Below are 288,358 nucleotides of genomic sequence, written 5' to 3'. Positions count from 1 at the left end.
TCTGTATTTGTTTATAATATAATGTTACTCACTCTTCCATCACTATTCTATTATTAATAAAATGGTGTTGCATTACTAGCAAGCATCCGCCTATGTAATATATAGCCCCTAATGCTTTTGAAGTCTTGATGATATCTAACTGAGGACAAACCCTGAGCCTTTTGAGCTCCTTCAACTGGATGACCAGTATTCCATACCTCACTTTTGCTTAGCTCAGGAAATTGTGCTAGCAGCTCTGATACACCTACCTGCACTTGTGCTTAGATTCACAGTCATAGCACTGCTATTTTATGTATCCTACAGCCTGAGGGGCTGCTGACAGTAAACTGTTCTTGTGTTTCTGTAGCTCAGTCAGGGATATTCTGTTGGCTTTCTGAGGTTCACTGATTATCCAATTTACAAATAAGCACGATCTAGCAATAATCATTGTGACACCAATGGAAGTATATCAACTTTCACATACCTGTATCTTTACAAATGACTGAAAAGAGATGTGAAACATTTACAGACAGCAATGACAAGAGTCTGATTCAGGCAGAAGTGCAAAGTAGGCAGTCTTATTCAAATCCATAATTAGTGGACCTACAGTTGGGATTGTAGTTTCTACCTATCTCTCATTGCTTATGAACTCTGGAATTCCTCATGAAGCTCAACAGTGCCACAAGAAAATTATGGAACAATCTTAAACAAGCAATGTCTAAGAACCAAGGGACATATTTAAGGTAATTATGAGATGTATATATACACACAGACAAGGTTACTTGTAGGGTAAATACAAGCTCAAGTACAGTTATTTTTGCATTCTTTAACATCTCATGAAACCCACAGCCTAAAAGGGGGCTCATCAGCATACAGAAAGGAAAGCTGGATAAATTATTCTTAGGACACAACAAAAGGCATATCCTCCTGGTAGACCAGCATTTGGGATATTCATCTGACATGCAAAGTATCCTGGTTCAAATGCCTTTTCAAGTTCTGAGGACACTTGTCTGGATAGCCATTAGGAGATGAAAGAAATAAGTTAATTTCCCTCTCTCTATAATTACATGAAGTATAACAAGTTATAAAGCAGTGAATGGGAGAATTCCCAACTAGAAAATCCTTTTTCAGATTATCTGCCAGCGCAAACTCTTGCATGGGGAGTGCTCTTGAGATAAAAGGGAAGAACCATCATGTTCCTCTCAGATTTGCACTGTGCACGCCCCAGGTCGGTATGAGTCTTGAATAAATCCTTACCTTAATTGGACCCCTCAGGAAAGACAGGTAGAGGATCACTTTACTGTGAATTGTAATAGGATCTGTGAAAAGATCTATAACAGATGTTGGCAGTCTTTATGTGTTCTTGATGGCCCACAGAGGCTTATCTAACTATTGCAGTTCAGCATTCTATGCTTTTACCAAAGAATGCCTTACCTGCCAAATTGCCTTCCCTATTGCACTCTTAGACTGTCTAGAGCTTTATGGATTCCTTTTTATTTTTAGTGCTGTTAGCACTTAGGACATGCCTAAGGGTATTGTAACTTTGCCTGAAAAACACCTTTACAGACCTAACTATCTCTTCGGAAATCTCAAGAGTTAGGTATGTTTTAGCGTCACCCAAAACCAGACATGCCAGGGAGAGGAAATACCTGTGTTGTGGTTCCAAGGATTTACGCTCTGATTTCACCACTACAGTAACCAGCGCATCTATCATGTGAACTCTTTTGTGCTTACTACAGAAAATGTATTCCTTGATTCTTGTACAATATGAGCAGGGCTGCTAAAACGAGCTGCAGTGAAAAGAGCAGAGCATGACCACAGTTTCATCTCTATGAGTAACAAGAACTTAAACTTGTATGAGTAGTTCTAACTGATAAGATGAAGATAATGAAGAAGACATCAGATATTCTGCTCAGAAGTACCCAAACACATTCATCCTCTCAAAAGTCCTTTCCCTTCTCTTTCTTTTACAAAATGAGATTCTAATTCGGGGGGGTAAAAAGTCTCTCCCTGCTAGTAGTAACCTCGCTCTCTTCTGGGCTCCATAAGAATCTATTCCTACAGTATAAATTTTACCTAAGCCTCTTTAGATATTTTCCCTGCTTTCCAGCATGAATGAGGGGAAAAAAAAATCAGTTATACATCAATCCCATTGGGAGGACAGGGAAGGGACTTTGTGCTATGTATGAGAATCTAAACAGGACTCCCACTTCTGTTTGTTATAGAAAAGCTGTCACTCTTAAAAAACCTGTGGGATACCTTCCAAACTAACCAACCATCAATAATTATTTGGCACTCATTGATGTCCTCCTTTAAACTATTAAAAAAAACCTATATGAAAACTCAAGTAAATAGTAGTAGACTTATAGCCAAATAGCACTAAGTTCTGATATACCAATAGTAGAGTAACTCAGCTGCATATCAAGACAGTAAAAATGCTCAGTCTCATCCACTATCCCTATCCATTTTATTCTTTATCCAAGGTCATCAGGCCTGGGAGGTAAAAGATATAATATTAATCTAAGAGTTGAATAGACTGAGAAAAATATTATTAAAATGCTTAAAAGTGTAACGATAGCCTTGATGACTGAATTATTCTGTACTGTACAAGAAAGGTTTAAAACCTGGTGGTAAACCTTATCTCAGATCACTAGGTTTAATGATAAGATAATTAAGATAAAGAGTGTCAGGTTACCAAGTACAATTAATCTGATCTGTGATTAATTTGAGGAAGGTGGAGATTTGAGAGACATAGATGAAATATACTAAATGAGCGTCTGATTAGGAAGCAAACATGCAATAAAGTACTTCCAGAAGAATAAGAATATAACTAAAGACAGAATATAGGTATATTGTGCTGGAAGTAAGTTTTATATGCCAGAGGGTCAATTACAAGTTAGATCAAAACTGAAAACTCAAATCTGAACTCTTCAGGTCTCTGGAGAGTGCAGGGAACACAGGCTCAGACTCAATCTACAATCCTGAATTCAGTAATCCTCTACTTGTTCCAAGTACCTTACACATTGTAATGGAATACCCTGAAATCAGAGGGATGGTTTTCCCATGCACTTTTACAAAATCAGCTGGTAAAAAGGTAGAAATCCTCACATCCTCGCCATCTGCGAATTTTTATGAAAATTCATTTCTCATTTACAGAGGGTCAGATTCTATCACCATTAATACATGTAGAGTTGAAACTGTTTTCTCATTAAAAGTAGTTTTCTATTAAAAGTAGTAGGGATGTGTACAGGACAGCAGTCACTTTGGATTTAAGTGAAATTAGGAGAGAATTTTAGGCTCTCATTAACCATCACCTTTAATTGAGGAGATTCTGTAAAGACATGTCTAAAATCAGTTCTTAAGTTAAATACTTTGCAAATCCTATTGATTCCTGTGAACAAACCTACTGTATAGAAAAGACATTATATGTTACTGAGTCACAGAATCATGCATCCTGTTTGGTATTTTACTTAGGTTTCATATTGTATGTATAAATAGCTGAGACACATGTGTTAATATATCAGCTAAAATTAGTAATACAGTAATTTAAATGCAGGGAGCATTAAAATAAAAATCAAAGAATATAAAATAGCCTTAATCTTTATACTGTAGCAGCTTTATCCAAGCTCGTCTCAGTAGGCACCATGACATCGCCTAAGAGTTGTATATAGTACACATAGCAAACTACTGGAGCTTTTATTTTGCCAGAAACCATAGACATTTGTTTTTATTAGCATATCTGAGGTATACTAACTTTGTGCCTGTAGTGTGAAAAAGACAGGTATTTAAGTAACCATCTAAAAGTATAATTATAGAAAATTTGCATATCTTTCATGGTTCTCTCTTTTGTAAAAGGATGTGGCAACACTGATTGTATGAATTTCTACACATTTCCCATCTCTGTTTTCTGATACTAGTTTTCAAATTATCAAATTGAAAGTGGACATGTGGGTCTATCAATTATATTCAGAGAAAAAAAAAGGGGGGGTCAGGGCTCTTGCGTTCTATGTATAAATGTATATAACATTTCTGAAAGGGCTTAATTCATAAAGGTTTCACTTCTGTAAATTTATGGGAAAAAATACTTTCTTCCCATTGTTCCTCTAAATTCCACCAACTACCCAATTCTGAACCCATGTCCTGCTCCCTAAATTAATTTGGTCTACTATCATCCCTTAACTAAGCCATAATGCTCTCTGAACTACAGACAGAGGTAGGTAGGCAGCACAGTGGCCTTACGAGATTCCTCATGTCTGGCCCAATCTGTTGTGTATGCTGGAACACCTACGTTTACAAAAACAACCTGGATCTACTTCCACATGTAGCCAGCTGTCAGGATGAATCATTTCCCTTTCAAGAATAAATTCCAAAATCAATGACTAGGCATTGGGAAAGACTATAGGACTTTTAGCTGTGGGACACGTTCAGCTGTGGTTTTGAATGAGAATGACATATAGGGCAGTTTGGAGCTAAGAAAGCAAGCATTTGAGACCATACAGATGGAGTTTTAGAAAATGCCTAATATTTTCAACATCAGCTCAGCAATCACTTGAGAAAAAAAACCCCATATTAAATTCTTCAAACACATTATATCATTATCAGACCATTATACTGGCTGGAAACAGAAAACATTGTAGATGTTCTCCCTAGGACCCCAGATCTTTTTCAGATACTGACTTCAGTACATCTTATCACTGAAAGACTCTGAAAGGAAAAAGAATTTGTGCTTTGAGCTTTCTGAAAAAGGTTTTGGGACATAATGACATCTGTAGAGGGAGGAAAGCAGAAGTACCCATATAGTTTGCATCTGAACCAACAAATTGCACATGGCAGGATTCGAAAATCAGTGATCTCTTGGGAAATTAACTGTAGATCTAACCCATAAATCAGAGGTGTTTAAAAAGCTTTAATTGGAATTGTTTTCATGCAAAAATGCTGTTTGGGGCAAAATTATTTTAATGTCGTACTATCTCCTACAGAAAAACTGTAAACTTAGAGAGTTTTGGGTTTGGGGGGATGGCTTATGTTCTACAATGAAAATCTACATAAATATGTTAAAATTTAAAAATCACATTTCAAAATTAACACATTCATTGCAGAAATAAAAGAAATTCAATAAAATTGTTTTGTTCTGGAGTTGAGTGATAGTAAATTTAAAAATAAAAACTTTAATGTCAATAGAAATTATAAGTCAGAAACTATAGTAATTTGAAAGCTACTGAGACAGGGATAGTATAAGAACTTGACATTGAAAATACCAGTACATGTGTTTCTCAAAACTGGGTTTTTTTGTTGTTTTTGTTCTGGTTTTTTTTTCTTTTTTGTTCTATTCCAACAGACTGAACCAGTATTATTCACTGGACTCCACTAGTTGCCTAATATGAGTAGCTTACAAACCTTTTCATGCTTTCTACAGCACACATTACAGCTTCTGAGAACGTTATTCGTATGCAATTTAGAATTTTTCCTTTTATCTGCAAGATTAAAAGTTAATAGTTCAAACAGGTGTGCAGTATTATTCTGAGTTGATTTCATTGCTCCTTCATTTTAGATGCCAATCAAAATCTAGATTTGGGATAAAATTACAAAATGGAACAGAGGGTATGTAGATGTTAGACAATCACATGGAGCACTTACAGATTTTCATGGCTAGACATTTATTTTGGCTTAACTGGTTCGCATTGCTCTCCAACACAACAATATAACTATCTTAAAACCAAAAACTCATCTTTCTGATAACAGAGCTTGAGACAGTCACAAATACTTTAGCCTGGGAAAGCGTTATCATGTCATAGACCAGGTTTCAGAGCCAAGAACATGACAAAATCTTTCCTGTGGATGGATATTTTCCTTACTGCCTATCAAATAATGAATAGGGAAGACTAAAGGTGATCTCAACTTGAATTAGGTATGAAATACCTACTGTGTTATTTATCTCTTGCTTCTACTGCTGAGAACACAGTTTTAAATAAGGAAACTATCTGTCAACAGAGGAATCATAGACCCCATAGCTATACTTACTGACAACTGCCCTAACATAGTATGGCTTTTATTTCTCTCAAAGGTGATAATGAGAACAATTCAAACACATTGGTCAGAAGTTTTAAATACACTGTATGAGAAACTTTTAAAGAAAGGGATTTTTTTGTAGTGCACACACAAAGATTTTCTAATCTCCTTACGCATTCTTCCATTGATGGGATAACAGGCCAGTTTTAACACCGCCATGAGATGAAAGCAATTGATATTATCATGGTAAGTTACAAAACAGAAGGCTCTGCCTCCACTTAAAATTAATGGTGTATAAGAACAGTTATCAGAAATAATCTAGCCTTCCTCCTGACCACCACAAGACCATCACATCTTAGTTGAACACCATTAGCTGCCTGTCTAAATGAGGCAGGTCAACACATGGTCTACTGAAACTCAAGGGCATCCCTAGGAGTTGACCACCCACAGATATGCACCTAAACATACTTATGTTTGACGGTGAAAGCACCGTTTGAAAACTCATTTTGTCTTCTGATTTAGACTATCTATGCCTCAACATTGATGACTGAAATTCTGAAACAGGATTGGAAGCATAATCCTCCACCTGTATCAGCTTCCATTTTGGAATGCATACAGCTACAGTGGCTGTGCTGTGCAGATATGGTATATTTTGACTAATAGAAAAAAAAAATCCAGAAAACTCAAAGCTCAAGAAAATCTTGTCTCCTTGACTTGCATCTTTTATGACTTCAAAATGAGTAGCTTGTGGTTATTGAAAGGTTGGCCCCATTTCACCCAAAATATTAGAAATATTTAATGAATCCTATGAAAAGCAACGAGTTTGTTAAATGCAGAATCAGGAGAAGATCAGTGATATGCAGCTTGCAGTAATACCTTCTCTGATCGGACTGTAGCTATAACAAAAGACTTCTGCCCACAGTCTAAGCTAATGTTACTAAGTGTAAGGAAGGGCATCAGCATGTAAACTAATTATGTTTCACCCAGCTTTTTAAAAATCAGGCACCTATTTTACAGACAATTACACTGAGGTACTGTAAGAACAACTGTCAAGTGTGGCAGAGAAGGGTATATTAATAGGAGAAATTAGAATATAGTAGAAGTTTAATCATACGTGCTTGTGCAGATTTCTGAAGAAGTGAGTTCTGACAGGTAATTCCTGAAGACTTTACTCTGGATTTGTCCCCATAAACTGGGTGATCTATTGATAATTTAGAAAGGCAGAAAAGAAATAAGAATGTACATGGAACTGTACTCGGACCTGTACTTGGACCAAATAAGGAACAACACAGTGGATATGGCAAGATTTACAAATAAAACAGCAAGTGGCTATAACCTTCAATGTTATGGCTGTGATATTTTAAAGGTTTTTTCATCCTAAAAATAAAATCTCATCTCCTCTGATCAAAACAAGTATATGTTTTATACTGTATATACACATTTACAATATTTAAAACATAATTATATTTATATTAAAGAAGGCACTTTACAAAATGTAAGCATCATTTCTAATAGATCTCAGTGATTTGTAAACCTCAGTTTCACTATGGGTACTTTCCTATGGGATCTCTTGTTTTTCCTCTAGTCTTTGAATCTTTTAAAGCCTCTCTCATTATTTTTGTTGTCTGAAGTTGGGCAATAATGTTACTGTGATTAATTAAGCAAAAAGACATGGAAATGGGGGTGTGGTAATCATCAGATAATAAAGCCCTCTGGGTCTTGCAATGCATGAGGTGCAGCCAGGACCCTTTATCCCCAGAGGTCTGATTATCTCCAGGAAAACTACACCTCCCTGTACTTGCTGCATGGCTATTATGAAATATCTTTACATTTTATAGATAAAGTAAATTACTTTAATCACTGAAAATTGCCAGTGTTGTGAGGTTTCAGCTGTGAGGTTCACAGAGCTTAATCTGCCCATTTCAAGTCTGAAATAACCAATAATTGTTCTAATAAAAGCAGCAGTAAATCATTATTTAAATGCCGGGATCATCCCCTCAGAGTGGCAAAGGCACCTTCTGTATGTTTGATGACATGGGGTGCTCGTTTAACCATAACCCTGGAAGTGCAAGCCGTAAGACAAATACTTTACCAGGGCTATTTAGTGTGTGTAATCAATGGTTTGTCAGAGCACCAAATTATTTTCTGTCATTCTGCAAAGTCCTAGGTCAGCAAAGAATAACATCTGCCCAATATCTGAAAACCTCTTCGGAAAAATTCCGAATGTCTTTAATTTGTCACACGTCCAATCAGGCATTTTTCAGAAAATCTTCAGTGGCTTTTGTTCAAAGGCAGAATACATTTTCCCATTCCTAAATCATTGGAACGCACAAGAAACATGTTTACTAATTGCAAATATGACGGGCATGCCAGTGACAACTCTATCCTGCCCTCCACACGCTCTGGAATTGTGAACACAGGGCTCTGGCAGAAGCCACGGTCAATCAAAACACTTATCAGTCTTACCGCTGCCAGCCCTGGGACCATGATATTCTCATGTTTCCCTTCCATGCATGAGCACAGAACTGGAATTTCCAGAATTACATCACAGCTGATGCAAGAATCACTGACCAACAAAAATATCACCTTCTGGAGTGTTCCTTTCCGGAAAGGTATTTCCAGAAACAAAAATTAGTTACACTGATATTTATTATCTTATCCTTACCTGTCATATTGCAGTAATTTATTTAAAATACATTAATTATTTGGAAAGTTTTGCAAGCAGTTACACAGGACTATGGATTTCCAGCAGTCTACTTCCCAGAGGATTTTAGTGAACTAAATATGAGAAAGACACTATAGGATACAGACATATAACAAAAAAGCGTTCCTGATTATGTGAGTATTCAGAAAGACAATCTATGTCTGAACTGTGTAAACAGATGAATTAAAAGGACTCCAAGGTCTTTTTGCAGTGCAACGTTCACATACAGGAGAGCTGAAGACTACTCTCCCAAGAAGGCAACTATTTATATTTATCGGACTGATGTATGACACAGTTTCAACTGGCATGTCAAACTGGAGAAGGTTTACCTAGTAACAGAAAAACAATATCTTTAGGAGAGGTGAAAAAACAGAACTAGGAAGCAGAGGAATATGGGTCCTGATGCCATTTGTTGTATTTTTTAAAGAAATGTTAAAAAGTTGTCACATTTCTCATGATAGGAAAATAATTTTATTTCAGAAGGAAAGAGTGTGCTATCAGTAATTCTCAGGAGAGATTTGAGATTATTGTGCCAGAGGCAATTAACCCTGATTAATAAAAACTTCTAGCAGCCTCAAATGACAACCTGATAGAAGAGCAGACATTTTTAAGGGAAAATGGTGACTTGCAAACAAGGTATCTTTTGCTTCTGTTCTGGCTTTCAACCCAAGCTTTTAAGCTTCCTGCAGTAATTTGTTTACCAAGTTGACTAATGAGAAGAATTAATCAAAAGAGTTTTCATAGGAGAAATATGACCAGTAACGTGATCAAGAATCGTATGATGCAGAAGACCAATGTCATCTGCTCTTGGAAGAATTCCAAATTGAAGGATTGCATTTGGTTACAAGTTACAGCATAGCAGATGAGGAGGAATGCTCTGTGGAAAGGTGCACTGAGTAAAACTAATTGGTAAAAAACCAAATGAGAATTATCTGTCCTAGCAAAGAAGATAAGATAAAGTTTAAGGCTAGACTTGTTCACTCCTTAAGCATAAGTCACGTACAGAACAAACCGGTGAAGTCAGTGAAAGGACTGATGTCAGAAAATCATATGAAAACAAGAAAGAGGGAGAGATTCTGTATCCTGATCACTAATTCATTAGTGTTGAAAATCTATTGCATTTTTGAGATTCAAAGGTCTATGTTAAAATCTCACTAGTGGCAGAAGAGTTGCATGCTTTGGTGAACAACAAAGTATTAAACACGAGGAGGAGCAGGGAGGGAAGGTAGTGTTCATGAGAGAATACAATCCTGAGGAATGCGGGTCAATACCTATATCAGAACAACTAGAAATAATTAGAAGGGTGGAGGGACATATGGAAATTTGCTTCCTGCATGATTTCTGTACAATTGCTATTGTGGACCCTGTCCAGCGGAAGATGTACTAGGGAATCAGCTCACTGCCTTCCTTCCATGCAGAAAGAAACATTCTTCGAAGCTACAAATAGAAGGGAAATTTGCAGCTGGATAATCCTCAGACTACAGGACACTAAATACAAGGAATGAGACTGCTTCTCAGTGGTTGGAAGTTGTCGGTATCCCACTGAAAAGCAATAAAGCCAGGAAGAATTTTCCAATGTTTTCCCAAAACATTTCTATGAATGTATTAGTTTTATCAAGATAAAAAATTAAATGTGACACTTCCTACAAATGACTATTTTTTAAATTTTTGGTTGAAATAGTTAGTATGAAGGTTTTTCTATTTGTATCAAAACAGTGAAAGCACTACATTACAGTTTTCTACATTTAAACAAAAAAATTGTAAGTAGTAAAGAAAAAACATACCAAAATATTCCAAGATAATCCTGGTCATCTTCAATACGTACAAAATAGACAAAAATTATTATACAAAAAAATACTATTCCTGCAATACTAAGTACGGATTTTGTACTTAATCTGTCACAAACTTTCCTGAGATTAAACTCTAGTAAAGTTCATGTTTATTCACCAAACTGGAAGAACTCTCATGTCCCATATATCTCATATGGCATTCTTCATATATCTAACTGGAGAAGAACCATAATGAACATTTTGTAACACTAATGAAGCTCATCAAATTCAAAACATTTCCAAATGAAACAGACAAAGTAGCTCCAAAATTTCTACCTACATAGAGTTTAGCTGATGTATTTCATTGGTTAACACAGTTTCAAAAACTAACTTGTATCTTATAATTCAGAAAGATGGAGTGAACGAAAGATAACAAAACAACTATTCTGAGAATACAAAAGATAGGCAGGTTCTTAGGAGCTGTCATTGAAAAAATGCTTAGTGAATTTTAGGGCAGGAATCAATTAAAGTTTTATTTAAAAGTGCACAGTTCTCTCAAAAGTTACCTATACCAGAACTATACTTTATGTGGTACATTATGCATTAAGTAATTTTCTCATGCAAAGGAAGTAAAAGCATGAAGTTATCTTCACCATACTTCAGTATTTCTCAAGGTAATTCTCTTGTGAGCAGGCAGTTAAAACCAAATTTAACAAAAATTTAGAAAATATACTAAAAAGAGGAATTGGAAACTGGCATATTGCACAGAGTAATTCTGAACAAATATATAAAAGCTTTTCTCATACTTTTTTGCTGTGATTTAATACAGCAGAATCAAAGCTGTTCCTAAGTATGTTGGTAAGTATGTTCTGCTACTCAGAACCAGAGCTTAAAGCTCATGTACAGTTGAGAAAATCTCCAAACAGTTCCAGACACATGGTATACCTAAAGTAAAAAAACTAAGAGCAGACAGAGCCTTGATTATCTGGGAGTGGAAATACTGCAATGGTTGACCCCAGAGTCTTGGGTTCCAGCATGGCAGCTTGTTCACAGTAAGCATTCTGGGACAGCTGACAGAAGCAGCTCTCCTCCTTGCCTATGGTTAGTGAGGAGAATGGAAATGTTTAGGTATAATAATTATGTTAGAAAAGTATTCATGTAGGTGCTGGCTATCAGGTAAACTCCTAGCCTAATACAGAAACTGAACTTATGTAACATTCATGCAGAATTATTTTACGTAGCTACAGTAAATATGATCAAAGCCTTTAATTGTAAAACAGGTTGAAGCTTCTTGTGAAGAATTTTGGGTAATAAGCAAATATGAAAGCCAACTTGAGGGTTACCTAAAAGGGTGAACAGCCTTTGAGGTACCAAACTTAAAGCCTCTTGTGCTTCAAAATCTATAATATTTAGAAATGAAACAGAGAGCTTTGAAAGCATGAAAATCCTGAGGCTTCAAGAATATCTTATTTAGGCTGAAGAATATGTTACATAAAATGGGAGAGGGCATTATGAACACAGTCAAACAAGGAAACACAGAGTAATGTCTCAACATGCTTTTTGTTCAAACTTCATAGGAAATTAGATTAATAATGCAGGAGTTTCTTTATGTTAAGTTTATTCACTCACCCACCCCCTCACTTATTTTCCTTTAGAAAGTATTCTACCTTTACATACAGAAGTAGAATTTTCAGTTTTATTCAACATAGCTATAGCAGATACAGAGCTCTCAAATACGCTTAGATAAAGCCACTTTTATCGAGCTATGAAGAACAGTTCTGTTAATGTGGGTATTCTTTTGCTTTTTGCAAAAAGAGGACAGTCTAAAAAGAGTCATAACTAAATCATATAATTATTTTTACAGCATCATTAGTTGCATCAAAGATTCTATTGAAGTAACTTAGGATAAATTGTAAGTGATACTTATCAGATCTCCATCAGTACATGTTTGGAACCAAACCTCTTATTTGCTGTGATGGAGGAGAAGAAGAAGATCTGGTCTAGAGAACATTTCCATCATTCTCCCACCCTTTCTTTGTGGAAAGAGGATCAAGCTTACAATAGCTCCAGTTTTCAGCCAATAGTTGGGTAGTAAAAACTTCACATTTTTATTCTGAAGAGAAACAGGTTGCAATAACCCAGCCCCTCCTTGAAGTCACAATACCTGCACATACTCTTCTTATCAGTCAAAGAGAAGATTAAATTATATGCAGTTCATGCATCTTGTCTCATGAAGCATGAGGCATTTTTGGCATTTCTTCTCTTTAAATGCAATTAAAGTAGAGGTAGTAGACGGGATAGAGACAAATTTTGCTAGCAGAGTGCAACTGTGTATACAACAGGGAGGAGACCTCTTGAGCACAGTCACTCATGGGTTATCAGAAAGTCAAACATGTATTGTGATATATATTTAAAGGACAAATCATCATGAAAAGAAAGCTGGGAAATTGGCATCATCAGTTTTGAAATATAAACAGGGGAGAAGAAAGCAAAAGAGAAAGAAGTTAATTTTTCCCTTAAAATCACAAAACTCATTAGCAGAACAAGAACAGTTTTTTCCATAACCTTTTTGTTGATAAGCTCTCACAATCATCAAGACAAACAATTACAGGGATCAAAAGGACCTCAGTAGATCACTTTGCCTAATACCATGACCTAAGGTAGAGTAATCGTCATCTGTACTTCAATAAACATTTGCTAGGGAAAGCTAACAGTTCTTAAAATCTCCAGTTGTATTCCTTCCTTTAGGGAAATTGTTATTTACCTGCTTACTTATCTGTACGGTCAGATTTTGTTTTGTTTTTTTTTTTTTTCTGAATGGAGACATCGTCTTTCTACAGACTAAGCTGATTTCCTCTTGTCCTTCACCTGACAGATACAGAAAGCAATTCAGCATGTTCCTGATAACTGTTTGGACACTGAAAGGCCCCTGCCAAGATTCCTCTTTTTTCAACAGCAGAAAAGAAATCCAATTCTTTCAGCTTTGAATTCTCAAACTGGACTGTGTTTTATCAAAATACTCAAAACAGGTAAATGTAGTATAAATTAATATATCCTTAATGAAGCTCTATGTACTTTTTATCAAAGGACTTATCACTTTGTCATTAAAGTCATTGTGAACTTTTTCATTCTCTTCACTAGGAATACCATTAATCTGAAGAGAGAAAACAGAGTGCACAACCAGCATGATAATTATGAATAATAGCACAGGGGAAAATTCTGGCCAAATCCTTTTTTGCAAGACACACCCATTCCTTAACTTCAGAGAGAAGTTGCATATGGGAGATAAGGAGGATTTGACTGTAAAAGAACTCCCTAATCACATACACTGATATTTTAAGAGGTCATTATCGGGCACACAGGCAATATTTAAAAAAAATACATCATTCCATTTTCCTTTGCTTGTAATTAAAATTTTCATTGCCAAAGCTCTCACAAGTTGAGAGAGCCAGCAACAAGAATAATTTTCTGCAGATTATAAAAGTTAATTTCCAATATATTATGTATATCATTCTTTAAATGCCATATCCAAATGCATTTTTTGTGACTGATCTTAATTTTGCATATGCTTTTAAAGTCATATTCATTAAAAAGTAATCTCAGTAAATTGACGTCAGGACCATGTTTCATTTCGTCAGTCAAATTCCTGAAACCTTTTCAGACAATTTCTTGCACATCACTAACTATACCTGGGAAATGATTGTTTCACTCTCACTTGAACTACACCCTGAAACATCAAAAAAATATTAGGAACTTACTAAGGAGAGATCCTTCTCTTAAAGTAAAAATGGGGAATGCTACAATACTACACTGAGTTTTCTAAGCTGCCTTCCCCAAAGCCTGAGTTCAAGGTGAACCTCCTCATCAGCTGGGCAGAGCCACAACAGTCCACACCTGGTGACAGGGCCAGGTTTTCAGGGTGCTTCTTTGTGAGGCAGCAAAGTGACTGACCTTCTCTGCATATACTAATTCATTTCTGATTTCAAATTAGACTGAAAATTCAATGAAGAGCAGGTTTTGCTTTAATTTACAGCGAATTTCATAATGTAATAACATCAGAGGAGTTAATGTACAGCTCTATTAATTGAAAGTAGAGCTCCAGGGGTTGATGGAGCTCTTTCATTCTTTTCCTCATTTCTCTGTAGAGAATGAACTTTGAATTTTATATTTTCAGCTCCTGTAGATTTATGAAACAAAACATTTTCTCCTCATTCTCGCCACAATGTGATTTGGGGAAAAAAGGCTTTTTTTGGCTGGCTTACTCCTTCCCTTTTTTCTCCATATAATGACTCAGATTAGCTAGTCAGTCTGTATACTCTTACAGTGTCACAGCTTTCAGGCTGACAGTTATGTTCATTTTAATACTTCCTTCTGGCTAATAAAGAAAATTGGGAAATAAAGTACTCATATAAAATGTATATCTGAGCAGTTGGTTTTGTGGAGAGATATTAAAAAGAAAATGTTGAAGAAAGGAAAAAACCAAAACTAAATCAGATTTCGGTTTCCCATCAAGATTCGGAGCAATCCTGGCAATTTTTTCTAGATAGATCCAATGTTTCTTGAAATCAATTGAGATACTAAAGGCCATTTTCCTTACCTAGTGTTGTATCAACTGGTAACTGAAGAGAGATAATAAACAGTAATTCTTTCTTCTAGCCAACGCAATAACACATGAAAAGAGATAGGACTAAGAGGCATCGTATCCCTTTTACATATCGTAAAGGGAAATCGTCTGAGGTTCACTGAGACACATGAGTGTACACCTGTAGGCCAGGTACACCTGAGTACACATCACTGCTGTACTCAGGTAGGGAGTATTTTGTATATCTGTCCTTCACACTTTCGTATGTAAATAAGTATAAACGTAGGTCTTGCTGGAAAAAAGAACAAGCCTGGAGTAAATAGCAAAATACCTAACATAACACATCCCAGTCTTAACTTCACCGTAACAAATTCTCAATGACTGTGATCAGAGTATAGCCTACCATACTCCCGGACCAGCTAATTGTTAACTATGAAATATGAACAATACAGAAACAGGCACTCACAGCTCCATACTGCCTTTATGTCCTGTTCTCTCTTTACACATCCTTCCCGATACTTTGTGCAGGGGAATAAAATCCAGCAACAGACCTGGAGGCAGAACTCTTCTTCTAGGAAATACCTCATATCATCCACAGGTAAAGCCAGATAGAAGATACCAGCCTTTGAAATCCTGGACTAACATCTGCTCAAGGCTTACAATCCATAATAAAACTGCAACTACAGTTTAGATGACTGGCAGGCCAATTTAAAAATCAAATGGAAGGTCGGGTAAGGCTCTGGTAAGCTATAAGAGCAAATTGAGGCCTCTAGTAGCAAGGAAGATACTAAGAGATGTAACTTCCTAAAACAGACAGATACAAGGTAGAATCAAGTTTTGTATATTTTGTTAAGGGGCATGCCCAGTAAAGGAAAGAAGCTCTGCTTATAAATTTTCTTCAAGCTTAATACACCTTTTTTCTATTAAATATGTTGCTTAATGTTAAAATTAAGGTATTGCTTAATTCAGGTGAGAAATTCAGTTTCCCTCTTTTGAAAAATCACACACAGACAAAAAATTTCACTCCACCCTACAAATACATAGACACACTCCCCTACACAAACCCATATTAATTTATATAAAAACCCAGAATTTGCATAAAATCTGTCCATTTTTCTGCATTTCCTCTAGGTACAGAGGAGGGTCATGAAATCTGGCTGCTAAAGTCTCTACCTACCATACAAGCAGAAGAGAAAGGGGCCTAAGAAAGAGGTAAGCAACATACTGGCCATTGGGTAAAATTAAGGTACTTCACTCCTGTATTCACAGTTTGATATGAGCGTTCTATACTCACAAAATATGGTAGCAGTTGTCCAGAGGACTACCTGGCCTCGTCTAAATCACAGGAGAATCTAACAAGTCATTGGGACTTTCTGTTTTGCCCTCTGTGTTTTGTTTTTTCATTTTATTGAAAGTCGCATTCTGGGACAAACACTGTAACATCCTGGGAAAGTTTAGCAAATTTTAATTTTCCTCCAAGAAGGAAAGCATTAAACTCTACCTACATACCTAGCTACATATTGTACCAAAGATATATGATTCCTCAGGAAATCCTCCTGACTGAAGTAGAAAAAGAATTCTCTAAAAATTAGATTTGTTGTCTGTTAACACCATATTTTATATTCAATTTTCTTTTGTCACATTCCAAGAAAGCAATTATTTCTGCATGTACAGACACAATGCTCTTTCTGAAGGGCATGGTTTCATATCTTTGTCCATCCCTTTTGATTTATTGCCTCAGTGTCAAGCTAAGATGGCTGTGCCAGGATTTTGAGACTCAGAAAGGGTATTTGCTCCACAGAATACAAATGTTAGTTCAAAGAAAACCTTTGCTTGCAGTTATGCTTTGAGAAAACAGATTTTAAATTCTTAGAAAGCTGTTTAAATTTGAAGAATACAGATGGTTTACTGACAGTATCTGTTCAGTTTTGCCATTTACCTCATTAGCTCCTGAAGGGTACCAACACAGAAAAATCACCATCGTGGTCTGCAGATTAGTAACAGGTGAATCTAAATAAAACAAAAACAGAGATTCTAATTTAGTAAAGCGTCTAAAGCATAAAAATTTAATCAAAACTGATGGAAACTTCCAAGTATTGGAGCCCACTAGAAGTGCCCAGAGCTTTCTGTTCTGGCTGGAATACATTGTGGAGGTGATATTGGCAGGTGCTTCCAGAAATACTGCAAGAATATTTTTGCAACTCTTAAGCTTTTTTTGTATCACTAACTGTTATTAATCTTTACTGAGACAGAACCACACTCTATTGGGGTGGTAATCTGCTAATAAGCAAGCACGGTTCCCCTCATCAGTTTTGTTTGCTCAAGATGTTTATGCTTTTTGTTTGTAAACACAGCAATGTTAACAAAATTTTCCCATATTCTGTGCTTAGCTTCCAGAAAGAACGGTTCTAGGAGCATGGATAAAAACCTTCTTTTCTGTTTCTATGGGACCAGCATTTATTCACATTGGATACACTAAGAAATTTGAATGAAATACTTCTATTTTCAGCTGAAATCCACTATTACTGCATATAACAAATTTTCTGAACTAAAAAAAAAGCATTAATAAAACAAGATGAATTATTGCAGACTGGCAAGTGCTCTTTAACTCTTCACAAAGGAGAATAACAGCTGTGAATATCAAGCAGAACTCACTCATTGAAAATGCCCCATAATTTACAGAGTTTACAGTAAAAAGTGCTGGGGGAGGGGTGCAGAGGGGCAGGGGGGAGACTACTCGAACACTGACCAAATCCAAAAAATGTTTTAGCTTACTGCAATATCTTTGAATTCTGTCTACATTACCACTTTAAAAAAAATGCTTTGTTTGAAGTGTATAACACATGTGAAGGGATTTCATCAGTGAACACTATAGGTTAGTGCTTTTTAGATTTAATGTGTAAATAACACGTCTATGCATCATACACCCTTGCAATGTACCCATGCTGAAAACACACAGGATTTGTGTTCTTAACCCTGTGATTTGAGAACAATAACTGTTAATGTAACTCAGTTAACTGTATTGCTTTTAATTGAAGATAATCTTGATTACAGCCAAAGGGCACTATTAATACTCTGAAGAAATGACTAAGACTTTAGCATTTGAATGTTGTAGAGAAAATAGAACTAATTAGCACTAATCTAATTCTAAGATTAAAGAAAATTCATTTTTTAATTTTTAATTTAAGATAAACTATTTTACTCAGAACAAAGAAAGAATAATAAGTACTTTTTCCAACTGAAAGGCATTTTTTACTTTTGCATTATTTCATTAATATGGGAATATGGGAATCATGACCCCATTAAAGATCAAATAATAAGCATTTAATTATTGACAGCAAATAAATTTTTAATAAAGAGACAAGGGTTTTGCTGTATAAAAGAAAGAAAACAAAGTACCTCTGACCCAGAAATTCATAGAGGATCTCACACCACTATATAATCTATAACCTAATTTTAAAAGGATAGGTTCACAAAGGGACATGTCATTTTTCTTTATTCTGTACCACAGAATGAGGTACTGTAAGTATAACGTCTGTGAAAATGCTCCCCAGAAGTACCCCGGTTCTATCTTAATCATGCACTTAAACTAAATAATACATTGAATATGTCATAACCAGGAGGACAGTCATGATAAAAAGTGATTTAACCCCTTTTTACTCTACAAAATAATACTTTCTTTTCTTTACCTTGGGACTAGTTGTCATTTATAATTTCTGACCAAGGGAGACATAATGGATTTACAATGAAACCCTGATGCTTTTCCAAGGAACATGAAGATGCAGAAAATAAGCACCCATTACATTAGCAGACAAAAAGATGTTTTCACTGGAACTCTGAGCCTCATTCTGATGCTGGCAAATAAATGGACTGTTTGCAGGTTCTGAAAGCATAGTTTCTGGCTAATCGTGATTCTTCAAGGTAAAAATAAAATGAACTTTTTCTGAACTTGTATCACATAGAAAAAGATTCAACACTACTTTTTCCAGCTTTGCATTCATATTCAGAAGGGGCCCAAATCCAAGAGGCCCAATCCAACCAGTCACTGCCAAATACTCAGATTAGTTTCCTAAAATGATAAGAATTATCTATATGATGTAAAAAAAAAAAAAAAAAAAAAGAATTGGGAACTTATTACTGTAAGAAACTCTCCTCCTAACTCTTTTCCCAAATTACTTCTTTTGCCACCTGTAAGTCTCATCAGAACATGGCATCAAGGAGGAAAAAAAAAATCTCAAAAATGTAAAGAGTAGAAGAAAAAGAACAAGAGCTGTCAGAAGCCAAAATATTTACTAAATTATGGAATCTATTTAGTCTTTTCATAGTTTAAATGAAATAGCATATTCTTGACAGATGAGCCAGTTTCAAAAGATTCTATGTTGAGATTCAGTTTGAATAACCCACGTACTAGCTGAGTTTCATGAATTTGCAAAAGTGGGTTGAAGTTCTCCCATGCACTGCTTTTCTTCAGATTCCTCAGACTTTCAGAAGAAATATAAATACAAATAGAGAGAAGTGAGTCACATGAACATTAAAAAAAAACTTCCTCAACAATTCAGTCTAAGTTAGTTTACAAAGCATAAGATCTGGGAAGTCTCTTAGTTGTCCCATCCCCAGAGTGCTGGTAGGAAGCTGGCAGCAGTCACATGCACGTAGCAATCACAGAAATATTCTTCATTGTGTGTCTGGCACTTAGATGATAGCAGTATGAAGTAATACCCCTCATTTTGCCTGTGTTTCACTAACAAAGTAAAAAATCTGCAAAAGAAAGTACTTTTCATTCAATGTATTTCTCATACAGTACATATAAACTTCTGCATGTACAACGGTCAGATTTAAAGTAGCATGGCCATGACACACATGCTTTTGGCCTGCCTGCCAACATAAACACCAAAATGGTGGAGTTACCAATACCACTTTCAAGCATATCCAGAACATTCATGAGTAAAAGCAAACATTTTGGAAGGAATATGACTGCTTGAGAAAACTGGACAGAAAACTAGAAATGGTTTAGCCTGAATCTCCCTATTGTAAAATTCTGTCAGTTCTTGTGAAACATCTGGTGCAGGCCACTGCTCAAGGACAGGGTAATTGCTACTCTATGATTTGGACCATGCCTAAAGGACCATTTAAAAATAATTTTTTACGGCAGGTTTTCCCAATCTCCTAGACTAGGCAAACTGCAACTCAGCAACATCTGCTTTATTGGGAACAAAATGAAGCCCCTAGTAACCACTTCTGAAACCTCTTTGTAATGAAAATCTCAAAACAGCTTTGTTGTCATCTACCAATGCTGTAAAAGTTGGTTTGATTTTCACGTTTCTTCTAATATAGTATGGATTTTCAAAGTGTAAAATATAGCATATGATGCCTTTGGTTGCTTTGTCTTTCATGCAAGTGCAGTCTTTGTGCATATTTACAGTAACATGATTGTTATGCAGACAGCTTCTCAGCCTGTTTGCCAGGGTAAGCACAGGAACATTGGGATAGCACCTCCAGTGCTAAAGCTTCCCAGTAATGTTAGAATTAAGATAAATCATGGATCCAAAGCAAAGCAGCATAAAGCTGAGTACCTATGAATGATTTCAGGCTACTTAAAGTAAATATTCAGAGATAATGTATTTGGGGGAAAGGCAAACTCTCCCCAGTTGTTGAGTACATATGGAGTACAACACAAGTTTTTACTAGCAAAACACTGTAAGAAGTTTGTTTGAATTGAATAGCCTCCACAGATGAGAAGCACTGCTACCTGAAGCCTCTCCAGAACATGACCTGGCTGCTGCCAAACACCAGAGAGAAAGAATTAGTATGTATCGATATTCAGTTCTAAAAGCCTCGAAGTGGTGAGCCGTTTCACGTCAAGACCTAGGCATGTTAAAATGCACGGGTTATGGGAATACGGAACAGAAAAAGCTTCCGTGTTTGATGATAAGCTAATAGCCCTACAAATGAAGATACCAGCTTGAAGAAAAGAATTCAATTTTTAGAAATAACCACTGCAGATTTTTTAGTATTACTGGAACATTTAATATTCTTTTTCCCCTAAAGGATGCATACACTCAAAGATACTGACCCAAAGTCATATCTAGTGCTAATCAGCAGGGGATTTTGGTCTTCAGTAGATCAGGTATACATTTACTCTAAGATTAAGGACTAGAGAAGCATCAGTCAGATATACAATATGCTTAAGAATATACATCTGTTTAATGGGATACTTTTGGAACCAGCCCAGGATTACTTTAGTCATACCCATTTAGCACCAGTATGGTGTTACAGCCTGACCTCACCTAAGGGTGACACGGATTAAAGGTGGACATATGCTCCCAAGAATGCACAATTCAGTGTGTCAGTCTTTAAAAAGAACACATGAAAGAAAGTTCCATGCATAAAATATGATCTTAATAAGGCTAACATTGGTAAAATAAGTAAGTACATGCATATTGTCTTTGCTTTTTATAGGTTCCCAAGTACCCACACCAACTTCTGGCAGTACTGCAAAAAAAATTACCCTTCATTTGCCTACCTTAGCATTTGACAAAAAAGACAAACAAGCAATGTTAACTTTCTTACAGGTGGGGTAAAACACAGTGAAGCCAAAAAACAAGTCCTTCTAAGGCAAATTAGATTTATCCTCACTGTTCTATGTAGACTCTTCCCTTCTAGTCACATTTTCCCTGCTATACTATCTTCTCAACACCATTTACCGAAACTGGATTAATTTTAAATACAAATGAGGCCTTATTCTGCTTAGCTGTGAAAGTTTCTCAACAATATAGGAGCCCGTCTAGAAAATGCAGTTGGTAACTTCATTGCCACAGTTTCATGCTACATTCTGTCAATTTACAGCTTCTACTTACCAACAAGGACAAGGACAGTCCATTCCCCAGACACTTCCACATCACAGCTTTCACAGATGAGTGGTACATAACTGACCGTTCAGTTCAGCTCATCTGAATTTCCCAACTTGATTGAGAGGGCAGAAGGCATCAAACACACCTCACCTTGGATGCAAGAAAAGCAGTGTCCCATCTATTCCCTTAATCAGCCTCTGACACGGGCCAGACCCATCTACTTTCTGGTGAAGCCTGGTTATTGACTAATCTGGCCTCAAATGAAGTTTTTGCCAATAGCTGGATGAACTTTGAGTGAAAATGGTAACTTTCGAGGTGACATAACCAGCACATTTTGAGTATTTCTTAACATCAGCAGACCATTTCTAAAAAAAAAAAAAAAAATCTTGCTAAATTCTGTAATTCAGTGGCACCTTTTAGCAAGGAATTCTGCCAGGGAACCAAGTGACAGTAATTCTTTTTATCAGTTTTGAGTTTGCCTTCTTTTCATTCAGTTGTATATTTTCTTGTTTTAGTGTTAAGAGAAAGGGTGAATAGTGTTCCTGATCTGCCTTCTCTATACCAGTCATTACTTCTGATCCCTTTATCATAGTTCTTCTTATGTATTCTACGCTGAAATAAAAAGGCTTACTATTTTCAATCTCTTTTCATATTATTCTTGTCCCATAACTCCAATTATTCTTGTTTTCCCTTTCAACACCCTGTTTATTTCTTCCATATCCTTTTGAAGCTGCTGTGCAAGTAGAACTGAATATTTATTCTAGAAAAAAAGTACGATTTTACTTGAAGGTATTAGACTAGTTGTTGTATTCATAGCCAACCTATTCTTTACACAGGCTAATATATTCTGCTCCCTGGTGAACAGCATCCTTCAACAGGTCCACTGCCTTCTGATACTGCCCTTCAAGAAACCATATAAACCAACTTTTTATTACACTCCAAGCCTTTTTCTCATAAAATGATCAAATAATCTCAGATTAAGAAGATAACTAGAGCAAGGAAAAAGCTTGTCCAACACCCTTGGCAAACAGTCAATTTCTGTTTGTTTTCATGGGCTGGAGTTTGAAGTACTGATACCAAACTTTCATCATAGTCCTATGAATAACTTCAGATTTTTTTAATCAGTATCTCAGGGGTTCTGTAAGTGTCAGCCATGAATGGACTTTGCTCTTTCAAGTAGGCTGATGTCTAGTTGGTTTGGGGCAGGGGAGAAGACTCTCAGAAAGAGTTTTCTTTAGAAAACAAAAGAATGATTATTTAAGAATGTTATAATCTAATAGCATGCTGCACCCCTTACTTCTGCCTGATGGTTTAATTATTAGTAACACAGTGCAGTTCATTAGGGACCTATTGTGCTGCTGTTGGCAAAACAGAAATGCCACTGCCTGTTAAATAATTAAAAGCAGTAAAACAAACATTATCTTTTGAGTCCTGGATTTATAAATTGCTGTTAAGCATGCGTCCTTTTAATCAATAACTACTTATCTATTCTGGTTTTGTGAATAATGAGTATAAACTCTTTCCTGCCATTCTAATTATTATTTGATGCTTCCCCAATTCTTCCTACAATAACTCTAGCTATTTTATTTAATTTTGTTTTTACAACAGAGTATAAAAGTGAGCAACAGCTTATGCACCCAACAAGTTCTCCAGCAGTACTAGCCTATGTTTCCCCAACTTAATCATTACCTTTTTTCTGTTTTCTGGAGGGTCAAGTATTTCTAGAGGACCAAATCCTGCAGTCCTTACTCATGCAGAAGACCTCTCTGTGCCATGTCTTGGTCCTGCAGCACAGGAATTGGTTCAGACCCAGTCCTGAGCAAATTACAAACTTGTAAAAAGTTCAGGGAAGCAGCAGTGAAAGGTTATCAAATAGTGTGACATTGCTTATGTGAAACAAAGTAATGGTCTTGCTGGGCCAAATCCCCCCAGATTTTAAGAGGATTAACTTCTACTTACTAGCAGTGGGGACCTTGGTGTTAGAGTAACTCTGTGCATTCAGTCCTTAGTTCCTAGAGCCCAAATTGTTACACAGCATATCATGTGTTCTATCACCAACCATTGAGCCGTAGTACAGCAAAGACTGAACAAAGGTACAGTCTGACTCAGAAAACTTTGCTAACAAGCAGATTTTTTAGACTGGAATAATCACAGGAGGAATTATTTTGTAACTGAATATCCTCATTCTGATTTTTCATCTTTTTTGTTCTATTACATTATGGCAGTCTTGTCAAGAAGTTTTGCCAGCCTCAGTCAGAAGCAGAGCGAGCACATAATGAAAAATAAAAGGCAGAGTACATCTAACTTTTAAAAATTGTTACTGCTGACATGAAAGAAATGCCAAGTGGAGAATAATGCCTCAGCTGCTGACTTTGTCACAACTTGGGAGAAACTTTCAGAACCATTAAAAGAGTCACTTCTACATCACAATTTCAAAACAGATTTGGGCACGTGTGGGATGGATTTTGAAAAGAAGCAAACAATTAAATCATCATGTAGGCATTTATATTGCCATATTGGCAACACTCACATTTTAAAGTCAGAGCTAAAGCACCATCTACCCTTTTCCTTCACAACTGACTTCACTAATTAACCAAAGCAGGCAGAGTGCCCCCATCCAACAGCTGATGCCAGTGCAGAATAATTATTCAAATCCTTGGAAAGAGGATACTTAAATTAGCTCAAGGAGCACCTGCCCTACCTGTTGGGTCTTGTAGCTGTGTACAGAAAGCCCTTATAATTCAGTTCCCTTTCAGCAGAGGGCAGGTTAACTGTTGTACAAAAAGGCAGGTGTGATTGCAGGGACACAGCAGCATAAGCTGGGGAAGAGGAAAAAGCATTTCAGATACTAATATGAGGGCTAGTAAATGCCTGACCTGACTTGAACAGCTCTCTACAGAAGAGTTTAGTGGCAGAGAATAATGAAGAAAAAACGGCAGAATGTAAGATCTGTGGAGGAAAGTGCAGTCTCCCTGCACTTACTACTTTAGGGACAAAGTGATCTAATACACCACAGTGACAAAACTTACTTGTTTAAATAATCCATTGCAAGCTAGTCTTCACAGCTACTTCTACACGTAGTGCTTCTTTGTTTTCCTCTATTAGGTCTCTTACAACCACGACCTCTGAATTTCTGTTTTCTGTTCAGCAGACTCAAAGTACCTTCCCTTTACCGCAAAAGCACAGTTGCATGTGACGCAAACAAGTAACACGCAACAAGAGTACCACTCCTGGCATTAGCTGACTACTGATTACAGTGCCTTTTATTGTACAGTATCTCAGACTGATCAGTTTTGCATTGGTAGTACCTTCAGTCTAGCTTGCAGCACAATGATTTTTATGTAATGATTTACCATTACAGCAACTGAACACAGGAAGACAAATGTTTCATATTAAAAGGGAAAAAGTCAAGTAAAGCCTAAAACCAAACGCCAGTAGGTACATATATTTTCTTCAAGAGAAAAGGCAGCAAGAAGCCAAAGAAAAACAACAACCTAACATGCACTAAAGAGCCCATTGAACTTGAGATAGTCCAGTGAAATGTACTTCAGCACTGGCACTTACACAATCCATACGATGCATAGTAATAGTATAGGTCCCTAACTGTGGCAAAGAAAAACAAAGTAATTTCTTATGCCTGGTTTTCAACAGGCAACTGAAACTAACAAATCTCATTTGTCCATTTTACGTAACGGTTCAGTGGATGAGAAACGCATCTTCAATCACATTGTCTTCAAGGCAAAGCTTGCTTTTTGCTTGTTTCTTTGTTTCTATGTAGGTACACAGGTACACAGCACAGACAGCTGTGGCTTCCAAACACTACCAGAAAGCAAACCATACATTTCAAAAACCAAACAGTTAATGGGAAAGAAGGAACACCACAGGGAGGACAGAATAAGTGGGCTCCTTTCCCTGCTGCAGAACTCTGAATGAGAATGAACAGTGCCTTATACAGGAGGGAGATGGGCAAAGAGAAGGGAAAAAACAGATTGAAATTGCGTGTCAGCTCCCACAACCTCACCAAGCAGTAGTAAGAACTTTAGCAGAGAGCAAATTATGAAAAAAAAAAAATTATTCATGTTACATAGACACTTCATCATTTCTTCAACATCTTGGATGCATATGTTCTTCAGGGCTGGTGCAATCTGTGCTTATTTGCGATCTGAACGAACTATTTTTAGAAGACCAACAGGATTGCTATCTGCAGCGTAAACATTAGTTGGGGTCCAAGATCTAAGCCAAAGCAATTCACTCACTGTTGATTTGAGAGAACACCACAATGCCAACAGGAGAATCTCTTCCTCCTATTTTTCATGTGGGAGCTTTTGATTATTTTTTAGACAATCTTCTCTTTCAAAGGCTCCAGCTGATAGTTCATTTCCTCCTTGTCCCTGCCACTCCCTCGACTCAATCACACTGTCTCCCTAGGTGCACATTATTCCCCACAAACTCCTCTGTTTGTCTTTGTTGATCGTTCTGGATCCTTGAGCAAATTGGTTCTTTGCTTTTAGATATTTCCATTTTCAACTTCTTTGGTTTGGTGATGAAATAAGAAAAGAGTAATGGAGAGAAGAGAATCTGTGAAGAGACTTCTCAACATGAATAAAACCAACTACAGATACAAATGCATTTTCAGACAAAAGTAATTTCAAAGGAAGTTAAGGGAGATTAGTATTTGGGGAATTTTACCCATATATGTATGTGTATGTGCATATTTATACATACACATATATTACTAAGGCTAGAAAATTCAAAGTATAAAACAATATTTGAAATTCTTTCAAGTTTAGGGAGTGAAAAATGCATTGCTCAGGTACTGAAAAAACCCCTTAATCTACCCTTTCGCCTTACCAAAAAGTAATCATGCAAGTTTGAAAAGCACCTCATAGGCACACAATTAAAGACTAAATTAGAGTGACTGTTAAAAACATGTTTTAATTTCCCTGATATTGATAATTAGGTACCACTAAAGTTCTAAATTAACCAAGAAAACATCATCTACAATCAAAACCTGTTGTAGCTTTAGACTACAGATTCTTCCTCCTTCCTTAGTCTCCCGGTGTTGGAGTACTGCTGTCTGTGAAAAACTAACTTTGGCAAGTGTTTTCTGACTATGGTGGACAACAAATCCATATGGGTCCTGGGCAGGTGTCACCAGGTGGTGGTGTTAACCAGCCTTCTGACTTCTGTTTTATTAAAAAACAAAAATACAAATGAGATTTTTGCCTGGGAAAAACGCTCTCATCCTTGGTCTGTCTCATAAGCTCTTTGAGACCCGTCAAAACTGGGGAAGGTCAGCTCTGCTAGATCAGTTCCTGAGATGGAACAGCGTCCTCCCCAGTGAGGTCTGAGAGTTTGAGACGAGAGGAGCTATGCTTATAATACCCCTGGTGCTGGGGCACAAGTATAAATACTACAAGTTTACTTTGCAATATAAATATAATTCAGATATTTTTTCTTCTCCAATGAATGTAATTCTTTAATGCTAGAAACTGCCAGAGGGGTAACACTATTGTTGGCAGCAAGACAGTACTGTTGAAAGAACAGCAAATCTTTTCTTTTTTTCTTTTTAAATGAGTTTGACTTCATTATAGTGCTGAGGAAACATAATATTGATTAGAAAACCAAAAGGAAGAAATGGCACGTATCTCAAGTTGTTGTTGCAATTAATTGCCTAAACTACGAAGCAGTAGTCATATTTTGTCAGTTATGCCTCTCTCAGTTTTTCCTCTACCAATCTAGGCGTTTTTCTACGTCGTGTCACACACTGAAAGATCATTCCATCCCTGGTTCCCAGCTCCTATTGTCAGTTCAAAAGTGTTGCCACACTTGCAAAAAATCTAGTTTTGTGATGCTTGTTGTGGGGAAAAAAAGGGTATTAGCTTTGCCAACAGTCTTGATACAGGAGAAGTTAAAAACGGCTGACCATCTCTCTGGAGCACATAGCCTCTCTGTGAATTGTTTGTACTAAAGAATATTGGCAGTAGTATAACTCAAGAACTAAACAGAAAAACTCTTTACAGCACAAAAAGCAAGCATCGGAAGGAGGTGGAACAAGTTATATGGTGACGTTTTACACAAGCACCAAGCATAGCATAAGTACATGCATTCAAACTGTGAATGAATTTGGGCTTGCAGTAAAGGATAAGAAGAAACCCACTGACCTGAATAGCATTTACTAAAAAAAAAAAAAACCCACTCATAAAAAAGCAAGAGTTACGCTACCTTTTTTTCTACGGACAATGGCCTAGCTTACAAACCATATTTGCACAGACTTGGACTTTAAAAAGAAATAAAGCTGCAAGAGGAACATCTTTATCAAATATTTTTTTGAATTTTTAAAATGAATATCCATATGCTTGTGTTCATGTTCCATAAAAAGAGACAGCTCTACACAGACAATTGCCCAGAGAGGCTGACTGCTAAGGACAGCCATGCAGCCCTTGCTTTATTATTTTTCTGTCTATGCTATAGCCTTGGAAAACCAGACAGACTTGCTAGTACTGCCCACAAAGGAAGGCTGAAGGCAAGTGGGGCAGCAGGGACAATCTGTTTGCAGACAATGCATGAAGACAGAAATACAAAGTCATTTGGAATTTTTTACTGAACAAAAATAGAAGCTATTTAGCCACTAATCCAGGGACTACAGATATTTTTTTGATATTCCCCTAGATTCACAAAAGAAATTTCTTACGTGGATTGGGTTTTCTTAGCCATGACATTCTACAACTGCTGTAATTATTTTAATATCTATGATAAACTGGATCCTAGCTTCTTATGCAGTTACTTATTACTAGAATTACGTTCTTTCAAAACTTGATTCTTTATAACTGCTGTTAAAGTTTTCCTTTGGGATACTTCCATACCCCCTCTTAATCAAGTATTTAACTTCCAACTTTTACTCAATGGAAACTGCTTATGATATTGTCTCTTCCTCTTTATTCCATGAGTGTACAACATCATTATATAAGTACCATGGAGTCTCCACAACTATATTTCCTAAATATACACAGCTTTAAAGGTTTCTGGTGGTATCTGGGATACAGAAGACAGCTCTGGACAATAAAGAGTTCTCATTTAATTAAGGAGTTATTCTTAAGCGTACAGTTACATCTCCTTATGTATCTTATGGAAACCACCAACAGCTTTCAGAGCTTTTTTTCCCCCCACACTTTATCAGGGGTTAAGTAAAATCGTAGCTAAGATATAGATAACAATAAAGCAAAAGACTTAAGAGCAAAGCCCAGCTCACTGAATATCTCTTCATGGGCGGGTAATCCAAGCTAGTAATATATTTAAGCAGTGAACAACATTGCAAATGGATGCAAGTAAAGCAGCATGTGCACAGAAAAGTAAAAGTCTGCAGGTTATGCTAGACATAAGCCTATGTTAAAACTACTTCAACATTTAGGCTTTACTCTGTGCCAGAAATTCTGGCACTAGTCTGTAGCTTCAAATGGCATGTTCCTACTCTATGTTAAACAGCTAGGCATAAGTATTCAACCCTTTGAGAGGCAAAGTAGAATATGCAACTCCAATTAACACTAATGGGAGCTGTATGTTTATTCAGCTACACATGCTGCTAAAAATGTACTTCTTGGCCCATAGCTTTAAAGTAGGAAAAAAACCACATTCTGAAATGTAAAGGGAAAAAGGTTCATGTTTCAGATATCTTCACAGAGTGCACAAAAAAGAATATTATAGTGCAGTTGTTACAGGCAGTATAAAGTGCTACATAAAGGCAAATCAGGCCTGCAGTAAAAGATCTGAACACCAAATAATCACTGATGTGTCAAGTCTCTTACACGGATGTATAAAACGAATCAAGGCATTTGCATGGATAGAATATAGTGGACATAACTCATAGCTTAATCTTGAAACCTGCAACCACCAATCATTCCGAAAAGTTTCCAACTGCTCTGCATCGTCTAAAGCAACAGTATCATTTTAAAGAGAGAATCTGAAACCATCTGTGTTTGTTAATATGGCCTTAAGTGTTAAATTTGCTGTTGCTGTCTTGAGCTATGTCAAGACTTTTTAAATAAAAGCTGTGACTTGCTAAATCCTGTCCCTAGCTAATTAAAACCATGAGTTTGAAGTATGTTGCTTAATACATTCCCTTTACTCACAGTTCACTGTTGATACACTTACTAAAGAATTGCACAATACAGGACACATATTCAGGGCTGCAAATGCAACAGAAAAGGAAATGAAAATGTGAATTTGAGAGAATTCTTAGAGTACAAAAAAATCAAATGTACTGCTGTGATTAAAGGGAGGAGGGGATTCATAAAAGTGCAGAAAATTCCTTGCCTTGTAAAGAAATATATTTTTTAATGGATAACACTTACTCATAAATATAAATCACACAAATGCAGCTTATCATCCGAGGCAGATGCTTTATAAGAAATTGTTTTCAGTGTCGGAAGGTTGACAAAATACAACATTTAGAATTAAGAAAAAAATTGTAAACTCTATTCCAGGAGGAATTCAAAGCACTTACTAGGTAAGGCACATAGCAGCTTCTTAATACGGCAGATATTTTCTTTTAATTAGGATTTGAGATAATCCAGAAACAGTGTTATGGCTGTGTGCTCCCTTCCATTTTACATTGTCACTCGGCTGTTTTAGTTATGGGCTGGTTGCATTAAGAACTGGTTTTTTACAGTCAGGAAAATGTTTTCCCGAAGTCCAATACTTTCAAAAGGAGCCAATAACTATTAACGCAACCGGTGCGAGATGCTATCAGTAGAGAGGATCCTGCATATAAAGCTCACGTATGAGAAACTCCTGAACATGGATTAAGTTTATGTCTGGAGCCAAACTTTATCTTTCTGGTTCCTCTCTGTCCATCCGTCAGCTTTCTTATGCAGCTGTAGCAAATTACAGCTGCAAAAGCATTATCTATCAGTTATTGAAGAACGGGTAATGATTGCGCATCAGAGTAAAGCTCTTTAAGTTGAAAGAGATAAAAACCATATTCTAGCTGCCGTCAGAGTACACAGCTCTTTGATAGTAACCACATATAACATGGAGATATACTGTGCAGAAGGGAAAGAAATATACTGGGTTACACCCACACGAGCCAGGAACTTCTTCATGTTAAAATTTTTCACCTTCCCAGAGGCAATGAATTCTTGGCTCATCCAAAATATCTGAGACAATTATCAGTCACAATCCATGTCCCTGAAGCTTTTTCTTTAGCAAGAAGCAGCTTGTGCAACCAAGCAGCATTCTACTTCTGTAGCAAATATTAGTAATAAAAGTAATACCTCTTCACATCTTAGCAAAAACATGGTAATGCGATAACTTATTAATAGTTATAACAGGGCCAGTGGAAGGAGACCTGGGTCCCCTTGGATTGCCTGTGTGATCTCTAGCAATGGCCTTAACCCCTCTTTTGCTCTCTCTTTTTCTCTTCTTTTCTATGCTGCATTAGTTATTTGTAATTGCAAACTTTTAAAGTCAAGGATAGGTTTGTATTTTGAAGATAGCCTAAGTGCACGAGGACCTAACCATAGGCTCAGCTGTGAAATAAATGAGTAGCCAATAGCATTTATTGAGAGTAGTTGGGCAGTGAAATAAGAACAGTACTCTTCAATCTGTGACCTTAAGGTCAAAAGAATATTTCTCCATCCTAAAGAGGACATCAGAAAGGGGGGGGGAGGGGATGATTTTGTAAACTTAGAAAAATTCTCATTTACATAAGACTGAATTTAATGGAAATACTTCATGATATGATATGAACTGTAGGTTCAGTCTAACTATATTTCTGAGCTTGCTCTCAGCCTGAAATCCTCATACATCAGTGCAATATGCAGAAGCTTTAACGCAAAACCTGCCCTTATCCTTTTCAATACTGTGCCATGTCTATTACATTCTACAACTTCATTAGCATGAATAAATTCAATCAATATTTCAGCAAAGAATGAAAGCCAGTTGTGCTTTTTACTCATGACCTCTTAAGGAACCCAGTACTGTACCAATGACAGCCTCACTCAGCTTTAGTAAGAGGCATTTAAAGTAATTATTTGCGGACAAACTGGACAATTTTATATAATTTTTAATGAGGCAATTCCTGAGATAGTAAGCCATTTAAGAGTCAAAGAACTATCACGGCAACTTTTATGTGTACCGTGTTTCTTGGGCCAAACTCGGCAGCAGTGTGCCTGTCTACACATCCACAAACACTAGTGGAATTACATCTCCTTGCAACAGGGTTAAATTGGAGCTCATGTAACCATGATAAGTTAAACATTGCTAAAGTCAGGTTGTTCACAAGGGAAAGAACACAGCCCTTTACTAAGACATAGATCTTCCATAGTTTATTTATCATTAACAGAAAGTGCTTTATAGCACTGCATAGAGGTTGCCATAAAACAACGTTTTAAGGCGCTCTCAACCATATTTCAGCCATAAATGTCCTATAGACATAGGAAGGAAAACTACCAAGGTTCAATATTATCATCTTTATTACAGATGACCTCACTATTGTGTTCTCTATAAAGAAAAAATATTAAACCATTAACATAGTCTGAATCCTAAATTAATACAGGTTTACTACTCATATCTAGATCTAAATGGCCTTACTTGCAGTGTAATTATTTTTCCACGAAAATTTTGTTGACAGCCCCATTAACAGCGATCAGACCAGAATAAATGTTACCTCTTCTACTAAAAATGCGACTTCTGTGGCAGAGTGTGCCATATATTAGTACACATCCATCAGCGATTCAGTTTTCAGTGAAGTTTTATAATGAATGACATATTAAAAAACAAGGCACAAATTAATGAAAATTCAGTCACTTCACTACATGTTACAAAGCTGAAACAGCTATACTGTTTAATCCAGATATTTCTATTCCCCTTCCACACTACTTCTACTAGTCCTATTTGTCAGTATGGTGCCATAATACAAAGATATTATTACAAGCTGTATTATTGCAGCTCATAAAGATTCTTATAAAAATCCAAAAGAGACAGTAGAAAAAATAACATTACTTATTGTTTCATTATTTTTTAAAATAAGATGCGTATGTTTGATGCCAAAATGTGTTTCTGCTTAACTTGCAGCTCTGTACATCCTAAATCTAAAAAACCCCAAGCCAATTTCTAATGCCTTGTGTCAGAGTACGGCAATAGCAACAGTTCTCACTTTTGAGTCCATTCTACTGCATTATTCTACTGGAACTTCACAGTCACAGAATTTGTCCGTCTTACTGAAATGTTCTCAGGTAAACAACGAATGATTTATGAAGACGGTCAGTTTTACTTGAACACAGCAGATTTAAATCATTAAACTGGCTTTCTTACATTGGGAATAATTCTGTCTGCAAAAGTCATATTTCAGTACAAAGCAGTGTTGCTCTGAAAATGGTTTCCCGTCATACAGTGCTTTAAAAAGGACTTTCTCATATTTGCTCTGGAAAGCACTTTTTGCCCTGTATAAATAATAATGATTGCAGCAGATTAGAGGAAAAAAATGCTATATTTTTTTTAAACTATTTGAAAATACCTCCTTACCCATCTAATTATTTCTTTTAATTTTTCTTTTTTTGGTCCTCTGGAAGCTACACACAGAACTACTTCTAGTTTTAACTACAAAGTACTGCTGGAGAGGGCACATGACTACAGGCACTGTGTCGTTGCACCAAAACAGAACTGTGAACACTGTTCTGCAATAGCAACATGTCTGTTAGTCTTGGCAATAAGCTTCCAGGAATTTGCCTAAAAACCAGAACGTCTCTAGGTCTTACTGCTGTAATAGGCCCCAGATTATTCTTTCCTTTTCTTTTTGCTGTTACTGTTTCTCAAATGGATAACAGAAATCAATTACAGAAAGTTACATTCTTGGGTTTTTAGGCATGAAAGAGGGCCTAGAGAGATATGCAAGCTACGGCAACAGTATATTCTTATTATTCACCTTGATACAGCTTTTGTACATTGTCCTCATCATAGTTCAGTAGCACCTGACAAAACTAATGCTAGTTTTCATCTAACACTAGCTTGTGATGTTAAATAAGAAGCTGTGTGTGTGAACGTGCTTTTAAGCACTACAGTGCACCAAAGAATGAGCTGTTTTCAGCTAACATTGAGCCACTAATGATTTTAATGAGCGTGCCTTCTGGATTCATATTTTTTTCATAAAATACATCACACTAAAACAAAATCAATGAGAAACATTAATTAGGGCCTTTTTAGACGCCTTCTGTGGTGTTGTTTTTCTTTTGAGAAGCACCAGATGAAGAATGCTGTGCTTTATTTAAGCTAAGTTGTTTGACATTTAGATGAGAGAAAAAAGAGAAAAATACTAACAAACACAGGAACAATTTTTGACAGCTCTTTGTCATGCAAGAGAGAAAAAAGGGGACCGACTGTGAGATACTACTTTGAAGCCCTGGAAATTTGTAATGAAAAATTTAAGATACAAGAGAGGAAGAAAGATGAGCTATTCATTTGGTTCTGCATATATTAACACTTGTAATTCAAACTAAAGGTTTGCTATGTGTTTTCATAATTTTGACTCTAATAAATATCTTGGAGAATTGCTTTGATATTCTAAGATCATGCATGTAGCTTGCATCCATTAAGAAAAATGGGGAACAATCATCATCAGCCCTCTTGGCGCTAATGAGAAGGTCATTGCTCTTTAATTATCACAGACATGAAACTGAAATATTTCAAAGGGTTTGTGGAATACAGTGGCTATGGGCAAAGCTGTGTATCTGTTTATAAGTCTGTCTGTCACAGAGCAAATCAAGTAGGACGTGCATCTTCCATTCTGTAGCCTGTCTGCTTTTGTGTATATTTAATTTTCAAGTTTGTATCGCTGTTTCTTGCACATTGGATTAATCTGGGAAATTTAGACCAGCTATTAGCAGGGGCTGACTAGGAGGGAGGAGGGCAGGGAGGGGCGGAGAAAAGGGGTAGAGATGTGAGAATAGTAAAATGTTCCTCATCAGGAGGTATTGTGAAATAAGTACTAGTGTGTTGTGTGACCTTATTTCCCACAGTAGGGGTGTTATGAAGAAATAGAAACGATGAGGTGTTGCAGGAAAATATTAGCAAATTAAAAATTTGTGTTTGGCATTGGTTGTGATCTCACTCATATTTCCACCCTTGCAAAGGAAGGGACTATAAGGGGAACAGATACAGTTGAAGCAACAGATACAGCTGAAGCAAAGCAGGGGGTGGAATCAAAAGTAAAAGTGAGTTTTTTCCTTTTGGTTCTGAATTACCCAAAACTACTTCCTCCTACTCTGGCAGAGAACTAAAATAAATCATCGCCCTCACACCTAATATGTTTACACCAAATATTTTACGTTGGCCCCCTAGCAAAATTTTGAATTACTTCCGAATTAAACAGACTATTTTAAATTCAGCAATAGGTGAGCACCCTTGTCTTTCATGCAAGTGAAAGACTGAAGAGTAGAAAGAGAAAGTCCCCCTCTCCGAGGAAGAGAGAGAGGAAAGAAGAAGATCCAACATTTGCATACTGTTTCCATTTTGTTTTATACAGTTTGGAGTACTACTGCCGAACAGCTACCTTGTCTCTTTTTGCTCAATTTTTACCTTTGGGAGCAGTCACATTCCCAAAAGCAGGGTCGGGGTGAGGGGGAAGAGAAAACATTCAGAATGCCAGCAATCAACCCTCAGTCTGCTCTGGATGCTTTGTTGTAACAGAAAGTTATGGCAAATACGCAAAATTAGCTTCTAAATTTAAAATTCACAAATATTTTTTATAATTAAGAGTGTTTCTATTTGCCAGCTTTGGAAGACTGAGACTGAAATTTCAATACAAACTCACTTACAGAACTTGGATCTCTAAATTTTCATTACTGAAATCTGATGTTAACATTTCAACAGAGTAATACAACGGCAAATCTTTATGACAGATGAAAAGTTTACCTTCCTCCAACACCCTTCATCTTGAAAGCCAGCTTCGGTAGAATTACATTAGGTGAGGAGTTTTCCCTTGAGATCTACATACATAAGATTGTAAAAAAAGATCAGACTACCTTTTTCAAAGAAAGACTTGAGTAATCATTTCCAGGGTGACTAAAGTGACTGACTTGATGTGGTCAAAGCAGAAGCATAGCCTGTGTTTGAACTGAGATACACATCTGAGTAGCCAGATCGAGAAATGTTTTCTGACCTTTCTCCTTCCCACTCTCCTAAGAACCTGCTTTCCACAGTAAAGAAATCTGTTGCATGAGCCAAGTGGGGAACACAGTGTACCTCCCACAAGTAGTGCAGATGCAGTCAAGGTTACCCTCTGACCAGACTGAAAGGTGCTACCCCTTCACTGCAACAAAAAAATGGAGTTAAACAGAGTTAAACAGCTGGACACCGGCTAATCTAGTGATTGCAGTGATCCCTCCATTAGGCCTCAGAGCTGTCAGTGCTTTCTCTCCTCCCCATTACCATCAAACCCTGAGTTCAATATGAGAGGAGCACAGAATCTCTGGTATATCCTCTGAAAGTGTGTGTCATTATCTGGTACTCCCATGACTGGTCTTTATAACTCTGTTCATTCTCACCTGCACTTGTTACTGGACCATTTTTGAAAGAACCTTTGGGGAGAGAAAAATCCCACATTTAGTCGGTGGGTAAAATCTTCAAGTGTTATGTCAGAGGAGAGTCCTACCCCTATATGTAGGGATATTGCCTGTGAAAGGGACTCAAAGCAGACCATTTGCTAATGACAGTCTTGCTTGTGAAGAAAGAGGGACATTGGTTGGATTTCAGAAGTAATAACTGTGTTAATAAGTAAGATTCCTCAGTAATAACTGCATCCAGAATTCCACGTGAGAAAATATCTACTGTCCAAACGAGGTAGACAGAAACACTCTATAAAAGGGCTTTAGTTGTTCTCTTTCCTTCTGTAAAGAGCATGGGAAAACTTGCAAGTATGGACAGGGAAGGCAGGCAGGAGGCTGGAAGCTTTCTTCTAAATATATTAGAAGTAGAAATGTTATTTTCTAAAATTATGAAGAAATTCAAAAGCAAATCATTTAGCCTTTGTGATCCTTGCGCTCTCTCTCTTTTGCACAAGCTTAAGGAGAATGGCACTATGCAGGTTCTAGCTGCTATCACAAAACAAGTAAATGAGAAGTAAAGAACATAAGTGCTCACACCTGGAGAGAGACAATTTTCATCTGTAAATCAAGCAGCACAAAAAGCACCAGGGAGCAAGTTTCCTGTTTCAAAGTATTATCCTCCTGGAAATATTTAGCATGTTCCCAAATATTTCTCATTTACAGTATTTTCTACCCTTAAAACAGAAAAACAAGGTATAACTTCTCAGTACTACATTTCTTTTATTTATTTGTCCCTAGCTTTATACAGCTCAATATCCAGAAATATAAATTACTTTCTATTTATGTAGCTAATTTATCCAAATAATTCTTAATTATACTGCCCTCTTTCTTTATTTTGAATACCTTTTGCTTTGTATCCTTGGCATCTTAAATCCTTTTGCCATATGTTTTTTCCTCTTGATCATTAAGATATAAAGTAAATTGAATTAGTCCTAAAACTGATCCTTGTGGCATTTCATTTTTCTCCACCTCCTCGTACCCTGAATTGACTTAATTCATAATTACCTTTTTGCCTTTGGTATCAAAGCATTTTTTTAAAAAAATTATGTAGTAGATTTAGTAGTTCATGTAGTATGTTCATGAGTAGCTCATGTAGTAGACCCCTATACAATACTTAGAAAACTTGCATGTAACTAGAAAAGCCCTTTGTGCAGCATTGTATCAAAAGATTCTGAAAGGAAAGGAAAAGAAAACAGAAGAATGCTCACAACATTACAGGAGAAAAGATTATAAAGCAATTTTTACCAGGGCAAGTTGCATGAGCTTTTGACAGCCAGCAGGGTAAAAAAAATTTTTTTGCTATTATTTTAACTCTTAAGAATGGAAATGCCACACAATGGGCAAATAACATAGCTTGCTACTCAAGTTTTCTATTGCCTCAAAGCATCTTCTTCTGTCGGTTATTACCAACCCTTCTTTCTTTTTCTGCACCCCTGCATCACATACAACCCTGAAAGCAGCATCTACCATTGAAAAAGAATACTCTACCTTCTAAGCATTTGCTTTTCTTTGTGGGCTTCCCATTGCACTGTGATTAACAGCACAGAGGATGAAAAATTGTCACTGATGGAACAGATAGTGGCTGCTCAGTTCATCTCCATTGCTCCCCCAAGAACCAAGTATCTTGGTAGACATTCATGGAAGGCACAGTGTGCTTCCAGAACTGAGCTAGTAGGAAAAAAAAAAAAACCAAACAGCTGGATAAAAGTCACAGGTACAGAGCAACTAAAACTACCTGGAAGTACTCAGAACTGCACAGAAAAGGCACAGTCTGCAGCAGCTACAGGGCTCTGCTTAAGTGTATCTGAAAATCCAAGCCATGAGATCTAATCTACCATCTGGGAATAGCTTTACATGTTGAAGGCAGAGGTTGTTCTATAGTTACCCACTCTCAGGGTTAACTAGTATATGAGGTAGACAAACATACTAGTTAAAGAAATTAAGCTCTTACTCCATAGGTATGAAAAAACCTACACATACTTATTTGGAAATAGAAACACTGTGAAAGCTCATGAAAATAAGACTGCTGGAGCTGTAAGGCAATGGAAAACCTGAGCATGAGGCAATGAATTCCTAGACCAACAGGGGCCTAAGGGGCCAAACCCTGCACCTATTAATTTCATGCCATTGGCTTCAATAGGGCCATATCCAATAATGACGAGTGATACTCCTGGTGCGGTTGTTTTTATGTTGTGTTAATACAGTGTTAAGCCAGTTGTTTAAAACTGCTTTGCAGTAATTAAGTAATGGCAGTTACTGTTACATGTGTTTATTAGTAAAAAATAGTAAAGAACTGTTGCTGTTCTGTTCTTTATACGTGGCCTTAGGGACTCCGGCTTTTGTACTCCCCAAAGTGCCCTCTCATTACTGAACCAAACTTGCCAATAAAATACCACGGGGGATAAAGGAGTTTATTTTTTTTCTGTGGGGATGGGAGTTCAGCTGAACCTGAACATCAGCAGAGCAGCAGCTGCTGACTTCTTGGAATAGGAGAGGCAAGCCATGCAGGGAGGGCTTTCTGTGCCTCTCTCCATGTTGCAGCATCACCGTGACACAAGAGGTGTGTTGGTGGATGCTGCAGTTTTCTTCCTACTTTGTTTCTCTTCAAGAATAGTAAACAGGGCTGAAGCCAGCAGTAATTGTTCAAATGAAATGTCAGAAATCTGCAACACAAAAACCATGGAACTTTAAAGAAAACACTCACAAGTATTACAGAAACAATTACAAAACCAAAACCCAAATCCACTTCTTTCCTGTATTTGTTAGAAAAGACAAAACAGGCCTGATTTTCCATTGCCACATACCTTATATACTCCTTAACAGGAGTGTGAGGTTGGCAACACGTAAAAGCTTTACATTCGTCATTCTGACATTTGTTCACTAGACAGGCAAAATATGGAGAAACTGCCTGAAACCCCAGGTTGAATGGAATGATGGCTGTTCAAAGCATACCTTACGAAGACTGCATCATAAAAAAATCCCCACAACTTATGCCCCACTAAGGATAACTATATAGATTGCCATGAAACATTCAAGGATCTAAAATCAAGTTACTCCATTTTTCACTTAAGAAAGGAAGTTCACTCCTTTTATTTGGTGACTTCTTCCAACTACTAAGCAATAAAAGGTGAACTTCTATCCCAAGTAGGTAGCGTACAACTAAGATAACATGATCAATATAATCATCCCATGTCAAAGGAATATGCCTTAAATTTACATTTATATTCCACATCTTCTTTTAGTTTTCATGTAAACGTTTTCCATGCACTCCAGTTTTGACATATCTTTCTGCAAGGAGAACTTCAGTAAGTTCTGAATAAAAGTCTGGCAAAGATGAGGTATGCCTAAAGGTAGCATTTTCAGCAAGCTGAATAACATGCAATACTTACAAGATAGTAAGATGATTTGTCTGGTCAAGACTAGCTTTCAGCAAATCATTATCCCATAATACCACAGCTCCAGTATTTTGAAGACAATTTTGTCATAAATTTTAGTTCAAATGCTGACAGTAAGTAAATCCTATGCATGTCTGACTTTAAAAATCCAGGAGGCAATAGTCTTGAAGAATCTTGTTGAACTCTTTTCTTTCTCCTTGATTCTTTATTTGAAGCGTATTTTTAATTATGCATCATTGCCCACACATAAATTCATTTATGTATATTAATTTTTGCTCCACTTAGCAGAGTGGTCACTTAATTAAATGTCTTCAGTTGTTTTAATGAAAAGAAAAAAAAACAGCTTTAACAGAATGTTGTAACACTATACATTTAAACATACTATTTGTTGCCTTTATTTCAGTCCATTTGTAACACTGATACTAGGACATTTGTGGAACCGATATTAAAAAGTAATATACTTTTCTAAAGCCCCTAGACTGTTTAGCAGATTTTTAAATTGAAATCAAAATTATACAGATTTTTCATTCTGATAATTTTACCAATTCACTAATTCTTTAATCTTTACAGGTCATTGAACAGCTTCACATTAATGAGATGTAGTTAAGAACAAATTTTACAGTTTTTCTTTTTTCTCTCTTTTTTTTGAAAAATGTTGCATATCATTTGCAAATTAGAAAGAACTTGTTCCATTTATGGTACATTTATTTAAAATAATCGAATGCATGAGAGCCAGCTGAACACTGTGTGCAATGACGCTTTAAAACAAATTACCATTTATTTATAAGGAAGAAATAGACTTTTAAAAAGCACACAGACTGCATTTCATTATTAATGGTGTTCTCCATGCAAAACTGATTTCTTTCAATAAGATACAGAAACAAGAGAAAACTCAAAGAAAAACCAGGAAGAAAGCCTATCTCGGGGACATGCATATTTTGCATATTAGAAATTTGTAAAACATAAACAAAAACTGACGGCACCTGAGGTGCATGTATGAGCAATTTCAGTGGCAACTTCTCTGCAGCTGCTAGACAGTCTCAAACTACACAGTAGATACTGTATTTAAAAAGAAGTCAAATTACTCAACATCGGCATGTAAAAACTTCACTTTCTTCCAGTGTGCACAATGTATTCAAGAAACACTTCTAACATCAGATGCCTGAAAGAATCAATATTTCAAAATTATTGTAGACTGTAATTTCATGCTGTGGAAACAGTGAAAGGTAATTACTTTGGCTCAAGTATGTTAAATTACTATTATTCTATTCTAAATTGAATAGACTGTTTATCTTTCTGAACGGCAAGTTAACCACCTAGGGTTTCTCGGGCCAGGTTTGGTGCGTAGATGCATGTGCACACCACCCATGAAAGTCAGCACTCGACCCTGGCCCAGAGGTCCATTGTTATTCAGTCAAGAAAAACTAACTTGCTGAAGATTAAAGTTACATGTCTTAGCTGAATATTTTGACTACTGTTCAACAATTCTCTAGGCTCATTTGTAAAAGCCTGCAAACTGTGCATTTGACTCTCCCTGGAAGTTGAATGAAAAGCATTTTATACTGTTTATAAACAGCTATTGCATTATAGAAGAGCAGGAACAAAGATATTTTGGGGGCTAGGTGGTAAGGTTTTTTTCTTTTTTTTTAAAGAATAATTGAAAACTGTAATTCCATGCGTATATGTCTATTATAATTTCAGCACGCTCGTTCCCTTGCACTTTAGCTCCCTCTCTCATATTTTGTCAGCTAGAATCTGACCTGTAGCTTCATAGCTCAATATAAAGGAGTGCCACACATTTCTTGGTCAATTTTAACAGAGGTACAGATGGAAACACAAGGAAATTTTCTTTTAAGTCAGTTTTTGGAAAAGTTCAGAAAATACTTTTATGTTCAAAGACATGTGAACTGTTTGGCAATAATGACTATACACCTGATAATTCCAGAAAACTTCTTTGTATAGCGGGATGACGTACATAAAGCCCAGAACTACTGTTACTAATTAGATTGCTGTTAACAGGCAGCAATATCAATGCTTGAGTGCAAACTCATATCTGGCCAGTGATCTGACAACAATTCCAAATTACTCATTAGTGATCTTCACTTGAGGAGATGCTTTGTAAAAACCTGAACTAATTCCCTCTTATCTCACCGAAACAGCCATTTGCATGATTTCTGAAATGATAAAATGTAAGTTTCTCTGTAGCTGCCAGCTATTGTCATTGATGAGATTTGAAGGTTTTTTTCTTCTAATAAGCTTCCTTACAAAATTTCTTAGCAAAGAAAAACATAAAGTCAGTCACAGATCCTGGGTCCTGTTTCCAGCTCTGCAACCAGCTCCTCTGATGACCTTGCTTTCCAGATACTCTGATTTTTGACTCTTGCAGCCTTGGGGAGAAACATGGTCTCTGCATAAGTTCTACTTACTCATTTTAATACTGCCTTCCCACAGTGAAGGGCCACTGAGATGTGGTAGCTTCTCTGATCCTTCATTCCCTCACTTTTTCTTCACTGCCTTGCTACCAAATGGGGAGAGAACAATGTGCACAGTGTTAGCCCGCTGACCCTCACCAGGCCAGGCTCCGGCTCAGACTTAACACAGCAGTTTACAGCTGCAATGGCAAGCTGTTCTGACAGCAGACCTCAGGATTCAGAGTAGACTGTAGTGAAAAATATCTATCCTTTCCTTTATCACTCCTGTTTGTTTCCATTTCTCTAAACACAGGAAGAAGGCAAAGAAATCACAGAGCTGTGGATGAAGAGACACGGGAAAAAAAAGAGAAGCACTTGTTCCTGGGACAAGGCTAAGCATCCATACAATGTAAGGAAGAGAGGACACAATCGTCTGCTTTCCTCCTCTGTTAGTTCCGACATAAGAAAGACAGGCAGCCCTGCACTGTCTCAAAGATAATGGTTTGCCTTCAAGTACAACAGCTTTCTGAAAGCCCCTGTAACACGTTTCTTATGGCCTACACCACAATTAGGCCATTTCCAAGACATTTCTTCCCTTTTTTTGGTCCACTCTCATCTAGTATGGGATTTGCCCCGTTTTCTTCATGCACTGGCTAATGGGAAGTGCTTAATAGAACCACTATAAGTAAGGTTTTGCCCAAGAATCTGGTTGTAGCTGAGATAAGTTATGAAAGTTTCTGGCCAGCCAATGTGATTACAACCAAAGTACATAAACTTGAGTTTAAGTAACTTGTGTAGCAGTACTTTTAAAACATGGTTTGGCTTGTGATGATAAAGTCATAGAGTTACAATTTGTACAGACATGACAAATTATTATACCTCTAGCACCTAAGTAATACAAGTTTTTATATATTAATACTTTTTGTCCCACATGCCTAAAGTGTAGCCCTCATGCAACATTAAAAAAAAATCTTTACATTCAAGTCTAATATGGATAGATGGACAATGCTTATCTACACCTTTCCCATTAAGGGAAAAAACATAACTTTCACTGCACATACAAGCATGAAGCTTCATTTGGAAATTGAGAGAATAACAGTACAAAAATTAGGAAGGTGCTTAACTTCACCCACCAGCAAGTTCTACGAACAATTAAGAATATACAGGAAAACTGTTTCCTTCAATTAATGATCCCTGTTTCCTAAGATTATTTTCCCACTAAAGTTATTTGTGTTGAAACATCTAGACCAGCTTTCTAAACTGAGTTCTCTGTACAGAGCTGCAGTACACCGTGCCTCTCAATAACTCAAAGAGTAGTTTCCCTGAACACTTTCTTCTCCTCTGCTGAAAAGAATGAAGTCCAGCTGTTTGGCGATGCTAGCCTTGGCATTTCTCACTTCATTTTGGAATGAATTTGGACTACTCATAACCCTAGCACATTATCATAGCCCTGATGCTGGTCACCACATGGACCAGGCGCTGGAGCTGCGCTTCCATTGCCTCAACCTCTACATAGCTTACAAGCACCAGGCTGGTCCCCTCCAGTGAGGAACAAACCTGCAGAGTCCCCAGGAGAGAGTCCGGGCTCACAGAGCTGCTGAGATGAATCTTTCTGTTCACCACGGGAAACATAGTGTGTTGTAACTAATAAAATGTCTGTGAAGCTATCTTATAAAAAATAGGCAGAATAACGCTATGGATATACTGAGATGCCAAGGCAATAGTAAAAATAATAACAGGCTCATATAAGCTTTATTTTGACAAGAAAACACAGAATACTGTCTTCTCTTTGTTACAGGATAACATTTATGAAGAAATTATTCATAAAGTAGTTGCTGTAGAAGAAAAAGAAAGCATTTGAACCCTGCTACTTACAGTTCAAATAATAGAAGTAATTCCAATGAAAATGTAAGATGTCACAGTCCTTTGATAGTTTTAGAAAAGGCAGTCACAACTCACTGACAGGAGACATTAATTAATATTCTAGAGCTATAAACAATTATAATAGGCTTTGGACAGATATAAACTGCTGGAGAAAGCCCTAAAGGTGGCACAAAACTTTCTCTGGTATAAAGTTATTTACCAGATAGTAGTTTACCCGAAATAATATCAACCAGTAATTTGGATCATATTACTCCTGCAATTAAGACAGAACTCTATGTAAAGGTATATACAGATCCGTGCAAAGCAGCATAAACAACCTTTGTTGTCTTTATGTTCACTCTCATGTCCTCTGGCCAGCAAATCTAATCTCTTTTTCTTCTAAAAATTCAAAGCTGGTCTTGCCATACCCTGTTGGAATTGGGCTTACAAACTTTCTAAGCAAAACTACATTCTCCAAGTCAACAGGGCCTTCTGCTGAAGAAGTCTTTGACTTAGAAGCAGAAGAATTGTGCAATATTCCCCAGATGTGATCTAATGATCATACCAGTGTTATAGCTTCACAAACTAGCTGCATGCCTTAGAATGATAGAAATCACTATCCTTGTTGGAAGCATACATACAGTAACCACAAGAAATTACATTGTGAGAGAATTAAAGGTAGTTGCAAGAGAAAATTAAAATCCCTGTTCTCCAACTCTTCTCAGCTTTGCAAGCTAAGGCTGCATCAGATCATAAAGGCACGAACTCTGGCCTGAATGCAGTCTCTTGGGGATGGACTGAATGCAATACTCCAGATTAGTCTCTAGGTAATCTCTGCAAAATTTCATTTCGTGCCCAGCTCGAGGTTCCACTCTCATTTCAGACAGCAGTCTTTCTTGGGCAGCAGAAAATTCCTGTGTCTCCTCAGGGCCCTGCAGCTCACCGTTACCTCCCAATACAGGAGCACAGTGTGGCCCCACACTGCTTGCCTGCCAACCAGCCACACCACACAGCCCAGCAGCCCCTGCCTTCACCAGCTCTATCCCCTGAGGCACCCATTGCTAGCATGAACCACTCTTCCCAAAGGAACATGGCACAGCCACGATCAAACAAGGGCAGCCTAATAGTATCCATCACAGCCACAGAAAGGACCTCTATCCCCTTAGGCTGGCTCTAGGTAAACCTGACATATAGGTAAGTAGAAAAAAGTTATAGATATAGTTATGGTTGCAATAGTTAAAACAACCCCTTAAAGTTATAGAAAAACTATATCATTGCAATGAAGTCTTCATGTCTTTTCATGCATCTTCTGAGCTCTCCAAACCACCTCTGAATAAAAGCATCCTCCTATCTCACCACACTTATCCTTAAGTGGTCTCTCTGTTTCTCTCTCTCAGGGACATGTTCTCAGAGCACTGCTGTATTCAAAGGCATTCACAACAGCAAATATTTCCCTTCAATTTGCAGTTTTCTTAAAGTGCTGCCCTCCTGAACAGAACCACATGGTTCTGTTTGTTCTCCCAGACACTTGGGTGGATGTCTCATTATAATGGGTTTATAACAGATACTGGACCATCTCAGGTGACATCAGCCAAAAGCCTAAGCCAGGAAAGTTTCTGCATTTATAGTGACCAAGAGAAAGTACTTCAATTCTTAATGCTTTAATTGAGGTAGCCAAGAAAAGTTGCTCCTAAAGTTCTGCCAAAAAAATACTGCAGAATGCATGGAGATTCAACAGTTTGGGATGCTCTCCCCCTTGCCCACCCATTAATGAATTGATCAGTGTTATGTTGATGTTATGCTGTGTCACAAATGTCTTCATAGCATTCACTTTTGCATATCCATTAGGTGAGAGACAAGGGTCAATTAGTAAACAGAAGTGGGCAGCTGTTGAGGCAGGAGCAAATGGAAGCTAAAGCTCAGTACATCCATTCACCCGGTTTTGCCTACAAGAGCAAAACTCTGGAGCAATGTGCAAAGCAGCCAGCTACAAGGTAAGCAGATAGATGAGAGAAGAGCATTTTTAGACATTTCATATGACAAAAATTGAAGGAAACTGAGCAGTTTCACACAGGAAAGGAAGGAAAATAAATGATTCAGCATGCTTTTTCAGAAGAGCATTAGGGACTGGTCATCGGACAAGACTAATCAAGACCAGAGAATTCGGGCAATGAGCAGAATCCAAGCAAGAACTAGGATTCACTGACAGGCACCTAGGATGAGGATATTGTAGTGACCATAGCACCTAGTAAACAGTTAATTACACCACAGAAAAAATGGTGCAAGAAAACAGATTTTCCTGCAACAGGATAGCTGACAAAACAGTTCAAACTGCTCAAAACAAATAATCTATAGCAAAAATTAATCCATCAGGGGCCTTTTATACTGTGTGTCTTACATTAATATGTAAAATAATGCATTAGTTTTCAGACCAGATCTGCATTTTAAAACTTACTGTAACATTCTCCATTTGTAGAGACTGCTATTAGCAGGCAGTCGTACTGTAATATGAAAATGGATATACAATAAAAGTGTGCAATAATTTAAGTTGAAAGAGACCTCTGGAGGTCATTTGGTCCAAACACCCCACTAAATGCAGGGCCAGAGACAAGGTTAGAGACAACTTCAAAAGTTACATCAGGTTTCTTAGGGCCTTGTTCAGTTGTGTTTTGATTATCTCCACAGATGGAGTTTTCACAGCCTCTCTGGGCTCCTGTACCAATGTTTACGTACCTTCAGTGTGAAACTTCCCTAATATCAAAACAGGATTTCATATGTTGTAACCTGTGTCCATTGCCCCTTTTTCTTTTGCTGGGCACACCTAAGGAAGAGTCTGACTCCATCTTCTTTATAACTTATTAAGCAGTTGAAGACAACAGTATGATTCACCTTCTCTTCCTCAGACTGAACACTCTCAAGGTGCTCCTTTTACATCATGTTCTTCAGCCTCCTCAGTGATCTTGGCAGACCTGTGCTGGACATGCCTCTCTTTACTAATGTCTCCTGGCAAGCCTCAAACTGGAGACAGCACTTAAGATGCCGTCTCCCTTTCACCAAAGAGAGGAGGAACAATCACCTCCCTCAGCCTGCTGGCTGCTCTCTTGCTGATACAGCAGTAGGTTGCTGACCTTTCCTGATACGAGTACACACAACTGACTCAGCTTTGACTTGTTATCAGCCAAGGCCCCAAGTGCTTTTCCATAGAAGCGCATCCTTGCCAATCTGCCACCCCAGGTGCAGGACTTTGCATTTGGCTCTGTTGAACTTCACGAGATTCCTGTTTTCCCATTCCTCCAGCATGCCAAGCTTGCTCTGGATTGCTGGACTTGCTCCCCAACTATGTGAACTCACTGCGGGTACACTCCATCCCATGTCTAACTCAGTAACAAAGACATTAAAGCGCATTGGCCCTAGTATTGACTCTTGAGGAATGCCACTAGTAACCAGCCTCCAGTTGGACCCTGAACGGGTAATCCTTTCAGCCTGTTAGTGCAGCCAGCTTCCCACCCACCTTAGAGGTCACTGAGTTAGTCCGTATCTCAATAAAACATAATAAACAGTTAAAACATTATAGTGTGTATATAATTCGGAACTGTTTCAAGTAGGTAGGCAGAAACAGATTTGCCATCCTGACGAGAAGGGACCAAGCTCCTCCTGCCAAGGAGGAGGGGGAGCAAGGACAAGAGGCCAGAAGACTGGAAGATCCCAGGGAAGACCCTTTTACTTGTGCTAGACCTGCTGCCAGTAGTGGATGCAAATGCCACCTGCCAGCAAAAACCACAGAGCACATCATGTTCTTAACTCCTCCAGCAACGTCAGCCAGCCCGAGCCTTCTGGGGCCGTGCACCAGCAATGGAGTGGCGGTAGGACCATTTTACTACCCAAGCAACTGCTTCTTATACTGTGACTGTTGTCAGCCTAGATACTATTCTTGGTTCAACTTTCTGGCCAAGCAGTCTGTAGCTATAATGTGCAAATTGTATGTATGTCAAACAGATTCTTAAAATTTGCCAACGTAAGTAAACATTAAAACTGTGATGTGCATAAATGTTTGTGTTTTTCTTTAAGCATGTATAAATATATATAAATTCTTATTTATTTATGTTATTTTCCAGGTAAAATAACAGCAGTGTCTCCTTGTGACTTAAGAGATTTCTACCATTTTAGCAAATGCTTAAATAACCAAAGCACTTGTACATATTGATCCTTCCTTTATTCCCTACAGATACTAGTTATTGCAGTGTTTTGGGCCAACTCAAAAATATGTTTCCACTCATTTGCCATTGAAAGCTTATACTCCACTTTCTAAGACCCACACGAGTGCCTTTTTTTCCTGTAAGGAAAAGCATTAGAGATCTTCCATGTCCCCTTTGTGAAATCTGTGTGCTTCTGCTTCACTTCTCAATCTAACTTAACATGTACATCTGTCCTGTTTTAACAGTTGGTAGCTTTACCAAACAAAAAATAAGAGTAATAAATGATACTTGGTTTTAAACTAAGTTTAAGACATGAATAAAAATCCTTTTTCTTCAAAGCTCGAAAGAGACCTTTTCATAATTGCTTTTGACAGACCACAGAGGATGGGATCTAGACATCTTTTAAACAAGACGTTGTAGATGCCAACTTTATTTCTCAAGTGGCTAAGCCAGATGTATTAACTCAAATGGAACAAGAAAGAAAGATGCCTTCCCTGTCCCAACAAACCTATTATCATGAGGGCTCTGAATATTACGTGTTCAATGTTCTATGTGAAAGAATGAACAGAAAAAGCTTTCAAAATGAAGTCAGCTGTAAATGCATACTGTTTTTTGAACTTAAGATGCAAGCTCCCATGAAAGTTGGCCTTTTAGAAAGTTAGCAAACAACATTTGAAAAATGAAGGCATAGCACATATAAATTTTCTATATTTTTAGAGCAAATTCAAAGATGAATACATCATAATCTTGTTAAAATGACATTTTTCATTATACTTCTAGTTGTACTCATCTGATATTTAAGGAAGATGTGTAGATCCTTCCTGCTGTAAATTTTGTATATTTCAAAAAACAAGAATTGATTGGTCCCAATTCTAACACTGTTATCTTGAATTTCAGTATATTTGGTATTTCTTCCAGAATGACATGTTTTGATAGCAGCATTAATTTCAAAAGTAATAAAAAGACAAAATTGCTAGCTTCATGGTTGGAGAGAAAGGCTGGAAAACATTAACTCAATACACAGATAAATTTCCAGAATGTATTTCAGTTGAAATAAAGTCACTTTCTCACAGTAGTTATTCCAAAGCAAAATGGCTTTTGTTTCATGATAGAGCAGCCACACAGAGGGGTAGTCTTTAGAAAATGACATGCCATTTCACATTTTTTGCAAACCGTCTTCTGTTCCTTATTCTCATGTAGATTAGACCTAGGCCTTCCAGGCTACACCTGGAAATTACGAAGAAACCTATCTAGACCTACATTTCATTTTTTCTTCCCCAGTCAAGACTTCCTAGGGGGTGGAGGCCAATTATGGCCAGCTCTAAGTACAAAGAATCTTGGTCATTTCCTAGGCCAGCAATCAGCTTGCGTGTCAAAGATGTCTGTTGTGCCTGAACCTATTTCAGTCCTACAAGAGCACCAGTAAGTCAAGCTGGTGACAGCAGCGCTCACTGTCCCCAGCAGGGACACTGGGGTGGGTTAGAGCACATGGTCCTCCTCACTGCAGCAAGAGCATTTGCTGTCCTTATCCTTCCCATCCTAGCAGGAGCAGCAAGTCCAATGCTGCAGTGCCCTTGCTCTCATTCCCAGTCCCTCTCTTTCTCATAGCAGAACTCACCCTGATCCCTGACCTGCACAGTGTCTAAATTCAATTTTTGTTTCATACTCTTGAGAAGCCACAAGCTGAAGCTGAGCACGGTTCTCCATGTGTGAGTGCTTGCAGCTGACTATTCTGGGAAGTACGTTATTGGGGAGCTCTGCAAGGGAGAACCTTTGCAACAGGACTCTAGGACTGGTTCTGTCTTAGTGTGTATAACATGTGAATTACTGTACTTTCCTCACTAAGGATAAATAATGCAGTTCTTTCTGAAGCAAAACATACCCCAGATCAAGTTTTCCCTCCTCAGTTATACTGGCAGCCTGGAGTACATGGAAATATGCCAGAGTCAAAGTGGACTGTAATAAAGTCAATGGCATTTTATCAGATACCATAGCTAGGGGCAGAATATGATCCAACATGTACATTTTGAATAGAATTCTTTTAGAAAGCACTTCAGAGAAATAAAACAAAAACAGTTTATTTTCCTTGATAATATTCAATCCATGCAGTACAACTCACAAGAGGCCAATAAATGATTGTTACTGGAAACTTTGAAAAATCATTGCAAAGAAAACATTTATACAAGTTTATGAAGGCTTCTGAAGTATGGTTGATATGCTCAGGTCCAGAAGGACTGTAAAGTATCAGGATATTACATAGAGTAATGCTGATGGTTCTTACTCTATTTACATTGAATGCAGTTCAGTTTGCTTTTTGCATATGGGAAAGGTTAATTCTATACTGAACAATGTTTTGATTCCACTCTAGTGAATTTCTTACAGAAACACAAAAGATTACTTGGATTAATAACAAGAGTAATAAAAATAGTTCCCACTTTATAATACAAAGATAAACATATATATTTGTAACGGAAAAATGTGTTTTGTGGAAAAGATATAAAATTCAGATCTTGGCAAACAGGTTTGGAGAAAGTAAAAGTAGCCCTGAATGCTCACCCAAAACTGTTTTTTAGCCCCTATATTTGTTTATAGTAGAAGGATTTTTCTTAGGTCATTTTTGGTTTAAGCTTGCTACTGAAGATTATTAGATATGCTTAATAATTATAGTAGGGTTACAGCAGGATTTTAATCAAAACACGATGCATCTCAGGGCAGCTTTTCATCAATATTTGAGCCAAGTTTGCTAAGTTCATGAACCTTTCAGTAAAGCTGGGTCAACTCTAGAATGAACTCAGATTGATTTATGGCATTGCATTTAAAATGGAACTATCTTGTTATCTTCAGAAAGTTCAAAAATTAAATAATAGCCTCAATATTATAAATCAATGGGATACCCTCCTATAGAATAATTTTGTATGTTCTGTCTATCCTACCTTAAAAAGAACACTGAGAAAGAAGTGGGCAGCTGACAGGATTCAAAACCAGGCAACAGTCATGATTGCAGTCACAGAAATACATCCACAGAAGGAAAGCTTGAAACACTTTGAATTCTTTATTGCAGAGGAAACGCAGGGGGAAGAGGGAGAGAACATGCTAGAGCTACTGCATCGAATGCATGGTATGAGGGAATTCAGATGTTCCCATGTCCCCTACCACTATGTGAGAATAAGGGAATTTTCAGTAAGATTTTAAAAAACCCTCTTTTTAAAGTGATAAAGAAGTTGCTCTGTTTTGTTTTTTTTAAACCACGAATTATAAATAACCTGTAGAATTTATTGTTATAATTGAAAAGCTTAGTTGGGTAGGGAAAATGCAGTGATTACATCCAAAAACTCAAGAACATAAAACATGATGCTTAGCACAAAAACTGACTGGTTAAAGAGGTTAACCTGATTCAAGATGAAACGAAACTCCCCTCTTGGGCTTGTTGCCCATTGTACCAAATATTACTACTACTAATGCTATTAAATTTACCCATTATTAATTCAGCATTCATATTTCCCCCTATTAACGCTATTAAATTTCCAAATTTTTTTTTCATTTAAGAGTTATGTTAGTCTTTATGGCCAAATGATCGCTCCAAGATCAATCAGAGATCAATCTGAAACAGAGATTGTGTGTGTTCTTCAATGCACAGGCTTCTCAGAGAGGGGCCTGCAGAATAGGAGAAGGCACTTCATTCATGATTACTGGACATATCTCCTTGCTTTTGAGCTATCAATAACCTCCTTAAAAATAAAGATATTATAGCCAGATAATTCACATCATTCTAGCGACAGCTGATCTTTATCACTGCATACCACCAGAGCAGTCTGGATACAATCTAGAAGCTTCACTAAAATATTTGCATAAATCATCATCAAGGAGCCCCTCTAGGCATTTGTTGGGTCTGAAGTCACTAAGATGCAACAAATCCTCTTTGACTAATAGTCAAGAAATAGCAACTGACACCAATCAATGTCTGTAACTCTGAATCAGCCACAACATATTTCTCTAGAACCATGGGCAAATACAAGTAGGGCACACAGAAAGAAACTAGGAGTGGCACTGAGAACATGAAAGAGAGCTAAAGATGTGTTTGCTGGACATATTAGAAAGGGGTGTAAAATACATGCAAGAATGCCAAAATAGTATGGATTAACCACAGGAAGCCAGACGAAATCAGAATTCAGTTCCTGTGCTCACAGAAACATTTACTCCTTTTTCTCCATCTTCCTGTGATGTATCGGAGATTGACCACAGCCACAAAGAACGCATCAGGTAAAGGTAAACAGCTCTCAGACAACACAGAATACTTATTTTCCTGAACACATAGCTCAAGGTATGAGAACCAGTAAATCAAAAGCCTCTGCTATTCAGGGAGTCACATTAGATCATCAAACCATTTCTCTTATCCTCAGATTCTAGATGTTAATCATGTGCTTTAGCCTGTCTGCTTCATTCACTCTGGGTATGACACATTGTCTGTCGGGTGTGGAGAATGGGGGCACTTAGAGCAATAGCAACAAGAAATATTAAAGATTTGAATTTCGCCTTGCATGCCTGTCTTTCCACTGCCTTGAATACTCATGCAGTGTAAAATCTCATACTGCTTAGGTTTAAGTATGAAGGTTAGAGAATTCGGACTTACCAAGAACAAACTTGGAGCAGGCATCCTGCATGATACTTGTTCCATGCCCCATGGCTTAATGTTTGTGGCAATCTTTCACACAACCTTAGATTGCAGTTGTTTCTGTAAAAGGCATTGCTTCCAGGTATGCAAAGCCTGCAAAACATTTTTTTCACTCCTCCAAATGCAACAGGGGTCTGCAACAGTCTGAGCTGCAAAAAGATTGGGGAAGTATTTTTGAGACCTGTTTTTCTGGGCATCCCATAAACCATTTAAGTAAAAGAAGGATGGACATCACAGTGGCAGATACAGCAGTGACATGTTGTAGGATGATCCCTCCACAACAGAAGGGAAACTTAGCTCACAGCTTACTACCAGGCTGTACTAGCAGCTCTGCCTACATGCTAGATTTCAAACTGCCAGTCCAGCCCACAGCATTTTGCAAACATTACAAAACCAGTTCACACCTCCAGAAGCAGATATATTAAGGGAGTTGACTGAGGCCACTGACTGCAAGTGCTGGGCTTTGACTTGAAAGTCTCTTCCTCTGCTTTCCTCCTGCCAGAGGGAGAAGCCTCTCAGAATCACAGAATGATAGGGGTTGGAAGGGACCTCTGGAGATCATTAGTCCAACCACCCCACCAGAGCAGGTTCGCCGAGAACAGGTTGTACAGGAATGTGTCCAGGCGAGTTCTGAATATCTCCAGAGAAGGAGACTCCACAACCTCTCTGGGCAGCTTGTTCCAGTGCTCTGCCACCCTCAAAGTAAAGAAGTTCCTCCTCATGTTTAGATGGAACTTTCTATGATCACGTTTTTGCCCATTACCTCTTGTCCTGTCACTGGACACCACTGAAAAAAGACTGGCCCCATCCTCCTGGCACCCACCCCTGGAGAGCAGTTTCTGGTCAGCTCAGAGGAGCCACTGCAGTTGCTATGTGGCAGATGAGCCAACTCAGCTGGAGAACTGGGAACTTGCAGAGGTGTAGTCGTGGCTCAGATTGAAACATACCCAACAACTGAGCTCCACATCTGTGATGTGCATGACCCCAGTAACCTGCTGAGCCTCATGTGTCTTGTGGGAGCAGGGGAAGAGGAAAAACCACAAATCACAGCTACTTCTGCGATCAGCTTCAGCTGACAAAGCTATTGTCACAAGAAAAAAAAGCTAGAAAGTTATTTCCATTCAAAATATTAAATTTAGATGAACCTTGACGTTTCTAGGTGAGAGACCAAAGTCTAGCTCCAGGTAATAGCATATATGCTATGTATGTCACTTATGAAATATATACAACAACTAAGACACATTGGTTAAGAGACGGCCATTAGTCATTTGTGTGTTTACAACACACTTCCTGCTGCTTGAACATAGCTTCTCTGGCTTGATGAAGTATATACAGAATACCATCGTGACTTTTCTATAGAATGCTAGCTGGTATCAAGAAAATGCAAATACTGCATAGTGCTATGAGATCCAAATTCACAGAGCACTGTTGTAGCTGAATTGTTTGAAAAGACATATGGCATCCCAAGTGTAACAGACAGTTGAATCTCAAGGGGGAACCATTGTTCATTCATCTGGACCAAGTGACATTCTTTATGCAAGAATAATTCCTGATTAAAGGGTGAGTTTTAATGGAAACTAATTAGGCAACCTCTTTAGCCTGGGCATAATGATCAAATGAGCTGTCACACAGTACCTGATACAATGATCTCACTTGGTACAAGATTTTATTCCTTAGCAATTACACTCCCACATTGCACTGCATGTGTTTATTGCCTGGAGCACACATGTCAAATTAAAGAGCAGCTTATGCACCTGATATTTAATTATTGCCTAGTACTACAGACAACCGGGAAATGTCAAAGCGAGCAGTCCTGCATTGGAGCAACTAAAACTGGTATCTTCTTTGGCAAAGAAAAAAATAGAGATAAAATATGTATGGATGATTCAGTTGTCTTACAATTCACAGTTACAAAAAATGGCCTCCCAAACCTTAAATAATTTACCATCATGCTCAATGCAGAGAATTCTGTCAAAGCAGAAGAGTACGTGAAACAGGTTCACCAGCTCACATGATTATTTGTATTAGATGCATCTTTGCATGATTAAAGTGTTTACAAGAAAATGGTGGGATTTGAGCTGTTTTATACCAACCTCAAATACCAAAGGAATCGTTTATTTATTCAGGTATGGACTAATTCACAGGTGTTAAAAGAAACATTCATTTCTACAACTCTGTTATCCTGCAGTTAACTTAAAATCATCCTTAGCTTACTGGAAATTTTCCTAAATTCCTTCATAGTCAAATCACCTCCTTAATCCTAGTTGTAATAAGGCTGAAATGAAAAGCCGGCAATACTAAAAGAGATGTAAGCAAAGTGTTTCCAGCAAATTGAGACATGCTAATCAAAAAAGAAAGTTTTATGGCTGTGACGGAGGTGCTGACAGTAAGGTGAGGAAAAATCCATACCACCCCAAGTTTTGAGTGTAATTTTTAATAAAGAAAAAATGTGCACAATACAAAAGAGTTTCTCTTAGTCATTGATCTGTAATGGAACACCCAAATAGAGATCCGATGGTATCCTGTGGCTAAGAAAGTTGTGTATGTATCTTGGACCATTCTACTCCAAATAAAGGAATCTAATTACCCGTAATCTTAATTGCACAGTCTAATACTAAAAAGGCTTATTAAGAGTGCTTTTGTATTTACAAAACTGCACAGCTTGTGAAAGAACCCTCAAAACATTTGGCAGGAATCCCAGCCGAGGTATGACTGACTGGAACCTCTAATGACTACAACATGTAAACAAGTGTTTTGTTTCGACTGATAATCATTAACTTCCAGTGTCAGACTTATCCCACAAGGTTTTGTTCACTGCTTCACCAGCCTGTTTTACAAAGGCATCTGGTGCTAAGGGAAAGGGGCGGAGGGAGGGCGGAAAGTGCAGAGTGCTATACAGTGTTGTCACTCTTAAACTAAAGTGGCAGTAGGCAAATGAAAGGGTCATGAGGTAAATGCTTCTAACAAGGAGCAAGCTGCTGTGATAATTCCCACCATTCTTTGATGGTCCCTCTCACTGTGTGACTTAGTGACATAATGTGCTAGACCTCCTGGTTATTTTATTTTATTTTTTAATGAAGAAAGGTAATTTGAAATGGAGCCTCTCTGAATTATTGTTTCATGCCTTGGTAGCTTTCAAAATTAAACATGTGCAAAAAAAAGGAAATTTGGTTTCCCTAACTACTGCAGTACTGGAACAATCTGCGTCTAAGTGCTGTATTAAAATAAAAGACAGAGGAGCGGTTGAATACACTCCTACAAGGACAAATCTGGTATCCTAACAGAAGGGAAGCATGTCAGAAATTACACAAACTGCACTGGTTAGCCCAGCTTTGAAAGGGCGCTCAGCAAGAGTCATTTTAAAAGTGAATTTCAAATGGCCAGATCCTCAGCTAGAGTAACTCTGCTAAAATGCAGACAGCACAGAGAAGCCTACCCGGATTTCTCATCATTCATTTGCTTCATTATTAAAGTAGTTATTGTTCGAATAATTTTACGTAGAAACACTGGAGAAGTTGTAAGAAATTATGTCCATTATGTAAAGTGTTTGGTAAAACCTTGCAGTCTATAAACAAAAAAACACATAGCCCGTGTTTACATTCTCAACCTTTTCTTAGCTGGAGAAGTGCAACTACTTCGGTAATTTTTAATCATGCAATTGTAGATAGCCAGTGTTTTGTGTGTTTAGTAAAACAGCAGGAGTAGCTTATAGACTGCAGATCTAGTACTTCTGTGGCTACCTGTAAGCAAAAGGTCATTTGTAAACTCCATTTAACTATCAATACCATGGAGACTAGTTTGAAAGGTTTACACTTATTTCATGCTCTGCTAGGATCCTGCCTGTGTAACAAGCATTTCCTGATCGGTTTTAGCAGAGCACTGAAAAGCGTACCGCATATAGCTCTCATGATTGCATGAAGGAATTTATGCATGCAACTCTCCAACAGCTTTGATATATAACCCTGCAGAATCAGGTAGGAGCTGTGAATCAGCCTGGTTAAATTTATTTAAAAAACACTTGGCAAAGCAAGTTTGCAATTGTTTAATTTTCATTATAACTGCTGCCTCACAAGATAATGAGCCCTCATAACAGTGTTTTATATAAAAGCACATTATGCCTTTACACAGCACACACAAATGGCCAGTGATTATTAACAATGTTAAAATGTCAGTAGAACCAAGCCAGCATAACGGCATACATTTAGATGCCATAAAAGCTGCAAATGACTGTTACATTGTTTTAAAGGAAGCATCTTAAAAAGGCACTTACAAATAGAGGAAAAGAAATATTTGTTACAAGGAATAGAAATTTATGATGAAATGTCAATCAAATGTGACTTCATGAAAAGCATTAGCCACAAGAATCAGCTAAGCTCATCACTGCTGCTATTAGTATTCTCAGGTTTAGGATTAGAGACAAAATGCTCCATAAATAATTTTCGCTTTTACCTTTGACTTGATTTTTTTTTCCTTGCCATTCCAGGATTTCAGTGTTTTGGAATGCTTTAAGAAAACATTCTCAAAGTAAAACTTTGGAGAGTCCAAATGTGCACATTTGCCACTGATTTATGGTCTGAAAAAAGGTCCAACATTTAAATGAAAGTCTAGCAAAGAGTAAAAGGTCTAGACAGTGTAATCACTATCTAAATTATTACAAATATTTTAGAGGCTTTTAGCCTCAAAATGTCACTCAGGGCATCATCTTAGATACAAGTGGGTCTTACTCCCATTCGCTGAGGGGAAAATTAATATGCGAAGAAGTTTGAATCACAAAGGATTCATGTTGTTAGGCTGTTGTTGGTTCTTTACACCAATCCTCCAAAGTTATTCTCGTGAATTTGACATTATTCATTCATTTATTAGGCTATGTTGAGGTTAATTTTATTTTTAAACTAGAAAGAAAGGAGGATTGTGGGGTGCGGTTTTGGGGGGGGGGGGTGTTGTTATTGTTGCGGGGGGTTGTTGCCTTTTTTTTAGGTTATCACTATCTGGCAAAGAAAACAGAATCATCTAAAATTTATCAGAAGAATTTCTGTTTTGCTCCATGTAACTCACAAGCTCTACAAACCCATATAAGTTAAAAAAATAATTTTTAATTTTAGCTTAATCAGTTGCACGACCACATGCTGCATTTCATTTCATACATTAACAAAAGGTGTTCAAGAGCAAATGAGTTGTAAATGTTAATTTCCCCCCAAAGATATGGTTTTATAAACACATACCTTCAACCCTTTTAATAAAAGTGAATATAAACAGAAATGTGAAATCAAGCATTTAAGACTGCTCTAATCCACATAATCAATTGCCAATAATATTTTTTCATTCCCAATTATTAAAATTTTATCTTACACAGACAGTAGTCTATTCAAATGCGATAGTCAATAAACATTTGTATCTCCCTGTCATTAACCACAGTCCTAATTTTTTCCCCTCAGTTATCATAAACCAAATACTTTAGAAACTGAGTTAGATAGCTCAAAGAATAAATTGGTACATCTGTATTATTAATATAATATAGATTTTGAACCAGGTAGGCAGGAGATATTTAAAACATGACTTTAAAATATTAATATTTCATTGCTCTCATTGGGCACTCAATTGTGAGCGGATTTAAGGCAGTAAATTAGTCTTCCTTAAACATGCATTAAATAGATATTGTTTCTCTAAAGCTGGAAATCTATCATTTGTCTCCAGTCAGCTTTAACACTTAGCAAGTTTTTAATAAATACACATGCAAGCAACAAAAGCCTGAACATTAGCAGAGATGTTAAGAGGGCAATTAATTAAGCCACATTAGTACAACATGATCAAAAACAAGGCATCAGTATCCTTAGGGCAAAAACACATTTCAGGTCAAACTTTACACACACGCACATATACATGTATGCATATACATAAACACACAGGCACACAAAAAAGCATATATCAGACAGACCCTTCCTTTATGTTAAGTATAAAAAAAGCATCAAAGCAACTATTTGCACTGGCTGCTTCATTTATTTGCACCATAAATTATTTGAGATCAGATTTTAAAGCTCATTTGATTTTTGATATGTACAAAAAGAAACCATTGTCTCATACCGTATATACTGATTGCCTGGCACCACCCAATGGCAACCTTCAGAAATGCAGACGGCAGTTCTTCCAGATGCATGTAGAAAAATTATCAACACTTTAATATATTTAAGAAAATAAGCAGTGGATGTTTTCTCAAAAATAACAACTAGGTATTTCTTCAGAAACTAGCTGGCTGCTCTTAATCATGTTTTAAATTGGTTCAACAAGTGTGATTCTTGCAAAAATTTTAGTGTTGTCCAAAATCCATAGCAAAGCAAATTAGTTGGTTAGTGAATGCTGTATTTGTTTTTTAGAAAGCACCATTAAATGATCATATTTCTTATGACATCAAAACTCATAGCCAGATGAGAATTATTTTTAAGCCTTCTGTGACAGGAAAGCTCACCTACAGTGCGTAACTACAGAGTAAAGGGTAAAAGTTAATCAATTCCAGCAACCAGGGAAAGAGAAATAGGGGGATTCAAAGCAGAGAAGAAAAAAGTCTTTAGTGATTTCTTAGCCACTGCAAATGTTATTCAAGCCTTACTTGGTCCATGATACGCACCATGAATAATTAAAAAAAAAAAATACATGCACACACATAACACTCCTCAACCAAATGTAGGAGAGCAAAAATTTTTAGTGGCTCCTCCATTCCTCAAACAGGATAACAAAAATTACAGTCTGTAAGATCATGAAAGCTGGCCATTCCCAATGAAGAGGCAAAGTCACAACTTAATCCCCTGACTATCTTACCCAGTCAGAGCCTCTGTGCAACTCCAAATTAGATTTCCAGCATACAAAATTACAACAAAAATGCACAGGCAATATAAGGAGCCCGAAACATTTGTTCAAAAATCCTCAGAAACAACTCAGTTTCTTTTTCTCAGAGAAGCTGCTAAAAAGTGACTTGGTATTGCAACGCATTTTCATCACTGTTCTACTCTAAGCTGTCTTATGCTCTGGTGCATAGTTTGTTCTGCATTGCCTTCCTTATGAAGGCTGAGCTTTATCAAGTGTGATAATCATCTCCTGCTACTCACAGAAAACAATAAAAGAGAGCAAACAGTATTTAGGCTTGTCCTTTTTTGTTTAAACGTATACATAAGAAACTTGAAAGAGGATGAACTGGTGTGGCATCTTTAATTGACAGATTGCTTACTATAGGCTTTGCATGGAACTGAATGTACTGAACATCTCAAAATTTAAGACCTTCTGGATCTCAAGTGGTACAAACATATAGCACCTGCAGAATTCCGCAGAAACATACAGTGCTTTCACAGGAGAAATTAAGTCTCAAATGCCATCATGGAAAAAAAACGCTGTGGCAGCTTTATTTAGTTTCAGATAAACTGCACCTTTCCAATGTAAAATGAAGTGAATGGAATAACACAAAGTTTACTTGCTCCTGTGTTATCTAGTTCCATTTAAAGCTGTCATGCCCTGCCTGTATACTTTCATTATTTCCATGTATTTCTGTGGAGAATGATCTAAGTATCAACAGCGTTTAACATTGGATATTCCTAAAGACAGAAAGATGAAATGAGGACCAATGTATGCGTAGGTTGCAGATATTCCTGCGATAATTATAAGTTGTTTTAATTATGACAAAACCTGCAATTCTTAGGTTTCAGGCTCAACAGTGCCAGCCTAATGGAGGCAAAACAGCCTATGTTTAGAGAGATTGTTCTGGACACGAGTGCTAGGAAAGGAAATATTGACACAATTTTTTTTCCTGCAGTTCAACTCTGACAACTAAATCACAGATTCTGGACCACAGCTCTGTATAAGGTGAATGATTCTGCAGCAGATTTCACAACCAGAAAACCACAAACACCTGTGGTTGTGAGAGTAGCACTTTCATGCCTATAAAAGCTTCCGTAAGAGAGATTCAAAATCCTTCAACAAATTAAGGCACACACAATGCTCCAGAGGTGAACAGATATTACTACATGCACTTTATAGATAGGATGGAGGTACACAGGGATTTAATAATTTTCCCTGGATCAGATGACAAGTCTGAAGCATCTTGTGTCTTACTGAAACGTCCTTCCTCCCTTTTCTTTATTCTCTAGGCAATAACCATGCTAATGACAGAGGTTCATAGAATTCACTGAGAGAATGGAAAAGGCACAGAGTATGTTCTTACGATGGTGGATTTTAACTCAGAAAGTACTATTTGTCAGAAATTCCATGGCTTCAAAAAGAAAAGAAAACTAACAGCAACAGCAAAGCTTGCAGCACTAAATATAATAGTACAATTTATATGTTATTTTCACAAGGATAAGCTGTTTTCTAAGGACAAGACAAAATAATCAACCCTATAGAAGCAGCTTGAGTAGTCTAAATATGTCCCAGTTAAAATTGTTAATGAAGCTGCAGAGTGAATGCAAATCTACAAGTCCCAGAGCTGGTGTAGCACCATGTAATTTCTAAGTAACAGTGCTTGAGAAGTCCCCTAGCAGCACACCGCAATCCCTGCTAAAGAACGGAGTACCCTTGTAGCACATTAGTGGTCTACACAGCAGCATTCAATCAGTTTCTTTAATCCGAGGGCTGCCTTTTTACTTTGTGAGGAATCTAACTCTACTGGGGGGATTTGAACTGGAGGCCCTTGGATCCAAAAACAGCAACATTACTAACGCAAGCGAAGGCAAATCTCCAGTACCTTTTAGCTAGAGTCTTAAGAGGCCTGTAAAAACAGTGCAAGTCTCTCCCTTGCAGGGATACTAGGTATAAAGGGTAAACCATTCAGCCAGGTTTAACAGAAACAAATGGGGGAGAAAAAAACCCACACAGGAAAAAGGGATGCTAAATTATAGAGGAACAGTAGCACGTATGTTGTATTCATTCCAGGTCAAAGTTCACAAGGAATTAAATCCTGGCAGAGCCTGAGTGCTTTCAGCTACCATCGGGCCAAATCCTCCCATCTTTAATGTCTCCCTACGACATAGCAAAACTGCCAGTGACCTCCCAAATTATTTTTCCCTACTTAGAAGATCTGGAGTGCTAAAATGAGAGGGAGACGCGACACAACTATTCTGGCTTACAGACAGAGGTTTCTCAGCATATCTTCTCCCACTTAAAGAAGCAGGAAAATCAGATGCCTAAGAGAACAAGCAAAGGGGAGAACAAATACTTCTCATGAAACTAGAGGCAAAAGACAACTTGTTTTCCTGCTTGGTAGCAGGACTGCTTCCCCCGCTGCTGGAAGACTCGGAGCACTTGTACACTCCTTCCCCTGGAAACAGCTCTTCCCCCCAGCTCCTGCTGCTGCCCAGTTCCAGGTGAGATCACCAGCTCTGAACTCCAGCACACCGGGCTGACGGGAAAGCCGAAAGGCTTTCCTGGGGTTTTTGGCTCACAACCTCTAACATTTTGGGATGATGCCAAAGTACAGCTCTTTCTGTGCTTGTTGGCTCAGCAGCCCTAACAGGCTGAACTAAAGCACGGGCCTCTAAAGGACAATTACTCATTTATGCACAATGAGCATACAACCTTATAACAACCAGGACAAATACAGCACTTCAGGGTCAGACTCTGCTTTTGTATAAACATGAAGTGAATAACACAGAGTGCATGTCATTTAGACGTTTTTGAGCAAGTCAACAAAAAGCATGTGCTTACACAGAAAAGGAAACCTTACCCCCACTTGACATAACACAGCAAATATTGCTCAGTTGTGCTCTATTTCTGCATTGCATTGTTCCATCAGAAGGGAGAAATCTTCACTACCATACACAGGTCTCCAAGAGACACCCTGGTTCAGAGTTCACACACTGACAGACAGCGGGATGGCTCCTCAAAACCCCTCCGGAAAAGCTACAGGATAAATAGGGAGCACTTGGATCTGAAATTTATGTAGTAACATACAGTATTAACTCCAGGCAGGGTGTGCAGCCTTTGCCAAAGCTTCATTGGTATTAGGTGATTTTAGCAATGTTGCTTACAAAGATTTCAATGGAAACCTGGGCAACTGGAAATTAAGTGTAAAAAAATTATATGGACTAGCATCTACCTTTAAGCCCTCGTGCAGCAGCAGAAGTCAAGCAAGTAGCTGTTATTCTAAAGGCAAGGAGGAGTATTTAAAAGCAGTTTTAAAGCTTTATAAAAAGGAAATACTGATATAGAAGATACCATGAAACCTCACCTGGATAACAGCTTATTCTAAAAAGCAACACCAAAGAAGTGAAAAAAGCCAGTGAGCATGGGAAACCAAGGAAAAAATATGTAGCATAGGGGGTTCTGTCATTTCAGCTAATTTCTGTGTTCATAATTCATTAAGTCTTTTGTCTACATTTACTGATAAAAGGCTTTAATCTCTACAGTTCAATTCCAAATCTCTATGAATGACAATTTAAGGCATTTTAGTTACCCCATATTTTTAAAAATGTGGTAATTAAAATAATCTGTTTTACACTTATTAAAAATAAATTATTGCATATTTTAATGTTTTTCCTCCCTGCAACTTTTTCTTAATTAGTTATTTAAACTGCGTTGAAAATCCCAAGCCAATACATTTCAATATTCATTTTTCTATTTCAATTTTTCAAACAAGAAGAAAAGTTCCCCTCTTTAAGCTGAAAATTCAATTAAAAAAGCAGATTAAATACTCATTGGTGTTATTTTACATCGTTCACAGAGAGCTTTTTTCTTCAATATTTATTAATGACGACAATCTTGCATGTATCCATTATCTTACATCTATTAGCGTCTTTCATCTGAAAGGATCTTGAAGAGCTCTAACAAATGGACACTTTTGTAACTAAGATGAGGGACTCATTCACCACTCAAACCCAAACCTCTCTGGAACAGAAATCCTTCAACTATTTAGAAGTCCATAGCAATGCTATGAAAAGCAGCAAAGAGTGCCTTAGTGAACATTAGCAGAATTCAGCACAACATAGTCCCATTCCCTCTTACTCCCATGGGATCCTAAGGTGAAATTCACAAAGTAAATACATCAACTGTCAAGGCTGATTGGCAAAGTGTAATTACTTCTGTTGAACTCTAAGATATCAGGCCTTGTATCCCTAAATAAAGGATTAGTAAACTGCATATTCCCAAATTAGAAGTGGCTACACATAATTTACATAATTTAGTGGCACATACTTTCAATTATGTTGCTGTTTTACTCTCTGAAGAGCAGTGTCACAAAGCCTACTAGTGGAATAGCAGTATTAGCAAAGAATTACCAAAAATACTACCAAAGACTGACTGCCATACTGGACAAGATCCTCAGCAGATGTAAGCAGGTTTCAGCTGTATTGCATGGCCACACAGCAGCGCTAGAGCAGAGACAATCAGTCTAGCAAAGTGCTATGAACCAATTACAGGGTCCAATGCAGAGACACAACTCAATCTGTACTGGTGCCTGTCAGACCATAAATACAACTGGATGAACTCCATATGGGCTGACCAAATTAATACATTACAAAACATCCGTGAAGTTCTTTGGGATTTTTTGGTTGGGTAGATTTTTTAGTGCTCTTCTACACTTTATATATGGATAGGTGCAATAGAAATGTTTTACTAGCATACACATACAATTGCATGTGGTTTAAATATAATTGTAATTACAGACTTTGTTAAAAAAGTTCCAGTTGAAGGTAGAAGCGTACTCTTAGCTCAGCTGGAACTGAAGTAATCATTACACAGTGTGAAATGGTGAGGAGAAAGAACTCAGTAAGCTCATGGAGAAAGTGACTGAGTTTAAGGGGTCCCTCCATACCTTACACACATGCTGTACTGGGTTTGGCTGGGATGGAGTTAATTTTCTTATGCCTATAGGCATGAATGTTCAGTGTGGCATGCTTTTTCTACAACACTCAAAAAATACATATTTTGCATAATTTCTTGTTTTCTACCCCACATGTCATTAGAACAGCCACTGTTCCTTGTGTCATCTTTTGTTCCCATGGTATTGGTGATGACTGAAACATCTCAAGTTCGCCCAGTCTGTTTCCAGGCTTTCAGGCAGATGTCCAGTTAAAGTTTGGTTGTTTTTTTTTTTCTCTTCATCTATTCCACTATTTTTGCCAGTGTAGACTGGTGTATTATTCACATAGAAAGTAAGAAGGTGAAACATGAGAGCACTGCCTTGGCACAGGGCATTTCCCAATCTCCAGCATCATTTTTAGTGCTTGTACTGTTTGATGGTTCCCTAATAAATATTGTCTTGCTCTTTCATGCTAATCATATCATATAGTGGGTAGTGTATGCTACTCTCTCTTCAGTTGGCTTAATCTCTTCAGTGTTTGGCTGGTACAGTATCCTTCCATGTAGAACACAGTTTAATTTGCGATAAGATGCCACAACTAAAGGTGAAACCTTTATATAATTGGTAAAAATGACATTGCAGTGATTTACAAATTCAAAGTTCTTCAGTTCCAATGTCTCCTTCCCGATTTTGATACATAGCTGCCAAGAAACTTTACAATTTTATACAGAGAACATCTTTAAAGAGCTGAAATAGGCTGCTGTCAGACTCAAAATTTTATCAGTTCTTCAGTCTAAATATTAAGACCAGATTCCTAGGGAAATTCATTCCTCTGTGTAGTTTTACCCTTATAAGCTTCCTTTACTCCTTTCATATAAAGTGTGACCAGTAGCTGAAAGACAAAGCAGTTTTCCAAAGTCCACTTTAGAAAGGAGAAACAGAGATAATCCAGTACATGCACGTACATGTATATATAGCAATGCAAACTGCATGTCAAACTGACATTCTACATTTCTGTCACTCCTAGGCTGGAGTTGCAGAGTCCTGGGTAGCAATACAAGCCAAACAGCAGTGAATGACCACTTCTGACGGGTGCCACAGAAGACAGCAATAGGAAAATCAGATCTATCCAGCTATGAATTCCTTGTTAGGAGTGAAGAGGACTCTAGTCTAACCTCTCAGAAACTAACTGATATCACCTACTATATCCTGATTAACTAATCACAGCAATCCTATTTGCTCATGCTTTGAGCACATGGGATAGATATCATTCCTGATTCCCAGGGCTAAGGGTAAAAGGGCATAGCAAAAGAACCCTGGTGAAGTTTTGTCCAGCTTGGAATGCAGAATTTCCAGATAATTTGCCAGAAGTACACACTACACTAAATTGAGACAAAAGAGAAAATAAGAGATTTATAAGTTTATGATATTGCTGAATAACTAATATGTTTTCTCAGTCTTCAGCCTTACTTCCTTTCAAAAATGCATCAGATTCTTCTCCGTTCCTAGAGGCTTTCTCTGTAGTTCAAGTGACATGGTCAAGCCATATGTACATGACAGTGTAGAGTGTAGCCACAAAAATATTCTTAAGCCCAACAGCATGCCCAAAGCAGTGGGGTTTTTTACTTTATATGATCAACGTGTTATTCCCACTTTTAACTCCAACTTAAGCCCCAATATATTTGTCAATGTCTATCTCAAACATAGTATTCTGTAAAAACAAGTGTAACCAAAAGAGCTGGTTTGCACAACAAGGATTAGAACTGGACCCAACATTTCAGCCTAATGCAGGTTAATACAGCTGAAGATCTGAATTTTAAAGTTTTAATATCTGCACTGTGACAGACTGTCCACGCTGTCAATTCTGTAAATTGACAACACCAAATGAGAGCAGAGATCTGCAGCTCTCAATGCCAAATCAAAGCCAAATATATCAACTATCATCATAATGCCTTTATTCATGAAAAGGGGGGGTACACATGTGCACATAGATATTCTGTACACTATACGCAAATTCTCATTCTATAGGAATTATACTGTCTCAAAGCAGAGCTAGGAAAGCTCTACACTAAGGCTATGTCCCTATGGAAATCCTGCATGAAAAGACTTTTTATTTTTAAAGATAAATTACATTTTTTGTATAATTGAGTCACACTTTTCATGTAGCACTCAGCCTAGGGATGTCTGCAGGAGAAAAGAACAATATCTTACTAAATCCCTTTTAGGATCATTAAATTTAGATCACAAAACTCTCACAGGCATGCGATTCCAAACATGTCACAGAAACAAAAGAAACAACAACAAAAAATGACAAGCTTCCCTTACATTATTTTCCTTCTTTACAATGATGTTTAAGGTAGCAAAGTGTTAATGAATTCAGTACAATGTATCATGCATTGTGTTAGAACTTTTATATTGTTGAAAAATTGTCATATTTGGCTAGGCAGCTGCATGGAGAAAAAAGCTCTGACAATATCTAATTGAGTCTATTTTTACTGTCTTTCAGATAACATTGTTAGAATTATGTACTGTACATATTTCTTATTTTTAGTTTCATACTCCCTCCCCCCTCTTCACAGCCCTTCACTGCAGCAGTGTTTTACTACTGCTGCTATAAATCCAGGTCATTTTCACAAAAGAAGAGTGAGTCCTATTCTGTAATGTTGAAATGGGGTTACAAGCTGTTATGTAAATCACTATTAATAACAGAGTATTCAGGACATGTGCCTCTTAAAAGCTGGTTCTTCTTTAGAACGCTGACTGGGACACAAAAGCTTCAAGCTCTGTTTCCTACTTTATCATATACTTCCTGGGCATTTTCAAGCTGAACATTTCATCTCTCTCTTGCTCCTTTCTGTAAAATGGGAATAGCAGAAATATTTTTTTCTGCCTTTTGAAACCATGAATGCTTCAATGCAAAGACTGCCTTTTCTGTCTAGATATCATGTTCCGCATAACTGCTCCAGCATACACACACGCAAAATTTCAGGTATTGGCATGGGATACTTGTAGGGCTTTCACCACAACAACTTTACATCACTCATCCTTACCCAATCAGCCTATTCTCAGCCTTTCACTCATGATTTGTCATGAGTCTCCCAAGCCTTCATAGCCTTGTAGGAAAATTAGGTAGGTTGGTTAATCACGCAGACAGAACCATTTTCTCCAAAGCTAGAGAAAGTATGTCTTGTGCTTCATCCTTTGCAGCAGTCTCGTTTGCCACTTGAACTGGCTAGGCGAGTTGTATGACACTAACCAGGACTGCCAGGAGCACAAATTTCAGGCTGACAGAAAGTCTTTTTAAAAAGGAATCAAATTGCCTGGGGTTGCCTAAGCCAAGCAGCACCACCATTGCAAAAGCAGAGGTGGAGAAAGTTACTGTTCAGCACAGCCAGCCAAGAGGACTGGACCATCACTATGTGCAAATGTAGATACCATATTCTGCTTCCATGCAGGAGAACAGCACACCAAACTAGACAAAGCAAGCCAGGCAGGTCAAATAGCCGCTAGTCACCACACAGAAATGCATTTATTTAAAATTACTACTACTCAGGCTGAATCTCTCAAAAAATATCCCACAATTTAAAAACAAAAAAACTCCACACCATTACCACCACCACCATCCCCAAACATTGTTGTTTAAATATATTTTTGTTTCAAGAGTTTCAAGATTGGAAAACAAACCACCTTACAAAAATTACAAAGACTGCTCAGCTTGCTTGCTTTGAGTTTCTGTGACTTCTCTGGTTACTTCCTATTAGCACTACCAAGATTTTTCCCCAGAAAGTAGAGGGAGGGAAAATGTCTTCTCCTGCACTTTGATAAATGTATATTCATGTGGGTAAATTGAAACACTGAGCAAGAAGTCAAAACTCCAGAAACTGAAACTAGTGCATTTAAACTAAAAAAAATTTTAATTTTTACTTTTAGTTTTTTCCTCCCAACAATAGAAACATTGAGTTTAATATGAAAAGCAAGATACCATTTTCCAGAAGACTGACGGTAAAATACAAATTCCCTATACCTCCTCCTTGTCCCTTACCCTCCAATTCAGTCTTCTATAAAAACATATTTTATTAGTTTCTGCATGACACTCCATTCTCATCACAGAAACCTAATACTGAAACATTGTTCTGAGTGACTCAAGCTTGTGTAAGCTTTTAGGTGCCCACGGGGACACCGATTATTAGAGGAACAGGAGTGAAAAGAATGAAAATAGAACTTGGAAAGCATGGCGGTCTCAGGGAAGAATAGTTGGGATCTAATGAGGAGCTGTACCTGCGAAACCTAATAGCCAGAACAAAATCAGCCATTCAGGGTGACTTACTCAAAATAGTTCTTACAGCAGTTTTAACAGCAGAATTGCTCCAAACCATTATAAAGTACAGCTGTAGATACAAGTAACAAATGCATGAGTTAGTAGACCTGCTCCTCTGTTACAGATGCCCAGAGGCTATGGTCAGACATCCAGGATATGAAAATGGATACACCATATAATCAACACCATAATGCCCACGGCATTCACTTCCATTTAGCCTGCAGGCTTCTGAAAGTACAGGGAAAAGTCTAGTTGATTATGGGAACTGGCATTATATATGTATTGCCAAAGAGAGCAAAATTCTCTAATATGATAACACCACTTTCCATTTTTCATGAGTTTCCTGATTTACAGTGCATAACATACTGGTCTGAACAGATGGATTTAGGAATCGATTGGCTTGTGTGCAAACTCTCTTCTGCTATTAAAAAAATCAGTATAATTTTCTTGTATGGATCTACACAAAGACTAAAAATGGATTGTCACCAAAGTTGTAGACTGAACTGTAATAACCTTAACACAGATTCTGCCCGTGTCCCTCTGCCTGTTCTCAGTAGAGTTGAGGACTGGGTCTCACATAAGAAGTTTGTTAAAAAACAAATTAAATCTGCTTGACTACTACCATTTACTGTCTAGTTTTATTATGTGACTGCATATAAAATAGTAACTGCTAATGACAAAAAACCAGAAATACTTAGTAAAGGAGATTTCCACTTTCCGAACGCAAGATGAGCTGTAGCCTCATAATGATTACTGTGACATTTCGTATTAATAGTATGCTTTTTGGAAATAAAGGGATATGTCAAGGTTTTTTGTGCAACATACAGTCTGACCCTTGACTTTCTACTGTCCATACTCAAGATTATGGTTTAACATGGGAAAATAAGCACTACATTATGGTCATTTTAAGTTCACTTCCAAGCTATACACAGGATAACCATATGCACAAGCCTCCTACAGAAAGACAGAACATAAGAGTGCTACCTGGACTATCAGCTCCTGGTCTCATAGATGCACACTTCATATTAGGCCTTTCATAAGCCGCTAAACTTCCATCTTGGAAAAGGTAATTTTGCTCCATAGGGCTCATGGAAGTCAGTTCTGGTCTCTCACTGCTCTGATAGTTATGTTTACTCCTGTTTTTCAACCTGAATGTACTCATGGCCAACTTATACCATTTGTTCTTGCATCTTCACTTCTTCTATATAGTCTGCTTCCTCTGCTGTTCAATCTCTTCTTTCCTTCCTGTCCCCTATGCTGTCCTTAAGAGTTTCTTGGGTAAATTACTGTTTGCAAGGACCTACTTGACTGCAAATTATTCATTTCCATTTTGCACAATTATGCAAGTAATTTATTTATGCATCCTGTTGAATGTGTGTACATATAACACACACAATTGTTACTAGTAACTGAATTATCAAACAACTCAACGTGACACAAGCAAAAACAGAGACTTCATTTTTGTGTCAGTAAGAACACTTCTGCTCACTAAGGCAGAAAAATATTTTTGGGTCTTAGTTCTGTTTATAGCAAAGCCAGTTTTCAGAGTGGTTCTGCAGGACATTTCCTACCACAGTGGAGTCACAGAAGCAAGACTGTTTTCTCTGAAATGTCTCTGCTTCTGGCAATTGTCAAAGAAAACACACTGGACTAAACACATCATTCATTTGCCCCAGCATGAGTCATGTTAGCAGTTCTTACAACTGAGTTGCAATACTGGACCAGTGCTCAGGTTTGTGAACAAATTCCTGCCAGTCCCACACCATCCTTCATTTTGAGAACTACCCTTAATAAAATTAGCAGAGACTGATTATACATTCATCTCTCTCAAGCAAAAGTAAACACCGAAAAATCATTGCAAGGAAACAAGGACATCCATAAAGGGTCAAAGTTTCAAAGAAGCATATGTAACGGGATGTAACCATCTCCCTGCTGTGTTCCCTGTTTATAACCCAGGAAACTAACTGGGAGGAAATCAAAGATATACTAGAAAGTAAACTCAATTTTAAAACATCAGAAACAAAGTTGAACTTCATAAGCCTATGTACAATCCATCTTGAAAAAGTGGAAAAATTAAGCCTCGTGCATGGTTTGAGGCTTTATCAAATTTACACCCTTAATATTTAAAATTATGCAATTGCTGCAAGGCCTCCCTCTATCTCTTCTGGAAAGTCTAATCCAAAACTTTCATTAAAGGAGACTGCAATTTCGTATGTGGAGCCAAATAATTTCCTCGTACCCCATTAAGGAAAGCTCTTATTTTACAGGTCAGCTTTGCTTGCAATACATGCCCATTTTGTAAAGGGCTATAACTCATGCCAGTTAGACTAGTGGATGAGCTGCAGTAGAATACAGAGATTATCCTGGTGACTTGGGGGAAAGGAGTTCATCTGGCAGCTCCATCTGTTTAATACAACATGTATTTTGCATTTGAGACTGACTTCATTTGTCCTTCCCTTTGCATTTTACAGCCAAGTTGCTTTTTCTTTTTTTTGTTCTTCCTTCTGTTCAACTTCCCCACTTTCCATGTACTACTGTTCTAACTCTCTGTATACTCTGTATTGTCCACCTTCCTCCTTGCCACACACTATCTCACTGGGGATCCACCTCATTTTCTGCACTTCTCTATCTTCCTCTTTAGAGCGATTCCCACATAACTGAGTCCTCCTTCCAGGAGCTTCTCATTCCTGCCATGTCCTGAAGGGCTTCTAGCCTGATAACCACCTGTTATCACACACATGGATCACACACAGCAAAAAGCATCCCTCTGGATTGCAGTCTGCTCCCCTCTACACCAGGGCTCTGGATATTCACAGTCCTATGCTTTGTGAAGGCAAACAGTAAGCCCTTTGCTCCTGCAGGGCAAGTCCTTCTCTGCCAGGAGGGAAAGCAAGGATGTCACTGCTGCTTTGATTCACCACGGATTTCCCAGACAGGGAGCCAGAAATGCACTCCAGTTGTGTTCTTTAACCAAGGGTCTTACAGCCCACATAGGGGGGTCCCAAATCGCCCTGCTCAGCAGGAGTTTTGGAGTGTGTGTATTAAAAACAAGGACTTTTCCATGTAGGACAGCCCGAGAAAGATAAGAGGAAAAGGAGAAACTCACACCTAACCACTGATCCCCAAACTCTGTTCCCACCGAAGTCAGAACAGCCTTCAGGCTCAGGGCATCTGATTTGAAGCCCCCAAAGATCATTAACCAAATGCAGATTATGACTGTTTTGCCATTCAGCAATTCCTGTTCTCATATCCCCTCTTCTCACCAAGAGATACACTCTGTACCAGAGCTTACAAAAAACAAAACCCATCTGTATTCACTCTGTGCATCTGCATCCAGAAGAGGTGGCTTTTGTCCTTTCGTGCTGCTCAAAAACGAAGCAGAGATTCTTCCCCATTTATTGATTTCAGGACCCTAAAGGTTTTGAAATAACATCTTTGCCTTTCAAGCCAGAAGGGTTGGAAGCCATGGCACAGAAAAAGTAAAAAAAAAAAAAAAGGCAGCAAATTGGCAAACAAAGAAACTGTTTTTGAAAGCATTCACTCAGCAGTTCAGAATCGATCTGCAGAGTGTGTTCCACTTGTGTTTGCTTTTCACAGCCATTAGAGCAAGAAAGCTCTGTTTGCACCCATGCTCTGCCAAAGGGGTGGGAGACTGCAGACAGGGGCCTTGTCAACTGTGTCAGCTCCTATTGCAGTTAGGCTGCTGTCCCGCAGACATAAGCAAAGGCCTGGTCAGAGGCCGGGCTGGAGGCCTACCCTGGTTAAAGGGAAAAAGCATCAAAAAGATAGAGACAGCCCAAATGCCCACACTCCAAACTGCTCCCTCATACATCAGAAAAGTAATTTTACTGCAAAACTGGTCAGAAAGCGCGGACAGCTATGTCCCCACTTCCCTTCTTTCTGGCCTCAGAGAATTGGTCACTCACAGGGATCGCTGCACTGTGGGGAGCGATGACCCTCCCCTAAGCTTCCCTCTCTCCTGCCCACCATTCAGTTATTCAGCAGTCAGAAACTAGAGGCTAGCTCCAAAGCAATAAGTTTGTGAAGCAATAAGAGCTGTAATTTAGCCTGATCTGATATTGGGGAATTTCTATAGGTCAGGACCATACTTTCTCAGGTCAGAAAAAAAAAAGAGGGGACAGCAGCTGAATCTTTTCTTACATCACCTATTGGTGTATACTCGGTAATTCAAATTAAAAAAAAAGACAAAGTGAAAAAGCACATCTGCCCCAAGGCAAGTAAGGGGATAACCATCTGTTTGACCTTTAATCGATGCCAGCTCAAATTGTTCCATCACGTCTACAGCCACGCACTGAACCACTTGCAGAAAGGAAGTTATTTATCCCAATGATCCCCTGTAAACTTCATATTTTCTGTGTAATCTGAAAAGACTGCCAAAATACTATTTATTTACTTCCTAACATAGAGGGTGGTTCAAAGGGCCTTCCACAAGTAAAAGAAAAACCAAGCAAGCAACCCTTTCTCTGTGACAGAGAAGGCAAGTTCCTTGCTGCTGGAATGCAAGACCCCAAACTTCTTTGGCATATCTCCTGTACATTGACACAAAACAGTACAGGAAGGAATAGCTGTTTGACCTCTCCTTCTACTGACAATAAGCACAACAAACATATGGAATGGATCTCTGTAGCGAGAAAAGCAGACAAATTCTTAATTTATTTAAAGTTATCAGAGGCTGGAAGTATTCTATGACTTAGAAGGTCCCCTACAAACTCAGGCTTTCGTGAAGAGATTATTTTATCACCATGGAAAGAAATATATTTAGAGATCTGTTGACCTCAGACTTATGAAAAGTATCTGGTTACAACCATCTTCAGGAAGTTAGAATAAAAACAAAAGGAACTCATGCATTTAGAAGAGACTCAAAAGTTCAACTTTTTCAGAATAAATTTCACTACTTTAAGATTTTTAGAAGAAGAAAAGCACACAGACTGTGATTTAAAAAAATACATATAACAAATAGTCCAAGGCTCCGTGGCAGGAATATTTGACAGCACACTCTCTGTCATCTTTGGTCTGCCAAGATTTTTATACCATGCCTATGGCACATCAGACACCTTCACCCTAAAAACAGCCATCCGTTTTCAGTAATCAATACTGACCTGTCATCAGCCAATATGGGAAATTCTTTCCTGATCTCAAACAGGTATCATGATGATCGTCTATACTGTATAGTGTATCACATCTATGTATTTTGCTGCATAATTTGTCACCTAGAATCACTTCAAGTCTCTTGTAGTGTTTCTGAATATGCTGCATAGATTTTAGTCATCCCATTCACCCTATTACTTGGTATTTTTCTTTAAGGCTGTTCCCTTTGTTAGCCTAAGAAACTTTAATATATGACAATGAAGAATAAAAAAAAATTATAGAGATCTAATTCTAGTTTTGCATCTACTCACAAAGCTGCTAATTTTTAATGAAAAGTCATCATTAAAATTCCTTGCAACAACCACAGTACCCATATCTCTCATAGAGCTTCAGAAGAAGTGCTGTTTTTCAGCAGAGCCAGACTTAGGCCTAGCCTGTGTTAACAGCTTTAGGAAAACAAAACAGAAACCACTTAAACAAATCGGAGTTTAAGCTTTCTTCCTGAAAAGTTTTAACTGTGCAGAAATCCTTTTTAATGCTTTGATGCTACTGCCATAACTAAATATCACAGATATTCACTCAGAACTACAACAACACAAGTATAATTTTCACCATGTCAAAAATACAATTAATATCATACTTCCTACTCATCTCCTGGCCACAGCATGACCAAAAAAGAAAAAGGCGGGGGGGGGAGAAAAAAAAAGTGGGAACTGTCTCCTTCAGAAAAGGCTGGAATTTCAAGCCTTGGCACTATTTATGCATGCTATGATTTCTTATGCACAGTCTCTATAGCATGAAAAAGCCTACATCAAATATGACCATCTTCTGAAGATTCTGTGTGGGTTTCGAAAAATCACTTTGCGCATTCCAGTGCTAGTAGGTACCCACACTGAGTTATGAATAACTCCTAACATGTCTCAAAGCCAGCAAGCCTCTGGCACCACTTCAGGATATGCCTGGCAAGAGAGAGTTTTCCTACAACTGTCATAGTAGACTCAGGTAGCATTTTGGAAAACGATATTCTACATACTGAGCAATCGCTTTCAAGAAGGGGTCACCCAAAGCTCTCTTCTTTATCTATAGATGTGCAAATGGGTTTTTAAGCCTGGTTTCCTCAGAAAACAATGCTGATGCAATCACATTTGTTTATGTTTTTCCCCAAAGCTTCCCATATCAGCCACATTTGCAAGTAGAACTAGTATCAAAGATATTATGTTGAGTGAAAACAGGCCATCAATGGAAGGAAAAGCTGCAAGCTGGTCTTGTGCACTTATTGGTCCCCTGAAAAGGTTACACTGGGGAGACCAAAATAATTTTTTTCTTTTTAAAAACAAAGATTATAACCCTAGGGTAAAGACAGGAGATCCTTCCAAGCCTTGGGAAAATGTCAGATTTCACTATCAAGCATTATACGTAGTTCCATAGAAAACCAGTCCACAACAGTCCCTGTGCTCCTGGAATTACTTGCTTTTACACTTCATTTAGCTGTTAGTATCCATGTAGCTCAGCAACATTAGAGCTCAGAGATCAGAAATATTCTGTTCTGGTTGCAGTTGTGCATGTCTGTATACTTTCAAAGCTACTTCATTGCTTTTTTGTTCCCATTTGAAAGGGAATCTGCATCAGATTCACTAACAAACAAGCTGGGCAGACAGGTCCCATACATCAACCTCATTCATTACACAGGCCTCTCAGAAAAAGCCTACATCTTCAGTTCATTTATGCATACACATTTTCTGAAGATTTATTTTTATATAACATATTTCAATGACACTAAGAGTATGAACGCTTCTAAGTTTTCTTTCTCAATCAAAGTGGTAAAATCAGTATGATTTGACCCACAAAAGCTAAGTCCAACCCCAATTTTTTGGAGCACAGAGGAGAAGGAATCTAGAGCTTTAGTTCACCCTTAAATCTAGTTTACAGCTCTGAAAGTACATCTATATTTGCACTGTGTTCTCATTTGGCAGATAAGCAATAAAATCGCTCAGTTTTCTTGATGCTTTCAGCTGATGGTAGGCAGATTTTACACGGCTTGCTTTATTCGATTTTCACTTTAAAAAAACCCTATATATCCAAGAATGAATGAGAGCATTAGCCTCCACACATTCTGTACTTTATGCTATTTACTACTGGATAGCCCTGGAATATTTGCAGCTGGCTGTACTGTTTTGTACAATATAGCTCTTTATCATGTTTTTTTATCAAAGAACTGTGGTTTAGCACAGAATGAGGCAGTGCTGTATTGAAGTTGTAATGTGGCTCAGGTTACCAGATTGCATTTTTGATGATTTGGTATTAAAGTGCTCAACACAAAATAAAAATCAACATTTAAGAAATGCAAGTGAGAAAAGCTCTAAATAGAGACTGAATAAATGATAACGTTACAGAGATTTTGCCTTACTTTCTATATTAAAACAACTAGCTTTGAATAAATACAAGTGAATCTCCCTATTATTTTCTTTCTGAGGCAAATCTTATACTTAACTTTTGCTAGCAGAAAGTCAGGGGTGCGAGGACATGGGATTTGCAACCAACACAGCTGTGCTGGCAGAAGGCCCTAGTGTAGATGCGGCTTTACCGGCAAAATTGAGCTTTTGCCAGCATAGCTAATTTGTCTCTTGGGAGTTAGTTTTGCCAGTACAGCTGCGTCCAGACTAGGGATCACCGGTGTTACAGACTTTTACAGCTCTACCATCACTAACTTTCAAGCATAGGAACGCTCTTGGTGTCAACCTAACAGTACTTTGCCAACGTGTGTGCATCCATGTGTCTCTGGGTCTCTCTGAGACTGCAACCATGATAAAAAAGTTACCTGGCTCATCCAGTACTGCTTCCAGTGTCCTGAAGTTAGTAGCAGGGCTCTTCTTAATACATTCCTTTGCATGCCTCACACGTTTTTTACTGCCACAGCTAGTAATTGTTTATTGAAGCAGAGGCATATATGCAAGTGCATCATAGCAAAGCTTCTCCCTAAAAGATTAAGCATTACAGATGCTTCCTTTCTCCCTGCTTTGTTCTCTTCTTGACTACTTCCAGCCATCTCACTCTCCTATCCTTTTTCCAGAAGGCTACATTCAACATATTTCCTCCTTTTCTTGCCTTTCTTTCTTGTCCTCATTGCTTGCTGTAGCAGTATCACAGGACACTAAGCTAAACTTAGGAGGAAAGTTGAATTACCCCACTGCCTCCCTAGTGATTTCAGGTATGTCACCTTTTCTCCACAAAGCCTTTATGCTTCTGGGCTCAGCTCTCATTTGCAGCTGATACTGATGCTAATAATTGCTATCAGCTGCTGTTTCATCAACTGATTCTGGTCTTTGCCCAGCTGCTCATTTCTCATCCTAAAGAACTTCTGGAGCATGCCATTTCTGATATGCTGCTGAAGTTGTGCTTTGAAATGTTGATCTACTACTACCTACACCTTCTTATCAGTTTTTCTGTCTTTTGCAAGCATTATTGCCTCCTGCCTGTAATTATCTTTCAAACTGGGATCTCTCCTTTTTCTGGGGAAAGCAATTTCTGCTGCTGCATCAGATATCAGACAGGACTGCTCCCCTTGCACATTTAAGAAGCTATTCTGCTCTGGTCAGAGTGCAACTTTTGCAATTAGACACTACAGAATACAATTTTCTCCCCCATGTCTCTTCATCAGTAAAATTCTGAAGGTGTTGCTCCATGTCAGCATCAACAGAGCATTGTTTTGATTTTTTAGTAACTCTTCTGTCCTTAACCTACAGTAAAAAAACCAGTATGGAGCTATTCCTTCTAGTAAGGGAGAAGGAGCAATCATAAAATAAGGGAATAATTTACATCAAAATAAGTCAAAAGAGTAGGAATATTCTATTTTCTACCACTGCTGAGAGCAGACTCCAGTGAAAATTGGAAACTGTCTTAAACAGATAAGATTTCAGCATCTCAAGCATTTGGCCAGGGGAAAACAACAACTCTGTTAAAATACTGAATGTTTTTCTTTGAAAGATTGTTTTTAATGCTCCTTTATACATCTGATTTAAACAACAACAAAATACAGTACCTTTTAAAAGACTGTTGTGTTCTTTCTTGGGATTTAAACTGAACCATCTTTAAGTTGTCATTTAAGTTGAACTTCTAATGATCAGAGTACTGTGAAATTATAATTCCCAGCATCCTGTGAGGATGTCTGCTTTTCGGTTTGGTTTCATATACAAATACAGGGGTAGCAATTAAATTCCAACAGGTCACTTTGTTCTATGTCAGCCACCATCGAGGGGCATAGCCAGCACCTCCAGAGAGGCTCCGTACTCAGCAGCATCAGAGGCAGTCTGCAAATATGCACAAGGGATTGCTTTGTTAATAGTCTTTCTGCATAGAAAAGTAGTGCCTTGATTACTAATGTCTTCAAACAAACAAATGCAACAAGTTGCTACCAGATTTCCTGAGAAAGAATAAAAGTCTTGAGTGAGATTTCTTTGAGAAATAGATTATGTGTATCAACTAATTAATAAAAGGGAAATCAGAAAAAGATTTCCTCCTATCCCAGATACATCAGAATACATCCCATCTGTATCAGAAATAGTGTGGCCAGCAGGAGTAGGGAAGTGATCGTGCACTGGTGAGGCCACACCTCGAATACTGTGTTCAGTTTTGGGCCCCTTACTACCAGAAGGACACTGAGGTGCTGGAGCGTGTCCAGAGAAGGGCGACGAAGCTGGTGAGGGGTCTGGAGCACAAGTCTGATGAGGAGCGGCTGAGGGAACTGGGATTGTTTAGTCTGGAGAAGAGGAGGCTGAGGGGAGACCTTATCGCTCTCTATAACTGCCTGAAAGGAGGTTGCAGAGAGGTGGCAGAGTTTTTACATGCATTTGGGAGAGATTCTGATACACACCCAGTACCAACCATACATTTCCTAAGTACCCTAACAGTACAGGCTGCAGACTCAACTTATCCTGAGCTTTGCATTTCTCAGCTATTGTCAATTTGCATCACAAGCATAAAGTTATTTAATATACAAAAGCTTTAATGCTACTTCCACATCATATAACAACACATGTTTATCTGAGTGCTAAATAAAAGCTTTCAGAACTTTAAAGTGACTTTATGAATTGTATGTACCATAAAATAAACATTAGAGTATAATAATATTCTGTAATTTGGAAAACAGCAACAGAAACCAGTAGAAGACAAAAGAACAAATGCTTGAATAATCTGCTGCATGTCAGAAACATTAAATTAATTTATGCAATAATGTAAGCACAGTGATGTTAAGGTAATATGAAGGACATAAATTATACATTATTATTGTCACTTTTAGCACTTATCTTAGTGGTATGTCAAAATAAATCCTGATATGTTAATATTTATAGAAATGAACAACAAGTGTTACAGCTCAGGGATTCATCTGTGATATTTTTATATATAATTTGCATTTGCACATATGGTTGTCATTGTCTTTTCAGTAATTTGAGAGGTAAGCATCATGCAATTCATTTCTAATGCATTTTACATTACCATGAAAGCACATTATGCTTCCTCCACTAACGCTTTTCAAATAGATGGCCTGCAATGATTTAGAGATTGCACAAAACGACTCAGCAAATGGGTGACAATCTACCTGCAAAATCTACAGTAACAATAGGTTACTGGCAAGCAAAGTGCACAGTTTGCTAGTGACAGATTGTCTCCATAGAGTAAATACATCCCAAAGTTTTTGCAGTGACGCATTTGTTAAGGATTAATACCTCGGAAGAACACATCTTTTCATTCTTTACATTTTCACACAAGATGGGGGAATAATTTATCCTCCTCCCCTTAAAATCTGAGGATCTATATTTTACCTCCTTTTATCATCCCCATTTTCATCCAACAGATCAGTTTCTGGTTGAAGGTAGCTGAACACAACTTGACTTCGCATTTGAAGCTGACAGGAGAAGTTTCCAGGAAAACAACACAAGAGAATGTCCTCCCCCAAGGATTAAGTACACACACAGTTGCTGCTACCTCAGAAGCAAGAGGCATACATTCTTCCTTCAGCAAAAGACCATAATTCCTCCCCTGAGTAAGGGTGGGTTAGGGATTTTGGCCTTGGGCCATGTCTTCTGGGGTCTGGGAACCATGCTTTGGATAAAAAGGTAGCTACAGAGTTTATATATTGCTGAGTCTACAAGTAAGGCTACTGTTTCTAATTACCCAAGATCATTTTGCTGTTTTCCAGAAAAGAAGTGTGAAAATACTTATATTCCCTGATTCAGCAGTAAAAGACTTAGCCTGAGCCTTACATTTGTGTTCTGCTTATGGAAGGACTGCCATGTCAAAACGATTTGGCTAAGTCTTATGAGCCTATCTTTTCCCCAGTTGTCTCACACACAGCTGAAGTTCGTTGCCCCAAAGTTCATCTGTCAGGATTTCTAGTGCAGAAGAATCTAAGTTCAGATTTTTGTATCTTTATTAATGCAGATGCCTGTTTTTTTAAAAAATTGACAACTCTCCCTGACACCAACCTTTATGCTTCATCTCATCTTCTGAAAAAGCTCATTTGGAAAAAGAGCTTTGTATTTTTTTTTTAGTTTCCCTCTTGAAGTATTTCTGGGTCTAATTACAAGTCTATGAAAATCAATCTAAACATTCATTTTGATGCTACCATAGGCACTGAATCCGGAGGACAAATAGTAGAGAAAGTTAAAGGATAAGCCATGAAAAACACTGACTATTGTATATTGTGGCCTAACACACAGCCAGGCTCCACTTGCCATTCATTTCATGAGCATACCATAAGTTACAAGCGAAAACATGGGGAAGTCTCAGCGGTTTCTGATCAGCATACTCTACAATCAGCCTAACACTTGAAAGAAGAGAAGGGGCTGCACAGGCCAAAATTGAAAGTATGAATTGTCCTGTAAGCCCTTTGTCACATGTGACAACATGGATGAAAAATCCTACTTGATTTCATCTTTCAACTGGAAAAAACCCAAAACTCAGTGACCATATTTTCACAGAATCCATGTACAATTCAGGAGAGTGAAAAATGGCACAAGGGAGTACAATCTCTTTGCAGATCAAAAGTGTACCTGAAAGAATTCCATACCAGTACAAGTAGCAAACTATATGTATTGAAAGTATATAAGTAAAGCAAAGTATGTGGATCTGATTTATCTCTTGCCTTTTGTTTATAACATTTTATGCTCCACAAAAGTATAGGATTCTCTTCCATCGTTGAAATGAAACTCCTGTCATCACTGCAGCAAAATGGAATACTATAAAAGGCTGCTTGAAAGTTCTGGGAACAGAGAGTAAATAGACTTGGTGTAAATGCCGAAAAAGCTTCTAAGCATGCAACTTTACAATAGCATTTAGTCCCTATAGGATAGGTCTTCAGCTACCATAAATGTTATCACTTCACTGAAATCAGCGGAGGAATAGCAATCGGTATCAGCTGAGGATTTGTCCCACTGACTTCAAAGGGCCTACTTATAGTGTACACATTTAAAGCAAATCTATAAGCCTTTCCAACACTGGGGACTTTAATGTAAGCACACCAAATCCTGAAGTTGTTACTTAATATTTTACACTACTCTTATTCAGAAATCTCTCATTGGAATCTATCAGGATACGTAATGAACACAGTACTGAAAGGTGTTTTCAGACCAAGATACTACATAAGAGTCTTACATCTCAAAGCGGTTGAGAAATGCTCTTTAGCAAAATAAGGTGTTTAGTTTCACATGAATTTGTATTCTGGAACTGAAATATTTTTTATTTCTTGGGCTTAGGAAAGAAGGGGATCCTTTTTAAATTTTTTTTTTATTATAACTTTCCCAGTGTAGATAAAGCAGAGAAGAGAGAGTGCAAACAGGAGGAAAGTTGGAAGCGAGCATGTGTAGACATTATGAATTTTAACTGATTCAGTACCAAAAGGGAAAAATGAGAGGCAAGAAAACACCTTGATTTCTACAATGTGTTTGGCAAACATTAGTCATTTTTCAACTTTATAAAAAAGGAGATGATGTCAAATATTTTAAAGTATTCCGTAAACTGTTTTTCCATTTTCCAGCCAGTTCTTATACACATAACCTTTCAGATTTTATATATTTTTGAGTAGAATTTTAGGAAAATATAAGATAATGTTAAAGGTGTTTAATGTGGGCCCATCCTTCCTGAGCACTCATAAATCCTGATAAGGGGAATGGGAGTTTAGAGTATAAAAGCATATCGTATATTCCCTCCAATTTCTTCCTCACTTGTTTCATCTAGATTTCTGTTGTATATATTTGTATAAATTGTACAAAGTTACTGGAAAATTCCAATAATGGGCATACAGAAAAACAGAGTAACTGGCACTTGCCAGCTAGAAGGAAGGAAAAGGTGCAACTTTATAGTGTGCTGATAGGGCTAAAGCTTCCTCTCTCTCCTGGATTTAAAGGACCCTTTACAAAATGGTCACAACAGCAAAGGTATCTTTAAGAGATATTTGAAGTTGACTGCCTAGTGGGGTTTAAGTGGCAGCCTTATGCTTGTCGCTTGTTTCCTTAGTTTCGTTTGAGCTTGCTATCACTGCACTGAAGTGTATTTTTTGCGTCACTTCTTTTTCTCCCCTCTGTAACATCTCTAGTTTAGTATATTTCTCAGTGCTGTTTAATAACAGCTTCCTTGCTGCTTTTGGCCCTGTCCATCACACTCCTTCCCTACTTTGTCTTCCTTATCCTCCTAACCTCCTTTTTTGTTGCTTTCTCACACATGACCTTTCTTTTTGTCTATCAAACATAGTGTGCTTCCTCAGCTAACCCACAGTGTTCAACAGCACTCTTATCCAAAAGGTAACAGGACACAGCATTTAGCCAGGAAACCAGCAGGCCCCCAGGCAATGCTCCTGCATGGAGAAAATCCTTAACTGGCACTGAGCCACTAAATCAACAGATACGGCATTGCCTTTTCTTGCCCAAGGAATACAGGATATGTTTGGAGTATAAATGGCCTGACTGGACAATCCTGGTGCAGTACCAGCTCCTGGAACAACTCTGCGGGCAGTCAGCCAACCATGAGCTAGCACAGTCCTGATGTTAACCTAAATTATACTGGCCACCAGGAAGTGGCTATGGGATTTGGAATGGGTAAGCATGCACAATCCTGCTGCTGCTGCTTCAGCTTTTTCAGTTTCTAAAAGCTTTTCCTTCCACCTCCCTACATGTAGCTGTCACCAATGTGTTCTTTGGTCAGATACATTGCTCTGCTCCCTAGAAAAATTCAGTTCCTCTTTCTCTGCATGGCATAAACTGCCATGATTTTCTGTTATCAAGCACAATTTCCATTAAATCACCTCTTAGGTCCCTTCAAGGTCTCCTGACTCTGCTGAGCACCAGCTAGCTTGTCTAGGCAAAAGAGGTTTAATACTACAATATCCATGGCAGGGCAGAGAAGCACATGTGTGGCTAGAGAGAAGGAAGAGAAGTCAGAGAGAGCCAGAAAAGGTCTAATACCCAGCCACAAAACAAGCTCTTCTATACACAGATAGAACCTACTGTATTGCCAGATCTGTATTTAGTGAGTCCTACAGTGACATATCCCTTTGTGAGGGAGAGCAACAACATGTTTCTCAAACTTCAGGATCTATTTATACTTCTCTACAACACTCACCACTCTCACCTGGGACTATGTTGAGTCAAATCAGCTTGCTATATTCCTTCACAGTCTCATAGTTACTTTTCTTCCTTTTTTTGATCTCTCAGGTATAAATACGGACCATCCCTAATACCAGTGGTAAAAGAAAAAATATCTAAAAATAAAACAGAAACACAAGTTCACACTGAGATAATTTTATTCCAGCTAGAGAACCAGCACGCCTAGTCATGTGGTGCACACCTGTAGCTCACTCTCTTTCCTGTCTTTCACAGGTAGTAGGCTTTGGTAGTAAACACCCACCCCACACTTTCTCAGAGTGGTATGGGGGTGACATGGCCTGTGGGTATTGACAGCAGCCAGGCAGGGTTGTGTATGTCAGCGCCAGCTGTTCTCTGCGAAAAATGCATGTTGTCATGCTAAACAGGATGCATCTTTTTTGCATTAGGCTGGTAAAGCTTTGCAACTTTGTCAACCTTTTTAGCATTCAACAAATTCTTTTAAACATATGACTTTTAGTAAGTTAATCCATTCATTGTCTGGAACTGTGCAAAGTGACATAAAAGCACAATGAAGCCTAATTAAACTTGTTCCGTGAAAGCTAATTTGTCAAACCCAGAAGCATAGTTCATAGATAAATGCTAATATTTGAAAGTCAAATTAAAGTTGAAAAGGTTTGTAATAACAGTTAATTAACTCTTGTTTTGTTTTCCTCTCACAAACTTGAACCAGCTGAAATATTGCTCAGTTCATCTTTAACATTTTGGACCACAAAGATAAAATTCAAAGCTTTGAGATAAGCCTTTGATGTTGGTATTCTCTACAGATTATATATTATTTTAAGATCTCTTTGTTTAAAAATTCATTTTTATTATCCCTGCATGAAATGCATGGCAATTCCCCAAATAACTAACCATCAGGGCAATTAACATCTTCGATCGACACCATATTCCTGATAATTAATACAGACTTTGTACCTCCCCTGTGATAGCTGCAAGGGTTTGATTTTTCAGAGCAACTGTTCATTTACAGAATCAGTTTCATCCTAATGAAAATGGATTGTGAAACTTTAATGAACAAGACTTTGCTGTCATAATAATAAAGACTTTGAAACAACACGAAGACCTACATAACAAGCATCTCGCTATACTCGTGTTGCTCCGCTGCTTCAGACTAATTAAGCCATACAATGAATATTAACACCAGTGTTTTTCTAAACTATATGACATCAGATAAACTCACAAAAGTGAGCATAATTTTGCTTCGACAACTTCTGGCATTACAGCTTAATAAACTAGCATCTGTAAAACAAGATGGCTTGATCTGCCCTCCTCCCTTTGCTTTACCAAAGGTAAGAAAAAGTCTGGAAATCCAATTTACATACAGTGCTAGTGCATTTGCTTTGAAAGGCAACAGACTGCTTTCCTGTGTGCTTCCTCCACGTTAGGAAGTATATATAAAAACAAACAAGTACGAAAGAGATCTGCCAAAGAATGCTGTCTCTGTCATGCGTGTAAGCACCTGTACCAGTACCTTGCAGGATAAAGAATTCATCTATTAACAGGTAAGCTATCCTGAGGAAGAGTTTGCTATTTCAACATTAATCTTGGGTGGCCTTGCCAGGAACTCCCTGTCAGCGAAGGGTTAAGGGGTTTTCAAATAGGTAACTAAACCAAAAATAAAACCAGAGACACAGGGGTGGGAGGCAGGAGCGGAGAGAGCGCCAGCTCAGCTGGCCGCAGCCCAGGACCCTGGCACACAGGGACACTTTGCTTCCCCTGGCCGGCCAGGGCAGAGCCGGGAAGGGGCAGAGGGCCCTGCGGCCCCGCTCCCCTCACCACCCTGCCCCAGGCCTTTGGCTGCCCGCGCTCAGCCGGTCACCCTGCCGGGAAAAGAGCCCCTGGAAGGCCCTTGGCAGCCGCCCTCGGGCCCTGCCTCGCCGAGGCACCTTTCCGGCTCCACCTCCCACCTGCCTCACCCCCACGGACCCACTTGGCGTGGGGGGGGGCTCCCGGGTGGCCCTGGTTAGCGCCGGGGGCCCTGACCTGCCCTCCCTGCCGGGGCCGCGGGGCAGCCCCCGGGCTCCCCCTCACCCCCCTGGCAGAGGGGGGTGCCTCCCCTTCGGCCCTGGCACGGAAGGCCTCCACACATAACCTGACATGTCCGGCAGGATGTGCTTCAGCCCCAAAACCAACCAACCCACAACCTGGTGAAAAAAAGAAAATGTCTGGGGGAGGGAGGGTTAAAATTTGCATCTGAAAAACCAGGAGGTCAGTATTTTTATACAGCCCACCTCATCTCTGTGCAGGGCTCCCTGGAAAGCTCAGAAAGAAATTTTGCGCTGCCTCTAACGCCTTGACGAAAAGTCTTTCAAAGTTGTAATCTAAGCTATAATATGCTCTTAGTTTTTGTTTGGCTAAATCCCCTCAAACATGGAAATGGCTGATCGTTCCCATTTAAAAAAATGGTGTACGGGAGGGAAGGGATAGAATCATTAGTAAATAAATGAATGGGATGATTTGAAAAAAGAGTAATTTGCTCAATCAAGAATAATTTGAACAACATCTGAGTAGTCATGGAAAATCATAAACTATTACCCTATATAGTGCTCTGTTGACTATTAAATGTCTCCTTTTTCACACCACTGGCCTGAATGAATAACTTGGCAGCACAAAATTAGCCAGGTGGCAAAATGTGCTTGTGTCAGCTATTGGCCAAACAAAACAGCAAATAGCAAAGCTCATTTTGCAATGTCACATTAACTCCTTCAACACTGGGGGTACATATTTTTATATCTGTTGTGCAGAAGTACCTGGGAGCAGGCCAAAAGAGCCTTTCACTCTCTGCAGCACAGGTGGCCCTGCTCTTGCTCTGCTCGTCCCAGTTGCAGGTTGAGGTGATGTTTGTGGTCGTTTCCATACGAGGCATCTGAGATTGTACAGCAGGGGCTGCTCTGTAACTTGTGTCAGTTTAACATCCCAGTTTGGAAAAACTGTAGCCTCAGATGTTGTTTACCAGAGGGGATTTTACGCGCAACTTCCTTTACCTTCATTAGAGCCATCTCTTCACATTATCATAATATGTACCAATTTTCCTGGTTTCATATTGTCATTATCTTATGCCTATCTTCAACTTCCAAGAGGCCTTCAGGAAATGAATGTAAAGACCATGAAGCAGTAAGCCAAGTGTTAGAGGACTAAACTTAACTGTATTATGTTCCTAGTAGCTTCAAGGGAATTACCTCAGGGATTAATCTGGAGTTTTACTTACATAGCATTGCTAAAATATTATATACAACAAAAGGACACTTATGTCATTGATGTCAGTGGGATTCTTTTGATAGATTTCACAGAACTTATCAAGAGCAACCAATGACCTTTTTCATTCTAGAGGTTAATATAGGGGAACAAAATACATTCTTCTATAACTAGCAGCCTTTCCAGCTATAGAAACTCACCTTCCCTTTGCACAGCTAACAGTAGATCCCTAAAGTTAAGAGTGAGCCTGTTTTTTGTTAACAGAGAATTTATTTAACCTTAGTATGTAATATTTCCCTGAAGTACTATGGAATTTCATTAAGAAAATAAAGGCAGTATTTCATAATTAAGTTGCTGGTTTAATATTTTTTTACATGAGACATGCTTTACTGATAAAACTGACCATGTCATTTGTAAACCCAAAGCAGAAAAGGGTAGGATATTGGCAGCTGTATTTTATACAAAGGACATTTATGGTGTTTTTGGTGCACAACATATATATCTCATATTTCAGATTCACTTTACTTCCGAAAATGATAAACACATTGTCCCTAGCCAAGGATGATGTCCTGTTCTTATCCAGGCAGTCTCTTTTCCACTGAGTTGTTTCACATGCCCTAGGCAAAAGACATGGCTGAATATTTTCCATTAAAAACAGCAGTGGTGGGAGGAGGGAATCACCAGTACTGTAAGTTAATGAGATGGGGGGCTTTAAATACACTTAATAAACAGTTACTTAGGCTGAGCATAATAAGTCATGGAAATTTATAAACTATTACCCGCTATAGTACTTCATTGACTATTAAACATCTATTTTTCACACCACAAGCCTGAGTGAATAGCTTGGCAGGAAAAAAAATTGGCCAGGTGGCAAAACGTGCTCAGTACAACCCATGTCAGATATTGGCCAAACAAAATAGTCCAATAGAAGCTGATTTTGAAATGCTTTTTTAACCCTTGATAGCCTATGGTGAAGTTTTCTAGGAGCAAACACACTTAGAGTCCTGAAAAGAGTAATATGCATTAGCACTACACATGCATGTTTTCCTAAGTACAGTGCTTTTGTCTATCCTGGATACCTGTCCCTTTTATACTGCATATCTGTGATCTCCAGTTCTGCTGATGGTCACAGCCCAGGGAGAGAGGCACTCTGTCACCTGTGGTGTGAGAGTGCACCTGGCATTGCAGGCTTTTAACCCTGGGTTTTGGACCATGCTCTAATTTGGGACCCTCTGTCACCCTTATTTAAAAGTAACCCCCAAGGAGCACTGGGGGAATTTCCAGTCTAGTTAAGCACAAGGTGATTGATCCCTAATCACTCTTCCATGAGTGAAATGACTTTTTCTAGTGTAGAGGTAAGGGTTTACCTGTGGATTTAAAACTGTGGCATCCATGGAGTTACACAGGGCAAGGAAGGTCTGAGAGGAAATCTCTGAACTTGGTTGCTGGGCCCCATATTAGTTCTGCTCATCTCTGTGGAGAGACCAAAAAAACATATTTCTAGTAGTTTGTCAAACCTTGGCCACCCCCAGGGCTGTTTAAGCATCCTAGGGTGTCTCATGCCTGGCTGAAGAGCCCTATATGACATAGGGTAGAATGGCTAAAACTGGTAGCATATAGCACATTGGAAGCTATTCAAACTCTAGATGAAAAATTTGCACTGTATCTGACCTTTCATCATCTTTTGTGACTTCAGTTAGGCACAGCAGCAGAAAGACAGCAACCTTGTTTTCCATTATGTCCTCTTATCTGCCAGAACAAAGGATGCATTATTTTGATTTAGCTTCTTGCCCCAGCCTCATGTGTTCCTTTCTCCCATCTAATACTGCACTTGTCTTCAGCATACTCATCCCCTCTCTGACAAATTTTGGAGGCATTTTACCAGATTACACAGAGAGTCAGAATTATCTTTAGCTCTTGCTGATACCATCCATCACTACAAATCCAACTGGGCAGCACATAGCAGGTTACACCTCCTGCCACAAGCTGACTTGACAGTGTTCCTGTGTGCCACTACAGGGCTAAAAATCATTGTGTTAGAAGAATGACCCGGCCTCCAATGTCCAGTCTCTCTCTAATAGCTGATCTGTTCACTTTTTGGGTCTGTACTGAATACTACCATCTAGAAATGCCTCCCTACCATCCATTGCTGGAGAGGCGGTGGAGATATACCACTGAAAACACAGCTGGTGAAGCTGTGTCAAGCATTATACTTTTGGGACAAAAGGCTCTTTGGGAGGGAAAGGAGAGCTTACAGTGTCTGTTTGCATCAGTCTAGCTGACACAAGGGGGGCCAATGGGGCAACACTGAATTAAGCCCAACATGCATAGCCAAATGAAACTACTGAAGGAATGAGTGTAGGTTAAAAAAAAAAAAAATCCAATTACCGGAGCTGGAATTAGGCCAGAACACCTTCACTAACACCTCTATTCATGAAAAAAGAAAAAAAAAAGTGATCCTTAATGACCACAAATGATCACAGACTCTGTTTTACATCTCTTACAAAAGCCAGTGTATTCAGGAGCCTTACATTCCCCAGAGCTAGACGGATAAAGGGGGAAATATGTCATTAATTTTTTTTCCCCCCAAGAAATTAATGATAGTGTTTGCACTAATTTCAACAGTACAGAGATTTTCAAAAAGAGAATCAGCCCTGTTTAACCTGGAAGCTAACAGTATTAAAAACCTAAGGTGTCTCACTCACTGCTTTCTTTTGCAGAGGCAACCAGGATCTGCTTCTTTTCAACCAGTATGCATAAAAAGCCTCTTAATCATTAGACTGTAATGCTATTACCTGCAGCAGAATGGAAACAATCAGCATCTCTGAAGGTACCTTGTAACATCATTCCAATGGGGCAATTATTGGTCTGTCCCAAAGCCCACTGAAGTAGATGGAAGGGCTTCTGTGGGTCTCGCTATGTTGTATAGCCAGGTATGGATGCACATAGAAAAGACGATGCGTTTTTCATTTCCACTAATAAGAACTATCAGTTTATATGAATGCTAACTGCTTTCAAGGGTCATGCCTTTTCTGATACATATCATCCTGTCTCAAAAATGTCCTGTTTTATACTCAAACCATGTAACCTATTCATACATTGGTTATTCTTTACCAAAACTTTGTTCTCTTGTTACTGCTTACTATCTCTTAGTATTTTGTCCTGCAGTAAAAATTCCCCTTAGCTGTGCAAGAGAGATGCTCAGTCAGGCTAAGCTCAGGCTAATTGGACTTGAACTAAGCAAAAACTCAGTGGTTACAGAATTAGCAATAGCTCATAATGTACAAAGGCACAATGGAGTATCTAGCCGCTGGATACTTAGCACTGTACCATATACAGATATAAGCCACCCAAAGTATTCCAAGTTCTCTTCAGTATCTATGGGTACACTTTACTTACTGCATGGTACCATTCATCATAGTACCTTCTAATCATTTAAGCCACCAAACTGTGCAAACAGAATGGCATGATTAATGGCAGCAAGTGGCACAATTGAAGAAGCTCTGAAGAAAATGGATATTTAGTGATCCTTGTCCATGAGAGAGGTAGATTTCACCAAGAAATAAGCTTATCAAGTTCTTTATTAAGTTGATAAATATCTTCCGAAAGAGCAAGGATGTCTTTTTCAAGTGAGGAACAGAACTCCATGTAGATTTTGTAACTAGATGCCTACATAACACTTCAAAAATCAACCTCAAGATGTATCTCATTATTTCAATTAACAGGATCATTGAGATCTGTCCCTTGAAGTCAGATTTTCTACTCATACATTAGGAAAACAGAAAGACTTTATTTGCAAGAAGAAAAATATTTTTTGTGAGGAAGAGGGAACATAAAATTTACTTTTGCTAACAGGTAGCGTATGCTGCGCTTTAATTCATCTATTTTCAATTTTAAGGTTTATTTATTCAGCAGCATAAACCTGAGGTTTAAAATACATATACAGGTATCTAGTGTCAGACTGTGGCTTGGATTCAATAGGAGTCTGTATCTAACCCTGTCATTCACATACAAACACAGAGACAGATCCTCCCCTTCTCCATATTCCTATTTATTCAGTTCCTTGCCCCCTGAAGTTTGGATACATAGGAGTAAGAAGGACTAACTTGCTTTTACTTACCCATCCTCTCCTCAACTGGAAGAGGAATGAAGAATTAGGAGATCGTCTTTTCCCCTCACACACTTGCTGGTCATCAGTTCTCATTGGGATTCAATGTCTTGTGGGACAGATCTTGGCATGGTGTATTCTTTTTCCCAGTAATTTGCTCATGCTATTGCCTACTAAAATCTCGCCTTTACTTTGCATGAAAATTACTGAATTGAAACTAAGAGAACAGCTCACATGGATCTACATATATTCCTCAGATTATTTGTTCAAAGAGACTGATATATTTCTGCTGTCAAAATTAGAGTTGGCTTAACACAACTTGGAGCCTATACTGTTGCTCCAACATGTGCTACTGGTAAAGTTTGCTTTTTCTGAAATGCTATGTTATTTTTCACTGCCAAAGCACACATCAGTCCTGTGCTCAGCTATGGAAACTTAATGAATGAAAGGGGGCCATTTCTGAACTCTGAAGAATTAATTTTATTTCATATTCTTTTTTACATTGGCTACTACTCTGAAACACTTCTGCCACTTTAATGAGCAATAAAAAATGGCCAAAATCCTTGCTGTCCTTAGCCCCTGTGGCAGTTAAATAAAACAAAGCAATATTCCAGCCCACATGTTGAGAGGAAACTCGTAGCCTTACTTCACTTCCAAAGCAGACAAGCATTTTTGCTTATGTGCTTGCAAAGGAAGAGCGTTGTCATACCATCATCGTAAGGTTTGACATTAGGATTACTGAACCTGTTCTCATTTCTAGACTCACCATTGTTGGGAAAAAATCCTACGTTTAACACCCTAGGCTGACAGAAGAAGTAAGAAGCACGAGGGCTTGTTGCTTGATTGCTGATGGGGTGGCATCTTGCTGCAGTTCTGCCAGGGCCCCTGTGATGGATCTGAGCAAAATACTGGTGAATTTTTAAATTGAAGCCCCACTTAGTCCCTTTTAGGCAAGAAATGGTGCTCTAAAATGGAGGTTTTGCTTCATATTTATCTACTTTTGTTTCAACTTTTGTCAAAGGAAATAATTATTAGCACTGACCAGGTATTCTTGGCTCTGGTAACAGGAGCTCTTCCTTACCCTTTATTTACTGTTATCTTACAACCCTCTGAATTCTGAATTTCATATAGCAAAAATTCAGAGGATTTATGCTCCGCTAAGATGCTTGTGGTGTTGCTTTTTTTCCTTATTATATGCCATTCATGGCATCTACACAAACTTGCTGTTTCAGCTATAGAACAAATCCATAAGACACCACTGTAGATGCAAACCATGTACCCAAATGAGTTGATTTTGGCACCCAGATTGCTGATGAAACATATGCTTCATTAACAGATGCCTAATGTATATAATACACGTATTTTAGAATTGACCTCAACCTGGCCAGGGAGGCTGGCTGACCCCATGAAAATACAATTACCTAATGAGAGATTAGAGAGTTTTGCTTATTGTATTTACTATTTCTAGGAAATTACTTTGTGTCTGTGTAGCTGTGTCAGCCTTCTTGCTTAAAGTATGTTTTAATGTTATTAGAGCTTGCAAGCTAAACTAGTGGAAAGACAGGGAAAGGCAGCACAATTTCCTTTTAGATCAGAGCCAATGTTTCTCCAAAACCTTAGCAGGCTGGGTTTGCCATAAGATCAATGCAGCTGAACACTCCACCTGCAGAATGAGCTCACTGTCTGTGCATTACGCTAGCCCTCTGCCAGTCCAAGTAGTAAGACTCCTGGGGTTGGTCTTGAACCTGCTACTCCCCACGCTGGAGTGCTAAGCTTTGCTGCCAAGACACCAGGCCAGGTATTAAATGCATTCTTGTTTCTGTTACTTTCCAGCACTCAGAGGACCACATTAGAAAGCCCAGGAAACTTAATTGGAAAGCAAGGAGAATGCAGAATGCTTAAAGACCTTTTAGAGACAGGAATATGCTTTTTAAAAAAAGAAAATCTAAAACAAAAAAAACCCCATGGATTTAAATATTCAGCTCACCTTTTCCTTACAGAGGCATCAAAATGATCAATCGTATTTGAAACAAACAAACAAACAAGTCAGGACTGAGTAAGTTCATCTTCATTGCTGTATTAAATTTTATGTGGCCTGCTCATTTCAGCATTGTAAGGCTTCTGTCTTTTGGAGAAGGGGACTTTATGGACACTGCAGCTCAAATCCCCAGGTGCAGGAGCCCTGGGGTATGAACCCACCAAGGACCTCAATTTCAGTCTTACTCAGGACTTTGGATGGAGCGTGTGCCCCCCTTGAATACCTTGGAAACCACAGCGAAGGGCAGGAGTGTTGCTTTCAATTAATTGGAGTAAAACTAGTGAACAGGAAAGTGAAGTTCCCATAAAAGCGATCTGGCAGGAGGGTTTACCTTAGGTTTTATAGCTCTTGCAAGGGAAAAATGAAAAGTCCATTTGTGGTTTTATAGTTGTGATTATTGGAGGTAAAAACTCAAGCACCCTAGGTTATCATTGTATAGATTGTATGCATGGGAAATAATGCATAGTAGAATTCAACTGCTATGCTAAGTCAAGCTTCTTACTTACAGGTTTTCCTAAGATCAGGATAGCAACAAGAAGCAATTCAAAGATTCTGAGATGCAGCAAGGAACTCAGAAGAACATAGGCAGTAAGATACATTTTTTCAACATAGCTGATTGTTAAAAAAACATTAGTAATTTACTGCTTTCTGAATCAGAGCTAAATTTTAATCTTTCATTGTTTCACAAGACTGCTACTTTTAACTATTTTTGTTCCACTACAAGGAGATTCCTTATTAACTATGCTCCTTACTGTGTACATTTTGCTAGCCAAACTCCGACAAAGAAGAGAAGGAAAGCCTTCCATTTGTAGTAGTAAGTCTTAAGAGAAATATTTCTATGCTATTTTAAGCTACCCTAAACATGAAACTGCCTTCAAGCTAGTCATGTAAGTCAGGGGGAATAAAGAGGAAGCAGTCATATAAATTTATATGGCTCCACTATTTACAATGGAACTGCATTGATTTATCTCTTCTGAGATTTTTAAAAATTAACTGTGTTGTTGGGTATGGAGGGAGAGATTTCCAGTAAAATATTATTTAGTGTGTAAATAATAAACATTTGAGAAATCCATAAACCCTCATCAAAATACATGTCTAGTGCTGTAAACAGCATTTCCAAGTTTTCTGTTCCTTGATTTGGAAGGGTTCTCTATCTTGAACAAGAAATGATTAATGAACAATAATTAATCTGATGGGTGTGACAGCTGCTATTTGTGTTGAACTTTGATATAAAGCCCAGTCACAGCTTTCTTGTTGGTGGCTTCACAATAAGGTAATTGATCTGGATCCAGACTGAAAAGCAACCATGTCTCATCACAGTCCTGCAATGTCAGTCCTCAGCGCAAAGGGGAGCAGTAACTTAAAGAGGCTGTTAATATTTTTTAATAGCTTACTTAAAAAGAAAATGCATGTTGATAAAGTTTTGCTGTTAACCCTAACATATTCATCAATTTTCATATGTCAAGAATAACAAATCCGCTTTCTCTCCGATTTGACTAGGAACAATGCCAAAGCTAGGATTGTTTGCACATTAGTGCAAGTAGAGGGTAGATGGTAGCAGTACAGTTACTATACACATTTGGAAGAACTATATCTTATAAAGGAATAGCTCTCCACAGGATTGATGCCCCTGACTCCCTGTGTAAGTAGGGAAATATCAAGCAAGAGCACTAATGTGGTTTTGTCCACATACGTGACATTAGTGAGGTCTTTAGATCTAAAAAAAAAAAAAAACCATCACACCAAAAACCACAAAGTAAAGATATTGAAATGGTCAGAAAGTTATAAAAATGTGAGCTCAAAAGCAACAGCCATACAATGAGAAATATCAGAAGCTTTATCTGTGTAATTCAAATGTTTTGATTACATCCCGGTCATACTTAGGGTAGGGGAAGGAAAGTTATCCATTAGCGCAAGCTTCTTTGATGTAGCATGACAAGATCCCATAACTGAAGATTAACTTCAGCTTCCAGCTGAAAGAAACTCCCATTAGAAATACACTGGTTTTCCTTTCCTTTCTTAAGCATAGATCATCATTAATCACTGGAGCAATTTAAGAAAGCAATCAATTTACTGTTAACCCTACAGTAGTTCAGTCAAACTAGGAAGATCTCTCTCTAAAAAACATACACTCACTCAGAAGCTATAGGATAGATGCAAAGTCACTTATGGCTTCAGGTGGCAAGCCAGACTAGATCATCCCAAAGTATCCCTCCAAAATCCATGACACAAAACAAGAAAAATTCAGTTTAAATCAGTGGAGCTATGTAGATGACGCCCGTTAAAAACTGAGGCGAATTAAAAAAAAAAAAATCAGGGTCACTGGTTTTGTGTACTTGTGAAAAGAGACACTGAAAAATATTCGTAGGGCTATATGCTAGGCAAGGGACCTCCCCTCCTATTCCAAGTATTACAGTGTTTGGATGCTGACAAATAAATTACATTAATTGCGTTCATTCTAGCAACCACTTAAACACCATTAGGGCTTATGCATACAATAACTCTGCCATTAGTCAAATCTGGATACCTCGCTCCTGGTAATCAACATTCTGTCTTCTTCTGGTATAACTATCTTAATTTCTTTCTGCAAGCCTCCTTCAGCACCATTCAGCTTCTGAACATGAAATTAAGGACATTATAATTTTGCCTAATAACGTTACATGGTGTTCTCTTAGAGTTATAGTCTACTAGGCTACTTGAATTACTTGCACAGAAAAGCTGAGAAGGTTTTCTGCCTATGCTACTATTTTTTGCCATGCTGCAACCACCTGCTGCAATACCATCCTCATATTACTGTTATAATTGTTGCTTTGCTTCTTTCTTAGTCTGGGGGGAAGTGAGACTCATTTTCTTTCCTATCCCTCTCCCAAGAGACTGACAACCTAGGCCAGGAGGGACATGGAACATGAGGTACAGAGGACTAAAAACTGGGAAGATTGCCTGCCCCTTGTATCCACTTTGAAATAAGAGAAAGGGGAGGGTGGAGTGGGTGGCTTCTTGGAATCTGTTTTCCTTCCTTGCCCTCCAGCTGGTATAGGAACTGCTATCAAGCCCACAGAGTCCTGGGGTTAGGAAGCTGATTGCTTGCCAAAGCTGTCTGTGCATGCTCTCCCAAGATTTGACACAGCTGTAGGGGCATGTGCTCTCAGCAGTCCCAGAGTACCGTCTCTAGGAGTCCCCAGCTTTATCATCACTATCGCTGCTTCTGCACGTGAGGAGCAGGGGACTATGAGCCTCCTTTAAAAAGTAGCTTGAAGACACTCTTGGAATTTCACCAGTCCTGTGTCAGTCCATGATCACAACAGTGAGATGGTTTAGTTTTCATATTGACACCAAAAAACTCATCTATGCACCAGGGGGAAATTCCTTGATTATTTGAGTTAGAGAACTCTTACATAATTGGGAGGAAAAAATAAAAGGCAGGGTAGGTGGCTTTAAAACTGATTATTCAAATCACAGAGATCTCTCTTTTTGTAATTTCATTAGCATTAGTTTTTGTTTGATCAAGGCAATAAAGAAAGGGATGAGTATACCCAGCACGGTATTTTGCAACTTTGGAAGTGTGGTTTCTCCACAGCTTTAAGTGAAGCTCAGTAATAAATCAGCAGACCTGAAAAGATGAATCTTAGGAACAGCATCTTGCCATTAGTTCAAACTCTTCATTCCACAGACAACACCTGGCTAAGATTCTTAAATTCAGCATTGATACGGCATTGTCCTAAATGTAACAGTTGTTCATTAAAATCAAGTCCTTTCATTTATGTTCATTCTCCCCCCTCTTGTGGTTCATTATAAAATCACAATTGTTGCTTTCAGAAACATTCCATAGTTGGGCTTTCGTGCAGAAAAGATAGAAAAGGATCCACAAAATCTAACCAGGCAGTGCTACTAATAAGCTCAACAAAATGGAAGTATAGTAAATAATGAGCTTGTTATTCAGGGTAATTCTCATTGCTAATTTAAATGTTCTCTGTAATCTCTGACTGAAAGCAAATCTTGCCACAAATGATATGGAATACATTTCAGACAGATTTATCATAACTATTAATTGGATATCATGTGCTATTTTCTGGGGAAGATTTTAGTACTTGCACCCTCAATCATTTACTGTCTTACTAGCTTAACATAGGGTATTGTAGTGATAATGTCTTCAGCCAGATCTTCAGTATGTATAAATTGATGTAGTACTAAAATACTATGAACTTGTGCCAGATGGTACAGCTCCCTTGTACAGGCAACTTTTTGCATTTCTTACATATAGGTATGTTTCTCGACCAGACTGAGCACCCTGACCTGATTCAGCAAAGCGTGATTATGAAAAGTGCTAACTGAAAACATACAAAGACTTTGTCCACAGATCTTGGATATTCAAAGGTCTCCAGTAAGAGTAGGTTTTAGGCATGAAAATGGTTAGAAATGGATGTGGATATGCATACAGACTCAGGGAATCTCCATTCAATTAAAAATGTATTATTTGTGTCATGATAAATCTAGAGAAACTTGTGAGCAGCAGGCCAGCTAAATAAGATTGATGGATTGATAGAAACTTGCAGTCTAGCAAATCAGAGACACAATGCAGGAAAGTCAACGTGTACTAACAAAATTTGTTTGGAGGATTAAAACTTACTAATAAAGTCAGAAAACTGTCATGTCAGAGTTTCTCACCATAATGCTAACTGACAGCCAAACAGTTCCAATTTTGTAGTAGGTAAGTTAGACTATCACACTTATAATCTCTTTAGCCAGGCAGTCTCATAACTAGAGCACACTGCTGAAGTGAAACAACTCCCTTTACTAGAAAAGCTGTTGTGACTGGGGATCTACTTTGATTCACAGGGCTCAGCTGAAGGCTGCAGGAATAGGGTATTACAACAGGTCCTATGCTCACAGGTGCAAAAATCAACATAAAATCTCCACATATCTGCAGCTTTCAGAATTAGAGGCAAGACTGGTGGTAGACTTACATTTTGATGAATCATAGAATTGTTTGGATTGGAAAAGACCTTTAAGATCATCAAGTCCAACTGTTAACCTAACACTGCCAAGTCCACCACTAAACCATGTCCCTAAGCACCTCCACGGATGGTGACTCAACCACCCCCCTGTGCAGCCTGTTCCAATGTCTGACAACCCTTTCAGTAAGAAGTTTTTCCTAATATCCAGCCTAAACCTCCCCTGGTGCAACTTGAGCCATTTCCTCTTGTCCTATCACTTGTTACTTGGGAGAAGAGACCAACACCCACCTCTCTGGAACCTCCTTTCAGGTAATTGTAGAAAGCGATGAGGTCTCCCCTCAGCCTCCTCTTCTCCAGACTAAACAACCCCAGCTCCCTCAGCCGCTCCTCATCAGACTTGTGCTCCAGACCCCTCGCCAGCTCCATCGCCCTTCTCTGGACACGCTCCAGCTCCTCAATGTCCTTCTTGGAGTGAGGGGCCCAAAACTGAACACAGCATTCGAGGTGCGGCCTCACCGGCGCCGAGTACAGGGGCACTATCACCTCCCTTGTCCTGCTGGCCACACTGTTTCTGATACAGGCCAGGATGCCGTTGGCCTTCTTGGCCACCTGGGCACACTGCTGGCTCATATTCAGCTGGCTGTTGACCAACACCCCCGGGTCCTTTTCTGTGGGGGAGCTTTCCAGCCACTCGTCCCCAAGCCTGTAGCATTGCATGGGGTTGTTGTGACTCAAGTGCAGGACCCGGCACTTGGCCTTGTTGAACCTCATACAATGACAGCAGATGGTTTCCTTTTGTCATACCATAATAATAAATCTCCTTAACAGTAGAAAATCCTTAAGGACAGCTTGGTGGAAAGTCTTATAGAAAGTTTCTCACAGATTAGACGATTTTTAACAAAAAGGATATAATGGGTAAAAAAACTCAAGGCACAATAATGTGAACCAGCTACATGTAATATTTGAAACAGTTCTTAGTAAGAATGAAAAACAGTGGTGGGACTTCAAGGAGCATCATTCTCTATTTTCCCCTGGGTATTTCTTGGGTCTGTTACTCTAAATATTGCAGAAAAATCTAAGTGCTGCAGGGTCTACCAGTGATTAGCTTTTCTACTAGGAAGATGAGTTTGACTCCACTGATAATTTTGATTCAGACACTGAACAATCGTTTAACATTACCCACTAGAAATCACAGAGTTTATTTAGTCCATTGTATGCAAAGACTGAAAATGCAAAGTGCCAGGTAAAAGAGAGAGTTGCTGAGAGCCTGTGGAACTACTTTGGACATTGGTAATTTGGCTTTTAGTTTAAGGTGAGCCAGAAAACTCCTACTCCTCACTTCGTACAATTTTTAATTATATGACATAATCATATCATACAATCAAGTCATAAACTTTGTAAAGTCATAAGATCTTCAGATTTTAAGGATTAAAGATTAAGCATAGACTGAAGGGGACGGGATAGGTAAATTGCAATAGCACACAGATAACACTGGAAAACATGTTATCTGTGTACCCTTGAGGTGTACATAACGGTACATCTCAAAGGCCAATTTATTGCCTACATCTTCCTTATCCCAGAGGGAATTATTTGTCACTGGTTCATAGCAGTAAAATTTTGGGCAACCCTGACCCCCAGCCAATCCCAGCAAGCCAGTCAGAGGGGTTTTTGTGCCAAGAGGTATCACTTCATCTTCTGCAATCTCATCCCCCTTTCCCTCCCCTCTGAACGCTCCCTCTGAGAGGAGAGAGGAAGCAGATGTATAACCTTGCTGCTCCTGCAGGCCCAGTCCCAAGGTCCAAGTAATCTACATGCGGATGCAAGAAGAGCCTTCACACTCTTATTGGGTATGCAGTACACATCACAATCTAGCCCCAAGAAATCAAGAGATTAAAGTTAGAACATGGTTTAAATGGATCTAAGTGAATAATTTTTAATGAATGCATTTAATGATGGATGAGTTTCCTTCCTTCTTTCCATGAAATGTGGGGAGTGGGTTGCAATTTCCTTCACATATTCCTTTCTCATTGAATTTTTTTTTTTAATTTCTTTTAAAGTAAGGGGTTGCTACTCCAAGCACAAACTCACTGTTCGATTGCAGTTGGTCCCATAAATCACTTAATATTGTTTCCATCCTCCAGTCTAATGAACATAACTCATGGAATCAGCTTTGTAGTACACAGGCTAACAGAAAGCACATTAGAAATTCACTTTTCATAGTATTCCTGTGTGAGCTTAACATTTATTTTCTGCCAACAGTTATACGATTAAAGTTTAATAACTCTATGAGTGTGTGCAGGAAATGACACCAAAAGCAACCCCAAGATGGCTGAAGATTTGATTCCAAATTTGCACAAATATAAGTAGAAATTGTTTCTGCATTATTCATCCAACTTTATACCTAAACCAAATACGTCTTGCTAGCAGCCTTGGAAACGTGATGAAGTGTTTTAAAATTCCAGTAGATGTCACCACTTCTCCCCCAGCAAGTCCTTAAGTACATCTAAAAGAAGCTTTTGAAAACTCAGTTTGCACTACATCATGAGTTGAGAAAGCAGAGAGACTCATTTTGCTTTGGGTTACATCTATGTGTTTTGACAGAAAAAGAATACACCCATTTTTTCTAATCTGTGTCAATGAATTAATGAGCTTATAGAACTCATGCCACTATTGTAAACCAAACCACATGCAGATTAGCTGTCAATTGCTAAGTGATATTGTTGCTAATACAAAACAGTATCTAGTGTTGTATTAATTTTTCCCATGTCATTTGATACTTCATAAATATCATAAATATAAAGTTTTCAACAATATTTTTATTGTAACTATAGCCCTGATTGTGACTACAGTTGGTTTTCCAGCTATAGTGTTCATATCCAGTCCCTGTGACATTCAATTGCTTTAGTTTCCCAAGTTTAAACAAGACCCAGTGGTGTCTCCTTCCTAAACACTTGGGTTCAATTCTTTTCAACGTTCACTTGCTGTTATCCACCCCTCTCATGAAAAATGAGGCTCCATGCTTCAGTTCACCTGGTTTTCATGGCTACATTTTTCTCCACTCCCATGGGGAACAAGAGGCCCACAAGGCCTAGAGTTCCCACATTATGGAAGAGGGCTCATACTCCTTCTGGCCAGCTACACCCAGAGATTTCTGGTACTTTCCCTTCCCATTTGCACACTAAGTCTCCATGGGAGCATATATTTTTAAATAAATATCAGATTAAACTCAAGGCCAGCTAAAATCTGGATCTTTGATTAAGGAGGCACAACATCAATGGTTATTAATTTGCTTATACTGACCTTGACTCCTTGCATCTGACAGCGGTAGCATCTTCCATTGTTCTCTATAAAATTAATAACTTTTCGTCACTTTATATTTATCTGCATCATGGAATAAAAAAAAAATTACTTACTCTGCTCTTTTAAAAGAAACTCAAATCCACAGAACATGATAACATGTAAAATGAACCTAAGAAAATTTTTCTGCAACAGAAAAATTCTGTAGTCTAAACTTCATTTTCTGAAGAATTTAATATTCTTTTTCTTTAGAGACAGATTTTACATTTTTAAAAGAATATTGGAAGACAAAATTAATCCTCAATAATTCCCAGGGCAAGAAAATGTTTTGCATGATTTTTTTACTTGTGACCAGGTGGCCTCAAGAGAAGCTGGCTTTCTGGCTACCTTCATCCCTTAAGACTTGGAAGAGAAGTGGGATACACAGCAGTGCATAATGATCATATATTTCTGACAAGTTCAACAGTGTTTTAAAGACTTCAGAAAGGTTCATTTGCAGGTCTGTAGATGACTTAATTTTATTCAGATTTCACCCAGATTAAACTGACTAGAGACATTACACATGTAAGGAAAATTGGCTCTTAAGTATTTTAGGAAGTGAGATAAGATTCAAATGCATCACTAAGATTTTTTAAAATGTCCTTATTCATGTGACTGGGTCACTTGAACAAGTTAAAAAACTATCAAGCACTTTTTAAAAGTATTTAAAACTTTATTGTTTCAATTCCTTTCCCACCCAGCTGTAAAGGGGCCTCTAGATTACTGTGTTGTCAATGGGATTTGTAGAATAGCAGCCAGAACTAACATGAAACTGAACAATAGCAACATTGTACTCCTTCTCAAGAAAAAAGAAAAATGCAGCTTATGGTAAAACCCTGGGCTGCTACATGAGGATTGACTCCTTTTACAAGATTCTTCTGATTGCTTTCTATTTTTTAAAAATCAAACTTTCATGTTAAGCTTTTAAAATTGCTTCCTTGTTTAAAAATAAGTTAAAATTGAAAAAAGACTTTTTACTTGAACTGTTAAAAGCAGTTTATAGACTTGACTAAAAGTATGTGACTGGAGGAGAATAATCTGAGCAACTGTCCCCTAACAAAATTGACTAGCTTTTAGCATTAAGTATTCCAGAAAACGCTTCAGTATCACTACAGTAATGCTGTCTGTACACAGAAGAAATACATTAGTTATGTGGTGAGTTTGATTGCAGTTTTCTAGATTTCAGAAAAGCCTGTCACGAGCAAACAAATAGTAAGGAAGATGATTCTTCAGCGGGCAAGAGTTACAAATAAAGTGGAAAAAAAAAGGCATGCAGACAAAATCAGAATTATCCACAGGGCTGCAGCTCTCAGCTGTCCTGATGTAAACACGGAGAAGTTACTGCTCAAGAGGTTTTTTGAAAAAGTAAACAAGTCCACAGGATGCTGAATGAAGGTAATAAACACCTGAACTCAATAGGGACCATGGAGCATTCTCCGAATGAAGAAGACTTAGTTCAATTTTCAACAGGAGAAAGCACTTTCAGCAAGACCTTTGCTCTTGCTTGTACTTCATACATTTCCTGGCTCTTGGCATCCCACATTGAAACAAACCTTCAGTTTGCAGGGTAGGACTACAAAACTGCTGCAAATAAAACCATGTGATGATTGTTCACTTGCCTGTGACTGAAAATGTAGCCCCTGGGTGAAACTAGATTTTCGTGTATTGACACTAGAGTGTCTGGACTCAAGGTAAAAAGAGACATACAACCTCTGTAAAATGTCATGAAACAAAACAAAATATGAGAACCTGTTTGGTAAAATCTTATGCAAAGGTAAACAGAGTCTCTAGAACTGCTGAGAGTCACTGGAGAGTGAAAAATTGTTTCAGGACCTTAGGACAGTTTGTAACTGAGTTTATTCCACTAGTGCAGTCACTAGGCCTTAGAAGAACTACTAAACTGAAATTTATTAAAAGAAATACTTCATACTTCTAGAATTTTTACTTACCAGCAGCCATATTTTATTCTACTGATTACAGCTAAGACCTGGAAATAGTTTTATATTAGAAAAAGTAGCCTCAGAATCTTAATAAAATATACAGTTTTTCTATTGACACTCACCAGAGAATGACCTGGTGTATTTATCCATATGCAGCAAGACCCTAGAAAACAAAGTAATGGTTAAAGAATTTTTAACTGATTTGTACTGTGGCTCTTCTCTAAACTAAATAGTTTTTCTTTTCTAGTTAACTTCTAAAAATAGCAGGGTCCATTTGTGTTTATTTTAATAGAAACATTTTTAATTAAAAATATAACCTATTTAAGAAAGAATTTTTAAAAGAAAAATATATCCATACTTCTTTAGTGAAAGATGTTATACCTCAAAAGTGTCTGAAAACTAATTCAAAATACTTAAAGTCTGAGATCCTGATATCAATAACGCCTCTGTACCAAAACCGTGTTTTAATGATTTAATTTTCAGCAGCCTTTTCAATTATTGCCGCTGCCCCGCCAACTTACAACCTTTAAATCAGAATTAAAACAGCTACAACATTTCCCCACCCCCTTTATTTTTTGTGAAACTAGGTTGGAGGGAAAGTTAACTAATAGGTGCCAGTCTCCAAATAAAATTAGAGTTTTTATTGATTTAGGCAATTCCACACCCAATATTTCAGTTATGTAAATTTTCTCTTGCTTCTCCGCCTCCCCTCAAGATCCTAGTAAAGAGACTTATTTTCTTTCACAAGGAATATTTTGCCTGCCTGGCAAAGTAACTCTCCTCTTCTCCTTTCCACTAATAATAAATTCATGGTGCATTAGTATCTTTCTTCTGCTCACCATGATTCCACTACATGTGTGCTGGTTTCATGGTTAATAGGATAATGCATAGTTAATGTATCATTAGTATTCAGTCCATTTAATGCTTCACAGATCATTCACAATTAATCATTGACAACTGCAAGAACAAACAGGTGAGCTAAAGTTCTAAACTAACAAAGGAAAAAAAAAAAGAGTTCAATGTTATTTTTGACTCTGCTAAACTAAAACCAGATGCATTTATCTGGGTAGCAGTGTGATGAAGTAAAAGAGAACTAATCCATTTAGAAAGACATTAGACATGTAATGAACATTACAGAGAAAATCCTAAATTTCTAATTTACATGGCTACAACTGCAGTACTGTCACGTGAGCTTTCCTCTGAAGGCTGTAGGATGACTTACGTGGAAGCTGGATGTGAAATTGATAGGTGGATTTCAGCATACAAAGAAAGATCTTTTACATGATTAGCAACAAATAAGTCCTTAAGCATATCTTTACCATGAATACAAATCAAAACTGTGTCATCAGAGACATATTTCGGATCTGGGACATTTTCTTATTCATACGTATAATGAGAAAAGTGAACAAATTATGACGGTGATCAATGGATAAATTAAGAAGGCAGAACTTAATTGAGTATGAGAAGCAACAAAAGTATTGCCACACGAAAGGGGCATTCAGATGAGCTTGCAAACAACAGGTGTATGAATGCAAAAAATGTTTGAATTCAGCTGTTCTTTTTGAATGAATGCTGCAGTTGAAAATGTGCTTGGACACAAAAGGCAACCATCTCAGTTAAAGTCATGTCAGATTATTAAGTGCAAAACAAGCTACAAAGACATTTCCACACAAGGAGTATCGCAGGGTCACAAACACAAAGAACAGGTTGGTACTGCCAAAGGAGCTGGTCTTTGTATTAATATTTATTTTTATTATATTATCTTTAAGTGGCCTCAAATGAAATGAGGGATCTTAGAGAATTTAGTATCGTACAAAAAGATGGAAAGAAACACTCCACCCCTCTAGTTTTTAGTCTACATAGGAAAGAGAGACAAAAAAATTAGGGTAGAAACAATTCATGCACATTCATCTGATCTTTGCAGCAGAATCCAGAAATTCCATCTGATTGTGCTGCCCAGCATTTTGATAACTATTATAAGTAAAATACTTTCAAAAGGGAAAAATAAGATTTGAATATTTTATTGAAGAAGCATTTGTCAGATGGTGATAACTGTGCAAATGAGAAAACAGACAACCTTTTAGCCAAGAGAGTGCCTTGATGCAGATGTAACAGAGCAATGAGACAGCACCAGCAAACACATTGTAAAACACGTCACTGTCTTCGGGTCCACAGATGTTGAATTTGATCTTTCAGTTGCTTTCCCTTATATTGGGCCATGCAAATCCTTCAGCTGTGATTCACTCTAAAGGCAAGCATTAATCACTTGACATCAGGTGGAAAGGCATAGAGAAAATTAGAAAAGAACATAGTTGTGAACCACTACACATATATCGTCATCTGCAGCGTTGGTGGAAAGCATATTCTTGATTCAAGAAAGGGTTGCTAAGGTTTGCTAGTTCAGTGCTTAAGCACAGCAGCAGAGACTTCCATGCTAGGATTTGGCAATAGCCTTGCTAGTAAGCCACTTCCATTTACGCTGATAACATGCCAGCCATGGCCTGAACCAGCTGGAAATAGTCCTCATTAATCAGTGTGTTACCCATGATGTTGCTAGGTCCCAGACTCTGCCCTGTAATGAAGGGTCCTTTCTTACTTTTATCCTGTGGTCTAAGCCCGGTAGCTGTCTGGCCAAGTGCAAAAATTCAGAATACAAATGTTGACGAAGTCCTCTACAGCTACTGAAATGCTGTTGCTGCTATTCTTTCCCCTAGTCATGGGGGAAAAAAATGTGTAAAGAAATTTATTGCAGTCCAGCAAAAGTATATCCAAGAGCTTCTGTACCTTTGGTCTGCTGTAAAGTGATGGTGTCTATGAAATGGGACATTAATGGATATTGGTTTTAAGGTGCACCTATATTTATCTTGCGGTATTAATTTATAAAAGCCTCACCTCATCATCTCAAACAGCTAAGTGAAAAACTCCAAAACACACCATTTCTGAAGTTCTCTTGAGTCTTTAAGAGCTGGAAATACCAGATTTGTCTATAACACAGTTTTTTGTGACTTCAAAGAGGAACATCTTCATGCAATTTTTCCATTATCTACTTCATTAAGAAGCTGTTTAATCAAACCCTTGTTTTCATAAGTTTTTATGCAGGAATGCATTTCTAAAGAGAAATCTCTTCAAGTTTTTCAAGTTTTGGCTTTGTATCCATTCAGCATCCATTTTTCATTTTTTCATCTCTTGTTTATCTAATATCACATTTAGAGCTAAACATTTTGAATTCAAGGAAAACTATTAATGTAACAGTAATTATCATGAGATCTTTAATACAAGTGAAGCCAAAGAAGACAACTTGACAGGTAAAGAGAAGACAATAACAGTACAAGACCATTCTAAAACAAGGTCAGAAGTGTAAGAGGAATTTTTTCTCCTTAGAGCTCAGCTTATTACTTTTTGGGAAAGAAGGAGTGCTGGGTTTGAGGGGCAGTTTGCTTCTTTGTTTTCTGGTGAGTAGTATCTTTCCTGACATGTCCAATGCTATTTATTAGCTTGATGGTATTTGACATATTGTCCAGGATAGCTCCCTTCGGAGACCATTCTGAGTTAGTGTCCTGTGACCTGTTTTCTTTCTTCCCTCTCTTCAAATGCAAGAGATTTTTCTCTAATAAGAAATCTATAATCTTGTATAATATTCTGAGCTTGATGAGTTGGCCCAGCTATTCCTTGTTTTACAACACTCGCAAACAGGAGTCATCATCTAGTGCATACCAAACAAGAAAATAATGTCTCAGTTAGTAATTTCAAAGGGAGAGTCTGATGTTTCAAAAATTTCTGGTTTGATGGGAAGTGTATTTGATACATAAACAGAACGTGAAACCCCAGCTGAAAAAGTGCCTTCCTTTTGTGTCCAGACTGAGTCTGGAATTCATCTCACATGACCTGAACTAATAGTTAGATGTCGAGGTGTTTAGACATCTCCTCCAAACAAATCATCAGCACTTTTTTCCATAGCCACTGGAAAAAAAAAGGCAGCTCCATGGCATTATGTATACTCTCTGTCTTGGGCAGTCATCCTCAAAGAGAAAGAATTGCCCGCTTCTTTCTGTGGTCTACAGAAAGTACCTAAATTACTGATCTGGACTATACTTACAGAATTGAACTTCAAAACAGATGAGAATTCCCCCTGAGAGTAAAGCACATGATAGATTTCTTCTACTCCAGATATTCTAAACCAATAACTAATCTATTTCATTCCACAAAGTTTGTGTCCTTTTAAGGATGAGACACTCATGTAAATGATCGGCTGTGCTTCACGGTATTTAGTCACTTCCCTGTTTATCCATCCCTAAAGATGGGCTAAACTTTTGAAATCACTAATTTGTAATAATTGCTGCTCTGAAAAAAAGTGTGGCCTTTTTAATAATGAAGCAGTAGAAAAGCAAAGAGCCATGACAAAGGACATTTTATCTGCTGTGGAAGTGGAAGCAAGCATGGGTAAACAAGCATGTTGCTTAATTTACAAAGCGTACTCCTTAAATGTTGGTGTTTATCACAAAATTTTCCAAGTCTTTTATCCTTAGCTTCATATTGTGAGATTTTATTTATGTTTAATTTATTTTATGTGTTAGATCTCTACAGTTCTAATACTAGCAAGAATCTTGAAACCTGGGGATTACCTCTGGCTCTTCTTTACTGCAGTGCAGGCACACTGACTTACCATAGCTTCAAAGAAGACTTTCCTAGAAGATCCAGGCCCATTCCATAATTATTCTTTAGATGCAAATGAAAACACACATGGCTGTTTCTGGATATTTTTAGATGTATCTTCTCAATTTATCCTAAACTTTGCCTTACCTGATGAGCATCCATAATAGACATATCTTGTTATGTATATAATTCCAAAACTACTCAAAAAGAAGATTTTTACATTATGTGGTATATAAAAAAAATTCAGACTAAATTTTTATATACACCGAAATCAGTAAGTTAATTTGAAGACATGTGTGCATTATTAGGTCACATTCTAAAGGTTGTGGAGGACATGGACAAAAGCTAGTCAAAAGACAATGGTAATATCCAGAAAGCTTGAAGAAAAGAGTACAAGCAGTGTATCTTTCAGTTAGACATTTGTGACACAGGTGATCACAACAGTGATAGAAAAGGTACCGTGTTAGACACACCTCCTTCTTTATGCCATTTAAGCCTTTTAACTAATAAGCCCTTTTAATTTCTTTGTAAAGCAAATTAGCAGTATTACCTACTACACTTTTTTTTTCCACTGGTTTCCCATAGGTTCCATTGGGTTCTAGGCACACTTGAATTATTAAAACAAAAAGTCACTGATTGGCTGCTGAAAAAGAAACAGAAAAAATCTTTGATTTCCCAGTGTTTTATCTGTAGTTTTAGTGGCTTTCCTTTATTACTTTGATTTAGTGATTATTTGGCAGAAGACTGATCAATTCATAAACTCTTAGTTTAGCAAGTCTGCTTGTAAAAGTACCAATACCTGGAAGTAGGCTATTATACATTTGTTTTCTCTCAATTTTTCTGGAGAATATGCTGGTTCTTCCCCCTCTTGTGGGAACAATAAACATTTATTTTTGTTCTAAGTGATCTACAGTACATTTATTTAACAAGCTATTTTTGTTACTTAGTTTCTCAGCAAAACCCTTATCAATATAATAATTAGCAGGACCAGACCTTGGAGTTTGACTCTCTTCTATTCAGGTAACTAGCAAATAACAGTCCCAAGAGGCAGAAGTTTGTCACAGCTAGAGAAAGAGACACTCAGACCCGAGAGCAAACTAGAAAGTAGCAATAAGGATTTCTGCAAAGCATATACGTATATCTAGATGACCCTGTGTTTTCCTTGTTCCTGGTTCTTTAGCCTGTCAAGGGCTGAAACTATTCACCCACCTCCCCACCAGCTACGCACTTCCAACTCAAAATTAACAAATTCACTCCAGACCTATCTTTCAATGCTCAATGCCATCCTCCCTTCCTCCCTTTAGAAATGGCAACACTAGTGAATAATTTACAGTCTAGAGCGTTACTTTAAATACATTAAATTTAATACAATGTAAACTGAAAAATCAAAGCAGATTTTTCAAAATACAAAAGCCAATGTTATTTCGACTGTTCGTTGCTGTTATTTAAAAGGAGATGGTCAACACACATATTTGGAACAATCCATATGAGACAGCAGAATCAGTCTTGTACTAAGGCAACATGACACCCTACAAACCAAGTCCCATCTTTTGGATACTAACAGGAAACCCTGAAAAATAGGTAAGACATCCAATTTACCAAGACATTATCTTATTCCTTGTACATACAGATATAATTTTAAACAGAACAGGTCAGACAAGTAACATTGCACATAAATGATTCATGTACCAAGCACACAATAAACTGAGAAAAAAAATTTATTCTATGAATGAAACATCTGGACCCCAAATATCTGTAAACAGTTCAAACTAAAACTGAAATTTGAACACGTTGTCCAGAGTCACTGGAATATAAATCAAAGTTACAAAGAATCCTGCAGTTCACTGCACGTTTGTCTAACATTTCTAATCTCATACAAAATCTAAAATGTTCAGAAAAATTTAAATGAAACTATGACATTTCTGACAAGCATAACATTCAATTTCCAGAATTATTAAGCTAATATCTAACCTACATGCAGGCTCTATAGGTCAATGAGTCCACAGATATGCATTGATACGTAAATGTATTACACATACTCTCTATCTCACTCTACTAACTGTATATGTATATATACAGGGAGTCCAAAGATTGACCCACCAAAATACACATTTTAGTGAAAATCTTTTGACATTAAATATTTTGTTTCATACTACATTGAAATTAAACATGTTTATTCTGGCTTAAACTGTTCCTTTTTTTTTTTTGTTTTGTTTTAAAAACTGAAAAGTCACTTTCAAAGCAAACATTTTTAATCCAGAATTCATTCAGAAGTAATGAGAAAATAATATTCCATTATTTTTAATGACTTTTTATTTCCAAGTTAATTAAAAGGAAAGGAAGAGGTATGTTTATTTTCTCATAAACTTTAGCATATACAAAAATAAAGTGCACAACTTCAGGTGAAAAATTCAGACCTAGAAAAAATGGTTTCAATGACACTTAGGTGATAGCAGGTCTGAACTGGCTCTTTCAAGATGTATTTTTCTACTACAAATATGAGATCCACCTAAATGTATTTTGTTTCTGTAATGTAAACAGCCACATTCATAATATGAACACATGTAAATGGTCAGCATGGGCCTAGAATTATGGCCACATATTTACAGATTGAGAGTATCTGTAGTAAAATCAATTGATGTGGATTCACATTATTGTATCTGAGAGCAAATTAGACTCATTCATTGCTACTAGCCTGCTATATTTGATTGACCTGTTAGAAATGGCTTTAAAACGTTATGGGTCATAATGGCATTTTCTTAATAGCTACTTCAGTACACTTTACATGTGAGGACTTTTTTTTTAAATGAGATTTTAACTTTAAATGAGATTTTAACTTTATGGGATAAACCCTACCCCATTTACAAACTAATATCTCTGGTGTTAGTTGCAGCTGACATAGCAAGGTTCGGTACAGCACATTCACAATATAATTTGATGTGTTAATTCTATTAGGAATTATCATGGTATCAGCATGATAGCAACGGGACCTTATTGAGTTAATTTTTTATGAGATTTGTGAGTTCATTGTTTATACCAAGAACGTTGATTTTACCATTTAAAGCATCCATGGTTCATACATGTATTTCTGCTTAGTGAGGAAAGTGTTAAAGTCCATCACTTGAATAACATTTTTAAAGCTGTACAGTACCATCATCTTAACAATCTTGGAAATTTAAGGAGCTGTCTCAAAGTAAGCAAACAAAGCAGAATTAATCTCTGCTCTTACTAGAAAATTACATCTGTGAAACATCTGATTCAACACTTATCTTTGAGTAGTTGCTTATGACAGAGGTCATTGTATGTTTTCTAATGTTTTAAAACTTCAGTCAAGATAGAGCTCATAGTTAAAATGAAGAGATCACAAGGAAGAAATGTTAAGGCAGAGACTTCTTAACCCATATACTCAAGGGGAGAAAAAAGTAGCCACCATTTATGACTGCTTGAAGCAGGACAGATTTCTCAGACACAGAAAATGCAGAAGGCAATCACAGCTTAGCAATTTCCTGGTGCCTTTCATCCAAACACCACATAATACTACATAAACATTAATGAATTAAGCTGCTTAACATATCTACAAAGTAAGTACTGTAAAGAAGAAATGTACTTACTTTTTTGGCAGATGTCCTAGTACCCTAAATTTGCCGATCATAAAATGATCCAGAGCAATAGTTGCAAGACATCAAGAAAAAAATACATATACTTTCATAATCTACAGAGTGCTTTGTGAGAATTTGGGGGAAAAAACACTCTCAAGATATTGGTGGTTGAGTAATTTAAAATTTATATGGTTTCTTGATGGAAAGAAAAAGGCAAATTTTAAGAGGAATGTTCATGAAAAAAAAATCTATTTTAAAATCATCTCTATTCTTTATGTTGTTGTCCATTGGTAAAATCTCCTTTTGTCAGCTCCAAGAGCTCCTGAAAGTCCCATTTCACAGTTTTAGAAATACAGAACTAGTTAGAAAAACAGAAAAATGGAAATTCAAGTTACAAGTAATTTATCTGTTCTGATTACTTAGTGTATGCATGCACAAATTTTCACAAAAGTAGTAGCTTGAATATTAAAAACATGTCTGTTCATGCTTGCTTCCAGTTCTTGTAAGGCTTGGAAAGGAGGGAAAATTATCAGTGTGTAATGATTTTAAATCTTATGTGGATACCTTCACATTGATGACCTGTGTTTGATTTCATAAAGATTTTTCTAGAATTCTATCAGTTTCTTTAGGAAATTTCAGTAAATGTAAATAAAAGAGTTGTTTGCAAGTGTGTCTCCTCTAATGGAGTATATCTTTATACAGAGTAAGAATGTCCTCTAACATCATTCCAAGCCAGTGTTTGAAAGCTTTCCAAAAAATTTTCTCAGCTAATCACAGTTACGTATTTTCATAATTCTATTAAAAAATAACAACAGTTAAGAACTGGACTCAGACTGTAACATCCCTTTCATTTCAAAGTATTGCAGCTTTAAGGATTATTTTTCTTCTAATGCAGCAAATGCATGAGACTAAAGTATTTCTTGAAAAACCTGCAAAATGTTCTAACTGTATAAAAATATCAGTGATAAAACATTATTAGAAGCATTTAACATCAGAGCACCAAATTCTTGGCTTTCTTACCTTGATTCAACTGTATTAAACAAGACAACAACATTTTGTTAGATTGCAATGATAAGGTCTGTTGACATGTCTTGGTGGGAAAATAAAATAAAAAAATACCTTTGCAAATCACTGAAACAAGTTTGTTCATTCTGTTTCTTTGCTCCTACAAACCACATGTTTATGGTTTTAAAATAAATATGTCATAAATAACAATAGGACTAAAACTAAATAAAATTGTACATGTAATATCTTATTGTATACTTATCATCTTGATTATTTTTCAAAGGTTTTTGGCTCACATTTATACAAAGCTCTCTTCCATATTTGTGCATAGCAGAAAGGAATCCACAAGTCTGGGCTTTACTAGCTGCTGAAAATCTAAATCTTCAAGTCCATCAGGACTCATAACTGCAAGTCTCCGTAAGGCTGCCTAGAAAAACAAAACAACACAATTGTAATACTGTTAAGGTTTGACAAAGTCTTCATTGCAGGAATCCATTATAACTGTCTCTAAATAACAGCCAAGGCTCAAAACTGAACTGCACAGGTCTGTGGACTCTTCTACCTGGCTAATCTCTCATTATTGTCTTCATCTGTCAGATGAATTTCCCCTCAACTGCAGCTATTAAATGACAATTCTTTTGGGGCACATTACTCTTAGACCTGAGCAGCAGGGACAGTGGGGTGCTAAAGAACACAGAGGTGAGAGTCAGAGCACTTTGACTGTAAACCTATCTCTGATCTACTGCATGTCTCACACTGCCTCTTTGTATCTCAACTGCCCTCTCAGCTTTTGTCTTATTTATGAGAACTATAAACCATCTGATTCAGAAAACATCTGCTACTGACGTTTTATGCAATGCCCATAACAGAAATCTTTCGGATACTAGTGTAGTAGAAAGAAGCTGTACATTTCAAACCATTTGGAACAAATAAAACTGCCAGTTGTTCCAATTATGAGGCTGCACAATACAAATTGCATTGATGTTACTGTTATCTTCATAAAGTCTTCCCTTTTAAGAAGTCACTGTTTTTTCTCACTGGAGAAAAATACACAACAATTACATACCTTCTAGCAACATGATAAAACAGATGCAACTGGAAAGCAGGTTGGCTTTGCTCAATAACAAAAATTGTCTTTTATTAGTAAGGTCTGATAGTTGTGATCAGCTTATGTCTGTGCCGTTTGTCAATGCAGCACTAACACAAGAGTTAATTGCCTGCTTCAAAGCATACAAAAAGTAAACAACCAAGCTAAAAATGCCAACAGTACAAGCCCTCAGACTTTAGTGACAATACCTATCAGAGCCTGAAGCAGCTTATGTCTCAAGGACAATATTTTTGCCACATTTTTATCAGAAAGTGTCATCGATCGTTTACTAAAATATCAGAAGCAGAATTGCTGAGATGGACAGGCAGGTGACATCTCAAGTGATAGGCATGAATTCAAGGACTGTGCAGCAACAACTTCAATGAGACAGAAAAATCACAGTCTGGTTTGCTGCCATCACTCTGTGGCCTCTGCTCTAGCCATACAAGATTAACAAGCCTTCTCAACATGTATGAAGAATAACTACAGCATTTCTTATGCTCACATTCATACTCTCTTTATCCTGAATGAGTCCTGTTTAAATGAACAAAACTTCTCACGTGCTGGTACAAAGCTAGCTGTTAATCAAAGCTGCAATAACCAAGTTTTACTTTTACATTTAAAATAACATTAATACCAAGAAGCACTGTCAAACAATATTCTTCAGTCTTCATTCATCAAAACCTATCTCCTAACCCTAGATCACCCATGTCCCCAGAGCACTTTCCTCTCACAAAATGCTAGGTGAAATTACTCAACTCCAACAGTTGTCTGGGGCTCACAGTCCATGCAGTGCAGGGCCAGCAGCTGGGGTCTTTCTCCTAAGCAGAGAAAGTGTTAACCTTCCGTTGGCCACTCCTTAGCTGGACACTATATTGTCTTGGAGACTCAAATAGAAAAAAATGTATTGTAGTGAAAGCAGGAAATCTCCTTTCCTCTCTTTGGCCAATTTACATAAATACTTCCATACATATCTGTGTGTGCAGATAAAGGGCTGCTACCCCTGTGATTCAAGGCTCATTTCAGCAAACAGCATCAGAGGATGGAATTTAAGAATTACTGAAACCTTAAATTCTGAAGTATTCCAGTGAAATTTTTTAGTGCTCAATAATGTGAAGATGAAGCCATTTTTCCTTATGTGCTTAAATCATCAATCAGAGGATGAATAATTGACACTGTACAGGATTATGCTTAAGGGGAAAAGCAGGAGACCCCAGCATGAATTTAAAACATTCCTGCAATACTTATGCATTTTGAAATCTAAAGGGCTGTTTTTTCTGCATTTTTCAGGATAAGCATGAAAGAAAGATTAAAATGTACCTACCAGACATGCCACTAAAACAGAATCACTGTTATTTCTTTCAGCTGGTGATCTGCAAAGTTTAATTAGGCGAGGAATACCTGAGTGCACAAAAGAGTATCAGGAGAAATAATTTAGAAAAACAAACTCCTTTTTTGAGATGAGGTCTTTTTTTAGCTGTTTCATATTTATCTTCCTTAGTAGATATGATCTCTAATGCAAAGATGATATGCAAATACTTAAGGGACTGTCCATGGAGCTATGCAGTTCAGAGCAGTCATAATTAATAGTTGTAAAGCATAAACAAACAAATGCATTGTTTCTACCCACTATTGCTGTTTCAGAGTGGAAATTGTGACCTCTATTTCTTCCCTATCAATCCTCCCACATGCCCTTAAAAAATTCCAGCCAAAAGAACATGTTGCTTCCCATTAGACTGATCACATCTGAACCTACAGGGGTCCAAGTTTTCTGTCCACTGGCAGATCCTGCACAAGGGTTTAAATAAAGGAATGGAGGAGGCAGCACTGTCCATTGACACAGTCTGCCACAGCTATGTGTTGAGTGGACACTGCACCTCAAGTTCCTCTGGGAAATGAGCCAGAGGTTCATTTTGCACAACCTCCTCAGTCACTCTCAGGACAGACTGTATAGGGAACCTATTCCATAAAATGTACCTAGTGAGGCTAAAAATTAAAAAGAGCTTCTCCATGACTGGCAGTTGCTCCCTCTTTTTTCAGTCTGCCATTAAGCCAGTGGTACATCCTTACAGCTGAGTTTTATGGCTGCATCTGCCACTTCAGGATCTCGGCTGAGTCGTGCCAGCGTAACTGCAGATTTCTGTTGGACTCGCTCACAAGCAGCAACTTCTGCTGAATTTCCTGACGATGATCTTTCAAAGAGCATTTCCATTAAAAGTTGGACACCTAGAAGGATGTAAGAGCCATTGTTATCCTCTCTCCAACAAAAAACTCGGTCCAAAAAAGTAAAGGGAAAAAGCAAGCTAGGTAAATACACACCAATCACTGCCCAAATAGGGCATGAAGAATACATAAATGTGGACTGCCGTTTGGCCAACAGCGTTCAGGCACATCTGATCTGTGCATAAGTATGTCTTCACTAAGAAGCTACAGAACTTCTGGAACTAGAAAATGCACTAACTCTTCCCTCCTACAACCTCTTGACTCCTCTACAAGTTGGTATTTCAGATTTCACAAATTTATTTCAGTGAACTAAATGCAATTCTTTATTTGCTTCTAAACTAACCTGAAGATAATCAGTAACTAAAAACCTGTAGTGACATATTTCAGGTCTCTACGTGAAGTTTTGCTTTGCATTAAGGGAAAGTAAAACTTTTTTTTTACAGTTTATGTATTTTTAAGCAAGCCTTTAAAAGTTCCCATCTCAAACTGTTTAAGGGTATTGTAGAATGGGGAATCCTTTAATGAGGGAAATTATGAAATTCTGCCTCTTGAAGTTTACTGTGTGACTAACTCTTCACTTCAGAAGAGACAATGTCATCCATGTCGAAATGATTTCATTAACTTATTGTTGCCTATAGGAGTTGATATTCTTATTGTAGCAGCACAAAACCAGATAAGACTGTACTGATTTCTATTTTCTAGATTATTTTAAATGTAAGGACAATTATGTGCTATTAGACTCCATATGCTATTAGGCATTCAGATTACTTCAGGTAGCATCAGAGGATTTTAACTGTTAGAACATTTGCATAAATAATTAAGAGAATTAGCATCAGAATCATGCAGCTAGATAATAACCAATCAACATACAAAAAAGTCAAAGTTGAGAAGAAAACATATCTAAGCTCTCCAAGATTCAAAGACCCTTCTCAGTTTGTGAATCTGGCTTCTGACCAGCACCTGATTATTACAACATTAGACAGAAACAAAAAGCCTTTATACACAAGATGAGTGTCAACCCTTCTCAAAAGTTTGGGGGCAAATGCTTCTGTGTGAACTTCCGTTATGGAGTGTATACACAAATTTCACGTTACCACATTGTGCTTGACAATCCACATGTACATCTCCACCTACTCTAGTATCTAGCATGAGTTAGGCCTAGTTGGCATAGCTGTTAGTATAATTTCTTGAACTTCAGTCAGATTTCTGCCGTAGTATAAGTAGATGAAATATGAACAAACACCTGTCCCAAACAACAAAACAGGTTTTGGTGTGCTCAAGGAAATAGATAGCCAAACTACATAACCAATCTGTTAATCATAAAGGAATGCAAAATCTTCCAGGGCATATCTGGATTGTGAGTGCCAACAACAGCAAATCAGAAAACAACAGCACAAGTCAAACACACAAATCACCGACAGGGTATTCTCTACCCAATCCTATGATTACAGACACCTAGGGTCCTGCAAAATGTCAGGGTCTCACCAAGAGTTTATAGAAAAGACTCTGGGTAGGGAAGCCCCATGTGCCTGCACCAAGAGGTCTAGGACCACCTCTCCAATCTCCAGGAACACAGGAAGCTTGGACCAGGAGCATGGCAGGAACCACCACATGGACCTGACCAACTTCTCCCTGGGACTGCCCCATCCGTCCCATGCATCAAGGAGGTCATATAAGAAACCACCATGTTAACCTGCCTTGCTCCTCCCCCTCACTGCACTGTCTTCTGCATGGGACAGGGAAGTCAGGTAATTTATAAAATTGCATATATCTGTGATTAAATTGCTTCAGTATCCAGATCCATTCAACCTCCACATTGTCATTTGGTCTCAAACTATCGATCTTAGCAGGGGTGTCCTTAGCAAGGACAACAAATGCACACTAGCTCTGTGCACACATGGATCACATCAAGCAAATTAGTTGTGTCTGATCCTTGCCAGTCACATTTGTGTGCACAGAGCTCAAATTTTCCACTGAAATGCAAGAAACATCTAAATCCAATATCACAAAGGAATTGGCCAATTCTATTTCAGGACCTGCTTCTATGTAGATGCTTTCTGAAACCCCTTCTCCCACCTCCAATCAGCCATGCCTGAGATTCAAATGGATCTAAACTCAAAACATTCCTATCCAAACCTTCATTAAAAAAGTCTGGAGGGGATATTCCTAGGACAGAAAAAGCCATATATGTGAAGCTTCACCGTAATTTAGTATCTCCCACAAAAAAAAACAAAACAAAAAAACAAACAAACAAACAAAAAACACACAAAAAAAAAAACCCCAAACCTGTCTTACTATATTGCTTGGCCATGAATTTGCTGGTAGGTGTATTAATAAGGCAGTTATGTCTTCCTGTATCCTTATCCACAGAATCATTAACCTAACTTCTCAGACTTCTGGAGGGCCTGTAACACCTAGGGTTTTTTCAACATAATGAATTTCTCATAATATGATATTTAAAGGAGTGTGGGAAAAAATGGCAACTGCTGTATAGTAATAAAAACATAATGCTTCAAAATTTATAATACTTCTGAATACCTGTGAAAAAAAGTGACACAAAATGCAGGTATGTGTAGCTCAGTATCAGATGATGTCTTCCAATATGTAAGAATTGCCACCTTATACAATGTAATTACCAGAGTAAAGGTTGTTGAAATACTTTGTACTACCATGCTTTGTATCTGTGAGTAAGTCACACAGAGAGAAAACATCAGCAATATGGTCATACATGCAAAGTTTTCTAAAGCAGTGGTAATTTATTTCAGTTACATAGAACCATCCCAAGGACTCATTTTGCACCCTGCAGCAACGTGCAATATCCAGCAAGACACAGGATGCAAAATGAAGTATCATTAGTGAAGTCTTTCTCCTTTACCTTGTAACCACTCCTTTCCCCCATCTACCCACATTCTCCACAGACAAATACAGAATATAATTCAGCTAAAATACATACCATTTCCTTGAATGATTTCTGAAGCACACTGGTCCAAGACAGACATGTTTGCCAATATTGTTACCACCTGTTATTAAAAAGAGAAGGAAATATGAAGTATAACCCTACAATTCAGTAATATTAAATAGCAGTGTGGTTTATAAAATTAGTATGGCAGAAATATGGCAAACCAAATAAAATTAAAAAGCATTCTTGTCTATTCCCACCTTTGTGATTTCTCAGGGGTCTTTATCTTACATATGGCAGCTAACCGAAATCTAGACAACAAGAAAAGTAAAACCTCTTTTTCTCACACTGCTATACTCATGCATAAAAGTCTGACATATAAAGAGCTATGCAGCAGATTTGTTCAGTAGTCAAATTGATAGAAGGAGGAAGATAAAAATATATAAAACCTGACCTGAAAAAACCCTGCAGTCCTACAAAGAATTCAGCCAAGAGCTGCCCGCCCTCAGGAACCAATCCTGTAGTCACATTCTAGCTCAGGCAGAGCTCACAGTGAAGGCTAAGAACCAGCACATAGTGTACATTCAGTAGTGCTAAGCTATTGCTACCTTTCTGCTTCAGGGTTCAGCTGAAATGTTGAGAAACCCTCGCAACAGAATTTGGAGTTTTGAGCTTTGATTCAAGGGAGTATTTAACGAATACTTTTCAGTTTTATTGAATCCATAAGTTGTGTCCATGTCAAAGCACTGTACCAAAATGAGCTGGATTTAAAAATCCATTTATACCTTTCCTGAGCTAAGGCCAAGATTAGGTTTTGTACCAACAGAAGCACATTTTGAGATCCTGATTTACAGAATCTCTTAACTGTTTTCAAGATTAGGTGTAACTCAGCTTGCTTAAAGCGATGCAGCAAGCTGTTGACAGGGACTGGATCATGTGAAGCTGTTGGCTTTCAATCACCCATTCCCCCTTCACTGATATCATATACTTTCTCTCTTACATCCTGCAAGATATTATTTTTTAGTTTATCCTTCAAATAACTTGCTTCCTGCAAGCAAACACATCTGAACATTAACAGCATGTGTGAGAGACCAAATAATAAATGTAATAGATCATTAGAATACAAAATAGAAATAATATACTTTCTTAAGAGGTTTTAATTTTCTCTATTCTATTTGAGAAAAATAGATCAGTTTGATCAGTCTCAAAAATAACGATCAGTTTGAGAACTGGTTATCAGCTCTTTAACGGTACAGCGCCAGTTCACAAACAAGCAAACTTCTTAGATGTAAGTAGGCATGAGATCAAATCACCATTCTGATCTCACTTTGCCATTTTAATAACAAGGATGACTCATTTTTGATGCTGTGACATAAAGGTCTTCCACTTTTGAAGGTAGTGTTACAGTGTCATCTCTCTGAATAAATATACTTACTTAGGATGCAAATGAGTTGCTGAAACTCTAAAGAGTGACAGGTAGAAATATGGTAACTCAGTATATGTCTATGTATTTATTCCATATTAATTATTAACTGTGTTTCAGGCAGAGTGTATATGTTTTCTCATTCTAAATTATATCCTGTTAATGAAAATTGCTTCCTCTATGCAGAATCTGTACCCCATGTGGCTCTCTAAGCCACAGATGAAGAATTCAATTAACCACAATTTGAACATGTGCCAATTACTCCACTGCTTCAAATTATTTTGTCTAATAAGTATTTTCCTACATAAAAATATATTGTGCATATCTTTTGACACCAAAAATTATCTGAGGTTATATCTACATTTCCTTTGTGCTGATTATGTAGCCCCCTATATTTTGCAATGTATTTATGAACTAGCCTAATGGGTTTATACATAACCTTCTCCAGAGGGGTTTATGAAAGACCCTTATCATCAACAGCCATCAAGTTCTACCTATATTATCTTTTAAAATCTTAGTAGGACTTGAAAGGCAGTTAAACTATAGATTAGCTCACTCCATATGGATAATCTTTTCTTTCCCCAGAAAAGTCATATTTTCCTGTGATGTAAACAATGTAACATGAAATAGCATAATGTGAACACTTAATAGGCAAGCTGAATGAAGAATTGACTTTTAATGCTCTATTTCTCCTATACTTGCCTATTTTAAAATTCAGTATACATGCAGCTTACACAAAAATTTCCTCTGTAATACAGACCAAAGTTCAAGGAAGTTTAATACTAAAGACAAACTCTCTAGAGGAAAACACAAACTTAAATGTAAACTCAATTTACTTTGAAAAGCAACACTGCAGTGAACACTGGTATTAATGAAGTCTCATTTCTTTTGGATTTAGAGTTGACCAAAAACCATAAACAGAACTTTTCCAGTGGCACCTCTCCCAGTGTAGATTTTTTTTTTTGTCTAACGATACATAGGCTTACACTGCAGTCTTTATCTTAGCCTCTCTTTTCCCATTATCTGGCTCCAAATTTCATAAAGCCTTAGGCAGTCTCTCAAAAATACCTGTGAAGTCCTGCTGCAATATTTGGTATCAATTTCATTAATTGTTCAAGACATTTCTTGTAAAAGATTACACTCCAAGATTATAAAGGACTGGCACCTGAGACAATTTATGATTCTTGCAATTTTTCTGGATTCCTAAGCCATGCAATGAACTTGTAGCCAACTCAAAGTATAAAAAAGAAGATCTACTGAAGACAGGATCATCTGCCAGTACTATCATACCATGCAGAAAGCCTGTGCTGAAGCCACCCTCAAATTCCAATACCCTAGTGATATCTTGATATGTGGAATCTGCAGATGTGCTATTAAACAAAGACTGTCGAAGATTTTCCAGAGGGAAAAAAAAAAAAGTTACTTCATCATATGTGGAATTTTTTAATGAAACATCTGATCTAAACATTCTATTGCCAAACCTAATGCAGGATTAGAAACCATGTGCTGCAAGAACTGATCCCATCCAGCATAATTCCCTGCCTCAGCGCCTGTATGTCTGCTAGGCAGATCTGTTCTGGAACGAGATCTTGATCCATGCATCTCCAATATCTGTATTCTAGCAGAGCTCTCTAATAGACTAACCCAGGCTAGTCCACACTCTGGTCTCTGTTATCCAGATCCATCAAAAATTGAAGGTGCTTCAGTACGGCAGGACTCTGATAAACCTGGTAGCTGCAGCTTTCTCTGTGGGAACTGGCAGCCCTAAAACCACTGTACTAATGAACACCACAGAAAAATAGACTTGATCAACAAATAACGAACTAATAATCTGGTTTGCCACCAGATGAAAGCTGAATTATTCAAGGCAGTGTCACATGATTTACACTCCTAAAAACAACCAGAGGAACAGGCCTCTGGATTTTATCCCTGCGTTCACCACCTACCTGTTAATATGTGCTATGCGCTACGCACCTAAACCATGTAGTAGTGAGACACAGTAAAACACGAAATGCCAGGAAGAGAATTCTCAGACCAGCTCATGTTTTAGCACCTTTTGAAGAGGCACCAACTTATCAAAATACTAACATGCAAATTGTTCCACTGGGACTAGTAAGATTTTTCACAGGACTAAGAGACTAAGGAGTTAACTTTCAGAGCTTAAAAAACCATACCCAAAATCAAGAAGCTTTGAAAATTCACCTTTACATGATTTGTTGGTGAACTAAGTATTCAGGGATATTTGAGAGGGAGGAGGCTCACCTTTAGGTCCATTGAAAATTCCCCTATTTAATAAATAAGCCTAAAAATAAGAGATATTTCATACTTCTCAAATGTCAGTACAGCATCATGATGCTAGTCTCGCAGTTGCCCTAGAAATTAGTCTAAAACCTAACTAAAAATCTCTATTTCTATAGGCAAAATAAGTAAACAGATAGTAAACACAGATACCTCTTCTGTAGTGACAATTTCATTCTTTATTATAACATTGGCAGTGTTGATCTTGTTCATTATTCTAGTAAACCAAAATCTATTTTTATAATTTGGAAAGTGTTTTCAGTTCCACATAGTTTCCTTCCACTCACCCAGCCTTTCACACATACTGAATATATGAATGATGAACCTTCCTTTTCAGTTCTGTAGTCTGCTTTGCACTGAACCATAGGAATTTCAGTTGTCAAGAGTGATTTAAATTTGAGAAACCATGGTTAATTAAGAACCTTTAAAATAGTTTTGTTCAAAACCTCTTGAATAACAACAGCTTGGAAATTCTCTTGTAAAAAAAATGTAATCACTAACACTATAATAACACTTTTCCTTCTAAACAACTGATGGTGACTAATGATCATTAACCAGTGCTCAAAGGTACTGAACATTTGTTGCAAAAGTGAAAACTAGATGAAAATGCTTTGTTATAAACTAAGATACATACACTAAGAGTGTAAGTCTCAAATGCTTTATGTAACAAAGAGATTTAAACCTAAAAGCACGTAAGAAACAGAAGGCTTCTTTGATAACTTTCCCTTAATGGGAGATTTAAGATGATCTAAAAGTGTTACTCATTATTGTGAAACCAGCTACTCAGGAAGAAAGATGCAGTAGAATTTGGAAGATGAAAGCACACGTTTTAGCCTGTTAAAGGGGCAATATCTTCCACATTTGAGGGTCACTTACCTCCCTTGGGGGAAGGGGAGCTGTCTACAGAGGTGGTAGATGTGATGCTAATATACCTTTATTGATAAGAAAGGCACACTGTTCAGTAAGCTTTTATTGACAGTCCCAACATAAATAGAAAGACACAAGCTCAAAATGGGAATTAGCAAGTAATTTAATTGAGTGGCAAATTAGATCAATATAGAATTGCTAGTTGTCTTAGTGAATTACTCCTTTAAGGCTGATTCATTGCTAAGTAAAATTAATTTTTCTACATATTATAAGAGTATTTTGCAGTTCATTCCAATAAATGATATAAGGATAAATCAGAGTGTGTCTGCAAAGTTCCAGATACCCATCTTCAGAAACAAAGAGGCACCTGACAACTAATCAGAAGCAAGATGGAGTCTTTGTTTCTGAATGTAAATTAAAAACATCTGAACTTCACAATTCAAGATCAATCCACAGGGAGACAGTAAAAGAGTACCTACAGCAGAGATTAAGAACAGGCATTACATCAAGTCTAGGTAGAAAAACCTTTTAGGATACTATTTATTGGGAGGAAAAAAATTTGCTAAGAATGCTCTAGAAACTTTCTCTGGGACATTATATTGCTTAAAATAGAAAACTTAATTCCCATTGCTTCCAATAGCCATTTTTGTGGTTGGGAATTCAGTTTTCTTCTGGAAAAAAAGAGAAATAAATATACCTAGATAAGTAGATCAATAGGTCTTTCTGTCACCTGATTGGAAGAGGCAAACACTCCCATAAAATAGTAATAGCAGTTAAAGACAGGATCTGCTTGCAAAGTCTGTCTACTCTAAGGCTGTGTCAGGAAACTATAATCTTGGAATGCTGAGGCAGAGCAACAGAGACTAAAACTAAAGGAATCTTACCCTTTGGAATGAAGGATGTCTCTACTACATTTTTATTTACTTTACTTCATATTGGTGAGTAATCTAGCTAAGGAATAGGCAGAATAACCAGATTCTCACATTTTTTGTTTTAAAGAGGAACATAGGAAATGCACCCTGCATGGGTCACATGGTGAGTGGGCATGTCCCATAAACCAGGTCATATGACTCTCAAAGAGTGATGGAGCTAGAGCGTGTCTCCTTCCTCACGTCTGAGGCCACAGTTTTCTGTCTGTCAGATGAAAGTCCAGGGGAAAAAAAAAAACTTGACTTCCCTCATGGTATTAGAAAGCTTCTTAGATTTTGAAACTGACTCAATCAACCAAAGACACCTAAGATATCTGGTGTCCCTAGAGCAGAGCACAATTTGGCCTAAGCCAACGCACAGTTGTAGGAAACAACTTTGCTTGTCTAGCTAGTCTAATTGGAATCAGTGTTTGAGTTTGTGGGAGGAAACTTAACTACTCCAATTTTAGAGGAGGCAGAAAGTGCAGAGAACTAGTTCAACTGCTACTAACTCAAGCAGAGTGGTCAGAAAGTAATTTCTGGTGCCTATCTTAGAAGGTAATAGTTTTCTACTTCAGGAGGAAAAAGAAACAAGAAACTATAGTCTGTAAGGAACACTGTTTATGAGCTCACCTGCTCAGAACCAAGACTGAAATCACAACCTTCACCTAGGCAGTGATTCTGTTTTGGTAAAAAAGATCAGTGGCAAAATTCAGAAGCTGTTCAAAATCCACTATCTCTTTTCCTGAAGGACTGAAGACAAAAAGACGACAAATGCAGCAAAATGCGTACATAACCATCTCTGACTTACAGCTTTATGATTGGTACAGCCTGCAGCAAAGTCTCTTGTTTATAGTTTCTGCAGTAAACAGCCCAGCACCAGCCTGATTGTACTGTGACCCTGGCAGGCAAGGGCAGAAAATAAAAACTGCAAAGAATTGTGCTAATGTAGCATGTTTTCTCTAGAGGGACTTTACACTGAGAAAGTGCAATGTCTGCCCAACAAAAATCAGAGCAGCGGCAATATTAGGAATTGATCCCAGGACTAAAAACCTCACCACACTAAGCTGGCAAACAATAGCAGAGTTCTTCAACTGAGCTGAAATTTTACTCTTCAAACTGAACCTCTTGCTTTGCAAGTTGGAGCACCTTGTCTTACCCTGCATCAAATCTAAATGTGAAAGGCAGAACTGTAACTAAACAGGCATTTTGTCTCAAAAAGATTTAGTGTTTAAGAGAGAGAGTCAGTGTTGGACCCCTGAAATGTAACAATCCATAACATTGGCCACATAATGCTAGTCAATACTGTTACTTATATGTTTATATTGTGCAAAGATAGAGATAACCAGTTAAAAAGAAAGAAAGGACATCAGGGGAGCGATTACAGTCTTACACAGAAAAATAATTAGGATATCAATGTTATAATGGCATGGTTAAAATTCAGATATGGTGATGTGACTTTTGGCCTAATTTTCATTTTTGCATCTGTTACTGGCAGTCTTGTTTCTTGTTTCGTTTCTTAAGGTTTTTAAAATAACTTAATTATGTAATTTATCACATCTTCTTCTAGCTATAGTAGTTTAAAACATGTTTTCTCAGTGTGATCTAGTCAATACTCGGAAGGATCACACAATTTTAGTGTAGAATTTACCAACCACAGTTCACAGCCAGAACACTGAGAGGGAACGCAGTTCTAACTACACATCTAGTCATCATTATACTAATGTCAGAGCTGGTTATTTAACAGAGATCTGTGCAAGAAAACTGCAGATACCCTTTTATGAACTAGTTGTCCTTATGTAAAGGCTTTATGCTGCATTTTTACCCATAGTATGTGAATCTACAAACGCGTGTTGAACTGCAGAAAGGATGTGTAGGCATGCAGTTGAACCATTTGGGACTCTTAAATATTACTTGCAGCTGATCTTGAAAATAATTTTCAAGAACTAGACAGGAAGCTTAGGTCTACTGAAGTCAGACCTGACAGAGGCAGACCACCAAGCTTTGCTCCTTACCATGTCACTGCCTGCTTGTGTAACACGCCATAGGTGATTGAGTCCCAGGGTACCACATGCATTTCTTCTCTGGGAAAGACCAGCCAAGACGGCTCAGCAGTGGAAGGGGTATTCCTCTTCTGATCCAACCGGGAGAGGGAGCTCCCCCTTCCATACTTATTTTGCTCCAAGAAGAGAGCTTTAAAAAGCATAAATGAGGACTCTTCATCAACTGCCTTCCCCCTGACCGGGAATGATTTTGTCTTCTTGTCAGATGTAAGGAAGACAGGCACCTAACATAGGCTGCACTGCTCAAACTCTACTTCAAGCTCCCTGTTCTTATTAGCCCATACTAGCTTCCATACATGTGGGAAAATTTGGACAGCAATTTAAAAAAATGGAGTCAGGAATCCCACAGTCTTCATGACAACAAGCAGAAACAAAAAGCAATCAGCAAGGAGTAATAAATCCCCCAGTATTCAGGAAACTTGGACTGAGAAGTAGTACTGCAAGTTCCTTTCATCCAGGCAGGGATTTTCAAAAGAAGTCTAAAAGACTGTTAATATTCTTCTCGTTAAAAACACTGCTCTCAAAGTCTTTCACTGGGTGTTGGGCAACATTTAAAAATCAAAACTTCTTTATGTTAAAGTAACATCTGTCTCTGCTCCCCTTTTGGCCCTAAAATCTCCCATGCAAGTGAAAAAAGGGCAAAAAAGGCAACAAAAGGAAAAGGCAAATGCCCTGAAAAAAATGGGAGAGCAGAGAAAAGGATCTGGAACCCAGACGAAGAATAGTATTAAGGATTTCAAACCTTAAATGAGACAGAAGGTCTTAGCTTCAGAGCCTGCAGCATCTCCCAGGCACCAAGAAAACATGAAAGAATTTAGCAGAAAAAAAGCAGCAATTTTCTATTTTCTAGCAAAATTCTATTTTCTCCTTCCAACTTAAAAGCCTTTCTCCACCTCAAACTTTTTTGAAACATAATTCACTGATTTTAGACCTAGAAATAACCACTTTAAAATTGATGGGTTCACTGCATATTAATTCTTTGTCTGCCTGAATAACAGAAGATCAGAAGCTGTTAGACTGTACCTCCACAACTTCACAGGTAAGGTGAGAATACGAGCAACACTGAAGAGACAAGTGGGAATGTAGAGAGAAAAATTTTATTATACATAAACATACTGTGCACAAACATACATATTTAATATTTTTTGATGTAAAGTCTACGATGATGGTTAAAGTAAAGGCGGCTCTGAATGATAAGGGTTTTGGCTAAACCCTTCCTTTGACAGTGCTTAAACTCCATTAAGACGTCTGACTGTATACATTACACTGCTGAATTTAGGCATGAACCCTTCTGAAAGGATATTTTGATGCTCCTTTGAAGTAAAAAACCTGCTATCCAGAAAATAAGCATCTGCAGCAAGAAAAAGAACATGGCACATGCATATCCATTTTGACCCAAAATTAGAGGCTAAGACATCTAGAAATTATCACTTTATCTGATGACACTTACACAAAGTATTTTGTTATAAAACTAAGCAATCTCAATGTAATAGTGCTGGTTACAGAAGCAATACGTGCTTCTATAAAATGGACGATGATTATCTTGTTCATTATTAAGTCCAGCACTCAGTTCTAGATTTCTTACCTGACCTAATCTAACACTGCCTGGGAAATGAAAGAGGAAGCAGGTTGGTTTTCAGGTAGGGAAGGCAGGAAAAGTTTGTTGTCATTTGCACACAAAAGCTTTTCAGAAGTCAAAAGACAGAACACTTTTAGAGGTGTGTGAACAGAAAAATACTTTCTGCAGGCAACACATAATGTATCTAACATCCAGCTCCTGGGCAGAGTGTTATTTATTTATATCATCATGGAGGGTGATAACTAATCAGTGCTAGCTGTCCTTAGAAAGGTTGTATAGAAGGTCATACTATGACTAAGATGAGGTAAAATGGCACAAATGAAAACAAAACTCACTGTTCCTTTCTTGCATTTCAGCCATCTTTCTCCCATCTTTGCCTTACAGTAAGCATGTTTCAGTCTATTTTAGCAAATTACTATTTTCTGAAATCAGCAGTAATGCTAAAGTAGTAATGTATTTGGAAATACTGAGAAGTTTTCTATAGAATAACTGTTACTTAAATTTAAGCTCTGTATGAAAAACAGGGCATTTAAGTTTGAGGGGCCCTTTTATAACATTTTGTGATAATTAGACCATACTTTGTTGTATTTGCTATGAATCTTATTCTTAATTTTGTTTAGTTGTTCTAACATTTAGTATAGCTTAATTCTAATTCATCTATTTTCCTGGCCAGGATGACTTGATCATTCAGAATGGACATAAGTCCATAAAAATGTATTCCACAGTGGTTGCATATTCCAAAATAAACCTTGAATCAAAAAATTTCCAAACCTACCCAACTTTAATCTGTGTGTCCTTAAGCAAATGTCTACTGGCTGGGACATAATAATATATATAATCAGAAAAGTTAGTAACTATATTATGTACCTAAAAGGAATTAAAGTATATATATCAAAAGCCAAAATGGCAATTTAGAATATCCTTATAAAATATAGTATTGTAGTATTGGTTTTCTCTCTAGCTGAGTGTGTTTTCCTCATTGCAACAACTAGGCACAGAGCAACTTAAAAAGCAAAATATTCCATAAAACTCTCATAATAGTCAGACATCCTCCCACCCCCCAAATATAACAAGTACCCTTTTGAAAGGTGAGAAATCTACTCAAACACACACGCTTGTTCAGGAATTCAAAGGAAGACTTCTCTTAATGCTGTTGCATTATCAAAACTGCTTGACTAGCAACACTGACAGGTCTTAAAGACAAGATGAGCAGCACTCAGATTCCACCTGAGCATCAGGTGCTCAGTAACAGAACAACACAAGGCAGGATTTCATCATCCCCATTGCTGCTGAAATAACAAGGAATTAGCTCAGAAACTTACTGCAGCACACCACAGAAAACCTCACACCTTTCTGATTTAGTTTTTCATTCCAAGAAGGAATGTAAGGGGTTATCGGGGACAAAACCTCTTCCATTCTTAGAAGGAAGCCATTCAGTTCTCTGTTCCTCTAGCTAATGAGATGTCCTGCAAGCTGCAAAAGGCCTGGAACTAGTCTGTTACCTAATAAACTCATACATATTTCTTTAAATGTCTGCATTCCTCATACAAAGAAGGGGCTTGCTATGCTACCCACAGAGCAAACTGCAAACTCACAGCTCACAGCAGAATTAAGATGAGGGCATAAATAAATAAGGAAATGAAAACTATAAGAGCATCCAGGAAGAATAAAAAAAGAACATGAAGAATTGTACATATGGAATAATAGTATATAGCCATGTCAAACACCACAGCTGATGTCCTTGACTTTGCCCATAAAGCAATATTATAATTATGGCTTAACTCCATCTTTTCATAAACACTCTTGAGCTGCAAAACTACTGAGTGCTCTTAATATAAGATAAGCAGCCCTAGTAACCCCTCTAGAACACCAATGATCAGTACCTTGTGCCTTGATTTCCATGGCCTGGCTCCTGTTGAAGGGTAGACAGTTTTCTGTGGCAGTGCAGCTCCCAAGTCTACCATAAATCATCTTTTGGCTACTTAAGAGTTGGGAAGGGGATAGGCTTGTGTGGCCTGAATTACAGACTTTTAGTTATATTCATAGTGTCTCATAAACAGAAGTAGGTTAACAGAGCTGACTAACAACCTCCATCCCTCAGTAATAACTACTGAAACCCTCAAGCCTCATACTTGTTACTCTGCTGAGGTGAAATTCATCACTGAGATGCCAAATAAGCAGTGCCTCTGCAGCACCCCATTGCATGGCAGTACCTGAGAGGAACAAAAGAATTCCCTCTGACTTCATCTATGCATTAGCACAAACCTTTAATTTTCTGTGCTGCTTTACTAAAAACACTGGTGAAAAAGAAAGGGAAATGCAAAAGTACATCAGCAGTATTTGCCAATAAAACTTGCAAACCACCTACCACGCAGTTGGGACTTGATCCAAAGCCCAGCGACGTCAATGGGCTGAGGATCAGATCCTTATTCAGCTTTTGGACTAATTCATATTTGAACTGACAATTGTATATTTAGGCTGCAGTCTCCATATATATCTTATTTGCCTCAAAGCTCTGTCCAGTCAAGTATTGAATACCTCCAAAGATGGAGGTTCCACAGCCTCTCTGGGCCTCTATGTCACTGTTTGGCCATATTCATGACAAAAGAGAATTCTAGTATCTTAGAAATATGGAACATCGTGGGTTGTTTTTTTTTTTTTTCAATATCACATTAAAAGCTGTCATATTTCATAATGCTCATAATAAAAAGGAACAGAAGCAAATAAAGAAAGAGCCATATATTGAAAAGAACCAAGAACGGAAGACATAAAAGCAACTTAGATTTGACTATGTCAAAGCAGACATAGAGCTGAAACCTCCTGACTTTTACACAGATGTGCTCAGACAGCATCTTGCTGAGAAACCACTCACCTGATCTCGGGAATATGGAGTATCCACTATGTGTTTGTCTGAACACGCTGCTAGAAGAATCCTCATTGCATTTAACTGGAGCAGTATTTCACAAGCCATGGTATCAAAGAAGGTAATATTGGCAAGAGCTGCTGAAGCCAGCAGAAAAACTTCACCAGACGAGGCTTCTTGGCACAGTTCTAGGAATGCAGAAAATAAGTTGAATAAAAGTCATTCCTTCATTGCAAAAAACATGGTTAGGTGTTTCAAAGCAATATTTAAGCATATGCAACTTGCATTAGTAATCGTAGTATCTAAGACCAAGTTCATAATCATCAAGATAAAAAACAAAACAAAACAAAGAAAATCATCTTAATTTTGTCAATTATATAATATGTCACATTGTTAGGGTGCTTTATAAGTGATATTAACATTTGGCACCTTCATTTGAACCACAAAAGCAGGGGAAGATGCTAAACATGAACCTAGACACAAAGTATCTAATTAATGAGATGGTCTACCTAGTATACCATTCTACAGGAAATATTCCACTGCATATTGTTCAACATAAAGCTTGATATAACTAAATAAAATGAAATACAGAAGGCAGAAGGCTAACAGTAGCTGATCCATAAGAGAATAATCCTGCTATATATCCTATTCTTCAGAACAAGATATGTATAAAAGTTGCCTATCTCTAAACCTATTTCTCTATAGTCAAAGATCATCCTGCATATTTTCCAGCTTCGATAAGAAGTGCTGAAGACACAGTTACCTTTTAATTGCTTGCACACGTGTATTTTAACTAAATCTGAATCACCTGGCAGTTGGATTTCAGCATGGTTTAAAAATTAAACATATTACAGTAATTCAATTTCTGAGTTATAAATATTACAAGGAAACTGGTGTGTGATTACTGAAAGGGCTCTTCCAAAGTTATACATGTTCTATTTTTAATGCTCACATTTCTTGGACGAAGTATATACTACTAAAATTCCTGTGGAACTTAAACAGTGACAATTGGGGAATTGCTCCACCTGCTAGTATCTTCTGGATAGGCTGTTCAGATTTTCCCTTGACTGTGATACACTGTAATAACCTGGAAAATCATCTTATATAAGTCAGGTCAGATGCCTCTAGCAGTCTATCTACAGCAGAACCAGCTCATCACAGGTTAATTCCACCCACTGGATTCAGGGCAGGTTCAGGGCAGAACCTTCAATATTTGTTGCTGGACAGCCTGGTCATCAGGAATAAATTGTTTCCTTGATTCCTGCAGCACTAGTTCTGTTTAGACATATTGAAGACTGCCTAAATACATCTCAGATAATTCCCAGCCACTGCAGGATCCTCAAACACTGGCACTACTATGCTCTTTTCTTGTTCTATTTAAAAAAAAAAAAAACCAAACAAAAAACCCAAACCAAAAACACGCATGAATATTGAAGTTCTGCAGTTTAACTGTAACCATTGGGCTCAGTAGAGAAGTATCCAGATGTATTGATATATTATACATGAAATATCAAACTAGATGACCCAAACTGTACTTTCTGACATGAAGCTCTGGGAAACTCTGAATTTCCTCATCAGAGAGAGGAAGAGAATGCTTGACTGAAAGCTTCTGGTATTTGAGAGGGATGGAGTGCCAGAAATGAGATTCCTCTCTTTAAAAAGTCATGAGAAATATCATCTTATTTTTCTGAAGTGTCCTCACTGACCCAGGTCAAGGAAAAGCTGGCTGTTACCTTTGCCTCATTTTACCATGGATCAGAGGTCTAGACAAGACAGACAGATCTTTTATTTTCTTGTAACAATGCCCATAGATTATACTATACTGTACTTTTCCTCTGAACTCATACAAATGTAGATGCAGTGGTGAGCTTGAGTTCTAGCAAGTTTACAAAATACAACAGGTATAAAGGTTAGCAAATATCAGAAACTGCTTTTTACAGAAAAACATGGGACAAGAGGATACTTCGCTGAGTCTCTTCTGTGGCTCTGATGGTAGAATTTCACACAGATATTATTTTGACAAATATGCATAAATTCTATTCAAATATGGACTGGAGTAAAAAATATTATGTAACTGCAGAATGACCTGATTCAGAATTAAAAATGACTGAGTTTTTTTATCTGTTAAGGAAAGAATGGCAAAAATTATTTAGGGAATATTTCTAATGAGAGTCCTACCCCAACCTGTCATTTTAACTGGAAAGGCTCAGAAGTCCCATAAAGAACTTACTGACAAGTGCTGTTACAATTTCTTCCATATTTTCCAGAAAGCTGCTGAGATGCTGAGTGAACGTGAGATGTGGAGATGTAATCTGTGCAATTACTGCTGCTGCTTCTGCATGAGTAGCTTCAGAATGGGTGTTATCAGTAAGAATGTCAGCCAGGCACAGTATCCCATCAACCTATGGAAAAACAAGAGATATAGGGTGGAAATACTCCAGGAAATACTTTTTCAACCAAAGATGGGTTTACAGTTCTCTTTTCCTGGCTGTGGCTAAATTACTCTGTTTATTTTCAAAAATTACTTAAAACTTGGTGGCATTTGTGACATAAGAAGTTTCTATTTAGCAAATACAAATTAGTTCAGCATAAAAGTTGGTTGACCAATGAAAAGTCTTGCATTTCCTTCTCCCTTAAGGTTTCTGCTGAATTGATTTTGGTCAAACAAACAAGTTTTTTCTGACAGATGTCTCAAGTTAAACATTAATCCAAAAATAAGCTCTGATAAGCAAATGCTAACTGCTACTATTCCACAACCTCATTTAAGCTCTTATCTTGAGTGTGTCCCATTGCAAGACTCGAGCCTGAGTGTGCACTAAATTCTTCACAGACATATTTTTTTGCCACCTTTTTCTGAATTTGTCATAAAGTTAATGCACGATCAAAAATTACTATTAAGGAGAGACCCTGGCCAAACTGCACCTGATGACCTGGCACAACTCTCACATTAAAGCTAGGTCCATATATCCCTTGCTTACTTGGAAGAGAAACATAAAAATGAGTAAAATGTACATAGGTTTATGCTTTTAGAGCGTCTGAAGTGTTCTAAGCTAATTCCTTACATAGTTTAGGCAGATACGTCATATACGCACACCTTGCTCTGGATTGCAGGAGACCCATTGACACAATGAAAGACTGCAACAAAACATAGCCAATGGGGTATCTTAAACTGCAGAAAGGTATAATCTGGTAACAACCAAACCCAGCAAAGGAAGGTTCTCTGTAGACAAGGACATAATCTGTGAACTTTCAAATTAACAGGAATATGTTTCTCCCCCTGTTTAACATACCCCTGAATAATGCATCACATTATCAAGCAGGTAGGTAGATGTGCTTAGAGGGGACAGAGCATGAAGGCTTATGTAATTAATTATGGACATCTTTATGTCAAATTCACATACATTCACTAATTAAAATCTTTATATAAATGAAACTAATGTAACTATAGGGACAGTTTACAAATTAACAGAGCTTTTAGAAATTTCACTGAGCAACTGTTTTAAAGAGGGTTTTTATTTATTTATTTATTTGAAGTTCTGAAGAATGTGGGGTCAATTGCCTTGTATGTTGCTTGGACACTTTAGACACAAAGAGGAGTTATGAAGGCTTAGCATTGAAATATACTTTAACAGTCAAACAAAAACAAACCCACATTTGTGTGGTATACTCACCAAGTCCTTCTTAGGTCTGTTGTTCAGATTGCATTCTCTGTCTATTCAAAGCTTCCTCAGAACATGCACGTTAAGTCCTATCCATTATCTCCACAAAGGGTATTTAGCAAATCTCTTATTCACATTTTTGTTATTTATTAATACAGAATGTTGAGTTATCTTAATTACTTATCCTGTAATGGGCATGAATTAAATTATTTGATAAGCACTGACAGTTACTGTATTTTAGAAGAAAAACTCTCAGACTGATGGCAACAAAAATTACCCTCTGGAAGATCATTCATTAGGATGCGCTTTTTAATAGGCAATAGACTATATCATTGGAACTCTAATATCATAGATAAATACAAAAGAAATTATATCTCTATTTTTCCTCAGATTACAGATGGGATTTAGTATAGAAGCTCAAGTACTGGCAAGAAGAGGAAGAATAAATTTTCAACATTAAACTTTTTCTTGACAAGCTTTCAACATTAATCTACCTATAGCAAAATATTTCCTCCTAGTTATGGCAGAATTCTACAGCTTGAAACAGCAGATTCACATAATTCACTTGCCTTCAAGGTATATTAATAGATCTCAGTGTCAAAAATTAATATATGTCCTCACAAGATGATTTAGTAGCCAAAGTGTGCTAGACGGTATCATATGTAAAAACCCCCAACTTTGTCACCTTGAAACCTCCCCAGATCACACCTTGTCTGGGGTCCGAAGGATGCTAATAACAACAGTCAGTATAAAAAGTTTAATATATTCCAAGGCATTCAAAAAATACGTAATGAGAAACTTCTTCTAAGATCTGGTAACAGGATACAGCACTATTCAGCTCTAAATTTACTGGTTAGAATTCACTTGGCCAACTCTTATTCAACGACCTCGACAAAATGAATTTAGAGTAGTTTTATGCTATTTTGGAACAAGTAATGGCTTATGAAAGACAGGTACAAGCACATGGTTAGATTTTTCCATCACCACTGATTGTTTATATCTACACTATAAAATACAAGCTTCTAACAATACAAGGGCTGTACTCAACTTTTAAATTACATATTTGATTTTTTTATTTGCTAAGTAATTGCGTTTGGAAATTCAGAGTTGCTGAATCGTAAATAGAAGTGAATATATGTTTTTATTCAGGATTAAGATAAAATACATATTTTGGATCCATGAAAGCCAGCACTAGTTAGTTTTTCTCCTTTCTATTCAGAATCGTGTAAAATGCTAACAAATTCAGCCTAAAATTTGCTCTATACACTTTTGTCTCCCATCTTAAATATAGAAAATAAAATAAAATAATTCTACTCCAGCAGGCAACCCCATTTATAAGTGTCTAGCAATAAATTTTAAAATGACAGGGGAACAATCTAATAAAAGCACTTTAACGTCCAAAAAGAAATTGCTGCTCAAAGCATTTTTATAATTAGCTTTCACACTGAAAGGAACTTTGGATGGCTGCCCTGTTTTCTGTTTAATTTTGGTGAAGTAATCAGCTAAATGTCAAATCTGTTCATCACCTTGGCAATACAAAAGAACCAGTTAGCCAGATAATGCAAACAAATGAATTCCATGAATGCAACAAGATGCTGTGTAGACCCTGCATTTGAGGAATGGCATTCAGTAAATGCTTGATCACTAATACTTCAATATTGATAACTGGAAAAATGCCAGGAACTTACATCCTTATGAGCATAGCCCTGTTATAGAAACTTAATCCAAGTGACAAAATAAATACGTGACCACTTTACTGCATAGATCAAGTCTTCTAAAAGGAAATAATTTCTTTTCTCTGCAACAGGAACGAATGAGTTCTGGGGTAGCCCTCTTCTTTCTTCAGTATACCTGTTCCTCCTAAAAATATTAAATGAAACTAGGCATCTGTTAAAGATACCAATACAGAACTTGGGATGAATTGCATTAATAACTTCATGATTTGAAATATTATGCACAACAACAGTCTTAACTCTCTGCTTTCCACAAGGAGGTTCAGGGCAGGCTTTCCATGTCACTCCGGGAACCAAGACCCATTGCCTTCTTTCTAATAATGTCTGTCTTCATTTGTATAAAATGCTGCTGAAAGACTTTTCTCATACTGTGACTTTCTCTAACATTCCTGTTTGCCCACTCTTAACACTCAGATGATCTCTTATGCATTGGTAAACTTTCTAGAAGTTTTTTTTTTTGCATCCTCTAAATTGATCTCACAAGCCATCTTACTGAGATTGGAAAGCCTTACAGGCTATGGGCTGATTTCCCACTGTCAAATCCATGGATAACACTATCAGCCTACAATTGGATACTTCTGGTAAGCAGCGCCAGCAGGTTCCAAAGCAGTTTTAAAGGAAGAATGGAAGGGAGATGTTGAGATCCAGATATAAGATAGCAAGTGTGGAAACAAAATCACAAAGGGGATTGCCTCTTAAATGTTGTCTCAACCTTCCCAGGAGGGTGGAGAAGAATTTCAAAAGCAGAGGCTGCATCAAACAGTCAAGAACTGACAGATCAGAGTTGTGTTTGTTTTATCCTTTCACACATGCTGTGTATTAGCACCTCCAAACTGAAGCTAGGACAGGTTAACTATATAGGTGAAGACATGAACATTAGCAGACTAAATAGAAACTGCATAGCTGGATAAAAACCCAAACACATTAAAATTTATGGGATGAGGAAGAGGGAGACAGAAAGGAAGGAAGGAAAAATTATCATATTCAGAAAATGTTTGAAAGCCCTGCTCAGCATTCTTTGAATACAATCTACTTCACTCCCCAGACCATCGCATGAACCACAAAGTGAATTCTCTATTCTGCAACTCCATTGAAAATGTCATCTAGCAGAATCCATACAGTGTTATTTTGATGGCTTGTTACTCATTAAATGAATTCCTGATCATCAAGGGTGAGGTATATCCTATGTCAACTTCTGTAACTTATTCTGCACCTGTAGAAGGCCTACAATTCTTGCTTAATTTCTACATTGAAAGAATGGAAGGGAAAAGGACAAAAGTATTCTACCTTGCACACAATGATCTTTCATACTTGAACAGTTGACCTGCCAAATGCTCTGCAGATAAAAGCTGCCTTAGCTCCACTAACTGAGAACTGTGCTGATTTATACCAGATTAAGAATTGGTCAGCTATTTTTAAAGTGAGATGATATATTAATAGAGTGATGCCATTAAAATGTCCACAAATACTATTCCAAGTAATCAAAGCTACTGCAGCAATTCCATGGCAGCAGCAATGACCAGTGAACAAAACTGTGATGATTTTTATAACTACTGCTGTACAACAGTGGCTATGGGACCTAATTTATAAGCCATATTGTATACTTTACAGAATAGTGTGGGGCTGAATAAAGGTTGAATGGTTCCCACCTCAGTACCTTTAAAACTGCTGGCAATAACCTTAGCTTTGTATCTAAATTAACTGTGAGTGGATGCTTTGGTTCATGGCAACTTCAACTAAAGCTTTCCTTTTAAACTTCCCTCCTTCAGAATGTCGTCAAGCTAATGAAGAGGTATTTTTTCTTCCTTGTGTTTAGCCATCAAGGAACCATGTGAAGATGATCTGATCTATATGAGGAATATTGTTATATGGTGTGAAAAAAAAAAATCAAACTTCTCTTAAAAAAAAAAAAAAGAAGGCAGTTGGCTGTATCAGCTTGAAGGATGCATTAAACGTGACAATGCCTAAGTAGCAACCTTGCAGCCATGCTTCAGGAAGAAACAAACTGCAGAGCAAGACCCAATAACAAGTTCCTTATTCTGGGCTGACTAGGAGTGAAAGGATAAATAGCATGTAAACCGTTTCTCCTTACAAAATCTAGGGAAAGCAGTCAAGCAGTCACCTCACAGTGCATGTTCTTTGGCACTCAGAGATGCTCTAAGCTTGTTGCAGATAAAAAGTACAACTGTTTGACAAAGAGGTAATAGAGAATAAGTGATTTTACAGAAAGGATGGACAAAATCGGTAAGATCGACATCCAGACTTCTTTCTTGTCTTTGCTTCAAGGATAAGGGAATAACTGGCTTTGAACTCCCTCGATTTCGAGGACTGATATGAAGGGTAAGACAGTCTTTTAAAGTATTATTTCTGTTGTTGATAAAAGAAACCAGGAACTGCACTGCTGTTAGCCTAGCAGCTTACAGATTCACACTCTCATAAATCACAGCTTACATTGCTTCAAACTACCCTCTACCAACATAGATGAACCACCCAAGGATACATTCAACTTTCCTGATCTACTCCTCGCACGCCTCCAATTGTACAGGATACCTGCTGAATGGCTACAAAGGGCAGAAGGAGAAAAGGCTGCAAAGGAATTAACTTGCAGTTATGTGGAAGTCATCTGCAGTACAGATCCTTCTGGTCAACCACTGTTGGTGTTTATAGAATTGGGATGCATTGATAAAACAGAAGGAAAACTACTGAGCACAAATGAGTACGGTGGCTTGGAAATAAAAAGACATTTGCAATGGCCTTTCTACTCAGCATTTATTACATTCTCTTTCTCCTATTCCGTCACAGCTAAAAGACAATCACAATCATGACTGTGTTATCTCTAATATCTCAAGCATATAAGAATAGGGGAGGACTATTTGTGTTAAAGTTAGAGATTAAATTCTTTAAGCTATGTGACGCATGACAGAAGCCAAAGGTTTCTCATATTCTTTTGCCCTACATTTTGGAGGGCTGAATATACTGGCTTGTTTTTATGTTGCAGGAATCTGTTCCTATTTGTAGGATTTTCTTGATATCTGCATTTAAAATTCCAGAAAGTATATGCTTGTTTCTTTTAAATAATAGATAAGGCTTTATATACTATACTTTGGGGTCTGAATTTCATTAAAATGAAGCCACACAGACACAGAAAGGACTCGGCAACAAGATGAGAGGAACTGTCATGTGTTACATAAGAATGCTGAACAAGATACTGGGACCTGAAGTCTGAATTAGGAAAAGACCATACATTAGTAGTTTTCTCATGGCCCTCATTTTTATTTACCCTGGGGGATCATAGTCTAAGGAAAAAAAAAAAACTACCTCAACTATTCCTATAAACAAACTGGGGCTCCAGGGTTATGCATAGCAGGGCACTCCAGAAAATGAGATGTGCTCACTGAAAAAAACATGCTCCAATCATCTACTTTTAAATAAATAATGTCACAGACACTTCATTGCATGAGGGCAAATTCTCAAACACCTGGTGTCTGGCATTTAAAAACAAGAACACTCTTTCAATGTGTTTGATTACTTTGTATCATTTAGTTTTTGGTGTGACACCATGGGTTTTATTTTCAAGAAGCATCTGTTAGTGTACCTCTTCACACAAAAAAAAAAATATCCCATGCACGCCACATTTTTAGAGGACTCTCTTCATCTATTACAATAATGAGAAAGTGCCTCTATCCAAAAAGAGCAGCATGCAGGTCACAGCCAGAGAATCAGTCATTATCAGCTAATCTAACTCTTCATAGGGTCTTTCTTTTCTCAGGAAAAGTATCAGATAATCCTCCTGCTAGAATTCTGAATGTGTTTAAGTCAATACTTTCAAACCTTAACATGATTATGCTAACGAGTTAATAAAAGGGCTTATTATTATTATTACTGTAATTTCACATACAACTTCTCCTCTCATCAGATTAAAATTCTTGAACAGGTCATCACACCATGAAGTTAGAAATAAACATAATCCTACCCTATGTTCAAAGTATGACCATGAAACGCCACAGCAGAAAGCAGAGAGTTACATTAGAAAGGTAGAGAGAGTGAATGAGCAACAGAGATAGCACAGGATGTTGCTTTTTTTACTGTTACTTTAAATATGAGATTCTGCGAATGCATTCAGAAACAGATCCTTATGCAAACAATTTTCCTGCAAATATTTCTCATTTCAACGCTGTCAGTGGTTTAGCCTAAAAAATATCCAGAGTCTCTGGAATGCAAGGCCTCTACAGTATGAATCACATGTACACTAATTAAACACACCATAACAGTAACACATTTATCTAGTAGAATGTATTAAATATATACAGCAACTTGTTCAGAAAAATGTTTTTATGTCTAAATTCAAGTAATTGCCAAAACTGACTCAGTGCTTCACCCATGTCGTTCTTTCTAAAACTTTTTGTTGCTTTTAAGAAAAGCACTATGAGGCACCAAGCGTTAATGTAATTTTTTGCTACATTCATTACTGCACAATGGCTGTTCAATTATTTTAATAAATAAATTAATAAATATTTATAATAATTAATATATAACATAATATATGCAATATAATACTAATAAATTAGCTCCAAAACCAACCTTGTATATGCCAGATTTTTATTGGCAGAGAATTTTTACAAGCAAGTTATAGAGCTTTATGATAGCCATTTATAATGAAAACACTCACAGCACTTTAGCTATAAAACTTTTAGTGAGCAACTCAATAAGAGTCCATTTGTGTTGTAATAACAACAGAGGAAATTGCTACCCTTATTCAAACAAGAATTTCAAAAAAGTAAAAAAGTAGCAGTTTTCATCTGGTGAAAACTGATGGAACTTTATTGGCTGGAGCAGATTCACGTTATTTGGTCCTAAGATTCCTCTCCTGACAGTTAGGAAAATCTCCTTGGGTCTCCTACAAACTGATTTATTTCTATGACTGCAGTGGCAATAAAATAATTTCAGAATTGCTTTAAGCATCAGAAATACAAGTTTAAGATCAACTGTTTGCATGGAATCTTTATGAGCAGTCAGAGGTCTAGTATGAGCTATCAGGTAAAATGATCTCAGAGGTTTTTCTCTCCATTAACACGTCCCAGTATTGCTCTTTGGTCAAATATAGTTGCTATATTCATTCTATATGAGAAGAAATAAGGACAATGCTAAGAGGCTGACAAAATGGAATATTTTTACAAGCTGAATTTTGATTTTTATTCTACTCAATATTGTTTGCTGCCTTACCAGGTCTCAACATAAATAAGCATCCTTATCGAGGATGACAAACATATATATTTAAAGTTAAGCTAGCGTTTGAACGCTGCATTGAAGGAGGAACAAAACCACAGATTTGGTTACACTTTCAATAGAGATCATTTTTTCAACAAGCAAAGATAACTACAACATAGCATTTTGATACAGGGACAGTTCCAATCTGCATTCAAATATCATATTTGCAAGTCAGGCTTATTTTCATAAACTGATCTCACATCAGAAAACCATGTCAGAACTCACTGAAATTGCATTTACCAAGTGAGCAGATTCCAGCTTCAATAGCCCAGCATCTTCTCTGGTTATTTTAGATGGAAAAATGTGTAAGCATTATGTTATGGCAAAGATAAAACCTCAACTTGCCATATTTTAGCTAAGTAGCTGCATAGGTCTGGGAAAATAAGCACGTTGTTGAGGAAAGTCCCAAATACTGTTCTGATTCTGTCATCCCGCCACTGCCTGTTTTTCTAATACTGTCCCTAATCCATGACCCAGTTTGTTCACTCTTAGAATAATACTCACAAGAGATGTAATGACAGAAGGAACCTAACAACTAGCAAGTACTAAATATTAGAATTCCCCAATATCACTCAAGGTTCACTTCACATAAGGAGTAAAAACTCTCATTCCATATTCCAAACCAACCTAATCCTCCAGATCTGTAAAGTCCAAGTCTGGGCTAGAGATTTCACATGATCAGGCTTCATTCTGCCACCTGCCAGTCCGTAAATAACACAAGAGCCCCTGCAGCTCTCCACAAAACAGCACAGGGCTTCCCCCGGCTCCAGGAGAGCTTTCCAGGCTTAGGACCTATTCTCTTCAGTTTCAGAGGGAAGCACAGATAATGTCATGAGACATCTAGAAGTGATAATAGAAAAGTGTGACAACTAGAAAACAGGGGTATAAACATGTCACTCTGAAATCAGAACTACCAAACCCTTGTGGCCAGAGATCGTAACTTTAGATCAAAGTATACCAAACTTCTAGAAAGAGTTCAAATTCTGTTAAAGATCAAAGAGTCTGGGAGAAAGAAAATGCTGTTTTGAAGGACAGTGCCTTGCTAGACACTGGAATGAAATAGTGGCTTACTGGATTCTCTCCTGAGACTTGCTTGCAGTGCACTCTCCCTTTCCAACAGCACTAACAAAGAGAATAAATGTCATTTGCTTGGAAATCTGTTTTAGATTCAGTCACCTCTCACAGTACAGCTGTGTCCACCTTCACTGGACTGCAGGTAGAGCCCTGGTCATGTTTTTCTCACCCTTGGGGAAGTGTTGCAACAAGACTGAGCTGGCGCTGTAAGCAATAATAGCAACTTCTAGGGAAAAGCCAGCTCAAAGTCTGTGTTATATCACTCCCACTATTTTTTACCAGAGATGAATTCAGTGTATTTTTGAAATTTACTTTGACTGATGTCTGATGAAGAAGGTAAGCTATACAAAACAAGACTCAATGTAAATGAATTATGCCAAATTCAAAGCCAACAAGTATCCTGGGGGGAAAAAGAATAATCAATGCAAATAATTTTTAAAAATAATCCACACATTTTATTCTTGCTTATCACTAGATTAGTAGCCTCCAAACAAAAAGTTCAGGCAATCTCTCTTACACATTTTCTTTTGCTCTCTACGTATAACTTAGTAGAAGAGATGTTCTAGTAAAGATCATTCAAAACTTTGTCTTGGACTGAGTCTCTGGTGTGCTAAGAACCACTGTCTCTCTCACTTTCCATGAACAAAGAGCATGGTACAGGCTTAGTTTCACATGAAATGTGTGAAATGTGCCTTGCAATTCAGGCACATTAATCATACGACAAACAGAAGTCTTACTGTTCCCCAGTGAAGTTAGGAGCCATCAATAAAAGTCTTTCCACAGGATCAAGACCTAGTTGAGCTAAGAACAGTTCCACATCCCATATTGTCCCAAATTTCACTATAGGTCTTTACAGTTATGAATACTCCCAGGCTTCCTAGACACCTACATGTTCTGTTCACAGTGTCTGCTCTAAAGTTCTGTTTAATAACCTAAACAACAGTTGTTACATTGAACAAGTGGCTTTTGTTTTCAAAATATTTATAGAATTGTCAGTTCTTTAAGAGACTTTGTGTGTGTGTGTGTGTACATACAATAGTTAGAATCCTAGGGTTTTGGTCTGTGACTATGATTTTTCCTAATACCCAGATTAAATACCGATAGCATTTATTTCCATATTGTTCCACATAAAAATAATTTCCATATTGCCAATAGCAAAGATAGCAGCAACACTGTTGGAATACTCTAATTAAATGCTTTCACTCAATGACTTCTAGTGGTTCTTCCTGAAAGGCTATGGACAAAAGTTTGTCACAACAATGTGAAATTTTGTTAACTGTGAGATCTATTAAATATTAGTATGTTTACTAGATGTGTCTTCACAGTCCCAAAACAGCTAGGTTACCATTCATATGTACATAATACTGCCCTTGAATATATACACATTTTAAATGAGTTTCTACCTTGCTTTTCTTTCCAGGCACTGTTATGTTATTCTTGGAAGTTACAATGACTGGTTGACAATTTTAGAGAGTACAACTTTTACATTTAACATTCAGACCCCAAACAGAACATGTATGTTTATAACAGCACTCAGACTTCAGCAGAGCAATGTAGAGGGGTTTTCTTAAGTCTTTTTCTAAAACACTTTTTAAACTGCTCTGGTGAAGCATCTTTTATCATGCATCCAGGGAATTTAGACACAATATATTTGCTTCTAATTAACTATTGATTTCCACTCAGATCGTCTCAGCTCCAAAAATCCATCCACCGTGAACTCTGGAGATTCATTAGCTGCATCACTGAGCAAAGGTACCTTTATAGCTAAGTAGATCCAAACTACCTTCTAGATGGTCCTTGCCACAGCAGAAAGCTAAGGCTTCCCACTCCTTATGCACAAAGCCTGCACGGTGTCTTTTTGTCATCTCCATTGCCAGCCATTATGGACTAGCTACCCAGCTGCAACAGAGATACTGGCTGGGCTTTTATTGATGCTTATGGCTTAGATTCTTGGTTGTCTTACTGAAGAGCACCATTAACCAGAGGTAAAATACAGAAGTCATCACAAACCAAGATGAATGGCCAAGGTAAATGCAAGACAGTACCTACTCGAAAGCCTGAAGGGTTTTAAGGGAAAGTGCAATCATGCTTCTGTTCAGAACAGATGGTCACAAAACATTCTGCTTAAAAAAAAAAAAAAAAAGGAAAAAAGTCTAATCAGTCATCTTTTAATGAGCTTGAACAACTGATCTCTCTTAATTCAGTTGTAAATCTTAATCCATGTTACTGAAAAGGTCTTTGATTGTTATATCCTTTCCTATCTCTCTCTCTATGTTATTTTCTCTTTCTTGCAACTCTGAAATACCATTTATTGGTATAGGCTTACCCTTACTGGCTTCTTTTTAGGATTAGAAGTCAGCACTCATAGCTTTCTTTAAAAACTAAGAGGGAAAAGGAAAGAAAAAAGCCAGTGCCATCTCTACTTAAAATTACTTCCTTTTCCATTACCACTTTCAGCAATTGCCATAATTTGTGTCTTTTTTTTTTCTGTGAGAAAAATAAATTGTAATTACATGAGTATGTCTCAATTACCTGTCCTTTTTTGGGATTAAAGTCTTCATCTGATTAATTGGACTTCTCTGTCCTAACACCTTCTCCAATGCCCTAGGCCGTAGGTGCCTTACCTTCTACATACATTTTGTGGCAAGTCCTTCATTTTGACTAGTTTGTACAAGACAGAAATCCTTCTAGCAGACAAGTCGTAAAACTGTGCCAAAAATTAGATGCAAGTGTGTTATTTCATGTTTAAAGTAGCTTGAATGGAAGATGAACTGACGGGGAACAGCACACAATTTTTACTGGGAGTAACATCAGTATCGCTTGCAATACAATTTAGTTGGCAATGCCAGTACAGTAAAGGTGTGGGGTGTGCTTCTCAGTGTAATCTGACACAGCAGCACAGAAGGACCATAGGCTGGGGAATTCAAACACTGCCAGTTCCCTGGGGTACAATTGCTCAAAAATCCTTTTCTGAGTAAAGGGAAAAGCAATTTGTTACAACCTTTAAACACACACAACTAAATTCCTCTAACAGGAGCAGGAAGTCAGGAGACATATGGCTTCGTCCATGAGTATTTCCTAGGTGAGATCCTATGACTTGTAAGCCAGTTCTTCTTCCAGGATACAGGATAAGATGAGAGCAATCTTTAGTGAGTAGCAAAAAGGTGTCTTATGGCTTTCAATAATTTTGTTTAGAACAAATCAAGTATCTAGCTCAAAAATAAATTGCAAACCTATTCTAACAGCTCTGATTTGCCTTCCCTTTCATTATAATGCCTTCCTCAACGAAGACAGTAGTACAAAATCATGTTTGGATCAGCCATGAAGTTCACGTCACACATTTGAGGCAGCTTCTTACTCTTGAGTGATTTAATTTTGGTCCCACACCCTGTGCCATAAAGTGAAGATAAAAATCGACTTACCTACCGCCACACAATGCTTGGATAAATGCCATTGTAATGATGCTACCTATTATCATTAAAATAAGCAGTCATTTCTCCAGAAATTATGAGAGTGTATCTTACACTGATTAGTAACCTAATCAACAGAAAGTCCTGATGACTTAATGGGATCACTTGCAAAATATAGTACTGCAACAGTGACAGAGCATGCACTTAATAAGCAGCCTCTTCTGCCTAATGACTTTTGCACCTACAGAAACAATTCCAAAGTGTGTAAATAAACTGGTCCAACTTGTCATTCTCCCATTCTTAAACTCTTTCTTGACTGCAAAACAATAGTTATTTGAACACGCTTTCTTGCATCCAGCCTTTCCTTGTAGATCTAAAGTAATTCCAGCATGGCCAAAATACCAAAGCATTCAGCGCTTACAATTAAATGTTAAAATAAATGCAAAAAAAAAGGGGCACAAGGTGCTAAACCAGTTTAAAGACGAAAATTTTCTAGGAACTCAGATTATCATCCTCATTAATCACATTTTTCTGATAATATCAGATGCTGAGAAGGCATGCAACCTGGAACTGAAATCCGAGCTCAATAGCACTAGGTACACAGGGACATTATTCTAATTATTCAATCCTCTTTGGCAGTACAAGTCAGTTATTCCCAAATCCCTGTTCACCACAACTATTTACAATACATGACTCCTGAGAAAACAATATACAGAAGATGACACATATAGCCTCATTCCCTATGGAGCACCGTGTTGACCAGCCTCATAGTAAATAATATATTCTTTAGAGAAATATGATATTCCACGCACATTGTAGCATATCAAGGACTCCACGTTACAGGGGGTTTGATCTGCTTACAGATTATTATTAATGTCCATTTATTTTTGATAGTGCTACTGTTAGCATTGCCTGAACTTAAAACATTAAAATATGTTCCCTAGAGACTTCCTTCCCATCTACATGACACACATCTAGCATTCCTCCTGTTCTCGCTCCTTTCTCACACACTTTACAGCCTATTCAGACTATAGCGTCTAAACCCAGACTGTGACTGAATGAGAAGACATACTTTCCTTCCATTCCCCCTTGTCCCCATGTACACATGCTGCTCTTCACTTTCTCTCCAAGCTTTTGAAGCCGATACGGCAGTAGGAGTAGAGGGCATTTTTCCTCCACTCCCCAGGATGCTCTTGCATTAGACATTGCTTAGGGTTTTTGAACTAACACAGCTAAAGCAGAGGGTCTATCCTGTAGGGAAAAGGCCCTCATACTATCCAGAGTTTGTTGTGAATAGATAGATAAATACTTAGATAGCCTAAACTTTTCAAATTAAAAGCCCGGTTGACAGGTAAATGTTCTCCTAAATTAAGAACTCTTATGTTGTGCATAGCTTTGGTCCTCATAGACCTATCTTCCTGAATCAGCGCCTGCAGTCCTAAATTTGGGGTAGATTTGGGCAAGCCTTACCCAGCAGCAACAGAAACTTTGCTGTAATTCCAGCCTCCACTGGGTGCCACTATTGCATAACGCAATGTGTGGAGTACGCTGCATGAGTCAACAAATTGGCAAAAACGACTTTCAATTTGCACTTCACTCCTGTGAAGTTTTCAAACCATATTCAGAGAGTCATTGCTCAGTTTTTATGTCCTTAAAATGCCATATGATCATCCTTTTAGAGACAGAAATACAAGGAGGATTTAATTCCTCCTACATCACTACAGCTAAAAGGCTCAAACGCAGAAGTGCTCAGATTCTTCCCTCATTTTGTACTTGAATAAGCCTTTTAGCCCCACGAGCGGATCTGTTCCTCAATGCTGACTGATAATCAACTTAGCACCCTATTTTGACCTATCTTTTTTAATCTCTGAAGGGACAATAACCACATCTCCATCTAAAGTGCTTTGATGACAGCTTAACTACCACAAGGGTACAACCTTACCACAAATCCATAGGTGACCTTAACAACACTCAATAAGTGAGTGTTCTTAAACTGTATGCACATCAGAAGGATGGCAGTAATGCTGAAAATATGTTATGAGTCTACCTTTGAATTTAATGGCAATTAAATATTAGATTTATGGAATGGATGTAATTTCCATTTGATGGTCAGTGGACATCCACAACTTGCTAGATACCAAATTTTATTCTGATGAGTTAACCTGGAATCCAAAAATACTCAAGCTTAATGTTGTGAATCACTTTTGAAAAATCTGGCCAGACAATGTAGTCACCTTTAGTCTGTCTATTTCACAGTACCCCTGCTCTCAGATTTTGCTTTATTTCCTTTTCCCAGGCCTCTAACAAATAAATACATAATATCAAGAATTACTTTCAGTCTTACCTAATGGAAGATTTCAAGAGCTTACACTAAACATGAAAAATTCTTACAGGTAAAAGACTGTTATAAAGAGATTTCATGCTATCCTTCCATACCGGAATCATTTGTCATGCTATTCATTTGACAATAACTGGCATAACCACAATTGTTTCAAGCTGCTGAAGAAAGGGGAAGCAGTGTCTCAATGTTTATGAAGCTTACCTTTATAACTTCTGGTCTTTCCTCTCAACAGTCTTGTCTGGTAGACTGTTGGTGGCATTGATAAGTATTGAAATTCCTATAGCCATTGATCTTTGAAAGGATCTTAGCATTTTTCTAGCAGAAATCCAAAATAGTTTCTTGAAATTCTGCTATATTCTGACACAGATTTTCCTGTAAACAGAGGCTTATGTGACTCTGACAATATCGGTTGTATTATCACACAGATGGGCAAAAAAGGAGAATGTGTAAGCAGTTGCCTGGCAGTACAGGTTCCTCTAGGACAAAGAAGATACAGCAGGAAGAGAGAAAGAAAAAGACTATATGACAAACCAGGGAAATCAACAGAAGCAAACAGCAAGTAGACTGAATCTTCATCTGACCCACAGTTTTTTCACAGCCAGCTAAATCACTGGTGCCATGCAGCAAAACAGATCTGTGGTGCAAGTCTGGAGGCAACAGACAAGCCCAATGCCCTGAAGTCTGGCCATTCCTGCATTGCTGAGAAACTCACAAGTGGCTGTTTGTGGCTAAGGAGAAACAGAAATTCATTTGGTAAGGTAAACTGCGAAGTTCAAGAAATTCACCCAGGGCAGGAAATAGAAGTACTTGCAAAAGAAGATCGAGACAGAGGCAGCATTTCACTTTACTACAACAGCCCTGCTAGGGCTGTCTTCTCAGCATGCAGGCTGCTGTTTGTCAGACATGGCAAACTCTGAAGGAATGACTACCACCGACGTAGTTGCTCCCGTTATGCCTACTTATTGAATCATATTAAAAGCAGCAACAAGATAAAACAACTATCTACCTGCTGTTCAAATTGTTATGTGGCTATTAGACATACGTGTGTGGACGTAAAGGAAACGTCACAGATGGGAAGAAGATCAGCTTTATAAATCAATTTGTGCTATCACAAAACTAGAAATTCCTTGCCTTTCCATTAATAGCTGAACTGAAAATTTCTCAGTAGGAGAAAGGCCCAGTCCTACTTCCAGGAATCTAGAACATGTATATTCTTTCCTACCTCACCAAAGGCTAGGGAAACTGCCTGTTCACAGCCACCAGAAATACTTTCCAAAGGGGTCTTGTTCTGCCTTCAGTGGTCTTCAGAGCAATGGTCAGGCTACCAGAGGACTTCAACCTCAGCATTGCTGTCACATTTTACTTATTTGTTAGGGATTTTTTTTTTTCTTTTCAAATTAATTTTATCATCTCAGCTAGACATGGCAGACTGCAGCATTACTCAGTATAGATGAAGATTTGCAGACAATAGACTGACCCGGTAATGATTTCATCACATGCACGTGATGATGTCATCACATGCAGATCTTGCGTGACTCTAGTTGTCTTCATGTGACAAAGTCTCCAGTAGCATAGGACTTCAGCTTCAGCCTAGTGAGCATCCAGCTTCTCATTGCCTTCAGTCAGATCAAGGCTGTCACCCACTCCTCTCAGAAAGGGGCTCCTTTGAAAATTCAAGATATACATAGAAGATGCATATTTCCTTACAAAAAATGGATACATAAATAGGTGGGAGAAAAGGGCATAAAGTCCTGAGGGCCAGAGGCAGTGCTTCTAGCTGGTATGTCAACCACTCAATTGTAACTAAGGACAGCAGTGTAGGGACTAGTAAAACTAATAAGACAGTTTCTGCTCTGCAAAGATATCACTGTTCACAGGCCCTGAAGTTAACAAGTAGGCTATATCACGAGCTCTGCCTTCTGGAAGTAGCTCTCTTGCCTTTGGAGAGTTCGGCTGCTACAGGAAGTTGCTTCCTTCTTCAGCAAGATTACAGAAAAATTTAGAATCATAGAATGGTTTGGGTTGGAAGGGATCTTTAAAGGTCATCTAGTCCAACCCCTCTACAGTGAGCAGGGACATCTTCAACTGGAGTAGGGTGCTCAGAGCCCCGTCCAACCTGACCTTGAATGTGTCTGGGGTGGGGCGTCTCCCACCTCTCTGGGCAACCTGTGCCAGTGTTTCACCACCCTCATTGTTAAACTAGTCTGAAGCTACCCTCTTTCAGTTTAAAACCATTACCTCTTGTCTTATCACAACAGGCCCTACTAGAAAGTCTGTCCCCATCTTTCTTAGAAGCCCCCTTTAAGTATTGAAAGGCTGCAATAAGGTCTCCCCGGAGCCTCACGATCCAGGCTGAACCCCAACTCTCTCAGCCTGTCCTCATAGGAGAGGTGTTCCAGCCCTCTGATCATTTTTGTGGCCCTCCTCTGGACCCGCTCCAACAGGTCTGTGTCTTTCCTGTGCTGGACTGCAGAGCTGGACGCAGTACTCCAGGTGGGGTCTTACCAGGGCAGAGTAGAGGGGGAGAATCACCTCCCTCGACCTGCTGGCCACACTTCTTTTGATGCAGCCCAGGATGCGATTGGCTTTCTGGGCTGCAAGCGCACTTTGCTGGTGAATGTCCAGCTTTTCATCCACCAGTACCCCCAAGGCCTTCTCCACAGGGCTGCTCTCAATCCCTTCTTCTGCCAGCCTGTCTTTGTACTGGTGCTTGCACTGATCCAGGTGCAGGACCTTGCACTTGGCCTTGTTTTACCTCATGAGGGTCACATGGGCCCATTTCTCAAGCTTGTAGAGGTCCCTCTGGATGACATCCCATCCCTCAGGCGTGCCAACCACACCACTCAGCTTGGAGTCCTCTGCAAATTTGCTGAGGGTGCACTCGATCTCACTGTCTGTGTTGTTGATGAAGATATTAAGCAGTACTGGTCCCAACACAGACCCCTGAGGGACACCACTCATCACTGATCTCCGTCTGGACACTGAGCCCTTGCCCACTAGTCTCTGGATGCGACCATCCAGCCAATTCCTCATCCACCAAACAGTCCACCCATCAAATCCATACCTCTCCAATTTAGAGAGAGGGCGTGTTGTGGAGGCTGTGCCAAAGGCGTTACAGAAGTCCAGACAGATCACATCCATAGCTCTTCCCTTGTCCACTGATGCAGCCACTCCACTGTAGAAGGCCACTAGTTTGGTCAGGCAAGACTTGCCCTTGGTGAAGCCATGTTATTGGGGAATTTTTCCCACACATTTTTTGTGAAAGCAATGTGACAAAGATGAGCTCTTATAAAAACTGGGAAGACTTCTGCCTTCTTAATTCCACCTACTGGTCCCATAGGTATTCTGCAAGATCACATCTCAGCTGAAGATCCCTGTCAGATCAAACTTTTACTTGAAGTCTGAAAGCTAGCAGAGTTAAACAAAACCAGCTATGCACAACAAGGCCTAAGAGACAATCTTCAGGACTCCAGATTACTTCCAAATTAAAGAATAACACTAAACACCTAGCACAAGTTTCCAGCTCAGTTTTATGTCAGCCCTGATTAACCTGTGGACTTTACCTACCTACCAGAACACAAGCTGGAGGGGGAAGCATGCCATTCTATGACATGCAGCAAAGTACCTCTGAAAACTGAGACTGATTTTGCGTATAGGTATGCCCTGTTCCATACAAAAGCTGTCTCATCCATTCCCAGGGATGGCAAATGAACAAACTGAAAGCGCTCTGAAAAGGAAAAGCTCTAGACAGTACTGGCAGGGGAAGGAACAGTCAGTGAAAGAGCTATTGCCTAGGAACTTAATAATAGGCGAAAGAAGTAAGATACAGTAAATATAGGAGCAATGCTGTTAGATGTTTAGTTTTTCAAAAACAGGATTATTATCTTAAACAGATGAAATTGTTTTTCCAACTCTTTAAATGTTTTCAAGGGTGCTTTATGAAATGTGAAAGTTTTAGTATAAATCAGGCAGAGTGCCAGATCTAAGTGGTTTCCTGCAAACAAGCCTAAGCAAAAAAAACATTATACTGAGGCACAAACATGCCTCTACATCACCTGCTATTAACTATTATTTAACCTTCACTTTTTTAAAAAATACAGGGAGACTCATACATATCATGGGTGAGCTTCAGCTAAGCCACACGGCAGCTCTTAGCTCATTACAAATGTGAGGTAAGAAAAAACTTATACAATTAACTTCCTTTGTTTTTGTTAGGAGCACATGCAGGATACTTTACCTGAGTAATTCAATACTTCCAGCCCTGACTTAAAATGCATGTCACAAGGAAAGGATAGTGAGTTTCAGCTAATTGGTCAATTAGCTTACACTGGGTTTGATTTCCTCTGTTTCTTTTTTACAACTCGCTCTGGGGAAAAATCTCAACTCCAGCAAGAGTTAGCATTTGGCCCACGTGACAGAGTTAGAATATACGAATACTGACAGGAAAACCCTGAGATAGTTTTGTGTTTGTATAATGCTATTTGGGTGAGGACTGCTAAGCACTCATTTAAACCAAGCAGATCTACTGGTAGACAGTTTAAGTAATAGTGGCCAGTGCTAGAACTGGTCGAAGGTGTTATCACATAAAAGAATTTCCTGTATGTACTCTTTCCCCTTTTTGTGAAGTGTTTTCTCACTTTGTTGCAATGATAGATATTGGAGAGGAGGAAAGAGAAAAGAGATTTTGAACCATGTATTTTGAACATAATTTTGGCAAATATTGGGTGAAAACAAACAAAAAACCACAAGCAACTATACATGTATAAAATAAGATTTTGCAAAATACTAATTTGTGAATTTCCCTCTCAGTAACAATATCCAGAGCTTCTGCATTTTGGGAGCTCTGCTGGGACCCGATTGGCGAAGGTTCCTTAATACCTGTAGCTAGAAAAGATTCCTAGCTTACACCTGCACTGAATCCTGCATCACAGCAGGACTCTTACAGCCTCACTGCCTAAGCAAGTGTGAACACTGACAAGTGCTGTAGTGCAAGAGGCTTGTTAACCCCATGTTGAACCCAAGGAAGGGTAGTAACACTCATGGGAGTACAAGAATTACAAAAGTGGTTTTGGAAAAGAGCCAAGGTCTAAGTTGAGCATAAGCTGAGGTTTATGTATTTGCTAGTTTGAACTACTACTGAAAAACAAGCCCAAGGAAGTGGTCAAGCTGAGAAGCTAACTCAGAATACAGATGCTCTTGTGAGCAAAAACAATTTTTGCAGCACTATCAAGTCCTGATTCTCACCCCAAGAGATGACCAACATTCATTACCAGATCAAAGTAAGCCAGTCGCTTTGTCTAGCAGCCTCCATCATGTTATACTCAGGTATGATTAAGCTCAGCTCATTTGTAGATGAGTTAAAAACTCCAGCAGATGGAACATACAGAGCTATCTGTTTCCAACTGGCATGCCCCAAAGAAAGGAAATATAAATCACCTGGAACCAGGAGGAATTATTTTTTATTTTTGAGGGGTTTGGTCATTCAGTACTTCTGTGAGTGTAGTTTTATGCTAGTGAGGAAATCCATAGTTGCAGTTAGATGAATGAAGAAAGGATATTCTCCTTTTGCTTTTTAGTAATGTGCACCTGTCAGAGTTCAGTCCTTCAAAATTAAATGTGTGTAAAAATTTTGAAAGTCAATGTTATGCAAGCAGGAACAGATGTAAAAGGAACCACACAGAGCTCTAGAAAACTCCAAGAGTCATAGTTAATTCAGGCAGGAAAATAAATGTGGCAGAAGCCTTAGAAGGGAAAATAATGCCAGTACTGAATTCTCAGGATCCAAAGGCATTTAAATCCCTGTTGTGTAACCAAATGTATGTAGGTATGCTTTTTTTCCTGCAGAGGTCTCTGAAATCGTTGGGGTTTTAGGCAAGCTCAAAGGTCAGCCAAACAAGAAATGGAGGCTCTGAGCAATAAACTCTTTGGACTTTTCTAATGAGTCACAAAAATCATCAACAATACTGAGTCATGAAGTCCGCAGCAGGATGGGTCAGTTAGACTAGTGTATCTAGTTTCAGCAGAGATTTTGTGAGGGAGGACCTATCTAATGTGTCTGTCTCATGTAATAAGCATTTTCACTTCCCTCTCTCCTTACACTTTGTTGTGACTACAGCTAAGCTATTTAATGTGTACAATGTAAGCACATTCAGTATGTGTGTTTACATATGGATACAAATGCAGATATGCGATGCAACAGTTTCCTGCTGAGTGAGAAGAAGAATTATGAAAGCTACTCATCTGATAGGTCTTTCTGTAAGGCTGTGTCTTTCTGGTTTCTTTTCTGCCTCTATCAGGGACAGGAGGAATATTTGAGGTCCAAAATAGCTCTCTCCCTGCACTCTTTTTAAATGTTTCAATTGATTCTCATTAATCTCTGCCTTCAGTTTAGGAGCTGAGTAAGCTTCTTCTTTCATCTTAAAATTAAATTCGCTTGATAGATTATTATTATTATTATTAGGTAGGGAAAACCCACCTGTCATTTGATGTGTTGGCTTCTGTTCCTTCAGACGTCATTCGTACCCAGATCACTGTCATCGCTTTAAGCAATATTTCAAATCATTACAGAAAAATCATCATCTGGTGATTTCCAAATTATTTTTCATTTATAAAAGTCTCTTAACATCCTGACTTTTGAAACATAAATCTAGAGCTATTTGGAGTGCTTTAAATAAAATACTTAGTGAAATATAAAATCAATAGATAGCATAAAATACCAACATAACTGACTGCAAAAACCATGTGTAAATTATATGGGAGCCAAACAAGTGCAGAGTGGTAACCTGGCATCAGGTCAAATTTTCAAAATTAATTTGGAGGGGATGGCAATCTACAGGCACTGCTCCAATTTGATCTTGCATACTGAAGTGTACACCTCAGTAATCTGGCATAGGCTGAGGACTTTCCTGTTCAGCTTTCAAAATCTGTTTCAATGAAACTTATCTTTTTAAAACAAGAAGAAAACATCTGAAGACTCTCTTCTGCACCTCAGCTAAAAAACCAGAGATGTATCAAAAGACAGAGCTTAGGGGTAGATGAGAAGAGAGGTTGTTTCTCCTACAGTGACTGCATCGTGTAGAGGAACCAAATGCCAAAGTACACGTAATTCTATCAGCTCTCACTCTGCATGAACACTGCTCTGGAGCCATGAAAAAAATACAATAGAGCAGTGGCAAGATCTACTCTCAGCATATCACTGATAATACCTGAATGCCACTGCAATGCCTTCTTCCAATCAGGCCTTACTGAAACATGACAAAACCTGAATAAAACAGGGCTGCTTTGACTGTAACGAATTTTTTGCACATGGGCATGTTATCACAGATCCATACTTAAGCAATATGCCACTTTAAGCACAGGACAAAGGGAAGCAAAGCCTAAATATGTGGGTGACATGGAAGGACTCACAATAAAAGCAAAAGTCTTAAAGTGTTCATTTTTGGGTTAGAAGACAGTTTGTGCTTTTGATTTATGTATCAATTCAAAGACTGCCTGCTGTGCCTCTTATTGAAAAGTCAGACAAGGTTTGTCAAAAAGGTCTTGTACTTATTTGATCTAATTCTGAAAGTTTTGCTTTGTTCCGCAGCATTATGTGTTCAGTGATCAACAAATGAGTATTTACTCTGTGAAATTTATTGCAGTCTGAAACCTCAAGCATGAACAGACAAACAGATGTGCATCTCTGTTGACATTTTTAACAGGTAGTGGTTCTCTTGTTTTTAAATGAAATTACTCACTTGCTTAAGGCTAAGTGCATATGTATATGTTTGCAGAGTCTGGGACAGGCCTGATACCTAAATGAGAATCCACTGATAAACAACAGAATCTGTGTCCTCCAAATGGCAGCTATTCACCAACTCCTTGGCTAAGTCTCACATTGTCCTACTTTACCAGTATTATCAAAATGTTTATCTTTAGTGCTACGCTTGCTGGCTCCTTTCTCCCTCTTCTAAAATCTATAATATGATTAAAGTGAAGCAAGGTTTGTAAGGAGAGGTAATATCTTTTATTAGAGCAACTGATACATATCTCCTTAGACCGTCAGGGCTACAACAACACAACCACTATAATTTAATTAGTCATTTTAACAGAATTGGAATAATGGCAGTGACTTCAGCCAAAGCATTTTGTCTATACTTTTTTTCCTACAGAGATCTAGCAATGCTCCATAATCCTGCACTAACATGTCTGTCTTTATTCAATTCCATGTGTCTTGAACAGTAAGTCCATCAAAAAAACCCCTTGCTTTTTTCTTTGCATGATAAAGTGGGTACTACCATAAAGCAAACAAATTTTAATCTGCTGTGTAACTGGCAGAAGGTTTTCAACAGACCAAATGATACTGCAGAGGTTAGCTGCCAGTTGGTTTTGGGGTTTTGTGGGTTTTTTTGTTGTTGTTGTTGGCGGGGGGGTGTTGGGGGAATGGTGTTTTTTTAAACATGTTTTCATGCTGGTTTTCAGTATTCAGAAACATGTCCCTTCCATGACTTCCAAAGCATTTTGCCCTAGAACTGCAGCCTGTCGCATCTGAAGATGGTCAGATTCTGCAACGACCTAAGAAGTCTTGCTACACTTGCTTGGGATTGTGCTGAAAGAAGCTGCATTTACTAATTATGTATACATAGCTGTGTAATCAGGAGGTAAAACTTGAAACACCACCTAATAGATACAAAGCCAGCAGTTGAGGAAGAAAGGGCAGTTCCTGCACTCTCGGATATGATTTAATGAATCTTGCAGGGGCTTTGACAGAAATGTAATTTGCCAAACCCAGCACATTTTTCACTGCCAATTAATTAAACAGCCATACTGAGAAGAAGTGTCCAGTAAATTAAAGAGCTGCAAGCCTAGAAATTTACATTATCTAATTGTACCACAAACTCAGCTACTGAAATAGATTTGCCTGGTTATCAAAAACGGCTATGTGAAAAGCAGCTTTTGAAAATTATGTTCCCCACACTATTCCTTAAAGTTGACTTATATTTCTGTCTCATTGTAGCTCTTCATTCTCCTGTGACCTACAAAATTACCCAGTGACAACAGTGAGACACAGTTCCCAGCTCCAGCAATCAATGACACCAAGGTTCAGTGTGCTCTTCACTGCATGTCAAAAGTTGCCTGAATTATCTTTAAAAGGTTATCTTCCTCTGTCAAAATTCAGAACAGAAAACTCTTTATCCTTTCCTGCTTACTGTTCGTAACTTCATAAGCATGATTTCAAACCCTGGCTACAAACGGCATGGAAGATGAGCCAAAACAATGTTCTCGGATGGAGAAAAGTGCATTATGCAAACCAGAAGAGTTGACTCTTCAGCCGAAGGGTTGTAAAAGGAACACATCACTTGAACTCTTTCCATCTAAATCATCTCACATGCTCTTAGCACACAAGCCAGTGTTCTGTGGTTTTAAGCATGCAGAAAGTTTCCAGTCTCTTTCCATCCATGAATCTTCACAAAAACTATTTTGAGGAACAAACAAGAATGATATTCCCCTGCATAGAACAGTATTGAGAACGTTTGTCAACATTACCCATGAAAAACTCTGAAAGGATTTTAACTTTGCATGTTACCTGTTTTTGTGGGACAGACAAGAGGAGGGCCCCTCAACTACTTATCCCCTCCTAATGACTTCTAAAAGTCCTTTATTTTACTGTTAATACCCAGCCTTGCCCTATCTCACTCAGGAAACAGAATAACATGAAATTTTACTTTCCATGAATTAAAACTAAATTTTGAAAACTATGAGTTTTTTTGAAAACATTTTTCTTAAAAAATAAATGCTTAATCTTTTAAGCTCTTGAATTCAATTAGTTTTAGAATAAAATAGCTATGTAATTTTTATCATCTTATAGACCTATCTAATCCCTTATCCTGAAACTAACTGGGTGCAATACCACTGAAATAGGCCTTAAGAATTTGTCATATAATAACCAGAAAAAGAGAAATTTTAACACAAATCTCTTCTCTGAGGAGTGAGAGAGGCTAACAGGCTGAGGCAGACCTCTGCACTTCCTGAGATTTTTCCCATTGCTGGAAGTCCTGTGAATAAGCTGCTACTTGCCATAATAAAAATGAACATTTCTCTGCTTCTCAGAAAGCTGCACACTATTCTTGCACTTCTTAGAAGAAGCAAACTACCTACAGACATGCTTTTAAATGTAGCAACCTATGGGTCTCCTTCCTAATCGCTGGCAATCTCACATACCTTTTCCAGGACACCATTACTAATGTTTTGCTTCCCCTGGTATTTTGCATTTGGAATATTCAAATATGAAGACAGTTATATAGTTCATTCAGATCAGGTGAATTTGCAATCTCTGGTACAGTACGAAGTTATTTCCATCATGTACCAAGTACTATGAAAATAAAAACATTCATGATTGTGGAGCATTCACATGCTGTGACAATGAAATCCGTGGGCTACCAGCTAACTTTTGTGTTCAGCTTTTAGAAGAGGTGACTGTACCCTCATACCAGGTCATCCAAGCTCTCATAATCAAAGTCCTCTCCGTAATTCTCACTCCTGTCTCATCCTACACCTACATGAGCCTTAGTGGTTTTAGCAGCTGAGGTTTAAGGCAACACATATACTTCATCTGAAACTGAGTTACTCTCTGGTTTTGACTGAGGTTAATGTTTGAAATTGAAAGTTAAAAGTGGTCAGAACTGAATGAAGTAATCAGCTCATATTCACCCAAAAGCTATGGATAAATTGTAGATGCAGGTTCTGTAATAAACTTTTAACTTAATTCCCACCAAAAGCTTGTTTTTCATATATGTCATTGACAAACTACATCCCCGTCAGGCAGAAATTATTATTGTTTATAAGACCATGGTTGTTTTTAAAAATCAGACTGGGTTCACAGTGAACAATAGATTTTAGGTCACTCATGTTTCAGAAGTCTTTGTGAAATTCTTTCAGTTTCCCAACCACACAAATTGTGCACTTTGTACGTGCTTCTCCCTTCTTCAGATTCTTTTTCTGGAGGTAAGTAATTTGATATAACATACTTTAAATGAAGGACTCAGAGCAATTTATAATCTCTACCTAGGCAATATTGCTTAAAGCACAGTGATAAAAGCTGTGTCATTTGTTAAAAAGAAGGTTTTATTAATGAAAGTAACAACTGTTGTCACCAGCCTCTCTGGAATATCTTCTCTTAATGAGTTGATTCCAGGTGTTTTGCTTTCTGGAGTACTTTAAGTAGTGTGAGTAAACATACACTGCACAGTGTTAATATTTAGGCAGCTGCTTGAATGACTGTTTGTAAAAATCATTATGTTTTTGTGGCTGTTGAGCCTTGATCTAGGTCCCAGCTGAGTTGCAGCTTTTTAATGTGATAATGTTTCACATGCACAGTAAAATTTGCAGTACATTGCACTATCTGTTTGCTATTTATTTCTGAACTAACTCTGCAGTTCTTTTATTGCAGCAGGAAGTTTGCCTCAGTGAAAATTACACAACTGAGCTTCAGCATAGGGCAAAAATTGGAAAGCCGTGCCTTCTAGCACCACTCAACAACAATCATTGTATGGACAGACCGAGGCAGAGAAACTGCCACAGTCTTTAGAATTTAATGAGGCTGTACGTCAGCATATGTATAGGAGACACTTTGTTCAGAGAGCTCTGCAAAACAAGAACCTAATACAGCCTCAGGAAGGGAAAGGGCTGAAGAACTGCTTTAGGCAAACAAAGAGCTAAAGATGTATGATTGTATTCAAATACAAACCCTTTTTCCAGGCAAGGTTGCTTCATGTTGAAGACAATATCTGTTAGATTTTATGTGTGTCTTGACAATGAAAATGGTATTTGAAGTACAATTATTTCTAACATAATTTGCACAATGTACATTATCAAACAATCAAGATCACAATTTTTTTTTTTCCTTAAGTTTCATGAAATGCACAAGTTAGTCTATGCCAACTCTGTGCCTTCAACAGTCTTTCCTATATGGGAACCCTTGAGGTGAATTAAGTTTTCAAAGCATGCTTGTGAAGGTCCAGATATTCTTCCTTCTAGAACCCTCAACAAATGTCTATGTTGAGAACCAATCTCCCACTACATCACTGTATTTCTGTCGTAAACCTCAGGGCTGGATCTGGATACAGAAAGAGCAGCACTGTTCTTCAGTCTCCAGTCATGCTCACCTCTCCAAACTCCTTTCAGTTCTTCTGGTTTTAGCAATTTTAGCTTTTTTCTATATCATCTATTACCTGTGTTAGATATTGTCTCTGCATAAACTCTGGAATGCCTAGACCAAGAATAACCATCCTTTCTGATGCAGTGAGCTTTCTCCTAAAAACTTTGCATGCTCAAGTGCCACAAGACACAAATGACAAAGCTCTCTTGGATACAGGGACAGGCAGCTACAGGAATAATGCAAAGGAGGAAAATCCTGATTGCTTTTCCAGCGTCTTTCCTCTCCTCTCTGAAGTGTGACTGGTCGGGCAGCTGAGACGAAAGAATGATCTCAAAGCTGCTGGTGTTGCAGTAGATTATGAAGTTAGAGTGTACCAAACAACTGGACATCATAAGCAGCCTGAAGCACCAAAATTACCACTTGTGGAGCACAGGTTACATAGAACATTTATATACACACAGTCCTCAGTCACAAAATGAGACTATTTATTCACTTTCTTTCTACTTTAACTGATTGACTAATTTGTTACTGTTGAGTTCCTGGAGCTCTGTAGTTCAATGTACAACAAAGTAACAGTACCTTTTCAAAAGTCAGTAAAGTACTTGCAAGTGAAATAATAACTATTCTGAAACTAGCATTTTAACCAGCTGATTTTGCACTATTGTACATACAGCCAACTAGATTCACTTAAAAGAGTAAAAGCTAGTCATTGCAACAACTACTTGGTCATCGTAATTATAGTAAAGATCAGTTTGTTTATCAAGATGATAAAAAAGAAACAATGTCTTTTTCAAGCATGCTGGTAAGAAAATAGTGCAGATATATATTTAAACACTGGGAAGAACAAGAATTATTTTTTAAAAAACTGAGAAAAATATTTTTGCTTAAAAAAAAGCAATTTTCTACATCTTCAGAAATGAGCACTCAATTGTTACTTTCCTTCATTAGTAAATGAGGACAGTATTTCCACATTGCAATCCAAAAACTCACTCAAGACAAATGGTTTAAACCTAGTATAACATCACTCATATTAAACTTGCACTAATTATAAAGAAAGCCTAATAATCAGGTATCTTAAACCCCAAGAAAAATGTGAACACACTCTGTACTTAGATTGCCTCCTGCAAACTAACTTCCTTGTTCGTTTTCTAAATAACCACCTACCTTAACACAGATATTCTTGTTACCTTCTTATGTTGCTACTGAATTGGCAAGATCAAAGAGCATTGGATAAATAAATTATATTCCTAATGTCTTTAGTAATTAAGCACTGCAGTTACTGCAGAAAGTATACCACCCCCTTTTAGTTCAACCTCCCACACGAAAGTTCCATTAGAAAAGATAGCTCTTGCTGCTTTCTTTTATGTGGCCTTTTAAACACTTTAATGGTTGTGAAATCTAATTGAAAAATAGAGGGGGGTGGGGTTTGTTCGGGTTTTCTGTTTTTTTAATTTTTTTTTTTATCTTGACTTAGCTAATCTGAATTATTTAGAGGCCAAGCTTTATTTGTTTGAATGAAGTTTCTGTCATTAAAAATCAAGTTCAAATTGCACTGATGTTTTAATGCACTAGGTGGCATAATGATATTCACATTAGAGCAAATTAAATGTTTCACTACCACCCAGGTACTTAGTTGGATAATAGAAGCTGCCTTTTCTGCCAGATAAAAAGTCCTGTGGTAATTTCCGTAGTAATAGGAATGCTAATATTGTTAAGCCTCTTTTTTGTTCTTTGCAAGAGTACTTCAAATTTTGAAAGAAAAAAAAATCATTCTTATTTAAAGAAGACCATACAAAACACTGGAGTATTGTTCACATCAAAATACCGGTCATCTGATCCATGCACTTTTCATCAATTGCATGTGGTCAGAATACCTTGTCGCTTATAAATAGATGTACAAGAAGGGTGGAAAGAGAGTACAAAGAGTAGTAAAACTTTCTTGTTTACTATCTTTCCTCAGCTCTATAAACTGGCAAACCTGGGCTGTCACCAGCTGACAGATTATTTACAGATCACGTAGTATTGTACTGGCCTGTGTTGTTTACTCTCCAATTAGCACTTGGAGGGACATTAACCTCCTTGCAGAGAAAATTTCTTTGTTTCCTTTGATATATGAAATATCCCATTCTCCCCCACCAGAAACCCAGGTGTGTACTGGACCCACATAACATATGGATCCTCAGCAACACAATTTTAGGCAAAGAAGTTGACAAAGTGATAACCAAATATGCCTGTCATAAACCTGTGTGTTCAGTCAGGTGAGTAGGATTAATGTCCAGCTCCTCATGCTGCAGACTTTGTTTTTGCCAAGGTATGATATAAGAATTGAAGGCCCAGGTGAAAATGTACTACTGAAAGAAGTGGTAGGGATTTCAGTTAAAAATCCTTTAAACCCTACTCCAGTCCTGATTGTGACAAAGTTTACCCTGAGCAATTTTACTTGTGACCAACATTAAAGTAGATCAAAGACATATAATCTTGAGAGTTATCACTTTTACTAGGACCCCTGTTTTGTCAGCTTTCATATGGGCCACGTTAAATGCATGTTGATACTGCCAGGAATTGGACCAGGTGAGTTGAATCAATCTTTTCCATTTCTAACTCTATTAATACCACTGTTATAGTGGACATAATGAAAGATCCTTTTAGACTGATTCTGGTGTCAGTCTGAACCAGCATTATGTCAAAAAAAATTTAAGTCATCTTCATTTACTGTAAGCTCAGAGACTTGCTTTTTGCTGCAGGTGTTCTGTCACGGTTTGCTTGAATTCTGGGCAGTAAATTACAAGATACGTCAACGTAAAGTGGCAGTGAAATCATTTATCATTAACTTGAAGAGGCCATTATTCAGCTGTGGAAGATGACTGTTTTATGAAATACAAAGGATGAGATCATGATTTAGTGACCAGAAGTATTCATTTTCCAAAACACAGCAGTACATAGTGAGAGTAAGAAAGGAATGGAGCCTAAGCAGTTGGTATAATTTTATCTGGATAATGTTTTGATGTTTGCCATCCCAGTTAAAATTGGCTTTTATGAGACTTGTTGCTGATTAGCAGACACATTTTTCTATTGGCTAGCTGCTATATGCATCCCAGTTCTTTCTGTGCAATTACAACTCTCACAAGTTACTGTAGTACGAAAAGCAGGTCCCGTAGCTGAGCATCAGGAAAGGATTTAAAGAGGTATAAAGCTTTCTGTCTTTTAAGTGTTATTTGAAACATTGGAGTTGCTAAACAAACACTTCAGGGAGTCCAGAAATTATAATTTCCCTAGCTTTTTGACGTAGTCACTAACGTATTTATCTGTTTTATGAAAATTATCCCCACTTAGAAAGCTTATTTGTGCAAGGAACTAAATAGGATAATGTTATTGCTGGGACTGATTTTGTAAAGACTGAAGATGTGTTCAGCACAGAAAAAGTGAGCATAGTATGCGGCACAGTATCAAACACCACCAACTTATCAATTCCTAGAAGAAATTAAAGACAGGACCTTCTCTGTTTTATGATGGAGTCAGTAAAAAATGCTGACGTGCCTACCTTTTCCAGCTGGTGCATCCCTTCTTCTATGCAGCAAATGGAAGCCAACGTTCTCAGAGTCTGGGGATAAAGGCACCTGAAACAATCCTGGCGACAGATCTTAAAAAGAGTAACAACACCTCCTTCCTGCAGCGGAAAAACAAAAATCAGAGAAGCAGCAATGAATGTTTCCCTAGTATTTAACCAAGATTGGGATGGGGGGCAGATTCTTCTAGTAATTTATCCAAATTAGTTATCATCACAACACCAACAAAGAGAATGTTAAGCTCACACAGAGAAGTCAAGTTGATTAATGCTTATACACTGATGAAAACGTAATAGAGCCTCAGTGGGAGGTATGCTTAAGCAATTGACTTTTACCGATTACAAGCACAATTTAAATTAAACTTGACGTTCATGCGAAAATTACAAAGATTTATCCATAGACAGCAATTGGAGTGACATTTAAGTGACAGTTCAACCATATGCTATAAGTTTAAAACAGATTTTTGTTAGCATATGTTTCTCATTCCTTTACATTTCTGAGCTCCATACAATATTTACTTAATGCTAAAATATGAAAGAGCTGGTCATATGGTTGAAGAGCTACTGAAAATAATGTGGAAATACGTGTCAAATTCTATACAGATACAATCCATGTCTTCATCCTCTAATATATAAAATTTGCATTCCTACACTTTTTTCTTTAAATACGGCAATAATGACAAAGATTTGAGTACATATGCATCCCTTATAGTAGCTATCCTTAATAATTTCCAACACAGCTTATAAACATAGAAGTGTTAGCAAAGTTCACATAATAAATGGAAAGATATAAATAAATACAGACAATAAATGCACTTCATGTAGTGGAGTTTTTTTAGATTGTCCTACATTTCAAAGTGTTATGCCATCAGATAGACTACAGATGTAAGACTATTATGTAAAAGCAGCCATATAATGAAGACAAAAGCATTTAAAATATTAATGACAGTGAAAGCTCTCAGATTAAAGTATTCAGATTACACTACTAAATTAAAAATAATTGGAATCGTGGACCAAGTGTAATACACACCCTTCTTTTTAAGCCTGTTTCAGTAACCTCTATATAAAAATATTTTTCATATTCACAGAAATAATCTTTTTCTCCTCAACCATTGGTGTTATTTGAAAGCTCAACAGGTTGTACTGACATAAAGCCTCCGGACTACAATTCAGACTTCACTCATTTTCAGAATTCTACATTTTTGTACTAGTTCTGCTGGAATAGAGTAGAGAATAATAGAGCAAGCAAAGCTATCCATTCAGTTTAACAAAAATATATACCAATTTTTAAGAAAATTAGAATTAGAAAAAATTAACACCTCAATATATTTTCAAGATAGAAGTTTTATATTATGTCTTTGCGTGTGTATATGTAATTTCTGTGAGATCGGTGAAAACAGTAGGGTTACTGAGGTTTGCTAAGAGTAAAATTTATTTCTGGAATTGTAAGAAGTGCACATGTATCTGGTATGAGTTATTTTATATCTAGTACTGCTGTATATAGTCTACTGCAGACTTTTCTGAGCCTTTAAAATAAATAAAAATATACAGTACACTAACAAAAAAAGTTTCAGTGTTATTTTTCCTTCCACAAAAGGGTATTGATATTTCACCCAAGCAGTAATTAAATTATCTATGAAAAAATATAGAAAAAAGCTATTACAGTGTTGTCCCCAAACCTAAAGTAACTGAGTTTTTTTATTTTATTTTATTACCAGTTTGAAAGTCCCCACAGTTCAGTGGAATCAGAGATGATCTGATTCTCTGCTTTAGTCGTAATAAGCAGAAGTTTGTGGACAACACTTAGTAAAGCTCAAGTGATGTTGGCACATTTGCTTCAAGCTTTCTGTTATGACAAATGGGTGCCCTGCTTTTGCCTCTGACGGACAGGAAGTGATTTATCACTGCATTTGTCAGGAGGAGATCTAAACTGTTTATTTTCTGCCCTGTGTGCCATTACCAAGCTGTAAATTATTGATGACAAGCAATGAACCTAGAGAGCTCTAAGTGAAATATGGAATAGATAGGAAATACTGAGCTTGATTCTATGGCTTATCAAAAACACTCCCCTCACTGTCATCTCACCATACTCCAGAATTTATTCACCTTTTTCAAGATTTGTCCCCTGTTATCTTTTGCAATGATGACAAAACTACTCTATCTGACAGGGTTACACATAAATTGGTCAAATGGGTAAATGGTACCATTCAGACAAACAAGCATAACAGCACTGAGCTTTGCTTGCTTTGGAGGTTAACTTGCACCTTTCCAAAAGCTCCCGATATGTTTAAGCATGCTTTTATTTATCCTTTGCAGACTTTTGGCCAAAAACTGGAAAGGCCAAAATAACACATGAAATACTGCTCTTGCTGTAATTCAAGTTTCATTTGGGACAGGCATCACATACTCTGTGCAGCAATATCTGAAAAAGAGGAGAACTTGCTTTACTGCTTGATGACCTACTTCTCTCCTATACTGGATTAATAGGAATTCAATTTCCTGGAGACATCCCTGAGATGCTGTTCAGAAGGGCTAGCAGTAGATAACAAAATCACCTGAAATACAATCACAAAAAGTATATGAAGGAGGTCATGAGTATAAAAAGCCCCACTGTGCATAGTGAGTTGAATGAATAAAGAGGGGAGACAGAAGGCATCCAACCCTAAGGTGTAATATTTTGCAGTTTCAGCCTGAAACGACTCAAAGCGCAGTGAATTCTCATCAAGCCTTTCCTCATGATGGAGGATCTCCATCTGGACACTGAGCCCTTGTCCACTATTCTCTGGATATGACCATCCAGCCAATTCCTCATCCACCAAATCCACAGATCCATGGTGTAAAAAAAAAAAATAATAAACCATACATCCATACCATAATAAAAAAAGACTTTTGTGAATACTTCCTGCAATGCAACCCCAGACAATGATTCAGCAAGTCAGTCACATTGTTTGATGCTTAAGTATGTGTCATAAGACTTGACAGAGGAGTATTATAGCAACATTTGGGTCCAAAGGTAGGAAACTGATCTGCAGACAGAAACCTGACTGAAAATTTTCCCTGGTAGTTGCAATAAATACTCTATTTGGCTCTTCCTTTCCTCATTTTTTCTTTTTGCTTTTAAAATTATCTAAACAAGTGGAGTTTCCATTATGCTGCCACCAGTATAGTTGCTTGTAGATGAACCCTACATATTACGACTTGAAGCTCACAGCTCAACATTGCTTATCCTGTTAGCTCAGAATTCAGGGATTTTTATTATTATTTAGGTTTTCTTCCTTCATTTCTTCTTGCCCTTGCTACTACTCATTTGTGTTAGAGATCTTTGTTTCTATACTTCTGACAGCTAGTGAGAACAACTCACTGGCTGCCAGGGTGATTCAGCAACATGACTCTTTCACAGCAGATTACAAAGTTACATATTAAAAGAAAAAAAAAGGCAAAAAATGCCTCCAGGTGGAATAAAATTGTAGGTGACACTTCAGCATGGGGGATTAGCATTTCAAAGCCTTTTTAAATTTTGGTAAAAATATTGGCAGGGAAGTAGAGGGAGAGAGAGAGAAGACTGTAACCCTTACCAAAATGTAAATTGAGAAACCAGTTCCTACAATATTGTAGCTTTACAATATTATCATGGTTCTTTTTTTGCACGTCCAAGATTTTGGTGTGCTTTAGTGTCGTAATTCACAGCCTGGGAGAGGAAAAAACCTAACAACAGTGTTCTACAAGATCACACATTGTCATGGAGAGTAAGACTTCAAGTTTACATGAACAAATTTCTTGAGTTTTGCTTTCACTGTAAACAAATATTCCACTTCTCTAACTAGTTTTTACAAAGATAATACAACTCTCAAGAGAAGTTCTGTATCTGTGGGAGATTTTGAGATCTTTACAGAAATTGAATCCATTCTCACTCTCTTAAGGAGTGGGTGCAGTTCCAGATTTTTTTTTTTTTTTAAATTGTCCTGCACTTTCACTGTCATAGCTAACTACTTAAGTGACTGAATTCAGAATTCTGGTCTGTTACAATTCCTCTGCCACCTTACTCACTGATGCAGATAACTGAGGCAATACAGAGGGTGAAAGATGGTGGTGAGTCTGGACAAATGTATTTCACAGTGCACAGAGGAAACAGACACACGGGACAGGCAATGCAATCACCACTGTAATTTGGCAACCAAGCGTCACTTAGGGTTCTTTACATAAGGGGATGCATTTCCTCACTTATAAACCTGGGACACATCCAGGTTTTAACAATAAATTAATTTAGGGATTATGGAAGGTCTGACTTGACTTCTGCTAAATAAAACTGTTATGGAATTCAAACAATGATAAAAAGCACAAGACCAATTTTCCTCAATTTGTTAGTTCTGCACTTCCTCAATACTTAATGTTTTAACATTGGTTTTGGATACCACTGAGTGGAGCTCAAATATCAATTTAGAAAAAATTAAACCTCTCAGGCTGTTGCCAGGATCCACTACATGTTTCTGAGTCTACCTCATTCTCAACCTTCAGAACTGAGCAGTACCTGTTATGGTGCAAACATCCACCTAAAGGCAGATCAGAAGTAAAATGAATTAAATGCCGCTGCTTACCCTCATCTCTGAGCACGACAAGGGATTGGCACACTGCTGTATAAGCAGAAGCTTGGGAAAGGTGGTTTTCTTCCTTCTTTATACACTGTGGATGCGATTATCCTATCCTCAACCTCACACAATGTCCTGCCTTTCTCACTTTTTCAAGATCCAAGTGTCCTCAAAAGTGAGAACTCTGCAGGGATTGCCAGTATCATTGAACTTGGCAGAATGTTCACTGTCTCCCGTAGTATTTTCCTGAAGAAGCTGGTGAATCATGGCTCAGACAGGTGCACTCTTCGCTGGGTAAAAAACTGGCTCGACGGCCAAGCCCAGAGAGTCGTGGTGAATGGAGTGAAATCCAGTTGGCCGCCGGTCACAAGCGGAGTCCTCCAGGGCTCAGTTTTGGGGCCGGTCTTGTTTAATATCTTTATCGATGATCTGGACGAGGGGATCGAGTGCACCCTCAGCAAGTTTGCAGATGACACCAAGTTGGGTGGGAGTGTGGATCTGCTTGAGGGTAGGAAGGCTCTGCAGAGGGATCTGGACAGGCTGGATCGATGGGCCCAGGCCAACTGTATGAGGTTCAACAAGGCCAAGTGCCAGGTCCTGCACTTGGGTCACAACAACCCCATGCAATGCTACAGGCTTGGGGACGAGTGGCTGGAAAGCTCCCCCACAGAAAAGGACCCGGGGGTGTTGGTCAACAGCCGGCTGAATATGAGCCAGCAGTGTGCCCAGGTGGCCAAGAAGGCCAACGGCATCCTGGCCTGTATCAGAAACAGTGTGGCCAGCAGGACAAGGGAGGTGATAGTGCCCCTGTACTCGGCACCAGTGAGGCCGCACCTCGAATGCTGTGTTCAGTTTTGGGCCCCTTACTACCAGAAGGACATTGAGGTGCTGGAGCGTGTCCAGAGAAAGGCAACAAAGCTGGTGAGGGGTCTGGAGCACAAGTCTTATGAGGAGTGGCTGAGGGAACTGGGGTTGTTTAGTCTGGAGAAGAGGAGGCTGAGGGGAGACCTTATTGCTCTCTACAACTACCTGAAAGGGGGTTGCAGTGAGGTGGGTGTTGGTCTCTTCTCCCAAGTGACGAGTGACAGTACAAGAGGAAATGGCCTCAAGTTGCACCAGGGGAGGTTTAGGCTGGATATCAGGAAAAATTTCTTTACTGAGAGAGTGGTGAGACACTGGAATAAGCTGCCCAGGGAAGTGGTGGAGTCACCATCCCTGGAGGTGTTCAAGGAAAGTGTGGACGAGGCATTGTGGGACATGGTTTAATGGGCATGGTGGTGTTGGTTGATGGTTGGACTTGATGATCTTACAGGTCTTTTCCAACCTTAGTGATTCTGCGATTGTGATTCTGTGAAAAGTTAGCATCAACTACTCAGTGAATGAGAACACACACTGCCAGAAGTAACTGTAATGACGTTCCTCTGTAAAATGAAAATAATGGATGCAAAGTACTTTTAAAATTACATCTTTAATAATATCTCTAACCTCCTCGGTACACACATCTGAAGAGTCTTGCTGTTTCTCCGCGTACTTGTCAGCCACATGCATGGGCAATTGTAAAGTTTCTCTCCACTTCCGTGGCTGGTACGTAAAAAGTACTGTCAGGACAGACACTAAAAAAATGCCCAAGATGCTGAGGGGAGGGGTAATACATCTGTAGTTGAATCAATGCCCAGAAGCCTGTTGGAACTTACCATCCTACCGCAGCTACTTGCACAGGCATTGAGCTTTATTGAATTAAAGATTTTGGGGTTCGAAGCCTTTCTTTCTTTTTGTTTTTAATCTAATAGGATAATTGTAAGTACGTAAGGGTTGCAAAAAGCGGCAAAAGAAAAAAAAAATAGTTTCTCAGAGTAAATTTTGTTGTTCTTTAACTTAGATTATTTGTCTCCCAAAATACAGAATTTCATCTAGTACTGTATATTTCAAAATTTGCAACCATTACTGTGTTAAATAAAATAACTCACTTGTATTACTAGTTTACTTTGGATTAATCCATAAATCCCCTTACCTTAGCTATGATACGGCACAGATGAGCACCTTCCTGGGTAAGGCTGAATAAACTACTAATCACTGAGTCAGTGATGTACACATTATCCGACAATTCTATTTGTCTCAGCAGGTTCTGTGTGACATAAGATAATAAACATAATTTATTTCCAATGAAAAACATTAGTGTTATATTTAAAGATAAGATGGAGTAAGATGGGGGAAGGGAAGCGGTGCCCGCGGGTTGGACTTGATGATCTTACAGGTCTTTTCCAACCGTAGTGATTCTGTGATTCTGTGAGTAGAAAGTCTAGTTAATTTAATCCATATCATCTTACTTCTCACCCAGAGAAAGGAAAAACAACATGGGCAGGAGTCAAACTGATAACACTTTAACACATTTATCATTACATTTGAATAGATGTGACCAAGAATAGTGATATTTAAAAATAAATATGAGTAGAATAAGAGGAGCAGGTATATGTGTGAGGACATTCAATAAAGAACTTTTCAGATATTTAGTAAATTATTATTGGCTTTGGCTTGGAATTGAACTAAAATTTTCAGAAGGCAACTAATAGTACTGCTGAAACTGTATCACAAGGTGATAGAAGGTTTCCACCTTATAGATAAGGAATATTTCTATACCCTTTCTAACACTACTTTCTAAGGCTCTGGGTTCATCACTCTTCTCTATATACACAGAAAATGTCATTGACCAATACAGGGAATTCTCATAGAGAAATACAGTTTTTTTCTCCAGTGTATGAAATAGGTTAAATATTTTTATCTTTGTAAATAGTTATCTTGCTTTTGCATGTGTGCCATTATAGCTTCACAGAGAAACACAGCTACCAGAAGAACGTGAAGTTTATTTAATTTTACTCTTTCTGAAAGTACATACAATCATTAGAGGAAGAATTTAATCGTATTTGTTAGGAGGAAGGTGGTAAGCATTTTTATATTTAATCCAACTTTGAAAGAAGTGCGAGGAAATAGCCCACATTTTACACTGTTATTGATACAAGATTCAATTATCTTCCATTTAAGAGGCTTGTTCTCCCACTTTTAGCACCTCCCCTTAGAACAATGTTCCATAAAAGACATAACTTATCAGTTATGAACCTATCCTGAATAAAATCCTGATACACTGATTAGAAAAGAAAGCTCCTGAGTACACAATTTAAGCTGAGAGTTCTGGCCTCTCACACAGACACTTGGTCTGCTCCAGAGCAGACAATGCAGTTGTATGGCAGAAGTGGGCACGCAGCCTGACTGAATGGCTCAGAAAACTGTTCTTAAAAATGTTTTTATTAATGACCTCTAACCTAAGTCCTCAGCCACACAAATACACATGAGATGGTGCAGAATAATTAATTCTGCTCCCTTAAAAGAAAAAGGGACTAGGATTTCAGGTGTGTCAGTAGGTGTCAGAGTGCCCAAAGACAGAATTATTAACAATGAAGAACTGCTCTTCAGATTAAACAGAATAAGCATCAAACCAACCACAACCTACTCACTGAATTTGCAATACGCAAATTTATTTACACACTTCAACTCATATGTGGCATTTCATTTAGTTCTCATCAATCCTAATGAAAGTGCATTAGCAAGTAGCTTCTTAGTATGACTGTACGTCTCCAAACGTATTCTGGAGATTCTCGCTTCCTAACAATAATCTTTTAAAATTATAAGGGATGTTTCTGAAAGAGCCACAACTTTTTTTTTCTTTTTTCCAATCTTAATGCATCAAGGTACGTTAGAATTTAACCAATACCATGCATTAATTTTATTTTAGCACCATTGTAAATACCATTTAACTATTTCCTCTTCACTAAGCCTCTCATTTCCTCTTTTTCTTTTTATGAATTTTTATGAAACATAGAATTTCAGCATAACATCACCTCTAAAATATGGACAAATTAATTGATGATAATTACATTTGGGGGTTTATATTTGAGGAAGATTAGAGGGTGCAAAGGGATTACTAACGAGATCTCAAGAAAGAAACCAGTGTAAGACAAGATAGATTGGTTAGACTTGCAAGTTGCTACTATTTCAAGAATGGTCTAATGGAAAAAATTGAATGCATTTCTAGTCTCAGCCTAATTACTCAGTGTATTTATCTACATTCAATCACCACTGGAAACCACACATCATGCCTGCAGTGTTACAGCACTGTTTCTGGAGGGTTACACACACACATATATAACCTGTACACAACACTGTACTTTATCACTACTTCCTAGAGTGTAAGACATGCACTGGTTAAAATGTGTGCTGTAATAATATACTTGCTATATGTACATCTTCGAAAAAGTTTAACTTTTAATAAGAATCATCGAGAGCAGGAGAAACTTTTTTCAAGGTTTCTAAAGAAAAGCAGTGTCTGCATGAAAGGAAGAGAAAATGTGTCCAAAGTTCTTATTAACAAGATATTGTCCAGAAATTAGATGCCTTGTAATGAAGGGGGCCTATCAAGAAAAGTAAATAACATATTGAGCCACAAGATCATTGTGTTTGGGATTTGAGGTTATTGGAGAATTTGAGAATACAAACACCTAAATCTCTTTGCAAGGTATTTGAATTACTGATCATAATTTGCTGAAAATTGAGAGCTGTAATTATAACCCTCCTCTTAATGGATGCTTTCCCTCAAGATTCAACAATTTTCAAAGACTCTTTTTTTTTTTTTTTAAACTATAAACTAACCTGTGCCTCATGTGTTAAAACCAGCTCTATTAACTGGCCAAAATACTGAGCAACTGTAGTGAGTGTTTCATTGATACAAGATTTCATGGACTTCAGTATCTGTTCATCTTCAGTTTGTATGCACCTGGAAAGGAAAAAAAAAAAGGAAAGGGGTGAAGGAAAAAAGATGCAACAGACAACTATTGTTTTATCAAGCTGGTTGTCACAGGTGAGCTCTGTGTTAATAATGGGGATATAATGGGAATTCAACTGTTCACGTTGGGACACGGTCTTTGTGCCATTAGCATCACACCAGACTTTGATCAAAGCTTTGTCTACACGCAGTAAGTATACCATCAAAAGACAACAGTGGACAGCAATGATTTGGGATCACAATTTACTTCACAGACTGCAGGCCAATTTTTGCTGCAGATGCTGTTTATACAAGTGTAAGTGTTATTTTCCACTTGTTCTTATTGTTAGAGTCACTCCAGGATGCCTGCATTTCAACTGCAGCTGTGTATATCCATCCATCTTTCAAGACCAAAGAAGTGTTTTCGATATTTTAATTTCTTTACCTTCTTTGCCATAGTTTAATGATAGCAGGATAAGGACCCAAAATGAACGTGTGCCCAAATGAGTAAAGTTCATTTAAATTTAAACAGCATACTCAAAAGTAAAATTTGGCCTTCTATGCAGAAAGATTACATACAGCAGCTTTACAGAGTTAGTATAACTGTTCTGTAACCAGTGATATTTGGCTGTAACTGAAGAAATGAGATAAAGATGGAAAACTTCATACAATTCAAATGAAATAACTAATACTTCCTCACAGAAATGCATTCATTTGAATTGTCAAAACATATTCTACCCAGGCAGGCCACTATAATGGAAGATATACTTTAGTTGATCAGTGTCTCCACCTAAACAGTAGGTCCCCTTTTCAGCTTTACCTGTCTTTCACCCACCTATATCAACTTCTTGTCAAACAGACAAGGAGGGAGAAGGCTGATTTGGGGCAGGCACTATGAGATCAGAGGTCTCATTAAACCAGTGTGTCTCATAGTAGAATACAAAAGTAAAGTCTGAGCTGTGTGGGTTTGGCAAAAAGCAATAGTGCTCAAGAAATGTTCTTTCCTGATAATTAGATGGTGTCTTTTTCCCTGATGATCCCCTGAGCAGAATGACTTGCACAGTGTTTAAAGTAAATCAAAAAAATCTGATTGAACTGTGCTGGAGGAAACAGGATAACTTATGTCAGGCAGGGGAAACATCATGAGAAGAATTACAAAAATATTCTTATTTTCCAGTCTCAGCATTCTGGAGTGCACGGAGCTGAGTAAACCTACAACCGCAGTTTAAAGGAATATGTATTTATTTGGGTTTAATTTAGTAATACGTGGATATGTGCATACAGGAACTTGTAGTACGACAGTCTTGCAACGTAAGTTTTCATACCAGCTGAAATCTTGGCTCCACAGAACTTGAAGGGAACTTTGTCACTGATATCATTAGAGCCAGACTTTCTCCCTTGATATCTAAAAGCCCTGAAAAATCCACTTGCATGCAGCTTTGTGTCTACGCCAGGCTCTTTATGCAACAGCAGATCCCATCTTTCATTAGGATGCAGTTTAGATAAAAGCAACTCCCTTCACCCACCAGAGGCTAACATTTAGAAAGTCTTTCAGAGCTGCAGGGGCCTAGTTCAAACATGAGGGTGTTAGTAGATTTGTACTTCTCATTAGAAATTCTACAACACAGTAAAACAGCAAAATGAATATTTAAACTAGAAAATTTAAATTACCTTTCTGTGAACGCTGTAAATTCTGAACACTTGTCTATTAAAAGTTTTTCAAACTGCAGAGAGAAAAAGAGAAAGTAGTTTTAAAGCAATATCCATACACACAATTGCTTTTTAAAAGTAAATAATGCTTGTTTCTGATAATTAGGTGAAAACTCTCCAGAAACATAACATTTCATTTGGACACCCTTTTTCTACTTTTCTGAATAAAACAAGTAGCAATAAAACTGAAGTTAACAAAAAAGTAGTATTTTCTACATTGTAAATGCAAAGGAACTCACAAATGGGGCATCTAATTACTCTAGTCCACTAGTCCTCAAAGCCAAAACTTTTTCAATGTAATTTGTCAACATTATTAACATTCAGAATCAGGCCTACGATAAAATAGGATCCAAAATGAGTCAAGAATGTTTCCATAGCTGAAAAGGGATTAGAAAGTTTTAAACAGGGGACCAGTATCAGTATGTAAGGATTTCTTACAGATTATTTAAAGTAAATTTTAATTATTATAATAAAAAAAGTTAAACAAGACAAACATGACATCATGTGAGGGGCATCCTACCTGGTGCATTTCTTCTGAAGAATTCCTGGTGAACATATTGTATTCATTTATCATTGAACGTACATGGCAGTTGACTCTTACTGTCATGCTGTGGACTCTCTGCCATCTATTCTTCTCCAGCTTTTGAGCAATCCTGGTCAACTCTGTGCTTATGATCCAAGCTCTTTTTAATAGCAGCTGTAAGTTATCACATGTGCTATATTGTGAGGAAAGGATAATTTCATTTTGTTCATCCTTCTCAATGCTGATTGGCTTGGACTGGAGAATACACATACATTCACAGTCTGTCATCAACTTCAAATCTTCCATCCATCGCTGAACAGAGTCCACCTGAATTAAGTGCATGCTAGAATGCAGAGAAAGAGAAAGAAGAACAAGGTAAAGCAAAACAACCTTAGAATAACCACCAGCAACGCGATATAGTTGCATCCACCTGCCAGGCTGCAACTGATTGACAAAAGGCAACTAACTGAACAAACAATTTGCTTGTAGTAACACAGCGACATGCTTGGCTTTCTATTCCAAATGCAGGTTTGGGGTTTCTAATTACCTTTACACCACATATCCTGCTATAAAATTATTTGTGAAAAATCACCATAGATTAGAGATAAGTAAACAGGAGAAATTTAGGCTATACTTTTGGGGAGAAATGTTTCTTGTACATTCAGAGCTTAATATGATGAAGGAGCAAAGTTAGGGGTGTGTTTGCTTGTTGTTTACGGGACGGTACTGTCAGCTTTAGCTAGACACCTTGCCTATTAGACACTTAACATAAATATATAAAACATTTTTACTATCAATAGTAGATACATAATAAGTATATATATAAATATATATATATATATAAATCTAAGAGACAGTAACATAGAGCTAGGGGAAGAAGACTAGAGTTATTGTTAAAAGGAAAGCCATAATGTATTTTCAAATTACTTAAATTTTCTTAAGTTTTTACATAAAGATAAGAAGATTCTCAATGATGGTTGCTGAAATTAACCATGGTTGCAATGGTAAAGACTGACTTTATCAGTATCTGTCCCCCACTAGGCCCATTATATCCCCTCTTAACGCAACATCATTCACTGGTAATAAAGCAAAGCACGAGGCTAACAATTCAAAGAATCACTGCAAGTCTCCATGGCATAGGAGATTTTGATTTTTATATGTCTAGAACACTCTCTGCAGATATAAACACAAGCATGACCAATGAATGTAATATTCACATACACAACACACTTCCAAAAGGGATACTTTATTCAGCAAGAATTTCAGATTTCTGATCTACAATGAAGAAAATAATTTTTCTGACAGTTTTCATCAGCTGAAGACTCTGTCTTAATTTTTGTCAAGCCTTCTTAACATGAAATATTTCAAAATTTTAGTATCTCTTCCTCTAGTGAAAGATGGATTGATACTAAATGATTCCAAAGAAGTGAAGATGAAAGGTAAAGAAGAAATTAAATTAAGTGAAAGCAAGAGAGACTGGGCTTAATTATTTTTTTCCAAACTTCTATTGGTATCCTACAGCTAGTCTGACAGTGTAGTGGATTATTATCAACCTTCTGGTTACACGCTGCAGTTTTATAAGATGCTATACCATAAAGGACAAAAAGAAAGTTTGTTTTATAGCCCCCATTCTTCTAATCCAGACACTGATTTATTGTAACTCAGCATCACAGCAGTAATGCTCTGTGCTGTTACATAGAGCCTTACTGTTAGAACAAAATCTCAATTACGTTAGTCAAGCTAAGGATGACCAGGCGGAAGGCCTTTTTAATTCTTGTGCTTCCATTTATACACTGAGCACCAGCTGAACTCAAGAAATCTCCTTCCAAACCACTGAAGTAATATTCCACAAATGAGCAAAATTTATTAACATACATATGAAAAGGAGGCTCACCTCAAATATAATTTCATACAAATCAACAGCAAACAAGACACAAGAGATCAGTTTCATTGATCCAATCCCCTTTTTCACACATACAATGAAACTACTTTTAATTTTAAACTTTACAGGCTACTGCTATTTAAGATCTTTATTTCACTCAGCTTTGAATATTGTGTAATTGAATTTCATGATCGATTGTGGCTTGCTTTCTTCTTGCTATGTGTAGTCTCTTATTGCCTTTTTGGATCTGAAGCAAGGTTTCCTAATAAACAAAAATAACAACTTTAGAAGTTTGAGACCATGATTTATAATGATGTGCATAGTTTGCATGCAGTACAGGATAAACTCATTTGACACAGAGTAATGTTTTTTTCATTTCTAAAGTGCACCATGATAATTGATTAAATCTCTGTTTACTAAGTACAAATAAATTCCTACATTATAAATTCATACGGAAAAAACCTAGAATAGAAGGTTAGTCAGAAAAACCAAAATTCATATTTCCTTTAATTCCAAAAGCCAATATTCACTCTGAGGAGGAAGAAGGATGTACAAAGAAATCAGATGTTAACGTTGTACAAAAAAAACCAGATGTTAAAGAAACTCTCTTTGTTTGCCTCTGTTCCTGCTAATTGTCAGAAGTACAACTGTAGAATTTAGGATGTTCTGTCATTGAAACAGTATTCTTTAACTCAAAACAATGGCAAAAATAATACCATTCACTTCCTTCCAGACAGAAGAACGACAGAAAACTGTCCCTGCTCACTATGTTAGCTTTTCTGACACATTATTCTTTAAAATACACATATATCATGATTACCTAAGTGAAATACGTAAATGATTCACCTTCATCCACATCTCCCTGTATTTAGAGAAAACCTTCCTAAGCATTCAGCAGACGAATTTGTAGACTAATTTTTTATATATTAAAAGAAGGAAAGCAAAAATTGTGATCATTCCTAATTAGCTATTAAGAATCATATTCCAGACAGCATTTACTGAACTCCAAAAACAAGTTGAAAATTTCCATTTTGTCTCCCCATTACTGAAAAAAAAAAATATAATCTACGCCTACAAAATAAAAACAGCCATAATGGGTCAGACAAAAAAAAAAAAAGCTGTCTAGCCCATTATCCTGCTCCCAGCATGGCCATTAGGAGATGCATAAGGAAAGATTATAAGAGGCACGGCAAGAGCTGAGCAACCCCTCCTTCCAATCTTCTGGCAATTAGCGGTTTAGGAACTTCCTAAGCCAGAAGTTGTGTCCGAGCAGGATGTTTTTACAATTCATGAAACAAAAGTAGCCATAAATCCCTTTTTGAACTCAGTTAAACTTTTGGCCTTTACAACATCTAGCAGCAGTGTCTCACATTGTTTGATTATTTTTTGTATGAAAAAGTGTTTCTTATTTTTTTTTTTAAACTTGCTGCCTCTAGATAGTAACAGAAGCTCTTCAGTTCTTGTATGCTAAGAGATACTGAAATGATAGTTCCACATTCACCTTCTTCATGCAATATCTTCTCTCAGTTACCTGATTTCCAAGATAGAGAAACTCAGTCTGTCTAGTCTGTCACCATCCAGAAGCGATTCCACTCCTCTGATCACCCACTTACTCTCCCCAGCTTTTCAAAAAGCCTTTTCCAGTTTTCCTGTGTCCTAAGATGTGATGGCAAGAACAGAACGCAATATCCAAGATTCAGGTAAATTATGGATTTATAAATTTGGATTACATTTTCTGCACTGTCCCTCATTTCCAAGAATTCCCAAAATTAAATTTGTCTTTTACCTAAGTGTTTTCCAGAAAGCTGTTTTGTTTTTACCTTCCACAAAATCAAAATATTTTGATTTTAGAATCTTTTCCATGAATGATAATACATGATTTAGAGTTCGCTATTCTATATATGTATGATGAAAGAGATTGTTCTTCAGTTCCCTTTCCCTCCTCACATGCACTACTTTATGTTGATTAACATATAATTTCTTCTGGCATTTTACATTTCAGTGACTCAGTATTGTGAGACTTTTTGTGTTTTCACATTATTTTAAATTAACCTGAACAGTTTTGCATCAGCAGGAATTGTTGTTGTCCTGCTACCTTAACTATTTTTCAGGTCATTAAAAACATTAAGCAAGATTGGTTCAAGCATAAAGGACCTTACTGGTGTGATTTCCCCCAGTTCTGTTCAACTGAGCAACAGGCAGAGATCCTGATGTATATAGATAGTTGTTCCCGACCAGTTAGAATTTCTGAATTTAGTATGTCATGGCATATTGACAAAAAAGCAATTTATCTAGACTCTACACTATAAAAGCAGCATTTCATGTAAAAATAGCAGTAAAAATAATTCAGTGCAAAATAAAAATTCAAAAGAAAGTCCCCAGCATTTCTTCAAAGTCATTTTATTTTAATTGAGGTTGTAAAATATTTGATGACGTCTTCAAGAGCACTCAACTGAACTTGAGTAACTAACAATTTGAATGCTCTGAATTCTAGTGTGCTTGCCAAAAAACAGAGTCTCTTAAAAATTGTGTTATTTTGACAAAATCATTTAGTGTCACTAGCTGAGACCAACTTAGAGCTACAGCATGTTAAAAGTATATTGCTTCAAAAGACCTTGCTCAGACCTTGTTTTGTACAGATGTTTCTGCACTATATAACACATTGCAGGGAAATTTCACATCCTGGAGAAAGACTCACATTAAAAAAAATCCCATTTTAAATTTCTAAAAAGAGGCATATCATATTCAGAGTTCTGTTACCAGCATTTCTCTTCTTTTTTGCTATTTTCTATCATCTAGTAAGAAGTTTGTAACTAATGAATCACAAGATCTTTAGGATAGACAAGATGGATTGACCTCTAAAGGACTGCTCTATCTCATGTTGGTGCTACATGAAGACAGAAGTGAAGAATTAACAACTAGACAATTTGTTTAAAACTTCCAGCTTGGAGCTCTTTACTACAATTTTACTGGCAGCACATACACTTCTTTTTTAAATTGCAAATGTTATAATGAAAAAGAGTTATACCTCCATTTTAGCACCAAGTTTCACTAAGTGCAAAAGTTTTATGTTTTATAACATTGTGTTGAAGTCCGAGCTGATCAATTCATGTGAATAATTCCAGCGGTCATATTTATAAAGTGTAAAGACTTCTGCTCAGTCAAATTATGTTTTCGAGGCTTCTTAGCCTTTTTATCCATTTTCACCTATTATGGCAGATTTATTATCAATCCTAATGATAGCATTTAGTACAGCTTCCAGATAAGCCTACGGTGAAAGTCAATGCCAAGTCCTACAACTGCGCTTAAATTTATTATTCTAATTAGCAGTAGGTAATTAATTGGCAACAAACAACTTCTGGAATGTATTTAGCCCCCTCTTTGAACATAAATCATCTCTAATTTTTTTCTAATTCATCTTTTCAAAATTATTCATAGGCACCCAATATACCCAGGGCCAGTTTCTACATCAGTACAATGGACAGCAGAACTCAGCTCTCAGTGGAAGGATTTAGTGAAGGGCCACAGAGATGGCTCTTATTTATCCTCAAGTTGCTTTACACAATATTAATTGCATAAAAGAGCCTTGTAGATCCATTATATTGTATTTGCACTGATTTTAGAAAAATTTTATAGAGCTAACTAGAGAGCTAGCTTAGAAGATACAGAATAGCTTTAAAGTAGCTGATTTTTAAGTGAACACATTTGCTTTGTAGATCATTCCTAAGGTAATAGAGTTCTATGAATATTTGGTATTTGTAGTTGATATGGCAAGCTAAAAGATTAGCCAGATGATTTGCACTATATTCTTTTTTTCCCCTGGATTTTACATTCTTCTTTTCCAGTAGAAGATCAGCAATCCAACTTCACTAGGACAAAACATGAGTTTAGTGTGAATTATTTAAACCTTCAGAAAACACTGATAAAGGCAAGTTAGTTCCTAGTTTTCAAAAAAGTTAACAGGCTATATTAAAACAGTATTTTAATTTGCCTCAATGTTTACTCAGTCGTTACAGTTACTAAAGTCTAACCATTTCCCCAAATGAAGTCAGCAACAGATAATGCAAACTGCAGCCCTGAAACATTTCTCAAAACAAAACCACTTAAGGAAAGGTACACTGTAGTCAGCCAGATATCCTGAAGTGTATTGTGGAAGGCAGAACTCTGTTAGCCAGCTTCGATCACCCTTGTACATTTTAACATCTCTATTTAATTTAGGAGTCAGTTTAAACCACAAAGAAACGCAGCAGAAGTAATAGAGGCATTACCACTAGTTTGAGGAAGCAGCATGCCAATGGGCAGAATAAAAAATATTAGTAACAAAACCAGAATAACTCAAAGATCACAAGTAAAAGACAAGTGTATTACAATAGTGGTAATAAGTTAACTGTTTTGTCAACTAGGGACACCTCAATATTGGTACTTTTCTAGTAACTGATATCTATGAATCTCTTCACCTGACGTGAAACCAATAGTGGTCCGTCCTTGACATTTACTGAAACTTCAGTACCACCAAATTCAGTTTGGCATCTGCAGTCTGGGGTGATGGAGTTACTCAAACCACCAGCCTACTCAAAATCAGTGCTACTATAGAGAAAATATGTTAAAACCACAAACAGCTTGTGCCTTGTTAAGCATCCATTTGATTTCTGCAGGGAGATGAAACGAAGACCAGCCTGTGAAACTTAGAACTAAATATTTGTGGTCAGGCTACTGCATTTTGTTAAATCTTATGCATTCACCATTATAGAAATGTCTATAAGGAAAGTAAAACACTGTAAACACTTGTAATATATACGGTATGATGTGTAAATTAACTATAGCTTCATTACACCTATTTAAAAGGCCACATAAATAATTTAGTGTTAAGTGCTGCACCAATGTTCTTATCAGATCTTTATGTTTTTCTGAGAAATTCTCACTGTACGTTGTCCCTCTAAAAATGTCTGGAAACACTATACCATCCCAGAATTACTGGCACACTACAGAACATAAGGAAGATACAATATAAATTCACAGACCAATTCAGCTTGCTGATTAGCTATGTAAAATCTAGGATAAACTTATATATCAATTGTCTTTACATGGTTGGAGTTTAAAGTAGGGCCAGGTCCTTTCCAGCCTCTGTCAACTGAAGGGACAGTCAGAAGGCAAAAGGACTAGTTCAAACTGGTTTTGTGGATTTTTTACTTTGTCCCTGGTACATTACATTGCCAAAACAGTAGCTGTCTCGACAAGCACAAGCTACTCAGTTCACAGAAAGTAAAGACAGCAATAAAAGAGAATATAATTTCCTGACAGAAAGGAGGAAAATGCTAAATAAACCCTGCTATCAGCAAGTTAATGACAGTATAAGACTGCTAATTGGCCTGCTTACAGGCAAAGCTGAACAAACAGTATGCTAATTCTGTGAATGCTAATATTGTCACAATGATCACCAACTAAAATATGACCACTGAATTTATGTTTGTATAGTATTATTAAGCCATACTTGCAATGAATACTATTGCATCTGTTGTGTTGTTATGAAGTAGTAAACTGACTAAAATATCCAAAACCAATTAGCTTGGTGAACCCTGTGATACTGGCATATTCAGACTTAGTAAACTGTTATGGACTCAGATTAGATTTGATGGACTTTGATCCAACTTGAGGAATCTACCAGACCTAGAAGCAGGCAAATTTAGCCACTCTACAATTCAGATAATATGGTAGCTGGGGAAAAAAAATGCTCTCCCACTGGCCCTGCTGCTTGAGAGTCCATTCATGTTGAAGTAGGGCTGGGGGACTGACAACATAAATCCACTGCTCCTAGATCCCTTCACCCAAATGTGTTGGTATGAGTTACCGACATGTTTATATTTTTTTAATCTCCATTTGACCACTGGTAAAACTAGAAATGAAGGTGAACTTATCAAATTCTGCAAGTGGAACTCCGTGATGGAGCACTTTTTTCTTTTTTCTTTTTTTTTTTTTAATATTGGCCTTTTTTAGTCTGTCTATGTGTAAGAGAGTCTGTTACTCATTGAAGGTCAGAGATAACCCATTCGGAACAAAACATTGATCATCATGTAAACTCTGCTTTCCTCTGCAAGTTCATTTCAGCAGTAGTATGCACTTCATCAGCTACACTGGCCTGGATGTTCTCTGGGCTAAGATTTCTCACTTAGCCAAACCTGCTAAAACATATGGCAGTTTTGTGCTCTGCACAAAAAAAAATTAGGATAAGACCATTCAATTAATTCTCTTGGATCAACACCTGTTCATTTTTAATGATATTTACAGAATATGAGATACACAGAAGAGTTTACATGAAGTAAAAAAAAAAAAAAAAATCAGTCCGCTGACCAAGCTTTGTGAAGGATATTGGCTCTTTTGCTCAGCATGTTACTTGATCATTTGTTCTGCGGTGAGTAAACAGATTCTCTTCATTCCTCTGGCAAATTGCTCTTTGATGAGCTGGATGAAGTAGCCATTCCCTCCACCTGAGGTTAAGTCCTGAAATAAGAAACTATTCTCCAATGCACAGAGAAAAGCAGTGGTGAAGAGGGAAGATCCCACCACTCTTGTTCTCTTTGCAAATGACAGCCTGGGTCTTACAAAAACATTGAACAGTTACAGTTTTTCTGAAAAATGAGATACCAGAGCTGAGGGGTCTTAACTTTGTGCACAAGGACAGAATCCATGACTTTGGACTGTTTTTAGCCCAATGTAAGCGGAACAGCATAACCTGATGGAACATCACAAGGCAGAACTACTCAACTTTTTTTTTTTTTTACAGCTTCTTTCAGGACTTTAAGTCCGACTTGGTGACTGAAGTATGTTGGTAATCTTGAAGGGATGTTGTCATCAGCATACATTTAAATTGCTAATTACTGAGTACATACAAAGTTCTCACTCCCATAAATAGCTAGATACGTTTCCTGCATTGTGTGACAGAAAAGTCAACAAGGCCATCAGCAGGAGAGAATGTGCTCAAGATATTAACCAGAGTTCATCCCAGTTCACTGCTTCCTGATGCTCAGGCTACACTTGTAATTGCAGAGGACAATATTCCTCATAGCCTTATAAGGACAATATGCTGTAAGAGAGAAGTCCTTGAAAACACCTAACAGGGAGGGAGAAATAGAAATGAAAGAGAGAAGGAGAAAAACAACACTGGAAATAATTTGGGGCCATAGACCATGGAAATGTTCAGACACAATCACGAGCAAGGACTAATTTGGACACTAACGTGAGAGTCCATGAAAATAGTGCCAGTGCCTCATTGAACATTTTTTTTTCTTCCTCCAAATCTGCCTTAATTTGTAGTTTAATAACAAACAGTACAGCTCTCTGTGCCTTTTTCAAAGGAGTTATGACATGCATTATGAGCAGCACCATTAGCCTTTCACCTTTTACTATTTACACATTTCAGGTCCTAACCCTACTGATTAAGTAAAGCCTGGATTACTTAATGAAGGAAGCAACAACCATTTTACCAGGAGTTATGAGATCAGTATCACTCAGGAGACTACAGAAATTTGGGGACCCTCAGTCACATCTATTGCACAGCAGCTCTAGCTAAAACCGTCAAAAAAGGGGCAAGAAAAGGATAGCCTGGTGTTGGCTTTTCTAAAATTCACATTAGAACATTAACCCTTCAACAGACGAGTTAAAAAGATGAAAACTAGCAACACAGTGTCACAAATATGGGAATAAGTTGGTAAAAATATCTTAAGTAGTCATTCAAATAAGAAAGCAGTTTCTAATCAAACAAATTCGGTAATTTAAGCACATGCTTATATAATTCTGTAGAAGGCAGAGGACTGAAAATGAAATCTTACATCATCAAATCCACTCTTCCAATACCAGAAGCAACCAGATCAGTAATTTGTTCATAAATGGCTTAAAAATCAACTCTAAAAATAATTTCTTGTGGGCTCAAAACTGTTCTATGAAGTGGCTATTCTAGAATTGCACTGCTCCAATGGTGTGCTGGTTTTGGCCAGGATAGTTAATTTTCTTCATGGTAGCTAGCATAGGGCTCTGTTTTGGATCTGTGCTGACAACAGTGTTGATAACACAGGGATGTTTCCGTTATTGCTGAGCAGTGCTTACACAGAGTCAGGGCCTTTTCTTCTCACACCACCCCACCAGCGAGTAGGCTAGGGGTGCACAAGAAGTTGGGAGGGAACACAGCCATGACAGCTGACCAAAGGGATATTCCATACCATATGATGTCATACTCAGTATATAAAGCTGGGGGAAGAAGAAGGAAGGGGGGGATGTTCAGAGTGATGACATTTGTCTTCCCAAGTAACCGTCACGTGTGATGGAGCCCTGCTTTCCTGGAGATGGCTGAACACCTGCTTGCCGATGGGAAGCAGTGAATGAATTCCTTGGTTTGCTTTGCTTGTATGCACAGCTTTTGCTTTACCCATTAAACTGTCTTTATCTCAACCCATGAGTTTTCACTTCTACTCTTCTGATTCTCTCCCCCATATCCCACTGTGAGGGGAGTGAGCAAGCGGCTGTGTGGGACTTAGTTACTGGCTGTGGTTAGACCACAACAGATGGTTAGACATTTCTTATTTCTGATCCAAATTTCTTAAGAGCCAATTCATTCTCATTTAATTTCATCTTTCCTTTTAAATAAGACTATAGCTTCCAATGCATTTCTAGAAAGCAAACACATGCTCTCAGCTTCTGTTTGGCAAGACTTAAGCAAAATTCTTTAGGTTCCTTTTGTGAAACTATGTCACTTTCCACTCCCCTTGTCCTAAACTGCCTGGTAGAGCCGTAGCTGCTGCAAAATTCATATTTTACTGAAAGACTTGATATCATGCTTGATAGCCAATGAAGTCTCACAGTAACTTGTACAGTGGCATTAGTACAACCTTATCCCCACCAGAAATATCTCACTTCATACAGTCTAGGACTGATCTTGCTGCCTTCCTCACCACATCTTACTGGCAAATGCAGTCACAGTCATCTCATTATCAACTAGTATACATAGGTCCTTCTCCTAACTGTTTTCCATTGAATGAGCTACAAATTGTTGCAGACTTTCTTGTTCTCAGCCCCTAAACGCATAACTTTGAGATTTCAGTTACTCATCCTTTTTCTTCAATACTTGAAGTCTACTTCTAATTTTCTGCTTTCAGAAATAACCCTTGCCATTACCCTTTCCCATTTTGCCCTTTGTCTAACAGCTACTGTTTTCTGTATTTACTAGTAAATTACCATGTATATAATATCCACTGACTTTCCTTTGTTAAAAGGGAAAATAGGGAAAACAAAGTTACCTTATCAGAGAACAATAGCAGGTTATTCAATGCAATGCATCTTGGGCAGGTTCATGTTTTGGCATTCCATTTCCCATTTAAGCCCAAACCTTCAGCTACTCTTTACTAGAATTTTTCCGTAATTTCTGCTCTCTTCGTTTTCCTTTCCAGTTGTTTCTTACTCCACCCTCTCTCATTCCTTAGATCTAAGCACTATGTTTTGCTACTTTCCACTTGGAGTCACTACAAAATTTTGCTAGCAAGTTCAGCAGCCTAGAATCATATTCCTGCCTTTTCTAGATTGAGTTGTGTTTTGCTTCTCCCTCAGATATGTTTCTTTCTCTTTCCATGAACGTGTCAGAGTCAAAACTGGATGGTTAATGGTCTTTGTTCAGTCAGGGTACTATGACTGAGTTTAATATCTACTCTTTACTAATTACATCAAGTAAGCATTTCTTACCTTCTTTTCTAATCTGTGCATTTATTGAATTCAGGTGGTATTCTTTCCTGAATTGCTTTCCTGAACAAAAGTCTCATTGGAAAAAGTATAACTGACAGTATATACTAGACTAAAGTCCTAGATAGTCAAATCACCTCTTAAAAGTCTATTTAATAAACACAGACCTGCTGTCTTAGTCTCCCCACCTGGACCCTTCCTTATACTCCAAATTAGGGTAGAATAACACCAATTACTCTGTGTATGTGTCTGTGTGTGTACATGCACGCATATGTGTATGACATTTCCCTTCTCTACACACTACATCCCTCACAAACAACAGATTATAACAGATTATATCTAAGGCTCTGATCTAATTGGAAAAGACCCTGTTTCACTCCTGCCTTTTGAATGTACTTCAAAATTCTGATTTCTCTTCTTTTTCCCTCTTTCTGCTGATACTACTGTTTTATTCTTTCTGCTTACATATCCACTGGGCAAGTTGCCAGAAACCCACCCCTAAGACAAGCAGAAGCAGGAGATATTTGCACTCCATTTGCTGTACACAGCCAGACTTGTATTTTCTGAATTACTTAAAGCTTGTGTGGCCCTCCAGCCACAATAAGTTTACTCAGAGCAGTGGAGTGATCTAGTGGACAGACTACTTGAGTAGAAATTCAAAAAGTTGGGCTCCACTCTTTGCTTTCCTACTAATATTCTGACAAGTTTTGTCACCTCCTGCTATCCTTCTCTCCTGCTAGACTCTGTCTCTCTCCTTTGCTCAGCACATGAAGTGACACTTTCTTGCTTTTGCACTGAGCATTGTACATAGCGTTCTGATCTTGATTGAAGCTTCCAGATGCTGCCATAACACATGTAGTGGAGAAAGGCAAAAACCTAAGTTTTTCAAAGCAATCCTGAGCGGAGCTCTGAAGGCTAAATAGCAAAAGGAGAAAGGAAATGAGCGGTTATTTTTGCTACCAAAAAGTTGCTTTTGAATGAGGGACAGCAGCTGAAGTGTTAAGAATGCCTGAGCTAGAACAGTCTCATTAAAATGTAAAATCCAAAGCAATTGGATTCCAAGACCTGAAAAAGACAAGAGTTCAGGAGGGTTCTTCAAAATACTGAATGAGGTGAGGAAACAACCACAGCCTAGTTTCCTGGTGAAAGTGAAGACGAGTGGGTTAGGAGTCCCGCAGATTGCTCATTCCTGGAAATAATTCATTAGCAAGGACTTTTCACCTTACTGCTGTTCACAGCAACTCTGGTAATCTCAGATGTAAAAGAGGAGCAAGGGAGAGAGCAAATCTTGCTGACAAGAGCCCCATTGCACAGGTGTCAGTCTCCATCTTCAGAAGAGAGCGGGTGAAAAGAATTACGTACCATGGAGGACAGAACTGGGTGGCTTTTACGGGGACTGAGAGAATATTACAAATGATGACAAGAAAAGAAGACAGAAAAGAGATCTTTTCTTTTTCCCCCTTAGTGAGTAGGACGAAACAGCATATCTATTTATTCCTCTTCATTTAGTGAGAGCAGGGTTTGGGTCACTGTCAGTGAATCTCTGGCACAAATGAGTTATCTATGATTCATAAGGGTATGCAGGCTCCACATTCTGCAGTGCATTAAAAACAGAACAATTATGTTTTCCAGAAAAAAAGCATCATTCTGGTATCATTGCATAAAAATAAGTCAATTATCCATTCTTAATTATTTATTTAGCATCAATAAACTCTTACTGGCTATGAAAGGAACCTGGGAAACAGCTAACAGGAGCAAAAAAGCGTAGTGAACACCATTGTTTTGCAATAATACATCCCAGGTTCAGTGAATTAGCCTCTGGCACCAAATATAAATAAATGGATATTTTATGCGAGTACGATATTTTGCATTAAAAAAACAATTAAAGGATAAGTGGAACTAGGTTTTTGTCCTGCTATAATGCTTTATGATACCTCACAGTAGAGCCAACAAAGTGCATGTGAAAATGTATCAGAAATGGAAGCAACGAAATATTCCATAATATTAAGTCTGTTGCAGTCACAAGCCTTAGCTAAAGAAATTTGCTTCATATAAATTGCTGTGGGATAACAGAACTTCCTCACAAATGGGAAATACATGTCTGATACACAAAAAACAAATCGCTTATTAATTTAATATTCTCTTTTACTTTCCCTTTGTCAGTCTCTATTATGAAAGTAACATCTTCAGAGAAAGGAAAAAAGCTTGCTGCGTATTTGTCAAGTGTCTGATTAACAATCCTTTCCTGCTGTTATCATATAACCAGAAAATAAATAACTGACTTCATTGTATAGAGAAGCAAATACAAGTAGATCTAGTTTTCTGTGATTTCTATGTTCTAGTGTTTTCCAGAGTACAAAAATAAGTCAATATAGCTTTAGTAAAAGGATTTTCATCACTTCATAAAATTTTCAAAAAGTACATGCTCAATAGTTTCTCAAAGTCTATCAATTCTCAAGCAGAATGTACTTTTCTATAACTGTCATTGATATAAAAAAAATCACACAGGAATTTCAGCGCTAACTTGGCACACTGACTGCAAGTAAAAGGCTGTGCAATTCGGATTCCACCTCTCACCTGACACCTGTTTCTGGAGGGACTCAAACAATGCCCTCAAATCCAGATCCCAAATCTGAAAACATTTGAAATAGAATCAAAACTGTGCATTTTGGGACATCTCTAACTTGAAGGGAGATGGAGTTTCTCTCTCCAGCGTCCCTCTCCCGCAAAAGTTTTGTTTAATTGGATTCGTTATTAGACTGGAGATTACCCATAAAAAGCAAAGGAACGGAACCTTCCTCCTGAAATCGAGAGACAAGAACCGATTACGCAATTCTTATTTTAGGAAAGATGCAGCATTTCTCTTTAATATATTCCAGAAACTAATAATTTAAATAAATGTGCTCTTCAAAAGGCACTGGCAGGTACCTCTGTTCTTTGTTACCAATAAAACAGGCATTAAAATGCGCCCCCACACACAACAAACCAAACAAGAAAGTGAGCCTGCTTTCCTGCTTCTCACTACTGCTATGCAAGAAAGCTGAAGAAAACCTTCTTCCAGGAGACAGCAGAAAAGAAATGCCAATGAACCTATTTAAGGCTGGTCAAAAAACAGGCATTAGAAACAGTGTGATAGATGGTGCAAGCAAAACAATAATACCTCACCACGATTTCCCACCTTTAAATTACATTCAATTCTCTAAGTAGTATAAAAAAAAGAAATCAATGCTACATGGTGCAAACTTACTCCTATAATTGAATCAGTGAAAACAACATTAAATATCTTATGTCTGTATTTTGCCAGATATGTACTGACAACAAAAGTTGTGTGCTTATGTCTTTGGTTTTCTCTTCCTTCCCCACCTTTTCCCACCACCTCACCCCTCCCGACATCTGACCTGAACTCAGAAGTTTTGAAGACTTGAGATACTCCTTGAAGATTTGAGATACTCCAGACTGAACTATTCAGGTCAAAGTGTGATAGTGAGGCTTTGAAGAGCAATACTGGTAGAAGTGTCATTGGTCCTACTGAGACTGGTGAGGGGTGGGAAGTTATCCTCTTCCTGTATTCAGGGAATATCACCTCTGTCTCACTGCACCCTTGATCTATTAAATACATGGTTGGATTTTCCATCAAGCATAACTTTACTGGAACTAGACTTTCCTATACTTCATAGCTGCCTGGAAAGATGGCTGGTGATAACAGAAGTGAAACTATGGCAGAGCATGTGCCAATTAAGTCATTATCTTACTTTTGTCCATATTGTATGAATATACTCACTTGTAGAAACATACACAGTTTAAATCAAATGCCATGATGCTTCATACAAAAAAAAAGTAATTGCTAGATCCATGAGACTACAGACCAAATATCAAAATGCTGTTTAACACATCAGACCTAGTAGTGGCTGGCCATTTTCTGAGCAATTTTTTTGTTTCTTTCTTCCCCACTGCCCTTTTTTTTTTTGTCAGATCAGTTTTTATGTACCAGACTTAACTTGCAGTCACTATGAAGAATGCACATATATGCAAGCCACACTAGCGAAAACCCCAGCACCTGTGGGTTAATAACAGGCCAAATACCTCCTGACCATGAAGTGCTTCCTTTAACACATTTTAACTTCATATTCCAACCTCTAGCTATTTGCTGTTCTAATGTTAGTCTCATGCAACAAATTCTGCTGGAACCATTTGCTTATCTAAGTGTATATATGCCATGTATATATACACAGGTTTATCCAGAAAGATATTAGGGCATTTATACTGAACTTGGGCTCACGTCCCCACTTCAAGGGATATTTTTAGGAAATAGAACCTATCTGGGAGAAGGGAAGATCATCTTCTGCTGGTTCAAATACTTGAGTGGAATAGACAAGGAACACTATCTTTACACAGGGGTAAAACAAATACCTTTTAAATCTCAAATATTCAAACAAAAGAACCGTTTCTCAGCCAACTGTACTCAGAATTCCTGTTAATTTGGTGCACAACTTCAGCTTTGAGAAAAACAAATGCGAAGTTTTGATAAACAGTCGTACAACACCTTATTTCTCTTCATTTTATTTGCAGACCTAAACTGTTGTGAAATAATCATCTTACGTCTGCATACAAGATTCATTCAACTTTCTACCTTTGTATTTCTTGAGAACACTGCAGAAGAGAGGTGTGTACCACTTGCCTACCCCTTGCACAGGTGCCTAATAGTGCCAGCATTCTATCACCACAACTTCACAGGCACACAGAAAATAAAGTTCGGAGAATAGTGTTAAGGCAAATATCAGCAGCACTTTGCTGCCTATTAGCAAAAAGTTCAACTATTTCTGACATAAAAGAATGCCTGAAATCCTAACATGTCTTCTCTTATGTAACTGTAGTAAATTAGCTAACCTGTACCACATTTGTCTGCTGGAAGTAGAAAAAATTGTCCTAACGAGCTGCAGGGATGTATACAGACCTCTGATAATAGGCTGTTTTCACCATTAAAGCTCTTTGATATATAAAACCTAAGTAATCTATAACTAGAAGTGAGCTTAGTTAAGGACCTAATTTGGGAAGCAGCATTGCTGTACTCCAGCGTAAGAGTGATTGGAGGCTATATATAGGTTCAAATAAAGCCAAGGTTAACATACCTGCAGAAAGCACATACGATTCCTGCATTATGTTTGTGAAATATTATGCATGTTCCGGCTTATCAGTTTAATGTTTCCCGATTTATTTATTGCCTAGGTGATGATATTTGTCAAAGGCATTTCTTTGGAGTATAAAACAGGTAATCAGCATAGAGGCATATGAAAAGTGTTAAGGGTGGCTTCACCTGTTCTTCATATGGGCCTCCGCATAAACATACTTTTACAACAACATGAGCACGTGCCCGTGTACAAACACACATTGAGGGAGGGTCCAGATGAAATACTGAGTAGGGGGAGAAAGACACTGACATGACGTGACGCCAAGTATATACAAAGCTAATACAGAGAGATGACCTCCCCACATAGTTTTGGTTTTCTTTGTAACTTGTACTTGTAAGCAATTCTGAGAAAAATCTCAGCTCAAGTGTCATTTTCAGAAGCATCATGTATACAAAATAGAAAGAGCAGTGATGCAAAAGCATTCCTTGAGACACACTGGTGGAACAGCAGGAGAGATAATTTATTTTTTACATATAACTATAACCCTCGAAGAGAATGGGTCACTCAAAAAATGCCTACAAAAGATAGAAGTAGAGAGGACAGACAGAGAATGGCAATAAGTTTTTGAAACATATGGAGCCCTTTTTATTTCTTCCAAATGCAGTTTTAAGCCTCTTTCTAGTGACACAAGATCCTGCACAGATTTGCTACAAGAATAAACTGAAATCAAATTTTCTGTGCTATTGCACTATGAATAGAGTGTGTACTGAATGTGTATCATACCTATCCCTATGTTATGTCAAATTAAAAAGCAGGTAGCTAAATGTTGCCCTAAATTTTAATTGAAAAAGAACATCAGAACTGTCCAAAGACCTTCCCTGTTTCTCCCACAAGCGCATACATACGCATACTGAAATTTAATTCGTATCGTACTGAAATTTAATTCAGTATCATTTTTAGATGCTGGAAAGTTCACAAAGATAACAGGAGAAATGGCTTGAACACTTGTCTACGACTATAAAGAGAGTAATAAAGCTTTGTTACTCCAGTTTCTCACCTCCTGAAGACATGGGGCCTGATTCATCCTACTTGACACTAGCAAAGGCTGAGAGTGGATGCAACTGCAGTATACCTCTGATCCTACTGCAGACAAAGCAACTGTCAACCTGCTCTAGCTTTCACCTCTGCCTCCATACTCTTTGTCGCACACACAAAGCACTGGTGATTCTGTGTGCCTGCAAACTTCCTCCACACATGGTCTTCCGGCACATCTACTCTTGGATGCTACACTGCACTTAACAGTCCTACAAGGCTGGTGTTCTGCCGGCTTAAAGGTCCTCTCTGTGGAAGACATTCAGTGGGTGGGCTGTGGAGGATTGGTTCATGCAACCCAAACTAAGGAGCAGGAGCAAATGACAAGCAAGGTCCCTGCTTCTAATGTCACAGCAGGCATTTAAAATAAAATTCCAAATTCAATTTTTTTGGTTGTGGGATCAGTTGAAGAGGTGTGTAAACTGATATCAAGGTGTCAATTTAAACAGTAAAAAATGCTCGATCTGAGCATTTACTGAGGGCCTTGCATTTGCAGCAACTGGAACTACAGTAGAACAATGCTGAGTCCAATGCACACTTTGAAATACCCCTCTCTTTTACAGCAGGGCAGCTGTGTAGCAGTTTACTGAGTTGCACTGTCTTCACACTTTACCAAGAAAAAGATACTTTTTCAAAAATACTGATGTCAACCTCTCATCCAGCAGTTGAGCCACAGAGAACGTTCAGTGTAATTTCAGCCCTTCAGAGCAGAAGAAAATGCTTGGGGAAAAAAACATCTTATTTTCCTCTGGTAGTAGCACACTGATTTCTTTCCAGGTTGTTCCTGGTACTTTAGCCAAGAGCAATACAGGGTTAGACTCTCTACCCAGCAAAACCAGGAGTGTTCACTTCCTGATTCACTCTCACAACATAAACACAGCCCTTACCCCTCCACATCAGGACTGTGCCACAGGAAGTTCTGACAGACTTAAGAAAAGTTTGTTTGCTTTTAAATGAGATGGAAAAATTAGCTTTATGCCTGAACCATTATTGAGAGAAGTTTCTGTCAAAAGAATGTAAAAAAAAAAATATATGAAAGCTATCAACATAAAAAGGGAAGAAACAGAAAGAGACAGCCTCCTGCAAGCAGGAGATGGAACTATATTTCATGAGAGCCTTTCCAAACCAAAATATTCCTTGATTCTATGATTCATTTAAATCTCAGAAATCAAAGGTGAATTAGTGAACAGTCATTGAAACAGTAATTTCACATACTGAATAAAGATCATTCTCTTCACGTATCAACTGTTTCCCCTCAAAGAGGATGATACAATTCTAATTCTAATCTTTTAAAAAATCTAATTCTAATGATATTCATGTGATTAAAAAAAAAATTTACACCAAAAAAAGGGTAACATTCCAGCTACTTTTTCAAAGCCTCTCAGCTATGCTACAAGTGCAAAGAAGGTAGAAATCTTCTGTGATGAGAATATCTGAGGCTCTCTGGCCATAAGCTGACAGTACTGTCAGAGAAGTCATAGACCACTCTGTTCATTGCCAGTGTAGTGAACTCTATTGGCAGGCCTGGGTGTGGGGAGACAACAGACATGGTTAAAAGTTACCATTTAGTTGTCCCAGTTAGCAGTACACTTTGTGCTCTGAAGTCAGCAGAATATTTTTAAAAATGAAATATTTGATGGAATATCACAATGCGAATGTTTGCTTCCTGGCTAGTTAGAAACCATACATTCGTGATCATGTAACATCCTTTACTTTTCAATTTCTTTAAACTACAGATAAGCCAAATTAATTTACTGTTCTTGCATAGGTAGTATCAAAAATAATTTTTCATTGCTGTAGGGAAGTAACTTCCTGCATCATGTGTTTCAAATTGAATCTACAAAGTTAGTTTCAAAATGCAAAGTAGGTGAATTCCAAAATCAAACATGTATGTGTGCACAGCTGATGCTGAACAAGACATTTTTGCACTGGAACACTTCCCAAAAGGTTGCTTTCAACTATCTTGCCATCCATTGAATAACCTCAGTCTACTTTGATACCATTTCCTGGTTCTCCCCTTTTTCCTTTATTTCTTCAGCTTTCCCCTGTTTGTGTCCTGTCTAACCTTTATTTTTAACTCAGTCCTGCAGCTATTTAAGATCGTGGAGAAGTATTTCCATTAACTTTAGTTGGAAAGAATATTATGTTCTTGATGTAGATGTTTTCTATATTTCCATTGTACCCCTGGAATAACTTCAACAATAAAGTATCCACAAAAGGCAAGATACAAAATTCAAATACCTGAAGCATAGTCTATACATGCAATATAATAAAAAGTATTTTTCTTTAGAAACAAGTGAAAGATTGCATAACTATAGTCCTTTAGGCATATTGCCCTAAATAAAATAACATACATATATAAACACATACACACACACACTTCATCACGTTCTCTAACATACTGTAAGTAGCAAAAAAATCAACTAGCACTGCTAACAGTCACATTTCAGCTTAATATTAAACTCCTGTATGCATTTCACTCCATCACTCCAAATCCCTCAGGGTTAATATGAGCTCAGAAATCCAACCACTAACAGACACTAGCAAATTTAATGAGACTAGAAATGGGGTCAGACCAGCACATTTCTTAAGATCACTATACTGTTTGTCAGAAAAGGGAAAAAAGCAAAAAACCATTTACAAAGTTGTAGCATTGTTCTGCTAGCTTTCTTAAATTTGCTCGTTACAGGTTACTGAACAACTGATTACAAGATCCTCCCACCATCCCCAGGCAGCAGTGAATCAGATTAAGAGAGACCAGGCAATTAAGGAAGAAATTCCCAGGAAACATGAACTGAAGTGACAAATACCATGTTTAACACAATATGGTACTAGTATTTCTAATAAATAGCTGAGAAGACAAGTCATAGTAAGATCATTAAAATATCCTTAATGAAAACACCTCAGAAATAACAAAATATGGATAATTAATCATCATCCTCTGTTATAGCCATGGTTGTAAAGAGAGTTTAGTGAACTCTCTTTCCAAGCAACACCACTGTGAAAGTGATAGTAAAATATAATATATGGAAGGAACATGTTAGTTTTTGTGAACAGAAACATATTCTTTGCATTTACTGAAAGTGGCTGCTAGGTAGTATTCAATGTTACCAACCTGCAACAGTGGAATAGGATGATGCACATAGATCAGGCATAACAAGGCATATGAGGTCATAACACAGAATGCTATATAAGTATCATTAAAATAGCAGCTTGTGGAAATAGGCTAATAAGGACTTCCATTGTGTTTCCCCAGCTGAGGTGGAGGAAAGACAGACACAGGAAGGTAAAGTGGTTTGCCTAAGGCAAGAAGATTAATCAGTAGTATAACCAGGGAAGAATCAGAAGGAATGATGTATAATGCTCAAATCAAAATTAAAGCTTTAACAAACCTTACTGCCCTTTTGAAGGCAGATGGCAACACTGCCTTTTCTCACAATAAGATAGTAACAAATTTAGTGAATCTGCTTTCTTGAGCATTAGGATCCCTTCATTTGTTTGATCTCTGTTTTCGAGTTGCATGAAGAGGTGTATTCCCATTAAGGAGGACCACTTGGTTCTTTTCCCTCTTGGTTAGCACAGTGAAGGTGAATGTCCCTGGAACACTTCAACAAAGCTTGCATTTTATACAAGAAAGATATTTTGGACATACTGAAGTCAACACGCAGGGTTTCATCCTTAATTGCCTTCCAGAGCTAACAAGAATAATTCCAGCTAAATTACTTACATGATAACAACAATAATATGGCCTAGCTGCTAAAATGAGAGACAGAAGTATGGATCTTTATTCTTGCCAGCAGAATACTAAATTCAGATTGCTTGATATGCATAAAACTGCATAGAAAGTCAAAGTCTCACAATAGGTTTGCAAAACAGGTAATTACTAACCATATATTGTAAATGGAAAAACAAAGACTCAGTCTTTACTGTAATTTGTCAAAGTTCAGACAGACCTGGAAAGTAATCAAGTCAAAGATTAGACACTGCAGTCTCTCCGTTTTCCTTGTAAACAGTACAGCTTACAACTAATGCCACTTAACTTTGCCTTCCTGAAGAATACTTACAACTTGCAAGCTCTTCCATGCATGACCAAACTTGCTAACAAATCCAAAATAAAATTTTCTAAGATGCACACCAAAAACTGCAGCCAGTGCAGCAAAAGTGTTCTCTGTACAGTTCACAGGCAGGGTTTAAGGCACTCCTATGCTCTTGTGGAGCAGAATAGGAACAAGGATGCAATTAGTTTCAGGATGACCTGCCAATGCCAGCTTTACCATTTCTGACTCACTGCTTCTCACACCCAGGAGACAGTGTTTGAGAGCAGCCTCAACCCCTTGAGCACAGCATCACTGCCAGACACACAGCATTGCTCCATGACTATATGAGACACGATTGCAAGATACAGGCTTGAGTTCTGTGAGACACAGCACTCCAAGTTACTCCATTCTTAAGTGCAAGTTTGACAACTCCTTATCTTGCGTGTCACAAGACATATCAAGTTACCACAGTGGTCTGATCCTGTCATGCTCTGCTGTTTCTTACTCTGTATTCCTTTTTCCTTCTTAGCCATACAATTGCTGGGAGAGGTTCCCTCTGCATATCCCTTCTCCACAGCTAATACACTGCGTTCAGGAAGAGTATGCTTGCAGTTCAGGCTTAGTATTCTTTGATGTCAGGAAGCTCACATAGACAATATAGAAGCCAAGAATGTGCCTCCTACCAGCTACCCATGGCTGCAACATTATTACATGACAACATAACATTATTGCACAAGAACTCCTCAATTGAAAGAGCTAATTAACTTTTATAGTAGGTTTTAGGAGGTTTTTCCTAAGCTTTTTTGGCAAATAAGCTAGATGTGGTAAATAAGCAAGATGTCTAGATACTTAAGATTCTACCAAAAAGTAAACAGTTTCAGGTTTTTGTCCCCCTTTTTTTTTTTTTGGGGGGGGGGGGGGGGGGGTGCATATGGGACACCACCAGTGAACTAAAGGGAAGACTGTTAATGCTACAACAGGTATAAAGTGTAAATCATTATTATAATAGGTAGACAATGCCAAAATAAAATCTTGAGTTAAAGAAATAAGATGACAATTTAAATACCATTACTTTACAATTAAAAATTTCCATGAGCTTCTCATGGTACAGTTATGTATCCCAAACTTCCAAGAATCCATCTACATTACTAGAAGACTTCAAAAAGCAGACAAATGTCAAACTGCAGTAGAAATATTTGGTAGACTGAAAGAAATCAAAGCATTTGTGTCGATTAATACATCATTCACAATGTTAGATTCACAAACAAGACGACTCCCACGTGCAAGATAAAACCTTAAACATGAAATAACTAACAAGACTGTCTTCTTAAAACAGAGCACAGACATCCAGCAGGAGTGGTAAACTATGTGTAAACCTGATCAGTATCTCTTCTGAAATATGCTACAGAAAAACAAGTATGATGAAGATTTGAATGCAAGTAAACCTAACTGACCACAAACAACATATGAATTCTTTGAAAAGGTCTTGCTAGTACCAGGGAAAATTTGCAGAGAAGCACAAACCATGGAGTGAAAGCCATAAAACCACAGCTAGAAGAACTAGCTACAGAGTGTAAAGTTGACGGGATTACTGATTTGATGTCACAATAAAAACTTCATGCAATACTTGTGAAGATACAGTCAGAAAGCATCACCTATGTCTGGCAGATAAGGTAACCTAACATTCAGGCAAGTTCTGTCACCATTATTTCAAAGACATTAGTTTGAGGGTCCCTCCTGAAAAGGAAGTCCCAAACACAAAAATATTAATTGGGCAGATGGGAACTGCTATTTCTCTAATACACGAGAAGAGCCTTTTCTATAGACTCCCACATTTCAAAAATGTGCATTCTGAAAATAATCAGCCAAACTACTTTATGATAAAGGCTATACCAGCACTAGCTTGACCTCTTTACAGTGCGTGCCACATACTATGAAACACGGTACTGACCCTGACAAGAGGGATTCAGGATAAATTCTTAACTGTCTTTAAGGATGAAAAATGGTGTTTGATAATTTAAAAAAGTTCCCAACTAAGAGCAAGCCGCAAATATGAAATATCAACTTTAATGAAAAAAGGTCTAGTGAAGCCAGTTGAATAGATTTTTTTAAATTCATCAATTTGTTTGCATTTTAAAGTCACCGTAACTTCACAATTATTATAATGGACTAACTCAAATTTCCTTCAGGTTAAAAGCCAAAATTCTTTTGTGACTTCTACAGTTCAACACAAAATATTTTACAGCATAGCTCTAGGAAGTAATATAATACGTTTCTACAGCATGTTATACAACTGAATATAAAGATATAGTGAAAAAAATATCACAATGAATAGGTTAGGAAAAATCTTGCATTCTGGCAGACGTGCACACCCCAAAAATGCATAAACTACAGTGAAATGCAATTATTTTTACTGCCTGTGAGCTAAACTGCTGACATACATTTTAACATCCTGAATATAGGAACAGAGATATTTTGACTAGGGATTCAAAAAAAAAAAATCTGTTGAGCTCATATTCCTTATGAATGCCACCAAACAATGACAAATCAATAGTTGCTACTTTACTAACATCATCCTTTGGATCCAGTCAACTAGCTTATCTGAAAATCCTTCCCAGAAGGACCATATGGATACACAAATCTGTTTTAACTACCACCATGAAAACCCCCAGAAACAACCCAGCTTTCAGTTTGGTTACAGGTGGAATACAGATCGCTAAAATCAGAAATACTTCATAATAAGGTAAGCTCCCTTCTGACGCTACAAAATTCTTTGCTGAATTGTTATAGGGTAACTGAGCGAAATGAAAAGAATACAAGGCCATTAAATGAGGCATCATTAGTGCCTTGAGCTATGCAATAACTGAGTTTATTCCTTGTCACCACAATGTAACTTTATTGCATTACTGCCAGAGCACCTTCCTTTCTTCTGTAGTACTCTATGCTTACAGCTTACTGAAAAAAGAGGTTTTTTTAAAAAAAATTCAATTCCCCAGCAAGCATTCTATTCTTGAATGGTTTTTAAAAATTCGTAGAGCAGCGATTCATAGAGCCATGTAAGCACACTGAACTTTGAAAATCCTCAGCTTTAGCTCTTGTATTACAAATAACATGCATTTTTTTCTCTGGAGTTTCTTACAGTCTTTATCTGAATGCTTTAAAGAGCCGCAACATACAAGCTCCTGACATCATCCAAATAAAACTGATTACAGGGAATGTAGGATTCAAATTAGCAGGGCAAGATCTATGCACCGTAAGTATGCTGTAAAATACAAACAGGAAATACAAATGTTGTTTTCTACTTTGCATGGAGTGCTTGTCAGACAGGAAGTTCAGTTTGCAGGCATAGGTGGGAAAAGCCAGAAATACAGAACATGCCCTTGATTATCAGCAGCAGGCACTGTAGGAAACCATGAAATAAGAATTCAGCACTTATAGAAGATGTCTAAAAAGTGTAAGGACATATACAATCACTGATTAGACAAAGCATTTAGAGCACTTGTACTTAAACATGATTTTATGATTAATTATGAACTTGAGCACAGTCTTAGAGTTGTGCATACTTACAAATGGATTGCTGATTCTTGAAGAGTCAAGATGCTATTAAAAAAAATGAAACAGTGAGGCAAATCTTGTGAGGACAGACACTAATGACGGAAGTGGTAACAAAAGTACAGAAGCCATGCAGATATGAAGTAGAAAGGTAACAAGAATTGAAGTGGTTAAAGAAAGAATAGACCAGAATGAGATAAAAGCAAATGACTTTTATTCAGGTTAATTTACAGAAGTCAGATCCCGAGGAATCATTCACTTGAGGGATTCGTATCTAAGAAAATAGGTAGCTAACCAAACAGGAAATTTTTCAATGAACTGACATGCAACCAAATGACTTGCTGCCCAAAATTCAGTCAAAACCAGAACTTAACTTGAACTTAAGGCCAGATGAACAGATGGCATCAAAACCTACAGATTCCCATCACCTACAGAATACAATGGGCAAGAGATCATTGGCTAGCTAAATAAAAAGGAACATACCTGTGCAACTTGGGCCAAGACTTGCTTTTTTATGACTGGATAACACAATTTTCCTGCCTTCAACTCTGAGAACTAAATCACCCAGTATCTGTGAAATTTTAGACACACTAGGGATAGAAACCCAATAGGTGGATCCATTCTTTTCCTGACAGCCCTATTTGAGGTTCTATTTCTTACTAAAGAACATCTGAACACAATATTAAACATGTTGAAAGGCTCTTCACATGTCTTATACCTCAAACTCAATGTTCTCAAAACACCTCTTCTCAGCTGTACAGAGGCCACAGGAAGCTCTAGAAGCAAAATCTGATGTGAATAGTCCTTGAAATAATTCAGTTCCTGAACAGGTAAGAAATGTGTCTTACTTTACAAAGATTTTTTAAACACCTTCCTTACTAGGAATATTTTGTCAAGTGTTGGGGCTTTTTTTTTGGATGAGAAAGGCAATTTCTATTATAAAAAAATAATCCATTGTAGACTTCCATATTTTTCATCTCATATGCCATACGTTCTGTAAAGTTCTGCATGTTTTTAATCCTGGTTTGGCAGAGAAACAAGTAGAATCAATGCAGTTTCTGCAATATAAAAATTCTGAATTTCTCTTGCTTCTATTTCAAGTCTCAACTTTCAACTTTTGGCAAATATTATCTGTCAAAATATCAATTAGTCCCAAATATAAACAATTATTTTTTTCTTCCAGTTTCGTAAAGGTTTTAGCATCATTTCAATCAATACCTCTTTCCTCACTGGGCAAGCAGCAAAGTACTTAGCAGAGTTGTGAAAGACAACATGGTGCCCAGCACTTCATGGATGGAAGTCATTGGTCCTAGAGCTCTGGAGGCAGCCTTAGAAGTACTTGTTTTCTGTTTGCTTACTGAAAACCTGCAAGTTATTTTGAACGATACATAGAATCATAGAATGATTTGGGTTGGACAGGACCTTAAAGATCTTCTAGTCCAACCCCCCTGCCATGGGCAGGGACACCTTCCACTAGATCAAGTTGCTCAAAGCCTCATCCAACCTGGCCTTGAATATATAAATATAAAAATATATAAAGATATACATGTACACTATATTATACAAAATATATAACATTTAAAGACATTATATTATTATATTAGATTATATTAATACTTCCAGGGAGGAGGCATCCACAACTTCTCTGGGCAACCTGTTCCAGTGCCTCACCACCCTCATGGTGAAGAATTTCTTTCTAATATCTAAACTAAATCTACCCTCTTTCAGCTTAAAAATCCCTTGTCCTTTCACTAGACTCCCTGATAAAGAGTTCCTCCCCATCTTTCCTTTTGGCCCCCTTCAAGTACTGGAAGGCCGCAGTAAGGTCTTCCCAGAGCCTTCTCTTGTCCAGGCTGAACAACCCCAACTCTCTCAGCCTGTCCTCATAGGAGAGGTGTTCCAGCCCTCTGATCATTTTTGTGGCCCTCCTCTAGACCCGCTCCAACAGGTCCATGTGTCTCCTGTGAGGACTCCAGAGCTGGATGCAGTACTCCAGGTGGGGTCTCACCAGAGCAGAGTAGAGGGGGAGAATCACCTCCCTCAACTCTCAGCCCAGGATACTGTTGTTTTTTATGGGCTGCGAGTGCACATTGCCAGCTCATATATCCAGGTTTTCATCCACCAGTACCCCCAAGGCCTTCTCCACAGGGCTGCTCTCAATCCACTCATCGCCCAGCCTGTATCCATGTTTGAGATTGCTCCGACCCATCTGAAGGACCTTACACTTGGCCTTATTGAAGTTCATGAGATTCACACGGGCCCAACTGTCTAGCCTGTCAAGGTCCCTCTGGATGGCAATTCATCCAGAATCCTCTGCAGTCTGTAATGAGATGGTATTCCAGTTCATATCATCTGCTGAGAAGATAAAATTTTGGGTTCTCTCTCACTGTGGATTCCTTAAATCCTTAAGTATTATCCTTGGATTTTGAACCTAAGCAACAAATTCTTCTCTTCTTTCACTGCAAGTCCTCACTCTTTAGCCGCTCCCTCAAATCATCCCCAATTCCTCTGGTTCTAACAGGACAAACACATTATAAATTTCCAAATATCAATTTCATCTGCCTTTATACATAGTCAGACAAGGAAACACAGAATGATATTTTTTCTCATAACTAAGCCAAAGTTGATCTCAAATTTTTATACTATGAAATTCAGTGTCTCCTCCACTTTAGCTCTCTATACCTTAATTCAAGGGCCATCATGGTGTGAGCCTTGCAACAGGTCCGTTGCTCTCTCAGCTATGTGCAGGCTTCTCACGCAGACCCTTCTAAAGCCCTGCTCTTGCTGCACGTCAGAGAAGCACATTCCTCAGCACGAACTATTACTTAGGAAAAGGTTTCACTGAACTTAACACACTGATTTTTGTGTATGAAACTGGCAAATACCAACTCCAGGGTTTTGTTTCAGGTTTTTTGTTTGTTTTGGTTGGTTGGGGTTTTTTTAACTACTCCAATTCTTTCAGTAAACTTGAGTTTGAGGTAAGATGATTACAATTCTACCTGGACTTAAAAGGCATACTTTTCTTACACTAACCATGTTCTTGCTTCCACTGTAAAGTTGTGCCTGTAACAGTATTTTTTCTTAAGTTCTTTTATGAATCTCCTTCCTTCAGTAATTTCCATCACATCTTACATAGCATACAGATCATATGTAGTCACTACAGCTTATACAATTCCTTTCACCAGAGGGGAAGTGCATGCATAGTGAACAGATCTCCAGCTATCACATTACCTACCATGCAGAAATACAAAAATAGCACTGTAATAAATAAAAAACTTCAGACAAACAAAAAGTAGGCTAAAAACCCCTAAAAGGCATACTGGAAGAAATTCAGATTTCTTAAGAGCTGATAGATACTCTAACACTGATATTCTTAATAACAAAGGGCATGTTAATCTTACTTTAGATAACAGGACACCTAAGCAGATCCTCTAGAGAAGTTACCAGAACACCTGCAGATACATAGTACATTTTAAAGAGCAATACCTGGCTATAAATATACATGGCATGACCTCATTCATATTGTTCTTTCATAGGACTCAGATCTTTAGTTCAACAAAAAAAGGAAGAAAGTAACAAAAGGAGGAAGGACTGTCTTTTGGTTAAGAACTGGGAGACAGGAAACCTAAATTCTATTTTTGGCTCTGCCACAGAAGTCGCTTATGGCAAACTTTTCCAGCTTTGGGGTGTCAAACGAAGGAAGTAATTTTGAGAGATGAAATGCTACAAAGGACTTAACCACAAGTACCTAGAATTGAAAGGCTTGTCTACTTTCTCTGCCTCATCTCCTTCATCTGAAGCACTGACGAAAGTTCTCATCCTTATCCCAGTGATGATGTAAACTTCCACCAGAAAACAATATAATAATAGTATTAAAACCAGGAAAAAGAACCTAAATATAGACATGTATTAGGTTTGTCTTCCTGGTCCTCATACTCAAAGTATTCAACTTTTATAAACAAAAACCACCTTTTAAATAATCAGCATTGCCCTTTGTTTGTATGCTAGTTGAAATTATAACCTCCAGCATCATCTTTCACTTTCAAAGCTGTAAGGATGTTTCAACAATGTGTTAAACAGTCCAGCAGTATTGCATTTCTGAAGATCAGGAAGACAAATTCTCTCTTCCTCCACCCCTACTTCATTTCCAAGAGTACCTCCTAGATCTATAGCCCACATTTCAACATCTTTCAGCAAGATGAAGGTTTTTTTCAGTTTGTTTTTTTTTGTTTTTATTTGTTTGATTGATTTTGGTTTTGTTTGGGGTTTTTTTGGCGGTGGTAGTGGGTTTTTATCTAATTTCTGTAGAAGACCTTCCTTTATCCCTTTTTTAAAAATATGTCTAATCATACTGTATTTCTCACAATTGCAACATATACTCTGAGAAGCAAAAGCAGTGTCCTGTTTCGCTTTTTGTTATGAGTACTCTTTCTTTAGCTGAATGACTTCAGATTCAGCACTACAAATGCTAAGTTTAGTTTTCTGTTCAATATGGAAAGTACAAGAAACCATGACTACCATGAAAAAAACCTGGGTAAATTACAATTATAACTTAAAGAAAACAAAAAGGCCAATGAACTTCCGTGACACAGAAGGCAGGGGGAGGGACAAAAGAGAAAGGCATTTTATTTTACATTGGCTTTCCCCTCTGGAAAAACTCACCAGAAATATGGAAAACCAATACCAATAGAAAGATGTGAGGAAAGGGTCATGACATTTTTCAAAAGCTATACTAAAATAACTCTACTGCAGAACGGGAATATATGCATCTCTAAGGAACATATAAACACTTCACATGCTATAGTGAACTGGCCATCACTGATGGCAACAGATTACTTCTTATGGTCCTTGTAAAGCACTTTATGTAGGACTACTGACAGTTTTTGGAGAGTAACTAGATCAATTCCTTTAAAAGTGATCTATTGCCAACTGTTTTCTTTCCTAAGAGACAAAACTATCACTAATTGTAAGTTCCTAACTCTTTGAAACAGAAAATAAAGTTTCTGTAACAAAAATTTGTTTTTTTCCTCAGGATACTGTATAGTTTTAAATACTGTATCCATAGCAGTCTAGATGTCAATTATAGACAGTAGGTCTGACAGTGTGTTAGAAAACCGCTAGCATAGGGACTCAATACTCTAGAGACTTTCCACTACAAGCTGTGATTTCCTACAAAATCTGAGGAGAGAGAATAGTGTAAACAACAATTCATGCAGCACAGAGACTTGGTTTAAGGCCCCGGTTCTGAATTCCTTATACAGCCAAGATAACTGTTGACTTTAATTGCTGCTGTGGAAACACTTGGAATCTGTTTGTATGTGTATGGTACACTTTTCCTATGGAGACAGATATTATTGCTTGGGGATGTGTCTGCTTTCGCTTCTGAAAGATTCTGACCTAAACATGAAGCAAGGCATGGTTGCGGTGCTACACAGGACTTACCTCAGCTGGATTTGTGTTACCTTTTCCCTGTGACAGGACACAACAGTGCATGCCTTTAAGTTAATTCAAGTTCCTGTCATGAAAAGCAGGAGCATGAACTGGAATCCTGAGACAGGCACACAACCTAGGCTTGGTTACAGGAACAATAAAGGATAAATAATCCTTGAATCTTGTTAGTTATTTTGAAACCTGACTTAATCCTTTTAAATTCCCTATAGGATCCATATCACTCCTTTCTCCAACCCAGAGAAAAAGATTTTGTACAATTCCTGGACTTCATTGATCTAGTCCGTACTGTGTTCTTTCTGCAAAATTCTTAGGGTAAAAACACATTGTCATTTTCGGTTCCAGCCTTCCCTGTGCCTCCGCCTGTCTGACCACTGACAAATTCAGTCTGCCCATCTTGTTATATGGGCTTTCTCCGAAACAACCCTCACGAAGAGGAAAAAGGATTCTCTTAAGATAAACATGGAAAATAAGAGCTTCATGTTTACTTGAGTGTGGGGAGACTATTTATTTATTTTTAAATTTCACTATATAGAATTGCCCTGCTGAGCCAAACAGTTTGCCAGAATATAGTGCTTTCAATGTTTCAATGTTGACTTCTCCAGATTACTTCTTGTGCTAAGATACATCGTAGTGCAGAGTCCATGTAAGGTGGCATGGTTTTGTTCACATAGCATGGCAGAGTTCTGATTCCCTGAACACAGTAGAACTGACCTGCAGGCAGTTTCCTTTTCCAGAAATCTCTAGCCTACAAAATTCAGTGCTTTTCAGTTCTGTGCTGCTGTTGCCATTGAGTCCTGCATGCATTATTCCTATTCCACATTTCCAGTTGCTAACATAGTCTGCAGCTAATTTCCCCGTTTATGTATTTGCAAACAAAACTTGCCCCTATCAACCTGGATCAACCCTTGCCATCCATAAGACCTACTGGTTTGGTTCTGTGTGCAGCTAGTTTTCTACTACAATAAGAGGTTTCACTGGCCCGCTTTGCAACCTAAGTTCTTGGCATAGCAGCTGGCTTTAACAACTTCTTTGGCTTTTTGATCCAGGATTCAGCTTCTGGAACCCATTAGTTATCACCAAGCAATTAACCTGAATATCTGGCACCTCATCTGACCATTGGGTTAACCTCAGCATTTCCATAACAAAGTCATTAATCTGTCTTCACTACTGTGCACATCTGAAGTGATATTCCATGGCTCCATCCCATGGAAGAAAATTAAACTAGTAAGTGAGACAGGACACCTCATTACTGTTTATATTAGTCCACTCCATGCTTGGCTATTCAGGGCTTCTAGGACTCACTGATTTCCAAAGCAAGTTTTGGCTAGAATCTAATGAACAGTACCAGTTACCTTGGCACCTGGGATCCCTGAACTATGTTCCTTCACATAACATTTCTTCTTACTGTGACTGTGAGCTTAATGGCATTATCAAAGTATCTGCTGGAAGACTCGCATAGGGAAAGGTAGAGAAATATCAAACTCCTGATGAAGAAAAGCATCACATTTTGAGATTGCACGTCAGCAGTCAGTCACTTATGACAAAGACTTACAATCTGACCTGGAGAAAGAAGCCTAGGAGAAAGACTGAAATTTTAATTCTTTTTATTTCTGATTTTATTCCTGCGTTCAGCATCCCCTGCCTCCCTGCCCTCCCCCCCCCAAAAAAAAATTCAGTTTTGCCACATATCAAGGCTATAGTTCAATGAGAATGCAGAAGGTTATTGTATTCAGTATTCATTTTTTTCTTTTCATGAAACCTCCATTATGCTAGAAGTGAAATTATACTATGCAGATGCAGCTACTAGGTGCCAACCAACAGCCAGATTTTAAAAACCTGTTGATTAGTAGAGTCACCAATGTCTGCAGTCCCACCAGGGCACCACAGACTGGAGCGATTATACTATAACCTTCATATCATTACTGTAGCTACACCTGAAAAAAGTCAACCAGGTTAAAGAAATTTGTATTTCTAGTTTTCAGCAGTCTGCACAGAGTGCAGAGAATTCCAGTGATTTCTATCATGACAAAGAACCGATCCAGTGAATACAGACACACCCCTACTGCAAACATGCTCATCCATTTAAAATGATGACTGCATATTCACTGTCACCATTTACTAGATTGTAGGTATACAAATTTGCAAATGCCTTCAGAAGTGCATCCCAGATTTCCACATTCATTCTCAACATTTTGTACAAACATTACCTAAAACTGAGTTTAAAAATGAGTTTTTAAGCATCTTTGGATCCTCAAAGGAAAGTGCAGCTGCAGCCTTAGAGGCATTTGATCACTCAAGTCTGGATGACAGAGTGCACCACTTACCGCTGAACAGGTAATGGAAGAGAATTTAAGTGGTCCTCGCTCTTAAAAGCCATATTTATTCTATTTTTCTGTGCACTTCTCCATAGGCTGGAATCTAGAAAGAAAACAAACAGTTGTTTAGTAAGCCTAGGGAAACTCAGGCCTCTTCAGTCCAGGGTGGCATGGCATTCTCCTACTGATCTGTGGAGGTAACTCATTAAAAACAATTCAAAAGGCTTCTTTTCCTCAGGCTACCACACAACGCTAGCAGATAACCAAGGCCACTAAGTATCTTTCATGGCATAAGCAACATAGGGTTTGCATATTCCTGAACTTCCTGGACCACTGCAGAGGTCAGAGCCATCTGGGTTAAACATTTCTGAGTTAACATTGAGTTATTATTTAGCCTTGTTTATTTTGAATTAACTTGAACTCTAGAGGAAATTGATTTAGTATGATTGTAATTCTTTGAGTTATTGTGAGAAAGATTGTATGAGAAAACAAGTGTATACTCATATGACTTCAGGATCATTTAGTACTACATTTACAGAAAGGCCCTCGATGTCCAAGTTACTGAAGTATTGGATCCCTCCATGTTAAATGATTTAATTTTTCTATCAGTTTGAAATGCTGTACACATCTTTTTCCTCCACATTTTTCCTTTATACCTGGTGGCTAAGAGACACATCCAAACACTGTTGTACTAGAAAAAGGCAAGAGAGAAGGAGAAAGAGAGACTCCTTATTTCCACAAAAAGGAGGGGTGCTGTCTCCCTCCCTCTTCTTTTAATTAGCCTCATCTTACATTAGGGCATTACCCACTACATATCAATGCATATTCTCAACAAAAGCCAGAGAGGATTTATTCTACCAGAAAAGGGGAAGTCATTCCCACACACCCACATAGCTACAGGAAGAACTAATGCAAAATACTTGAAGGAAAAGATTAAACCATGACTCAAGAAGAACAAGGTAGAGATGAAAGAATTTGGAGGAGAAGACAGGAACAGTGGGGAAATGATGCTTTCTTAGATGTGAAGAAAAACCTGGGATCAATGGATCTCACTCTTGGAAAAAATACTTTACACAGGAAATGAATGCTGTTTGTGTCACCAACTGAGGCAGCCTGTTTTTGATGTAGCCGTTTATTAAATTCTGCCATTTGGTTATTGGCTACATTCTGCAAGCTGAGTCAGCCAGCATTTAAGATATTTGCCACTCCAAATTGCTCTTAATTGACACAGAGTGGTCTTCAGTGTCTTCCCTAGCAAACTGATCTCATTACTAATGCATGTCTTTGGGGTTTTTTTCCAAGATCCCACAAACAATGTCCTTGGTACATAAAAGTATTACAGCCAGAGTAATGCGTTCACATACTCTGTCCATTATTAGTGCCAGATTGCTTTGGTAATGGTGTCGTCCTGTGTTCCTCCCCACTCCCAGAATTCTCCTGGAAAAAACAATCTAATCTTCTTAGTCCATGTCCAGGAGTATATTGAAATATGGGAGAAGAATCTGTTTTTAAAAAATAAAAAAAATTTAAATGGCAGCTTAAGTGTTACTGAGTTCTCTGATTTAAAAAGACTGCAAGTATCAGATATTTGATAGACTGTGCCTGAAAATTCATATGCCCAAATATGAAAATATTCATATGTATCCTTCTGCTCCCATGACACACCAAGATTTGAGAAACAAGCTTACTGTTGTTTTTTTAAAGCGTTTAGTGCATGATGCACAGACTTCACAAGCAACTGGAATAAATCAGTGATCTTAATTTCTTTTTACTAGTGGAATTTTTCTGTCTCTTTGTCAAAGAAATTTAAGATTACCAAATACAAATAATCATATAATCAGATTTACTGGAAATAGCCATTTACCACAATTATCACTATCTTCATTTGAGAAGATACCCTAAATCAAAGACAAAAATGTCTGCATAAAGTCTTAATATCCAAGATTAATTTTCTCCTCCTAAATCCTATCATGTAAAGGACTGACAAAATAGTCTCTCAGTCTGAAGTAGTACAGACTTCATGGACACAAGCTATCTCCTTCTGCTCAGCATCAGGCACAGGATTTACATTCTTATGCTACCAACACAAAATCAACAGCTTCCCTCTGGCAAGCTAAAGCTATTTCACCATTAGCTTAACCCACTAACAGTTTCTACACATACAAATCAAAGCATCTGTTTGTACTCCATTACTTGTGATTGGTGACATAATGTACACAGACATAAATTAGATTATTGCATGTCATTGTTCCCTATAAATTAGAAACTTGACAAAAATGCAGCCTTTTATACGCCGTCTTCCCACAAAACACACATTTATATTACAGCTGAGAGCCTTTAAAAACATGATCAACTCCTACTTAGAGGTCACTTATGCTCTAGGAACAATAACAAAATGCCACACCAATATCTTAACCAAACAGTCTGTCTCAAGACTATTATAAGATATTAGCTCAAATCTTTAAGCCCAAGTTAATGTTGACAACATGAGGAAATGCTCTCCCCAGGCACCTGGCAGTCTGCCAGAGGACCAACTGTACCCCCAGGACAGCAAAGTACCACACTAGCCCACCTAAACCCATGACTACAAAAGAGGCTGTAGACCCAGTGACTGATATGGTACAGGCTTCTGGACCTGCTCAGAGTGGCTCCTCCACACACTGGGCAATTATGGTGCTCAGTGGCAGATGTTCAGTTTTCAGTGTTCTCATTCACCTTTCTGGTTAAGACCAAGACAACTGTACTTCCTAGTAAAGACCATGACAGGACTGATGAATCCTTCTTCTGTTTAGTCAATAATGCTTTTTATTAAAGGCCACAAGACAGTGTTGAGCTCTGGTCAGCATTCCTAAAAGGAAGGTCTCCTACTATAGCTGACCGTGTAGATGACTCCCTAAGCATCACCTCAAGCCAAAGCAAGAAGCATTCAGAGTATCAAATGTTTCATCTTCTACAAATAACATCCTACTCGGGGTCAAAAGCTTCTTTACTCCGGCAAACACAGGACCAACAGACATGGAAGAACAGATACACATTATTATTAACAGAACCACAGGTCAGCAACCTGTCATGAAAACCTCTTCAAGGCTTTTTCTTTGAGGGACTGAAACATGGATAGGGCAATGTGCACAGCCTCTGCTGCAACTGCTGTCTGAGCCTCTGTGCAGAGGCAGCAAGAAGTTCAATAGCTTTCACACAATGGGTATACGCAACTAAAACAGGTGGCATGCACATGAGCACATGCACTCAAGGATGCATAAACTGTAAGCACATGCCCACACGCCTCTTAATCCTTCCCGCTAGCTGCTTCTTCACAGATGGTGGAGACAGTGTGGCAGCAAGCAGAGCTACAGATTGAAACAGTGCCTGAAGTCAGAGACCTTTCTCCTAATGACCATTTAAAACATGCCTATCTGACTTAAAGTTTCATGAAAACATATGTATATATGTTTTGTATATATGTTGTGCATGTATACACACACTCACTTATATTTACTAAGTATATACATACTAATAGGCAACATTAGCAGAGTTGTGCTAGAGAGGCTAACGTTTTTTCCACTGGCTTCAGTGGCCGCTGATCATGCCCACAGCTGGTCAGAGACGCTGTCTAGGTAAACTTGTACCAACAAACAACATTACTTGTAGTTCACAATGCTGGTCATTTTGGTACAAGCCTAAGTGACTCTTATGCTGAAATAACAGAATTGTCATTCTTGGACTATTATAAGGCCAAGTTTTTAACACCTTACATAGAATTTTACATAAATAAATGTCTGCACATAGACTTGTATCGCAACTATAAATAACAACTTATAATCAGTTTAATTCTTTGGGTAGGTAGCAGTGCATGAATATGGAATCAGATGTATTCAAGGCAGCAGACTCTTCTTGTGTCCTTCATCTTTCCCTTTTTCATGTCAACACTGAGTTAGATATTATGATATTATTTCTTCATGCTTACTAGGTAGATGTAGATAAGCAGACCACAAACGACATTCATTCTCAAAGACAGTCAGCCAAAAGCTTCTTTCAGAGAACTAGACAAGAAGAAAACAAAGCATCATCACACCTGAAACAGCATGCAAGCATTGCTCACAGAAAAAGCAGTGTCAGCAGAGGATGTGACATTCGTGGCCAAAAAACTAAAACAAACAAAAAAACAAAAAGCACACCACTAGGAAGATGTAACTTGCCTATATACAAGCACCAGGCCCTGATGCTGGCAACTGACGCAGAGAACTAAAAACAGCTTAAAAAACTGTCAAACTATCCCACCCATAAGTTAAGGAAGGAGGACCCTATCCTAATTTACACCAGGCTCAGCAGCACCTGTGAAACCTGTGCAATGCCTCGTTCGCACAGTGGTGCAGCCAACCATGGGTTCCACAACAGCAGATTCCTCCTCCTGCCTTACAGGAACTCCCTGCCGGAAGCCTCCTCTTGCTCAAGTCTCTTTAGCATTGAAAAGCAGCTTCTACAGTGCAGCACGGCTTTTTAGCATCCTACAAAATATGTTATTTCTGCTAGGAAAACAAATTGCATCTTGTAAAATCTCCCAATTTAAATTTCTTCTCCATCATTCAACATGTTAGCTTATATTTGCCATGTTAGAAATTAGGAGGATTTTAGCAGTCACATATTCTGCTAGAAACACATCCGTGTCCAAAAGTATTACAGTAACAGCACATATTCAAGGTGAAGTAAGTGTGAATCATTTACTTGTACTACTGATGGCCCTAAGGAAGTTCTCCATCACAAAATTATGTCCTGAATAATTAAGCCCTGAAACTCACACAATTAAATTCACATTTTTGAGCTCATTCACTGCACACATATCCACCCTTGTAAAGGCTTAAATCAAAAGGCAAATCCATGAACCTTTGCCACCCCATTTGTAACCCCTAACATCATAATTTCAACACTAAGAACATCTTAAAATAAGGTCAATCAAGAGCATCATTTCTCTTCCTGAAAGACAGAAATCCAAGCATCTAGCCTTTGATTATTAATAATCAGAATTAGAAGAGCGTGTTACCTATAAGTAATATGGTTAACCTGAGAATAAGAAGCCATTAGCTAAAAGTCATTTCAGACTAGATATCATTTGATTAATATGAACAGTTCCTGTCTGTAGTAAAGTACAGTCTCTGTTCTGCCAAACAGTGCCTGTCCTTATTTTACAATTCTGGGAGTCTGGGAATCATTAGTTATTATTCTCCTGGTACACAGAATAGCTGTTAATGGAATGCCACAAATCAAATTAAGAGCAAAATTCTGACGGCATTTATATGATAGGTCAGAAAGTAAATACATACACTCTGTCCTTCAGCAACATGTCCGGTCCATCAGAAGTTTTTCACACTAACCATTTGAGTACTCAGGATCCTGTTGTCATTTTGCATTATAACAAGCTTATATAGACATGAATTAATTACAGTAGTAAGAGCCAACTCAGAATTAAGCTGGGTGTCACAAATCTAAGAAGCCATAAAACCAGGAGCAAGAAATAATGAAGAGTCCTTCAAATGATGCATTAAAATTGGTTGTATTAGCATAGGATCATATAAACAGATGTATGTACCACAACCCTAGAATGCAAAATTACAAATAGATGAGGGAGAGGTGGGAGCAGGCACTACCTGCAGCATTCTTTCATGGTAGCTGCTCCTGCAGAGTCAATAATCAAATAGGAAGCACCACTGAGTAGTTTATGCCTTACATTTCAAGTACAAGCTGAAGCATAAATCCATTTTCACTCACACAGGGTTTTATTTTTAATGCATATTTCTTCCCATCTTTTCTCTCTATTTTCTGGAGAGAGAGGATCTCATTTCAAACCAATCTCTATCTTTGGCAATATCCCTTTTCATAGATCATAGAATGGTTTGGCTTGGAAGGGACCTTAAAGATCATCTAGGTCCAACCCCCCCTGCCATGGGCAGGGACACCTTCCACTAGGATCGGGTTGCTCAATGCCTCATCCAACCTGGCCTTGAATATATACAAAGTATATATTTTTATATGTATAATATAGTGTGTGTATATATATATAACATTTGACTATATTATATAATTATTTTCAATTATATTATTTTTCTAAAACATTTTTTATTTTATTATTTTATAATTGTTTTATATTATTTATACTAACTTTTAATAAAATACGGATTATAATATATATGCACATATAAAAAAGGGTTATGGAGTGTGTGTGTATCTATCTATCTAATGTAGCTATTCATGCAAACTAATGACTGTGCTACTTCTTTTCTGTTCTGGACTTTTCTCATCTTAGCCTTACTGTACACAGCTGCACCTCAGAAATATGGGGGATGGGAAAAGGAGAGGCAGATAAAGATCTCTCAGTTCAAACAAATCATCCTGAAAATTACGGACAAGGAACATTATTTTGTAGATCTTAAGATAGCACAAGAATTGCAACATTGCCAACTGCAAATATCAAGGCGGGCGGGGGTGTAGAAACCTGAAGCCAGTCCCTTAAGACACGGTCTCATTCATCTGCATAGAGACTTTGATTCTTCCATTCAACTTTCTGGGTTTAGAGCCTTCAGGATATCTTCCTTGAACATATACAGTTTTTTCCTTTGTTATCATCACAACGCAAAAGTCTGCTTTTAAAGCAAGGGATGTTGGTTTGTTCATTCCATTTCTTTATTTTAGCAAGTGGATCATACGGAAACACACTAAGTAGAATATCTGACTGCATTGGAAAGGGAAGCATAGACCCATGTTACGCAGGCAATCCAGCTTTGTCCATGACAAAGCATACATATAACTGCAGAGATTAGGAATGGAAGAGATCTGTCATCACATGCACTACAGTCAGTCCTTTTGCCCAGGCATGAGTTTTCTTACAATGTATCTTCAGCAAATTTTCCCATTTAAATATAAAATCTCTAGAAAGATGGAGTTTGCATCATCATGGACTACATTATGAAAACATTTTAAATAAGAAGATAGAGGGGCCTAATAGATTTTAAGATTTCCTTCCCCCTCCCCCTTAAAATTATTTTGGGCAAAAAGCCACTGGGCTAATCACTTAGTAGGCATCTTTTTTTTAATCTTATCAGTGAAAGTCTTTAAAATCTCCCCTTCTGGAAGAGGCACACCGATTTATATAGATGGCAGTATTACAGGAGCAAACTGATTAGTGGTCACATTCCTAGTGATTAGCATTTTAGAGGCAGTTCCGCTGGAAAAGAATTTGCTTTTGAGGTTCAGGAACTGAATAATAGGTGGCAAGTCGGTGCACTCCAGAGCTGTATTTTACCTTTTATGTGATGCAGAATAATCACCACATAAAAATATTTATTGGTTCTCAGAGCAGTATTAATGCATCTTGCTACCATAAAATGCTGAGACATACAACTCCTCTGTATTTTGCTTCCTGACAAACTCCATAGTGCTTTCCCCCTCCCTTCTGAAAATAAACAACAGCCAATTTGACATCACCTACACCAACACAACCCTCAATTCAAACACTCGCAATAGGGGCATCCCTGTTCCTGGCCATAGCATCTTGGTTTTGAAGGTATTTTTGAAGAGAAACAAATAAACAGGCTTTAACCGTATGGTTTGCAGACCACCTCTCTTCACTGTGGATCGCCCTCAGCCATGGCGGTGGCTGCCTCGATGGCCCCGAGTGGCAGGAAGGCTTTCTTTCTCTTTGGAGATGCCCAGGTGCCATCAGACCAAAGAACAACTCCGCCTCTCCATTTTTTTTTTTTCTTCTCTCCCCCCACCCCGACCTCCAAGACTAGATATAAAGCAGCAATCAGGAACACACCAGCTGCAAATTCAGTCCCTCACAGGTGTGGCTCTGAGGGCCCACACACCGCCTCTGAGGGGAGCCCCCAGCTGCCCCCCACCGGTTGGAACCGGTTCCAGCCGGCCCTGAGGTAAGCCAAAGCCCAGCAGCAGAACCCGGCGCCAGCCCAGACCGCACCGCCAGGGCAGCGGCCTCAGGGCTGAGGTGAGGAGAGGTCTGCAGCCACCCTGAGGGGGACGGCGAGGAGCCTGCTGCTGGCACCACCTCAGCCTCCCAGGTCTCCCTAAAAATAAAGGGCAGTTGAGGCCAGGCTGAAGGCTCCCCCACACTTTCCCCAACATCTATATTAGAGGTCAGAGGTTTGTGTGGATTGCTGACAAATTAATTCAAGTGAAATTCCCCTGCTTTGGTCTGATTTACCCTCGACACCATAGCCACAAGCAAACGACAGCCAGTCTAAAGGATTTCATCTTGTCTCCTCAACAGGAGGTGGGACCTTGTGTCTTCCCACTGTCCTTGTGGAGAGAGCAGAAATAAAAGGGCCATTATTTCCACGAGCCATTGTGTAAGGCACAAAGAAAAATAGAAGGAGGAGATTTTTGCACCTTACTTTGTACAAGCCTGTATGAGCAAAGACTACGCTGCTCAGAAGAAATGCCTACAGAATATCGCAGTTTTACTGTTATTTGTTAACATGAAGCTTCTAGGGGTAATAAAATTACAGCTAAAATTCAATATTCTCCCTAAAAACAACAAAAAAATTCCAAAAGGAGCTTGAAATGAAAAGAAATAAAAGAAAATCATCTCCCTATGCAGCAGAAAATAGAGAAACAGAAATTAAGTGACTTACACAAAGTTAAACATGAGACAAGTACAAATTGAAACCAAATATTACAATGTTTAATACTGTAAATAAATACATAGAGAAGACGATAACCTTATATTTAACAACCTCAATGAAGGGAAAAGAATAAGGACCTACACAAGTTACTCATTTGCTGCAAGAAAAGATGACAATAATATCTTTACACATCTCTGTATACAGTCCATTTTCTGTAATGAAAGGATTTAATCTTACTTAATATCCATTCCAGTTAGTCAGACAGGCAGCCTGAAAGACATCTTTACTTACAGTGATATTCCTCTAAATAACAAAAAAAAATCTGACATTTTAACAGAGATGAGCAAAACAGTATTATTAATTTAGGTTACAGCCCACACTGGCCAAGTCTTTATTGGAAGTATCACAAGGCATTACATGGTAAACAGTGGTGGTATTTTCACAATATTTGCCAGCAGCCATCAAGTTTTTCATTTTACAGAGTTAATATCCAGTTAATCTTTTTTGTCATAACTCCAAAAACCTTAAAATCAGCTTTATAGCAATACAGATAAACACACATTTACCTAAAAGTTAATACAAACACAAAAGGCTAAGAATAGCACTCTCTAGTCATTGAGCAACTTCTCCATTTGAATTACTGGTAAAATTGTTACTTCACTCACTAAAGGTTATCATAATTTTTTTTCCCTTTCCTCTACATATTGGGGAAAAGAAAGAAAAGGACATCAAATAGCTATAGAGAGCTATAGAAGAGTTAAAATGGAAGAAGATCAATAAGAGATGTCAAAGTTATTGCCTGCCAATAAGGTATCTCAACAGAATACAAGAACAGGAGATCCAATTTAGCGACAAGCATGCGAGATGAGTCAACGCACACCAAGAAACATGTAAAGCACATGTGGTTGAGCTACTTACTTTCAAGGATCCCAGCTCTCTGAACAGTGATCCTCCTCCACTAGGCTATCTTCATGCTAATTGAAGTCTCTACCTTTAAGCATATCTTTTCTAGGTAGAGACAACAAATCCAGTAGACAAGCACAAACTTACTTTTTCTCAGCTTGTGGGAAGGAAGTCAGAGTATGTTTGTGAAATTACCTATACACAAAAAAATATGAACATTTGAGCTACAGCAACATTTGAGTGTTGTTTCTATTTCTTGTTGTTTCTATTTCTTGCTTTTTTCCTTTAATAACTCCAATTAACACCTCCAGACAGCCTGTCAGCAGAACTACATTGCCTAGTTGTTATAATTCTACATAAAAGTCAAGTAATAAAGCAGCAGTGGGCTGCTTCTCTTTTTAAGAAGAAAATACTGCATTTGTATTTTTGAACCACTGCCAAAGAGTATCCAATCGTCAGACATTTTCTCCCCCCTCTGTCTTTCACACAAAACACCGTGAAGGAGCCAAAGAGCTGTAATAACAACACAGACAGGGAATCCCCAGCAGGACCAGAAGCAGAACTGCTTTGTAGGATGATTCCGTATTTGGTATCTCAGGACAGGTGTAACATGACCACAGCACATCTGGAAATCCCTAGCAAATCCGAAGGCTCGAGGGGACTTTGCAGCCTGTACACATTAAATTAGATTTATGCCAGAGATCACGTTGTGTCTTAGGAATAGCTTGGAGCAGAAAGTGCAAAGCCTACTTCAAGTTACAGTGATGGACTCAGTCCTTGTGTCAAGAGCACTCCGGAGCCTCTGGCTGCAGAGCTTCAGAAGGCCAAGCAAGAAAAGTTCAAATGGTATTATCTGATGTAATGGCACAGTTTTCATGGGGTTTTGTGGTTTGGGGGTTTGGTGTTTGTTTTTTTTTTTTTTTTTAATGTTTCCCCCCCTGACCCTCCCCAATTCATAGGCTGAAGTTTTAGTATGGAAGGGTCAAAGAGGAGAGTACAGGCAACAAAACAATAGAGAAACAAAGAGAGGAGAGTTTTATGTTAGTAAGTAAAGTTTGAATGTTGATGGATGTACATACAAAGAACCACACCACACCTGAGAGCTTGTAACATTACTGATCCTGACAGAACAAAACTGGATGCCCTTTTCCAGAAATGTGCCTATCAGTGAAAAGTTTGCATCACTAATGATTCAGAGAAAATGGGAAAGAAAGAGCTTCAGGGTTTGCCACTTGCACTCAGTACAAGGACAAAACCATTAGTGTAGAGCAAAGAGGGCTTTGTGCTGGACTCTGTTTTTTTCTTTTGTTTAAAATCTGGCTGTGCTGTATAGTCAGCACAACATCCTCCATCAGCTTATAGCAATATAGAGTAATATACACCATAACTCCATGTTACACATCACCATTCCTACAAATATTGTAGCTCAGTAGGGGCCTGTGTAGTTTGATTTAAGTGACTACCTGCATGTCACAGTACTTTTACTTAGTAAAGCCCCAAATTTGGAAGGTGTACAAGTTATGGCCTATATCTTCTTTCTCATTGGTAACTCCCAGATGCATAGGGAGTTATGGAGTCCAGCAAGTTCGCATCTATCAGCTGAACTACAGTAACTGACTGTGCTCTTCAGCTGATGTTCAGTAACCTATTATGCAAAGGAACTGGCACACAATTTTTGAGTACATGATAAACTACCTCGCAGTCTGTTCCAGGGTGGCTGTATTATTTGTTCTCATGATTTTCTAAAAAGTGATATTGAAAGAAGAGAAAAATTATCTTTTAAATAGTACAAGTCTCATTGCAGAAGAGGGCTAATGTTTTGATAAATCTTTCTCATTATTATGATGAGTTTTTAATAGTTTGTGATGGCACAAGTAGAGACACATACACCAGAATTTGTGGGAAGTAAATGTCCCAGAGCCAAGCTTTTGCTATTAGCAGCCAAATTCAATGCATTCCTAATCATTAGGCTTAAGAGTGCTCAGATTCCAGACTTTCTTTTTCCTCCCCATATAAAAACATAACTGTGACCTTGGGTTTTTTATCCACAATTTTGGCTTAAGCCTTGCAGTTATTTATGACTATGCCACAGAACTTGCTCATTAATACTTCACTGGAAGTGAAACAGATAGATACACATTAGATTCACATTTGGAAAGCAGTCTGTTCACTCCTTTCCAATGCAAGCCTCTGCACTACTAACCCTCTGGACACATGAGACTGGTAAGACCAAGGAAATCTTTAGGTGTGAAAGTTCTCCATGAACTTCCATTCCCAGAAATCTGATGTTGACCACTTCAGGTGCAAATGCACCAAAATTTCACAGAGCTGATCCATTGCCCTGAAAACTTCAGTCTTCGGGTTTGTTTCTGTTGTTACCTGTGGTACGTGGGCTGTGGAGCAGACCATCTCCTATTTGCAAGAACAGGACAAGAGTAGCCAAGTAAACTCCAAATCTCCCAGAGAGCTCATTTCATTAATAAAATACCAGCATTTTTCCATCTACCACCTCTACAGAGAGCGTTTCACGTTTAAGAGTTTCATACAGCTCCATTTTTCATGATCAGCCTCAGAAAACTCTGCCTATCTCTACACACCCATCATCTCCCAATATTGCCAATGCAAGCAAAGCCAATAAATGGCCTCAGCAAGAAAACAGACATGTTCCTAACCCCTCATGGGGACAGAGCATATATTCCACCTGCAAATATGGCTTTCATTATTTTCAGGGTGCCTGAGCTTAGAGATAGTATCAACAATCCAACAATTACATCATCTGGATCCAAAGAACTGCCTGTGCCAATTACACTTATGTTATACCAGTAAATACTTGAGGGCCAGGCACATCAAATAACTTGCTAGCTATTGTCAATGCCCATCTACTGACATGCCAATGCCTTTGCACCCAAGAGGAGGAAGTATCTGCCATCTGAGCAGTCAGGGAGACAGCCTGCCCCACCAGCAGTAGAGACTGCACGTACAAGTTTTTCTCTAGATACACATTATCTGGACAAGAGTCGGCACAGAGGTTTCAGGGGAACAGCCCATGACCTCTCTCACTCACTGCCCAGATGAAAGGATAGGATTCCTGAAGCCACATACCATCTACATGGAAAAGGCCTCAAGTTGCACCAGGGAAGGTTTAGATTGGATATTATGAAAAATTTCTTCACCAAAAGGGTTGTCAAGCAGTGGAACAGGCTGCCCAGGGGGGTGGTTGAGTCACCATCCCTGGAGGTATTTAGAAGATGTGTAGATGTGGCACTTAGGGATATGGTCTAGTGGTGGACTTGGCAGTGTTAGGCTTATGGTTGGACTCTATGATCTTAAAGGTCTTTTTCAACATAAATGATTCTATATTCATTACCACAACTTGAATGTCACATAGGTAACTTGAAGCTTGTGTACACAGGCCAGCTTTGGTAGCTACTGTTAACATAGAGCTCAGCGAAAAACTGTCTGCAAAAGCAGAATCAATACTTGTACAGCAGTCCCAAACACTGAAATGTTTTTATTTATTTAAAGATGGAGAGCTAGTGTAGGGTACTGCACCTGAGGAGGAATAACCCCATGCATCAGTACAGGTTAGGGGCTGACCTTCTGGAAAGCAGCTCTGTGGAAAGGGACCTGGGAGTCCTGGTGAACAATGGAGTGACCATGAGCCAGCAATGTGCCCTTGTGGCTAAGAAGGACAATGGCATCCTGGGGTGCATCCAGAAGAGTGTGGCTAACAAGTCTAGGGAGGTTATCCTCCCCCTCTGCTCTGCCCTGGTGAGGCTGCATCTGGAGTACTGTGTCCCGTTCTGGGCTCCCCACTCCAAGAAGGACAGGGAGCTGCTGGAGAGGGTACAGCAAAGGGCTACAAAGATTATTAGGAGACTAAAACATCTTTCTTATGAGGAAAGACTGAGGCACTTGGGTCTTTTTAGTCTGGAGAAGAGAAGACTGAGGGGGGGATCTTATCAATGCTTATAAATACTTAAGGGGTGGGTGCCAGGAGGATGGGGCCAGTCTTTTTTCAGTGGTGTCCAGTGACAGGATAAGAGGTAATGGGCACAAACCTGAGGAGGAACTTCTTTGCTTTGAGGGTGGCAGAGCACTGGAACAAGCTGCCCAGAGAGGTTGTGGAGTATCCTTCTCTAGAGATATTCAAAACTCACCGGGACACATTCCTGTGCAACCTGCTCTAGGTAAATCTGCTCTGGTGGGGTGGTTGGACTAGATGATCTCCAGAGGTTCCTTCCAACCCCTATCATTTTGTGATATCTGTGAGCTATGACCAGCAACATGTACATGCAAGGAAAAAAGTGACATCCTTAAATTGGAGGAAAAAATTTAAATTACTGCAGTGGTAAATGTAAATCAGTTCTGAGACCCAGCCACCTAATTGTCCATTAAAATATAAAAAACCCAGATTCTTCTTTTAATGTAATAGTCTTCTAAAAAAGAACCCAAGAAAATGCTAAGCATTACTCATGGTGGAACTACAGGACAGAGCTTTTGACTCATGACTCATCCAATAAAAGTGAAAGCAGATCATAAGCAGACTCTGAAAAGTTTCAAAGCACAAGATGAATTTACCTTTAAAAAAATCATTTCAGTAAGAAGGGGAAAAAAAAATCAGTTACAGGAAACATAGGGCAGTGGTTACAGCTAGGGAATGAAAATAAGGAAATTGTCCTGCTTTCCACAAGGTTTGTCACCAACTTCCTCCTAGCTACACAGCAAGTTATTTAACCTCTCCATATTCTGGAGTAATGGTGTATCAAATTCTTCTCCTCTCCAGTGCAGTGACAGATTACATTTACAATTTGGGGGGGAGGCTTTTTTGTTTATTTACAGCCCTTGAACCTCAAGTTGATTTTAAAATATCTGCCCAAATCTAATTCCAAGAACTGAAGAGTTCATACATGTGGGAGTAGAATGCCTAGTGCATAAAAAAGGGTTTTTTTAAAAAGTGAAATAGTTGACCACTGACAGGTGATGACTAAGAGCAAAATTCAATAGAGAATAAACATAGACAAATAGGTCAGGAACCTTAACGTCCTAGAACCCCTACAAGATTAGAAGACTAAAACAGAGCAAAGCCAAAACTCAGAAGGGGAATGCTTTTTCGTAAAACATGTGTCACTTGTTCCCACAAAGTCACTGCGACTCAGAAGCTGGTATCACATAATCACAGGATGGCTGAGGTTGAAGGGACCTCAGTAAACTTCAGAAAAGAACATTCTTATGGGTAATACAAACTACCAAAGTTACAATTAAACCAATTTTTAAATCAAGTCTTACACCTCAAGACAGTTGCTACCCATATTGCATCCCCTTCCTAAGACGTCATTGAAAGTTTGGCTTCTGATTTTAACTGAAGACCAACCTGTTCCAGGATAACAGGGAACTGAACAAAAGAACTAGATGGGGGCAGGAGGAGTCAATGAGAAGAACAGACTTGTTAAAGCACCCGGCAACCCTGCCACTGACTGCAGTGGTGAAATAAGCCAAAAACGTATTGTACATTTAGGAGTTAAGATTGACTGGGACCTTTCTAAAATTACATATACAAAATACCAAATTCTGCAAATGATTATCAAGTCATATACCCATAAAAGTCAAGAAAAGATATTTTACTACCTGCTCATCTTACTTATTTATGGAACAGAGCCAATATTAGTCAGCAGAATCATCTGCTTGCAAGCAAGAAGGCTTCAATCAGTAAGGAAGGGAGGTAATTAAAGTGAGGGAAATCCAAAACACAGTTATACCTACCAATCATGTCATCTAAATTGTACTATTTTATTCATTAAAAATAAAGCTCTGAAACAAAGATGCCATATTTTATGCAAGTTCTTGATTACCTTTCTGCCGAGGGAGCATGTAATTTACAAGAAAGAGGACTTAAAGCTTTAAGTGCCTCTGACTTAATTCAGCATGCTGTATTGATGGTCTCATTTAGATGATTCCATTTTAGGCCCCTCTAACGCATTAAAGGCATGACTTACTCACATCCATTTGGCTAATGATCCCCTACTGCTCTAAAGTAAATGACAGCTATTTACAGTAAATTATTCAATTAGATAGAGGGAAGTGCAGTATTCATTTTATATTGTTTGACACGGCACAACAAAAGTGTGCAAGAAGGCAGGTGGGGCATTTTAATCTTTCAGAATCAATTGTTTAATCCACAGCAAGAGAATAAATATACTCCACAATACTTGTCAGCATCAGATTTTTATTGTAAACATTCTGAGACTGAAGTGTTGCAACTCCAGATAATATAATTCTGCCCACTTCAGAAGTAAGTCATCATACAATGCAAGGAATGCTGGTAAGCAGCATCTTATAGAACTGCTTTATTTTAAGCACAATTTCAAGTAATGCACAAAGTGACTTTTTGGTTTTTTTTTTTTTTATATAAACACATGCTAGCAGGAGACCAAATTTCCATTTAAAAAAAAAATTAGGCATGAGCAATTCTGAATCCCATTCAGAAAAATAATCAGATAAAGGACAAGCTCGAGAAGTGCAGGCTGGGGCTAAAACACAGCCTAGAAGAAGGGAGAATGATCACACTGCAATAACTCAAAAACAGTCTTAGATTCGAAGACCTTTTCATATATTCTTCTATTATTTTCCAGGTGCTGAAGGGTGTTCTTTCATGCAGGAGCACACACACATTTTCCAATCCCCGCTGCATAGCTGATACTGTGGCTACCACACCTGGAAAAAGGCTGAAGCCATGACTGATCGCCCCTGTCAAACTCCTGCCGCATAAGAGCAAAAATAAAGGAGAAGTTCTCCTTATTATGGGTATGAACACAAAGTCCAAGGTGCAGATAAGGCTACTATGCATCCTGAGCCTGCCAGTGACCATGCTTTGCACAGTTCTCAGGCCTCCTAGCAGTTAATAACAGAGGGGAAGAAGGAAGAGCAAGTTGTCTGAACCCTCCTGGCTAGCCCTGGTTTTGGAGATTTCTCTCTTCCACAAGCCCAGACTGCCTCAGAACAAGTGCTGAGCACCCCAAGCAGAAGAACGCTTTCCTCTGGCTAGCCTGCCAATGCATTTAATTTTCTGCAGGCAGAGAGCCAAGTTCAGCAAGCACACCTCCCTCTACATTGAATGGGAGTTGCACTTGCCCACACCAGCAGCAAGTGAAGTTTGCTGGGGGACTGCAAGCAACACACTACAGAAAACACAAGTGTAGCCAGTGTCTGTATTCAAAGGATACATTTGAAAAGCTACAGAATAGACTACTCTTTCTTACTGTTTCATATCTTCTAAAGCTGCTGGCACAGTGAAACCCTTCCTACTCTTAGTATGTAATTACTCACTTCCATGAGCAAGGATTCCAGACTGACTGTTTGTAATGATGAATTTACTCAAAAGACAAGCTTACTGCAACTAGATCATTTGAATTTAACTGTCATTTGGTGCCTATATACCCAAAATTGCTGGCCAGATTGTTCAGAAGGCCTCCTACACACATGGCTCCTGAATTCCTAAGGTCTGCATTTCAACGTCTCCAGAGCCTATTTTATGCAATTTGATACTTATTGCTTATTTTGCTAGCTACCTTCCCCCTCTTGTGAAGGATTTATCTTATTTTAATTTCTAGCTCTACCAGAACCAAATATATTAAGCACATTTTAGTCCAGGTTCTCAGTGGCTCTAAGCTATGGATGCTATGTCAGTTTTTACTAGGCAAAGACTACTCCATTATTATTTGCAGAAACTCAAAAATCCCCTCCCTTTGAAATACCTTTTAGAGGCTATAATAATACAAGTAATAGCAATAACAATTCTAGACCTTCACAAGCAATACTCTGGCCTTTCAGTCTCTAGTAGCTATCTCTGCTTGACCTACACCTCTTCATACAACGTCTTCCTTGTTCACCCTCCTGCTCTCAGACTAAACATACTTCTATCTGCTGACATTCCCTCTGGTGCATAAGGAAGCAGCTTGGACTTACATTCTTTAAACACGCGATGATCCTCTGAAACGTTCCACAGTTATTTTCTGCTGAAAGATTACCTGCCTGAAAGGCACTGAGTTAAACCAGATTGCAAGCTAATTCTTCATTAATAAGAAGTTAAGAATAGTGAAAACACTCAGCATGGCACTTGAAATCACCCAGGAAGCCCAAACTATAAAAAAGTCACAGATGAAAAAAAACCAGGAATAACATGAATTTGGATCCACATTTTTAATAACTTAATTCACCAAGACAGACTTCTCTACACCAAATAATTAACATGTATATTGTTCTAGTTCTGAAATCCCCCACCCAGACAGCCAAACAGGAAAGTTTAGAGCAACTGAGACATTGAAGGTACGTTGCCAATAAAGCTGCTACACATCATAGCTACACTGACCAGTATTAAAAATGAAATATTGAGTGTACAAAATAGTATACATATTTCTGACCAGTTGTTCAGAATAGGCTGCTTGAGTGGCAAAAGTTAGAAGACACTGAAGTGGAAGAGGCAGGAGGAGTCAATGTTGCACTTCAGTTTTCCCCTAAGCTCTTCACAGAGAAGTCCTTCCCCAGGGCCATGATGCCACCATGATGGGTGGCATTAGCTGCTTACGCAGCCAGTGGGAGCACAGCTCAGTGGGCCACACACACCAGCAGTGAGAGCACGGCCAGGTTGGCCTAAGAATGCGGCTAATACTGTTGCCAAGAAAATACAAGAGCAACTATTGGAAGGAATGACTTGGCCTAGGATGAGTCATTTGACATAGTCTCCTTTCAGATGGTACAGACAGCAATGCTGAGGCCCAGGGACTCGCAGCTCCCATGTCCTCGTCCTCATCTACTGCCAACCCCTGCTGTCCCAAGCAAAAGCCCTGTCCCTATCGTGCACAAGTTTCTCCAAAACAAGGATATTAACTGCTCCAAATGGACTTGATTTACAAGTAGTATTTGCAAAGCACACAAACATCCCTCGCTGAGGGGTAGACCACAGTAAAATTATATCAAAATACAGCACAATTTCCTTCCACCTTATGCAGGTGCACTGCATTTTCATTCATATTACAATTAACAGACATCATGGGTCAGGCGCACACATCAGCTAGAAAACGGCACAATGATTAGTTAGCCCACCAACCCTGCTCTGATAACATCAAGCTTTGCTTGGTTTTGTTTTGAGGATTTTTTTCCCCTCAAAACCCTTGACATTATTTATCTAAGTATTATCATAGCTAGAAAACAAAAGAACAGGCAACATTTCCGTATGAGATATTGAGTATGCCACCCTATAATGGCCTCTCTCCTTAATTTCATAATTCACACATGTATAGATTAAAAAAGTATACACACAGTACTTTTAATAGAACTGAGCATGAGGTAGAATGATTCCCTGAGGCTTTCCAGGTCAGCAGCTGTTTTATACATCTGTAAAAGTAGAAGTCTGGCAATTTTTTTTTTTTTAATTTTTTTTTTTTACATTTTCTTTCTTAGCAGCCAGAGGTCACCTTTTTCTCACAAGTCCTATGAATGCTCTCTTGAGTCATATACTTAAGGCTTGAAATCAGAGGAGAGAAGCAAGAGCATTCAAACACACAAAGGATGCAAGAAAATAGATAAGAAAAAAATCTGCTCTAGGGAGGCGCTTGCCTTGAACAGGACTATGACTTGGTCTGAAAAATAAGCAAAGACGATGCACCATGAAAAAGTTTCATTGCATCCTACGCTTCTGGTTCAGCACATTGGTCCGTGTTGAAGACCCTGGCATGGGGCAATGCTCCAGCAATTATGAGAGCACATTCCAGGCACAATATACTGTGTTATATTTTACTCATGCATCCTTCAACCAGACAATCCACATTGGCTATATTTTTCTTTTGCAAATCAACATAATTCTCTTTTTAAATTTCTCTTATTTTTCCTTTGTTTAATGATTTCTCCAGAAGTGCTTAAAATTGAGGACATCTTCAGAACTAAATTACAAAATCTCTCATATGAAGACTCAAATTCCTATAAATAGATGAATATCCCATTTTCTGGAATTCTAATCAGCTTCTGCTTTTTATTTCATCCCTATTAGATGGCAGTCTCCAGAGCATTTTTATGACTGCTGAATATTCATTCCTGCTTTTTCCTTTAAAGGAAGCCTATTGATTGACTGATTTTGTAACTCGCATCAAAGTGCGGGTCCCAGGAGAAAAAAAAAAATAAAGTGGATATAAAAGTACCAAAGTTTATACCTTATAAGGTAGAAGGATAACAGAATTTCAATGGCAAATCTCTACTTGAAAGACAAGTGTAAAGCTCTGCACCTCACTGGCTATACCTTGGAGTCTAACAGTGCTGCACAGCATGGCTGTATTCTAACATTTCTAGAGAAATCCAGCTCCAACTTTATCTACCTCATGTTCATGGATGACCTACATTTTCTCCGGATGCGAACCAATACCACGTTTGTATTCAATTGCTGCTGTAACTCAGGGCTAGCAGGACGGTCTCTGCTGGTTAGCACGGGCACTTTGAGAAAGCAGGGAGGCTGGAGCGCTGCGTGTAACAACACTCCTCAGTTTCCTGGTTTCTGTCTCCCACTCCGCTGCCAGTAATTGTTCCTCTGACCTCTTCCAGCTGTCAGATCCCCTCACCAGCGCTGCAATGGGACCGGCAAGAGCAGCATCCGGCTTGTGTCTGCCCAGACACCACAGAGCCGTGTCAGGGAGCTGAGCAGTACCAAGTCGCAGCTGAAGGCAGCACTGGGAGCCCTGTCCCACACATGAGGGACTACAATTGTCAGTGCACACACCCACCTTTTCAGTTATGAGTCCATGAAAATATGAACTCAAACCAGACTTTTTGTTCATAGCCATGTTCCTATGAGCACCTTCTATAAAAAGCAAGAGGGGAAAGGCTGCCACACAACACACACCTAAAGTAATCTTATTTCAGCTGTGCTTTGGCAAAAAGCCTAGGCAGCAACAAGATTTTTCCCTTTAGCTAGCAAACAGATTCCATTTTCCTTTTTCCAGGGCCCACATCCGTATATTCAACTATAGTTTTTGTATTAGCATTTATAGCTTTCATATGGTTACCATTTCTAAGGAAACCACTTCCTCAGTATAGACACAGTTAGTATATTTTCTTATTTTCATGTTATTCTGGATTTGGCAGAATACTTGAAGAGTGTGGGAGAGGAGGAAGGAGAAACTGCAAGGGATAGAAATCAGACCTAGAAAAATCAAAAGTAAGCATATTTCTTAAGACACAATAGATCAAATATGCAAAAATTACTAGGAAATTATGTTTCAACCTCACTTTCTGCCTTTCTTTTCTCAGTACAGCTATCGCAACAGTTCCAATCTTTTCTGGTGGGATTTCATGTAAATGTGAAAGCACCATCTTTGCTACTAATATTTGCCTAGGTGCATCTAGCTGTGCTTTCCCAGAGAGCACAGCACCCTGGAGATAACAGCGATTTTGCTCACCTGCACTGTCTTGGATATGACACAACCATCAGTAGAAAACTCCAAGCATTTATGTAAGTGCAGGCTTTAGCACATCTACACCTTGATGTAGTACATCATGGTGCCTAGCTAACAGAAGCAGCAAAGGCAAACAAGGTCTCCTGCACAGGCTGGGTATTCTTCTACCTTCATTTTTTTCTGTTCTAAACAGCTTAGAAAAAAGCTAAACTAAAGATATTTCCAACAGGCAAGGTGTAAATTTGTCATTTCAGTACTAAGTTTTGAAACAGCAATTGCAGAATCCAATATATGTAAACTCTTCAGGCTCCAAGACAAAGACTGGCACTAAATACCATGGCTTTTAAAGAAAATATAACCCCAGTCCTCAGCTTGCTGTTGTATTAGTGGCTACCATCTCCCAGGAGCAGGCTTCTGCCTACCCTAACCGTTTACAGGTCAATGCATTAAACTGATACTGATAAAGACACAAGTCTAAGAAACTCAAGAGCACACATTTCAGTCTGCCACTGCTGTGGCATGGATTGACGTCAACAATTGCAGCTGTTTGCTCCATCACACGGTATCAGAATGATTTTTTGACACATAATAAATACTGCCATCAAAAAACAACCAGCCACCCATCCTGAAACATCTCACCTGGCCTGTAACAAACAAAAGTTAAAAAAAAAAAAGAAATACCCAAAGGTCAGTCCACTATTGGTACAGTCAGTGCCTTCAAACTCCCTTGCATTTGGGCTGAAAATACATGTTTAAATCCTATATGCAGTGTATGCTTGACAGTATAGTTCCTTTACGTGAAGTTGACATTTGCAGTTTACTCAGATGCTGATCTTTGAGAACAAGTTGACCTAGTTTAAATTCTTCCTGTGCTTGCCTTTTTGAATAGGTTTGCTTTCCCAACTGCAATGCCTGGGAAAGTATATAACCCAGCCAGCCCTCAAAGATTGCTCCCTACAATATTTTCTAATGGCTTCTTTTTGATAACAACAATGTTCTTGCATATATTTTCTACCTGTTTAATCTGTCATTGGAGCTCCAGCTGTCTTCTGAAGACAGCTAATGATCAACAGGCCATTTGACTCCAGTGAACAAGTTTGCAAATATTTTTCTTTTCTCCAGATGAAAGTAGATCTCATGAAGCAGATCTTGAAAAACAAAATTTCTCAAGGAATCAGATCAGATTCAAAGGATCAGATTCTCAAGTAGAGAAAACAGCAAAAACAATCAGAAAACTTTTCTAAATTTGGTGAACACTCATTTTCTGGGTCAAATATACGGCTTCCAGGATAACACAAAGCACATGTCTGACATATGAATTGGAAAATTACTTTTCTGAAGCAAAATATAGTGTTGCAATATAGATTCATCAGGAACATAACCTACAGTGAATCAACAGCTTCTGTTTTACTGGAGTACAGCATGGATGCCAACAAGAGATGGCAATCATGGAGCAGTGCCAGGTTACACCAGCTGAAAATACGGCTCACTCCCCTTGCCATAAAGAGCTAGTAACTAAGAATACTATGCTATGGCCCAGGTTTATTAATATGTACTTCCAGTTACTGTACTTCCTTTGAAATTTTTATACTCTGTCCTGAGGTAGGCAGTGAACTACAATTCAGCACATGCAATGCAACGAACCATCCCTGGGGAAACACAGCATCTCTGTAATTTGTGTTGTCACTATTAACTAGGGTATATGAAGAATAATTTTTAAATCAAGATAATTTGAAGATATGGCACATAAAGCAGAAAAATATTTAGCTGCTCTTCCAAAAGTTTTGCAACTTTATCCACAGTTTTTAGGAACTATTTACTGTGAGCTGTGTGCTACAAAGAACTTTGATCACACAAAACGTCCAACTAATCAATTAACATCTCATGATTAGTAAAACACTGTATTAATTACTTCCATAATTAAGATAGTCTGACTTAAAGAAAATGAAAAACAGATAACCTTACCACTATAATGAAGGCAATGTTCATTTCCAGTCAAAGACTGATCTTTTGGTTCTGGTGTTCACCTCATCTTGTAACATTTACAAGCACATTTAAGTCCATGAACTTTAAAAGTAATAGATGACCCAAAAAGTTAATAATAAGTAATCCTTCCCTTTAAAAGCATAAACTGTTCCTTTGGATTCTGTGACACAAAAATGCTCACATTAAAGCTTAAAAGTAGCTTTCAAAACTATGAATCGAGAACAACAAAGAAGCCAGCATACTGATGTAATATAGATGTAAAGTTCAATTCGTTTTTCACAGTATAGCAGCACAGCTTAATACTTTTCTGTCTTTTAATCCACCTTAATAAACATCAGACATTTATCCTATAAGGCACTTTTTTAAGCTATCTATAAGACTGTTGAGTGCATTTCTGCCTGCTGCAGGCTTGCAGATTGGAGAGCAGGAGAGTAGTAAATGCTTTAGCTTTGCATGGGCACAGCATATCTCCACACTGCATCGAGCGCAGACATAGTTCTCCTAAAAGAAAAGCAAAAACCTATATATTGCCCAAGAGATTGCTACATTTCCACATGCTCCCCTCTTCAATAACCTGTGCAAAGACAAACTAGCAGAGCTAAAGTCAAAGAATTGCTCCAAGAGACATTTACCATCATTGAATTAATTGCCTCACCAGAAAGGGGATGAATGGTGCATGGCTCTACTTATTTTACAGTTCTTGTGAACACGAGCCTACCTACTAGTTTGGATAACACTGGAATATCAGCTATTATTAAACCAAAGCCTTGGCCAGCAGTTGACATGATACTGAAAGTAGACTCAATTCCTTTTACTTCCACTGGAGCAAGGAATGAAAGCTGAGATCATGTTTCATTACCAAAAGGGAATTTAGAAGAGAAATGAAGGGCCCAATTCAGTCCTTTCAAAAACAATGTATGCAACCTCAAACTAATAGTCAGGTCTGTGATGTGATTAATGCAATCAGTATCACATTTTGGGGCTGACGTATTGGATATGCTTTTAGAATTACAAGTTTACATCCATATGGCTGGAGGAACAGCAGTAACGGTGCTCATTTCCAAACAATCAGCATTTAATTGTTAAAAAGACTTTTTTTTTTAATTATGTAAAATTCTTTCTGAAATCATGTCCTCTTTGGTTTCTTCCCTGGCCCAGTCTTCTGCACTGGGAACTGCAGAAGTCCATCTATCTCAGACAGACTCATTAGCTGGGAAGGCAGAGTACCTAAAGCTGGAACAAGACCCCTCTGCCTGAATAGTTTCGCTCTACGCTGAAAAAGCGCTGCATTCTCCCTCCCTTCAGGCCAAAGGAGACCCTCAATCAACGTGTAAAAACCTGTTTTAGTAGCTTGCAGGTTGCTTGTTGTTCTTCTACAGCGCTAAATGGGCAAGTACAGTCCAGATCCTGCTGCCCAAATGGTGACAGCTCTCCCAGGCTTGGTTCAGCTTTCTTCTCATCAGCCAGAAGGAACACACATTTTTCTATGCTGAGAAGTCATTTGATGGTTATTAGCATTTAATTCAGATAGTTTATGCTAATGTCTAACACCTCTTGAAAAATTCATTGCATACAGTATTTACCATCCAGCGTCCAAATTCCTTCTTTAATAATATATAAAAACTGCATGAAGAAACCTTACAAAAGAGAAAGGTATCATCACCAAAGAGACACACAGAGGCGTGTAATGCAATCATGAAACATAAGCAGAATCAAGCTCAACAGCACTCATTTTCTAGTATAACTAATACATCATTTATGATGGTTTGCTGTTAGCTGTGAGTTCTTACCTGAACACATTTTGTTTCAATGGAAAAGCATAAGCTCAGCTGTTGCTAGATGTGCTTTATCTTTGGCTTCATGCTAAGTGCAAATATAGCTTTCAAACTCACCTCTTTTTTGCAGGCCAGAATACAAATAATTCCTTCTCTATGATGACTTATTTGACAAGATTGCAATTCTCTCTATGGACAGCCTTAAAGATCTGCAAGAGGACTATTTTCTGTTGGTTTTAGTTTTGTGGGTTTTGTTGGGTTGTTTTGGGTTTTTTTCCAAGCTCTTTAAACATGTTTGCATATCTAATAGCAAGAGACTGTAGAGTCTTAAAATATTGTAAAAAACAGTAAACTCTTTCAAGCACAAAAAGAAGCAAGAACAACCGAAAGGGAAATAGCATACCTATGTTACATAAAGGAAAAGCTGCAAATCCAAATATATTCTTGCTTTAACTTACACTGCTTAATGTGCAGAGATATCCAGGATTTCAATCCTGCCAGGATCCCAATCCAGCAAAGTACTTAAGGATATTCATAGGAACCAAAATGAAAAACCTCACATGTTTAAAACCTGACACCTGCTTAAGTGCCTTGCTACATTAGGGCCAGCAACCTCAGCACTTCTCAGCTAAGCTGTTTGTGAATCTTCACTGAAATTAGTTGCATTGTCCTCCGGTGCTTGCCTTTAACCTCTTCAAACACCCTGTGGTTTGGAGCATGGGCCACCTGAGGCTTGCCTCAGCACAGCTGCCATTTCTCCATTAAAATGCATAGAATGAAGGTGATTTCTAAGTCTTTGACATGGCTCTTGAAGAAATTTAAGAAAAACCAGGTACAGAAACTTTCAGTAAGAACAACACTGAAAAGAACATACCCCCCATGCAATTGCTTAGACTCAAAACACTTCTTTAATGCCTCCTAGGGAACAACTGCACAGCACACCTACCTTAAGGTCTATTTGGAAGCAGCTGCCCCGGTAGTTCATTTGGAAGTGACACACTTCTCTAGGCAGACATGGTTTTCTGGTTAGAGTACCAGTCCAACCCTGTCCCTGGTTCTCACGCAGCCCAGTGAGTCACTTACACCGTGATTTAGCAAAATGCATGTCTAGCCAGGAAGATATAGAGCATATGCTTAAGGCCAATTTATTTCATTAATATTTGAGCATGTTCTTTGTCAAATAAAGCAAGTTTCCACTTTTTTGGATTAAAGACTTATGTTACGTTCTACAAAAAAAAAATTAAACAGCAGATGGCTATTCTTTCTTTTTACTTGCCTTTCTGTCCTGCCTATTTAGTCAATAGGCTATACCAAAATGAAACTTCCTTGGGTTGCCCCTTCATATTTAGCACAGTGGAATGGTTTTCAATACAGGTTTCTCAGTGCTGTCATATGGTCCACCTTCATACTGAGTGTAGGCATTAGGCTCTTTAGTAATGCTTAGTTATGAAGTATGTCCTTAAATACATTAGGGTTTGGTTTTGGGTTGTTTTTTGTGGTGTAGGAGGAAGGGGATGTTTATGTAAAAAAGTCAAGAACAACACTACAACATCTGAAAGTTTTGGTATCCTCTCAAGCTCCAAGAAGGAGATCACTGCAGTGTATTATCTAGCAAGATGCTGTTGCTGAGCAGATGCAGAAGCCTGCTTCCACCCAGTTGCCTCAGCACAGTTATGCTTTTGACATGATGTCACTTGGACACAAGCTGGTTGTCCAGCCCTCCAATCACTCTAGATTAGAAATAACCACATTCTTCTCATCATTTATTGCTTTATACTATTCCTTCATCTTCCAGTAGCCTCAACAAATCTAGCTCATGGTCACCAGATTTGACAGGTATACAGACACACTCAGAAACCTGCATTTTCTGGACTGGATGGGAACTCATCAAGTTCAAAAAAACTAATAGCTCCAAGAAAAATTTTCAGCCTATTTTATCCTCCATTGTGTGAACATAAGTCTCAGGTAAAGACCATTAGGGTAAACTGAATAACTCTAAGATGTGAAAATTTGTCCAACACTGGTTTTTTAGACAAATTAAATATACACAGATTGTAGTTGGCAAGCTATTTCAAATGATAAAATGAGGCATGGCAATATGCTGTACAGACTTCCACAGCTTTCGTACTAGAAACACAATGCATGGCAACCAAGACTTCAGATGTGTGTTGCAATGAACAAATAGTACCAAAATACATTGTTGTAGGCAAAAAATGTCTTGCAAATGACAATACAGATTTATGCAGAAAAAACAGCATGTGAGTGGAGAGGATCTTGTGAATAAGAAGTTGAATAAGGGACAATGATATCACAAATCACAAACTCAGATAAAAATTAGTTTATCGTTTAGAAAAAAAGAAAAACAAGGGATGGCAAATTGAGGCTGCTTTTGGTTGTATGCAAATTTGTCTCATTCTTTACCAATACTCCAACAAGTCTCTCCATATACTGTCCTTTTCTGTGACATTGGCTTACTGAGAGACACCACCAAAAATTCCCAGGTTCTAGTACCTTTACCTTGTAACAAAAATCCAAAACCCACGCAGGACTAAGTTCCCCATGTATAAAGCAGGAATTCATTGTGCACAGAACTTTTGAGGAATCCTTCCACTAACCTGGGATCCCCGAACAGACAATAAGCCTATTAATACATGAAACATCCCAATATTGTTCGTTACATTCCATGTATCAGTAATGCTGGAAATCCAAGTGTAGCTCTGTCTTACAAACAGTAGCTCTGGCACTTTGGAAGTGAAGCATACTTACTGCACAGATACAGTCACAGTACTTAAAATGCAGTAGTCCACTGCATCCTGGGAGCTTCAAACTTACTGCAAGTGCACAGAACAGCATGAGTACATGTATTTGGCCACAAAATCCCAGACTGACATATATTAATCTCATTTATCTACCCAGTAAGAAACGTGTTCCTTTATGTATCACTAGAAAGCACAGATCCTTCAAACAACAGACAGTGTTTCCACTGTAGCAACCAGCACTGCAATGCTCAAAGAGAAATTCATCCCATGCTCACGTCCCAAAGGAGCGATAAGGGCTCTCCAGAATAAATACAATGTTCCACTGTTGTGAACCCTATTTATCAAGTGAACCTACTGACTTCTTGTCAGCACAAGCAATTCTTTTCATCACCAAAGGTTTGTTGGACCAGAGAATATTATTTTGATACCGCAACGTTAAAAAAACCCATACATTGCATTTGATCTAATTATACTGTTGCCTACAATTTCTAGTGGCACTTTAAATCTGTACCTCACTCTTCTGCAATAACACTATAATAAACTACAGCTACATACAGTGAGGCCTAACAGTTTTTATAGCAGTATCTTAAGCTTTCTTTTAGCAATACCTTTTTTTTCATGCCATAAACAAGGACTACAGTATTCCAATATTGATCAGCACTAAATTATGATGGATCCCTGTCAACAGAGCTGACTTGCATTGAAGTTTGGTCAACTGCTTAGCATTCGAACAATTTCACTGAAGTTCTTCTCAGATGCATCACTTTTGTTAAATCAGAAGAATATTTTATTGTGGACAAACATAAACATCTCAAAAGTTCTCACACTGTTTGCTTGTGTTTTAATGTATTCATGCAGCGGGTTTGATACATTTGCGCAGTATTTGAGGGCAATATTACAAAATAATGCTCCCAGTCTGAGGAAGGACTGCATGCAGTTATCATTGAATCAGAGCCACGATCAGAGCCACGTCTAGCTTCTTTTTCTTTCAAAGGGTTACAAGAATGGGAGAAGCTACTTCTTTGGCTAAATAAAAGTAATTCCTCCTCTTGCTTAGCAGACTTCATAAACAGAGAGTAGGAGGCAGAGGGGGGGCTTTTTTCATTCTATGCACACTGTGTACTTGTACAGAGAGGCAGTAACTGATTTTATTAGTAACACCTTGGAGGTTTCTGGCCTCCCTGGTACCACACTCCCCTTCTCAGACAAGCTGTAAAACTGATAAACTTAGCACAAAAGTGTCTGGTCTATCAAGCCTAAAACCTTTTAGATGGCTCCAAAAGAGCTTTTAAGTATCCAAGATATTAAAGAGATTACAGACATATCTACAGAACTGAATCTTCTTTCACTCATGGTTAACAGATTTCTACTACACAATCTTTTCATCATTTTATTAATAATTTACCCATTAACTGGCCATCCACTGAATTTTTATAAATGTATTAAGAAACCACTTCAAGTTTAACTGCTTTTCATATAAACAAATATATCATTAACTGTATGAATTAATTTGCAGACCAATTCATTTGAATCTCTCCCACCTTTCAAAGCAACACTAAAGCCATTATAAAATATAAGTTTCAAATTGCATCCTGTGTTTCTCTCATTAGACAGACACACAGAGTACTAACGCACTATTAAAACCGCCCCGAGACAAAGTAAAAAGTCAGCTCTTATGAATCCTACATGGGTGGCTGCCTTATTTGATTTATTACAGCAGAAGCCACGTAAAACACTGTGTGTGGTCTTTGAGAGAGAAGGTCCTTGGTAGCAGTGCTGCTGTGGGAAGGGGTTGCAGCTTCCCCTCCACCAGGCAAGACAGAAGCATGAGCCAAGCCACAGAATAGACCAGGACAAATGTAAATAGATCATGAAAACGTTACAGACTTGGGAAAGCAGATTGAACCCAAGACAGGCATGTCCTGAACTCCAAAGTACTTTGAGGAGGAGACAAGTCTTCCTATACTAGATGGGCTGCCAAACAATGGTCATGGCCAGGCTTCAGGATTTTATTTCCCTGCTGCTTTATTCTCTTCTTCCCAAAATCAACACTATATTGTTCAACAACAAACACAGCTGATTCCACCCTTTATGCGGAATGAAGTGAGTGTTTACCAGCTGTCCCAAAGCCATGAAAGAACAAAAAGAAAAGTTGCAGTCTTTGGCCATCCCAGTACATAGAGCTATCAGAGTGTTAGAACATGGTTATTGTTACATCTCTGTTAACATTAAAAAATAAACCAACAAACAGTGATCTTGTACTACACTTGTATAATAACCTATTAAATCAACATTCCTATGCAAAGTTCGTCTCTTATAAAAAAAATGAGCTGGACAGATTAGGTCTACAAGAGTAGAAAGCTGTCAAGCTTTAAAGTCTGTACTGTAGTTAACCCACACAGCTTTTGGCAAAAGAGAGATTGACATAACTTTTCAACATCCCTAGTTAACTCACTGGCAAAAGGCAGAGGAGTTTATATGCCTCTTGCATAAGGTTATGTTAAAACTGCATCTATTTTTGCATCAGATCTTACACGTCCAAATCCATCTGTAAATATCCCCCAGTTTCCACAACCCTAAAGCTATCGGGAACCCAGCGTATCAGAGATCAGACAATGACGAAACCCCTATCTTCCCACTTGCAGTGTGTCATATGCAGATTGCATATTGCCTGAAAAAATAAATACCAAACCCCTGACAAAAAGGTAAGATAGGGATTTATTCTTGCTTTGCTTTTAGGTACCACATATTTGAGTTTGAACTCTACAAATTCCAGGAAGCCAAAGAGCAAATCAGAACAAACAAAAACCAACACAGCACAGTTTTCCCAGGTCTGGCACCGCCAATCTGCTGTTTTAGCAGTTCCTGTAGGAAGTGGTCTCCTTGCACATCTGTTTTAATTTCAGTGTTTGAGACCATTGCCTACTTAGAAAAAGATATTGGTCCTTCTTGACTCCTGGATCCTGTTCTCATGTGTGCCTATGACTAAATGAGACTTTGGGTATTCACAAACTTATTTTTGCTACAATTTACCTCGTATTTACCTTCTGACACATATGTCTAAATCACTTAAAATTGAATAGCTGATCTAAAGTCTTCCTAGGAAAAGGCATTACAGTACGTGCAACGAATAAGATTGTCTCCTCAGACACTTACGGAAATTCGACTCCATAAGAACAGTTATCACAGAAAGCCCCAAAATACATTTCCCTACACTCACCACACCACAGTACGTGATGTGCCACAGCCATTTCCTCTTTCTGAAGATGCGCATAATTGCGGTATCTTAGATAATGCAGCGAGCACGGAGAAATGGCAACTTTTGAAATGGAAAAATGATAGTTTGCATGGTAATTGCAAGCTATCATAAATGCCAGAGTTACTTAACTGCAAGACAGGACAAAGGCTGGCCCCAGTTTGAAGCAATTAAACTCCACAGCAATCAAAATAAAAAGCCTTTGCACAAATGTACTTTTTTTTTTTACTGGAAATCATGAAGCAGCTCAGGCTCAATGAATCAGAGATTGAGACAAACCACTGGTCTCCCCCTACACGAAGACCGGTCTGTGCCCTACGTGCTTTCTCTGGAGAGAAAGCCGGCACTTTCTGAGAAGGGGGCGGGGGGGAAGAGAAACAGGCACCAACTCTGAATTTTCTTTCCAAAAGTAGCAGCCGGGCCAAAGGGAGGCAGGCATTGCTTTACAGACACCTGGAGCCGTTACAGAGTTTGTCTGGCATTTAAGATATGATCTCACCTCCACTGATGGGCACTTTGTTTATGGAATCAAGCCCATAACAAATAGTGAATGGATTGATTTGGCGCATGAAGTTGCACTTCATTATTTCTCCAAAATCTGGAGATATAGTTACTTATTATTTAGTATACATAGTAACTAAATAAAGCAATTGAGTTAATACAACCTGAAAGCTGAAAGAATACTTTTACAGCACCCTGATGAGTCAGTTCCCTCCTTTGAGTGGTGTTATTCCCTCTAACAATATTATTCCCTCTTTCGCATCCTCATCTCATTTTCTTCAAACCAATTACCCCTGTGCCCATTGCTTCAATTCATTTTGGAGGTGCCCAGGCTGGGGTGGGGAGTGGGGCGGTGGGGAGGAGAGAAAAAACAGAAAGTATTTTAAATTGAAAAGAGCTCTAGACATCTTGAATATATTTTTAACAAAGAAAACTTGAGGCAGTGTGAAAAGCTCTTTACATATTATCCTTTTAGAAGAACTTTTCTCCCCTGGCTAGTTCACTGTTCTCATTATTCAAAGAAATGAGTTCTAGCTCCTTACTCTCTTTCCCCCTTCTCCTCTCCTTTCTGACACACTGTATTTGCTTTCGAAAGGAATTGGGAGTTTAGAGCCTTTTCCATACCTGGTGTGTTAGCTGTTACAGAGACCTTTCATTAGGGGATTACATAAATGGTACTTGAAGCAATAATGATGCAAAACAATATTCCAAAGGAACAATTTATTCATGCAATAAGAATTGCTTATTTTCTATAGAAACATTAAATTAATCATATCTATTTCTATTTTCAAGACCTTTAAATGGTAGTCTGCCTTTGGCAAAAGGTACAGAGTTTTATAGTGCAAAACAAAGTTTTTGTTTTGTTTATAAGGAGTTTTATTTACTATTATTTTGTGATGTAGCTTCCTTGCTTAGGTTTTGACAATGGCAAATAAAATTCTGCTGAAAATAGAAATAAATAGCAAGATTGACATGAATCATTCCATCTTCCTATCTGTGTCCAAAAAATGCAGGATTGGAGAGAAAGGTTGAAATTATCTCATACGATGTACCCTTAGGTGCAAGAGCTGCCAACCAGGATCATAAAGGCAGAAACCATGAAGGAGAGCTCAAGGTACAGGGAACCTGATTAATCCTAAACTGTTCTCCTGCCTGTCCTTTAGGCACAATTGCCAGCCTCTCCATGGAAATAGCTCCAAAATCTGCCACCAGGTGTTTGTGAAGTAACTTCACTCTAGGAAAATGCACGTTTTATAAGCACCTTGAGATGGCATGTTTATCCATGGAAACCCCCAAGAAACTAAGAGAAGAAAAAGAATATTCTTAAATCAAACTTTATTATCTGGATCACGTGCTGCCACAAGATCATTTTTCTGTGCATGGGTTTTGTTTTTTGGGGTTTTTTTATGAGAGATGGAATGATAGAGCCCTACAAGGTGGGCTACAATTAAAACCAGACAAAATTATGTTTACCTTACGCAGTTTATGAGTAGGATCATTTTTAGAAAAGGATTTATAGGAGTCTGAAGTCCTACTGTTTCTTCCACCTCTAGAACAGGGCTTTTGGTTTTCTTTTGTTTGTCTTAAAATAATTTCCTAAAGGCAACTGAATTTAGCTACTTTGTAAAGAAAGTAAACTCTTCTCTTTTGTCTATTAGCACACTAACAAAGTATACAATCCTTAGCACCCAGAGAGCATCCTTCCACCTTTGGCTTTGGTTTGGACAAGGAACTGTGCTGTGATGATAATCTCCAATGTGACAACCAGTGTGTTTCTGTCAAACTTCACTGAACCTCATCTGGATTGTTATCATGCTCAGTTCAGCATCGAAATTAAAATGGTCGTTCGATTTCCAGCCATCATCATGAAGGGGGTATGGAGGATCCAGAAGCATTAGAAATTTAAGTGGTCAAATGGAGAGAGAAGTGACATCTCTGTCCTCCCTGTTTTGCATATTTGTCCTATTTTTGTTTAAAACCAAAATGTAGCAGTGGCACATTCACAACTACGACCAAACTGTTTTGCCATTTTTGTACTTTATTATGAACAAGCAACACTAAAAGGTTGGCAAAGGGCTTCATAGTAGTCCTGGCAATTTACAGCATATCCTCTCACTGCTTTCACATCCATACAAAACGATCACCATGACGCTCAGACTAAAACAAAGACTCTATGTTTGTCACATTGTCGCCCCTCAACACCAACAAGACACTTACCAGAACTACAATTTACCGTTCCATCATTTTGGACCTGGTTGTAGTACCCAAGCCTATTTCATTGTTGACCTTTCTGCAACATGCGTTGGGTCCTGCAGGATATTATGAAAATAATTGCATAAATCCTAACTTTTGCTAGAGCTGAGTAGAGCCAACATGAGATAATCTTCACTGTACACAGCTATTCTGAACGTCTTGATGGGAAGTTGTACACGTTTTTGAGTTGTCAGACAGAGGGGCTTAGGGGCATTTTAGAGACAGAAAGGGAAAATGGCGGGGGGGGGGGACGCTTAGAGAGATGAAGTCAGAGAGAGGACAGATTTATACACTCAGGAGAAGAACACTAACTCCAAAGTACTTTCTAAGGAATTTACAGCATCTGCTGTTTGACTGAAACGACCTCTCACAGGTATTGGCTGTATTAACCCCAACACACACTTGCGAACATATTTTCCACTCATATGGCAATTATGAGCCAAACTCCTTTATTTTTTTTAAACTCCCTTCCCCCAAAAAAAACAGCAAACATGCACACCTATGTCTAGCTGAGCAGATCAAAAAAAAAAAAGGTTGCCCCACCTTCTAAAGCATGGAAAACCAACCTTTAAGAGGGAATCAACACAAATTCGCATCCCTAGCTATAAAACCCTCAATTGCAGCTTTTAAGTGCAAATGTAGTTTTGCACATGTAGTACGCAATCACAACCACACGCTGACAGTTTAATTCTGTTTTAAGTTAAACAGATTCAGGAGGTGCAAAATTTTCTCTCCAAATTCTACATTTTCAGAGCCAGTTAAATTGCTTCTCCATTTGTAGACGACAACAAAATAGCAATGAAAGCTTAGAGGACACTTTACCAGGCAGCATATTTAAGATCTATTACCATTTCAAAGACATTATTAATTTCAAAATTATACTTTGGATTAAAAAAGCAGTGATTTACATTTCTTTGCCAAATCACCTGATGTTGACTGTCCAGCCAGTTGGGGTTTGGTTTTGTTTGTTTGTTTGTTTTCTTGTGGTAACTAATTCCCCAGCAGTCCTACTTCTTTGCAGAGGTGGTGCCTCTGCAGCAGGGCACTCAGGACCGTCATGTTTAGTGACTGCTATGGGGCCTACCAACATCGCTTTTCTGAGGAACGCAGCTAGGGGAGGGAAACACAGCCTTAAAGTTACTAAACCAGTTAATCCTTAACACATGGAACAGAAAAAGGCAATTTTTAGCCAGGAAAGCTTTCTCACAGCTCGTCGTAGAAAGCCTAATTTGAATGATGAGAGTAAGGTGGTGTTCCAGCCAAGAAAGTTGCAAATATTTTAAATGAGATAATTTGAGGATGCTGATGTTTTACAACTGCTCCTCCAGGGTATTTTTCTAATGTCCAAGATGATAAAGTCCTAAACACAGATCTAGATCATTAACTGCTAAGAAGGAGACCTATATTTTTACTAATTCATCTATGGAGACTGTAAGTAGTAAAATCCCTATATCTAAGACAAAATTCTGCAATGGACTCACTGTATGTAGAACATGGTATATCATGCTACAGCTTCTTGCTCTAGGACAGAGACAATCACAGAAGGCTCCAAGTAATATAAAGTTTAGAGAAAAGTTTGAGTTCATGAATCACAATTTGTTTAAACATTAACAAGTGTTCAGTTGCCCAGTGTCAGTGCTCTTGGAGCATATGGAATAAACTGTCTGCAAAGCCTCACACAGGTGCCTTGTACCAACACAAAGTAACATTGCATTTTCCTAACTAGCAGCTGTTTTCACATCCACAGGGAGTGACATGGACCAAAGTTTACCAAAGATAAAGTTTGAACTACCTTTTGAACTGTGTGTTGCCTATTTGCCAAATATAACAGCAAGAAATTACACCAAGTCTACCAATTACTTGACTTCTTTCCCATGATGGGATCTAACCATAAAAGAATCTTCTTTGTTTCTCTAGGCTTATTTGGAAGTAATATATGCTGAAAGATAACTATTGCTTACACATTTTACAGGCTGATTATCTGTTGTTGTTTCTGTATATAAGTTTATACAGTCATACACTTAAATACACACTTTTATTTAAATAAATTCAATCCTAAATCTCCTGAAAATGAAGCTATCCATTTTTCTTTTTTTATAAAAAGTTTTGGCTCATTACCCCAGCTGTGCTTCCCAGCTGGGCAGTGGCTTGAACAGACAATTATTCTGTGGGCTCCAGCTCCATTCACTTGAAAAGCCATGAACTTGAGCCATGGTTGAGAAAGTCAGTTATTCAAAGCTGTTCAGTTTAATGGCCACAGAGTACTTTGCTTAGGGTGCAGTTTCCCATGGCTAAAAGTTTTGGTGGTGGGTTTTTTTCTAATGATTAGGTAGCATCTTTTTGTAGGTTTGTTGGGTTTTTTTTTTTTGGGGGGGGGGGGGGGGGGGTGGACAAAAAAACCCCTCTACTAAATATCAGATTTACCAATCTATGCAAGCCACAGCCTTAGAAACACATCCATCAGATACATCCAAGAGAAACTTCAACACAAGATCTAGAAAACTGAACCAACAAAACCAGAACTATTTCTTTGCCATTAGGGATTTGAAGTTTACAAGACCTTTCTGACTCATTGAGAGATACTTGCATAGAAAACAGACATATATCTGTCATACACATGCAGTTTCAAAGCTCAGTCAGACTGATGGACAGTATATTGGAGACTTAACTAGATTTAAATATGTTGAAATCATTCTCATAGATACCTATTTCAGTTACTGCAAACACTTAGTTTAGAGCATAAATTAGGGTGCTAACAAAGAGGGATTTTGGCCCTGAGACTCCAGCCTATGCAGATCACGAGACAAGGAGAAACTAAATGCCCAGAGAAACAAGAGACAAACTTCCCTCCCCACTTTTGCAGCCGGTAAGGTGAAAAGCTGATCTCCAGGGTAAAGCTAGAGCAGCCTCCTGTAACATGCACTAAGCAGCTTGCTGTTCCTTAGCCTCTGTTGGCAAAGGCTCCTGCAATACAACAGCGACTCAGAAGTTTGAAGAGCTCACGGGGGACTGCCCACGGGGGATTGCTGCACCACTGTGGCAATACCTCCAAACAATATTGAGCAAAAAGACCCTCAGCTGCCCTGAAAGCTGAGCAGCCAGTGCCCTCAAGACCATCACCAGGGGGCTGGTTTCACACAGAGCCAGAGGATGATGGTGCACCATCATCATCTGGCTCCATATACAGGCTTGGTTTTGGCTTAAAAAAGCCAAAAAAAACCTACAGAAGCAACCATACTTACACAACCTCCAGGTTCATAGAAAAAAAGCCATGGCCTTCCTCTCATGTGCTGAAGCTGCCACCTTCTTTTCCTGTCTCAAACTGCTCTCCACTGCAGTGGTTGGTCAGTGATGTACACTGATTTCATGTTTGTCAAACACCATTTAAAAACAGCGCTCCATAAGCTGCTGAATTCAAACCCCAGACACCAGCTTCTGTGTGACACAAAAAAAATAAGTATTCACCTCAACACCCCTCTCAAATACTTCCCAAGCTTATTAGTGTAAATCTAACTCACCTGTGCAAGCTGGTAGAGAAGCACAGGCTGTGCTTGTCAGCACAAACGGCAGTGAAAGGGGAGCAATAAATAAACACAACAGAAGCTACGACAGAGAAAAGCTGTCCTGCTCGCAATCAAATCAATGGCAGAAGTCCCAACAAGAAGCAGTGTTGCTCCCTGCATCAGCAGCCAAGAGCTCAGTGCAATAATCTTACTTTTCCTGTGCAGTTTGCTAAAGAAAAGAAATTCCCAGTGCATTCCTTACACAGTGTATCCCTTATCTTCTTACTGGAAATACAAGAAAATTCATTGTGACCAGACCCTGTGCTGTAATGCTCATCGTATTTCAGTGTGATAAATAAAGAAAAGTCTTACATAACAGTCTTCATTCAAGACACTTAAATCTGCAGCTTCAAATCCACTTTATGCACTTTCAGTCACATAAAAGTAAAACGCTTCCCTCTAGAAGAAAACCGAGGATGGTAGAAAAAGGCAATGTATGCTACTGGCCCATTTAACAAATGAAACATTTACTTTCTGTTTGGTATAAAGTGACAGCCAGCTTATTAGAGCTGACACTGATCCTCCCGAGAGGATTTCAGTGAGCGAGTCACACAGGTGAAGGTCAAAATAGCAAAGGAATTAAATGAAGAGAGGAAGGAAGCAGCTTCCTCTTAAGGACAGAAATCAGCTAACAAAAAAACTATTCCTAAAGCAGCCCTCACTGGTTGGAAATACAGCACTTGCAAAATGCTGTATCTTCGAGAAATGTTTCCAAGACACTTTTTGAATGTAAGTTCTTTAGACCTGGTCACCAGCTCCATGCGCTGCAGGCACGACGCCAACGCAGCTCTCGCCCGCAGTAAGGACTCCGTGAACGCAGTTTGTGCCATGTTGCTGCCTAACGGTATCAAAGGCAACACACGTAATATTCTTACTTATGAATCATACATCACTTTTGACATATGTGAGAAGGATAATTAACATGGGATGATCCACTTTTTAAAGTGAATAAGAAGACAAACACCGCCGTGTTCTCAGTGAGTTTGAACTCCCCTGCCAGGCACGCACAGCTGGCTGGAGGGAGCTGAACGAGTTCTCTGGCTGCCCTCGGCAGACCTTCAACACCCCAGATTAATTAAGAGTTTAGCCAAAAGATGATCGGTTTTCCCCTAGGTTCGTTTAGCTCTCCTGCTTTTGCCTCCCCAGGTCCAGCCCAGGCCACGGCCTCCCTGTGGCACCGGGACCTCGGCAGCCACTGCCCTGCAGTGAAAGCTGGAGAAGGAAGTTTGCATCCTCCTGAGGGAAGATGCAGACCTGGTGACAGAGGGTGTAGGTCCGGTGCATGGCTCTGGAAAAAATGGGAATTTGAGCCCTGGCAGCATAGAAAGTCCTGCCTCAGGCCAGGTACACCGTCTTGTGGCAAACCCCTAAGGGGAGATGGAGCCCATGCTGCCCAGATGGTCTGATTTTTGTTCCTTTTCATGTTTGCTCTGCTGAAATAACAGCAGTGAAAATAAAGCAAGAAATTTTTACTAACCCTGACTCCACTGCACTGACAAGGGCAGCATATCTGTGTCCCAGCTAACGCACGTAGTCAAATTGAGCACATGGGTGCTGGTGCACCTACAGCTGACCTGGGTGGCTCGACAGGCTGGCACGGGTGACGCAGGATGGCTCTCGGCCACCTCGCGCTGTGCCCCTACTCCAGGGTAAGCCAGGTTTGACTTCCAAAATTTGTGGATGCTTCAACTGGGCAAATACCAAATGACTTTGCTGTAAGCCGTGCCTCAGGAGCCCCTGCGACCAGCACGTTTGTTACACCTCTCACATTTTAAGAGAGCAGAAGAACAGCTGAAAGCGCTAAGCCCAACCTCAGCCAGGACAGCCCCCTCTGGAAATCTCTTACTCCGAATATTTCATCTCCCTTCCAGCACTGGTCTTAACTCCTTCCTGACCAAGAACCCAAAAAGCATCAGAGCAAGCACTTTCTGGCTATCAGTGACCAATCACCACCTGGGCATTTTTGGGTTTCCCTAACAGTTCTTGAAGTCAGTGAGGTGCATTTGGGTTTGCAGGGAGAGCTCACTAAATTAAATCTGATGGGTACCAGCATCTCTGGTTTTAATCTCAGCGCTCTCCAGGCACCCTTGTATGATACATGGTCACAGATTTTATTCTTCCTTCATGTAGATACCACTTACTTAAAACTATGAAGGACTATCCTGGCCAGAGACAAATTAACGTGGCTCCACTGACTACATTAGGGCTCTGCCAGTGTACACAGCGTGGGGATGAGAGCATATAAAACCAGCATCATTTCTCTAGAAGTAGCTTTTCACTGGTGTCTGTTAGGTCTGACCAAAAAATTTTCTTGGTAACTCTGATTTACTGCGATTTTGATGATTTGGCATTCTGGTATCACGAATGATCATGTGCAGCTCCATGTGAGAGAGCAATCAGGACCACAGAAACCAGATTGTTGTCACTTGATCTAACCAGGGATGAAGGTCCAAAAATAAGCATGTTTGAGAAAAAAATTTCAATTCCTGAAATGCACCAGGCAAGTAATTTGGTCTATTGAATACTGTGGTCACTTTTCAGAGCTAGGCACAGCATACAGAGCAGTACTTGACCCTTTCCTCCTAAACACAAAGAGAAAGAAGTGAAATGGGTTATTAGCTGGTTCTTCTGCAATCAGGGGGGAAATTATGCCCATTTAGGCCACCAGACATGGCACCGGTGGCCCTGCGTCCCCACGGGAGGTCACACAGGAATGGTTCCCAACCGTTTCCGACTGTGCCGCATGTTTTTCCCGTATGACAGGAGAGCTGGGCAGGTTTACTTTCATGAAATGTTCTAAATTTGCTAGATGAATAGCAGGTGGACTATCCCCATGTGTCACGACTTTCCCAGCAAAATTAGAGTCAGAAATCCAACTTTCCCATTCTTAGTCCTCCTTCAAACCACTCATAGTAGGTTTGAGTAGGTTCGCCAGGCTTTTGTTTGGCAACACCTCTTTCTTATGTTAACAAGATCAACTCAGGAGTGCCTTGATGTCAAAGATGCACTCAGAAATATGCCCATAAGAAAGACGAGATCTGAGAAGTTTGGCTTAGCCATAAAGTTTTGCAGAGTCTCAGATCTCATCTGACCTACTCCAGTTTCAATCAACAATTTCAATCCTGATGCTCTGGATAATATCCTGAGCTTGAGCACATCTCCATGGAAGACTCCGAGGAATAGGTATATGTAATCAAATACATTCCTTGGCTCTACAAAATTTCTATGAAATACTGAAGCAAGCCACTTGCATACTATTCACATTTCATCTAGAGCACCTACTCAAATAAACATGCTGAGGTAGAAATGAACTAATAACTAGATCTAGTCTCTTTTAAAGGTCACAAGCCTGCTAAAATGTTTTTAATGCATTTTCAGGCATGAGACTACCCAAAACCTGTGGATCTCCTTCCTTCTGCTGGGTTCCCAGCATGAGGTGCTTTCCCTCCCTGCAGAGCTTCGCCTGCAGAAGTTCAGGCCTTCCCAGGGCTTTTTCTTTGGACTCTGATGTCTGCAGAATGAGTGTCTTTCACCAGACGGTCTGCCTGCTGCTATGTCCCACCCCAACAACATCTCCAGACGGAGGGTTAGAGTCCAGAAAACACAGGGGGTATAGCAGAGAAACAGCTGAGCCACTTGACTTGCAACTAAGCACAATACATTTAGAAGTCCGATTAGAAAAGTTATGGTTAATCACTACTCGGCAGGGAGGGAGAAGCAAAGAAGAAATATTCTTGCTTAAGAGATAAGGACGACAGTATCTAATCCTAGCTGAAGTTCTTCCCTTTGTGCCTAACAGAAGTTCACTCCATTAGGTTCTCTGTGCAGCTCTCCCAAACCAATCTAGCTTTCATCTGCTATCCTACGTTATTCAGAGAGACTCTCCCAGCAATCAGGAAGAGAGCATGGGTATTCATCCTCTGAATTTCCTTTTAGACAGCACTGCCACCTCTGACACTCTCAGGGACCCCTATGAAGGGCTACAAGACCCCCTACACCACAAGGCATTTCCATAGGGACCAGTGCCACCCATTTTATGGCCCATTAAGACCAGATAGCCACCTGGGGAGATGACTGAAGAATGAAGAATGGAGTTAATTGGGCCAGGTACACAGGAGGCGAAAGAAAGTTGGCACACGGTCGCTCACAGTACTCTAGCTGATTACACTGGTAGTAAACCTTGCACTCCAAGACCACATTTGGTTTCCAGGCCCAAGAAAAATATGTGCTTCCTCCTGTGTTCATTAAGTCGATATGAAGACTGGTACGCAACTCCTGCAAAAACAAAAAAAAAGAGCTTTCCATGGCTGTGCCATCCTGTATGTGCCTCTCCAGCAACTTGCTTCAAGGCCATTTTATTTCCTCTTTCATCACCAGAACTTTCTGCCAGAAATGACACATTAAGTATTTGGCATTGAAAAAATAAAAAAAAAGGTGAATGGGGAAAAAACACATCTGCACACAGAGTGACGGTTGTAAAGAGAGCAAGAGCAATGTCAATGCCCTTTGGAAAAAAAATTTACATAGGCCAAAGGATGACTGCCAATAAATACTAATATCCTTTATTAGACATTGCATGTCTTAACCCCATTTCCCTTAATGCTTTATTACACATTTTACCTTGTACGACACTAATGAAGATTTAAAGCCATCTCAAAGAGTACAAGAGTGTATAAAAGAAGCAAAGAAACATTTTGATTTCCTCTTTACCAAAGACAAGGAAAAAAATAGAGAGGATACTAAAGTGTTAAAAATGTATAATCTATTTCTCAGTCTTTCAAGTATCCTCCCTACATACAGTCATGTAGACCTACAAAATCCATAAAATATTTCATTTTTGTTTCCTCCTACAGGTGCAGCACAATTTCAACCTCCAACACAGTGTACAGGTTTCTTGGTGAGATTTTCAGCAAACAAGTTAAAACCAAACTGTCCAAGGACTGGAGTCCTGCAACATGACATTGCAAAGATTTTTGAAGTGAGTATCATACTCCTGTGTCAACCAATTCCAGTGGGACTCATCATACATATTTACCTGTATGCACAATTGTTTAAAATATGAAACTCCAGATGTGGTTATTTTTACCCAATGTATTTACACTATGAAAATTAATATAGATTTCAATTTATTCTAGCATCTATCAGCCTTGACTTCATGCTTCATTTAGTTAAAGAGAGGAGGGAAAGAAAAAGCAGCAAATAAAAAGGTTTCATGAAATTGGCCCTGTTTTAGGAGAAACCTGGTACAATTGTCTTACACTGCCAACACACTTCCACGCCCCATCTGGATATAAACCACTTTAAACAAAAAGCATAGATATACCATTACAGCTTTTTTCAGTCTGTCTGTAGAAACTGCCACATGTGCAACTGAGAAAAAGTATCTAACCCAGTAATAGCTTTCCCTTTCCAAGAGGAAATATTTGCATCAGTGTAAGCAAGTTTTAGAAATTCAGAAATAAGTGCCTAAAGGCTGAGCTATGTTCACTTTCTGCTGACTTCAGAGATAGGACCATTCACATAAGATGAAAATATGGTTCAAAATAGAGTAACAATACAAAAATATACACCAAGATACAGAAACACAAGTCCTGAACAGCAGAAGAAAGCTTTCTGAAAAACTGTGTTATCACATACACATTCACCTCCTTTTTTATGTCCAAAGCATATGAAAGTTCCAGTCCAAAATGCATTGACAGAAAAAGTTGCTCAACTGCCTAAACATCACATTTAAGACACTCACTGCTCTTACAGAGAGTCAGTATGGATTTCATCTTACAGACAGCTCAGAAGACTATGGACAAATACTATCACCCGATAATAATTACCATTTGTTCTCGTTTTCCTTCTGTATATACCGACAAATATGCTTTTTCTGCTTTTTCAACTGAAGCAGCCAATTACCTGCTGTGCTTTGTAAGCTCCCATCCACGCTCCCCAGGAAACGGATAACGTGCCGTGCAGCACAGTGGGGAGAGCTCCCTTGAATGCAAAATAATTCTGAACTTACTCAAGTAAAGTCTCTCCGCTGTATTCGCAGGCTGAGCTATGTGTTAACTGTATTTATTCACCACTGAAAGACTACACTTTACAGTTATAACCCTGGCGAATACTGAACATTTAAATAATTCAACTTTTGCTTAGCCGCACAAAGGGGTTTTATTCTTCTACCGCAGCTGTACACAAAAGAATAGAGTGCCATTTCAAATCAAAACTCCTGAAGTTACTACTTACCAGCTTGTGATTATGTATTCAGTAAGCCCGATGAGCTGAAAAGATTTTGTTGCAGAAGACAAAAGTTACAAAAAAGCAAGCAAAGTTAACAAAAATGAAGGGAAACTAGCATAAATCCTTTCTTCATTCATCTACTTAAATCTTCCTGAAGGCTAAAAAGGACCTTAAAGAAAGTGCTCTCAGCAAAGACTACATCCTCTTGTCAGTCAAACCCTACATAGTTTCAGCTAGGCACCCGTCCAAAAAGACATGGAATTATTCTATTTTTGTCTCCCAGTGCAAGTGGAAACATTTTTACAGATTTGTGGTGAGGACTTCAATTTTTGTAGTGGTCAGCTAGTAGAGGAATATAATTAAAGATCCTGTTAAACGTAAGACGGTTCACAAAGGAGGAACTGGGTAAATTTGGAGATAAATAACAATTCCATTACAATACAATAAAAACTTTCAATGAGGTTAAAAATCCAGATGTGATTTACTGAAAGAAAGTTGTAAAAAACTTTTTTAATCAGCATTGTTGTCAGGAGTAGTGGGACAACAACACATTTTCAACAAATGTAGGCTTATCTTTTTTAATGAAATAATTTTAGTTAAAAAAAATTAATAATTTTACATGGAAAGCTAAACATTTGTTTTACCACACATGTTATGTCTGGTATGTTACTGTTTTTATTCAACACAGGTGTTTCCTTAGAAGTACTCCACATTTTGCCTATTGCTGACTTATAAAATAAACCTAAACCTCTGACTTCATAAAGTGTGAAAATACCTCGCAAATTATATGTTTCAATTCTGTTGCATTTAATTTTTACTCTTATTATATCAATAAGTATGGTTGTTTCCTGTGTACATTCAGTCTGGAAGTTGACACTGAAACTCAGTGTACATCTTTACTGATCCCTCGAGCTCTCCAGATACGAGACTTTCCTCACAAGGGAAGCTTTCAGTTCAATTTCCCAAAACTCTGTCATTATCGAGGAGGCTGAACTTTTGTCCCTGCTGCCTTCTTCGCTCTGCTCGACTTCCTCACCCATTGCCCCTTTCATGCTTGCTTGTTATTCAGCTCCCATCAATCCCCCTTTGATGTCCTCCATTGCTGCCCTTTTCCACTATGCACTGGTATCTCTTTTTAGTCCTCTTCATAGCTCTAAGTCCCTGTCTCCTGGTCCTGCTCACCAAGTGAACGCTCTACCCTACCAGTCGGTCTTAGGGCTTCTCCAGCCACCGCTGCTTGCTGGGCTACCTTCCAAGCTACTCCTTACGTGTAGAAAGTTCTCTCCTGAATTAGCCCATAAAGTAAGCTGGTCCTGGCTGTCATCATCCTTCAGGTCAAAGCCTTCATCCAGATGCACTAGAAGACATTAGTCAACTGTAACAGTAAGATGGAGAGTTCTGAGGAACAAGCAGTGCCTTTTTTTAACAGAGAAGAAAACAAGCACTCGCTGTCCCCCTGTTCTCCGGTTCTCCATACTTACACGTTGCTTTTTTGCTCTGATATTTCAAGTTTCCTTACAGTGTGAATTTCCTTGGGGTAGGAAATATCTCTTACTACGTTTTGAATTAGTCTCTAGTATAACAGGATCCAGTCTTTTTACACTGGTGAGCGTTACCGCAAAGCAAGCAAGAAATAAGCTCTTTCTTTAACATCTTGCTACTTATTATCTTCTTCCTCAAATCACAGCTCTTGCAAGATGTAGCTTCAACTGAATTAAGAGATTCATTTTAATTTTAGGGATGAAAAAGGGAAAGAAAATCCGTGTAGATGGGTGCACATTGTAGGTGGGTGCACACACATTACCAGAAAAGACAACAGGCTATTAAAGCTTCAGCAGGACAAGAAACTTGCTTTCCTTTGAAACATCTCAGGCACGTTACTGCGCAGGTTTCCCTAACCAGGAACATGGCATGCTGTCATCCCATCCTTTAATTCTCATGTTTGCTGAGAGTGGGGCAAGAAAATGTGAAGGAGAGGAGCACAAGCTGGGGCGCAGGGGTGGGGGCCGCGGGCAAAAGGAAGCCCTAACTGCCAAGGTGCAGCTCTGCTTAGATTGCACTTGGGGAGGCAGGATAAGGATAAAGCAGGTTTGTTAAACTTGTCAGCCCTTTTCTTGCTGACATAGGCATTTAATTTCTCCATTTAACCCTTTGTTACAAGGATCCCTGGTAATCCTTCACCCATTGCCCTTGTGACAGGTAGAGAAGCGTTTTACCTCAGGTAGTGCTGCAAGGGTACCCAGGAAAGCAGAATCATTTTTAGGATCATTTTCCGCTCAGAGTTTCTGAATAATGACAGCTTCACCCACTCCCAGATCCTACAAGCCTGCCTATACCTGCCCTGCCTGGTGCCTACTGATGGGCTATTCCCGTTTCTCTTCTCCCGAGGAGCCATTTGAGTCCAACCTTTAGTTCAATCGCCTAGCACCCTCTCCCATAGTAAAACTGTGGCCGTTTTTACAGCTTGCCCCTTCCCAGGTGGCCTTTCTCACCAGTCCTTCTGTGAACGTGCTGGGCAGAGAGGCCCAGTCCTTGCACCCACCGTAGCTCCATCTGCACCTCTTGAGCAGCTGGGGAAAGGACTGTGCCTTCCAACCTGGGCCAGCAAGAGAGGGTTTGATTTTTCTTGTGCCTGCCCAAATGCGGTGCCAGTTCTAAAAGGATGAACGGTGCCTTTAGGATGAACAAAATACTATGATTTAGGGAGTTAGTCATTTACCAAAAGACCTGTGCATTTATGCGCTCAGCGCAGCTCCCAAGTAATAAAAGACCCAGGGTGACATAATCTAGAAACCAAGGCTCTCAAACCTTATCTTCCTCACAACAGTGAATAGCCTGCCAGCATTTCCATGCCTTCTCTCTGCAGTGGACAACCCAAAACAGACAACCAGCACTGATGCAGATCATTGTTAAACTTCACTGCCAGGATCTAATACTGAATAAAATTCCCAATCTTTCTGATAGCCAAAACTTAGGAAAATAGTCAAGGCTTTGCACATGCACCACTATTAATGTTTAATTAACATCACATTCCTTGCTGACTGGCTATCAGCCACTATTACACCAGTATGACACTGACTTTTAATATGGAGATGCTTTATGGCACCTATTGTTTAACTGTCTTGTTCTACAACTGCCTGGTCTCCAAAACCCACCCATGGGTCATATAAAATTTCCCTAATTATGTCAAATGCTACTTTGATAGCACCATAGACATAACCTGGGATCACCTGTACTTTATCAAAGGTAAGATGATTTAATATCAAGAAATGCATTTCTTCTTATATGTTTTAAAAACAACTAAATGATACCACATGTGGGAATCCAATGCTTCCAACAGCAAATGCACTCAGACAGACACACCCGCTACAATTTTTTTAAAAGCAGACTAGTCTCCGCTTTAAATGTCCTGCATATAATTAGACAAATCGATATCTATTGAACAACATTTTTCTTCTTTTTTTCAGTTAGCAACCCTCACTTAGTACTAAACCATATCTCTGCAAACTGTTAATCTAGGAAATTACAGGCTTTCAGTCAAAACAGCTCAGTTTGTTTCTATGTATGGTTACAGTCTTCAAACTTTGCAGGCTGCTTCAGTAAAGCTTCTTGCAGTAACACTTGCATAGTGTATAGTTCACTCATTACAAATTCTTCTTCCATTTTAAATACTATTTACTAGCTGCCTGTGTATCTTTCTTTGCGTATAGGTGACAACAAGCACATCACTCACCTTCCCTTCAGCTAGGCTGGGCTGCACAAAGATTAATGCAATGCAAAGCATTCGGAGGCAGTTGGCTATAACTTCAGGCTCCTCTTCTAGCTCAGCTACTTGTTTTTTCTGTGCTCTCACTTTCTGTCCCATAATCAAATCACCACTACCAGTTGCTTTCTGTTTGAAAAAATGGTCACCTCCCCAGATGACCCACCTCTGTGCTGTGAATGCACACCCATACCCATGGAAGAGAAACTGCAAATCTGTATCTCTGTACGAGCAGCAGAACTAGCAAAGGTTGTTTTCCTATAATTTTCATGTTGTTTATTATACTTCCTAATCTCAGTTCTTTACCATGTCCCATATTACACCCATCATGGCTCCCCTGCTTCCTTCTGCCAGACTCCTCGAGCCCATCTGCAGATCCCAGAGACTGGCAGTTTCTGTAAAAGGGAGCAGTTAATTCCTCGCCTTTCCCTTAGTAGGAAACCACCTTGGGTCTCACTCCACTGGATGCTGACTTTGACAAAACTTGTAGGAACTTAGTATCTGTGAGATGCTGGGATTTTACAGACTTTCCCAGTTACATAGCTGTCAGACATGTCCTACTACTACCTGCAAAGTGACCATCCCAGTGTGAGGATACTGACTGTCACTGACAAAACTCACTCCATTCTGGAAAGCAGAGCTCTGAATGTCACAGCATAACACAGTAGAGCTGATTGAAACTCCTTATGGGCTTACTATTGTGTTACGTAGCGCTCATGTAAAAAACATGCAGTTGTTAAATAAACTATGTATTAGTACAGAAAAACCCTGGGAAAAAAACTGGAAGAAATCCCTTATGAGGTCAACATTTCTGCTCTTCATCAAGGGGAGACAGAAAACCGAGAGCTTACTGCAGATAAGGAAAAAACAGTAGGCACAGCCAGTATCAGAGATATTCTCGTGGAAAGTTTGGCCAAATGACTGGTTCGCATTCCATCTGAACACGACGTATTCCCCCCATCCTTCCTGCAAGCATGAGCATTGTTCTATCTGCTTCACTTTTGCAATTCTGTTAGTGGGAACATTTTTTAATGTAAAGTTGCCAAACATAAATCAGCATTGAATAGGAATAATTAAAGCAAGTTAGAAGATTAAAACCACGGGAACAAAATGAAATATACAACTTTTCTATAGCTGTGATTTTCTGCGGGGGAGGCAGGGGATTCTTGTTCTCTCTCACCCCCTCTCCATCGCAGCTTTTTCTAGTAAAGGGACAGCATTGTCACTCGCTCTCAGACTCAGATTTGCTCATGCCTTTTTTGTGACTGTGATGATGCCTCAAAGCCTTTTCTATTAGCCTTTCCCATTATAAACCTTCTTTAGCTCGTAAGAGTTCAGATGCTTTCTGCTGTAAGGATAAAGGAGCTCTTCACTCGTCACACACTGCAGTGATTCTGATTACTGGGAGGATATTTGAAATGTAATATTGTGAGGAGAGGTGTAATTATGTCTGTATTTGAATGGAACTATTCTAAGAGGCTTTGCAAAGGCAGACTTTCAGGGCTGCTATAGGCCCGTGGGGTCAAGCAGTTCATTAGGAAATAATCAGGACCTGAAAATGGTCTGGTTGTTTTTTGGACGCTTGGCAAATTCCACCACCTTCTCAGGAATCTGGTATTAATTGTTCTCATTGTAAGCACTCAGACTGGTCAGGACGCACTGGCATCGACACCAGCGCTCCTTAGCACTCCTAATGGTACCACCATCATGGGGTTTTTTTCTTGGCTACCGGATGTGGTTGCACCCTGCAACTGCATTCCCACAACAAAAACTATCCCTTCTGCTGAGCCTGGATTTCCTTTTTTCTCTCATTCACACTGCATCCAATGCAAACTAAACAGCATCCCAAATTCTGTTAAGATTAGGGCACATTACTTGCTCCATACCGCTTATAGCCAGAACTGGCCTCCCAAAAACTTGGAAGGGGGAAGAAGCAGAATAATCTTCCCTTTTGAATTTAAGGTTTGGATTTTAGCCCTTTCCAGTTTATCTCTTCCTATTTTACTTTTGATATATTCCTTTTTACGTGCATCCTCAACCCCTGCTTAGCCTTGCTCTGTCCTGCCCCCCCAACAATGGGACTGTTGGCAGTGCCTACAGTAAGGCGCACACCGAAGCCCTTGCACGATTGCCACTTTAGTTTGCTTTTAATCTTCTGACTAGAAAACATGAGTTCCCTTTCTCCTTTTCTGCTTCCTTCACGTATTTATTCCAGCAACTTAATGTAAAACGTGTTGCACAAGCAATGGAGAAAGCAACCGCAGTTAGGGGAACCCCAGCTCTCAGACAGCCTGACCTGCCCCAACAGCACTGAGGAGAAGGCCAGGTTTCTGCACCCTCTTCCCACCTACAGAAGCACTGTGGCCCAAAACAAGGAGATTAACAAGGGTTTTGCCAGGACAGTCTGAAGTCAGCTTTTCTGAAAAATGTCCCCATTTTGTCCTATTTACGGCTGCAGTGCTCAGCCTGGCTCCCTCATCCTAGGGAGACCTGCTGGATGCAGAGCTTGTGTGGAAATCTGGCCTGACGAGTGATCAACCAGTTTTTAACATCATCTGTTTTGGCAATACTACCAGTCAGACTTAAGCAGAGTATAAGCCTCTCAACATATGTCTCAAGGGAGGAACAGATCCGAATTTGGGCTTAAAAATCAAGGGAGCGCAGGCTGCAGGCAGCATCAGTCAAGCAGAGGCTGAGAGGAGTGCCAGTAATCTCAAGGGCCATTCGTGAGGGATTTCCAGGAGCTTGAGTTACACTCTCTCAGGAACACGTAACAGTGCACCCAAGGCAGCCTGGAGAAATGCTACAGAAATCACTCAACCTCTACCAAGGTCAGTTTTAATGCAGCAGTTGGACGTCGTGGGTCTCGGTAACCACATCCAATCATGCAAGAATGCCAGAGCTGCTGGAGTCCTTCCACAAAAAACGGGTAGTCTCCACGTTCTAATGTCCTCCACCACAAGACAAAATCAAGGCTTTGCCATCCAAAAAAAATAAATTGAATGGCTGGGTGGTTCATGTGCAGAAACATCTGGACTGGATAGGGAATAACATACAGAAAACAGCCAGCGAGTGTCAAAAGTTCAGAGAAGCAGTAACTAAACATCATCCTATTTCAGCCCTAGAGACAAATATATCAAAAAAAATCAAGTCAAAAATCGCAAGCCTGTTGTGCAGGAGAAGTCATGAGTACAAAACTTTTTAGAATACATGGTTTCCCAGTGAAGCTGCGTATAAATTATGATCTCTTAGAAGTCAAGCTCAGAGAATAAAGTGCCAGACCCCAGTACTGTAGATAGCTCCAGTCACCAGGCAGGAAGGAGGTGGCCCGTGGTAGTGGCAAGATAAATATATATAATTCCAAGGAAACAACACTAGAACTTTTCCATGCCTCTACCTAGCAACACACTCTCACCAAACAGAGCTAGCAAAGGTGGCATGCGCATCTGCTTTAGAAAATGCAAAGAAGTTGCAAATCAAAACCTGCATTTTTAGGACTAACCATATACCAGTCTCCTGCAAATTACAACCAGGAAATCAGTCTCCTGCAAATTACTGCCGGGAAGAAAAATGCCTTTAGGCAGAGTCACATACTCCAATAGCCATCTGCTTAGATACTCAGTAGCAAAGCAAATAACTTTTGGCTTCTTATGACAAAGTATCGGATTATTTTGCTAAATTTTACTCTAGGATTACAAAGCATCCTAATAAGTTTTACTTTCCCTTTAAAGAACAATAAAAACATTGTAAGAAATTGTAAACGATATTTTTTAAAAACAGTGGAGGATTAAAAAAACAAATATTCTGAGGCATTTGATGGTGAAACAACATCTGTACCTTGTTCTCAGGGAATTTCAAGTAATAGCAGTAACCACCATCAGAAGGAAGCCAGACATCTAAAATAGGATGGATATAAGCTGAATCAAATTAATCTGCGTATTACTATATCCTTGGATTTTATATTAACACAGTGTTAAAAAGACATTATTTAAGATACGAAGTCACATGTGGGGAAGCTTGAGTACTCCAGCTTTTCCCTGACTCATTATTGCACAATTCAAAATGCTGCCCTGACTTATACGCTTATATTCTGTCTACACGGTTCTGCCTCGTTGAGTACACAGTACAGATGGCACTCAGTGAACAGTATTTTATCACTCCTGAACCCTCATGGCACTGCATGTTTCTCAAACGCTGTGGTATCAGCCACCACTTCACTCTTAGATTCTCTTATAGCACTTATCACTACCACATTGAAGCCCAGCACGTCTGAAATGACAGCATGACTTTCCCTAGCAATCAGAGTATTATGCAGTAATTTTGAATGTTTTCGTGCTTCCACTAAAGTTTGTAATGGGGTTTGGAAGAACAAACTTTCTTTTGGGAAGATGGGAGGATTTGATTTCAAATTCATTCTGTAAAAGAGTTTCTTCCTTCCCCGCACCCCAATGTAATCTTTCCTCCAGAGCTGTAGATTGAAACACTGATTCACCCACCACCACTATCAGCAGGCTTCAGCAGAAACTCCCTCCCAGCACCATCCAAAAATAAGCCTCCAAATATTTTTTTATTTGAAAGGCGAGTTCAGTTTTATAGACACACCATCATAACCTTCTCCACCCCAGCTTCTCTGCCTGTGCTGGCCACCCTCCTTTAACTTCCGCACTCAGTACATTAACACATCACTGATCATCATTACACCATGACAGCAGTAGGAGTACCACACCTCGAGATACCTACCTTTTTGATGAGGCTGTACAGTTCCTCAGCTTCCAAAGACCAGCTGGAAAAATGCTTCATGGGCAAAAATTAGGTTTATTGGAACACACTGGTTTTTGGAACCAGCTCTGTGTTGATGTATTCTGTGTTCCTGTATTTATCTGTGACATTTATTAGGAGGCATCATCAGATTTGAGCCAGCAAGCCTGAAGGTGTGCTTCTCTTTAAAGATGTATAGAAGTCCATTGCTTTTCAGCAAAACACTTGAACGTGCTTTTAATCTTATGTGCGTGGCACTAGAGCATGCACTTAACTGGTTTTTTTGGAATTAGATTGACTATTTCTAGATGAGCAATGGACAGCTACCAAACACGGTTGTTCCAGTTCCTTTATAGAAGACATTCATTTTGCAGATGCCTACCTGGGAAACAGGTCAGGTGTACTGCACAGGCAGGGCTGTGCCTTGCACTGCTCTCGTCTTCAGGGGTGTTCACTATAATAGCTCTCTCTGCATCATTCAGGACACAATGAATAATTCAGGGGAGTTTCATTACTCCACCAGTCCTGTTTTGTTTACCGGAATACCATCCCATGGTTCAGCATCCATCTGGCTTTAGGCATAAAAGCTGTGGAAAATGTAGCAGTTCACAACAGCTGGAGGGAATCTTTTCTTTGATGCTGGAGTCCTACAAATTCACAGTACCTTTGTTTTTCTGTTTGAGAAAGTCAACTGACCTGGAAAACTCAGCATAAACTAATCTATACATACATCTTGTCTCCTTTACAGACTGTAGCAAAGTTTGGTTCTCTCATTGGATTACTCTGAATTGAAAACAAAACACACTGGAATTTGGGGAGGTCTCCCAAAGAGCAGCTCAGGATGCTCTGTTCCTCTTACGCATTTAGGGTAAGCCCTGTGAACTTTGTTCTCAAAAGGCAAACAAAATAACACTTGGTATATACTGCAAAAAGTCTGCCAGTATCCCTCTCACGCAGGTGTTATACTAGGTAGACACATGGATTGTAACATAAAACACAGCAGGATTTCACTATCACAGAAATACTGTGTAGGGGCAAAGAGAAGTTACCAAATATTTTGACCAGACCAGCTAGACAAGTGATAATCTGAAGTCTATGGTTATTCCACTCAATAGCAATGCTTCTATGCCCATGAACTTACCTTTGACCTTTTCTATTAAAACAGTTATTAGTAGTCCTCTATTTAATGGTTAATGATAGGAGCTCCTGCAGAACACAAACTTATTATTAAACTATTCTGGAGTAAAAATCAGAAGAATATATTAACATCTTCATTTAGATCAATAGCTCTACAAATAACTGATTTTCCTTTAGACCATCTGCAAAACTGATAAAATCCAGAAAGATATTCTTGCTTTTCAGTCACTTCTCTTCAGAAAGAGAATAAAATCAGTTTGAACTTAAGTAGCAAGTGCCATTTTATGCAAAAAGAACAGAAAGTTACTGACTCACTCACTCCTCTTGATAACTGAGTTATACCAGAGACTTCCTGTGTCTCCTATGCCCTCTAGCTTCTAGAAGATGTATTTACCAATCACTCTCAACCTAAGCACGTTTATATAGTTTTAATTTCTATGCAGTCACTAAAAACTTACTAAAACAGAAAGTGAAATGCCTTCCCTTCTCTTCTTCCCAGATACAAATTTTACCTGAGACTGAAAGAAAGACATGAAAATGTTAGTCTAGACTCTAGTTTACATTAAAAGCACTTCATACTTCTGTGGCAATATAAATGAGCTTTACAGCTACACATTGTATTTATATCAATTTAGGATCCTCCATGAGTGCTGTAAAGGAGCTTCAGCTCACCTGAGAAATGCTACCTGAATTCCAGGAATTTGATATACCAATCTTGAGAAAAAAAGTGAGTTGTGAGACATATGGGATATTACTTCTTAGTCTGACTTAATTACAAAGTTAAATAAGGTCCTTAAACGGTATACAGCAAAAAGCACCTCATGTACAAATTGCAGTATTTTCTAATCAGTATCCTGAAGGCTGTACTTTGTGAAGTCCCATCAGGTTGAATTTCTGATTAGAGAGTAAAACTTAGGGGGAAAAATATGCCCATAAAAAAAGATAAGCCTGGTGTCCATAGCTAGAGATCCCGCAGCCTGCAGGAGAAAGGGGTTTTCTTGCTCAGTTTAGGAGGGCTGATGGAGCATGATCAGCTTAAAGCTGGCTGGCTGTGAGAGACAATCCAAGTTAACTTTTATCTTGACGTATCATCAAGAGCTCCTGAAGTAGAAGTGTATTTCACCTGCCAAATTACTGACATTTGAAAGAGTAGGGACTTTACCTCACATATTCGAGTGGCACCGGTGGCATCCTATAAAGCATAGCTTCTGCAAATGTTGCAAGGAATACCCAAATAAGCAACAAAACTTTTGGTGAGGGGAAATACTAGTGATGACCATGAGAGAAAGGTCTCAGAGACCCTGAGGCTACCTGGGCTGTTCTTTCTGTGAGTGGGACACTTTGGCAACCTGTGCTACCAAGAGACGGGACACAGTGCTAAGGCTTCTAGTTACCAGTGCTGCAGCTGTACATGCTGCTGTTATCAGGTGGTGTTCCATCATCTTTCAGAAAGTCACTGGAATAACTGAATAGGGACACTAATCCTACCAAGAACTTCAGTCAGAAAGACTTTTCAGTTAGTTAAATACTAAATGCACATGGTTTTAAAATACACAATTATTAAACCAGTGCTTCAACACCTGAGAAGCAAGACAACACATAGCTCTGCCACTGTCTAGCTGGAAAAAGGTACAACATGGACATTTTGCCTCTTCTGAGAACTTTAGTTAGGAAAGAGAAGCAAAAGGCAGCTTCACATAATGCAGACAAAACTTTTGCACATTGAAGTGTGTAATCTTACCAGGAATAAGCTTGAGCTAGAAGTAGCCAATGCATAAAGTTTATGAAAAATTCTTTGACTTCACTGTCAATATATGTAAAGTGATTCAAAAGGCTTGGTCTCTGACCTGCTTATCTGTAAGTCTTTTAGATGAAAACTAAGGCAGTTTTTGTTTAAACTCTGCAATTCCAGCACTTGAAGGTTAGATCTACTTCCTTTTTCCATTTAATTCTCTGCTTCTATTACATTAAGAACATAAGTCAATGTTCATTTTCATAACTAATTTAACCCTTAGACAGTATCTTTAACTATAGAATGATAAAGAAGAATTTTTCCAGCCTAGGAGGAAAGGACTGCACTAAGAATAGAAACCTTGCTTGCAAAATATACACACAGTCAAAAATGTCACTGGCAGCACTGTCTTCTTCAGCCTCTCTAGAACTGACACGCTAAAAGTATCTCTAAGCTATTGAGCTTCTTCCATAGATAAAATCTGCCTGCCCACATGGAAGTCACTGCACTGGTTTTGTCATCCTTCCCCCGATGCACTTGCTTGGGATTCATTTGCAGTAACAGGCCATTCCTACCCACTAGTAATAATAACAATTATGTTCAATATAAAAACATGGTCATATCATGAACTAAAAATGGAATTATAAACTATATATGTAACCATTTTAGGAACATATGCTAATTAGAATAATTGGCTCCCGCCACAGCAAGAGACGGTGAAGACCTGTAACAGCCTTTCAAGCATGTCAGCAGAATAATGGGCAAATTAATGTGGCTGACATAATCGATTTGGACTTTCAAAGTGTTTTCAAAGCTACAAAGAAGCTATAAAGACTCCAAATAGCCATAGGATGAAGTTCTTTCATGAAGCAGAAATGGCCCGAGAGGGAGCAAACAGGAAGTAAGCAAAATACCTGGTTTTCTAGACAGCAAGAGAAGTGTTCCTTAGGACCATTGTTTATGACCTTCAGCAAAGTTATACAGGAAGACAGCTGACTGTGCAACAAATACAGGTCAGTAGGACCTATGAGGCTGGGGACAATCAGGGTCCATGGGCTGTCTCCATCGGCCCTGGGAGAGGAGGAGGAGGCAGCCTCCAGCACGCCCAGCACTCTGGGCCACAGCCGCTGCAGGGGGGACGGCAGCTGGTGAGGGGCAGCCGAGCAGCACGTCCTCCTGCTGTGACAGCGTTTGCACCTCAGGAGACAGGCAGGCCCTGCAGTGGGAAGCAGCCTTTATGCGCCTCTCTCTCGGGGCCAAGAGGAAACACCTCGGCCGCAGGGCAAGGCTGGGGCTCCAGTCCAGAGGAGCAGGAGTTACCAATCCCCCTTCCTTCGCTGTGGAGGGGCTGGGGCACAGCCGGCCTCCGTGGCACCCGCCAGCCCTAGGGCAACCTGCCCTAAACCTACCTGCCCGCCCCCAGCACCGGGGCCAGCCAGCCTTTCTGACCCAACTGACAGAGCGGGCTTGGAGGTAGGAGAACACCAGCAACACTTGACTAGTGCTGAAAGAGACAAAACACCACGTTAAGAAAAACACAGTAACGCACTGAAATCACTCATCTGACTGCCCTCTCCACTTCCTGTGCTCTAATGTGAACTGTGGCCTCTCAGGGAAACGCCCGGGCTGTCTGGCAGGCGGCTCACAAACACCGCTGCCTTCTGCATCCGCACTTCGTAATTACACAAATTGGTTCGTGTTTAAAGCCCTCATTGCTTCCTCTCCTTTGCTTCATCCCAAGGCAATTTCCTTTCTATAGCATAGCTGCTGGCGTCTCAAGCGCTTCTGTTTGCTGGCAATCTTGGGAGCAGTTACTCAAGACAACTTTGGCAGGGGTTACTCAAGACTGTTGTACCTATGTCTCTACCATACATGACTGTCACCTGCAGATGATCGCACTCCTTGCCATGTGGTCTCCTCAGAGAAGACTGGCTTGCAGACTCTCAAAGAGCAATTGGAAAATCAAACGGATTTCTTGCATATATGATATATGCTGTAGTTCATGGACACTGAATAGATGAATACAATGTCAAATTGCCTCATGTGCTAATGTGACAAGATGCTCTTAGGAAAAGCCATTGAAAAGAAGAAGAAACGTGACACAACAACAGAAGAAAATAGAAAAGCCAAACTAGCAAGAGTGTAATCATCTTTTCTGGATGACCAATACAAGTGTAATGAAGCACCAAGTGGGATTTATGAGCATTTTCTCACACATTCGGGGGGGAAAAAAGCCTGCCAGAGGTACACCTTCAGATTATTAAAGGCAATATTTGCTTTTGTGGAGGTGACACTAGTAAGTTAGCTGGGATCACACCTCAGCCCCAGCCAAAAGAGTAATTGGTGCAAACAAGAATTGCAATAAAGCCAAGAATAGAAAGAAAAGAGAAATGTTGCCATGATTCTTATTACTCCAAGGATGGATCAGAAATCTCCTAGAGAAGGTATTGCAATGTCTTGCATAATTTAGAAATGGGAAATATTTACTTTCTGAAAAATAAAGGTACTATATTCCTTGGACATCTTGTGCAGAAGAGAACAACTTTAAAAGGCATAAGGAGCATCCAAAGTAGAGAACAGTTCTGTGCAGATCAGGGGAAGGATGTGGTACCTTTTAGAACAGTAAGGAGGTAGCAAATGTATGTGCAATGTGGACCCATTCCAGCAGCCACGGCAACGTTCACCTGATTGTCAGAAGCACTGAGCATGACCAGCTTGGAAAGAAGTTGCCAGCGCTCAACATGGGTGAAATCAGGCTTGAAATGCCGGGTTCATCTCTAACAGGTATTCTCCTGTTCTGAGATAGGTCAGTCTAGAAAAATGCACAGACCCAAATTCTCCAGCATGTTTTAAACTCTTCACCTTGTAGAGGTGTTCAATCTGCTAATTAGACATGACAATGCTGGATTGAAGATAACCAACACCAAAATGTACTACTGCCTGCTATAAGTTGCTTTTGGCAGTGTTCAGTGTCAGAAGCAATAGCATTAGCTCTGCTCCTTTCTCACACTGCAGATGATGGAAGCTTTCAGGAAGATGAATTAAATTCCACTAACAGGAGGAGAAAAAAGGGATCGAAATCTCTGGAGAGACCCACAGTGAAAGTCCTCTTGGGTTATTTCGAAATGATGCTCTACCAATACATGTAGCAATGTCCTGGTGCATGATCCTGAACCAAAAACTCAGTCGGATCTAGGAGCAGGAGGCCACCTGTCCCTTGGCAAAAAGCGCGTGGCTGGACAGCTCCTGCATCTCTGTTTTGGCAGCTGCAAAGGTCCGTGGGGACGTATGCTGGTATTAGCTCCTCTGTTATCCATCACCTGGTCCCCGCAGCAGCTGGTTCGCACCTACCTGATACCCCGTGGGGTGCCACAGCCCTACAGCCCTGCACGGTGGCCCTGGGGGCCCGTGACAGCCCGGGGAGCACACAACAGCCTCCTGCACGTCCCCATCCCCGCAGCTCGCTCCAGCAGGCGAGCACGTGAGTTTGCCTCATTGCACCAGCCCAAGTGGCCACTCTGCTCACCCACCCCACGTCCAGCTGGAAGCTGCACTCGCTAGCAAGACAAAAGCAGGAGCAGGTGGGTAAATACCTGACCTGAGAGGGATCCCTGTATGCCCTCGCTGTGCTTATTCACTGGCCACAAGATGGTGCTTTTTTACTTCCCATCAGCTCAGAGCAGAGGACTGGGCAAAATTCATAACCTTTCCTGGGCCCACACGGTGCTTGTGTCCATATTTGTGCTGGAAAACCAAACCACTAAAAATAATCTGCAAAATTAAAGCCCAAAAACTCTATAATGACACAAAGACAGTTTACAATAAATTATCCTCAGACATTTCTTTCTCAGAAATTTCTTCCCCCTTTGCCTTTACTTGCAAAGTACACTCCCAAAGCCTTCGTTTGCACACAGCTTAAAAAAACCAACCTATTTGTTAAAGAAAACACACACTGACAAGCATCTAAAAACATCAGAACCAAACTATAGGCATGATGCTACTGCCTTGTAAACAAGAATACGAACACTTGTGCATGACTGATCTGTATTGTCTCGGCTGACTGAACACTAAGTAATTTGGGTTTGATGCTGCTCACACATACTGCATCAACATTATACTTTCTGCCAGCTTTCAGCATGCTTAGAATGGCAATGTAATTAAAATGGAAAGGTAAGTACGTGAGAAACCATACTTTCCCTTATTAAATGCTAATTCCAAAATAGATTTTATCCTGGGTTAGAAGTTTGAGGTTTATTTAAGAGCTGACAAGTTTGGGTAATATTATTGAGAGCAGCACTTTTAAAAAATGGAAGCAATTTCTTCCACTTGTTCACAAAGTCAGTCAATGCAATTGACAAGCTTCCAGGGGCTCTGCAATTCCTTCTACCATGTTCACTGCCTTAAAATTTAAAAAATTAAAATATTGGTGCTTACACCTCTAGTTTTGTCTTGTTTCAATAATAACCTGCTTCTCCTAAAGCTCTAAGCAACTGAGTTTTGTGGTGAAGGGTTTCTGTCTCTTCACATCATGGAAAAGGAGGTAACGGTCTTCACCTTTTTTCCTATTCGCCCTTGCTTTCACAGTGCTATGGCCCTCTATCCTTTACAGGCTTATTTATTTGGTGAGTGTATTGCATTGCTGCTCAGATAGAGATCTTAATGAGAAAAGAGAGAGAAGATACAACACGAATAGACCTTAGGATATGAAAGTAACTATTTCTTCCTAAGGAAAAAAACCCAACAAACAAAACAAAAGTTTCATCCAACCTTTCTCCAACCAGGACAAAGTAAAAACCAGCACTAAGGTTACCAGAATCTGTTTTACATGTTAGGTTTGTGATTTGGTGTAAAATATTAGTCTGAGGAAATCCCTTTAGCTGACAGAAAAAATGCATGACTTTGTTACATTGAAAAGAAGGACTGATAGTTTTTAGAAGAGATGGACACTACGGCTGTCATGCGATTACATGAAGCAGCCTCAGATGTGTCTCAGCAGAGAATGGCTGTAAATGGAAAAAATAAACTGCCTGAGCATTCAGACTTTAAATCCAGGAAGAGCCCATGAACATTGTCTGGCTTCTTATTGAATATGATCATTAAATTACATGTATTCATCCCAATAACTGTGCTTAGGCATTTTATCTTGGAGAAGATTAAGCTGTTGGGTGCTGTAGTAGGGAAGAGACGAGGCAACCTGCCACCTGTGCCCAGAGGCTCTGCAACGACAGTGAAAGCTGTTGCTGAGGTAGCCAGCCGATCTTGGCATATAACCCCCACTTTGTGCAAAGGAAAATGGGGAAAAACACCTGAAACCTGGTGAAGAACGCTTCTGGGCTCCAAAATTGGCAGTTGGGTCTAACCCAACCAGATCCTTGTACAAACACGGGGCAGTGGCTCACCATGCGGATAGACCCAGTTGCGGCCAATCTCAGATACTTCGGAGGAAAAGGGAAAAAAGCACTAGACTATCTCTGGGCAACAGATTTGCAAGCCAAGTCTGAACCTCCTTCCTTTGCCCATTGAGGCACTTGAACTTTTCCCTCTAAACTAGTTCATATCTTCTACAAGGTCTGCTTTGTACAGTGACTTACCAGGGCTGAAATGTTCCCCAAGGAGTAAAACCATAGCCATAAATGAGCATGGTATAGAAGCGTCGTCACTGGAGGACCTTACTGGCTATGTCTACATCTGGTTGACCATGCTTCTCTTTCTGCTATTGCACCTGCAGCAGAGACAGACAGAGATATCGTGAGAGCCTTAACCTCTCCTTTGCACGGCGAGGTGATCTTCATCTGAACTGATGAAGCAGATTTTAGAGTCCGGCTGTGGAGCACAAAACAAATCTAAACAAATATCTGACTCAGCTACTAAACTGAAACAGCAGCAGCTTTGAGGAGGAAGTTGGCAGCACCACTTAGAAGTCATGGATCACTTCCAGCTACCCTCTTCTCCACTCACTCTAATTATTTATCCCTGATCCCTAAATAGACTCTGTCTCAGGATTGCTTAAAAGAAATGTACATTTCCATAGCTCCTTTTTCTCTTCCTTTCTAATTCACTTTTTCTTGACCTTAGACAAAAATCTACATTTCATCCAAACTACATCCTGTATAAAAACATTTAGTCTTAAACCACACATGAAGTTTGTCTCTACGGTTTTATTAAATGTAAGCGTGCCTTTGTTTTATTTTTCTAGCAGAAGTCTCACTAAGTGGTGGCTTTTTGAGCTACTGCTTATGAATATATATAAGAAGCAGCTCTCCTTTCTGTTCTGAACTTTTGACTCAAGTCCTAGCATTTATAGTTACTAAGGCTGTAGCAGATCAATGGACCATCTGATCTGCAATGATTTTGGGTTAGTGCCAAATGTGTGTTCAAATGAAAAAAAAATCAGTTTCTCAATCCAAGTGTATCTAAAATACTTTTTTTAATTTTGCGTAAATTCACAAATGATACAACATTGAAGTGGTTTTTGTTTGTTTTTTTAAACATACTGTACAATCAGGTTAGTTAAGTGTTTTACATCAAGGCACAGCACACCGTATAATACACATACGCCTTGCCAGGCAGCAGTTTAGTATAATCCCCGAGTTTTGGCAGTAGTGCCAGGATAAGTAGCATGGGTCACATAAGCTGGAAGATAAATAAATAATAGATGCTGTCACATTTTATTTGAAATAGAATTGCATATAAAAAGAATATACAATAATTTAACTTGAATAACTAGATTCTCTTGTACTATACATAACAGAAGTGTTTTCATTTGTATTAAATAAAACATTTCCAATATTAGGATGCAAAATTAATCTTCTTTTTGGCTTTCTTTATTTATGGAGAAGAGTTGCTTTCATCATAAATTAAAGTTGAATTTTCAGTTTCATGGCAATCTGAAAGAAAGAAAACAAGAGTTACTGATACATTGATAATGAAATGTTGCTGGTAAAATAAGCAAATAATTCCAACCAAACTGTTGTGTTTAGTTAATGTACTATGAAGCTAGTTATCCAAGCAGAACATCTACAAAAGCTCTTCTTCACAGTCTAAACATGCTACTGTTATATTTATAACTTTTTTTTTATACTGTTACTTGCCCTGCTTTCTCAGAGATTATCACTGTAGGTCTATTATTCATCCAGCAAGACTAAAATTCTGATAATGCCACAGGTGGCCTGCATTGCAGATTCTGTTTATTGCAATGTATTTACCATATTCACATTATCATTCAGCTTTTTATATTTGAACGCTTCTTCTTCGCCTGCCAAAGGCCTTGGATCCCACGTTGGTCGGTACAAAGTTGTTCTTGCCCACTCCTCCTGACCTGCTCAGGAAGTCTGCCAGGCGATGCGTCACACAGGTTGCTGTGTTGCATGCCCTCTTCTGTGCTGTTACGCTGCTTTTCAAAAGGAAATTAAAAAAAAAAAAGAGTTAGTTCCCAAAGCATCTACCCTGCATACAGTGAAATGTCAGTAAGGGATGCTATGCCTAGGAAAGATTTTCTGTAGGAGAAAAAGCAGGCTTGCTGTGCAGCAAACATTTGCAGCCTCTGTGCTCACAGCTTACAAGCTCTAAAAGATGCATCTTTATGTTTTTCTAAGCGTCAGGCTCAGTTTACAAAAGGTGGCCGAGCCCTTCCTTTCTTGGGCAACTGGACTGAAGACCAAGCCAAGCCAGATTTTCAGCAACACCTGAGCCATTGCCTGCCTCCAGCAACTCATTAGGACCAACAGAGAGGTGCTGAGGGGGTCCAGGTCTAGAGCCTTTAACCAACCCCCACTTCCTCCAAAAGCTAGATCTGTGTTTTGTTTGTAGTGCTGCTGCAGGACAGTAGCAGATGCTGATCTTTAACTTCTCACTTCAATACCTATGCTCCATAATACCCAGAAAACACATGAAATCCTAGCATCACTGATGACTACAGGAGCTTTGCCAGTGAGTCTGGTAGGGCTGTACCGGCACAGCAGCCAACCAGTTGCTCTCAGAGCTGAAACATACTGCTTCCATGTATTTAATGGGAATGTAGGAACCCCTCTTTCCTACAGTTAGACCCCTGTCTAGTACAGCACCTCACCATGGGAGTAGTTCACTAACTTCAACAGAAGTAGTTCTATACTCAGAGTTCAGCCTACAGCTAATAGATTTGCTAGACAGAGGACTTCAACGCATATGCATTCACACAGTCCTGGCTTGAAGCAATTTAATAAAGCAATGACTCTTTCTTGCAGTAGGAGGGATTTTTCTCAGATAAGCATTACAAGACAGTTCATTAACGTTAACAACAAATACTGTTTGTAACATCAATGGCAATTTTTTGGAACAGGCCTCTGATTACAAGACAGATGCAGTGCTGCAACAGAAGAACTGTAAAGAAATCTGGTTTTGCCTTTAATTTACAATTCACCTACGTTATACTGTCTTGAATTAATACAAATATTTTAAAGATACTTGAGTTTTGAATATACTACTGTAAAGACCTATTGTAAAGTAAGAAGGAAAAAGGAAAAGAACATGAAATTCTTACCTGGAAGTATTCAGTACCCACTTTTAAACAGGATTACATTTCTAGTTTGTTTGAACAAATCTGTATGAGCCTTTCCTGATTCCTTTGCTCCTCAGGATCCTTACTAGCAAAGATTGCATGCATGCTGGATTACATCAGTACATATGAATGTATGTGTACAGTTTCAATTTCTAAGTTCTCTTTCAACTTTTCTAGAATTACTGGCATTGCCCCTCTTGAATATTAAGACAACTTGTAAAATATTTGTAGTCATATCTAGAAATCTAACGTTGTAAAACAACTTATTAAACCAAGCAGATCTAATCCTTATAGAAAAATAGGTTTATTGAACAAGTGCATGGGCAGGCACAAAAGAAAAGTCTACTTGTACATTTAGCAGCCAGAAATGAAGAGCCTTGTTTAGAATTTGTTTTAATCAGTGTCTAAGAAAATCATTTTAAATCTCTAGGCAGTGCTGTTCATTTTTATTTATTTTTTTTCCCCCAGCTTGGTATGCATGTTATGTTCTCTGTCTTCCTAACATTAGGTCCATCTCAAACATTCTCTGTCGAAAACAGAATCAAAATAACATAGCGAAGTTAGCAATCAAAGTTAGATCCACATGCATCAGGTTAAAAAAAGGGAGAAGTGGAGAAATAAGCATGTCTAGTTGTTTCCTAGGGGTTCCCCATAGTTTGCATAGCGTTCGTGTTCCAGGTCACTCAGCACATTCCGTTTCTTGCCAGGAGTTCCAGCCCCGACGTCAGTGCGAGGGTAAGTTTGCAATTTGTGCAATTCTTGAGACAGTTTGCCCAGCACACAAGTACTCAGACTGGCACAGCGTTTGGAAATAGGTCTATCCAGGCTGCAGGGAGGAAAAAAAACATGCCCAAAGGAAGAGTAATCTCAAACATGCATGTTCATGCATTTCTTTCCTAGATAAATATCTACAGTTAGGAAACTTAAAAAAAATAAAAAAATAACCCCTCCACATCACATTCCATGCAAGGAAGGCTCATACAAGTGCAGTCAGAAGGAAAACACTGCTTTTCAATGAATTCAACTTTGTTGAAAAAGCAAGTTCATTAGCCTTTTGGATGCTCGTAGTTAGGGGTCAGGAAGTTTTACCTCCCATGTATTCAGCATGCTGTTCAGTCTTTCATACATCACCCATGCTTTGCAATACAAATCCTGTTAGGATAATGCAAATGCTCTTGCATGCCTTTGGTCTACAGGGGAGAGTGGTGCTGCATGCATTGGGAGGAACACGTCCCCTCTGCCAGGGACTTTCCATGCCTTACGACAGCATGCATTTTCACGACAGAGAATCCAAGAGTGACTGAATGGCCCCTAACACTCCCCCTAGGAAGACGTACCTTTTGCTGCCATATTTTAACACAACCCCCTCATTCAAGCTCAAATCGCCCTTCACTTTCAGTCATAAAAGACAGATAGAAGCAGGTTAACTAGGTGGAAGCCATTCTCCCAATACCAACATTAGGATGTCTCTGCAGTATCATCCTTTGCCAGTTAGGTGATCACAGTTAGCCATAACACCAAGAAAAGAAAAAAAAATCTTGACCTGCAGAGGGTCTGCTCAGACAGCTTTTGCTAAGTATCAAACACGTAACACCCCCCACTGCCCTTCTCCTGCCCCAGGACTGCAGTCCTTCCTTACCTGTTCCCCTCAGAGGCCTGTTCCAGCTCTTCTGCTGTCATCTGTATGAACTCTTTCACCAGGGCATTTAATAACCTCCGAGCTTCGTAATCACTGAGCGTCACTCGATCCGTTAAGGACTCCAAGCCAGGTCTAAGCAAAGGCAAGCAAGACAGCGTGAATAAAACCTAGACTACTGCAGAGAGCCACAGACCGGCGAGGGGTTTGTCATGCATTACCGCATGTCAGTGACAGTGTCTTTCACCGGTGCGACTATGTAAGCCATACTCATGCACAGCATTAGGTGTTTTATAAACATAATTTTAAAAGCCACAGGGTCAAAAATAGCATCAAAAGAAGCCAGCTTTCTCATTCACTGAAGTCTATTTCCCTCCTGGATCACTGAAGAATCTCAAGTATTTTTGCACCATTCAGATACAGCGCTCAGCAGCAGGACCAGCTTCTTACCTGACTGGGGCTGCCTGGAAGCTATCCATCTGGCACACAACCAAGGCATAAACAGCAAGGAAAGATGAAATCTTCAGCATAACCATGATGATTTCCTCTCTACAACAAAGAGGTACATGAAGCAATGGCTGTTTTCCAACCCTCTCAGTCCTATAAGATCTACTAAAGAGGTCATCATTTCCTAGCCACAAGTAGCACAAATAATAATAAAAAAGCTGTTAGTATTACTATTACTACTAACTTTCTGTTTCTTTTGAGTATTGCTATTGTGCTTTGGTTTTCTCAGAATTTTAAGACAACTTAGCACTATTACAGGGGATAAAAATGTGGCTTTTCAGAGCTGCAGTTCTGTACAACTATCTGCATTCAACTTGATGCGGGCTTTCCCTCAAACTGGCGGAAAACACGTTCCTCTGACTAACTACTGCACACAATGTCACAGTCAGTGCGTCCGACCCGAGCAAGAACAGTTACGGGATAAGAGTCACAAGAAAGAAATAAAGAAATGTTTAGTGTTTAATATTTTTAAGAATGAAGTGCCACCGTAAGCACTTTACCTGAAAGTGCTTGCTTCTTGGCAGTTAGCAGTCTAATATCCCAGTTCAGATTACACTATAAGAATTAAGTAGTTTAATTTCAATAAATATCTCTACTCTGAAACCAGAGAAAGGATAAGTTAAGAATTAGTCATTAGAACAAAATTTGTAAAAAAAAATGTATAATTGAAGATATCTGCTTTGAGATACACGTCTCCCTTCTCAGAGCATCAGTATCTCAGACGGGAGAGAGCACACCGTTAACTACCAGAGCAGCTTCACGTTTGCTAGCTCCCAGTTCTCGATGCGGCTCACCGGGACGAGGAGGCACCTTCCAAAGGACGCCCCGCTTCCCCACGGGCCCCCAGCCCGGGCAGAGCACCCAGCCCCAGCAGCGGGCAGGGCTCTGCACGGAGAGCCGCCCTCCTGCCCGGCGGGACACCCCGCGTCGTGTCAGCGGGAGGACGGAAGAGAGAGACCGCGGACTAACTTTCTCCCACCTCCCCCGGCTCGCTTCCGTGCACACGCGTGTGCCCACGCGTGGACAAGCGCACGAATGGAAGTATTACGCCCCCCTGCAAAGCTCCGCACCCCGGGAGAGAGGCAGGGAGCCGGCGCGGTGCTTACCGGCGGGGCGGAGCGGGGCGGAGCGGGGCGGAGCGGAGCGGAGCGGTGCGGAGGAGGATGCCGGTGGCGCCGCCGAGCCGCGGTACCACGCACCGCCCGCCGGCTCCCCTTTATACCTGCCGCCGCGGCAGCCTGCGTGGGCGCCCGCGCGGGCCCGCCAGCCAATCACCGCCTCGGCCGCCCGACGAGGCTCGGCCCGCCATTGGGCGCCAAAGCCCGGCTCGGCGGTGACGTCATGCCCCACTCCGTGAGCGTCCCATTCACAAAAAAATCCGGCGGGGGGCGAGGCGCCGCCGGCGGCACTGCGGCGGGGGGTGGCCATTCACGCCGCGCGGCGCGGCCCGGCCCCGCTCCCCCGCGGGATCGCTCACGCGTGGCGACCTCTGCAGCAGAGGGACCGCATTGCAGAGCGGGGCCGCTCCCTGCCCGGGATTTCCCCCTCCCAGGGCCGCCCGCCCGGCAGCCGCCGCGGCTCCAGCGGGGAGCGCGGTTGCAGCCAGCCGCCCTCCCGGCGCCCCGACAGTAGCTGCACTTGGGCGGGCGGGGGCCGGGGACGGAGCGGGCGTGCAGCGGGGCGGGGGCACCGCGTACGGAAGTGCCCGCGGCGGCCGCCGCCGCCTCCCCGGCCGCCGCGCCCTGCGCCGGGGTGCGCCCCCGGCCCCCCTCGCTTCCCCGGCAGGGGAGGGGGCGGCTGCGGCCGGCACCCCGCCGCTCCTCCCCGGAGCGAGGGGCGCTCGGCACCCGCGCGCAGCCCCGCGGCGGCGGCCAGCCGCTCTCCGCGCTGCGCCCTGCCGGCCGTCCGCACCGCCTCCCGCGGGACTGGTCGGCGGCGTTAACTCCGCGGACCTACGGGAAACCACCAGCACCACCACACACTCCAGGGGCAGGTGCCGCGCCTCTCCGTGCACGGAAGAGGCACCGGGGAAAGGGGGGTCGCCTCCGCCCGGCGTGACGCTGAGCCCCGCCGGCGAGGATTACCGGGCAGCTGCCCGCCGCCCCATGCATCACCCGCGGAGGGCCCTTTGTCACGGCGCGGCGGCGCTGCACCTGCCCGCGCAGGATGTTTGCCCGGGCGGCGTGTTTGCCCAGGCGCGGCGAGTACCGGCCGGCGGGGGGGGGGCCGGCGGGGGCGGCCCCGGGGAGACGCGACGCGGGGGGGTGGGAGAAAACTGCTGCTCGCCGGAGCGGGCGCGGGGAGGGCGGAGAAGCGGGGCAGGCGGAGTGCTGTGCAGCGCCTGGACGCGGAAAGCCCTTCCACCGCCCCCCGAGAGCCGGGGGCTGGGAGCGCCTTTCCTGGCCGCCGTAAGGCGCAGGGCGTTTGCCGAGGGCGGCGGCACCGGCGGTGCGTGCCGCCGCGGCAGAGGGAATGCCCGCGCACCATTCCGAGCCCCGGCAGCCGCCGGCAGCGAGCGGTGGGCCGGGCGGAGGGGCGCGGAGGGACCGCGGCCGGAGGAGGGGGCGGCGCTGGCCGCCCCCCGGACCCCCGGCCCGGTGCGGCTCCGCCCGTGCCCTCGCTCCCCTGCATCGCCGCGGCCCTTCATCGTTCCCGGCGGCTGCGGGCAGCGCCCGCGGCAGCGGTGAGTACCGCCTGTGCCGCGCTGCTGCGGCCGCCGCCGCGCCCCGGCGGTGACACCGCGGCGAGCGGAGCCCCGCGCACATTGCGCGGCCGCACCGCGGGACAGGTGCCGAGCGCAGCTAGGTCGCTCGTTTCGCTGCTTAAAATGGACGGGGGAGCTTTCCCGGGGACCTCCCGGCGTTTCTTCGTTTGTTCTTGCCGGGGCCGATGTGGCGGGCCGCTCCCGACGGCAGGAATGGCGTCTTTCGCCGGGCGGTGGCTGAGGCTGGGGAGACCCGCGGGGCGGGCGCGGTTCCGTGGGGGCGGCCGCCGCTCTGGAGTTTGGAAAGGAGCACGAACGCACCGACAGCCGCCCGCTGACCGTCGGGCGAGGGCTGCCGCCGCTCTCCCTCGCCGCCCGCCTCTCGGGGCGCCGGCGCCCGCTCGGCCCCCCCTTTCCCCCCTCCCGCGCCGGGGGCTGCGCAGCTGCTGCGCGCTCCTTTTGGAGGAGGGCGTTTAGTTTTCCGGGGTTGGGGTTTTTTCAGATGACGAGCAGTGGTGTGTTGGTTTTTTTCTAAGACGTCTTCGTAGCTTTTCATGAGTTACAGCCCTCGGCGGTGGGGGAGGTCGCGAGCTGCCGAGCTCCCCTGCGGCCCGCAGCGACGGGAGGGAAACGAGCGCAGAGCCGCACGGCGCGGGGGGGTGCCGTTAAGTGCGCGGGGCTGCGGCGGCCCCGAGCTTGCTCCGTGCCCGCACGCCCGGTTTGGAGGCTCTGAGTAAAGTGCGCGCAGAGGTCGGGGCTCGCCCCGCCGCCGGCGCGGGGGGAGCGGGGGCAAGGGGTGCCCGCACCGGCGCGGCTGCGCCCGGCCGCGGGGCTGCCCTCCTGCCCGCTCCCTCAGCTCGCTTCACGGGCACCGCTCGCCTCTGCCCTCCCCGGGGGGCTTCCCCCCCCGCACAGAGAAATTTAAAATTTCGTTTTAAATAGCAGCTCCGTCGCATGTGTGCTCAGCACGGGGATGCCCCGGGAGAAGGAGTTTCAGTATTTGATTGTAAATCTCTTCCGTTTCCACGACTCCTAGTGCGGTTTTTAAGCTAGTTTTTCTGAGGTTGCATTTACAAACGTTAGGTAGCACCTAAAGAAACGACTCAGCACCACTTTTGCTGTTTTAACGTGACTTGTACAGCTACACCAACAGAAATAAAGTGGAGAAACTTGACTGACCAGGCTTGCAGGCAGACATTTCTCTCTCTCACACCCCTCACTGTTCCTTTCCTGTTCCTACGTTAACAGTTAATCGTTCACATTTGCTTTGGGGATTTATTTACTCCTTGTCCACATAGAATATTTCTGTTTTAACCTTCAAAAGTCCAGACGGCTCTGTTGGAATAGCATATTTCAGTTCTTCAGGGAGGAAAAAGTTTTATTTCATCTTGCGGGTGATTCCAGTCAGCTCAGGTCCTGCTCTCGCCAGCGCGACTCAGCCTCGGGCTGGAGCCGGTAGGATGCGGTGATCACAGGATTTCAGATGCCAACATTTCTACTTTAAGCTTTCACGGGAGGAAACGTAAATTTAAAGCAACGGGTACGAATGCCAATAGATCTACTTTTGTGCACGTATAGATGAAATACTACTTGGATGTTGGCAAGCACTTTGGCTGCTCCTTGCCAGAGCTAATGGAGGGACTCCCAGCTGGAACACTTGTCCTATTTTTTCCCCTCAGCGATACGTCATCTGGTCTCACCAGATATATTTTCTTTTTGCAAACCTCTCTTCTCTTACACCGAAGACGGAGAAGAAAGACAGTTTACCCAAGAACCCCAAAGACCAGTTTGTCTATTTTTGAAGCTGTAAAAAAGATACAGGATTTTCACAGGATAATGGTCTCCTGTTGCTAGATAAATCTAAAACTAGAGGTTAAGATTCCGTGGAAAAACTAGCACAGAGGGGTACTTCTGAGCACTGCACTGGGAAAGCAAGACATTTACTGAAACAATCTGTTCCAAGGAACTTGTTCTGCTTTTTTCAGTGCCTGATAATATATCAGGTAAAATAATCAATGGGTATAGGTTCAAAGCAGATGAAATGAAGAGCTACAGAATGACTGGATTTTTTTTTTAAAGAAATTAGGTGTTCTAATGCAACCTGCAGCTCTAAATAAAAGGAATTCCCTCTTCAGAGAAATGTATTTAAATTTGTAGAGAATAAGAAAAATCTGTCCTATTTTAAAGTGACTTTCTTTCTCTACACTAGATACAACTTCTTATAATATTCTACTGTTTGATATTATTTAACTGATACTATTTAAAGTGCAACCATTTTTTCTATTGAAAATACTGCCATTATGTCAACAAGCCATAGACACTGCAGTGAGGTTCTTAAATGTTACCAGCTGACACACTATTAAACAAAAATATCACATTTATATATTATGTTGAGATTTTTGTTCAATTGTTACAGGGCATCTTGAGAAACAAGGGTTAAAAGTAAGAAAGAAAAATTTGTGTGTCAAATAATAAAATGTAATTCTTCACGATAGACAAGACTGTGACAAAAATTGCCATTCCCAAGAATGGTTCATATCTGACAAGAGAGGACTCTACAAAAAGGAAATGGTGTGCAGTGACGATGCCACGATCCACAGACACGGAAAGTTCTTCACGAGGAGGTAAGCACAATTCAGGTCTCTGCTCTCTCTAAGCTTGTTCATCATAGCACCTAATTAAGCCTTTTGCAGGTAGGGACAATTCGTGATAAAACCAGCCGTAAAAATCACATGGTCTTTTTTTAGGAAGAGAAGTTGGGGAGTTACTTATCTGTGTTCCTGGTGGATGCCTACTCTATCTAATTCAGGATCCGGTCTCCAGGAACAGCCAGAAAGCACTGCCACCTGAGAAGACTCTACAAGCCACATGGGGGAAAGTAAGCACTATTGAGCTCCTGTGAAAGCATCTTTCTAACATTTCGCTGTAATCTGTTCTGCAGAAAATGATATAAACTAAGCCGGAGTTAACAACATCGTGCTGTTGCAAAAGCAAGCTGTATATTCAAAGGAGCATCGTGTTTAAGGCCCGAGAGGTAATCCTTACACTCTACTTGTTGCTGATAAGATCTAGATCTGCTAGCGTACCCTGTTCGGGGCAGCATGCCATACCTCAAAAAGACTTGGGCAAGTTGGAGAAAGTCCAGAAAAATACCAGTACAAGTTATCAGAGATCCTATAACATGATTTAAGAGAACAAACTCGAAAATTGGGGAAACAGTTAACAGAAGGAAACTGGAGAAATGTGGTAACAAAAATATAAATAAATACTTGCCATGAAGCAGTAATAATCCACACTCTGGTACTGTATTCAAAACAACAAAAATATGGGCTTAAAAGGCAACGAAGGAGATAACCACACGTTAGAAAAAGCTTTCTACAATTGAGATTAATGACGTATAAGAATAGGTTGCATTGCAGTTACGGCGTATCTTTCACTGGAGGGTTTTATGGCACGGTAGCCTAACGTCTGTCAGAAATGACATGTATAGTTGATATGCCCTGGGGGAGGAACATAATCAGCTAAATATGCTCTCTGCATATCTTTCACCTCCAATTTCTGTGATTCTGTAATTTTAATAGCTAGAGACTGGCTTAAATTCTGAAACGTAACACCTTACCTATCATCCAAACTTTTGTTAGCATTTGCTTTTGCAGAACTTACATCCCTAACTAATCTAATCCTTTGCTTAATTCTGCTTCCATAGCCTCCAAAAGGCCATATTCAGATTTAGAATAAGCTCACATCAAGCTCATCCGCACAAATAATATTTTACCTATCCATATTGTAGTTCGGTTTGAATTTGGCCCAAAAATGAGAATCTCTTTTTTTCAAAAGTGCAGTACTTTCCTGAGAACGAGAACACTGATACAGATCCCAACACTGAAGCATTTCCTTTTTAATGGACATTAAATCTGGATTTAGGCTGCTTCAGTAACTACTTTTGAGAAAGTGGAACTGTTGTTGAACTAATTACTGATAAATCTATGAATCAGTCTGGAAGCAAATTTTCTTCCAAAATGCCCTAGATAAACTTCCAGACTGACATATGGAAGAGATTTTAAACAGAAGATTGGGGTTGCATTGTTTTAATCTCATTGAAACATTCCTACTGAGCTTTTTTGCTCAGTAGGTTTTGCAGCAGTTTCCCTGTATATATTCAAAATCCAGCGCGGAATTATCTTTTAAAACAAATGGGACCACAGTGTCCTGCACCGAGGTTTGCTTGGCAAGGCAGAAGGGGCAGACCACAAGGAAGCTGGCTATGGCTCTGTCATCTTCTGACCTGCATTACCGCAGCTCAGCCTCTGAGCAGGTTCAGGGAGGCTCCAGCCCTACCTCAAGCTACCTGGCAACACGCTCCCACCCGCTGACGATTGGCAAAACTCGGCCGCGCTCCAGCCAGACCCAGTTCTGTCCCAGGCTGCACCTCCAGTAGGCTGACAAGGGGAGTGCCTCAAGAAGAACTCGCAGCTCACCAAATACAGCCAGGGTCAGACTTGCGGTGTGACCAGGGTAGCACAAAGGGGATGAACTGTGGAGGAAAATCTCACTCTGAAAATACTTCAAAATCAGCGCCTATTGCCACTTCAGTTCTATGCATTCATAAGGTAAGATAAGAGTTGAACAAACTCCTTATCTGGAAAACAACCTCAGACCAGAAAATTAGCCTTTTTAAGCAATAGCATAGTTATAAAACTTTGATTTGATTGCTTTGTCCAAGTGCTATGTGGCTGTCTTACATGTCATCAGAGCATGTCAGCAAAAATACGGTGAGAAACTATATCCGAAGTCCTCAAGTTAATCCCATGCTTGTTCTTTGCAGGATATAAGAAGGGTGGAAGAGCTCATGTCATCATTTCATTCTTTGTCTTGATAGTTCTGAGGTCTGATTAAGCCACAGTGTAACTTAGTATTTTTCGCAGTCCCTTCCAGCGCCGTTCAGTTGTCCTGGCATTGTTAGGTACTACAGCTATACATCCCTGCTGTTCCCAGTACTGCTCTCTGGGTGAGCCCGACCAGGTGCAATTGTTTCTCAGCTGGCTGTTTAATTGTTTTGTCTCTTGACAAAAGGAACTTGTGCAAGGGCAACGATTTAGCCTGTACCTTCAGCTAAATTGGGCATCAGTAAAGATCCCTCTCCTTTCAGTGCTGGTAAATAGTACATGAAGGCAAAGGCTATTACAACATAATATTTGCTAATCTACTTACAGCAGAGTTTCTGGGAACCAACAGTCATATGAGACTATCAAGTAAAAAGATAAATTCCTAATTTATGCATAAAATTGACCTAAATATACTCTGAAAGAGTCAACAAATAAAATATGCCAAAAATATTTTTGAAGTTACAGTCCTTAAGCCAGCGTCATAGCTTTCTGAGTCTGCCTGACAAATGTAAAATGTTCAGGCACAGTAGGGCTGTGATTAAGGAAAAGGGTTTTTTTCAGCGACCGATCACCAAATTCACAAGGGAAAACATTAGATGTGTTTTTCTGTCTTAGCAAATCTATAAAGCACCAATATCATTATAGACTTAACTAAAGAGATAATTGCAACATAGAAACTGATCATTCACTATGATGATATAGGTGTTTTAAGAAGAGCTATGTGAGTGTAACAGATAACATCTGCACATGACTCTAAACTTGTCAGTGGGCTTATTATGAAATTAATTTCTTCAATGAGAAGCATCCCTATTTTACATACATCTATACAGATCTCTTTCTTTTCCCTGCCCCGCCCTCAAAGAAAGGGAGCAAAATCTTTATATTTCTGGCTATAAAGAAGTTGTTTTCCTCTATGACATTTTATAAATAATGGCATGACTTCACTGGACAAGAGACATTATTATAGGAATGGAAAGCACTTTAGCCTGATAAAGGTTTACCTTATTTTTTAGAAGTGCAGCAACGATGTCAATGCTAAAAAGTAAGAAAGCCGAAGCCTGTTTCAAACTGTAGCTGAATACGAGTTTGTGAGATATTTAATGGAACTTGGAAACTACTTGGTTTTTCTCCCAAGTGTGTAACAGAGTTATCATCAGGATCTTAATATTGTTACTAAAAGAACAGCCACATCTGTTGGTATGTTTCTTCAAAAGTCAAAGCTATGTATATGTATGTGTAATCACTCCCCATTAAAGAATTGCTTTCTGCTTTTCTTGAGAAGACAGGACAGAATCATTTCCTGTTACTTGATTGTCTCCAATTTCTCCTTACACAATTTACAATGCAAAGTAATTGTAAATCTTGATGACTAGAATGTTTTAGAATTCAATAAAGATACATGCTTTAATGGGTTTCTTTACTCAGCCATCATTTTTTATAATTGAAATCAAAAAACCTTTACTCATCTTATGAGTTTGCTCATTTGATCATCCGTGATTAAGATGAGTAAAACCTTCCCAAAGAAGCAATTCAGCACAAGCTGCCCCCGCACTTCTGAAGGAATGCAAGAAAAAAACCCCAAAACGATCAGTCAAAAGCTGGCAAGGAATCCTGCCCTTGGATAGCCATTGGAGTTTTGCATCCCTAAACCTGCGTTCTTAAGTGATTTCATCTGTCCACAAGAGTTTATTTATCACTTACTTTTGACAACTTTCAGTCTTATTAATCCATGCTGGTCCTTTTTTTCTCCATTTAATCATGCATCCGTTAGAGGTTCTCGGATCTTTAATCTTGGCTGATTGATCACCTTTTTGCATTTGGCTTGACCAAAATGGATTTTACTGTTCTGCAGTCATGCTCTTCAGTTTCTCTTCCTCTGTGACAGTGGATAACACCACCATCTCTTCTCTGTCACCAAGGTTCAAACACTATGGTAAGGTCAGTTTTTGCTGTTCTCTCCCCTGCTTGAAGATTATTGCCAAGTCTTGTCTGCTTTTTTCCCCATACAAGTCTATTCCTTCCTTTTTAGCCAAACACTTGGACTTTCTTCTATATCTTTTTTCTCTTCTTGGGTCTTTCCTGTGCTGTTATTTTTTCCTACTTTTCCCCCTCAAAATGCTTGCTGCCAAATCTGTCAATTACCTTTCCTTTCTTTTCTTACACAGATGGAGTGGAAATCATGATCATCTAAAACTTCGGGTGCGTGTGAAGTATGACACGCTTAAATAACAGAACACTGAAGATAAGCAGTAAAAATCAATCGATCAGAGCAATAGTACCTCTTCCTATGTTTCCTCAGACACTTTGAGAACTATTCAAGTATCACCTTACGGAGGGGAGGATGAGGGGAGAAAAGTACCTACCTCTTTTTTCCAAAGACAGAAGCTTATGTACATAAATGGTTTACATCCTTCTAACTGAGACTGCAATAATAATCGTATGCATATACACTATACCGTATACCACATAATAGCATGAAGTGTTTTCTGACCAGCCAGGCTGCGTAGCTCTATTCACATGACTATGCTGAGCTAAAGTGTTTGGAGACCCCCTCTTTGTTTAAATGTATGTAAGTAATTAGGTTTAAATCTATTTCTTTGAGTTTGCAAGCTTCAGCAAAACTGCTTAAGCACATTGCATGTCTTGTTTTAATCCTTGGCAATTTCTCCTCATTCTGCTTCTGGCTGGAGCCAAGCTGAGGTCCTGAATCTCTTGCCCTCTCTGGTGAGAAATCTTAAGGCACTGACACTGAAATACTGACATTTTTTGTAGGTATGACTCAAGTAATTCAGTCTAACTAACTACTTGTTGCATGAAGATTCACCTGAAAATCAGAGCCTGTCACTGTGTTGACCTATGGAAACCAGCACGGACCCTGGTCCAGCCAACCAGCCTTCAGAGCCTGACAACACACGGGCACCAACTCTGGCTGAGAAAACTGGGTCAGCATCGTTACACTTGCCTTCATTAAATGTTACCGGTGTATTGTTCCGTAATATACATACGACATTTATCTTTCCTTCTTAAGCTGCCCATCCTGGGCAAATGTGAGCGAGTACCCTCTTTGAACCCTGTTCTCTTTTACACTTCATAGCCTCGTGCTCTATTCAGCAAGCACCCAGATAGCCAGTTTGATTGCCCTGAAGCCTCCAGATGCCTTGCAAGCAGATTGCCAGCCAAAAAGCTACACTTCGTCACTTCCCAGCTCACCTCCTTGCTCCTCTGTTGTACCCACAGCTCTTACCTCCTCTCTGTGCTCTCAAAGCAATGGCCTTTGCTGTGTTTGAGTTCTTGACCACCTGCCTTCTGAGCAACATCTGGGGCCCTCCTCAGCTTTTGTGCCACGTACTCTTGGGTCAGTATCGCCACATTTGAAGCACAATGTCCCATCACAGGAACGCACTGAGAATTAAGCATTCAATAGTTAAGATTATCAAGTACGTAGCACATTTTGATCAGTCAGGTTATTAACGAAGTTCATCAGCATAAATTTTTTAACAATTTAGAACTTATCAACGTTCTTATAAATCTATGTAGAGAGATACTCCGTTGAATTCAGCAAAAAATCTCAAGTTGGAAACACATTGCATAGAAATTTTAGCAGGGCAGGAATGCTTCTGTTATGCCTAAAATTGCTTGTAAAACAGCAGTAACGGAGTAGCAAAACCAGCACGAGTGGAAACAAATCTGAGGTTTTTATGAAGTGTTTTAGCAGGATGTCACATTGCATGGCAGCATTGCTTTCTTAGCACTGCAGTAGATGATCTTGGTCTCTTTGGCAGCTCAAGCCCTCTTTCCCGAGGCATCATCCCGATGAGTAACGATAGCCCTTACACGTTATGTACGTGATTTCCTTGGTGCTTGGTCACATGAATTGGGGACATTCTCAGCTTCTGTGCTCAGCTGCCCGCAAGCGCAGGGATGCCAGGCCCTTTCCCGCTGCCGCGCCCTGGCATTGCTGTCGGCTGGCTGGGATGGCCGGGACAGGCCGTGCAGTACAGGGAATTACAGCCACACGTGAAGCTGCCACCCACCCAGCTACTAGCGGAAATCTGTCAGATACGCAGATTCCCTGTGCTGTGGTTGGAAAGGGCAGAGAGGGAAACCCAGCGGGATTTGCCAGCTCAAGGCTCCCCAGACCCGAAGAGGCTCTGGGAAGGACGCCTCGAAACAAACCCTGCCGTTTTGCTTCCACAGAGACTTAGCAACGAGTTCAGTTGCTTTTCTCACTTGTCATGGTCAACGTAGGAAAGTATTTTCAGGCACGCAGTCAGCAGTGATTTTTCAGCACTTGGCAAACCTGAAGCGTGCAACTTTTGGTATTATTCCAGTAAAAAAGCGAGAACCACGTAGGGGCCGAGACCCGTTTTCTGCACTCCCGCAGGCCACAGGAGAACAGCCCGGTTCCAACGCTTCCCAGCCCTGCGCCCGGGCGGGACGGACCGTGAGCCCGGGACGAGCCACAGGCGGGCACTCCGGCGGCAGGCGCCGCGACCCCCGGGCCCGCCCGCGGCCATTGCGGCGGGGCCGCCGCCGGCCGAGCCCGGCCCGGCCCTACTGCCGGCTCGCGCCCTCCCCTCCCGTCCCGCGCCTGAGGCAAAGGGGCGGGGCCCCGCGGGCCAATGAGCGCGGGCCGGTGCTGCCACCGCCCAATGAGGGCGGCGAGCCGAGGGCGGCGGCAGGAGGAAGCGGCGCGGCGGCGGCGCGGCGCGATGTGGCCGGCGGCGGGGGGCCCGGGCGCGGCGGCGGCGAGCAGCGGCGCCTGCCTCCTCCTGCTGCTGCTGCTGCTGCTGCTGGCGGCGGTGGTGCGGCAGCTGCTCAAGCAGCGGCGGCCGCCCGGCTTCCCGCCCGGCCCCGCGGGGCTGCCCCTCATCGGCAACATCCACGCCCTGGGCGCGGAGCAGCCGCACGTCTACATGCGGCGGCAGAGCCAGATCCACGGGCAGGTACCGCCGCGCCGGCACCAGCTCCGGCGGCGTCTGCCGCCTCCCCGGGGCCCCCCCCGGAGCGGAAGCGGGGCGGGCTGGGGCGGGGAGGGCAGCGCTGCCGGCGGGAGACCCCAGGGAAGAAGGAGCGGGGCGGGCTCTCGCCGTGCCAGCGGTACCGCGGCGCTCGGAGCCGCACCGGCGGCGCGGCACGGCGCGTCCGGCCGGGGAAGCGGTCCCGGCTCCGGCCCGGAGCGGCTGCCGGTGCCCGCGGCCCGCCGGGGAAGGAGCAGCAGGGCGGAGGCGGCCGCCCCGGGGAGGAGGCAGCGGCATCCCGGGCGGAGCTCTCCCGCCGGCTAACGGGAGCAGGGGAAGGGGCCCGGTACCCGGCCGGTAGCGGGGCCCGGAGCACAAGGCGCTGGCAAGGGCGGTGCTGCGGTCAGCCCTTCCCGGGGGCGCGGGGACGGGCCCGCGGCGGAGGAGGGGAGTTCCGCCTCTCCTTGCTTTTATCCGGGCCTTTCGGTGCACCCTCAAACCCCGTCCTGCTGCAAACGGAAGTAAGGCCCTTGTTTCTCAGCCCCGAGTCTGGGACGTGCCAAAAGGGCTTAAAAGTAACAAAATTACAACAACCAAATAGCAGGCACTTGGATAATGCAACGTTTTAACTGAAAACACGGTGCTTCAAAGTACCTTCACTGGGATAGGTGGAATACTTACAGTCAATTAGTATAACTACATAAGAACAGGTATTTTTTTTCTCATACCTTCTTATATATCAGGTGTTTCTTTTCATCAACCGGTTTCAAACAACCAGTCTATTCTTACAACCTTCATAAAAGTTAAAGCCAAACTAGATCGAGCAGGGAAAGGCAGGCAGGTGTCAGCATTTGTAAGTGTGTCTGTGTACACATACGTAAACACGCTCACACACGTATGTTTTGGTAGCAGCTGGCGGGTCAGCGTGCACACCCTGGCAGCCCTGCGGCGTGCCTGTACATCTCCAGACTATGTATAACACCTGCGGTGTTCTGCTTAGCAAGATTATTACTGGCGGTCTGTGAAGGACTGAGCTTTGTGTCCAACAAACAATGGTTTGTCTAGAAAATCACACCCTTCCAACTGCTGGAAGTGTTTACATGTAACACCCCTAACAAGCAAATAAAACTGTTGCTAGAACTTAAGCCTGTCAAAAGCTTTTGTCCAGATTGTTTATGAAACCTACAGCAGAAACAGAGTAAGTCACAGCTTTGTCATGAATAAGCAGCGAAGCAGAGTGCATGAATTAAAAGCATGCTAAATGGCAGAAACAAAAGGATATGATTATCTTTTGTTTCCTTCATTTTGGCAATAGAAAAAAGTAAATGTGTTTCAAGCAAAATACTAGGACAAATAGAATGGAAATAGGAAGGAAAATGTGTCATCAAATAAACTAAGCTTTCTACTTGCCTGGAATGCTGTATGTAGTTCTAGTCACCTGCTGTCAGAAAGGATCCCGCAGAATTTGAGGGAACTTGAAGGCGGCATGTCAAGATTTGGGGGGCTCTGGAA

At 39.0% G+C, this 288,358-nt stretch overlaps 2 protein-coding genes across 2 annotated transcripts; both read right to left on the bottom strand.

Annotated features, from left to right (window-relative positions):
- Positions 1-113,017: 113,017 nt before the first annotated feature.
- INSC (INSC spindle orientation adaptor protein) lies at positions 113,018-246,828 on the bottom strand. The gene is made up of 15 exons (XM_059826114.1): positions 246,661-246,828; positions 210,793-210,826; positions 210,293-210,430; positions 208,938-209,031; positions 175,745-176,090; positions 175,186-175,238; positions 173,403-173,526; positions 170,713-170,826; positions 164,092-164,217; positions 133,160-133,331; positions 130,939-131,117; positions 118,983-119,049; positions 115,877-116,032; positions 115,131-115,207; positions 113,018-113,146 (listed from the first exon to the last, which is right to left on the bottom strand). The coding sequence occupies exons 1-15, from the start codon at positions 246,826-246,828 to the stop codon at positions 113,018-113,020; spliced, it is 1,977 nt and encodes a 658-aa protein (XP_059682097.1).
- Positions 246,829-272,779: 25,951 nt separating this feature from the next.
- CALCA (calcitonin related polypeptide alpha) lies at positions 272,780-274,324 on the bottom strand. The gene is made up of 3 exons (XM_009808047.2): positions 274,239-274,324; positions 273,792-273,923; positions 272,780-272,978 (listed from the first exon to the last, which is right to left on the bottom strand). Exons 1-3 carry the CDS (start codon positions 274,322-274,324, stop codon positions 272,780-272,782), a joined length of 417 nt encoding a protein of 138 aa, XP_009806349.1.
- Positions 274,325-288,358: the final 14,034 nt, after the last annotated feature.

This window comes from Gavia stellata, chromosome 17, assembly GCF_030936135.1.
Source record: "Gavia stellata isolate bGavSte3 chromosome 17, bGavSte3.hap2, whole genome shotgun sequence".
NCBI lineage: Eukaryota > Metazoa > Chordata > Aves > Gaviiformes > Gaviidae > Gavia > Gavia stellata.
Note: the sequence above shows the minus strand (reverse complement) of the source record. Positions and strands in the feature narration are given on the sequence as shown.

Bases quoted from the DNA above. Each gene is read 5' to 3' on its own strand.
- INSC (XM_059826114.1), bottom strand. From the start codon at position 246,828: ATGGCACAAACTGCGTTCACGGAGTCCTTACTGCGGGCGAGAGCTGCG. The intron at 131,118-133,159 runs GTAAGTTCTTTA...CTGCATTCCTAG, and splicing joins AATTGTAACAGCACTTGTCA to AACTGTGCCAAGAAGCCTCG. The intron at 115,208-115,876 runs GTAAGGATGTAC...TTGTGCACTCAG, and splicing joins TGCAGCCATAAAACTCAGCT to GTATTCCTCGCCTAATTAAA.
- CALCA (XM_009808047.2), bottom strand. From the start codon at position 274,324: ATGGTTATGCTGAAGATTTCATCTTTCCTTGCTGTTTATGCCTTGGTT. The intron at 273,924-274,238 runs GTAAGAAGCTGG...GCCTTTGCTTAG, and splicing joins TTCCAGGCAGCCCCAGTCAG to ACCTGGCTTGGAGTCCTTAA. The intron at 272,979-273,791 runs GTAAGGAAGGAC...TCCTCCCTGCAG, and splicing joins CAGGCCTCTGAGGGGAACAG to CCTGGATAGACCTATTTCCA.